The sequence below is a fragment of the Amphibalanus amphitrite genome, unplaced genomic scaffold (assembly GCF_019059575.1).
Source record: "Amphibalanus amphitrite isolate SeventyFive unplaced genomic scaffold, NRLGWU_Aamphi_draft 001125F_arrow, whole genome shotgun sequence".
NCBI classification, from domain to species: domain Eukaryota; kingdom Metazoa; phylum Arthropoda; class Thecostraca; order Balanomorpha; family Balanidae; genus Amphibalanus; species Amphibalanus amphitrite.
Genome location: NW_024882619.1, coordinates 1 through 237665, shown reverse-complemented (window position 1 = coordinate 237665; position 237665 = coordinate 1). Strand labels below are relative to the sequence as shown.

The 237665-nt window shown below is 49.1% G+C and overlaps 9 protein-coding genes across 23 annotated transcripts; 3 read left to right on the top strand and 6 right to left on the bottom strand.

Annotated features, from left to right (window-relative positions):
• Positions 1 to 38054: 38054 nt before the first annotated feature.
• Positions 38055 to 111916, bottom strand: LOC122370353 (ubiquitin carboxyl-terminal hydrolase 3-like). 8 transcript variants are annotated; one of them, XM_043345867.1, is made up of 12 exons: positions 111895 to 111916; positions 96854 to 96972; positions 96122 to 96269; positions 95578 to 95721; positions 91897 to 92070; positions 76292 to 76391; positions 59281 to 59423; positions 58036 to 58192; positions 53719 to 53854; positions 48452 to 48570; positions 46190 to 46424; positions 38055 to 38600 (listed from the first exon to the last, which is right to left on the bottom strand). In XM_043345867.1, the coding sequence occupies exons 2-12, from the start codon at positions 96933 to 96935 to the stop codon at positions 38482 to 38484; spliced, it is 1557 nt and encodes a 518-aa protein (XP_043201802.1). In that variant the 5' UTR covers positions 96936 to 96972; positions 111895 to 111916; the 3' UTR covers positions 38055 to 38481. The 8 variants fall into 8 exon arrangements, with proteins under 8 accessions (XP_043201802.1, XP_043201808.1, XP_043201805.1 ...); XM_043345873.1 differs by lacking the exon at positions 111895 to 111916 and adding an exon at positions 111671 to 111690; XM_043345870.1 differs by lacking the exon at positions 111895 to 111916 and adding an exon at positions 108772 to 108838.
• A 712-nt stretch (positions 111917 to 112628) lies between these two features.
• LOC122370351 (probable elongator complex protein 2) lies at positions 112629 to 128039 on the bottom strand. 6 transcript variants are annotated; one of them, XM_043345860.1, is made up of 3 exons: positions 127772 to 128039; positions 114380 to 115781; positions 112629 to 113834 (listed from the first exon to the last, which is right to left on the bottom strand). In XM_043345860.1, exons 2-3 carry the CDS (start codon positions 115769 to 115771, stop codon positions 112788 to 112790), a joined length of 2439 nt encoding a protein of 812 aa, XP_043201795.1. In that variant the 5' UTR covers positions 115772 to 115781; positions 127772 to 128039; the 3' UTR covers positions 112629 to 112787. The 6 variants fall into 6 exon arrangements, with proteins under 6 accessions (XP_043201795.1, XP_043201796.1, XP_043201792.1 ...); XM_043345861.1 differs by lacking the exon at positions 127772 to 128039 and adding an exon at positions 116415 to 118651; XM_043345857.1 differs by lacking the exon at positions 127772 to 128039 and adding an exon at positions 118103 to 118249.
• A 3374-nt stretch (positions 128040 to 131413) lies between these two features.
• Positions 131414 to 139700, bottom strand: LOC122370352. The gene is made up of 10 exons (XM_043345864.1): positions 139172 to 139700; positions 138454 to 138534; positions 137940 to 138086; positions 137277 to 137398; positions 136273 to 136545; positions 135251 to 135600; positions 134947 to 135125; positions 134065 to 134321; positions 133218 to 133371; positions 131414 to 132599 (listed from the first exon to the last, which is right to left on the bottom strand). The coding sequence occupies exons 1-10, from the start codon at positions 139268 to 139270 to the stop codon at positions 131787 to 131789; spliced, it is 2475 nt and encodes an 824-aa protein (XP_043201799.1). The 5' UTR covers positions 139271 to 139700; the 3' UTR covers positions 131414 to 131786.
• On the top strand, positions 139347 to 169407 carry LOC122370346. Its single transcript, XM_043345851.1, has 37 exons — positions 139347 to 139362; positions 140683 to 140840; positions 141956 to 142173; positions 142493 to 142707; positions 142957 to 143124; positions 143494 to 143615; positions 143950 to 144109; positions 146816 to 147081; positions 147381 to 147537; positions 147891 to 148069; positions 148508 to 148694; positions 149035 to 149154; positions 149557 to 149679; positions 149952 to 150142; positions 150515 to 150692; positions 151013 to 151164; positions 151486 to 151730; positions 152043 to 152125; positions 152366 to 152494; positions 152872 to 153057; positions 153495 to 153722; positions 154010 to 154107; positions 161232 to 161370; positions 162347 to 162510; positions 162789 to 162935; positions 163226 to 163340; positions 163732 to 163845; positions 164146 to 164311; positions 165088 to 165268; positions 165645 to 165776; positions 166181 to 166295; positions 166591 to 166782; positions 167284 to 167427; positions 167669 to 167772; positions 168023 to 168160; positions 168462 to 168682; positions 168965 to 169407. The coding sequence occupies exons 1-37, from the start codon at positions 139347 to 139349 to the stop codon at positions 169299 to 169301; spliced, it is 5988 nt and encodes a 1995-aa protein (XP_043201786.1). The 3' UTR covers positions 169302 to 169407.
• A 993-nt stretch (positions 169408 to 170400) lies between these two features.
• On the bottom strand, positions 170401 to 180231 carry LOC122370350 (adhesion G-protein coupled receptor D1-like). Of its 2 annotated transcripts, none has more exons than XM_043345855.1 (11): positions 179742 to 179787; positions 175793 to 175885; positions 175395 to 175598; positions 174932 to 175087; positions 174566 to 174700; positions 174025 to 174138; positions 173470 to 173600; positions 172685 to 172798; positions 171754 to 171985; positions 171146 to 171345; positions 170401 to 170912 (listed from the first exon to the last, which is right to left on the bottom strand). In XM_043345855.1, the coding sequence occupies exons 2-11, from the start codon at positions 175875 to 175877 to the stop codon at positions 170856 to 170858; spliced, it is 1428 nt and encodes a 475-aa protein (XP_043201790.1). In that variant the 5' UTR covers positions 175878 to 175885; positions 179742 to 179787; the 3' UTR covers positions 170401 to 170855. The 2 variants fall into 2 exon arrangements, with proteins under 2 accessions (XP_043201790.1, XP_043201791.1); XM_043345856.1 differs by lacking the exon at positions 179742 to 179787 and adding an exon at positions 180102 to 180231 and having other exon boundaries at positions 170402 to 170912.
• LOC122370345 lies at positions 177745 to 178074 on the top strand. Its single transcript, XM_043345850.1, has one exon. It carries the CDS (start codon positions 177745 to 177747, stop codon positions 178072 to 178074), a length of 330 nt encoding a protein of 109 aa, XP_043201785.1.
• Positions 180232 to 193433: 13202 nt separating the features above from the next.
• On the bottom strand, positions 193434 to 195777 carry LOC122370349 (adhesive plaque matrix protein-like). Its single transcript, XM_043345854.1, has 3 exons — positions 195740 to 195777; positions 194977 to 195234; positions 193434 to 194368 (listed from the first exon to the last, which is right to left on the bottom strand). Exons 1-3 carry the CDS (start codon positions 195749 to 195751, stop codon positions 194027 to 194029), a joined length of 612 nt encoding a protein of 203 aa, XP_043201789.1. The 5' UTR covers positions 195752 to 195777; the 3' UTR covers positions 193434 to 194026.
• A 10991-nt stretch (positions 195778 to 206768) lies between these two features.
• On the bottom strand, positions 206769 to 227231 carry LOC122370347 (ero1-like protein). 2 transcript variants are annotated; one of them, XM_043345852.1, is made up of 14 exons: positions 226856 to 227231; positions 223378 to 223525; positions 222767 to 222886; positions 221995 to 222078; positions 217395 to 217460; positions 216138 to 216220; positions 215503 to 215697; positions 213398 to 213462; positions 212550 to 212567; positions 211108 to 211200; positions 210404 to 210668; positions 209934 to 210087; positions 208931 to 209073; positions 206769 to 208291 (listed from the first exon to the last, which is right to left on the bottom strand). In XM_043345852.1, the coding sequence occupies exons 2-14, from the start codon at positions 223510 to 223512 to the stop codon at positions 208240 to 208242; spliced, it is 1473 nt and encodes a 490-aa protein (XP_043201787.1). In that variant the 5' UTR covers positions 223513 to 223525; positions 226856 to 227231; the 3' UTR covers positions 206769 to 208239. The 2 variants fall into 2 exon arrangements, with proteins under 2 accessions (XP_043201787.1, XP_043201788.1); XM_043345853.1 differs by lacking the exon at positions 212550 to 212567 and having other exon boundaries at positions 226856 to 227110.
• A 494-nt stretch (positions 227232 to 227725) lies between these two features.
• On the top strand, positions 227726 to 237530 carry LOC122370344 (the record flags this gene model as incomplete). Its single annotated transcript, XM_043345849.1, has 5 exons — positions 227726 to 227947; positions 235160 to 235437; positions 236224 to 236298; positions 236937 to 237073; positions 237396 to 237530. Coding segments are annotated over exons 2-5 (560 nt in total), but the record flags the coding sequence as incomplete, so codon positions are not given.
• Between the last annotated feature and the right edge of the window lie 135 nt (positions 237531 to 237665).

Below are 237665 nucleotides of genomic sequence, written 5' to 3'. Positions count from 1 at the left end.
GAGGGTCATGAAGGTTGAGAGGGTTGTTGCTGAGTGGCGTGAGTCAGAGAGGCTGATGCTCTTCGGAGCTTCGTTTTTCAACCGATTGACTAAGTGAGGAGGGTACGCGCCGGCCGAGGGGGGGGGCGGGTACGACCCCCCCCCTCGCGTTTCGCCCCTGGTGGAGCTAGCGCGTCGCGGGAAAAAAAACGAGCGTGTGCGCCGTTACGAGACGCAGAGATTGGTACCCGATTTAAGGTCTAGGTCAACCGGTGACCTCTGAGGTCAGGTCAAGTGCCCCAAGGTACGGTTCAGTTTTTGGTGAATAACTTCGCAAAAAACGGCCGCAGAGCGCCGATTTTGGCAGCATCGTGTTCGTCTCGCTCAGGCGCGTCGAATGATATACTTTTTGTCCGGGTCAGGTCAACTTGGGGTGTTGACCTCAGGTCAAGGTCAGGTCAGCACCCCCAGGTCACGAAGTTGGTCGAAAGAGATCATGTCGCATATTATTCGATTCGGCAGGTCTTCCTGAGTCCATTGGTGGCTTTCCCGACTCGCTAGCTCAATTTGATCAAGAGTTATTGACGAAAAACTAATGTGACCTTGATGACGTCATAAATGACGTCACGCAAGGTCACCATTGCAAAAGTGACGCATTTAACCTTGCAAGGAGTGCATCAAATCACGATTCTGTGTGCTTGAGATAGTTGGAGATCGTTCCCGGCGCCAGAATAGCAGTTTTCATTTTTCCCCATTGACTTATAATGGTGAGGTCACGAAAATGACCTGACCTCATGTGACCTTTAGGAAAAATCCGAGATATACAAGTTGTGGGACTCATAATGGATACTAGATCCTGCAAGTTTCATTTCCCTGTGACATCTCCTCTGGCAGTGAGGGCGTTGCGAAGTTGCGACATCTGAAGACCGTGCAGAGGTTCACTTATGACGTCATAGGTCAGTGACCTGACCTGACCCAAAAATGCGGTTGGTGTCAAAAGATCCGGCTTGGATCAAAGGTCAGGTATGCCAAGTTTCAGCTCTCTATCGCCAGCGTGTTCGGAGCTATCGCGAAAAAAACCCTATGGGGGGGCGGCACCCGCCCCCCCCCCTCGGCCGGCGAGGGTTAAATCAGAATGACTAAACGAGGTGACGTCACACTAACGGTCGCTCCATGTTGAAGATAGGGCCTTGTACAAGGCCCATTTTCAAATGAAGGGAACGAATTTCTTCAACACCAAGAGGCCGCGGGGGTTGCAACCTAGTTAGATAGTGGTTTCTGAACCTCGCCGCAAACTTGGCTATCTCAACTCAAACCCCATGTTAAAGGTGGGATAGTCCCTTTCATTTTGTCCACCACCTCTCGTTAATCTAAACTTAAGCCTGAGATCATCAGACAGCATATGAGACCTAAATTAACCAAGCAATTTGCATTCATATTTGCATTAATATTGCATTTAAAACAGCTGCGAGTGTGCTGCCATCGAATGGGAGTTGCGTAGTTTAAATCGCAGCTGTGCGTCACCCATGGACGACTAGTTACCCAGGATAGCGTAGCCCATCTGCTCACCAACACGGTTGCTTTTTTTGAGTCTCCGATAAGAGAGAAAAATGAAAAGGAGGTTTGTGCATGAATTTTAAGATGTTAAGATAAAAAAACATATGAGAGCGAGAGAGAGAGAGAGAGAGAGAGAGAGAGAGAGAGAGAGAGAGGAGAGAGAGAGAGAGAGAGAGAGAGAGAGAGAGAGAGAGAGAGAGAGAGAGAGAGAGAGAGAGAGAGAGAGAGAGAGAGAGAGAGAGAGAGAGAGAGAGAGAGAGAGAGAGAAACTAGAGGCGAAATACATGGCCTACTGGTAACATCTGGCGGCAGGACAGTCTCCCCGACCCACCAAAGGCCCACCCATCCCACCAATTACCACGGACCGGCATGGGTTTGACGGTAATTGGCATCGTTTGCTGCTGGCCACAGCGGAAAGTGGCTGCGTCCCCGCAAATGGTAATGGACACTGCAAATTGCCCAATGGGCTATACCAATGCCCATTACCAATAAGCAATGTCCAATGCCCATTTCCCAATAAGCCTGTCCATTGGTAATTGGGTAATAGGAATTCGTGCAGATAACAATGGCGCTGCATAGGGCAAGAGCAGACGTCACCATTGGCGACCACTATCTCCGCTCTGCCACCACATGCGTTCTCTCTCTCTCTCTCTCTCTCTCTCTCTCTCTCTCTCTCTCTCTCTCTCTCTCTCTCTCTCTCTCTCTCTCTCTCTCTCTCTCTCTCTCTCTCTCTCTCTCTCTCTCTCTCTCTCTCTCTCTCTCTCTCTCTCTCTCTCTCTCTCTCACTCTCTCTCTCTCTCTCTAGACAATACTATTGCACATCCACTAATTCTATCCATTAACCATCCAATATAATTTTTATTTCTGTTCCTTGCTACCACTTCGCAAACTTTACGGCACTATTACGCCCGTCCATTACCTCAAGCATCTGATTTATACTACTTCTTTCTACTACTAGGTAGTAGGTAGAGCATTTACCTCTATGGCACTAACATATCATGACAATCCTTGCATCGCCATGACATCACTGATCTCATCGATCACATTTGTGCGTGATAGAGCGCTGAACCTAATCAGAACCCCGGCAGGTCACCGACCGACTTCCAGGCATTATGCCAGAAAAACGACGTGGAATATTTGAGCTCCTAGGTCACGCTTTTCGCCTAATCGATCCCCGACTGTCTGCGACCTCACAAGGTCGGGTCACAAGGTCACTGCTTGATGGCCTTCGTGGCGGTTGTCTGAAGGGTCACAAGGTTTAAATTGCGCACCGATAGGAGTCTGGGACAGCCTCGCACCGACGGGGGACGGATATCTCTCCCCCCTAAAACATGGAAAAACAAAGCGAGCTACAATAGCCGTTTTCACGACGGCCATCTGGTACACATTTGGTGCACATCTGGTGCAGACAGGGGCAGATTTGGTCAAATCAGGTTCAGTGTGTCTCTTAGTAGCTATCAGCTAGGGTTGCATTATTTGCTTATATGCCTGCATTGTCTATCAGAGAGTATCATCGATTAAAACACTGAAATAAATTCATAAAATAAAGATATTTGCTGTAAAAGAAATTAGGTGCAGATTTGGTCAAATCAGGTGCACTCGCCGGATAGCCCGTCGTGAAAACGGCTAATATGCGATAAATTGCGTTTGACACAGGTAGACAAGGGGTACGATGGTTTTCACATAGGTCAATTTCAGGTCAGGTCAGTGGTGACGTCATTGGAGTCAAAATGCTCAAAATTGCGGCACTGGTGGATTTTTTTTTCTAAAAGACTTCGAAACACCGCCACGCATTTTCACCGCAACTTACGAAAAAAAACTTGGAGGGGGATATCCGCCTCACTCCTCCCCCGTCGATGCGCAGGCTAGTCTGGTAGGTCACATGTTCCCTACCCAGTGAGAGTCAGCAGGCTGATGTTTTCTCTGAATTAAACCATACCTTTCACAGAAAGCGGTCGTATTTTAGTACTAGGTCAGCTCATGCATAACAAGTCATATGCAAGCCTATGCATTATGCAATTATGCATTGCCCGAGAAGTTCACGATTTACAATGCTGGAGATATGGAGACTGAAATATGAACGAAGTAAAGAAGCAAAGCCCTTTGAGTTAACCCCTTGGTCATTTTAACCCTCGTCCGTATAGGGGGGGGGGGGTCGAACGGACCCCCCCCCCATGGTTTTTCGCGAATAACTCGCGTAAAAAGCGGCCGATCGCGACGAAACTTTCAGTACCCTCGCGTTAATCAATTTTACACCTACCCTGCAAATTTCATGACCCTGACCCCAATGACCTTTGACCTGTGACCTACTTTTCGAGACCATGTTTGGCCGGAATCGTGATTCGGCGTATATCGGCTCGCATTAGCCGCGCGTTTGCAGTCTTTTCGTGGTTTCAAGCGTTCAAATATGTGATATGATGCTGCCCCCATGCATAAGGGTGGGTGTCAAGGTCACCTGAAGGTCAGGTCAGGTCATTGACCTTTGGTGACCTCTGTTCACTTGTTCGAGTTTTACATGTTTCTAGGCCAGTTTTTGGAGCTGAATTCGAATTTAGCAATCATATGAACATTTACGAAGTAGTTTTGGTGCCTTCGTAACATGTTACGAAGCTGTCAGAGGCGGTTGACACCTACTAGGAATACCCGGCAGGACCCCTACTGGTTGACCTGACCTGACCTGACCCGACCTGGACTAAATGCATAAAGACATCATCTGTGATCAAAACTAACATGATATTCGTGATCAGCGCCCCGAAAAACCCCGTAGCAGCCACACTTTACGACGTTCTAACAGGTCCCGATTTTCCCGACTTTTGGGTCATTGACCTGACCTGCAAGGTCAACCAATGACCTAGGACCTTAAAATTAGGTATCATCGGCTTCCTCTCGTCACGGGCAACACGCTCGTTTTTTCCGCGAAGCTCTAGCTCGATCAGGGGCGAAACGGCAAGGGGGGGGGGTCCAAAGGACCCCCCCCCCCCTTATACGTTCGCGGCTGGAAAAACACCAATACGGGCGAGGGTTAAAATATCATGAGCACAGAAAAGAACATTCGGACTCTTAGGCACCAAGGTGCGGGCATTTCGCCGAATTCAAGATAATGAACTATGTATCCGCTGCTACCAATTAACGATGGCAGAAAATTAAAGTTTACGCCCCTTACCTCTAAGTATAGATCACAGGCACTGGATGTTATTGCGTCGCTGCCAGTCCCATCTGAGCCACGTCTAACTGAGCGTGACCTCCGGCTTTGCCTTGGGATGAGCATGACATATGCTAATTACGAACTGGTCTGCGTCAAATCACGGCGCGCCGTGTCGGCGAATTTAAATGCACCAGAGAAGGCGTGGCGGTCAGCACCATTGAATTACATCTGCCCGAATTAAATGAAACGCCCTCTAGACTTCTGAGAGAGACACTCGCCGTTCCAGCAATATATGTGCATAATTTACCCGATTTTTAAACTTCAGTCAGAGACCTAATGGGAATACGGCTGAGCACCCCAAGGCAGATCTGGCACAGATTTTTGCTGATGACGCTTTAGGCATTAGCGGCAACGCAGTAACAAGATGAAAGCTTCAAGCGATAACCGTCGTCTCTCTGGAATATTCTTAGCGGATGACTTCGTTTTTTTTTTGTAGCTGGTAAAAAGTAACACCTTGTGGCTGGAACTTTTCAAAGAAATTAGCTTGGAATTTGCTTCCATTGTGTCAAAAATAAGCTCAAACATTATTTGGCCAATTTAATACGTCAACACGAGCGGTTTTACCATAACCAGAATAAAACTTTATCGTAGCTGTCCACATTATTGAAGTCAGACGATTTTTATCGTTTCGAGAATTGATTTACTGGCACCTAAAATTGCAAGCAATGTTTTTTTTTTTGGCTTTTCTATGTTTATTGAATGTGGTAAGGGCAAACTATCTACAAGCTCGTTGTAAATGTTCAAGTTAACGGATTTGATGAAAACTATTTTACGCCTCCAGCATCGAGCTTTATTTCCTTGTAACGAATTTATTGTTGAAATCCTCTATACCGGTGATAGAAGCTGTAAAACGGGAAAAGGCAAGCAAAAGCTTCCACTATTATTCTTTAAGTTTTTTTTTTCAGCCCCACATGACACTCCGTGCAACCATTTTACGGCAAGGAAAGTGGCTGAATAAAAAGCATACTTAATTAATCAATAAATATCTCATCGTATAAATCACAAGGCTCGCAGGATCGTGCAAGGCGTCAGGCTACTTCGGTTCAGACTGTCTAGCTCCCGTAACGTCCAGTACACAATACAAATGGCGCAAAACTGGCTCATAATTTCTTTGAGGCTCATTGTTGGCTGCCGCTGGCGCGACACATTCAAAATAGGACCCGTTCTCCGGCTCCCGATCCTCCTGAATGTCTGCAGTTTGACATACTTATCCCTCCTCCTAGCACGTCCTATCTCATGTAAAAATGGGTCTCTTGGCCACGCTGTGCCACAACTTTGCTCGTAATGTGCATTTTAGCACATTGGATCTGTCGCCAGCTTCCTATCTCGAGCCGGGCAGCTACCGGCGGAGGGGTGGCGGGGCACACCCAGAGGCACTGGCGGTGGATGGTCGGTGGTGTTAGACGGAGCCAGCAGACACCTCACCGGAGTGTTAGTTTACTCTCTTGGAGTGTGTTGGTTCATGCTGGAAGTGGAGGGCCGCGCTGGGGATACGAGGGATGTTGTGTCAAACGCTGGCCAGGCTGACGCTGGCTGAGAAACGCTGGCTGTTGATTTGATGCGGATTTTATAGTGCATTAACTATACATGCACGAGCCATAAGGAATCAATTGCATCCAATATGGGATGTGCGTGAACACCGACTACGCGAAACATTAGCAGTTGATGTGAAAAACATCAAGCCATGGCTGAGGTTTTTATATCAACGGTTATTTTTCTCGCGTGGCAGCTGAAGTCATGGGCGACTTTACCCAAAGAATAGCCACAGTTAATTTTTATCTGTTGGTAACACTGGCCTCTGGCAAATAATATAACTAGGGCACCAGCATTCCAACATCATTGTGTAACACTGTAACGCTTCAGTCGTGGGGCTAGCTGACTTGGTTACAGAGCATGGAAGCCAAGGAGACTCGGGTAATAGGTTGTGTGGTGGGGTTCCTGACTGGAAATGACAGGGAAACCACTTCGCTGGCTAATGTTGCCGGTACTAGACGAAATGGTTTCGGGAAATTAACTCATTGTCCTGGCGATCTAGTTTGAATCTGTTAACCCGCGCCCTGCTGGGGGGTGTTTGAACACCCCCCCTTGTGGTTTTTCGCAAATATCTCAAAAACGGCTGCGCGGAGCGCCGCCGTTTTTGGTACACCTTATCATACATCAATTCTACACATGTTGTGAAAATTTCAGACCAAGGTCATTCAAGGTCAGGTCACCAGGTCACTTGAAGTGACCTCACCTCATAAAAACTTTCAATGTCTGTCATTGCTACACCGAGTGACCGATCGCTTTGAAACTTTCAGCGATTGCTAAGAGCATTAGCATGTACAAAATGTATATCTCAGAATTTTGATATTGATGACCTAAGGTCAGGTCAATTTTGCGACCTCCCCATTATAAGTCAATGGGAGAAAATTGAAATGCGCCTCTTTTGGATGAAAGACATTATACACACTCCCAAACACCGAATTACAAGTGGTTTAGACACACTGAACTTGAAAATGGTGTCCGTGACCCTTGTTTATGCCCTGAGGTCATCTTAGGTCACGAATGGTATCTAACAGTTTTTCGCAAATAACTTTTGATAGAGGCATGCTAGAGCGATGAAAACGCCTTAGATGTGTTCAGCTCGACGATACGGATCGACTGATATGCAACATGACCCTTTCCGGTCAGGTCATGACCTTGACCTGAGGTCAAATTTTCAAGTTGACCTTTCAAGGTCAAGTTATAGTTCATTCGATGCGTCTTGACGAGAGGAACACGATGCCGGTAAAAGTAAGCTCGTACAAGGCTTGGGTCAAAAGGTATTGCAGAAAAACTGTTTTCGAAAATATCGGCTATTTTTGCAGTTTTTGCCCCCTGCAGGCAAAACCGTTGACCTTAGGTCAAATCTGAGATAATTACTCAGAAAGGGCGTTAATAGGGCTATCGAATGCGCTTTTCCGCGGCGCTGTAGCTCTATTGGTTCCCGAGTTATGCGTTGGCTTCTTGGAAATTTTCGACATTCGACCTGGAAATCGGCGAAATTTTGCCTTCAATGACCTCTGGTGACCTGACCTTTGACCTGACCAAAAAATTGACCGAAGTGATTTCGTCATTATTTTTTACGCTCTTTCGAACGCCGCCTTCCGCGTATCGCTACGTGGCCCAGGAGCCGAGTTACAAGGGGGGGGGGGTGTTCAAACACCCCCCCCCCCCCAGCAGGGCGTGGAAATCCAGGACCCCCAGCAGGGCGCGGGTTAATGTAGAATATTTCTGAAGTATTCGCAAATCTGGAGTAGGTAACTGCGTCATTACGGAGTAAGTAAGCAACATAAGCTACGTTTCCATGGCACAAGTTTAGCCGATTTTGAAAAATGGATTTGCTCCATCACAGCATTTAGGTATAATGTAAAAATGTAAATAAAGGATTAGGTGCTAGCTAAAACCATATATACGCTCATTTTTTGCATAAGGTAAATAGTTTCCGAGAAAAACGCACGTGAAATTTCGCTAAATCGATTTAGACGTGTCATGGAAACGTAGTGTAAGTAAGCTATAACCACTTTCCTAACAGTGTGAGGGCCTTCGCTTCCAAGCGGAGCGCACAGAACGGTTGGAAGTCATGACCTTGCATAAGTCGCTGGCTGCAATTAGGGTCGATGTCTTTAGACGCATTACAATAAAGAAACAGCTAAGAAATAGGAATGAACTGATTGGGAAAGGTGAGCTTATATTATTTGACCTCGGCGTCGCCATATTTCGAATTACAACTCCGGTTCGAATACTTTGAAACAAGCACGGGCAAGCGTATGATATGAGGCTGTGTTATTAGATTGTACTTCCTGTTTCCATAACACCGCATAGGGATGTTATTCATGATCAATGCAAATTTGTTTATTAGCTTTTTGTGCCCACTAGCTTTAACATTGGCCGGCCGCGAGGGGCGGAGGGGGGAGGGGTGCAACACCTCCAGACGATTTCTTTTGTGACTCTTCGGAACGCGCTTGTGATAGAGAGCGGAAAGATGGCACACCTAATCTTTGACTCAAGCCGGATCTTGCGATACTAACTGCATTTTTAGGTCAGGCCAGGTCATTGACCTCTAATGTCATCAGTGAACTCCTCGCGGTTCTAAAATGTCGCACCCTCGAAACGCCCTCAGTGCCAGAGAATCTTTCACAGCGAGATGAAACTTACGTGACATAGGACCTTTCCGAGCCCTCACAACTCGCACATGCCGATTTTTTAGAGTCGCCTGGGGTCAGACTGGTCGCGTGCCCTCAAGTAACATTATAATAAACCAACGGGGGAAATATGGATACCGTTCTTTTGGCATCGGAAATGATCCAAAATTATTTGAAATCGATTTTTTTCACGCCCTGCAAGGCCCGATGCATCTTTTACAATTTTGACCTTAAATGCTAAATATGAAACAGCTTTGTTGTCATGCACATGACATACCTATGCATCACATCATGCATATAACATCAGCTACTACCCTAAGTTGGCCTCACCCAAACAAAAAGTGTGATATTTGACGCGCCTGACCATGGCGAACACGGTGGTGCCAAAATCACGACTCTCGGTGGCCATTTGTGCAACGTTATTACCGATAGGTCTGGGAAATTGGGAATGCTTAAGTAAACTTGCAAAGTTGCAGTCGAATGACATTCTGATTCATTCATCTTTAAATTTAGAGGAGCGAAATGGTGAAGCTTTTTCAGCAGTCCCTCTTGCTAGCTTTCGGAAACGGCCATTTTTGTTACTTCACATATCACGTGCTTAGTTTTTAGATAGCTCAGAAAGGTCACTCAGCTTCCTTATGCATTCTATGGGTTACGTACTCGATTTTACACAGTCTCCCGGGCACCCAGTGCTCAGTTTCTCGGGGCCGTTGTGTCTCGCTTGCCGGTCACGTCCCCGAACTCTCCAAATATCCGGCGGAAATGTCCAGAACTTCCACCAGTTAAACTTCTTCCCGGGATATCTATGGTCACGCGAAATGAGCCCCATAGCCATGGCTGCGCTATCTCATAGCGTTCGGCGCTTTCTGTATGCGAGCATTTATAGGGGCTGTTATTTTGTTGTTTATTATTTTTAGTGTTGAACGGGAGATCAAGGATGTTTTGAGATAAAAAAAGTCTTCATGGCTGTGCAATGTGCATGATGCTAAATAACACGATGTCTTTAGGAACGTTTTTTAAGCATGCTTGTACCCGCTCTCTTCATTGTAATACATTCCTGATATTTGCTCACAAGTACTGAAATAAACACCCAAAATACCCAATTATCTCAAATTGCCGGCCTGCTCGGAGTGGTTGAGACGGCTCTCACTCAGAGAGAGGCAGCGTGCCCTGCCTGTAGCATGGGAATGTCGGCTGAAGGATACTTGGCTGAGTGTCGCCCGCACTTTGCTGCAGCTGGAGCCGCATGGACGGAGCCGGATAACAGGGACACCCACTCAGGATAACAAGCCGGCTGCTGTTCTGCTATTGTGCTCAACAGGTGCGTTATATCCGGGGCTTGACAACATGTTCACCTCAGTAACTCGTTAGTTTGTTGCAACAGCAGACGTAGGTATAAGAAATGCTTCTGGTGCAATGGTTGCACGTCTAACTTGAAAACAACCTTAACTCGAATGGCTGTTAGCTTTTGGGAATGCACCAGGGCATTGCTAATTGTAAAAGCAAGTTAGCTTAAAACTGCACAATGGTAACGTCAGTCTTTCGGAACATTGAACAACAGCTTTTTCTAGACTGGCGTCTGAATGGGAACAGACTACTCGGTAGGGCAAGACAAAGCATGGCCGCCACGCCGGGGCAGCGCCGCCGTTAGTTTTCCACTGGAGATGGAATTCTCGCACCCTGCCTGGCTGCCTGACCGAGTCTCCGCACCGCCGTGATGGCATTTACCCCTGTGGTGTCGATTGGATTGGAACAGCTCGGCAATTTTCCCGGGAAATGTTGATGTTATGGTGTTTAAAGACTCCGGAAAGTTTGATGCCGTGATTTGCGGTGATTATTGTTTAATCGCTCGATTAAGTAAATACAGAAGGCACCGCAAACAATCCGAACTGTATCAACGTAACCTAATCCAATGCTAAATAAGCAGTTCCGATGCAGCAGGAACTGAAATTGCCTCTAGTATTTCGTTTGTTTTGTTCTTTGTCATTACAGCTGAAAGTCAACTTGATCATTCATTCATACTTTTCATATTAAGCCTGCATCAACAGCTCACTTAGAAACAGGTATTTGGTTCTTACTTTTTGGTAACTGAGTGATGAGAGACAACTTGAAGAATCCTACATCTTGCTCTAAGTCCCTGCATTACCTCACTTTCAGTTTAATATCAGATCCTAGCTTTCTGTCTGCATACAGTCATATTACTCAGAATAATTAAATCTCAAGACCCTTACACAATAAAAATCTCTGAATCCTGAAACCGAACTCTAGTGGTGATCAGGCTACCATTTATTGTAAGTACCCACAGCTGGGGCATTCCACGTCAAATCGAACAAAAATCGGCTGTTTTGCACCTTACCATCAGCGATTTCATTATAAATTTGTGAGCGAGTTCCTGTGTCGCCCCGAACATTACATTGATGTTTTTTGCACATTCTGACCACAGGTCTTCTAAATATAGGGCATCGAATTTTTACAAAATGTTGCATCTATATATTTTTGAACGACCATAACTTTGGTTGTACTTGTTTGATTTGAATGAAATAAACCTTACTGTTTAGGTAATTTCTTAAGCATTTGTTTAAAATTGCACCTACTTAAATATATGACCTTGAAATTTGCTTAACTCTGTTCTTAAGCACAAAAATTGAAATAGCAAAAAACACGTCACCTTCGATTTGGCTAATTTTCATATATTTTATTGCCTACCATACTCTTAACAACCTGTGAAAAAATTAGAGTGGGCCATTCATAAGTTTTGAAAAAAAATGGCACATATGCAAACGTATGTTAGCACGCGCAGTGGAGGGGGAAGAGTGAATTTCGCCCCACCCCTCCTGTTTTTCGCCAATATCTCATAGTATTAATGCGAAATTAATTATAGCTACCTGTCCAAAATTGAATCGCACATCTCATCGTGCAAGCAAGAAGAAAATCGGTTCACAACTGGTCTAGTAATAGCGGTGTAAAGTGAACATCCTGTCGCCGCGGCGACGCGGCGACTCGGCAGCCGGCGCCGACCGCTAGCCGCCGCCTGAATTGTAGACTGTGCCGGGACGGAACGGAACTGTTCCGTCTTTACATCGCGCTCCTTACCGCTGATTACGTTCGATTCGCGTCAAATTTTGTGAGAAGACTAAGAAATGTATAGACAATCTTATGGTGTAAGAATTTTGAAAATCGGTTGGTAAACAATTGAAATATGAACGTGTAAACACAAAATTGTGATTGCTGCGTTTCCCGCGTCGGCCGATCCCGCCTCAGCCGGCGACATGTTACTCTTAGCAGGCCTCTAACTGCCATATTTATTATTGGATTAACTAGAAATTCCCTATACATACTCAAAAATGTATATTCTTTCGTACAGTGAAGATAAAAAGACGTGAAGACATCGTTGCGTGATAATGTTTTCGTTGAATTTTTGGCTTCATGATGCATTTTCACACGGCTCAAAATTCACCGCAAAATACCGTTTGCCTGAGACACTTTTACTGTGGAACTTGAATGCTTGACTACGATGACTATGTATTTCCATTCTCGCAGAGTTTGGGATATCACTAATCAGCAATCATTCATTTCAGAAAGTGTACACCAGCAAGCATGTCTTGACTCTGTCTTTCAAGGTCACGCGCGGTTGCGTGATGTTGATGCATGAAAACGGCGTTTGCCGCGAGAGTTATGAATGGCCCACTCCAAATTTTTCACAGATGGTTAGGAACATTGTGACGGACATAATATGTAAAAATTACCCAAATCGAAGGTGACGTGTTTTTTGCTATTTAAATTTTTCTGTTTTAATTCAAGGTCAAATGCATTTCAAGGTCACTTCAATTTAATTTTATAATTAAAAATCAAAGCCTTATCAATTGCCTACAAGACCCTGTTAATATCATTTTGATACCAGAAAAGGAACCAGAGTTATAGACATTTAAAAAATTGGTGTATGGCATTTTTGGCTATATTTGATGACCTATATCTCAGCGATACTTAAACAAATTTCGAAAATATTATACGTAACTCAGTTTTGAACCATGCCCAGTCTGCCTACAAATTTTCAGAAAAATCGAAGGGGATGACGGTTTTCGGTGTTTGATTTGACGTGGAATGCCCCAGCTGGTTCAAGTCCAAATCGTTATCCGAGACACTGTAAAAAGGAGAAGAAAAACGCAGCGCTACGTCAGATCACGTGGCTGTGTCACGAACACTTCGCCGGAAATGGCTCGTCACAAATGAACCTGTTTTATTTGGGTAATTATTGGCGCGACTATGTAGTGTTATCAAATATACTCGCATATATGGTAGATATTCTGTTAATTAATATACTTGCCTTATTCAGCATTTTTAACTTCAAATTCATACCTTTTATAAAAATGTGAATGTGTTTTAGTTTTTTTTCTGGAGTTGTGCTAACTAAACAAAAGAGTAAAGGAATTTATAATCTATAAATACGTCTTCCGGATTATTAAAGATACCTATTCATTGCTTCGAAAGGCGACACATGCATGTATTTCATGGTGTAAGGCCCTGGCTTTACATGCAACTTTTTGCCTTTAAATTATCTATTTTTTTACAAATACATTTCAGCAGGAATTAGAAAGCCTTCAGAGTGACTTAAGGTCCATTTACTTAAATTTCCCCAAGCCACTACCACTCCTCGTTATTTTCCAGCATTTGTTCTTCTCCCACCATCAACCGCCGTCTGTTTCTGAAAGGTGCTACACATTTCACCTGCCAGTGGCGTGCCCCCGCGCGCCACTGGCGGCGTTTCTGGCTGACTGCAGCGCTGTTTTCGCCGTACCAACTGGCACACACTGCGCCACGGCCAGCCGGTTGAAAACCAGCCCGGCCCGGGGCGGCGGAGGCGGCTCGAAGGATCGCTGTTTTGCCTGGCCAGCTCTGGAGGTCGCTGAGTCGCGTTCATACACATTACACAAAGTTCTAGTGTAGTGACGGCTGCGGTTCGAGAAAGGGTATGTAACTATGTATGGAAAATGACGTCTACTGATGCTTGAAAGAAGGATTGCTCAGACTCACTTTTGTCCTCAGCGAACGGTGCAGAGTGTAGGGACCTGATGTGGACTTTGGGTGCCATTATTTGCCTGTTAGGTGTGTGTCCAAGTGTTTTCGGGCATGCCAGACGCGCCTTCAATTGGTGGAAAATTACTAAACATTTCTTATGCAATTAAAAGTTTTCATCCAGAGTCCAAGGTTGAACTGAAAGGTTTGATTTTATGCTCTAGTTATCCTAACATAAGAAATTAGTTATCAACTCTACTCTAGCCCAATGTCATCACATGGCGATTTAAAAAAAAAATCGATTGATCTTTATTTGAGACTTCCTAAAGCAACACAAATTGCTGTTTAGCGAATGTTTGTGAGTCGATGTGTGTGTTTTAGTTACATCTCATTTATAGCCATTTACATCAAATACATGGAAACACCGTAACGATCTACGCAACCAATATCGGATCACATTTGCCTAATGCACGCAGTTTGGCGAATTATGCTACCCGCTAGCTCGCAGAGCTAGATTGAGTGGAGCGTCAGAAACCATTCCTTCGCTTATCATCCGAATATACGACGTCAGCAGGACATTTGCAGCCGGCATGATTGAGTGACAAAATGGACGACCCTAAACTGGGCCTGAATTTCGGACGGCGAAAATCCAGGTGTGTCAGCGTGTTTTATAGCATCAATAAAGCGCTGGACTTTATTCGTTTAAAGATAGGATGGGTGTGGAGGTCGTATGAAATGAAGTCGGCTGTCTTAGGTCAGCGTATAGGAATCTAGCAAGCTAAATAAGCTCTCAGGCAGCTCACAAAAAGCTTGCTGATTTAATTATTGACGTCGGAATAATTCAATAGCTCAAAATATTTATTGTACAAATGATTATATATGCTTCCAACGCTAAAATCATATTACGCAATACGCATTAATGTCATCGTTTAGTTTTATTAAAAGCGTCATATCTACAGCGCAAAAGCAATCTATAGCTGAGATATGTCACCTTGAAATGTGGTACGGTCTTCAATATGACTCTTCGAGAAAAATGTTTCAGAAAGCCGATGTGTCACATAGCATTGATCATGTCTGCCTTAGATAAATTGCTGGTGATTTAAAATGCATGGTCCTACGATGCTCAGATGACACTGAAAGTTTTCGGCATTTAGTTAACTCATGTCATCGCATATTTTCGTCAGTGAACAATGGACAATTGACATTCATGAACGCTGAGTGTTCGGACGTGCAACAACGTTTCATCCGTTTGATGCATTTCATTTCTATAATTGAGCTCTGTGGTAATCAAATAAATATGGCGTCATTTAAGTGGGGGTACCACGCAAGTTACCACGCTCGTACCTATCGTCACCATTGTATGGTCTGAACTTGTACCCCGTTTATTCGTGTCAGCCCTTATCAAAGGAGTAATTAGTTCATCGATGGGCTTCGAATCAAGCTGTCGTTTATCGACCTTCTCTGACAGTTCTGTGAAGACTGTTTTGATGACTTTCTCGTCGTGGCCGCAAAGTTCTCAAAGTTTAATCGTCCAGATCTGCTATACGATTCTCAGGCAATCGTGTGGACGAGTCACCCGGCCGCCACGTGTGTTTCCGATGACCTGCGAATTTCGGTATCTATCAACCGGACGCCTTTATGGTATCGACCATGCTGTAAAACCAAAACAAAAACAGCATTTGAGGGTAACAACCGAGCGAGCGCAGTGCGCAACCCACACGCAAGCGCGTTGTGTGACTAACAGATTTGTGGGAGTCATCTTTTTAACCGATCCCAACACTTCGACTACAATTGGTCCAGCCGTTCCGGGGATGTAGAAGCAGCCCCAACACGACGACACATGCAATGGGAGACCTAAAAACTGACTTGGGCCACCATTCTCAACCCGTGGCGAGTAGTTTCATCTACCCTTCTAATCCTAGGTCACGTGGACCCAGAGCCTCTAATATCAGTGGACACTGTTTTTTTTTTTTTTAGAATGTAGAGGAAACATCGTCACTGATCACATATTTCCATTTTTTACTTTCCGTCAGGGTATAACTGACTGCGCACAGGAATGAGCGAAACAATATTTAAGGAATAGCTCGGCATGCGAGCACAGGTTAATGGCAAGGTGAAAATTTTTCTGAAGTATGTAAACCATCCATTTATTTTATGTTTGATATTGATAAAAATCTACGTAGATCTGCGTAGATCAAACGAGCTCACACCGATCGGTACCAAAGAGTATAACACAGTAATTTAGACGAAAACAATCAGCGTGTTCCGAGAGAGGGGTTCTTTATTCCTTGGTGTCGTTCACAGAAATTCAGGTCTTACAATTTCGACTTTAAAATGTTAGGGTGCTATACGAGGCAGCAAATTGTATGAAGTTGCATGACATTGTATTTATTAACCTTAGAATTGTAAGAAATAGAACATCGTTTCGTCCGCGGGGAAGGGCCGTGCGCCTCCAAGCGTGCTATCAAATATCCGCCTACCGGGGTCAACTTTTGGTGAAGTTTTCGCACATGGTGGCGAATTGCGGTGGGCACGTGATTTGCTGCTTAGTGTCGTAGCCGCACCAACCAACTTCTGTGTAAAACAGACAAGTGAGCTGGAGGGTACTGAAAATGTGCATCATAAAAAATATTTTTACTTAACATTTTCATGATTGCCATGTGTACACAATCGCAAACACCGGTTCCAAAACAAATATATGTTCCATATAAAAACAGCGAATGGAACGATACCAACGACTTTGCAGCTAAGGATTAAAGTGCAGCCGTTGAAACCACATTGTGTTTGTGAATTGGCTGCTACAATACAACCTTGGCTATTCAAAAACGTTCCTGACATTATAAGTGCGAGGGAAATTGCTATTAGCCGTTTTCACGACGGCCATCTGGACAGGGGCGCGGGAACTACTTTCAGACTGGGGGGGGGGGGGGGGCACACCATAGTAAAGATCAACCTAGGGTACCCCCAAATCTAGTTTTCTCACCGGTTTTAGACCACTTATTTTTTATCCCTTGGCTTTTTTAACAAAAAAGAAAACATTTGCAAAGAGTGCGGTACTCCGTCTCAAAGTTTTGGGGGCACCGCCCCACGGCCCCAGAGTTGGGAGGGGAAGGGCAAGCTGCCCCCACTGCCCCCCCCCCCCTGTTACCGCGCGTATGCATCTGGTACTTACACTAGTTGTTGTAGATTAGGTGCACATTTTGTGAGGGTTTGGTTCAAATCAGGTTCAGTATATTTCTTAGTAGCTATCAGCTATAGGGTTGCACTAATTGTTTATATACTTGCCATGTCATATCATCAGACATTGCCATCGATTAAAACCGTGAAATAGATTAATAATATGAAAATATTTGTTATCAAAGAGATTAGGTGCAGATTTCGTGAGAATTAGGTGCATTCGCCACATAGCCCGTCGTAAAAACGGCTATGATGTGTTTCACGGGACGATATTTGGTCCGACGAATAGGATTACGAGGGAAGGAGGTAACCTACCTAAACTTGATAGATCAACAGCGAATATACCTGGGTTGATTTAGCAGGACACCCTGAAATTCTGAGATAAAATGAATAATTAAAATTTAAGCGTGGCGAACAGGAAAATACGAATCTTTCAGGCCTCATTTCCGCTGTAACAATGCACCACGAATGTCACTTTTTAAATCTTCTTATATGATGCGCAAATGGTTAATTTTTGGATACCAAAACATTGTTATGTTTTGGCTATACCGAAGGGTTGATGTTTTTTGCTCTCTTTTGCAATGTCCATCCCATGCCAAGGGACTTAGTAACATGCCGATATTATTGCTAGGGCTGTGGTCCTACCAGGCCTATGTATATAAATGTACGCCTGTTCATTGTGCTGAAGTCGCACCATGGCGCCGACGGCTATCAACAGTAAGTACTAAGTAGCCTTGCGAAAATCGATGAAGTCCTACGGTGTTATTGACTGAAGCATGGTATGTTGTATCTGCTTATTATTTCTTTGTGTAACAGATAATAGAACCCGTGTTGTTTTCCAAATGTCTCTGAATTCACGGAAGTCCCGAATGAAGATTATTTTTCCTTTGGCTCATTGGGCAAGTAAAATGTCAGCGCTCGTAATTAACCCGCAAGCGAGCAATCATTTACTCGCATGAAAACAATTCCTCGGCCAATCCTTCAACCGAATGACGAGATCATGATCGATGCTCCATAAAACAGACACCCGAGTGAAGAATAAAATTGTTGGGATGCGTAGACATTCAGTGAGGAACAGAACACCACACAAATCCTGACCGTTAAAACATACGACTACTCACCTGTCACCAGAAGTGTCACCTTCGCCGTCTTGGAACACGCTAATTCTCACGCACACCACGGGACCATCGAGCAGGAACTGACGCATCGGTCTCCACACCGCGGTCGGCCGGTCCGGAGTGTGACGTCACGACCCAGCGGACCAATCAGAAGGCGCGAACAGACGATCGCTTTTTGTGCCGAGGGCAATGTGTGCAGGGTCAACATCGAATCGGCGGGCAAACGGAGGTGATTTGATGCCCACAACTCACGTGTGTGTGAGGGAACGAGAAAGAGATGTTGATTGGAGACTCGCCTAACGGAGTATAGATCAGTGTAGAGCATAGAACATGTATGTATGTATGTAGGTACATTACATACATATTACCTCGCATGTGTAGGGGGGGGGGGGGGGTCGGATGGACCCCCATGGTTTTTCGCGAATAACTCGCGTAAAAAGCGGCCGATCGCGACGAAACCTACCAAAGTAAAATGTCTTTTTTGAAGTGTTCATTGTTCGATAGAATGAGAGATCGCCAAACATGGAATGGAAGTAGGAAGGAACGGAATGCATTGATTGCTTTGCCTACAACGTTGCTTGCCTAAGAAGCCCATGACCTCGGGTGCTCGATGCTAGTTATGGCTTAGCATCTGTCTGCACACACACCACACAAAAATGGGAATTTCATGAACACGACACACATAGGCCGCCAGCTATGAGAAATTTGTATGCATTTTCATGATAATTAGAGAACCATTACACCTGGCAACTAATGCATGTCAATTGGTGATATCATTCCCATCGAAGGAATACTAAGATGTGTAATTTTTCATATTAATTAATAATTTCACTTAAAGTACCTATTGAAGTTATCCAACTTCAGCCACAGCCTTTGTATTATCTTTATTAAATATACCAAGCTCTTTCCAACAGAAATTGAACGCCGTTAAACTTTACACCTCCCGAACCGTCTAGCCGCTCTCTATAGCCGGACCGTTTCTATTATCCGCGCCTTTCCGGCCCGGGCGGCCCGTGTCGGGCAGGGCTGCCAGAATTTTAGTCCAATGGCGTCGCTATAAAGCTAAGACACGGACAAGTTGCTAATAGTAACGAAAATAAAAAGAAAACTGGCAGCAAGGGTGTCGGGCAGGGCTTACGTCATTGTGACATGTCCGGCCCCATTCTCTGTTGCTCCACCCCTCCTTTGCTGAGCGGGTGGAACGATGGAGAATTTAAGCGGTTTGGCGTCACCGCCTTCTTCGCGCTGGTGACGCCAACAGGCTTCAATGAGGACTGCCGCGGTCGCTGCACTTCTAAAAGCGCCCAGATAACTGCAAAAGACGCTCCTCCCTCTGATGCCACTGCAGAAGACGTTCCGTTTCCTGATGAAGAAGACTTTTCTATTATAATTCTGATTGCTACAGATAATAGCCAAATACTTAGCTGCAAATCTTCAGAACGAACAAGGCCGTCATAGTGGCTGTTTAAATCACGTTTTTTCTGGTATAAATCGTCGCCTCTCTGTAAGCCCTCCCAGCCGAGAAGGTTAGGTTAGGTTAGGTTGGGAATTCACCGGTTGACATGAGACCTTAAAATCGGGCACCAGTCACTGTGTCTCATAATGCTGCGTGCGTTCGTTGTTTTTCCAGGACGCTCTAGCTCAGTGTGGAGCGAATTGTCGAAGAATTTCGCCCTCCTCCTCCCCCCTGAACCAGTATTTCATCACAAGCTTTTCACCAACGTTCGTGGTGCTCAGTGCCAAACACTACAGCACTCACGTTCTCACGTCTTCGTTGTCTTTAGAAACTTCACGTTCACAAATCCACCTCACAGTGGTGGCCCGTCTAGCCTGGAGTCACGGAGTGTACCAGAAGCATCGATCAATTACTTTCAGAAAGGGATTAGCGAAAAAAACATCGAGGGTTTCCATTCCTAATATTCTAGTAATCTTGGGTTTTAAGCGTCATTCTCCTCGTTTACAAGTGGGGATTTGAGCTTTGGCCCAAAGTCATTCCGCCCGTCCGGGAAACGATTCCATATTATATAAACTAACCCGCGCCCCGTTGGGCTCTGCCGAGCAACGCGCCGTGTTGGGGGGGGGGGGGGGGGGGCAATTCGGCCCCCCTAAGATCTCGAGAACCACGCAACCTAGCGACAAGCGGCAAACGGTGTTGGATAGCCCTATCAGGGAACTACATTGTTAACCAATTTTATTGACCTAGGTCAAACCGATGACGTCACAGGTCAGGTCAAAGGTCGAATTTTCACCGCTTACAGGCATTTCAAGAAATGCGTTGTAAAATCGAGTAAAATGCATTTCATTGAAAATCATCGATGGGGAAATGTTCTTCAAACACATATTTTGCTACTTGAGGTCACTGGAGACCAGGTCAGGTCGCAGAGGTCAGGGCACTGGGAGGTCACAATATGAAAGTGTCGTGTGATACATGTTTTATGGTCCATTTTACATGACAAATGCGATTATGTGGGTCAGGCAGCTTTTAGGGCCAGCTTAGGTCACGTTTTGGTCAAGGTCAGTTCAAGGTCAGGTCAAGGTCAGGTCAAATTAGGTCAAATTTCAAAGTTGATATTTTTGCATAAAATGGGTATCGATTCGATACAGCTCGTCACGGGGAGTTCAATGGTGGCCTTTGTTTTGCTCTACGTGGTCTATAATCGCTAAAAATTGAGTACAATTCATTTTTGAACAGTTTTTTCGCTATAACTTGGCCAAAAAAACGAGATATCGATCTGAAATTTGGTATGTATATAGAAGAGCGCAGGTACTATCACACATATTCTAGTTTTCAAAATTCGTATTTTTTTTTAGTTTTTCTAAAAAAATCAATTCTTTTGAATTTTTAGGGGTCAAAAACCAAAATTTTGATAATCCGTGATAGCAGTTTTGTAGCGCCGCTGTTGGTCTACTAGACCATATAAAGAACTTTGAAATTGCTTAGTAACTGTAGATTTGGTGAGCGTTTCAAGATTGCATGTTTTTTGCTCATTTTTGCTCGAACATGTCCTCAGTTTGATCTCAATAACTCCTGACCTAAGGTGACCTAAGACTTGAAATTTGGTGTGAAGGTGTCAAATTGATGCCCGGGAAGGTACTGAAAATTTGGTGGCGCTGCGCGCCGCCGTTTTCTTGCTATTCAGGAAAAACCACGGGGGGGGGCAAATTGGCCCCCCGCAACGGGGCAAGGGCTAAAAATATTGCGTGTGCTTTGTAAGGAAAACTAATCGGTCACCACCGCATGATAAGTCTTAGTCAGGTAAGGTGGACAGACTTGTAGCACCTTTAACTCCGTACTTCGTTATACGTGTCAGCGATTCCTTGTATAATGGAAGAAAATGGGCTCTAAAAATGTTACGTAACTGATCTCCCAGAGTTCCCTAGAATAAGGTTGCACTGGGCAGCACTCGGGCTGACACTCATGACAGTTGTGCAAAGCTTTGTTGGCCTAGTCAGCTAAGCTTTATTTAATAAAATATGAACACCCCGTAAAAGTTCTGCCTGTTGCTGGCCACAGCGCCCGCCCTCAAAGCAGCACTTAGCACCCAGTGCTAATATGTCACGCTATCACGGAACTTTGAGAATATATGCTGCCAGGCAGCTTATCGACCGTTCATTCGTTCGCGGCCCTGACGTGCTACCTAATGACTACGTGGGCGTTGGCATGGATGAGGGGAGCGCAGGGGCTGGCCTCTGAACATTGGTCTTTGGTTTAAGCCTTGTAAGTTGTAAAAGAATTTAAATGGTCTCATATAGCTAAGTAAAGATACTACTGGAAATGGTGTCAATGACACTAAGATACCACGGATATGCAAGTTCATGATGTAGTCAAACGATAGAATAGGCTAGTCGACAGGTCCCATCATGAAGAATCTCAAACGTAAAATGGAACTTTTGAGTATGAGCGGCCAACAGTTGACAAATCCTCTACCAACATTTGCACGTAGCCACGGTCTGGATTTATGTATTAGTTGTGTTGGGCTTCTATCTGTAACTAGGGCAGCTAGGGCAATGTTTGCACAATCTTCCACGCGGATTCTGGTTGATAAAGCTACTCCTTAGCCTGTCTACCTCATATCCAGAACATCTTGGTGGGACCCAATTTCCCCTAAGACGAAGCCCATCATCATGGACGAGCTTACCCACCTCAATCTCATTTTTAGAGAAAATGTCGAAAGTATTCTCGTCACCTGACCACGCAAACTAAAATATGTAGGTACTAACGATCGATTGTGCGTTCCCGCTGCGGAATTCGACCCAGGGGCAGGCCATTACATGTCTGTTCCAATTTGCGACCAACGTAGGTAAAAATGGACCGAGAGACGCCTCAAACGTCGTCAAATCAAACTCAGTTAGAGTTAACTCGTCAGACAAGCCTGATTCCACCGACAAGTTCTCGGAACTCAGTTTCGTCGGAAATTTCCGGACGGTGTTAGCCGCGTGGTATATAATTTTTGGTTGTCGTAACTCGTAAATTGGGGTCATCAGCGCAGCGCACTTTTTGGATGAGTTCTGCTGGTCGTAAATTAGTTTAGAAGTACGTCGCCAACTGTTGCGAAGGTGTTCAGGTTAGCGCTATTTAATTAAATCACAATGTGGCTTGTGTTCCACCTGTGCCCCAGCCATTTCTCGGGCCCTGTGATGGCTTTCGTAGTGTTATGCCCGCCCTATACAGCATAGTTAACCCGCGCATGACTGGGATATTTTCCATAACGCGAGTGACTGAGGGGGGGGGGGCTCTCCAGAGCCCCCTCCTATCTCCGAAACTATTAGACCGATCTTCAAAATTCAAACGGCGTCTGATAGCCCTTGAAAAACTGTCGAACGAAACCTATTTTCATAGACCTCGAGGTCACCGATGACGTCACAGGTCAAAGTAAAAAATATCGAAATTTTTGCTGGTTCACAATTTAGGTTCTGACCGCCCGCGCCGGCTGACGAGTCCGATTCGGCTCATTTTTGATTTACGCACTCCTAGATATATGCTTTAGATACCGTGAGGGTACCGAACTTTTAATTGGAGTTTTCAGGTCAAGACCAGGTCATCCTAGGTCACGAAAATTGTATATCATGTATCGGTCACCTGACGCATAGTTCATGGTCCATTTTACACGTAGATTTCGAAAATAATGTCGTCTGTGTGATTTGAAGTCATTTTCAGCTGAATTTACCGGAGGTCAGGTCAATTGCAGGTCAGAAAAGGTCAAATTTTGAAAATGAAATTTTTTCAACAAAAAAGGTACCTATCAGATGCAATTTGAGCTCAGGAACACGATGGTGGCATTTATATTGCTGTACGATGTCAAAAACGTACTGAAAAATGGTTTTGAAAAATACATAATTGTAAAATTTTGACAATAATACACATAACTTGACTATTTTTAAAGATATTGGGCTAAAACTTGCTAGGGTAGTTCATCTGTGTGTGGGCTATGAATATATTCCGCTTTTTGTGAAAAATCAAAAACTTTTTGAAAAAATCAAAAAATGTATTTTTTGTAATTTAACCCGGCGGCCGCTGGGCCTCCGCGCCACCCGCCGGCCGCTGGGGGGGGGGGCACAAAGTTGCCCCCCCTTTACTTCTGCGACGATATCGTCGCAACGCGAAGAGATAGAGAAGCGAAACTTTGCACACATCTTCCTGAATACCTAGCCGAGGTTGTGTCCAAATTTGGTGTTGATCCCATTTGAAATGACGTCACAGTGACGTCATAAGTCAAATTATAGATTTGCGACTCTCAGTTTCCTAACGATACATCAGATATATGGGACCGAATATAAAGGGCCGATTATTGGTCAGGAGCTAGATGAAAGTGTACTTAGATGTTTTAGGATGACATCAGGTGCTGTCTAGTTCATTTACAGTCGAGTTTCATGATCAGCGTCATCAGAAACGGTCCATATCGGAAAACGACAAAACTTTATGACGTCACTGTGACGTCATCTTAGGTGCTACAACCACCAAACTTTCCTCAAACATTGCCTAGGTATTCATTTGAAGCTATGCCAAGTTTCACGTTCGTGGCTCATCAGGTTTCGGAGATATTTCACAAAACGTAAAGGGGGGCAACTTTATGCCCCCCCCCAGCGGCTCGTGGGTTAATAAAAACATATTTTCAAATTTTTCAAAATTTCGTAAATTCGAGATATCAGTTTGATAGCTACGTGTATTTGTAGTCCACTGATGCAACGAAATTGGATCTAGCTCTTTAAAACTGAGCTGTTGAGAGCGTTTGCCGTAATTCCATATTTTGCATCAAAATCGGCCGACATGACGTCACTGTGACGTCATTACCGGCCAAACTATGGTAGCTAGAAAGTTGAAATGCTAACAAAAGGTGTCAAATTGATGCCGCTGAGGGTACTGCAAGTTTCGTGTTGATCCATGCAACAGTTCAAAAGAGATTGCCGAAAAATGGGAGGATGACTGTCAATGTTTGATGCTTTAAACTTTGGTTTCATAATCTGGCTCAAAGCTAAAAAACTCATCGCCTTTATGAAATTCTCGTGTTCATCTTTTGTAAATATTCAAAACGTTCGCCTAGCTCGCGTAAACTTTACAGCAACCAGGCAACTAAACTACACTTTGACGTGCTGTAGACACGTCAAAGCAGCAAGTATGACGGGTGTCAAAGTAACCACCCGCCCCCGCAGACAACCGTCTGGGCTCTGGTCCAGTGTCGAGTCGAGCTGAGCGGCGCCGAAAGAGCTGGTCATTTCCGACGCTTGTCCTGAGCGCAGGATGGACGGAGGGACAACATATAATTGTCCCCCTTACCCCGCGCCCTGGCGGGGTCTGTTTATAACGCGACCTGGTGGGGGGGGGGCTATTTTTTGCCCCCCCCCTCGTATCTCCGAAACTACTGGACGGATCCGGAAAATTCAAACGGCGTTCGAAAGGCCTGTCAAATTTGTCGAGAGAAACCAAATTTCATTGACCTCGGGGTCACCGATGACGTCACAGGTCAGGTCAAAGATGAAATGTTTCACCGTTCACGGGTCTGCTAGGGAATGCGCTATAACACCGAGGAAAACGCATTTTGTCGATAATCAGCGATAGGGCGTCAGTTGCCTAGTAGATATGTTGCTATTAGAGGTCACTGACAATACCAGGTCAGGTCACAGGTCAGGTCACCAAGGGTCACAGGTCAGGTCACATGAGCCCAACTTTACTAAGGTTGTGTGATGCATGTTTTATGGCCAATTTTTCATTTCCAACTCAATGGTGTTGGTTATAAGACTATCAGGTACGGCTTAGGTCACTTTCTGGTGAAGTTCAGGTCAAGGTCAGGTCAAGGTCAGGCCAAAAAAGGTCAAATTTTAAAGTTGATAGTTTTGCATAAAATGGGTATTGATTCGATGCAGCTTGTCACGGGGAGTCTAATGGTGGTCTTTGTTTTGCGCTACGAGGTCTAGAATTGCTAAAAATTGAGTTTGAAAATTTGACGTCATCAATTTTGAACAGTTTTTTTCGCTATAACTTCGCCAAAAAAAGAGGTATCATTCTCAAATTTGGTATGTGGATAGAAGGCGGTATGGACTATCACATATATTCCGTTTTTTGCGAAATTCAAAAAACTTTTTGGATTTTTTGGCTATTATATTCAAAAAATCTATTTTTTGATTTTTGGGTTCAAAATTTAAAAATTTTAAAAATCCGAGATAGCAGTTTTGTAGCCCTGTCAATTCTACAGCTTTTATGTCTTAATCATTTTTCTGTATTTGCAAAGCTCTAGGCCTGACAGCTCTTCCCGCGAAACCCTTTTTTGGGCCGAAAACGGCAGAACATGACGTCACTCTGACGTCATTTCCGGCCAACCTATCATAGCCTTTGGAAAAAATTTTTGGTCACAATGTGTAAAATTGGTGTCCGGGAGGGTACTGAAAGTTTGGTGACGATCGGCGCAGCGGTTCTGGAGATATATCGAAAAGTCTGGAGGGGGGGGCAAAAAATAGCCCCCTCCCCACCAGGTCGCGGGTTACTTCTACGACGATACCGTCGCAACGCAAAGAGATAGAGGAGCGAAACTTTGCACACATCTTTCTGAATACCTAGCCGAGGTTGTGTTCAAATTTGGTGTCGATCCCAATTTGAAATGGCGTCACAGTGACGTCAGAAGTCAACTTATAGGTTTGCGACTGTCAGTTTCCTCACGATATATCCGATATGAGACCGAATATAAAGGACCGATTAGTGGTCAGGAACTAGTTAGAAGTGTACTTAGATGTTTTTAGATGTTTTAGTATGACAGCAGGTGCTGTCTGGTTCATTTACAGTTGAGTTGGATGCTCAGCGATATCGGAAACGGTCCATTTCGGAAAACGACACAATTTTATGACATCACTGTGACGTCATCTTACGCACCACAACCACCAAACTTTGCTCAACATTGTCCAGGTATTCATTTGAAGCTATGCCAAGTTTCACGTTCGTAGCTTATCAAGTTTCGGAGATATTCCGCAAAACGTAAGGGGGCAACTTTATACCCCCCCCCCCCCAGCGGCTCGTGGGCTAATATTGAAGCTAGAAGCTTATATGTAATACGTACACGCGATATTACAACAGGTATGAAACTGTGCTTGCTAGCTTTGTTCTTGTGTGTTCGTATTGTTTTGTCTCAAGATATTCGGGTGTTGAAAAGTCTCTGACGAAACGCGTCCACCCATGAGCTGTATGTTTTTTGTACTCAGTATATATCTAGAAGCTTATATCACTTCCAGTAAATGTAAAAACCCATGTGGTAGGTACTTTCATATCCTGGTCGGGTATAAAAACCGTCATAGTCCAACCATGCCAAATCAGAAGACGCTTCTTGCTTCTCGAGCTGAAGGTAATTTGCAAGTGATTGTGACATTCTCTTCAGAACTGCCCAAATATACCTGGTCAATGAGATATTCCCCAAGAAACCGAAACAGTGGGTGACGTCTACGGATACCGATATTCAATCAGGCACCAATTGGGCATGAAATGTTCATCACCGGGCTATGCGTTCGCCGTGCGTGACACAGAGTCATGCACGCAATCAATTCGGGCCGTTAATCTTGCCGATTGTATCTAGTACGCGTTTGCACTGCGGGAGAAACGGACTTTCCACGGCGGAAAGGCAAGTTCAATGGATCAGGAGAGCAGACTTTGCCGTTTCCAAGCTGTTTTCAACACACGGCACGGCCGTCTTTCTTCAAAGGTCACGTCACAAGACTGAGTCTGATTCTGAAAATTACTTAAACGTTTTCTTGGAAGCTGGGACTGTACTGTAGAATCGTAGATGTAGTTTTCCTATTACTGGAGCAATACTTGTGACACTTTTGGACCAAAAAATGCTCAAACATTGCATGGAGTTCTGCCAGAGTCGCGAACTAGACCACCAGCTCAGACGCCAGCGGGGGCAATGCTCCCCTGTATCGAGAGCTGGTGCACCTGATACGGCACAAAGCTTCCGCGGAATAGAGGTGATTATTCCGCAGTCTATACTGCGTGCACAGTCACAGGACCGATGGGGCTATCTTTTGCGTCAGTGTCCATATCATACAGCGGTGATGTCAATGTCAATCATTGTCAGTAAGTTTTGTCAGTTTTAGAGTCAGGAAGTGTTTCTCTGTGTCAGTATTTGTCAGTATTTGTGTCAGTATTTGTCAGTTTTCGTTGTTGAAACGAAGCGGCAAAACCTGCTGAAAATCGACAACATACGTGGTGCACTCCAGAAGTTTTGAGACTTTTTCAGTAGAGACAGTTGTCTGTTTCAGAGAAGCATGAAACTTGTATGACTCTCGAAATGGAACTTCCCGAGTCCAATGCACCTGCTTTAGCGCTCCTGTCACTGCCTGAAGGCCTGCTGATAGGCCTTCAAAGTGAAGGTGCCCAGGGCCTCTGTCACAGCCTCACTCATCTCCTCCACATCCTCCGAAAGACGGCCCCTGAGCTTCCCTGTCAGTCTGGGGAACATCCGGAAGCCAGGGGGCCAGATCAGGACTGTGGGAAGGGATACGGACGGTTTTGACGCACATCTGTGTCAGATAGTTCGTCTCCATGGTGGACTTGTGGGTGTGTGCGCTGTCCTGGTGCAGGAGCCCCTGGCCAGAGTTGAAGAGTTCCGACCTTTTGCGGCGAAATCTCTTTCTCAATTCCCTCAGAACCTTCACGAATCATTCCTTGTTGACAATCTGGCCGTGTAGGGGACCCAGGTTATGAAGTTTTTGCCTTTTTGTTCTAAGTAAGGGATTAATTTGAGCTTCCCAGGGGACCTGCGCTGTCTGTCTTTATTGGGTCTGAAGGAGTCAGTGTGTTTTCATTGGACCTTTTGTCTCTTGGTCTCATGATGGTAAAAATACATCCAGCTTTCGTCTCAAGTCACTTGAGAGCCAATTTGCTATGTTTCTCGGGCATTTTTGCCAAGCTAATCCCAAAATTTTATTGCACAGCGACCCTCCAAGTTGTCTTCACATGAACAACCTGACTGTGCTCTACACTGGTCACTGTGACAAGCCGCGTGCGACTTGCCATGTTCAGGGTGACGCCGTTGCTGTCTTTTGCAACGTAGAAAAACAAAATTACGCAAGTACGTTTATAACAACTGTGGTAAGGACCTGTGAGAACAACAAGTATCTAGCACTGTTCACATGGATTTTACGAGGCCAGTCTCAAAACTTCTGGAGTGGACGACGTATATGTCAACTTACTGACATTTTTTTATGAGGATGAGAGTGTCGGCAAACGACTAATCTTCGCAGTTTGGATGCTGATTGCCGAGCTCCCTGAACGATCAATGACGATCGCTGTATCACATGACAAGAGAGCTTTGTTGTAAGTACCGCTGCCATGACGATAAATAATCGCGCCGTCAGATCCTTGGTAACGACTTCAGTGGCGATCTGACACGGGAATACCGATGGACATCCGTCGCGGGAAACGTGATACTGCCGCTGTCTGCACCGCCCAAACCGGCGATCCGAGTCAATTACATGTAGAGATCCGCGTCAGTGACCTCCGGGATCCGGATCAGTGATCGCGGGGATCCGGATCCGTGACCGCGGGGATCCGGAGCAGAGATCGCCACGGATCCGAGTCATGGGACAGGGGTGATCTGTGTAGGCGCGATTGAGACAGGTGCGGGATCCGGGTAGGCACGAAATGGACGGGGCCCGTTAGGCTAGGCACGCTGGGAAGTCTGGGGACAGACAGATGTATGCTTACATAGGCACGCAGGGGACATAATGATTCGGATCATACGCAAGCAGAAACAAGCAGGAATCCAAATCCAGTTCAGTGCGATTGAGACATCTGAGTTGGCACGTTTCAGGCATGGTCGGATGCTTCCGTAACCGTTTTACAGTTTACAGTTGAAATAATTTTATGGTGTGTTATGATTTGTGTTCAGGTACATGGGGCCTTCCAGCTGACGATGACATTTATAAACTTCATTAAAATAACGATAACACTTATCAACCACTATTCTCACTTTTGTCACAGGTTATGGGCAATGGGTAAAAACTTTGAGCCAAAGTTCGTTGCACTCTAAATCAGAAAACACGTGTTATCCCCTCACTGCCCGATAATGTGGCTAATTCTAACAATACAGCTGAGCAAGCGCACACATACCATACCGTCAAGCGCCTCTTACCACCACACGGATCTAAATCCAAGGCTCTTACCACACTGAGTCCGATACTCTACCAACTGAGCTATAAGAAAAGCCTTTATTGATCGAACTTATGTAAGCTGTGCTCCAAGCTTTGCCCAGCCAACTGTACTTAGCTCTCCGCCGTATGAGATCCTGCTTATCACAGAACGCGATACTCACAGCTCCTTATTGCTGTCAAATGTGCGCTCATTACGCTAATGGTCAATCACATTCCATAAACAGAGCTTCTTTGGAAGTTACTAAGACCTCCAAGCACTCAGGCCTATCAACAAACAAACAAGCGCATGGGCGATGGATCGACAAAATGTGTAGGTACTCTATGGGATGATATGTACGATCATTAGCCAGTTGTGGCATACCCTGCGCTGAAGCTAGACTAACTATCCCACCTCATTAGCGTGTGAGCGTCAGCCCTCTGCTGACCTACCTGTGCGCTTCAACCAGAGGCATAAGCGTAGGAACCATGGGTGCAAGGGTGCAGCTGCACCCACAATATTTCTCCAGTGGGTGCAGACAATGTATTCTGCACCCACAACAATCTGAACCAAAAAACCCTTTTCTCATCAACACTACTTCCCACGCAGCACGACAAATTCAGGATATGTTGCCCACTGTCCATCTTTTGAAGCATTTGCTATTGTGATTGTCTTCAAAACTTACATTTGTGCTGAAGAAAAAGGGAAATGGAGCATGTGATTGAACATATACCGAACCGATGACCCACTGTCAAAATTTTTAGCCCGATATCTTCGAAAATGGCTAAGCTGGCCGCTTTTACTTTTTGCGATACTCAATATCGACAATATTAACCCTCGCATATGTGCGGCGTTTTCCAGCTTCTAATGTGTAGGGGGAAGGGGGTCGGTTGGACCCCCCTGCCGTTCGGCCCCTGATCGAGCTAGAGCTTCGCGGAAAAAGCGAGGGTGTTGCCCGTGACGAGAGGAGGCCGATGATACCCAATTTTAAGGTCCTAGGTCATTGGTTGACCTTCCAGGTTAGGTCACTGTTCCAAAAGTCTGGAAAATCGGGACCTGCTAGAACTGCGTAAAGTGAAGCTGTTATCGGTTTTTTTCGGGGTGCTGATCACGAATATCATGTTAGTTTTGATCACAGATGATTTCTTCATGCATTTAGGCCAGATCGGGTCAGGTCAAGTCAGGTCAACCATTAGGCGTCCTACCGGCTATCCATAGTAGGTGTCAACTACCACTGACGGCGTCGTAGCATCTTACGAAGGCACTAAAACTACTTCGTAAACGTTCAAACGGATGCTGCTAAATTCGAAATCAGCCCGAAAAAACTACCCTAGAAACATGTAAAAGTCGAAAAAGTGAACCGAGGTCATCAAAGGTCAATGACCTGACCTGACCTTCAGGTGACCTTCACACGGCACACCCACCATGATGCATGGGACGAACATCATTTCACATGTTTGGACGTCTACAGTCACAAAAAAAGACTGGAAACGCGCGGATAGGATGTGAGCTGACATACGCCAAATCGCGATTCCGGCCGAACATGGTCTCGAGAATCAGGTCACAGGTCAAAGGTCTTTTGGGTCAGGATCATGAAATTTTCAGAGTAGGTGTAAAACTGATCAACTCGAGGGTATTTCAAGTTTCGTCGCGATCGGCCGCTTTTAGCGCGAGTTATTTGCGAAAAAAAAAAAACATGGGGGGCCGAGGGTCCATCCGACCCCCTACACATGCGAGGGTTAATGCTTCCAAATGCACTTATCGGTCGGTACCTTTTCGACATGGCACCCTCAAAGCTCGTAACGAGCCTTCGCTCGGGTGTCGCTCCCTACCCCCCCCCCCCTCCTTCCCGCTTCACCGGCCATGGCTGGATTTCTGCACCCATGCACCCACAATGTTCCAGCCGTTCCTACGCCCATGACCAGAGGTATAACAACGACAGCACGATATCACGAAAGGACGCTGCTGGTATCCAGATATCGCCTTGCTAAATGATAGTGAATAGAATAAAGCATATTGTGGACGCTAAAGCATTTATGTAACATACCTATCCTTTATTCTCAGCCGTTTATTGATATAGAGCTGCAGTATGCTTCGCAAAACCTTTTGAGCCTCCTTTCACGTCCCATTAATCACGCATTACTAGGACAAATAAATATTTTATTGTTCGTGTCTGATCATTCTGATCCCAGCATCAGCCAACGATCACTGTTCTGCTACATCTCCCGACGCCTAGAGAGGATTAAGACTATGGAGTCTCTCTATTCGAGAATCAGCCAACGGTGGCTACGCGGGCGGGCCTGGCTGTCAGGCAGTTCCCCTGAGAACGCAGTTCCGGGAGACTCTCTCTCTCCCTCTCTCTCTCTCTCTCTCTCTCTCTCTCTCTCTCTCTCTCTCTCTCTCTCTCTCTCTCTCTCTCTCTCTCTCTCTCTCTCTCTCTCTCTCTCTCTCTCTCCTGACAAACCTTATATTAGCCATTTACTGGTGGCCTAAATAAAAAATACCTACTCGTACTGGTGACGAATCACGGTAGGCATAGGTACTATATTTTTTTTTCGCGATTGCGATATCGTTATAATTTATTTCGGGCCCATAACATTTTGAAGAAAAAAACTTAACAGCAATCAATTCAAATTCATTTGCAACAAAGAAGCAGGCATTACACGGAACATGGCAGCATATTTTTTTGGTTAAACTCACTTTACAATGTCTTGTAGCATCCGGTATTGACTGTGCGGAAAGGCGTCGTTGCGATTTTACCATCGCAACACCAGGTTGCTGGCAGGAGAAAATAAATTTCCCTCTTATCCTCTCTTCTTGGAGCACCTTGAAAAGGCACCATAATTCCCATGTAGCAGATCAAAAGGAGTGCGGAGCTGAGTACGGTATTCAAATAAACGGACGTGATTACTTAATCTGGTGCTATGCAAGATGTGGGTCTGGGGATTCCCGTTGAAGCTTATGCTGGATCGTATATCTACAAGGACTGCCAGGAAGCATTAGACACAAAACTTAATGATATACTTTTTTCCGAGAACAGTGAAAGGCACCCGTTCCACGCCGATTATTACTTTTATAATTCATCTTGTTTAGCTTATGTATTGCATTTACAGGGGCTAGGCATGTTTAATATTTATCATTTACTGCAGCGACAAACATCATATTGTGATATAACTGCTGTTACATTACGATTATTGTGTAGACAGTGGTGCAAAACAAATATTGTGTTGGCTTTGCTGTATTGTGAGCAGCGGCATCATCTCACGAGCACTTGAACAACATCACAATCTCACGATCAGTAGACAGCTCGAGCTGGACGTCCGTCCAACACAACCGTGACCATCCGAGTCCCCCGCCGGAAACAGAGCACTCCCCGCGCCGCCCCAGTTGCGCCCTCGCCCGGGGGCGCCGGCCGCCAGTACGCTCCCGGCCGCCGAGATCGAAAAGCGGGTGCCAGAATGGCCCACTGCAACTCCTACAATTCATCACTAAAAACGCATCACTTGAGTTCAACCTAGTTTATTCAGGGGAAACAAATTGAAGGATCAACGCTGACCTTGCGCGCCCATCATTAGCTGGAGCGTGACGGCAAAAGGCGTCCCACATCATTCCGGGTTGGGATACTGCAATTATTTAACAGTGAGAATAACTATAACCCGCGCCCAGATGGGGTCTGCCGAGCAACGCGGTATGATGGGGGGGGGGGGGCATTTTGGCCCCCCCCCTCAGATCTCGAGAACCACGCAACATAGCGACAAGCGGTAAACGGTGTTGGATAGCCCCAACGGGGAACTACCTTGTGACCCAATTTCATTGACCTCGGTCAAACCGATGACGTCACAGGTCAGGTCAAAGGTCGAATTTTCACCGTTTACAGGCATTTCAAGAAATGCGTTGTAAAATCGAGTAAAATGCATTTCATTGAAAATCATCGGTGGAGAAATGTTCTTCAAACACATATTTTGCTATTTGAGGTCACTGATACCAGGTCAGGTCACAGAGGTCAGGTCACTGGGGGGTCACAATATGAAAGTGTCGTGTGATACATGTTTTATGGTCCATTTTACATGACAAATGCGATTATGTGGGTCAGACAGACTTTAGGGCCAGCTTAGGTCACGTTTTGGTCAAGGTCAGGTCAAGGTCAGGTCAAATTAGGTCAAATTTCAAAGTTGATATTTTTGCATAAAATGGGTATCGATTCGATGCAACTCGTCACGGGGAGTTCAATGGTGGTCTCCGTTTTGCGCTACGAGGTCTAGAATTGCTAAAAATTGAGTTCAAAAATTTGACGTCATCAATTTTTAAGTTTTTTTGCTATAACTTGGCCAAAAAAAGAGGTATCGATCTAAAATTTGGTATGTATATCGAAGAGCGTAGGGACTATCACATATATTCCGGTTTTTTTTCGAAATTCGAAAAAAAAAATTGGAAATTTTTTGAGTTTTTCTAAAAAAATCAATGTTTTGATTTTTCGGGGTCAAAATCCCAAAATTTCGAAAATCCGAGATAGCAGTTTTGTAGCGCCGTCTTTTCTCTACACAGCCACATAAAGAACTTTAAAATTGCTTGTTAACTGTAGAATTGGCGAGCGTTTCAAGATGTCATGTTTTTTGCTCATTTTTGCTCGAACATGACCTCAGTTTGACCTCAATAACTCCTGACCTGAGGTGACCTGTGACTTGAAATTTTGTGTGAAGGTGTCAAATTGATGCCCGGTAAGGTACCCAAAATTTGGCGGCGCTGCGCCCCGCCGTTTTCTCGCTATTGAAGAAAAACCACAGGGGGGGGGGGCAAAATGGCCCCCCCATCAGGGCGCGGGATAAACAATATTCATGAGTTTAAAATTTCAATGCCCGCTTTGCGTGTCATTTACTGACGAACTACACACGCAAAGCCAGGACAACAAAATACGAACATTGAATTACGTAGAGGCATTATTAGCGAAAACTGTTATTATATAAAAGAAACTATAGACACGCGTAGTTTTTCATCAAATTGGTGCAGCGATCTCTTTCAACGAATTTTCCCACTTTTTTACATTATATAAATCAACCAATAAGGGTGGTATCGACGCACCACAATCAAACCGCAGAGCTTAATAAAGCCTCCTGCCTTATTGCTCCTAGAAGTCTCCTCACATGACAGCTGCATAAGTTTTCAACGAACGGACGGCGCTAAGCGATTTTTGCGGTTCGTGTCGTTCACGTCACGATAGAGTATATAACGTGCCAATGATCATCTGTAAATGCCTCACATACAGGATCGCAGCCGTGAATATGATCCAGTTGTCTGTCTGTCTGTCCGTGACGTCTGTCCGTTTTGACTTCAAGAGACATAGTCATGCTTATGAAAATATAGTCGGAACAATACGGAACCAATTAAGTGACAGAAATGATTAATGCCTGATACGCTGCGTACCTACAGCAATTAATAGGTATTTGTTAAATTACCTTTTATCTTTCATTCGTTATTTTGTATTTTTGGCAGCATGCGTTTTTTTTTTTGTCAAGCAAGAAACTGTTGAACTCACAAATAACAGTGATGCATTATGAGTGTGTCTCGTGTGTTGCGTAATGCGTATGTGCGCGAGCGCGCCCGTGTGTGTGTGTGTGTGTGTGTGTGTGTGTGTGTGTGTGTGTGTGTGTGTGTGTGTGTGTGTGTGTGTGTGTGTGTGTTTTCTTTTACTTTCCGTCGTTGAATACCAACAGAGGTCAACAGTTTTCTGCAAATCAGCAGGCACAAACAGAAAACTTCTTGGCATTCACCAGAGTCTGCTCCTCTGCAGCGGACTTCATTCAACGCTTGACAAAACTTCAAATCAATCACGATTGTTCAGCACAGATTTGCGATGGCAGGAAAACTTGGGTAGCATGCAGGCATATAGGGTTAGCTAAAATTCAGCACGATGAAACGCGAAAAAAGATAAATTTGGCGGACATCGTGCTGATACTCGTAGGTTAGGATCAATAACATTATCATTCTCACGACCTCAAACAACAGCCAGATTATATCTTATCAGTTAGCTGGCACACTTTGGCAAGTTCTCGAGTGGTGCTACAGCGGAACTTGCCTCTAATCTGGGACTATTACAAGAGGACATTTTCCCCGTGTTCGGCAGTGTGGCTGCAGTCTCTGAACTCAACGCCCGTGACTCGTGAGCTGACAGTGACATTCGCTGAAATGGCAGCCAATTCCGCCCAGTGAGTCAGTGTTCGCGGAAATCGCTAAAACTGGCGGGCTTCATAGCTGGAATAAAAAGTTTGCTTGTAAAGAACGACAGCTTGACAGAGATGATCTCTGCTGTATGCGTGAATAAGAAATATAAGCTCATAAACTAGCTTGGGAATGTGAATTTTGGGACGTGTGAAAACTAGTCAGAAAAACCAACACAATAGGAAAGAAGACGAAGAACCACACGAATCCAACTCTTAAGATAAGATAGTAAGCCCGCATTCTAAAAGCTGAGACCGTTGTGGAATGCCCCCGTCACCACTGCGCGGCCGAGCCCCAGCGCCCATGGGCTCCATAGCGTGTGGCTATTGTACGCCGCCTGACCAGCCGGCTGTACCGCAGCACAGCCGAGCGCTGCGGTACAGTCTACCTATGCAGTATGCAGGCCATGTCCCGCCCGGCGCACCGGCAGCGCGACACAGCGAGCGAGGGAGCTCCGTGATACGTCCACCTCGAGATCTGAGTGACGTCGGTCTCTAAGAACATAATAAAAAATGCAGATTTCAATCCGCGTCAAATTTTATCCTGAGAAGTCTTAGACATCGTTATTACACAGACACGTAGTAAATCATAATATTACTCCAACTCCATGTGAAGTCCTCGATGCATTGTTCTCAGCATAGGTAGATAATTGTGCTGGACTGTGGGTGCTCGAGCTCACCCAATTCCACGCCGGCTTGGCTTTGGAGCCGCAACAGACTGTGGAGGTCAGGGTCACCGCTAGGGAGGCGGCGGATTTGCTGCGCCGGAGCACCCACAGTTCGGCACAATTCTCCACCTATGGTTCTCAGAAGCAGAGGGCTGTTCGGCTGCGCAGCAAAAATGAAATATGCTGCAGCACGCATGCGCAGTGGGGACTTCGTCGCCCGTTAGTCCCGCCCACACCACTGCGTCACCGCCTGTGTGACGTCACCTACTGAAGCATACTTCGTTTTCCTGCAGCACGAAATTCGGTGCTGCAGGAGGCGAAAGTGGCGCGGATTAAAGTTTACCGTCCGATATTTCTTATTGTAAGCGGTTTGTATGCTGTTTTTTGGGTATCATTATCACTCTTTTCGGTGGCACATTGCTATTAACCACATTTGAACGCAATTTAAACGTTATGTGAGCGACAATCACCAGTCAACCCGCGCAACGGTTCGCCGCGTTTGAAATATGCTGCAGCGACGCTCGGCCGCGGCGTGCCGGCGGAGAGTGGGCGGAGCCAGGCGGTTGACGTCACCCAAGTATGACGCACGCAGCACAGATCTATGCTGCAGGGACCCGAACAGCCCTCAGTTTATGAGCACTTAATGTGAACTGTCAGAACGCTGTTGAGCTGCAAAAGTTTTCAGTTTAATATTGCACTGTCGTGGCGGATGTGACTTGAAACTTTACCGTGACGTCAACTAGGACACTGGGTCCACGGGTGATACCGGCTAAGGTCTGCGCTTACCTACCGACCGATCAGGGTTGCCGTGATCGTCCGATCACGTGACCGTACGGTCCCTCCCCCCCCCCCCGGAGCTCGGCAGAGCCCATCCCAGCGGAATAGCATCACATTACGAACAGGAGGGCAGGGAGAGCATCGTTAGTGTGTCTGACACTTGGAGTATCCACTTTCCTGTATGTGACGTGTGTGACCGTGACGGAGATGTTTGGAGCTGATATTCTCAGTGGCAAAATCTAACATTTCTTCTTCGCCTAGTCCGGGGAGCATACAGACATCTGTATCTGTATCTGAATGTAGATATCCTAAACCGTCAGGTCATGCAGATGAGATAATTCGAAATACGTCTTTCTTAAGCGAATACCGCGAAATGCGAATCACCTACGTAGATAGTTTGGGAATATATAAGTACAGGATCATTGAATACCTATCGACTTTAACATGGCTGGACATTAGAATGCCACTTGAGTGACTGATGAAAAATTAATGACGCCATCTTACCTGAGCACGCGTCACTTTCACATTTTCCCAGTACAACAAACACGCTCACAGACACACACTGCGATGCCTTTCATGGCCATATATTCACTACCTGAGTTTGAGTAAACCAGAAGTAGCAAATGAGCAGAATGCATCACCAATCTATCCCTCTGTCCGTCGGCGTCCCTCCACTCCTTTCACTCTTTCTCACAGGCCAGTCCGAATGACATAATCCAAACGCCTCGTCAGGGTAAATCCAATGTAAAAGATGAGACGCGCACTATCAGCTATATAGTAAGCAGAACCGAAATGGCCCGCCGATAAAAAAGGACACGGACAGAGCGACAACACGTCATCCTCACTCTTTCCCACCCCCCCCTCTCTCTCTCTCTCTCTCCCGCTGCCCACCCAGCTGCACGCGTCTGTCTGTCCAGTACGTAGGTCCCCGTTAGGAGCTAGTCACAACCCTCAGCCCGCGGCCGGCCCTCGCCCTAGAGCACCCCACCAAGTGGTCACAGCTGCGGCAGTTTCAGCTCGCGGCGGATGTAGAACAGGATGTAGGCCTTGCACTTGGCTACCTGTTCCTCCTCTGCTCGGCGCACTGTACTGTCGTTGAAGTGGTACCAGGCTCCTGTCGGCAGAAAGGGGGGGAAAGTCAGATCACGGGGTTCAGGTCAGCTGTTTCAGGGGGGGGGGATGGATAGTGGGCTCTCACGGATGAGACATCGATCAATATGATCTGAGACAACAACTGTCTAATCTTGCAGCGCATTGTATAGGGTGGTGTGGGTTTTGGAAATGTGTATATGACAGCCAGATGACCCCCACCAGTCAACTCATGATCATATAACTTAGTGAGAAGTCATCTCCAAACTTAGTAAATGTTTCAGCACACGGTCAGGCCCTGCAGAAACGAGCGTGATTCGTTCCATTGGGCGTCCGACAATTGGACGAAATACGGCGTGGTCGGGAGCTCTGGCTCGCTCACAGACTCTGAGGAAAATGCTATAAAAGAATCCGGCCACAAACCAAACTTAAAGCACAAAACAGTACGCTCATGGTACCTTTCCTAAAATCCGGCAGACAAAGACTATGGAAATAGACTGCCAGTTCATTCTCGCAAATTGCAGAGCTAATGCCAACGAACCAAGTTTTACCTAATCCCATGAAAACACTGATCAGATCGCTCAAATTAATCTCCCTGAACTGTCCAACCCTGCATAGACGTCCACATCAGCCTTACAAAGTCAGCGGGACTTCATTTCCACGACCGGTAGGCGCGGCGTGATATCCTCACACGATAGTGTAATTAACAAACTAGTGATGGACGGCACCGGCCGCCCAATCAATGGAGCGGCGTTAGAGCCGGCGCCACTAACTCACTGAGCGCTGACGGGAGCCGGGCTGACCTGGCGGGCTGACCTGGCGGGACAGAGCGGCACACTGGCGCCTGACCCACTCTGTCGGGGGCGGCTGGACGCTGGGACGGTGAGGGAGGGGCGGGTAGAACCGATGGGGCTGAGCAGACCGTGCGTGAGGGAATATGGGAGGTAGCGAAGATAATCACTTATGCAATGCAATCACCATTTATGCGCTGGATAAGTCGATTGTAGTACCTAACGCCTATCTTCTTTTCTGTGATGCTTCAGATCAGTACCACAACCCCCTTTTTTTTTGCTTATTCTTACCATACAAGTATGGAAAACAAAATGGAGCAGAATAAAAACTTTCCCATTTGAGTTTTACCAATTACTGTGGGCGCTGCATTTAAATGGAAAGCAGACCTCTCATGCAGTATGCATTGCTTTTAGCTTCAGTCCGTTAATGTGAAAGGAATTGGAGCCATTCTCCCGGCATGAATATTCATGCGAATTAGTGGCTCCAAGACTGTACTCCACCGACAGTATCTATTGGCCAGGATTGGCGCCTCCGCCTGCGGCGAGCTAACGCTGAATGGCTTAGGAAAATTCAGCACTCCAGAACAATGCATATTTCATGCCTCAGTCGAATGTGGTGGCTCTAGTGTTTAGCTACTCAGAGACTGATTTATGGTTCAAAGAATGCAGCACTGACTCGTCGTGAGGTATGTTTGCAGAGCTGGAAATTACTTTTTATGAATGAAGGAAATTGACTGTTGCGGGCTCCAGGAAGACGGATCTTTCGTGTTGCGCAAGTACGACAAACACGTAAGTAGATTGAGCCTAGATTTCGGTCAAACAAACTAATAGAAAACCAAACAAATCAACCCGAAAAATTGAAGAAGACATCAAAAGGACCACAAATGAAAACTAAGACAGCATATCGAAAGAGGAATTATTCAAGCGAGCCTACTTAAAACACTGAAGTTGAACCAGCCTAAACAACGGACAAAGCCTAAACAAAGTTAAAAACCAAAACATGGATGGGTTTCACCAACGCCTCCTTTCTCCTATTCGATGCACGGAACCAATACCAACAGCAGGGGAGCGAGTTCTACTGCGTCTTATCTATCAAGCGCATCCACCTCTGGGGATGGATCAGGGGAAGGGAGGAGGGGGAGATTGAGGGGGGGGGTGAATCCCCTCCGGCAGCCAATATCCGCGTGCCACCACCGCCACCCCAGTTAAACGCCTTCAATGCATCGCAGTCATTTCTCAGAGGCCTTCTATCGCGCGACTCCCAGCCCCATTCTGCGCCCGTAATGCGCGCCACTTCAAAGGCGCAACGCGGCCGGCGCCGTTTCATTTTGTCGTGAAATCGCCCTGCGGCGGCCGGCGCGGTCCTTTAGGCGGCATAGGGCGGTGCGGCGAGACTTTGGCGCCACTGCGCCGTCACTCAGCCCAACTTGGCCGCCGTCTGTGCTGGCAGCTTCCAGCCACCAGCCGGCTTCATACGGCGCCGAGCGCGGCGACAAATGTGGCCCGGCCGCGCCCGGCAGCGCAGTGATTAGACACTTGTAGCGCATTTACCGCCCCGCCGGCTCAGCGTGGCATGTCTATGCAGGCGGCCGCTGAAAATACCCTCAGTCCCTGATGCCGCACAGCCCGCGAAATACGACCCGTCGAGATGAGCTACGGCGAATGAGGGCCACATAGTAAATCCCGCCTCTTTAACGCCAATGGAGAAGACCTCGCGAAATCCACACAGAGGCACATTAGACCACTCGAATACGTTGTTAAATGCTCGTCTTAGCGCCCAAGTTCCGATAAGGCGCGTGCTAAATTGGTTCGATTCTATTCGCGACGCCAGCCGAGAGAATCGTGTCATCCATCTTTCTACAGACAGATCTCGCTCCTTTAACGCATGCTCGAACGACGCCAGGGCTGATCGAAGTTACGTAAAACGGGAGTCAGGGAGAGCCAGGGAGAGAGAGAGAGAGAGAGAGAGAGAGAGAGAGAGAGAGAGAGAGAGAGAGAGAGAGAGAGAGAGAGAGAGAGAGACCGCAGCCCTGTAAAGCTTACAACATTGTAAACATCAAACGATCCGAACAATGGCATCAGAGAGCGTCGCGCCATCACGCGGGATCCACCATTGCCGCCAGGCTCCCCCTCCCCTCCCTGGCGAGCCGTGCTCGGTAAACACCAGCCATCAGCGGGGCGGGGGAAGGAGAGGGGTATCTGTTGCGCCTCGCCGCACCGACGCGTCACTGCCGACGACCGAAAACAAACCAGACGTGACCCGACCCACCGGCGACCAAACACATTATCACCGCCGCCGGCGCCACAGAGCGCACAGAGGCAGTCCGTGGATAAATGGCTGAAATGAGCCACTAACCTGCTTTAGCTGTGAGTCGCGGCATCAGAACATCACTTAGTCAACATATGATGCGTTTAGTCTAGACCAAAGATTTCACGGGAAATCAGGCACGACGTGAGTGAAAGCCGGTGTGGCGTCGGGCGAAGGTTGCTGCCGGCGTCGGCCGAGGACCGACCCCAGCGTCGGAGCGGGGTCAGGTCCAAAGGTCACCACTCAGCACTCAGCAGTCAACACGGCCGCCGGGTCAGATCTCGCGTGGGGTGCTAACCATCACCAAGGCGGACGGGCCGACCTTCAGCTCAGCTCAGTTTATTTGATTCTTTTTTACATGAAATACACCCGCATAACAACATTCATAATAGTGGATAGCTGCAAAACAAAGCATGGTTTCCTTATGTGGTATGTCGAGGAACAAACATGCCGAGGACGGGAGACTAGGACAGACAACTGGTGAATAGAGCAGAGACAGGCGGCTGTCAGGTCACCACGGCAGACGGACCGAGTCTGGCGCCGCCGTCATAAGCGATGCCGAGTTCGTCTGGCCTCTGATAGCCCCGTCGGCCGCCGGACCGTATTATACGGCGCCGGGGTCGCCCGGCAGCTCAGCCGGCAGATTGTTCCGCATTAAACCGGCGGCCGACTTTTTATTTTGGGAACATAGGGCTCGGATGAGGTTTGCAGAAAAGACGAGAGCGATGACGAATACCAGATATTGACCTTAAGCGGTAGCCACAACTTCAAGTTACAAATGACGCCCAAAATGTGGTTTTCTAGAGACTAACGAACAGTGATGAAGCCCAGATAGTAAAACAGCCGTTGCAGCTCGTAACGCCGCATCAGATGTTATTCCAAACACTCGTTTCGCCGAGGTTGACCTTCAGTGCCGCAACATTTGGACGTAGAGGGTGTCCCAGAAGTCTTGAAGCCATCTCGGTCATGTGTTTCTCACATGCGCACGCATAGCAATAAATAAAACTTGGTCATTTATAAACTACATGAATCAAATGTTCTGATGCATGTGATTGGCGCCAGGTTGATATTGTCTACAGCCCCATAATACGGCGTCATGTCAAAGGAAGGAAATGGGCTGTATCCTAGCGCGCTCGAGTAGTCAAGCTATATTTTCGAATATACTCGTATGTGTGAAAGCAGCCCTAAAGGCCAGGAAACTTTTCTGCTGCTAGCGCACCCTCGGGGAATGCAATACGCCAGTTCGTGGTCTGCTTCAGGAAACACTACTCTGAAACCGAGAAGAAACGGGCATGGCGACACCGGAGTGTTGCAAATCAGAACTTGACGGCGGCGGAGAGCGTGCTCTCTCGCGCTCGTTCTTGTGGGACTCACAACGGGGTCACCTGATTGGCACATGAAAATACAAAACTACCGTTTATTCTCTTTCCTTTGAGGTATGGCTGGTCTTAATCGGTGGCATAACACGGTCAAGTGTTCTAACGAATAACGTAAGTGTTCTAACGAATTTCAGAAGATAAAGCCATATTGCTTCAACGATTTTTTTATAGGAGCGTTACATCATGTGTGCTAAATATTCGAGGAAAAAACGATCAATTGCATTTAGCAAACTCACTAAATATACATGAACTTCTTGATTTACAAACTGGTAGTCTGAATAACATTGAACTTCCACTGCAAACATCTCCAACACAGCGGAAATATCGCCAACAACTAGCCTGTCCTTTTCCTCCTGGCGGGACCTCTGAGAGCCGCGCAGATATTCATCATCAATATTCTCCGCCTCGGCGTGGGCGTTGCCGGCGCGGCGGCGGCAGACGGGGCGCACCCAGGGTCCGCGGCGGCGAACGTGGCGCACCCAGAGCCCGCGGCGCGCCGTTATTGTCACAGGGCGGCGGCGGCGTGGCCGATAACCGTACCTACCCCTGGGAGGGGGCTGCCGGCTGCCGGAGGCACTGCTGGCGCCACGCTATCGACGGGGAACAGCCGTCGCGCCGGGCAGATGGAGTGGCGGCTTTTTGTGCAGATCGGACCCGGCCGCGACGCCGTCACCCCCTGGGTCCCGTTGGATCACAAATTACCTATCGATGGGCCCACTGATGATGCAGTGGGTGATTGGAGGTCACATCAGCTGCCGAGGCGATTCCGCGCCTTTCAAGGGCTACTCACGGGGAAAATAAATGACCTTCGCCCACAACTTACTGGGGACTGGTAAACAGGTGTTCCTATTTTTACCGAGCTGCATGGTATCTTCAAAAGGGTGCCCGAGAAAAAATTGCCATGTTCGTGAGGTATTTTGGCTTTATGAGTGACTATTTCATTTTTTAAGAAAAAAGTACTTTTCAGCAATAACAAAAGGACGTCCAAAACTTGCATAGCATCACATCTCCTGAAAGATGTGTCACAAAGTCTGTGAAGCCATGCCATCATAGGCGAATCCTGCCGTAACTATTGGCCCAGGAAATTAAGTCGCACGACGCTAAATACCCCAGCAACTGAAAGGCTAAAGCGATAATAAATGATAAAAGCTGAATGCACTAACAGCGACCGGAAACCGGTCGCGATAAAAGCGGTAATGGAAAGCTTGGAACCACAGAAGCCGCCAAACGCTCGTCTCCAGCCGTGGACAATAAAAAACCTGGCAAACGAAGAGACGAGACGCATCAATAAAAAACTGTAAACTATAAACAGGAACTGCTGTAGACCTTTCAACAACGCATGCCAACAACGGAAAATGGCCAGCTGTACGTGCAAACATACCAATGTTGTGCCATTTGGTGTTGCGATTTGACGAGATAAACACGTTTTCTGGAGCATTTTAACTCGATCTAGAACAGAAACTAAAAAAAAAAAAAAAACGGATGCGCCGAAATAGTAATGTAAAGCGAAAAAAGATGATAACGAAAGTCACGTTCACCTATGAGGGGGTCTCCACTCTCAGTACGCAGGATACCGAGACTCAGCTTCAATTCAGAACCATCGAAGTCAAACCGAAGTCACCGGTGACCAAGAGAGCCAACCCTACTCTCCACGTACAAGTCTCGCGGGTTTTAGCGGTAGGTTTTGCACCTAGAAAATTTAGTGTAGGTACTTCAGGCTATATCTTCGTCGTCTTAACTTTTTAAGTGTTGAAGATGCGATCGACTTGTTGGTTCACAAGCCGGCCATGATCGTGTAAAATGGCTTCATCGTAGATCGATTAGTTTCTGAGATATATCCGGAAATGTAAAAGTGCAAAACCTACCGCTTAATCTCGCGAGAGCCGTACCATCAGATCGGCGCGGTGTGTTTGTTTCCATAAGCGCTAATGGGAGTACACTGCACATCCATTGGTTAATGTGGGCTTTTGTTAGCGATAATGGGTTTGTGAAAAACAACAGTGCACTTCTTTACCTGGTAATGGAATTCTACCTCAGGCTCAACTATTCGATAGCTTGGCTGGGGAATTGAATAAGCTTTCATATGCTAACGGACTAATAGAATACTAACAGCAAGACTCCGGATATGGCTGTGATTGAAAAAAACTTGATCGATATAATCACATTCAGTCAATCATTTTCTATTCTGAACTTAAAATAAAAAAAGAAAAAGAACAGACAACCGCGCCGCGCAGGTCATCATTGGGAAGCGGCCCCAAACAACATCATGGAAAAGCGTATCATCATTTCTTTCTCGGCGTCTTTTGGGCCGGCTAATTTACGTTACCGGCGGAGCGTATTTCTTTTGGCAGTGACACGGCCGTCGGGGGACAATGCCGGCCAATTCTGCACGAGTCACGGCGCTCTCCCGGGAAGAACCACGGGAGTTACAAGCGGCTGTCCCCAGTGAGGGTATGATAGGTATATAGTGAGGTGGAGCCGCGAGTGACGCCAGCCGGCGCTCGAGGAGGGTTGGCAGGCGGCCCTGTTCAGATAATTACGCATAAAACAAACAGTCCTACCTATGAAATAAAAACCGCCTGGGGAAGGAATTGGGTTTGAGTGCTTGACTGCAACTGCTATGGATTAAAAACTACTCGACGAGTACCTAAAATAGAAAATATCGGATTCTCAAACTAGCCTGGGTTTTACTGACAACACGCAGATTTACCGACGCTGATATGAGAGCCTCTAAAATTGACCCGCACTCTTGTTCGAGGTATTCAAAATTGACAAAGGCTTTTCCAAAGGTCTGTAAAAAAAAAAACACACACACACACACATGAAGTGCTTACAGTTTGTGCAATTTCGTTGTCTCAAACCCTGCAAAGCCCTCGTTCTTAACAGACTACGCCATCATTCTCGATCTTCAAAACCACACTACCATCCCATCCTCTCCTCCATTCCTCTCTCTCTCTCTCTCTCTCTCTCTCTCTCTCTCTCTCTCTCTCTCTCTCTCTCTCTCTCTCTCTCTCTCTCTCTCTCTCTCTCTCTCTCTCTCTCTCTCTCTCTCTCTCTCTCTCTCTCTCTCTCTCTCTCTCTCTCTCTCTCTCTCTCTCTCTCTCTCTCTCTCTCTCTCTCTCCCCTCTCCACCCACCTGCGTTGCTGGCGAAGGCCGTGTAGTGCCCACTACCCGCTCCCGAGCCGTGGTGTACGATCACGGCGGCCAGGTCATACAGCTGACCCCCGGCTGCCGAGCGGCGCGTCTCGGGAACCTTTCCCAGCAGGTAGGAGGACATGTCCAGCGCCCGCACCGGGAACGCTAGCGGCACGTCCAGCTTGGTCCGGTAGTTGTTGCACCAGCGGAACCGCTTCACGTGCACACAAAGCACCTGGGGGAGGGAGAACGGGAGTTACATAAAGCACCTGTTGAGGAACACCTGATAACGAAGAGTACTTACATTACGAAGGAGTTTATATACCTACATAAACACAACTGTAAATTATGCTGTTTTGTAAGGTGCATGTTAATCTCTGTGTTAGGCTTGGTTATTCGCAGATCACCCTTCTAGAGGTTAAGTTATTTGAAGAAGTTTAAAAGGCTTTACGATCTAAGCCAGAGATTCATCTCTTCCTTACGAATACATGAAGTAGGGAATGCGCTCAAAGCCTATTTAGGCGAGCTATGAACGTAATTACAAACGTTGATAGCTTTAGTCAAAATTTTGAGTGGACTCGGACGTGCAAGGCAGTGTCTTAGAAGACAAACCCAGTTTCGCGGGCGGGTGCAGCTTGTAGGGAGATCAATTAAGGGAAGCAGAATGCTTTAATTCATTTTTACGGATAAAATAACAACAAATGGAACGCATGCCCGAAATAACTTTGCTAAATAATCATTGGATAAAATCCCCCCCCCTCCCCACAAAAACGCAGTGACTAATATAATGCCACAAAAACAATATTCTTCGCATATTCCTAATCGATTTGGTGTTAACCGTATCAAAAAGCATAACAACTACGAAAATAAGCGCAATATGTTTGTCTTGGCTAGATGGTGTATCAAGAAGCCCTTTGCCCCGGACAGGTTGCCGCCATGTTTGACTCCCACTCGTCCACTTTGCCCACCAAGCGATCACAAAATGCATGAGCTTGGCATGGACAATCCCAAATAATCCCCCATAACAGCGCTGATACCGTCTGAGAGAGCAATGTAATCCCCTCAGAGCTTCGGCAGAGCGGACATAAAGCATCCATCGTCCAGCTTTGTCCAGAACCGAGGCGCCCTCGGCGTGGACATATATACCGCCGGATTTGTTGAGAAGCGTACCTCCCACGCACTTCTTTGCCAGGCTCTGTGTTGCCATCGACACCGCGCTGAGACTCTTGACTCAGTTGGTGAACGGCCGTTGGACTACGGTGGATGATATCAATGATTCTGTGTAATTTTAGCCTTCGGGTCCAATCTTAATGATGATATTTTTTCAACGTGTGTTTAAAAAAATAAAAATAATGCTTGAAAAAATATTTACCTATTATTTGGGATCTTGAATGATATTCAGAGAAATACCTGGACATGGAGACCAGTTGAAGTCATGCGTTCTCTTAAAATGTGTTGCCACGATAGGATTTTTTTTTGTATTTAACAATCAAATTAGACTACAGCGAGCTGAAAGCTCTGGCCATCTCAAACATTCCCTGTTTCTGAGCGTCCACCTTGAAGCGTTATGTCTAAAGACACGCAAGTTTTGACGGAAGCGGGTAGGATGATGGCCCGTTAAACACACTATACTCTGTTCCGTTTCAAGTTTGCAGCCGAAGTGCCCTGCTGAAAGCAGTGCGTGATTTCTGTATATACAGCTCTTACATTTTAAGCGCAAATCCTTGAGAGGAGGAGCGATCTGCCGAAGAAACTCCAACTGCAAGCTTGATATGGAACAGACCAAGGCCCGAACAGACTATAATCGTGCTCTCCACAGGAATGGTCTGCCATTGGATGTGAGCAATAATTTCAGTTTTCCTTATGGTTAGTTTTGGTCCAATCACAAACTGTCAGGAGAGGTTTCTCACAATGTATAAGCTTGTGAAAAATATATTTGCAATGAAAGCTTATGGGTCGTGGCTTAGTGGAAGCAACACTAAAAAACTATCTAGTTTCCTTTTGAAACTGCACCTTACTCTCTACACACTGAAAGGTCGGATCACATGCGTGGGCTAAGATAGGTAAAAATCAAAATGATGTGACAAAAACCACTGAACGTTACTTGATGGAAGCATTATGCAAAAACGGTCCCAAAAATACCGTAATCATATTAAAGTTATAAGTTTATGTTTAGACACTAAAAAGCAAAGCAAAAAGAGCTTCCTCAGATCGGTTTAAATATCAGCTCTGTTTATTCGGTGACTGCGCCCTGCCACTCACGTTTGGTAGGCGCCGTATCCAGAACTTTTTGGTGGACTTTTGCCGCTGTTTACAGTTATTGCAGTAGTAGAGTTCTGTGTCGGCCAGCTCCTCCACGTCCAGAAACAGGTCGAGACAATCTGCGAACAACACAAACAGTGCTCAGACGCGCGGCTTGGACACGACTCAGCTCAGCAGACACACGGCAAACACGGCAAATGTATGGCTCAGACGAACGACAAACATTGCACAGTGCACTGGCACGGCTCGGACGAACGCGGACACGGACAGCACAGGTGAGGCTTAGAAGGACAACACGACGACGCATACACGGCTCAGGCGTTGTCGTTGTCTTGGGTTAGGGCGCACAGCCTCTTGGGCCCAGGCGTCCAAAACGGCTAAGGCGGACGGCTCAGAGACAGCCACAGGCACGGACGCCCGTGATATGATGATGCACACAACCTTTCAATGTTCTCATTGACCATTGGCCATTGACCAATGACCATAGCTACACTGCGCAGACACTGAGTCATCATCAACCACATCAACCGTCTTTTCAAAGCGATGAAAGGCACATCAAAGCGTCGAAAGACCACACACCTGTCGAATGTAATGAGATTGATAGACCCTCATGATGCTTCTATGAGGCACAGATGATAGCTCATGAAAAGGCACTATTTCCATGCCTCATTCGATGCTGGCAGGACACCACATCAGTCGCCTTTTCACTGTTCAAAGAGGCCCCTCATAATCCGTTTTCAAAAGAACTAGACAATATCATTTGCTGATTGGTTGTTAGACCATTATTAGCACCATACAAATGCTGAAGAAGCATTGCTTTTCATAAATTATCATCATTGACAATCTATAATATTTATGGATATTCAAGATCAAAACCATACTCCGGATACAGAAGGGGAAAAAATATAGCGATGGAAAGTCCAAAACCCAGTACAAGCAGCCCATGCCTCTAGCCCTACAAAGCACCACCAATGACTTGTTTCAATCACGCAGGCTGGAAAAGGGAGCGCCACCAAGTCTCGAAACCGACCACCAGCGGACAGCTAGGACCCGGCACTTCCCATCACCACATATACCTCAGATCCACTGGTCTGAGAGCAGAACAACGCTCACCGCATTTTACAATGAAAGTAGTCGAAAATCTACAGCAAAAGCATGAATAAGTTAATATAGTCGAAATACCACATAAATACCACACAAATACGCATAAATACCACAAAATACAAACGTAATACACAAACGTAATACAAAATACAAACGTATTTTGTAATGCACATTCGCCGTACGTTTGTGCTGTACTTAAATACGTTTCTACTGTGCACATAAGTCGTAACTGTAACTAGGTGCGCAGGTGCTATCACTCTAGAATCTGTGGTAAATTAGTGAGCCTTTCCGGCAAATATGGGCTGTCCCAATTGGAGATCATTGCTAAATGAAAAGCGTACAAATACATGGTAACTCAAATGAATACATCCGTGATTCGGACTCATCTGCTTTCATGTGAACCAACAAACGAGCTCATGAGAGCTGCTGACAATACAGATCGACGCGTAATAATTCATATGACATGGGAGAACTTGCGGAGATCAAAGTCCTACCAAGTTATAGCGGTGTTCATAGAGCTGAAACCTCATATATATTCATACAGACAAAAGCACCGTGGTAGCGCTGTCAGAGCATCCGTCATATACCTACTGAACGGTAAACACATGAGGAGCTGCATTATCAGAAGCTCTCAAGCCACATCGTCGAGCACAAATGACTTCCTGGATAAGTAAAAAATATGCGATTCGCTGTTCTTCCCTAACTAAAAACCGCGCACCGCTTGCACATTGCACATAGCAAGACATATTCCTAGTGACCAGGAAACGTCGAGTTCGATGTTCAGAATCAAAGCAAGCAGAAAAAGATAAGAGTTAACCCGCGCACCGACGGGGGGGGGCGGATATCCGCCCCCCCCTGAGGTTTTTCGCGGATAGCGGGAAAACCGCGGCGCGTAGCGCCGCGAAATTTGGTATGACTATTCTCTCATCAATTTTACACATGGTGTGCAAGTTTGAACCTCCTAACTTTTAAGGTCAGGTCACCAGGTCACTTTGAATGACCCAACCTCAAGTCACTTTTTTGCAACTTTGTCACCGTGCCAGAGCTACAGTAGATGTCGGAGGCCTTTGAAAGTCGCAGGATGTTATAAGGTCATTAGTAGCTACAATTTGTATATCTCGGAATTTTGATGTCGGTGACCTAAGGTCAGGTCAATTTCGCGACCTCCCCATTATAAGTCAATGGGGGAAAAATCAACTCCCTGTTTTTACCACTAAAACGGGTCGGAATAGCCTCATATACCATACATGACTTCACATACGATCAACCTTCACTACCTTCAGGTCTGTTTTGCTGTTGGGCAGCTGTAAGGTCATGTGACGTCATCAAAGGTCACCAAAGGTTTTTTGCCAATAACTCCTTACAGGAACAAGATACAGCCGCGCGGATGGTCTCATTGTGTTCAGCTCGTCAAGACGCATCGAATGATATACATGATGACCTCGAGGTCACGTGACCTGAGGTCAACCTTTGACCTTGACCTTTCGAGGTCAACATATATATCATTCGATGTGGATTGACGAGAGGATCACGATGGTGCCCTTAGTTTGTTCCTATCTTGACTACTTCGAAAGTTATTCGAGAAAAAACCCTCTCCATATCTAGCGCCGCCATTTTGACTTTTTCGACCCCTGTGACGTCATCTTTGACCTGACCTGAAAATGACCTTAGTAAAAATTGTAGACCTTGTCCGTGCGTATCCGATGCCGTTTACCGCTTGTCGCTATCTTGCTTCGTTCTCGAGATCTCAGGGGGGGGCGGTCATCCGCCCCCCCCCGTCGGTACTAAGTTGGCGCAGACCCCCGTCGGTGCGCGGGTTAAGAACGCAAAAGTCACACATTCAGGTCGGCTGTCAGACCAGCTGGGCATCAGAAACCAGCCTCAGACGGGTCGACTATAGAATCATCTCTCGAAACCCGCTCGCCGCAAAACAAGCCCTTCGGACGAGCGCCTGTGGTTTTATCCCCGAGACTGGCGCGGATCGCATCCATTTGGACACCAAAGCATCACAGGCATCACTATGCCGGACGTGTGAGGTTCGCACTCCAAACATAAAACTCCACCAATGGAGGAGCAAAAAGCGACCAGCGCCCGCGCGAGAACTCCGTTTCCGGAAATAAGACCTCGTCACCGGAAGCTGTTGTTATTCTGAGGACGGGATAGGTCACAGACAGTCTCCCGGCACAGACACTCGCTCCTCGCGCTGTTTTAGCCACCCCGGACAGCCAGATACGGTTCACTGCCGACGGAGCAGCAATACGGCAGTGTGGGAGGAGGCGTATTTCGATGGAGATATAAAGAAACAATGCGGCTGTTGGATGACAAATTGGATGGTCTTAAGCAGGGCACTAAAGAGTCGTCTTAACACGACCGTGTGGATGGATAACGTGTGGGCGTGCGAGAAAAGAGTGAGGCAGGCAGTTTATTTTGATTTTCTATTTATTTACATCGCTAGTCTGAGACAAGCAAGCGGTTTATGTTTATGTTTATGCTTAGGTATGTTTATTCGTACCATGTATGTATAGTTGTATTTTGACAAGCGCTGCGCTGGTTTTATGTCGTGACTGCACCTATTATTGGGCACGATGCCCCGGTTGATAGCTTTTCAAGGCAAATATTCGCTAAAGGAAAAAAAAACTATCTGAACCCGGTTTTCACGTACGCATTGCTACCCTGACTAGTGACTAAATGCTCCATCTTACTCCTAGCGTGAGTCCTAACCATCGATTTCTCCATCTGAGCACTGCGCAATTCCAATCACCCGTTGGGCAAATGCTATAACAGTGCACCCGCGCGTCCACTGAATAGTGTGTTACCAGGCGGATGGAGCCATTGTACAGAATTTTGGAGCGCTAAGCGAACCGGAAAATAATGACGACGGCAAACGTCCGTCATAAAAGAAACGCCAGAGCCCAGGGCAGCACTGGGGCAGCATCACGGCCATTGGATGTTTTTCAAGCTCACAGCACATGCAATATGAGCACAGGCACACCCGGGCGTGGAGAGCGCTGATAAGGCGAAACGAATAGACGCTCCATACGTTCCAGCCCTGCCTATAGCGGATGCCCAACTCCTTGCACAGATATTTCGAGAACGGCGGCAAACACCGGGTGAGTGGGTAAATTCGAAACACCGGCCCCAGCTGCCAACCCCATCATGAACGCCAGCAGTCAACAACAGTCACAGTCGGCAAACAAACCCTTTGATCCGCCGTTCGGAGTTGGTCAAAGGGAGCCAGCCGGCGCCGCGAGTCGGCGCTCTCGGCTTCAGGGCAGGCTTCTGCTCTGATGAACTGACTTCGATAAGTTGAACGAGATCACCTCGATCACGTTGGCAATCTCGAAAAACAACGCCCTTCCACACTTTCGCGTAAAAGCACGTCAGTTAGCAAACGACAAATGACGCCCCGTACTAAGTAGCTAAGTCTCATCCCCTCCTTCTAGCAAAAATATAGCACTTTCTCCATCATTCTCTTACCATCAACCCTTCTAATCAACCGTCCATTTACTCTCTACGGCTCAGGCCCAAACCCCCGGCAGAGCTCACATCTCCGCCAGAGTTGCCGTTGGAACTGGAGAGCCGGCGGTGGGATGGCCGCCGCATGGCGCGTCATATTTCCGGCCCGACGGCGGTGGCCTTAATTGGTCCACCGATCTGGGGCGTTGCTGGGAGCGTGCCGTCCGAGGCAGTGGTCACGCGGGGTCAGACCTGGTCAGACCGGGTAGGACGGCGGGAGGTGACATTATGGGTATATAGGGCCTTGACATTATGTCAGGACAGAGAAGCAGGGCTGAAACACTGTGAAAATAATGATCAGCTTTATATTGATTGGTTTAATTTCCCCTCAAAATGTTAATATCGGTATAGTTAGATTGGCGAGTGCGTTGCTTTTCATATGGTGAGAATTGGAACGTTAACACAAAACGGGCAAGTGTTATTTGGCATTCCACAGCATGTCAATGTCGCCGTGATGCTAGAAACAATACAAAAACGATACAGGTTGGAATTAGTAAATCAACAAACACATGAATTTGAGCTCCTGTCCGTGTGTTCAAAATATCCATCAAACCATCAGCTCTACGCTCGTTTGGGACACACCGGCTGAAAACCGTCAGCTCTACCGGTGACCGGGGGTCACTGACCTGCCAGAGGGGGTCACTGACCTGCCAGAGAGCACATGGCCTGGTGCTCGCCATCCTTGTTCTTCCGCTGGCTGGCGAACCGGTCTGGAATGTCCAGCGATAGGTCCAGAAACGGGTCGTGCTTTTTCGACTCTGTCCGGCAGATCAGACACGTGACCTGAAACACACAGAGATGACGCGTCAGGTCAGAGATCAAATGCGAAGGGCGCCTAAACCAAGGATGGTTTGGGAGACGGATTGTTCAGATAACAGCGCGACAGAAGCTGTCAAGTTTTCACCTCTGGATGTAACCAATGCCAACGCCATGCCAACCATATGACAATGTGTCACATAGAGGAGGCGCCTAGCATGATAAGTCAGGATTAAGGATATATGGCAAGTCGTTACGATTTACGCAGTTCGGTGCGTCAGCTGCCAATGTGTCAGCCTCAATCAATGAAAGCATTACACGTTGCCATTAAAGGCACGCCGCATAGTTTGTCGTGAAACAGCGCACAATACCGGATACCCAATAGCATTTCTACGGCAATTATGGACTGCTCTTGACGACTAGAGCTAAAAACACCGTGACTTCTAGGCCAGGGCACCAATAAAGCTTCCCCGTCCTCCGCAATCCCATCTACAGAAGAACAATATCCAGATCAAAACTCAGTATCCAAGCACAAAAGAACATCTAATCAAGACCAGAAAAGACACTTCGGGACTTCTCAGTCGCCCACTCGACTAATCGCTGAACTCCATCGAAGAACTCTTGACGAGCGTCTCACATTACCTATGCCTGCAAAGAATCGATGGTCGAGCGGGCAGGCGACATTTGAGAGCACTTGTGTCTTTCGCCTGGCAACGCATCCGGCTATACCAAGGAGTCAGGTTCAATCGGAAGCGGGCCGTTGGTTCCCAGCCATCCGTGCTTGGGCAGCAGTATCGACCCAACTGGTCAGACCGTGGTAAATTTAGGCACCAGAGGCCAACAACAGCATGTGGGATCACTCGTGCAACACCTAATCAAAGTGTGCATACGAGTATGTGGAAGCAATTAAGGAGAAAGACGTGGGATTCAGCAAGACATAGTTTCTTTTACTCAGACCGTCACTGGCCTCCCAAAACACGTCCCACCTGTGAATCAGCGCATAGCAATGTGGAAAAGAGTTACATTCATATTGCATACAACTATGCATACTGATCAAAATTTCACAAAATATCGCGCCTACTTCAGCCTTCCACTTACAATACAAAATATACTCAAAGCTTCAGATCCATTCCCCAAAATGATAAGCCCGCCTAGCACAAGAAAGCTTTCCACTTACAATAAAAAATATACTCAAAGCTTCAGATTCATAGAGCCAACCTTCCCGTGACCCCTTTCCGGGTCTGATCGCTTCCCACACAAATAACTCAGCTAGCCGCACGCTATTCGCCGCACGATTCTTCCTGCCAGAGCGTCCATCCGGGCAGGCCTGCAGAATTCAGTACCAATCGCGGCCCTCAATGCGTCATGACCCGTTCTCATCGCGGCGTCATGGACACGCGCGAGGGCTGTCAATCCTCGAGCGGTCAGCAGCGGCAGAGGACATGGTTTGAGCGGCATGCGGCAGCATGGCGGTAGCGGCGAACAGCGGACCAGCGAGCGGCGGCGAGGAGTTGTCTTTCGTAGTATACGCAGCGCACACTTTATGAGCTGTCCGGTATCCTAGGAAACGCGTCCAGTTCCCTTCTCGTATATAACACGCCAAGGCAGTGACGCACAATCTAATGGAGCCATCGGAGGACAATCAAGGGGCGTCATTACGGTAAGCGGACAGGATCTGGGCCTCAGCGGAAGCACCCATCCACCCCAGATGCCTTATCAGGTAATTCACCGTGGCGCCCGGCCGTAAATTAACTGAGACCATTGCTGATTCCAGGCTCAGGAGCGCTGAGCGCCGGCTGAACACAATGTCGGCCTGCATATTCAATTGCAATACTGCTAAGTGTTTGGGTAAGCGGCTGGTCCCGCATGTATAGTGGATAGCTTGGGTTAACTTATAACTAGCTGTGGTTGTTAATCTACTAGCATTTGCAAACGCACCTTACGTAGTTGGGGCAAACGCCACACCTTTAAGAAGTAATCAAACAGAATAGCAGTGCCTTTTTTAGACAGTAAACAGATGACGAGTTCCTCTACTTGTAACTAGAGGGAGGGAGGGGCCAATTTCATCTCGTGCTTTAATTTTGATGTCTTTGACCTCTTGTCGATCGATCGACCGGTTGCAGTGGATTTCAGTTATAAAAAACCTCACGGGGTCGAGCCAGAGGGTTCGTATTGAAATTATCCAAGTAAATGATGAAGTACTTGTATGAAGAGCATTATGACATATGTTTCTTTTAAAGATAACCGTGAAATTATTCACCTTAAACACTACATTAACCCTCTCTCTCCCTTCCCTCCTCTCTCTCTCTCTCTCTCTCTCTCTCTCTCTCTCTCTCTCTCTCTCTCTCTCTCTCTCTCTCTCTCTCTCTCTCTCTCTCTCTCTCGCAACAGCGGAATACACATCACAGAGAAACAGGAACGGAGACGAAACAATACCATATTCGGAGAAATGATGAATGAAATGATGATGAAACGTGAAGACAAACAGAAGCAGCCAAAGGTAGGCCTGCCGGGATAAACAGAACTCTGCTGCATCATGGCCTACAAAGAGATCTTATCATCAAACGTAAACATCGCTAGATAAGACTGGCGTTCATCACAGAAAGAGAAGCCTTGGTAATTATCAGACACAATGTAGGTCACATGTTCTAAGTTATAAAGATGTTTATTTCAACGACGATATCAAATTTTAGGAGTGGTCATTAAATAATTTCCAGCCCCGTCTCAAGCGTTTCGCTAAGATGCTTAGCTTTTGGAGACATGCGGGGGTGAGCAGCTAACTCTTCAGTTGACGACGTTAAACTGAAGGCTAAGTGAAGCACAGGTTAAACGAAGTGATGATGCACTGATAATAGGTAATATGCCACTTATGAAACATACACCGTGATTGAGCCAACTCGATAAATCAAGATTGTTACTTAGTTCACGTAAGACTCTTCTAAAATGAATACAATCACTATGAAATGTAACACCCAACTGAGTGGGTAAGACTACTCGCATCATTCGCTTTTTTCTACCCAAATGCAAATGGCTCTATGCGTGTGTAGTGAGCATGCAAGTTCACTCAATATACCATTGATAATTATCTCCATAGTCGTATTCTTTGGAACTTGTGCGGCAAATACGGGGAAAGAAGCTGCAGTGTAGGTACTATAATGGCATTGCAACAAAGTTCGTGTCAAGTTTAGATTGCATACGGAGAAGCGATCGTAGGTCACCAAAGTTGCAATGCATACACAATAGGCACAACTCTGAGAAATAACGGCAAAACTCACAGTTCGGACCCGGCCGAAACAAAACCGATGTTCCAAAACAACGAATCGCTTCTGGAAATCGCACACAACGTAGTCGCAGAGATCCACGGTGAAGGACGCCGAGGAATTTCAAACCGAGTCTGCATCATAATCCAACAGTTCTTTGAGGCGAGGGCACGTCGTGCTGTGAAGCTAGAACATTGGTCCGGAAATACCACAAAAGGGAGTCGATTGGTTTAGAAGCTCCTTTTGCGCCTGGGAGGCCTCCAACTTCCTAGAAGCGGCACAAAAAGATTCAATAATATTTGAACCGCCGCCATCAACGGCTCCAGAGTCCGTGCTAGTCCGCATTACTATTGACTGGGCATAAACACCAAAAAGTGGATGATACCATAGCGCACTCACATGCATGCATGGAATTTGCATGGCATCTCTAAGTCGAATGGGACATCAAAAAAAAAAAAAAAAAAAAAAAAATCAAATCAATCCTTACTTCATCCCTCACCAACCCCTACACTTAACACAGATAGTCTGTAATATACCCATTACCCAGGTTCCCGCATTTCAATGCACCTTTAAAGAGTTCGTGTAGCCCCTCCACCTTCCACTTAACCTCGCACTGGAGTCTCTGTCGCCCTTTCGCATCGCTATGGTCCGTCCCCCAAGATCGTCCTCAAATCACCTCGTTTTGAAGCGTCCCTCCAACCCCTCAGTGTGTCCCTCCTCCATCTCCCTAACACCTCGTCCCTCAGTGTCCCTCACCTCGTCCCTCCGTATCCCTCACCTCATTCTGAAGCATGTGTCCCTCTCAGTGTCCCTCTCACTTCGTTCTAAAGTGTCCCTCATTCCTCTTCATCGCAACTCGTCCCTCCTGTGACCCTCCTGACCCTCAGTGTCTATCCAACGTCTCCGTATCCCTCGGTGTCCCTCACCTCGTCCCTCCGTATCCCTCACCTCGTTCTGCAGCGTGCCTCCGAACACGGATGTGACGATTGAGGATCGCGCCGCCTGCGACGGAGCGCTGGACGTCGGTAGCAGCGTGAGCATCTCCGTGTGCAGCCGGTCCAGCATGTAGCGCAGAAACTCGTGCGCGTCCTGCTGCTGGTACCCCCTGACAGCGGAGATACACAAGACATTGTAGACAACGAAACGATACGAACACAAGGTGACGCAGACACGACCGAGATCTTAGCACTGGCACTTAGAGATACTAGGCGAAACGGTCCATGTTAGTATAATACTAAAAAGGAGAAAAGTGTTCAAACATCACTCAACATGAAATGCACGGTTTGTAGCAAGAGAGATGATCTTGTGATCTTTTGGGATCCTTCGCCATCACCTGCTGGTTACTGGAAATGTCCAGCAAGTCAAATAATGCTAATAAAAACAAATCTATAAATACAGAAGAGCGAGAAAATGTAGAGCGAGAAGATATATTATCTACCAACATCACTTCCACGTGACTTGCAATGTTCAGGAAAAATAATAAATAAACAAAAATAATAAAAGTAAATGAAATAGAGCGAAAAGGCACGTCATAAGCTTTTGTGTCCACATCAATAAGCATCTCTTGTGATCACCGTCTATTAGCCTAACCGGAATAGACTGCCACCAGCCCCAGCGCCCGCACCCAACTCTTATAACCATTGACATGATCACTTTACAGGACTGTAGACATCCACCCCACTTATCCCTCCGGAAAGTCCGTGTTTGCCCCCGCTGGGTACGCATGATAATATAAACGTTACATGTACCGGAAATCAATTTGTTAGTGGTATGATATGACAGCACAGGTTAGGGCAGATTGCCGAGAGGTCCCGACTCTTTGTAGCTATGGCAAACTAATGATCAAAGTAGGCGTGGACGTGAAACTTAGAAGCTTGTTGCTTTGTCAGGTTTATAGGCGGCGGAACGGGGGGGGGGGGCACCAGGGCACCGTCCCCCCTTGATTTTGGCATTTCAACATCAGCTCTATGGGCGTTGCATGGAAAGAATGGGACCAAAAGTCGGCAAAGCCCCCCCTCCCCCTTAATTGAAGGTGTTCTGCCGCTACTGGTTAGGTTAGGACGTTTTAATTATTGAGCTATGAGATGTGATGATCAGCGGGGGATTCCTTCCTCTCCCGTACTTCCTCCTCCCTTCCAATCCTTCCCGACTTCCTCTCTCCCTCCATCCCTCCCGGCTCCCATCCATCCTCACCTGAACCGGGGCACCACCTTCCATATGACGGAGAACAGCGCCTCGGGCGAGATGGCGCTGGAGGAGGTGCTCAGCTCCACCAGCACCTTCCGCAGCTCCTCAGTCATCAGCTCCCCGTTCAGGTCACGTGTGCTCCGGGTCACCTGGGTCAGAGAGTCAGAGGTCACGTGTACGCCGGGTTACCTGGGTCAGAGGGTCAGGGCACAGGTCAGGGGTCACGTGTACGCCGGGTCACCTGAGGTCAAAGGTCAGAGCAGAGGTCAGATGTCACGTTCTTCGGCTCACCTGAGGTCAAAGGGTCAGGGTAGAGATCATACTATAGGTCAGAGGTCAGGTGTACGCCGGGTCACCTGAGGTCAAAGGTCAGAGCAGAGGTCAGGGCACAGGTCAGAGGTCAGGTGTACGCCGGGTCACCTGAGGTCAAAGGTCAGAGCAGAGGCTACAAGCAAGACATACACGCGCTGTGAACGGAGGTCAATCGAGGTTCGGTAGCCGTAGTAGATAAACATTTTCAGTCGCGATGAGTTCAATTGAGGCGGCTGTTGCGTATCATGTTACTAATCACGTTACACTTACTTGAACTTATCTTTGCTACTGTAATTTCTTAATTAAGCCCAACGAGTCATCCAGTGACTTCGAATTGTGAAATCATAATTACGTTGAGGAAATGTGCTGCGCAAAAGGCCGAGGAGTTCATTGACATCGCACTCGTCATCAGCTGCGCAGAATTTATCCAAATAAATCCGAGAGTCGCTCGCGCTCTCCGAGCGACCCCCTGTCGAGGGTCGCTCGGAGACCCTCGACCCTCGCCTGGCCTGAGGACAGAGAGAGAGAGAGAGAGAGAGAGAGATAGAGCAGGAAGGAAGAGGGCAGAGCGAGCCAGCCTTGTTGATGAGTGTGAGCATAACACGCTGAAAAGCCCCAGTTATGTACCAAATCAATGAACGAGTATTGCCGACAGTATTGTATCGTATCGTTTGGTATCGTATAGCCGACCAACAAGATCAGTGTCGGATCGTTTTAATGCATCCAAACCCAATTACCATCTGCCGGAAGTCATTTGTTCTGCGCGGACCACACGCCGGTACTGGACACCGTCGGTAGCACCTATCCGACATTCTGGATAGCAGCTACAAGTGGAAGCGCCCCGTGACACAGAACCGCCTCGGGGGACGCGCGGGAAGCCGCGAACGCCGGGAGGGAGGCACAGGAGCCGTCACCGCCAGACGGCCCCGACTCGACGTGACCTATGGCGGGCGCCGCGGGCGAATTTGCCGTCTGATGGCGCCAGACGCGGTCACGTGTCAGCCAGAAAGGCCGCCTGGTGAGACACTAATGCAGTCACGTGGCCGGCAGCTTGGCACCAGCATGGTCCATTGTGGTAATAGGAGCGAGAGAGAATCCCAAAATGGTCATTGATCAAGGGGAGTGGAGCTAGCTTTCTGCATAAAAACCCAAACGTATCACACCACGTACGCCATGGATGAAAACATTGTAAACTGAATATATTGTACATGATTGAACATAGAACGTTCATTGCACAGTCCTCACAGGTGGCGTGTCTTTCAGCTATATCGCCGGAGGCGGACGGCTGTGCCCTCATTCAGCCCTCTTGGTCTGGTGGACCCGGGTCGTGGGCGGACCATCGCGCTGGTCACGCGCGCTGAAAACGCACCGAGTGCTTTGCTGTGTTCGGAGCGATGGTCACGCTACCGAACACGAGCCTGGTCGGCCTGCAGGACAGACCCGGTTTTTTGCTGCCGACTAAAAGCCAATAGCAGATAATAGAGGCCTATCAGATAACGATAATTTGCTTTTTTCATGGATATATGATATTTCACAGATGTTGGACAAATTGCGAATGTCAAATAATGATGCCGATCATTTGCTATCTTCCGCTTACATATAAAAAGCTATCCGAGACGCACACATCAAACATTAGACGGATGTAGCGCACAATTCCTCTCTTACGTGTACAATTCCGAGGAAATATCTCTTCTCTAAGACAATTGGCAAAGAGTCGATTGGCAATAAGGACCATCATGTAGCTGTGCAGCAGTTGTATTGAACATTAAATATAATACTGTCCCCATTGCGACCGTTTTCAAGTGTTGCAGGACTTGCGAAATATAATAAAATTTCCAGCATGATGAACTCATGATGAACATGATGAACTGCCTAACCTCCATCTGAGATTAGACACACCATCTAGCTATTGCCTGTACATACTGTCCAAACATCCGCCGACCTAGCTATCGCTACACTCGCTCATCAAATAAATTAATTTGCCCGGACATAATCATTGGGTTGATTACATGGAATAATCTCCATGCATACAAGCAGCGAAATTCTTGTGTGGCCCAGCGAAATAATTCAACACATGACAATTCTAACGGAACGGAAAGAAACCACGTATCTAGTGGTACGACCATTCCTACAGCGCACAGTGATGCAAATGGGGTTCACGAGTGGCCATAAATACCAAAAAGTCAAGTTTACCAAACCGAGTAAATCGCTATATTATATGGCTAACCAAAGAAATGTTTGGCGCATCTGAAATCACATAGTTTTCATATTTTTGTCAAAACCGGCCTCGTGTATGATTTTCAGAAGTCGTGACATTTTCTATGTCGTAAAATGACTGTCGGATACTTGCTAGTTCAAATGCCGCTAGCGTGCGTTTATTAAATACAAACTGCAAAAAATATACATGACAATGATCCCTAAAGCCTGCTGCTTCTCATGGCGGGTCACAAAAAGCCATATCTTTTTTTGCTTTGGCGGTGATCTAATCATTTGTCATCATGTTGCAATCGCAGTTCTTTACTAAAAGAATATTTGCTTTCGTTTCACCTACAGCAGTTTACACAGTGTGTGCCCGTTAGTGCACCATACCATAACAATCCCTAACCATTTCTGAGTCACACCATGAAAGAATTAGGGCGCTAGCACAGGGCAGACCGGCGCTATTGAAGTTTTTGTCCGGAGCGGTTGGGTGTCGCGGTCGGGGCGGATTGCTTTCACCGCGGATTGCAATTTCGACAGACGTTTAACTTTGACCTGCTATAAGTAGGTCAAATATTGACCTTAACTCAAAAGTAAGATGCTCACTCGCGAGATCTGGTCAAGAGCAATCCGTTGGCTTTTGTCGCGAGGTGTTAGGACACTTCGTTTAGGAACAGCAGAGGGATGCACGGCCACGGGTGGAGAATGTTTGAAAAAGTTACCCCGGCCGGCGACCGAAAGTCAGAAAGACGATGATGCTCAAATATTTGTCAACGGTTATCAACAAACCCCTAGGATGTCTGCCGTTTGTACGTTTTTAGGGAAAACTGCTGCACGCAGGTGCGAAAGATTTCGTAATTGTAACAACAATTTTGCAACACGCCTTAAAATTTCGGACGCATGTCACCTAGTGCTAGGTCAGGTCATCAGGTCAAATTTGCTGGATGATCGTGCTAATGCCCTTTGCAAAGCTTATTCCGTGGAAGTTGCAAACTTCCCACACAAAACAAAATGTCAAATTTGACCGTTTTGGCCCTCTTATTGATTTGAGCTCGCACCTGAAATATGATTTACCTACCTACTTCTGTTTGATGAAACATGTCGGGCTCTGCGATGAAAAAACTTTAAAACATAGAAGCTCCAAAATGAAAATAATAAAGTAAATTTTCAATAACTTTTCAAGGTAGATAAGAATAATGAGAGACGCTTTTATAGATGGCAGTTTTTTTCGTATGGAGACAGCTTTTAGGATTTACAAAAGTGGGAAAAGTTACCCCGGCCGCGCCGGGGTCGGCTGAAAGTTACCCCGGCCACGGCCGGGGTGGCCGGGGCAGGTTCTCCACCCATGGATGCACCGACGGACCCCCGCTGTGGCCGCCCGCCCGCGCCGCCCACCGCGTCGCGGCACCCGACCGCAACGGACGAAAACTTTAGAAGCGCCGGTCAGCCCTGTGGCAGCGCCTTCATTCTTTCACAGTGCGGCTCAGAAATGATTAGGGAATGTTATGGTATGGTGCACTAACGGGCACACACTGTGTAAACTGCTGTAGGTGAAACGAAAACAAATATTTTAAATAAAGAACTGCGATTGCAACATGATGACAAATAGTTAGATGAGCGCCAAACCAAAAGAGATACGGCTTTTGTGACCCTGCATTAGAAGCAGCAGACTTTGGGGATCATTGCCATGCATAATTTTTGACATTTGTATGAAATGAACGCACGCTAGCGGCGTTTGAAGTTGCGAGTATCTGACAGTCATTTTACGGCATAGAAAATGTCACGACTTCTGACAATCATACACGAGGCCGGTTTTGACAAAAACATGAAAATCGTGTTTTTCAGACACCCCAAACATTTGACTGACCTGGCCATATGACGATTTATTCGATTAGGCGAACTTGAAATTTGGGCCTTTTCGGTATTTATGGCCACTCGTGAACCCCATTTGCATCACTGTGCAGCGTCGGCTTTGAGAATACAGCACAAGCTTTCACCAAGAGCAATCAGGCAAACTGCCCGTATGTATGTATATGGGCGGCAGCTGATTAAAGGCTACTTGGCCTAGCCTGCACCGAGCCTCTTATAACAAGAGCGCACTCCCAAGCTCTCAGGCAGCTGTACAAGAAAAATGAACGCACTGAGAAGGCAAACAACAAAGCGCGTTAGGCGCATTAAACAAAATAACCTACAAAGAAACATAACAGCCATGCGTTAACTTGGAATGGCGGTACATCGCGATTCTTAGCATGGATAGCGGCAGGTCCTGATTCGCGTTATCAATGCGTGTGTTGAGGAGATGTGATTTTCCAGTAACTCCTTAGGAGCGCTCGCAGCAGCAATTCGAGTTACTCCTCAGCGGCACAGACCGGGTGAACACACACAAGAACAAACACATAGCCCGTAATGCGTCTGGGGAATGCTACGGGGAGATCAGCCACCCTTATCTGGCGAGACAACAGGCGACAAGGGCGGCTTACGGTGGACCCACAGCGCACAACTGCGAGAACGGCGCTTGAAGGAAAAGAGAGGACTGAAGATTGCGACCACAGATTACCTGGTGAGTGGACGTATGGTGTAATTTGTGCATGCTTTACGCTGAGCTATTTGAGCCGTTGAGTGCAGTTAAGGTTAACCATTATTACGGAGCGAGCGAAGCGAGCGTAGTCTTTCCTTAGATTAACCCGCGCCCTGCTGGGGGTCCTGGATTTCCACGCCCTGCTGGGGGGGGGGGGTGTTTGAACACCCCCCCCCCCTTCTAACTCGGCTCCTGGGCCACGTAGCGATATGCGGAAGGCGGCGTTCGAAAGAGCGTCAAAAATAATGAGGAAATCACTTCGTTCAATTTTTTGGTCAGGTCAAAGGTCAGGTCACCAGAGGTCATTGAAGGCAAAATTTCGCCGATTTCCAGGTCGAATGTCGAAAATTTCCAAGAAGCCAACGCATAACTCGGGAACCAATAGAGCTACAGCGCCGCGGAAAAGCGCATTCGATAGCCCTATTAACGCCCTTTCTGAGTAATTCTCTCAGATTTGACCTACCGTCAACGGTTTTGCCTGCAGGGGGCAAAAACTGCAAAAATAGCCGATTTTTTCGGAAACAGTTTTTCTGCAATAACTTTTGACCCAAGCCTTGTACGAGCTTACTTTTACCGGCATCGTGTTCCTCTCGTCAAGACGCATCGAATGAACTATAACTTGACCTTGAAAGGTCAACTTGAAAATTTGACCCCAGGTCAAGGTCATGACCTGACCGGAAAGGGTCATGTTGCATATCAGTCGATCCGTATCGTCGAGCTGAACACATCTAAGACGTTTTCATCGCTCTAGCATGCCTCTATCAAAAGTTATTTGCGAAAAACTGTTAGATACCATTCGTGACCTAAGATGACCTCAGGGCATAAACAGGGGTCACGGACACCATTTTCATGTTCAGTGTGTCTAAACCACTTGTAATTCAGTGTTTGGGAGTGTTTATAATGTCTTTCGTCCAAAAGAGGCGCATTTCAATTTTCTCCCATTGACTTATTATGGGGAGGTCGCAAAATTGACCTGACCTTAGGTCATCGATATCAAAATTCTGAGATATACATTTTGTACATGCTATTGCTCTTAGCAATCGCTGAAAGTTTCAAAGCGATCGGTCACTCGGTGTAGCTATGACAGACATTGAAACTTTTTATGAGGTGAGGTCACTTCAGGTGACCTGGTGACCTGACCTTGAATGACCTTGGTCTGAAATTTTCACAACATGTGTAGAATTGATGTATGATAAGGTGTACCAAAAACGGCGGCGCTCCGCGCCGCCGTTTTTGAGATATTCGCGAAAAACCACAAGGGGGGGTGTTCAAACACCCCCCCCCCAGCAGGGCGCGGGTTAACGGAAATTTCTGAGTATGAGCGGCCGGCCGGCCGGCCGTGGTCACGCTTTTGCGAGGCTTATATCTCAGCAACCACTTGACCGATTTACACGCGGTAATTTTTGTAGGGTAGCTTCATTCCTTCTACCAAGTATTGGACTATTCCCGATGCGTGTGGGTGACCCCTTATGCACGTGCCACGTGCAAAACGAAGAGGTGTCACTTTTGCAATTGTTGCAATATCTCGGTAACTCCTTGGCCGATTGCACTGAAAGTTGGCATGTAGGTAGGCACCCACTATGCAATGCATATCCATGTGCCAGAGTTGAGGTGCTGCTGCACGTGCGCACGTGCAGGGGTCGATTCCAGATCTCGAGAACGGCTGGACCGATGGCGCTCAAATTTGGTACATGGTTAGGGACCGGTTAGTAGGGTGCCGTGCAAAAATCAGTTGGGACCCATTTTGTGCGTGCGCACGTGCAGGGTGCCGCCTCCAGATCTCGAGAACGGCTGGGCCGATTGTGCTCAAATTTGGCACATCGCTAGAGAACGGTTAGTAGGGTGCCGTGCACAACTCAGTTGGAGGTACCCCCTCGCAATTTCGCACGTGCAAGGCTCACCCTCTCGCTCGCTCCGTTAGTCGCCCCAAAAGGCGCTATACTGGTTACGTTACGATATTTGAAAGACTTTGATAGACCTGCAGGAACACCAAATCAAAAATACCACCAGCGTCGCATAAGAGTCCATCCAACAAAACAAATAGAAAACAGGTGTGCACAAATAACTTCCAAAAAGGAGCACATAGAAATAACGTAAAAAATCGTGGACAGAGGACGACGCAAAAGGTAGGGACGTTTCTGAGTTCGAACTCAGCCGTCGTCAATCAGGGCGACTGCGACATCGGCAGTCACCGTCGCCCGAGATTTACTTGCCCAGAGGGGCAGACGCTTCGATTAGTCTCTGTCGGTCAACTCTACAGACACAGCCGTGTCACCGACAAATTATTTTACAAATAACACTGACCTAGACCTGGGGCTAGCTCAACAGGTCTACGGAGGCTTATTTAGATACGCAGTGCAGCCGACTTTTATCTGGTATGAATTTTGACGGAGTATCATAGCAGAGAGTTTAATCATATTTTTGTAATTCAGTTTAGAGAGGAAGTAGAACAGAGAAAGAAAGAAAGAAAGAGAGAGAGAGAGAGAGAGAGAGAGAGAGAGAGAGAGAGAGAGAGAGAGAGAGAGAGAGAGAGAGAGAGAGAGAGAGAGAGCCATGTCTCATTTAATACTATCGTGGCGACTATTCAGTTTGTTGCGAGGATATAGTTCCTCGCCCCATTGTAAGCTTCTGTTATTCAGCGACAAAGCAAGATCGTAATATAACCCGGCAGTTCTGTACGCACCGACACTTCCATTTGTGTGCAATACGCATAGTTCCGAGAACATCATACTCCAAGACGAGCCTTAAATAATTTAATACATTACAGCAGACACAGGCAAACGCTGAGCTGAGCTTCGAATCGTGCCCAATCCGTAGATGTTCAGCTTCAGCTTGTATAGTCATGAATTATGACGCAACATAACTCACATTACAGGGACTTGTTATGCCGCATGGTCGGTTCATGACAATGACAGATCACATGTGCTGGCACATGTCGAGCTGACATAAAAAAGAAATTCAGTAACGGCACAAGTTTGAGATATTATCCGGTTTACCATCAATAAATATGCAAGTGTGTGTGATGGATCTGCAGCGAGGTCCGTCAACATACAACGTAATATCTCAAGTGCCTCGCTATTTACAGAGACAAAATCTGCAGAGCCTCACTCAGTTATGAAATGCATAGCAGAATCATGTATCCTACGCACTGAGACCGACCAGTATTTTGTAACTTACCAACGCACAATGCGGTGTTCTAAAATCTAAATGGTTCAGTAAAAGCCGTTCTAATTAGCTTTTGCCAACCGCTGGACCCCCTATTTATACCCAAGTTGACATTTATAAGCTGACCAATAAAGGCATCTGCACCGATTTCGAAGGCTCCTTTTCAGGAAAAATGCAGCACTTCAATGTAGGTAATTCGTAACATCTCGTAACATCTAGCAACCATTGTGGGCAACCGGCAAAACATCAGCGATAAGAGAACAGTAATACAGTCAAACGACAAACATCTTTTAAGTAGCATGGGTTTACTGCGAATTACGATACGATCCGATACATGATACGACAATGGATTATTGACGTCAGTGACCGAGTTTGTCCCTGGCAACACGACATCAAGATTCATATGCTTGGTCACGATCAAGAACGTGGTTGTGCATCTGACAGCTTCGAATGTATTTAGGACTCGAAATTCACACCACCAAAATGACAAAACGAATGGAGTCTGCAAAATAGTTGCGGGACTGTTTTGCTTGAGCTGTTACACAATACACATGTTCTTTTTGCTATACTTCGTTCGATAAAACAAAAGCATGCACACAATGAGAAATTCTGACTAACGGATGACGGATTTGGGGTTTCAGGGCTTCAAATAAATGAGCAAGAATGGAAAACAACTGTTAACGAAAGAACAGCTTCCAATTTCCAAAGCCATAGGCGCGGGAGCCGGGGGGGCAGTGGGGGCAGCTTGCCCCCCCCCCCCAACTCTGGGGCCGTGGGGGCGGTGCCCCCACAGCTTTGAGACGGAATACCACACTTTTTTTTGCAAATGTTTTTTTTTTTGTTGAAAAAGCCGAGGGGTGAAAAATAAGTGGCCTAAAACCGGTGAGAAAACTAGATTTGGGGGTACCCTAGGTTGACCTCTATTATGGTGTGCCCCCCCCCCCATAGGCGGCGGAACGATTTGAGACAAGGGGGGGCACCAGCTCAAGGAGCCAAACCTAGGGTACCCCCAAATCCTGTTTTCTCATCGGATTTAGGCCACTTATTTTTCGTCACAGCCCTGACACGATGATTTTTTTTCTATTTTTTTTTTTACTAAACGAAAATGGCAGAACACTCCCGTATGTGTGGTTAACTTGAAGCTGATCCTCAAGTACCTATGTGTTTGTCTCTTTCTTATTCTCGTTTGATAAATTCCATTAACCCTCGCCCGACGAGGGGGGTTGATGCAACCCCCCCAAAGTTTTTCGCAAATAACGTAAAAACGGCGGCGCGTAGCGCCGCCAAATTTGGCATACCTTCTGGGGCAACATTTTCGCACCTTTCCTGAAAATTTGAAGTCCCAGTCATTTCAGGTCAGGTCACCAGGTCACAAAAACCGGTACAAGGTCAGGGGAAAATTGGACTAGCTTAGCGGCAACTGAATTCCAAAGTTCACTAAAATTGGTAACAAAGTATACCATTCGATGCGCACTGACGTCCTGAGTTCACTGGTGCTTTTATTTTTGCTCTATCTTTGCTAGGTAAAAAGTTATAAGCGAAATTTTTTTAACATGTTTAAGCAAAATTTTTGCATTAATACCCCCAAAACCCCCTAAATATTGACTTAGAGTCACCAAACTTTCCTAGGGGCGAGATCTCCCATGGACCCACCTACCCTGTAAATTTGTCGTTTCTAAGTGCCATAGGAGCCAATCGCGAGGGGGGTCGTACCAACCCTCCCCCCTCGCCGTCCGTGTTATGGAAAAGGCCCTCGCCTGGCGAGGGTTAATCCTACATGTATCAAATTACCAAGAAGCCATTGCAGTACTAATCAGTGGCGAATCCCAGGGGGGAGGTCACATGGGTCATGACTTTGGGCCTGGGGTCACCACATGCCTGCCAGGAGCACCACAGGCCTGACAGCCGACAGGGGCACCACAGGCCCGCCAGGGGTACCACAGGCCTAGCAGGGGCACCACGGGCCTGTCAGTGGCACCACAGGCCTGTCAGGAGCACCATCGGCCTAGCAAAAGCACTACAGGTCTTCCAGGGGCACCACAGACCTGCCAGGGGCACCAGAGGCCTGCCAGGGGTACTATCGGCTTCGCAGGGGAACCACCAGCCTCGCAAGGGCACCATGGGCCTGTCAAGGGCACCACAAGCCTGTCGTTGGCACTTTAGGATTGTCAGGGGCACCACAAACCTGTTAAGGGCACCTGCGTTCTAACAGGGGCACCACAGGCTCGCCAGGGGCACCACAGACCTGCCAAGGCCCAGGGACACCACAGGCCTAGCAAGGACACCACAGGCCTAGCAAGGACACCACAGGCCTGTCAGGGGCACCACGGGCCTGTTAGGACCCATGGCACCCAGGGCCCACCGTGGGCTTGTCAGGGGGCAGGGTAGGTAGGTACCACAATCTTTCCAGGGGCACCAGCGGCCTAGCAGAGGCACCAGTCATCACACGACTAACCAAAAATAAAGAAAATAGAAAACTGAAAATAGGGCACCACCAAAATTAAGTGGCCGAAATCCGTTGAGGTTTTCATTTTGGGTATAGGTAGGGGCACCACTTCGATTCATGACCCTTCCCTTGGAGTTTTCCCGAATCTGCTCCTGGTACTAATACATCAAATTTAAGGGGGGCACCTTGCTATTGGTGCCCCCCTTGCAGAATTCAAGGGGGGGGCACGGTGCCCCGGTGCCCCCCCCGTTCCGCCGCCTATGCCCCCCCCCCCAGTCGGAAAGTAGTTCCCGCGCCCCTGTCCAAAGCCAAATCAATACGCCTAAGGTCAGTTTGTTTTTCTTTTCAGAATTAACAGCGGTGAAATTTAAACAGGTCAATACTGCCTGGTGACAGAATGTTGTGAGTTTTACTCACTTAAGGGAATGACTTCCACAAACAGAAAACTTGGGCAGCCCAATAACCCACTGTGAGTGAAGTTTCACAAGACTGACACAACTTCCCGCCTGCATACAGCCCTTGGGACAGGGGATCAGCGACTGAACCGCGTCAAACATACCATTTACCAAATCAAACCAAACGGAAAAATAGCACTGCGGTAGAACATCACAGCAAGCCACTCCAATCCAATCCGCTACATGCAATCACCACCCTGCCAAGACGGCCAACCGAGACAGCATGTTCAGCACAGTAGCGGCGGAACACCCTCAATTAAAGGGGGGCACTGCCGACTTTTGGTCCCATTCTTTCCATGCAACGCCCATAGGCTTAATGTTAAAATGCCAAAATCAAAGGGGGGCACGGTGCCCCGGTGCCTCCCCGTTCCGCCGCCTATGTCATCACAATCGTTGCCATGACAACAGGCGACACGCGTCTCTGGCGATAGAGAGCAGCGGTAATTTTGGCTTCATACGGGCGGCGTTTAACGTCTGGGAAGGAACTCGACAGTTGACTCGATGATACCCGACCAGGCTAGCTGGATGGTAGGCGTATCACACCAGCTGTTGGGGCGTGAACAGAGCTCAGAGTGGCTCTAAACTGGCCACAGCGTGGTCCCATTGCCCGGCCGAGAGGGAGTGCCACCGGCAGATGGAGAGAGGGGGTGAGGGAGTGAATAGAGGGAGAGGGAGGGGAGATAGAGCAAGAGAGAAAGAGAGAGAGTGAGAGAGAGAGAGAGAGAGAGAGAGAGAGAGAGAGAGAGAGAGAGAGAGAGAGAGAGAGAGAGAGAGAGAGAGAGAGAGAGAGAGAGAGAGAGAGAGAGTGAGAGGGCCAAGTGTTTTGACATGCTGCGTAAGTTCCAATACACCTGTGGGCCTTGGGTACACGATATGAGTAAATATCATAGTTTTGTAAAGATCGCATTAATAGCCCAAACGATGTGAAGCTGATCCAGATATGTTCGACGGAAAAAGAGCATAACAACCAAGTTTGCAGTAGTGCCTGAAGTTGCCAGGCATCACAGCATGCATTTGGTTTAAAGAGTACCAAGTCACGAAACGCAAATGACAGAATGAGTGATAACATCTGAATAAAGAGCCATAGCTACCTAGTTCCGTATATCTCATCACATGTGCAAACTCAATTTCCGGACGTAATCAGCTTTTACGATGCAGTAAAAAGGCCGGTGAATAATTAAAGATGGCTTCAGTCATAATCCTGATGACTTATGTGTCGTTTCGTTATATTATTTCGCCATTTTACGAATGTAAAAGGTCATTCTGTGGACATATGGCCTATTTATTTCTCGTGGTACTTTCGGCATTCATTGAAAATAATAATATTTCTAAAGAGAGCACCAACCCTTAGCCTCGGGTTCGCAAAAAAAAACGCTTATAGCAGAAATTCCCTCCAATGTAGGAACAGCTGGCTTTCCGGTAAACCATGTGAAAATGACGACTGACGAAGTCTGCTGAATAGAACAGCTGTGCTAACGACGAGAGCAAGTTCAGAAAAGAAAATCCTGATCATTTGGAAGAGTTGGTAAAAACTGCATCTGAAAAGATTGGATGGTAATGGGCGGGAATTTCCAAATCCTCACCTCTGGCAAAATTAACCCGCGCGGGGCTGGGGTCTCCAGCCGAACGCGCGGGGCTGGGGGGGTAAATTTTACCCCCCCCCCTGTTATCTCCCGAACTAATGGTCCGATTTGGAAAATTCAAACGCCAATCGAAAGCTCTCATCACGAACTACTAAAAACATGTACTTAATTTAAAGTTTGAGGTCAAGGTCAAGGTCAGGTCAAGGGTACAAATTGCAAGTTTCTACAGTATCGGCCTTGCACCGTAGTTGCCGAAGAATGGAGTCATGGACTGAGACTGATCGCCCAAAACGTGTTCTTAGGCTACCAAGACAATATTCGTTGCATACAATATCATTCAGAGGTCAAGGTCAAGGTCAGGTCAGGTCAGGTCACCAAAAAACAAAATATAGAAAAGGGCATGTGCGACACATGTTTTATGGGTCATTTTACTCATAGAATTCAATAGGCACACTCAATAAGTGATATGGACCACCTCTGGATGAATTTCAGGTCGAGGTCAGGTCAAGGTTGTTGTATTATGGTCCAACCCCCGCACGGCTGCTGGCCGCGCCTGCGCGCGCCCCTGCCGCCGCCACCGCTGGCCGCCCCGGCTCCGTGCCTGTGAGCGCCTCTGCCGCCGCCAGCTGACTGTGCGCGCCGAGCGGCATGACTGGCGCGGGCGACTAGGCGCGGCGCTCGCCATACTTGTTATCTTTTGGACACTTTTTCGGCCTGAACGTATCGCAGTAAATAAATCGCGTTTTTCATTGATTGTGTGCTCTTTCACTCAAACGAACCAAAACATAACATGGCGCGGTCGGTTTTGTAATTATGTGATTGAGCTTACAACGCGATGACTAAAATTATCGTTCAAGAACTGACGGCACTGCTGGAGAGGCAGGTGAAGAGAGCCGCCGAGGCCGACAAGCGCCTGGAGCGCTTGGAGAGGCTCCTAACCGGGGAGCCCTCCGCGGGGACGGACGTAACGACCGGAGTGTCAGAGTCGGGGGCTGAGCGAGGCGCTGATGGATCCGTTGGACCAGCTGCCGCCGCCCGCCGGACTGTCTGCCTGCCGGTGTCGGCGACCCCGACCCCGCGACCGAAGTCGGCATCGACGTGCTACGACCGTGCCGAGTGCAGTGTGCCCGACAGTGGTTCAGGAGCGGTGAGCCGCAGGCTGGAGGACTCTGAGCTGACGCTCAAATACGCCGTGAACGTTTGTCGGGCGAGCGATGGTGCCCGTGTCACGTGCCCAGACCTCCGCGGCAACGAGGGACATTCCGCGGCGCGCCTGCCGGCCTACAAGAGGCGCAGGCGGCCGAGTGTCGCCCATTCCGCCACCGCTACAGATCGGGATCGTCAATTTCTTGAGCGTTGCCCTACCTGCGGCCGTCGCCAGCACGCCGGCGGAGACATGTGTCGCGCCGCTGGCGCCATCTGTCGTGCGTGTGGCGAACTAGGGCATTTTGAGGTGGTGTGCCACGAGAGGGCCACCGCCGCGGCCGATCGTCCAGTGGCGCCATCTGCAGTGACAACAGTATGCGACTCTCCGGGGGTGGCGCTAGTAGCGGTAGCCGCCGGCACCGCCGTGTCACCGCCGCCGGCGGACACGGGCCAAGCCAGGCACACTGCGCTGCAGCCCACGGAGCTGAGTGACGCTGCTGACGTCCACGGAGCCTCGCCGCCGCCGGCGGGGGGCTGGCCAACGCAGACCACGGACAGTAATGAAGCCCCGGACAACGCCGTGTCACCGCCGCCGGCGGACACGGGCCGAATCGGATGTGCTGCGGCGCAGCCCACAGAGCCGGACGGAGCTACGGACGCCTACGGAGCCTCGCCGCCGCCGGCGGGAGGCATTCCAGCGTGCAGCACGGACCGAGTGTACGGAGCCTCGCCGCCGCTGGCGGGAGGCCAATCGGTTGCCACCGGCGCCGCCGTGTCGGTGCCGCCGGCAGACACGGGCCGAGGAGCCGGCCGTACCGCGGCGCAGCCCACCGAGCCGGCTGGCGCGCGCGGAGCCTGCCCGCCGCCGGCGGGAGGCTGGCCAGCACAGACCATGGAGGCAGCTCCCGGCGTGTCACCGCCGCAGGCGGACACGGACCGAGCTGGATGTACCGCGGCGCAGCCTACAGAGCCGGCTGACGCCCACGGAGCTTCGCCGTCGCCGACGGGAAGCTTTCCAACGCGGACCAGCCATGGAAACGCAGCCGCTGATGACGCCGTGTTGCCGCCGCCGGCGGACACGGGCCAACCCGGGGCCACTGCGGTGCAGCCTGCAGGCCCGGATGCAGCGGCTGCAGCTTACGGAGCCTCGCCGCCGCCGGCGGGAGGCCTACCCACGCGGACCAGGGACGGAGGTACAGCCGCCGGCTACGCCGTGTCGCCGCTGCCGGGGGACACCAGCCAAGCCGACTGTTGTGCGGCACAGCCCACCGAGCTGAGTGAGACTACTGACGTCTACGGCGCCTCGCCGCCGCCGGCGGGAGGCATGCCAACTCGAAGCACGGATGGAGGCCCAGCCGCCAGCACCGCCGAGTCGCCGCCGCCGGCGGGCACCGGCCACGCCGGCTGTAGTCATGCGGCGCAGCCTACCGAGCTGGCTGACGCCCACGGAGCCTCGCCGCCGCTGGCGGGAGGCCTGCCAGTACGGAGTGGGGACGGAGACCCGCCCGAACAAATGGTAGCGGCTCACGCCGTCGCGCTCCTCCGTACGCCGCAGGGATGCGTGTCCACCGGTGACAAGTCCGACTGGCGCGGTGACACGAACCTCGGTGACACCACCCTCCACTCGGTCGAGGTGGTGGATGACCTGCTCGGTCCGCCCGTCGATGACGAGGTGTAGGAGGACGCTGAGGACCCGCTTCACGCAGCTGCCGTCGCAGCTATGCTCGCTGAGCGGGATACGGAGTGCGACGCGCGTCTGCCGCCGCTCGTGGACCCGAGTCTAGGGGTGACCAGAGCCGCCGCTGACCGCGACCCGTGGCCGCCACCGACACCGGAGCGACGCCTGCCGCGGACCTCCCCGTGCGACGGCGGGCGCGTCCGCTGCAAGAAGCGCCCGAGACGCCTCGGAAGAGAGCGCAGGCGCCGCCGTCTGCACCGCGCTGCGGTGGCCTTGTGCGCCCGGACCCCGGAGGGTCCGCTGTGGCGCCTTGGAGCGAAGACGATGTGATCGTCTTGGGGGGGAGGTGTTGTATTATGGTCCAACCCCCGCACGGCTGCTGGCCGCGCCTGCGCGCGCCCCTGCCGCCGCCACCGCTGGCCGCCCCGGCTCCGTGCCTGTGAGCGCCTCTGCCGCCGCCAGCTGACTGTGCGCGCCGAGCGGCATGACTGGCGCGGGCGACTAGGCGCGGCGCTCGCCATACTTGTTATCTTTTGGACACTTTTTCGGCCTGAACGTATCGCAGTAAATAAATCGCGTTTTTCATTGATTGTGTGCTCTTTCACTCAAACGAACCAAAACATAACAAAGGTCAGGTCAAGTGAGGTCAAATTTTGAAGTTGGTTGTTAAGGCCTAAAAAGGTGTCTATCTGATGCAGTTTTTCACGGCGAATCGAATGGTGCTATTTTTGTTTCCGTACGAGGTCTAGAACTTCCAAAAAAGTCATTTTTCAAAAAATTTGTGTGTCGTGACGTCATAAAATTTTGAATAACTCCCACATTTTTGAACCGATTCTTCTAAAATTTGGTATGTAGGTGCACATAGACCACTTCTCTGACATTTATTCCGGTTTTTTTCGATAGACTCAAAATTTTGGATTTTATAATGATTTTCCCAAAAAAGTCAGTTTTTTGAAAAAATTTAGGCCAAAATCCAAAATTTTCAAAAAACCGAGATAGCCATTTGATAGACAAAGTAAAATTACGTATAACCTTTTTTGTTACGTCTTGATTCCTTTAAAAATGAAGATGTTAGCGGCGTTTGAACTTTTGCCGTTTTTTAGGCGAAAATGGCGAACATGACGTCACTAAAACGTCAATTTCTCAAAAAATTTCCGACGGATTTCGCTCAAATTTTCAGGGAACGTGTCAAATTGATGTAAGAAAAGGTACAGAAAGTTTGGCGGCGCTGCGCGCCGCCGTTTTTGAGATATCGCAAAAATTCGCGAGGGGGGTAAAATTTACCCCCCCAGCCCCGCGCGGGTTAAGAAGACTTTCGGAATAGCTATATAATATAGACTTATGTCTCGTCAAGGCACTACAAGCCCAATTACCTTTCCCAGAACAAATGATCATCAGAAAAGCTGAATCTAACGTCACCAAACCCCCGGGGCGATGACCTCTCGATGACCTCACCTGACCCGGTACCCGACTGCGGCCGTTCTGTACGCGCTCCTTGATAATGTCAGCCAGATCTGGCAGCTCCTTCATGTAGCTACGGAACTCCTGGATGTTACTGCAACAACATGGAGATGCCGTCAGTGCTGGTGGCAGGGTGCACGGGACAGAAGCATAAGATAGATATAGTTGGGGGAGTTGGGGGAGGGGAGGCGACGATACTGGAGGGTTGGCGTGGAGGGAAAATGCACATGTCAAATACACAAATACAAGTGCATTAGTGTAGTAGCGTAATGTAGTACAACGTGTGGGAAAGCGTGATGTTATTGGTTACACCTGATTAAATTCAATCCTAATCGATAATGCCATTTGTCATAGTGTGTAAGAACCGGAACCAAGTACCAAATAGGAAACTTCTAGACAGAGAGCAAGGAGTTAGTGTAAATTCTAACCAAAGCGTCCCACCAAGGACACTCCCAAAAGAGGGGAAAAGGCTGGGGAGCTTTCCAGTCAGATCGACTGAGAGCTTGCTGGCGCTGGGCAGACCAGAGGCGAAGAAAGCAGAAGCTCTCAGCTCTGACCATAAATATTGTAAAGCGGTCTTGCAATGACAGCCGGATCAAAATACGAATAAGCATTTATGGAGAAGCAATCATCCAAGTGACAGGACAAAGAGATGACGACAACTTACATCTATGGAGCCGACCAATCGAGAAAGGATAACGGCGCACAATACGAGTACAAAAGAAATTACAATAATCAAATCCTCCTATTGGCAAGCGAGCATCGGCTCAGGACAGCGTATAACCAATAACTTGGCTGATACATTTCCGTTACATGATAGCGATCTCCATTACAGTCAATCATGTCGGTTTTAGATTTGGCCTGGCAGTTTTTGCCTATCCCTGCGAGGGTATAGAAGCCAACATTTAGAAACCAAACGACACTAACTAACTATATAGTTAGCATGAACTGTGGACATGAGTCGGACGTGACTTAATGATCACCGCAGCTTTATTGGCCATCAGCGTCATTTTTAGGGGCACCACAGTGAAGAAAGGTTCCATCTATCTCACTTCTACCAGTGTGTGAGGGACGACATATAGCCATACGCGATCACTCTACTTCTGGTTAGAGGGTAATATGTGTGACAGTTATTCATCGCAGCGGAAATAAAAATGCATTCAACTACCGAAGCTAAGAGGGATTTTGCTGATGCTGTTTGTCGGAGTTTTTGTGCGTGCCAAATTGATATGGTTAACGCCCATATTAGCCAGAAGACCGTTTTGGGCAAACAACAGGCTATAGTCACCGTGCAACAGGCGACAGCAAGCGAACACACGAAGCAAGTAACGACAGATGTTGGTACCGTCACGGAAGTAAGAAAAAATATATCAATTCATTAGAAATGCAGCAAATGAGGTAGCAAATAAAATGTGGAATAATTAGGTCCAGTAAAATATAACGAAAAACTTATGTCATCAACATTTAAACAAATCGTTAGACTATGCTAAAATGCATATAAACAGGCCAAGTCCGAAAAACAGCAAGTACACAAACACTTTCCCAACGTTCCACGGGTAAGCTCTGGATATTGTCAGAACCCGCTGAAAATCGGCTTCGCGGCCTAATATTACCACCCGTCACCATCCCTGCGTGGGCTCTATGCGGCTCATCGACTGACCATAAAAATGGCGTCATTTCCATGTCTCAGTTTTATAGCTCCGATGGATCCGGATAGTCGCCAATCACTGCCCGTCACAGAGCCACGACACGAGCATCGCTCCGACCAGCCCCATTCAGCTCCCCGGCGAATGAAACCAGCGGGCCGGCCCCCCGCCCTGCGGGAGCTGCAGCCAATCGTATTCCGTTTGATAACCGGCCAGGCGGGCGGAACTTGACAAGGTTTCTGCACGCTGACAGCGCCGTGTGCGGTTGGGCGGGGGTATTTGAGGCACGGCTTCTTCAGAAGTCGGGAAATTCGGCGAGTTCAATCGGTAACATAGTGAAGGGAAATTCAGCGAATGGAGAGCGGTGCAGCGCAGATGGCGGATATACATGATTGAGAATCATACACAATGTGCATGTTTGAGTGTTACATCAAAAGAAACGAGCATAAGAGTGAAATGAAATAACAGAAATGATTGTTTCGAGAAAAAAAAGTGTAATGAGAGTCCTAGTAGAGTGATCCTAAGTAAAAGATAAATATATGTAAGCCTACACCAAGGGCAAGCCACATGATAAGTAGCTCTGAGAATCAGGAAACAAATGACACCTATATGTTATTAGCTACACTGATACCTACTGATAACTGTAATTAGCTCAAGCAGCACCGCCAAGAGCAAAACAGTGAGATCGAGGCGCGACCGAGTGTATCTAGGAAGCACAACTATACAGTCCACAATCCTGACGAAAATATTTTCAAAGGACTGGCTCATCTGATATCTGAGCGCACTACGGTTCGGTTTTTTTATGTATCTGTTGATAACTTCTGGTGAAAGATACTCGATGAATTTTGAAGAACATCATCATTATCAAAGGAGCCCGTAAAATACCGTTGACAAATGAATCATCACGATATGTTTTACGTGTAGTGTAAAGTACAATGGTGAACGATATGAATGCGGGCGGACGTAGAAGCACCATTCAATGCCGCCAATTTCAGCATTGAGTCAGTGTCATTCGCCTGAGACCAGCGCCTTTGACCAATGCCTCTGATAAAGTCCCGTGGTCACCACTAAATCTCTGCGATCTGTATGAATATGTGACCTAGCCGTACATCATATCCCACATTCATCATAACGCCCATTTGGGGACCGTGTTGCTTTGCATGACGAGCCGCTCAGAAAGGCTGAACTACGCTCCGACAAATTGGTCCGTCTTCCCGATGGCCCGAAGCTGACCAGTTCCGTTTGCTATCTATTTTTAAAAAGTATCGTCTCGCTGCTGACAGCTCTGCCACGATGAGCGGTGGCGAGGAATTGCAACCAGCTGATCTTAACGACGCTTAGCTGGATGGAGGTCCTGTCGTTCTCCCGCGGACTTCCGATTGGACGAAAAACTGTTGTTTAATTCCGGTAGCTTACACGTGTGTGTGTAAATGTATATATTCATACATCATTTAATTTAATGGCGGCATGTGAAAGGTTACAATAACTTCACTTATGCGACGGGCACGATTCCAATGATGCTCTTTCCACTTTGTACTTCAATCAAGTTTCTACTGAATCTATTTTAATCAATTTATACATGCTTGATGTTTTTTTTTAACTTCGTAACTGAACACTGGCAAGCTCATAACGAGAAAGGATACTAGCCGTTTCGGTTCAGCCTTTACTGTAAGCTATCCGCCGTCAGGCAAGACTCTTCAACAACACGGCTTCTTCTGATAACATCCAAAAAACACCATCGCAGAAATGCAAGCGAAACAACTCTCCAAGATGCAATTCGTTCGCCAAAACGGACGTTGACGGCTTGGTAGTGAAATCAGGGACCGTCATGTACGGCCTGTCATGTGATAGTATGTTCGTAAGATAAGGGACCTTGATGACTGGCTCGTCACATTGACCTTTGACGGCAATCCCGACATTGATGGCCGATCCGTCACATACGGATCATGACCGCTGGTTCGTTACATACGCAAAGTCGCGTCCCTTCAATGACGGCAAGTTTGTCACATATTCTGCCCCTGACTGCCAATTCGTCCCACATTATCCCCTGACGCTTGACTGGCCAGCCGCGTTCGGCTTAGTGCCATATTTCCGGCTCAAGAGTCGGCTGAGGCCTGCGCCACCGCAGTTACCGAGTGGCAATCGACCCACTTATTGTGAACCACCGAGGTCTTTATTTAACCCGGCGCCACGCGACCCATTGACCCAAGCAGCTGGTTTGTGGTCTGCTCAGTGCTCACTGGTCTCTGAAAACCTGGGGCTAAATGTTTGAAATCGAATGTGAAAACGCTGTCGGGGAATCGGGTGGTACACAACATGATAAGACATTCAAGATAGGTCCGCGGCTTTAAGACAAAAAAATACCTACATTAACAACAATCGCTGAAGTGAAGTTGTAAAACTTCCTTCACAGGAGTGCAGAGGTCCAGTAAATTTAGTTACAATTTTTTAATTGTTAGCAATGACAAAGTACCTGCCCAGCGGTGGCCTCCTTCCCATCTATTTTGTAACGAAATAGCTGATATATTGCCTTCAGATCGCGTATCAATGACCATGGGGAGATTGTTAAGTTTTATTTATAAACTAACAGCGTTTTGTAATCTTTAAAAATATTATTTTCCTGCAATCGTAAACGAACAAAGAGAAATTAAACAATGATATTGAGCACTGCGCAGCCGACAGACTTTCAATTACTATTTATTTAATCTCTTTATAAGGGTGACTGAGATATAAGAATAAAGGCCGCACAATCTCCATTCCGAAATTGCTGAAATGTTTCGTAACAAAGCTTTTCTACAAAATCATCGACTCACAATGTAACTAGAACACCTTGATGCACGGACAAGGTGCCTAAACGAGCACCAGGGGACCGAAGTTACGCACCAGCTACACACATTCACTCACCGTACCCGTCGATTTAGCGACATTTTAGTCGCTATTTTATCAAGCGAAGTAGAGGCACACACCACGCACTCAGACAACATAAAGCACAACATACTGACACATCACATCCACCCTCACCACCGGCTGACCGGGCTGGGGCCGTCCGGCGTCCAGGAGACTTTCTGGTCCAGGGGGCTGCTCGGCGGGCTGCTGGCGGGGTCGGCACTGGCCGACCCTAGTTGTGCGATTATTGTTAGATTTGTTTTCACTTTGGAGAGGCGCTTTAAATTATGTTTATCTTTTGCGCCGATCCACCGCTGAAGATGTTCATTGTTTTGTTTCTATTTCTCAAATAAAATGAACTGAACTGAAGTGTAACTCAAGCTTCATAAATATGATTGAAACATATTCAGAAATGTAAACAACATACAATGTTTACCTTCCAAGATGTTTACTGACAGATAATAAAGGAATAAAGCAGAATAAAGGAATACCTTAAACGTAAAATCTTACCCTGTATGCAGAAAACAACATATGCATTTTAATTACCTGTCAAATGAATAGCAAGGCTAATAGTTACATTTCACTGTAATATGAGCACGGCGTATTGTTATGTTAGCACTAATCCGTACAGTGCAGTCCACGAACCATCAAACTTGTGACATGCATTTACCCTAGACTTTTCAGACTGTTCTAATGTTTTGACAATAATTCCTTCACCCAGCCACAGTAAAACAGCTGCACACCAATTGTCCATAATACTAGACTGCGCTCAGCGGCCAAAAATAGCAGTGAAGAGAAAAACATCGGTGGTTCAGCAATATGCGCGCATTTAAAGGTAGTGTGCCACCTTTGAAAGATTTCCCATTTTATTTTTCCTAGGATAAGAAGCTTCTGTTTTTACCTAATATCGCAAAAAAATCAAAAATGGGCCTGGAATAGTGCCTTTTTCGCCTAAAAGTTTTTCGGTTTTTAGATATGTATAACAACTGTAGTGGGCTCACCTGCAAACAGGCGTCGGGCAACAATCGCGAATGCGGCGCACTTGTGACAATAAGCAAAGGTCATTATAGTGTTACGACCATACGACGTACGGGAATGAGTTATCAGCTGTCTAATCGTAGACAACACAATGTCGAGCCTTAAACTGTAAGCCCGTATTGGTATTGTTTCTTTTATTTGGCTGTCGAACATTATTTATGGTTTGAAATATGATTTTATGTAAAATAATTGATATGAAAAAGCCGTCTTATAAGTTATGACCCCATTTCACCACACGCAAGTGGCAGAAATGACAATGATCAGCTGACGCATTTTTCTTGGCCGAAGTCAGAGCGCGCGGCCCGACGCACCACGCGTATTTGGAAATTCCGACCTCGACGAGCATCAGAAGCCACCTAACAGGCGTGTTCGAAACCGCAGGAGATGATGATGAACGGGTTTATCGAAACTTGATTGGATGAGCCTATCGGTAATAGCGATTTCAGTGTGTGCATTTATTGTTCATAGTGGTGTGAAATGTGGTTGGGGTACGACCGACAACCCGTCGGGGCGAATTTCGCACTGGGGTACTCAAAATTTGAAGAATTTAAGACGTTTCCATGAGTTTTGAAGGTATGGATAAGTTCTAAAAATCCGGTTCTCCTTATCTGGGCCATTAACTCCATACGGTCCAAGAAAGCTGGCACACTACCTTTAAACTAGCACTAAGATCCAAGCATAAATCTGAAACACATAATCTCGTTCTTTGTAATAGGTATCTTACAATTATGCATAGGCGAAGTCACAGTCGTACGGCTTACAAAGGATACGAGCTCGGGTTTAGCATTCGGGAAACTCCAGAATTGGCCACTACTTGACTGTGTCGTTGGTGGGAACAATCCGATGTGGTACTTAATTTAAGTTTATAGTGCAGATATGCAAAAAAAAAAAATAGAGAAAACATATATATTACACCGTTGCAACGGTTTTAATACAACAAACAGTGAACTGCAAACCTCCCATGACGATGTGGTCCACAAACTGGCTTTCACTAAATGACCACTGTCGGGGCGAAATTGGCTGAGGTTGCCGTCACGGTCTGGTCAAGGTCAAGGTCACCCGGGGTGAGTCGTAAAGCCGACTTGAGACGGCGCCAAAACAAAAGTTGGCCGTGGACACGCCGTTAAAAGAAGCATATACCGTGACAACGGCTATAAAATATTTCATGACAGATAATGCTCCTGTGGTTTTATCCAGTTCGAGTAAAAGATGAGTGTTCCGAGGGCTATCTGTCATAAAACTCCAAACTCGCAAAGGTCAGCTCAGTTATTTGATGACCTATGTCCTGTTGGTTATACAGATCAACTGCTAAGACCTCTGAAAAAAACATAGTTCGTTGAAACTTTGGCATAAAAGTGTGCGAGGGACGCGAGGTTATGATTGATAGCAAAAAAAAAACTGATGGCAAAATACGTGGAGCGCCAATGTCAAATATGTTTATGTATCCCCAGGAATCCACACACAACACATATCGATTGACATACATTAACTGTTTTAACCCAGACATGATTGTGTTAAGTTCCGTGTCTTTACACCGGCACACATTTTATACATATATCCCCTTACGGACCATACCCTCCGTGTGAGCCTGTCATCGCCTTTGTGTATCACCACTGAAAGGAATCCGTCACAGCTCCTATTGATCACAACCAGACTAATTCTCCTCTCATCAGACATTCACATCCAATAGTCTGGCCAGGCCAGGCCGGCTTCAAATGGAAATGGCTGCTTTTCAAGTGATCCAGTGCTTTGAGACGTGGCCAATAATGCTACCCTGGATTCAGCGGCGTTTTGGTTTGTTTTATATTTTGCCTTCTTTTTGTTACGGAAATAGCTGCACAGAAAACGAAGCAACCGGAAACGAGCAGATAAACAAGGCTTAAATGAAAATCCCATAATGTGTGTTTCGTTCAGCGAAATTAAACAAAACAACGATCCCCTGAACTTCAAGAATAACCTAAAATTATGAAAGTAGAAGCGAAATAAAAAGCGCTGAATCAAGTACGCAATACTTGATTCAAATGCCCTACAAACGTATAATAGCATAACAAGCAAACCAGACTGCTAGGAAAAAACTGTGATGAAACAAAGGCGATCAGCATAGAGTTGTTCATAATAGGATGTCTTACGACTGAAGATAGGTCAACGTCGGCCACACTATGGAAGTAACTTACCGTGTTTACTGCATTAACATCTTTAATCCCATAGCAAAGCGAAACAGGCGACTGATTAATAGCGGGCGCATATCCAGATAACCATCATCCGCCCTTCAATGTCAGCCAGATGATAAACATCCAAGAAGTGGCATTTGCAGTATTAGCATATGCCGAAGTATGCCTTTAGCATTAGCGCGAGCGTGCGGTAAAAGCTTTTTGGATTAAACCGCATAATGTTGAAGGCAATTGGACAAAGGTTTCGGCCCATGGGCAAAACATTTTATCAGCGAACTTTTGAAGCATTTCCTGAGACGGAGGAAGGCGCTGGAAAAGAGCTTAACTGATAGAAATCTAACGTGAACTTACGTGTTGCATTTGGTCGCTTTGAGTTTGAACTATTGAACAGATTGTAAATGTTGGTTTTCAATAAGATAATATTTTAAATCTTAATGTACAGACACCTATTAATTAATCACCTACATTTATAGCGTCAATTTCATGCCTTTTACAACTGCAATGAATTGACAAAAAACGCATTTCACATTGATCAGTAAAAACTTTATTCATACTGACATGGGTAAAAAACCAAGCGCTGACTTCACAGGATGGTATAGGCAGGGGCCCGGGAACGATTTTCAAGTTGGGGGGGCGAGCCTAAAATACCTGACATGATGCATATGAAACAGTGGCGTAGCTAGGGGTTTAAGAGGACACGTACCCCCCCCCCCTTCGGGTTCGAACTTCAAAGGGACCCTCGGGTACGAGGGGCCCTGCGGCGCCATTGACCGCTGAGGCCATATTTCGCCATACTTCGCCATATTTTCGCCATATTTCGCTGAAGGGCCTCATGGGCTCGTTAAAGCACCTCATGGGCCCTAAATAGCCACACTAAGAGCTCCATAAGGGCCCCAAGTCGGCTTCTGAGGGCCTCTTGCGGCTCTTAAAGGCCCCTCGATGGTCTCCAACTGGCCCGTTACTGGCCTCTGAGAGTTCTTACCGGCCTGTGAGGGACCAGTTCTAGGGGCATTTCCCGCCTGTGATGGCCCCACACTTATTTTTCTGAGGGCCCCATAACGGCAACTGCTGGGCCCTCATCGGCGCCTGTGAGGGCCCACACCGGTGTCTCTGAGGGTTTCACACCCCGAACTCTGAGTGCCTACACCAGTGCCTATTAAAGCCCTAGATCGGTGGCTCTGAGGACCCAACCAACACCTGCGCATCTAAAGGCCACCCACTGGTGACTTTTGAGGGCCCCACACCGGTGACTCTGAGGGCCCCACCGGCGTCTGACAGTACCATACCGGTCTCTAAGGATCCCACAGGACTTCTTCTGCCGGTCTAAGGGCCCCTTGCCGGTCACTGAGACCCCTTGCCGGCTTGTAGAGGGCTCGCATTAGCAAAAGGCCCCACACCCGTCTGTAATGGCTCCACACTAGCGTCTATAAGGATTAAGGGCCCACAGCAGCGCCTGTAAGGACCCTCACCGGCGCGGCGCCTCTGAGAGAATCACATTAGCACCTCTGAGCGCCCACACCGGCACCTGCATGACGGCCCCTTACCGGCGGCTCTGAGGCCCTACGCCGGTGATTCTGAGGGTGTTACCGCGATAACCGAAGGCATCACAAGCCCTTAGTGTCGCTGAGCTTTAATCCCATACCGGCCCTCCGAGGGCGCCAAGTCAGTACACTCACTGTCCCACACCCCTCCCTCACACCCGGAGCGGAATAAACTGTGTTATACCTATAGCAACGATTTTACCACTGTTGTACGTTATGCATTTATCAAAGTTGACTCAAAATGGTCCAGTATAAAATCTGGCCTGCCAAACTTATGGCCAAGGTCAGGCCCAAACCAAAGCGGGATGACAACAGCAGATGTTGTCAAATCGATACTGCATCAGCAGAAACCATTCAGATGGCAAGGAAAATGCCATTTGTTGATGTTTAGATGTATAAAGGAAACAAGAAGGAAAGAAGTCCGGAAAAGGGAGGACAGATCCTTTCTCGCTGCCTCAATGTTGAGGGGGCGCCGCCCCCTCGGCTCCCAAGTTGGGGGGGCAAGCGCCCCCGCTGCCCCCCCTGTTCCCGGGTCTATGGGTATAGGTACCTTCCACTCTTCTCTAATATTGAAAACGAACGTTACTCTAGCTTCTCATATGACATAGATTGAAATAGATGTTCTTGGTTTGATATGAATCCAACTCAGAGCCAGACACAAGGATGGAACACAGTGATCTTGAGTCGACTTCATTATCTTGGTCAGGGAATATGTACATTTTTTAGTTCTTGATATTCGTTCTTGTTTTTTTTTTTCACTTCTTTCAAGCATGTACAATTGTTAAAGAAGCTTAAATATGGAAATTAAACGGCATATGCTAAAATAAATATCACACTTGGGCCGGAATGTTTCATTCAGAGGACCTCGGGCTTTGTTGAATTTTCCGCCCTCGACCTTCGGTCTCGTGCGGAAAACTCAACAAATCCCTCGGTCCTGAATGAAACATTTTACCGGCCCCGTGTGATATTATATATAAGTTGTAGCTGAGAAACGATATCACACCAGCATTTGACTTTGCCCGTGATCTTTTAGTCTCAACATGATAAGGTGTGAATTGAATGTGATGGAACCAAACCCTGAGCTCAGTTCCAGATGTTCCGTGAAAGCTTTTGGAGACCAATTGAACTCTAGTAAGTCAACCATCGCATGTGTAGGGGGGAGGGGGGTCGGATGGACCCCCCCATGTTTTTTCGCGAACAACTCGCGTAAAAAGCGGCCGATCGCGACGAAACTTTCAGTACCCTCACATTGATCAATTTTACACCTACCCTGAAAATTTCATGTTCCTGACCCAAATGACCTTTGGCCTCTTTTCCGAGACCATGTTTGGCCGGAATCGCGATTCTGCGTATGTCGGCTCGCATTAGCCGCGCGTTTGCAAGCTTTTCGTGATTTCAAACGTTCAAACATGTGATTTGATGTTGCTTCCATGCATTAGGGTGGGTGTCAAGGTCACCTGAAGGTCAGGTCAGGTCATTGACCTTTGATGACCTCAGTTCACTTTTTCGAGTTTTACATGTTTCTAGGCTAGTTTTTGGAGCTGAACTCGAATTCAGCAACCATTTGAACATTTACGAAGTAGTTTTGGTATCTTCGTAACATGTTACGAAGCTGTCAGAGGCGGTTGACACGTACTACGAATACCCGGCAGAACCACTACTGGTTGACCTGACCCGACCTCGATCAGGGGCCAAACGGCAAGGGGGGGGGTCCAACCGACCCCCCCCTACACATTACACCTTTTTTCAATCCGAATCGGCATCCGTTCATTCAAATACGGCAGCGGGCACCTTATCTCGACAGGCACTCCAACAACTCGACACTGGAGCACGCATTTCGACACTCTTCGCTAATTTAGAATAGCATCGGTTGATATTCGACCAGGGTCATTGAACAACGGCAGGGGCATTTAATATCGAAAAAGGGCATTCTGTTTTGTCATATTGCATTTTATGTCGGCAGGTTGCAGCCCAGCTAGACAGTGGTCAATTTCATTCTGTTTTGTCATATTGCATTTTATGTCGGCAGGTTGCAGCCCAGCTAGACAGTGGTCAATTTATTTCATCAGTGAATTAAGCAACTCTTATCTTTTCGGAAAGGCATTTTAAGAATATGCGTTAAAATGTTCCACGGAACTGTAAAGAGACACTCAATATGGGCGCTTGGTTGCTAAGAAACCACACCTTTTTCAATCCGAATCGGCAACCGTTCATTGGAATACGGCAACGGGCACCTAATTTCGTCAGTCGCTCTGGAACCTTAACACCGGTTTGTCCCTAACATCACACGCCTCCGGCACGCAAGCTGACCTCATGCTAGGTCATCATCCTTGTGCCATTCTGTGACAATGTGGAAGCACTGGCGAATCCAAAGGGCGACGGGAGTCATTCGGGGCCACGCTCCTGGCGAATCCAAAGGGCGACGGGGGTCATTCGGGGCCACGCTCCTGGCGAATCCAAAGGTTGACGGGGGTCATTCGGGGCCTCGCTCCTCTCAACGCATCTAAAGTTGGTTATGTTTTAGCGGTATTTCTTGGATGAAAAACAAAAATATTGATTTTTTCATTTGGGTCGATCTGCCGACACCTTGTGAGTGGCGCTGACCGCCAGCGCGGATGGTTCAAGTCTGCGGAGATGGGAATGGGCATTGGGCGTGTCACCCTAGAGAAGCAACAATGTTTGCAGGACGGCGGTCAACTGAATCATGGAGTCATGGTCAACTGAATCTCTGGAGTCTGGACAAAAAAAAAACTGCCCTCTGGAAAGGTGGAAACCCTGCGGGCTGACCCATCGATCGCTTTGGCTGCTTATCCGTAGCGGGACAGTTTTATACCGGCGTCTTGTCAGCCGCCGCAGCTCACAGCTCACTGGTAGACTCACCCAAATGCTTCCTCCGCATTATCCTCTCATTTCACGACTCTGACATGACTTGCTAGCCTATACTCACCCTCCATCCACAGAAAAAAAAAAGCATTTAGACCTTAAAACCACGGTCTTGGCGTATTTTGTGTTCCATTAAACAAGGAAAGTCTAAGAAAAGGAAAAATGCTAAAAATTATAGTGGTAAGCATTGGAAACGCATCAACGTACAAAATGTGGTTTGAAATTTGCTTGATTTTGCTTGTTATAACGCCAACGAAACTGAATGACCATTAGGGTGTGTCACTAGAAACAGATCAAGCGCTTCCGCTGATTTTCCTTGTCCCTGTGTCTATGGAAGTCCATTGGTGCAGTTCTTTTTTCCATGCATCGAAAATTCGATCGGCGCAGGCTGAAAGAAGTTCGGGATTTATCGTGGCGCCTGGCGTTGCAGTCTCCATGTTTGGCGTAATGCGTTTGATGACGCTAACACCAGCCGCGCGCGTCTTCGCCTGTTAGCGGCGACAGACGCTGTCAATGCGGATGTAAGCGATGCAAACGAGGCAGTATCCTCTATTGAGACAACGGTTACACAGAAAAGATGCATCTTTGCCATTCACGGAACTTCACGGGAGAAAGACGGTGCACGGAGCCGCCGGCTGCCTTGCCCAACGGCCCCGTGAATGATCCGGGTCCACTGGTCTTGCCGTCCAAGTTCTGGAACACTTCCCTGAGTACAAGCTCATTCGAGTGCAGCTGGCAAACAAACCAATGGACCGTTTTCTCTTGAATAAGCTCCAAAAGTCGGCATATTCCACCAGATCTGCCCGTATTGACAGCCGCGCCATCGCAGCCTATTAGCCAGAGTGGCAACGTTTATCAGCTCATTGGCTTGATCAATGGCTTTACCTGACATTGGCGTAAAAGTTGGAGAGATATTCGTTTCCTTGTTCTGCTACATTAGCCACATATTCCTCAGCTGCCCTGTAGCCGCCTCGGCCCGTGCTATTCTGATCAGTGATCATGCCTTCCATCAAAGTACATGGCCTTGAGCTCAGCGTCGCTGTGTTGTTGGTCCCGCGCGGCCACTGTACTTTGTCTCATCCGGCATCTTTCTCTCCATACTTTTTCGGGTCGACCAGCAATTCTGCTTTGCCGCTCGCTACGCGACCGATATCCATCTGAAAACCGTTGATGACGGCCGCTACAGCACGGTTGGATAAACCATACCTGTCAGTCAGCTGCCAGTGCAGTGTTTGTCATATCATCATCGTTTGAGTCTTTGGATACATTCCTTCATCTCAAATTCACTTGTGACTTCTTAATTGCTGGCGTTGGTGTCGGTCGTTGCCGATGAGTCTACCTGGCCTGTCTCGTCGATATTGACGCCGCTGGAATAGGTACGGAGGTGGAAAGGACCAGCTTGACCCACGTCGCCCCTCCCCTCGTTCCGCTCCCGTCTCATTCTAGGCTCGCAGTCTTACGTCGTTTCCCCGTCTCCTCGTAGTCCACACCACCCAGTCTGATCTTCCGAACTCCTCTCTGGTCTCGAAGCAATGCTATTTCCGCTGGCGGTACCCCGTTTGAAAGTGGACAGGTACAGCTTCGCCGATCTTTACAGCGGCAGCGGGCGATGTCAAAAAGCTTACGAAACAGACTCGCTTCAGAAAGACTTCGTTTCGTTTGTCCCTCCCGCATTCTTTTGGGCACCTTGTTCGATCGGCGAAATCTTTCGTAGACTTGCTTTACCTTCCGAACCACATTGTGCATTTGTATCGTTGGTATGCCCTCACTCGACCACATTGCAACCACCGCTTCCGCTGCTTCACGAAAACATGCAGTAACTGTCCGCTCACTTTTTCTATCCCCTGCCAGGGGTCTCACATAATTCACTACATCTCTGTTTGTAGGCAGCTGATTTACCGGCAGCACACTGGGAGACCCGATAACGAAATGTTTCGCTTTGCTTCGCAACGGCATCACTGCGGCACGGATAGTCCGATTCGATTGCACCACACGCACTTCTGCTCACGCCGCAGCTGAAACCACACTGACCCACGTTCTTCGCAAGCTTGTGTGCCTCGGGTAGACAGCACATGACTCGAAAGCCGACACATTGTGTTGCCGACGGAGGGGTGATACCCGAGACCCCACTCGCGTTGCCCTCTGTCCATCCGTGCTCTTATTCTCCCTGCTCCACTCGTGATAGTCTTGCCAAGCAGTGTTCGCCATGGGCTGGGCTGGGCTACGGGCTGGGCTGGGCCCTCAAATATGAAGGATCGGTGGGCTGTGGATGAGCTGGGCCAAGAACTGTAAAGTGGAGTCAGGGATTCGCAGCTGAGACAATAACTAAAACTACATAGCTTATTACTGTGCAAGACTCAAAAATGAGTTAATAAAGCACCCATGCAATGTCCATTGTGCAATTGCATGCTGCTCGCAAAAGATTGTTTCTTTGCGAGCTTTGGATACCTGTGTAGTGTCAATAATTGTTAATCCATTCATTTTTGACGGGCTGGGCCGGGCTGGGCTTTGACGCCTTTACCATGAATGGGCTCGGGCTGGGCCGGGCTGTGAACCCATGGGCCTCGGCTGGGCTGGACTGGGATTTTGCAGCCCGTGGCGAACACTGTTGCCAAGGCTGCAGCGTGATCCTATTATATGGATCATCTGTGGTCCCCTGAATGGCCTCAACACATTAAGATAACAGTATGTTTCGTCCGACGTCCATTTAAACAAGAAATAGCCATCGAATTTTAACCGTCAAACGGTGTTGGCCGCCACAGGCCGACGGCGGGTCATATGCCTGGTGTTAGCGCTACGGTGCGCATTGTGTTCAGTATGGAGACTTCAACGCCGGGCGCCACGGGAAATGTCGAAATTGATTGGGCCCGCGCCGCCTGAATTTTCGGTGCAGCGAAAAAAGAACAGTGCCAATGGGCTTCAATGAACCCAGGGACAAGGAATATCCGCGGAAGCGCTTGATCTGAGACAAAAATATTAGATATGACACACCCTAATGACCATTGCCATTGTAAAATGAAATTTGCCTTTTTCCAATGCCCGATGTCACAGTCCTATGCCGTGTGCCGAAATCCATTGGCCAGTGTCGAAACCACGCTCAGTGTCGAAATAAAATGCCCCATGTCATGCCTCTGCACTATGCCGAGTTTGGACCGTGGTTTGTCGAAAGCGCACTCCAGCTGACGTTCCTAATGCAGATCTGCCGAAAATAACTGACCGGATGCCGATTCGGATTGAAAAAAGGTGTAGAAGCTGGCAAACGCCGCACACATCCGAGGGTCAATCTATGCATGGTTAATTGGGTGGATCCACATAATGTATTTACATACAGCAGGTTTAGCTGACCACTTCTCTTCCAGCTAGCTTACCTTTCAGCTATGCAACCGGGCGACCCGTCCCACCTCCCCCTCCTCCCTTCCCCTCTCCCGACTCACTTTAGCGACTGTAGTACGGCGTTCATGAAGCAGGTGTTGCCCAGGTTTCTCAGGCCGGCAGCGCAGCTGGGCTTCTGTGACGTGTGCTGGGGGTCGGCCGATCGGCCCCGCCGCCGCACCGGCCGCTTTCCGACCCGGTTTTCGGCCTCGCCCTCCGACTCAGACGCCGCCAACCTGCCGTGGGGGGGGGGGGAGGAGACGGCGAGGGGGGGGGTGTTAGACACTTCACTGTGGACTGGGCGATGAGGACACTGATGCAAGTATCCACGAAATGACGCAGCGGAGACTGGGGGGGGGGGGGGGGGGTGAGATTCAGTCTTGAAATCAATTCAATCCCAATTGCTGTGGTCGCGAAAGATGATTAAAGAAAAAGTCGATTTATAAGAAACTAGGATTATGGGATGGCTATAAAACAATGGTTGCTCAATCGTTCCTCAGATTTCTGGTTTAGGAAAATGACATGCTGGTGAGTGTATTGCCTTTGATGTCTACTGTCTACATTAAGGACCATTACTAAAAACAACAGGAGAAATACCATTTCCTAAATATCTGAAACAAACGTACTACTAACGATCAAATTTCAGGCCAACTCCGGCAAGAAAAAAATAAATAAATAAATAGATATTACAGCAGTAAAAACGCCAATCGGCTAATTCCCCCTGGGTACTGAATGCTAAAGCCAAAGCCTATGCCTACATTGTGGGATAAGGTGAAGGAGCTGCACAGCAACGAGTCCATTAGGTATACAACAGTAATACAAATAATTCAACAATGCCGTCCGATAAATCATACACAATGGAAATATTGGTAGAGTGGCCCATTAGAACATAATGAGGGAAAATTTTGATTTGGCTAGATGATAGGTATGCAAAATGTTCTTAACCCTCGCACGACCAGGCCATTTCTCATAACACGAACGACCAGGGGGGGGGGGGGGTTGTTACGACCCCCCCTGGCGTTTCGAAACGGAAGGTCGTAGAGCTTAGCGGAAAAAACCAACGGATTGCTCTCAACGAGATCTCGCGATTGGTGGTATGTTTTTTGGTCCTAGGTCAACATTTGACCTACTTATGACCGGTCAAAGGTCAAATTTTCCGAAAAAAATCAAACTTTTTCAAATTTCCGCGGCGATTGCGGCAAAACGGTGGGAGATATCGACTTGAAACCTTCACTATCGTGTTCCTTGATCAATTCTCTATCGTTTGGTATGTATTTCGTTTCCCTAGCTCTAACAATGGCGCGTTGGGAGCGCCGGAAGTCGGCAAGGTCACAGTCGGCGGCAGAAATTCGAAAAATCAAAATTTAAATTTTTGAAATCTGATTGTATTCTTGGATTTGGGAGGTCCATTTGCTCCCTATAGAAGCTAATATTGCTGCATATTCCCATTGAGGTGACAAGAATTAGCAAAATAGTGGTTCGGGCGCTTTTCAAAAATAGTACCGGACGCTGTTCCTCTTGTGACGTCATAGCTCCGTGACCTGACCTGACCCGGTCAATTTTCTTGCACCACACGATAGCCAATGCTTGCCCCAACATGCATGGGAAGTTTCATCATGATCCATCAAACAATGTGGGTATCACCGGCAGAAAACCTAGGGATTCGGCGCACACGTTTGGTAACTGTCGGCCGGAGGCTGTACCTCTTATGACGTCATAACTCCGTGACCTGACATGACCCGATCAATTTTTTTCGGCAAAAGATGCGCAAAGGTTGCCTCAGAGGGTATTGAAAATTTCAGCCCGCTACGACAAGCCGTTTAGCGTGCACTTCGAAAAAACCTCAGGGGGGGGGGTTGATACAACCCCCCCCCCCCTAGGCGTTCTAGGGTTAAGACAAAATTAAAATAATAAATCCAATCAGAAATATAATTCAGAACAGGTGTAATTATAATTTAGATACACAATTACAACACAGACAACAGAAATGACATATGAATTTGCATACTACTTGATAGCTGGTTCAGTTCATTTGCAGGAAAATGGAAATGAAGTTTCGACTAATCTGACATAATGTTGACTAATACATTTCACAACAGCTAGATACTTTGTCCAAATCGTGCATAACAACGTTATGTCCACGACTAGAATGTTGGCCAAGCCGAAGGAAAGAAATTTGATTTCTAGCATGACAGTCGCAGGCCGCTATCTGCCTTTACACATTCAACTGAAAGCCATTACCACGTCCGACGCAAAAGAGGCTGCATTGACAAGCTCCGCGAAATGCCGCACTGATGGAAACGAAATCGCACCATTGACACGAAAGCAAATGCCATATTCGCGGAGGGGAAATGAGGCTGAAAATAGCAGGAAATTCGCGTACCGCTGAATGACTAGCACTCCCCAATCCAAATATCAGATTCATTCTGGTACTGAACATCGCGCTATAAAAGGACAGGCTCGACCGATGGAAGTGTAGCTTATATGATAATGGACTGGCGAAAAAAGATAATATAATCAGAAATAAAATCCACTGAACAATTCAGCAATAGCAGAGCAGACGCTCAACTTTTGAAATAAATCGTCCTATGGCAAATATGTCCAGAACCAGGGATGCGGAGAAGGAGTCGGAGCCGAAGTCGATCATAGATACAGGTGTGCCTGGAGTCCGGAGTCGGATTCAATATTGCATGGCTCAAACTCAGTCATGCTTTACAACTGTTTTCTTTTTAAAAAAATATTAAGCTCATTGCCCTTTCCGAGAAAACTTACACGAAAATAGGCCACATTCGTGTTTTAGGCGAGCGTTTTTAGACAAACAAACAAACAGATGGCGGCGCCTACGCCAGAACCGGCCTGAGTTCTGCACACTGCATGCTATTTCAAAATCATATTTGCAAGGTTCCTAGGTACATTAGTCGGTCCTCAGAATGCAAAGGATTGTTTCAGGCAAGATAAAAAGATATCTGACATGAGCTTTACAAGCGCGATATGAACCTAAATAGAAATGCCCAGATATGACAATGTGTTCATGCGTCATACGTTGGTCATACATATAGGCCAACGCGTCATGTTACCAAAATTTCTCAATAAACTTGACGGTTTTACCAGCTGGGGACTTCCTTCGATCGCGCTACGCATAACGCCTTTCTATTTTTTCTTTGTGTTGTTGGGTTAGGCCCTTTCGGTCTGACGAGAACATTTCAGGGCCGGAGGGGTGATAGGAATTCCGGGGAGACATGGGTCTGGGCGAGCGGCCCGGTGAGTCGCCGGGGCTGAGCCCGTCCAGATGAAAGGCCGACCAGCCCCCCAAGCACTTACCGCACCCGGCTACGGGCGTGCTCTTATCGGGCTATCCCGCATGGGATAAATGTTGCCTAATGCACATCCAGGCAGGAGTAGGGGCTTGAGGCGTGGAGGAGAAGGTTTCGAATGACTTGAGGATGGTAACGATGGAACGGTGCAGAGGTCTATGAGCGGTTATAACGCCTTTCTAGCCAATGCAATTTACTTGGTACTGAGAAGATACCAGCTGACAGGCGTTATCATCAACGCGTGCGTCGGCTGCATAGGGTGCACCGTCATGTGAACATGGTTGACGGCACAGAAAAATAAGTTCAGCGGGCAACACAAACGAAACATAAATTAAGCATGACGGTAAACAGGCAGAACCAACGTAGCATACCGCGACCAATAAAGCAGGAGGAATCAGTACTACTAGCGCCGCCTAGCGGCAGTCTCACCGGCTTCGTTTCCGCTTCCGGGTGCTAGGTGGCCGCAGCGTCGGCGGCCCGTTGTCCGTCGAATGCCGTGCGCTGAGCACCGCTCGAACTTTGTCAATGGTACCGCCGGCAGTGTCGTTAAAAATGAAGTCATCACATTGGTAACTGCCAAACAGAGGTGCCAAGGTTAATGGGGTTTTGTTGATAGATTCCTGTAGTTTAGACGAGCCACTGACGATATGTTGTGTCGATATCGAAGTCGATATCGAACTTTATCGATACCCATCGAAAGCCCAATCTACGGGGAAGCTAGCACATTATATAAACAACATAAACAAACTTTCACTAACATCATTGACTTGACCACAATTCAAGAGCAGCAATAACCCTATAGTGCAAACATATGACCTAAAAGGTCCAGAAATACCTACTTTCCCACCCATTAAACGTCCCACCGAGAGCCACCAGAAGCATATTAGCGTGAGCGCACCCATCATACTCCTCACCCCACCCCACCAGACCACAGGGACACCAAACAGACCCCTCCCCAGAGCGTGATACTCACCAGAAGACGGAGAGCTGGTGGCACTCGATGCAGACAGCGTGGCCACTTTGTTCCTCGTGGTGCCGCTTGGCGTGGCCGGATACGTAGCGACCGCACCCGACGAACCCGCAGTGGAGACATAGCCACGGCGAGTCGGTGGTTCTGCACACTGTCGGGGTCGGAACCGAGACAAGTCAGTAGCTGCACATACTGCAGACATGACATACCTGCTGGTGTATAAGGCAAGAGGTGGAATGGCTGAGTGACAATGGGAAATGATGCAATGAAGGATGGTGTTTTCAGTGTAGACATGTGAGATTGACAATGTCTAGGTGTTGAAGCATCTAAGACAGCATTCCAGGTACTTGATACTGCATAAGAGGGGTGGTTAGAGTAATATTTGACACAAGCAGATATGATCAGTGAATCACACCATACTTTGTCAGCCAATGACTGAAAATGCAGATTTGATGCAAGCTGCAAGTGATAGGTGTAAAAACATCCACATTGCAATGCCTAGCATACCAGACACCTAAAGTTTGCTCACTTCATTTGTTGTTGAATACAAAGTGGACTGGCAAAAGCATGTAATTACAACAATGCATGTGTGATTGGCATGTGGAGCACTGTGCGTGCATGCTAATACTGCACCTCACTGCATGACTTTGAAGAAAAAAAAACTTTGAGATGCTGTGACATGTCTGTCTGGAAGATGTGTCTAAAATATGTGCTGTCTGTTTGATTATGACATACCTTCACATTTCCACTGCTTGGAATGTTGGATTACAATGTCTTTCTTAATCTTCACATTTTCTTCCAGGTGAGGGCATTCCATTTCAAGCAATTGCCTAAATTACAACCTCGAAAAAGCTCTGAAAGAAGATCAAATCAGGTCCATAGGTTAATTAACTATCCATTTTTCAAAAAACAAACTCATGCTGTTGGATGGGGCACAACAGACTTGGATCAATGAAATACTTGCATCACTAAAAAAAAAAACATGAATTCATTCACACTACCTATTATTTCAAATCAAACATCAGCACAATGAAGGCATCAGTTTATGAAATTGAACTTCTTATAATCAGCAATGATAATATATTTATTTACAAATCTCCTTGTGAAAGACACGTTTGTCTGACAGCCAACAAATAGAGATAAATTCAAGTTTACAATGTACAAAATGAAAAAAATATGTAGGCATAGCTTCTTGTACGTCAGTACTTCGCAAAGGGTGCTCATATTGAGAATTTTTGTAAGCATTTATTGCATCTTCATCATACTCCTCTAAGTGAGTGGTGAATCAGGTGAAATTCACAAGAATGAAATGAAAATCACTGCATACTGGCTGCCACAATAAAAGGCACTACCCCTTAAGTATCCATAGTGACTGGCAGCCTGTTGCTAATTGATCAAGATGTGAATTGAGCAAATACTAACAATTTTAAAAATGCAAAACCATACAAAAGTGGGGGCATTCCACGATAGATCGACCAAAAAAAAACTTAAAATTTACACCCGCATATTTTATTTTTTGCTTAAAATTGGTCTAATGGGTTGTGATGGGCGGGGAACCCAGCTGTGGCAAGGATTTTTTTCTTCGAACAACGGTTTCCGAGATATAGCCTCGGGCAGTTCCTGGAGGTCACGCTGCAACCCTATGTTTGGCGGCTTATAACTCAGAAACTATTGGTTTTCTATGGTAAAAACTTGATATGGTTCAACTCGCAATCAACCAACAAACGTTTTGGCTATCTCGGATTTTCGAATTTTGAAAATTTTGATCACGTGACATCTTGACCTTTTTTTCGAAGAGTGACCTTTATATTTTCCCAACTGAAAGTCGCAATTTTGTCTGATGACGATTAAAGCCTTATCAATTGTCATTCATATGCGATAATAAAAAAGTGGCTTTCGGCCTGCGTTGACCTCAGGTCAGGACATTTTTATGACCTTCCCATTATTACGAGCGGGAGCGACAGCGAGATCTCGAGAACAAAGCAAGATAGCGACAAGCGGTAAACGGCACAGGGTACACATGTATAAGGTCTACAATTTCTACTCAGGTCATTTTCAGGTCAGGTCAAAGATGACGTCACAGGGGTAAAAAGAAAGTCTAAATGGCGGCACTACATATATATCAAGTTTTTCTCGAATAACTTTCGAAGTATCCCAGCTAGGAACAAACTAATAGCACCATCGTGATCCTCTCGCCGATCCGCATCGAAACATGTGTATATTGACCTCGAAAGGTCAAGGTCAAAAGTTGACCTTAGGTCACGTGACCTTAAGGTCATCATATATCATTCGATGGGCCTTGACGAGCTGAACACAATGAGCCTATCCGCGCGGCTGTATCTCAAACCTGTAAGGAGTTATTAGCAAAAAACATTTGGTGACCTTTAATGACGTCACATGACCCAAGAGCAACGTCACAGTTGACCAAGAGCAAAAAAGGTCTCAAGGTAGTCAAAGTTAGTCGCATATGGAGTCACTCATGGTATATTGGGCAATTCTGACGCGTTTTAGTGTAAAAATAAGGGAGCTGGTTTTTTCCCAATTGACTTATAAAGGGGTGGTCAAGAAATTGACCTGACCTCAGGTCATCGGTATCGAAATTCAAAACGAACTGGCGCTAGGCGAAAGCAAACGGATTGGTGCCTATTCTACGTCTCTTTCTTTATTAGATCAAAAGGTACAACCAAAACTATTTTGACTTCCTTTTTACCCCTGTGACGTCATCTTTGACCTGACCTGAAAATGACCTGAGTAAAAATTGTAGACCTTATCCGTGTGAATCCTGTATCGTTTACCACTTATCGCTATCTTGCTTTAGTCTCGAGATCTCGCTGTCGCTCCCGCTCGTAATAATGGACAGGTCATAAAAATGACCTGATCTCAGGTCAATGCAGGCCGAAAGCCACTCTTTTTATTGTCGCATATGAATGACAATTGATAAGGCTTTAATCGTCATCAGACAAAATTGCGACTTTCAGTTGGGAAAATATCAAGGTAACTCTCCGAGATAGCCAAAACGCTCGCTGGTTGATTGTAAGTTGAACCATATAAAGTTTTTACCATTGAAAACCAATAGTTTCTGAGTTATAAGCCGCCAAACATAGGGTTGCAGCGTGACCTCCAGGAATTGCCTGAGGCTATATCTCGGAAACCGGTGTTCGAAGAAAAAAATCTTTGGCACAACTGGCTTCCCCGCCCATTACAACCCATTAGACCAATTTTAAGCAAAAAATAAAATATGAGGGTGTACGGCTTTGGTCGATCTATCGTGGAATGCCCCAGTGTAGAAACCGGCCCCCACCGGACACGATTTGGTAGCCGAGGTCTGTGACGTCAGCCGGGCGTGAAGTTTTCCCTTCACCATAGGCTTCACACACAAACTGGCCGAAGTTCATGCCAGGATAGCCCGGCTTGAAAGTGCAAAAATGATTAAATTTTGCCCTCAATAGATTCATTGCTTCATTTTATAACTAAAAACGTCCGTTATTAGGCCTCAATGAAGGTAAAAAGTACTCAAAATCGAAGTTCAAGAAGATGCTGTCCGAGCACAATCTGGTAACATCACGTGACCTTTTTTAAGCAGAATGTATATAATTCAAGGATGTTATTACACGATTGCTGCCTAAAACATCATAAATAATACGCTTGTAACATTAATTGCTTCTGTTTAAGTCATAACATTGCAAAACGCAAAGTTTATCATGGCAGTCACGTGACCAAAGGTATAGCAGGGGTTGGGACAAGCACTCAAAGGATTTCAAGTTTTTTAATTAAATTATATAAGTTTCATGATGAAATTGAAAGAATGTATTTTTTCCTAATGAAATACAAATTTTCGTATGTAAAATATTTTCCTTATGGGCGAAATTCTCCATATAAGAAATGTCAGTGACGTCACCAGGGCTTTACTCAAAACGTGCTCAAAACATCCGACCTACCTGTTTCTTATAGGTATCTTGGTAGAAACCTTACTCCTTGCTGTTCTCATGCAATAAGCAATAGCACTAAAAATTTCTAGCAAGCTCAAGATAGAAAACCAGTACTAGGGTGAAAAGCATTCCTGAGCATCCTACTTACAATTTCATGAATTTGGATGCGCCAGAGGCATTGTTATTGACCAGAACAAAGCATGCCCCAATAATCGTGCATTCTTCTACGTCAGGGATGTTGGTGACCGAGGTGATCTGGACGGGTACCTCACAATGTCAAGTTGATTAGAGAGGAAATATATCAAAAACTGCAGCCCTATAACTGTAACAAAGCAATGAAAACCAATGCTATCAGGAATTTGAATTTGAATGTATTCTTTAGGGCAAGGGGTTTGGATGGTAATAATTTTGAACAATGAGCCTGACGGAGTTGACCGGCTGACCTCGGCCGGGGCGGACGCGGGCGAGGGCGCTCCGCGCGCGGTGCGAGTGAGAGCGGTCAGCAGTGGGGTTTTTGTGGTGTCTGTGGACGCCATGAGTAAGAAAAGAAAGGCGTGCTCCCCTGGTCAGGGGGAGCAGAAGGACTATCGTGAATTAAAGGACTTTATAGTGAAAGAGAATGAAAAATGTGTTAAAGAAATCCAAGAGTTCAGTGAGAGGCGACTGTTGGCGATGGAGAACTCCCTGACATTCACGATGGACGTGCTGTCAGAATTGTCTGAGCGTCAGAAGTCGGTGGTTGCGAATGTTAAGGAGCTTCAAAAAGTGACAGAGAATCTGAGGAGCAGAGTGCAGCAGTTGGAGCTGAATGAGGACCGCCGGCTCCAGAATAGCAGGTTGGTGTTTTTGCTATTCTCCGGGTCCGCTCTCCAGGCGCATACCAACCGTGATGAAGCGGTGGATCTGATTCGTTCAGCTGCGCGTGAGTTCCTCAAGATGGATCTAGACCGCACACAGATCCAAGATATCACCAGACTTCGAAATGGAAAGATCGTGATTGAATTTAGCTCAGCTGCGCCCGGCTCTAATAGAGATGCGCTATTCAGAGCTAAGGCCAAACTTCGAGGTTCCGGCCTCTACATCACGGAATCGCTAACCCCCCGGAGGCAGGAGATGTTCAGGGACCTTATTCGAATGAAAAAGGAACGACAGATCTACTCGGTTTTCACAAGAGCCGGGAACATAATGATCTGCAGGTCACGTGACTCACCGCCACTGCGGATCGCTGACCCGGAGGCGTTGCGTCAGCTGGCTGGGTCGAGTGCACCACAGAGCCCCGTGCAGAGGCGAGCCCAGCCGGGGGAAGAGAGAGCGAGGAGCGAGATAGAGGAAGGAGCTCTCCGACGTGATGCGCCTGCGCCCTCGGCGCGGGGCGGTCGAGAGGGAGTGACGACCCCCGGTCGCGACCCCCGGTCACGTGACCGTTCCCCTTCCGACTCTCTGAGGAGGAGCGGCGGCGGCCGTCAGGAGGCTCAAAACCAGCGGCGGCAGGACGCGCAAAATCGCTCCGGGACTGCGGCTCGTGGGCGCGTCTCGTCGTCGCCGTTACTAGACTGCGCGCGGGAGGCTGTGCGTTCGGTGCAGCTGGCGGCGCCGCTTGAGTCTCCGGAGAGCGTTTCAGCTGGACTTTCGCCTTCTCCGAGTGACTCCCTGGTCGGCCCCTCTCAGGTGGCGGGCCTGGGTGCGCCACTGCGAGTGACGTCTGGGTCAGATCTACCGTCGGCCACAGGTCTGAGGTGGGTCGGTTCGGCGGGCTCGGTGCTGCCACCTGCCGGGGACCGTGGGGAGCCGGAGAAGGGTCGCGCGGTAGGTGGCGATGAGGGTCGCAAGGTAGGTGGCGCTGAGGGAGGGGCGCGTTCTATGAGTGAAGACGCCTCTCTTGTTTTCCGACCTGGCTCTCCGTCGGCTATATCGAATGTTTTGCGGCGTGAATCCTCCCAAGGCGGGGAGGCTGAGGGACGATGGGTAGAGAGACCTGGTGGTTCTCCCTCAGATTGTCCGCGTGGGGGTAGGGTCGCAGGGTCTGCTATGCAGGGAAGGGGTAGGGGAACTCGTAGGGGGGATGGGCAGTCGAGAGATATCAGGGAATATTTCTAGTGGTGGCTCAGCATTCAAGTCGGGCTGGGACCATGGACTTGGCTCAGCAGCGTGAGCTCTCCGATGTCCGAGCGGAGACTGTGGGTGGGGGTGGTTGTGCTCGATGTGAGTTTAGAGCTACTGTTACATGTCGAAAATGAGCTTGTCTTTCTGTTGTGTTAATGTACGGGGTATGCGTCAGACCGAAAAGAGAAGGGATGTCTTCAATTACCTCAGACGCCTCGACTGTGCTGTGTATGGGTTAGTGGACACACATCTGACGACTGAAATGGAGTCAATGGTCCGATCGGAGTGGGGAGGAGAAATATATATGAGTTGCGGAACAACTAACGCTAGAGGAGTGACTGTCTTAGTTCGAACTGGGGCACCTGTATTAGTTCATAGTTGGGAGGTGGATGATCACGGTAATTATGTGATAATGGATGTAGAATGTGATGGATACTTCCGAAGCAAGTTTGTTGTGATATATGGGCCGAATAGTGATTGTCCGATGTTTTTTGAAGACTTGTTTGAGAGAGTATTCAATGCTTCACAAATATGTCCTGTTATTCTCGTTGGAGACTGGAATTTCGTATTAGATCCGGAAAAAGATACGAAGTTTTACCGGAGCATTAGTAACACAAGGGCGAGAGAGGTTGTTCTGAATGCAATTGAAAACGAAAATCTGGTGGATGTATGGCGGGAACAGCATAGTAATAGCAGACAATTTACATGGAGAAGAACGAATCCTGTAAAATTCTCCAGATTAGATTTTTTCCTTGTGTCTGCTGATTTACTCGGTTTCATTTCTTCGGCAGATATTCTCAGTGGTTATAGAACTGATCACAGTATAGTCTCGTTGAAGTTCAAAAAGGCTTTTAGGGCTAAAAGGAAGATGTTTTGGAAATTTAACAATAGTTATATTGAGGATGAAGCTTTTGTTGGGTTAATCAAGAGAGAAATACGAAAGATGAAGGATCAATATGTGATACCGGTATATTCTAGTGAAACTATAGGAAGTTGCGGGGATATTCAGTTCACTATCAGTGATCAGCTATTCTTTGAAACCATGATGTGCCACTTAAGGGGTATATGTGTACAGTATGGGAGCAGAAAGAAAAGAGCTTCGGAGAGGCAGGAAAATGAACTAATAGCTAGAATACAGCAGCTGGAAGACTTAGCCACGTCAGATGAAAACGTAGCGAAAGAGCTAGCAAAGTGTAAAGAGGAACTCCATCTCAGACGTAGGGATATAATGAAAGGCGTACTAGTAAGAGCAAGGGGTAGGTGGATTGAGGAAGGTGAGCGGCCAACTCGATACTTCTGCGGCATGGAGAAACGTCAGTATACAAAGAAGTACATAGGTTGCTTAGAAATAGGAGAAAAAACTATCAGGGACCAAGACGAAATCATGACATGTTTGTATGATCACTTTAAAGGTGTGTTTCATTTAAGTGAGAGGACAAAAACGCTAGATGATATAAAACACTTACTAGGTGATGCATTTCCTACGCTAAATAGCGAAGAAAAGTTGAGTTTAGAAGGCCCTCTGACTGTGCAGGAAGCCAGCCTAGCATTGGAAAAGCTGAATAATGATAAGTCTCCAGGGCCTGATGGTTTTTCAAAGCTTTTCTTTAAGACTTTCTGGAATGAACTGGGAATTGATATCCCATGTTTGAAAACATATAATGATTCTTTGAAAATTTCCTGGATGAAAAGATATGTGTGTTCGGAAGATGCTTGGAAGTTTTTAGCAGAAATGCAGCTATGTAAAAATGATATTCTTTTCTCGTGTGGTGATGCAAGCTTCTCGAAAGCTGTAGGTTCGGTTTCAGATGGTATCAATCCGTTCTGGCGGGAAGTTTTTAGTAAATGGGATGCCTTCAAAAAGTGTTTTGAAGTCTTACCGGAAAATGTTAAGACGCAACCTTTGTTTTTGTCCTCTTTCTTCAAGCGTAATCACAAAGTTATGTGGAATGGCCGTCTATACAGAGCTGGTTGTACCAATGTAGGTGACATTTGGACGGATGAAAGAAGGTTTATGAATATTGCTGAAATAAACAACACTTATGGCTTGCGTCTCCAACAGCTTGAATTCGCGGGCATTGTTAGAGTAATAAGGACAGCATATACGGGGGAGTTGCCACCTCATGACATTGGACCTCAAATGCAGCCAGCGTTGGCAACTCTCTTAGGATGTAAGGGAGGATGTAGGATATACTATAAGACAATGCTACAGCATAAGTACTTTAAAACACGGGATGGTTTAAAATCACAAATAAAATGGAATAACGATCTACAGTGTCAGCTAGAATGGGACCTCATTTACAACAGATTTGCGAGCTGTACTAAAAATACTACTCTTAGATGGTTCCAGGATAGATTAGTACACAGAATATTAACGAAAAACGTTTTCGTGTCAAAATTCACTGAAGAAAGTCCATTGTGTACATTCTGCAATGCAGATAGAGAGACGCTTCTGCATCTTTTTGCTGAGTGCGAACAGGTTCAATGTGTTTGGAGAGCAATGGTGAGCAGGGTCAGGGAGCGATTGCATTACAATGTTGTTCTAAGCAAACGTGCAATAATTGTTGGATTCGAGGAAAATGAGACATTTCATATGGCTGATGCTGCAGCTGCTATTCAGAGACTGTTTTTGCTAGGGAAATATTATATTTACAGAACAAAAGTGGCACAACATGGTATAGGAATAGCTGATATGTTTTCATTCTGTGATTTTACGACAAGGGCAGAGTTTGGTAACATGCGAGTGGGCATGGCCGATACAGAAAAGAAGAAGGTAGAGGTGCATCAAAAACTTTGTCTCATTAGCTACACATCTCACGAACAGGGACAACGAGCGTAATAACAGGACATATAGGGCGGGCGAGGTTCGGACGCTGAGCTGTCGCCAGATTTACACCCCGCCCGTTCCCATCCGTGACCGGCCCTGACCGGCCCTGAGACTTGCATCACTAAAAAAAAAAAAACATGAATTCATTCACACTACCTATTATTTCAAATCAAACATCAGCACAATGAAGGCATCAGTTTATGAAATTGAACTTCTTATAATCAGCAATGATAATATATTTATTTACAAATCTCCTTGTGAAAGACACGTTTGTCTGACAGCCAACAAATAGAGATAAATTCAAGTTTACAATGTACAAAATGAAAAAATATGTAGGCATAGCTTCTTGTACGTCAGTACTTCGCAAAGGGTGCTCATATTGAGAATTTTTGTAAGCATTTATTGCATCTTCATCATACTCCTCTAAGTGAGTGGTGAATCAGGTGAAATTCACAAGAATGAAATGAAAATCACTGCATACTGGCTGCCACAATAAAAGGCACTACCCCTTAAGTATCCATAGTGACTGGCAGCCTGTTGCTAATTGATCAAGATGTGAATTGAGCAAATACTAACAATTTTAAAAATGCAAAACCATACAAAAGTGGGGGCATTCCACGATAGATCGACCAAAAAAAACTTAAAATTTACACCCGCATATTTTATTTTTTGCTTAAAATTGGTCTAATGGGTTGTGATGGGCGGGGAACCCAGCTGTGGCAAGGATTTTTTTCTTCGAACAACGGTTTCCGAGATATAGCCTCGGGCAGTTCCTGGAGGTCACGCTGCAACCCTATGTTTGGCGGCTTATAACTCAGAAACTATTGGTTTTCTATGGTAAAAACTTGATATGGTTCAACTCGCAATCAACCAACAAACGTTTTGGCTATCTCGGATTTTCGAATTTTGAAAATTTTGATCACGTGACATCTTGACCTTTTTTTCGAAGAGTGACCTTTATATTTTCCCAACTGAAAGTCGCAATTTTGTCTGATGACGATTAAAGCCTTATCAATTGTCATTCATATGCGATAATAAAAAAGTGGCTTTCGGCCTGCGTTGACCTCAGGTCAGGACATTTTTATGACCTTCCCATTATTACGAGCGGGAGCGACAGCGAGATCTCGAGAACAAAGCAAGATAGCGACAAGCGGTAAACGGCACAGGGTACACATGTATAAGGTCTACAATTTCTACTCAGGTCATTTTCAGGTCAGGTCAAAGATGACGTCACAGGGGTAAAAAGAAAGTCTAAATGGCGGCACTACATATATATCAAGTTTTTCTCGAATAACTTTCGAAGTATCCCAGCTAGGAACAAACTAATAGCACCATCGTGATCCTCTCGCCGATCCGCATCGAAACATGTGTATATTGACCTCGAAAGGTCAAGGTCAAAAGTTGACCTTAGGTCACGTGACCTTAAGGTCATCATATATATCATTCGATGGGCCTTGACGAGCTGAACACAATGAGCCTATCCGCGCGGCTGTATCTCAAACCTGTAAGGAGTTATTAGCAAAAAACATTTGGTGACCTTTAATGACGTCACATGACCCAAGAGCAACGTCACAGTTGACCAAGAGCAAAAAAGGTCTCAAGGTAGTCAAAGTTAGTCGCATATGGAGTCACTCATGGTATATTGGGCAATTCTGACGCGTTTTAGTGTAAAAATAAGGGAGCTGGTTTTTTCCCAATTGACTTATAAAGGGGTGGTCAAGAAATTGACCTGACCTCAGGTCATCGGTATCGAAATTCAAAACGAACTGGCGCTAGGCGAAAGCAAACGGATTGGTGCCTATTCTACGTCTCTTTCTTTATTAGATCAAAAGGTACAACCAAAACTATTTTGACTTCCTTTTTACCCCTGTGACGTCATCTTTGACCTGACCTGAAAATGACCTGAGTAAAAATTGTAGACCTTATCCGTGTGAATCCTGTATCGTTTACCACTTATCGCTATCTTGCTTTAGTCTCGAGATCTCGCTGTCGCTCCCGCTCGTAATAATGGACAGGTCATAAAAATGACCTGATCTCAGGTCAATGCAGGCCGAAAGCCACTCTTTTTATTGTCGCATATGAATGACAATTGATAAGGCTTTAATCGTCATCAGACAAAATTGCGACTTTCAGTTGGGAAAATATCAAGGTAACTCTCCGAGATAGCCAAAACGCTCGCTGGTTGATTGTAAGTTGAACCATATAAAGTTTTTACCATTGAAAACCAATAGTTTCTGAGTTATAAGCCGCCAAACATAGGGTTGCAGCGTGACCTCCAGGAATTGCCTGAGGCTATATCTCGGAAACCGGTGTTCGAAGAAAAAAATCTTTGGCACAACTGGCTTCCCCGCCCATTACAACCCATTAGACCAATTTTAAGCAAAAAATAAAATATGAGGGTGTACGGCTTTGGTCGATCTATCGTGGAATGCCCCAGTGTAGAAACCGGCCCCCACCGGACACGATTTGGTAGCCGAGGTCTGTGACGTCAGCCGGGCGTGAAGTTTTCCCTTCACCATAGGCTTCACACACAAACTGGCCGAAGTTCATGCCAGGATAGCCCGGCTTGAAAGTGCAAAAATGATTAAATTTTGCCCTCAATAGATTCATTGCTTCATTTTATAACTAAAAACGTCCGTTATTAGGCCTCAATGAAGGTAAAAAGTACTCAAAATCGAAGTTCAAGAAGATGCTGTCCGAGCACAATCTGGTAACATCACGTGACCTTTTTTAAGCAGAATGTATATAATTCAAGGATGTTATTACACGATTGCTGCCTAAAACATCATAAATAATACGCTTGTAACATTAATTGCTTCTGTTTAAGTCATAACATTGCAAAACGCAAAGTTTATCATGGCAGTCACGTGACCAAAGGTATAGCAGGGGTTGGGACAAGCACTCAAAGGATTTCAAGTTTTTTAATTAAATTATATAAGTTTCATGATGAAATTGAAAGAATGTATTTTTTCCTAATGAAATACAAATTTTCGTATGTAAAATATTTTCCTTATGGGCGAAATTCTCCATATAAGAAATGTCAGTGACGTCACCAGGGCTTTACTCAAAACGTGCTCAAAACATCCGACCTACCTGTTTCTTATAGGTATCTTGGTAGAAACCTTACTCCTTGCTGTTCTCATGCAATAAGCAATAGCACTAAAAATTTCTAGCAAGCTCAAGATAGAAAACCAGTACTAGGGTGAAAAGCATTCCTGAGCATCCTACTTACAATTTCATGAATTTGGATGCGCCAGAGGCATTGTTATTGACCAGAACAAAGCATGCCCCAATAATCGTGCATTCTTCTACGTCAGGGATGTTGGTGACCGAGGTGATCTGGACGGGTACCTCACAATGTCAAGTTGATTAGAGAGGAAATATATCAAAAACTGCAGCCCTATAACTGTAACAAAGCAATGAAAACCAATGCTATCAGGAATTTGAATTTGAATGTATTCTTTAGGGCAAGGGGTTTGGATGGTAATAATTTTGAACAATGAGCCTGACACCTTCTAAAGCACTGTACAAAAGCGGGTGAAAATTGGGAATCACATGCATTATCATATTTGATATCATAACATCACAAAACGACACAGAGATTTTTGGCACGATGCCAACACGAGATCAAAGGTACACCGCCACCCCGACTTTATTGGCTTTGTAAACTCATTGCTCTACCATTCGCCTAAAAGAATCGTCAAATTTACTGTTACCTCTCTGGCCTCCTCCCTGCATGAAATACTGCGAATATTGATTATTTCGAATTTACTGCGAATATTTTCCGCACTCACCACACCGCGGCAATTAGCGGCGCGCGGGCCGGCTCATGACGTCACTTCCAATGCCTGAAGAACGCGTATTTACAAATTGCAACCGAGCTCCGCCGTAGGGTATTTTATTTGCGCCGTAGTGTATTTCACTTGGGGGATTTTCTACCATACATCTGCCTGAGCTTAGGGTAATTACAATTTGTCGGCGACGTTCAAAAATGATGCACCTTTTTTCGCAGTATAGGATATCGCATGTGCATATTTCTGCCTTTTTGGGTGCGCTTTATCGGTTTTTCGTGTGTAACTCGCGTAAAAAGCGTCCGATCGCGACGAAACTTTCAATACCCCCGATTTTATCAACTTTACACCTACCCTGAAAATTTCATGACCCTGACCCAAATGACCTTTGACCTGTGACCTATTTCTCGAGACCATGTTTGGCCCGAATCGCGATTCGGCGTATGTCGGCTCGCATTAGCCGCGCGGTTGCAGTTTTCACGTGGTTTCAAGCGTTGAAACATGTGATATGATGCTGGTCCCATACATTAGGGTGGGTGTCAAGGTCACCTGAAGGTCAGGTCAGCTCAATGACCTTTGATGACCTCGGTTCACTTTTTCGAGTTTTACATGTTTCTAGGCTAGTTTTTGGAGCTGATTTCGAATTTAGCAACCATTTGAACATCACAGCGGGTGTAACGAAATTATCCAGACACCTTTCTTCCCGCTGTAAAAGCAAAACAATCTGGTACTTTTTCTTTTAACTGAGCTTGTAAGTTGTAGCCACCTTTCATAAAAACACAGTTTACTCACCTCGTTGGTTTCTGCATATCTTTGGAGTGGTTTCAAAGGACAGTCAGAGAGGAAATGAGGAACCCACAAGTGGCGAATGTTCTGGAGCATTTCAGCCAATGGATTCTCCAGCACACTGGCTTTGATGCGGACCAACGCCGTCTAAACCTGTGCCTGCGGTTGAGCAGTGCTTATGGCGGGTGGCTCTTCATACACCTCCTGCTGAACAAGAGCCCACAGGTTTTCGATTGAATTGGGATCGCGACTTTTTCCAAGTCATAAGCGTTAGCCCAGAATGATTGAAGGTTCTATCGGCATCACTTCCCGTTCTTTTAGGGACTTTTAAGTAGCGCGCCGCCACGCATCAAGACAGCGTGGCTTGAATCAGGCATCAGTGCGCGTTCAGAAACCGTGCCCTCCTATGCCGTCTGGTTGAGCGCCTCCAATCATGCTCCACCACCTTCCCTGGAAAAGCTCCACCCTTGCCTATGGGGCAAAATATAAGGGACAAAAACATTACCTAATGAAATTCAGGCTGGAGCAAAAACATAGGTAATAGGTTATGTCAAATTAGAATGAAAGATTAAAATCAACCTGACCAGGCCTTACGGTCCGACCGGGTCCTAACCACCTTACTTCGCCTAACTTGACCCAGTTCAACCTAGCCTACCACAACACCTGCAGAGTGCAGAGGTACCTTCCTGGAAAAATGACGCCCAGGGAGATGAATGTCCAACTTATTGAAATACTACCATGATTGCTTGTCAAAATGTGTGTCATCATGCTCTTGTTTGAAATGACAACTGATGTATAATAAATGTGATATTGAATAATTACTCCTGACTGTTGACTGTTAAGTTATCAAAATATTCAAATAATCAGGGTACAATCCTGTGCATAGTGCACACTAATCATGTTGTTTTTGTGTAGGCCCTCTGCACATTGTTGTGTGCACTGCTATGTGCACCTAAGTAAAAAAGTGACTGGTGGTAGTTGGTACACTCGGGGACAGATTGATGTTCCACCACTCCCTACACATCGGGCTCCCATGGCTCAGCACTGGCTGCTGCCAGTGGCAGCACTGGCAGCACTGGCAATGGCAGACAGTGCTGAGCAGTGCTGAGGGCAGGCAACACTGGCAGCAGCCAGTGCTGAGCCATGGGAGCCCGATGTGTAGGGAGAGGTGGAACATCAATCTGTCCCCGAGTGTGCATGACAAAAGGTTGAGCAACTGTGAAGTTCATGCCCTTGGTCTTGCTGGTGCCAAATGCCTATAGCTAGGATCAGTGAGGGTTGTAGACATGCTACATACATTGTGCATTGAAGATATTGGCACAAAGTTCATCCGTAATTACTATGCTTAACACCTAATGCAAGAAGCGACATAAATGCCCAGATGATAAAGCTCTCTGGTCAACATCACACAAATTTATTGACATACTTTGCAGGTACATATTATTTACATTCATGGCAAATACTTTTGATTTGATTCAGAAACTAGTTGCTAGTAAGCTTGCATTTTTGTAGGCACAACAACGAACATATATTAAATCATAAAAAAACCTCCTCATGGCATTCATCAATACCTTTCTACCGAACAAGTCCCTTATACCTAGCTTCCATGCAATGATTCTAAAATTTGTCCGCAATCCATCTATATCTCAACTGACACAATGAATTTCAAATACCCTAACAAAACCTATAACTGTACATAAGAAGAATGCAATACTACAAGAATTATGAATTTCTGAAATTATTCTCACATGCTGAATGTTGAAACTCTACTTTTGTCGTCCATTTCCATGTTTGATTGAGCCATCATATAGAACTGTTTCCGTTCTACAGTCACAAGCTTTCCCACAAATCTTGAATTTTTACACATCATCTTGAACCATGCTCCAGTCTTTCCAACAAAGCAATTTTGATTTGTTGCAACAGCTTCAGATCATGATATGCTTGAGGTTTGTTACACCATTTGTCAGACAAATCTTTACAAAATGTGTATCAATTCCCAAACCAAGTAATTGATCATATCAGCATTTGCAGTTTCCACACAATGTTTCATAATACTATTCTATGTTTATATAAAGAAACTCAAATAATCCACAAATTGTTATTGAAACACTCCCACTTCAAGAATTCACAGCAACAACAGTACAAGTTCAGAAGCAAACAAACATTGCGCCACATTTCGTATGAAACGCGCCATCGCCCTGAAGTTTCTACCACAGACGGTAGTTCAACCGTAGCCGTAGTGCGAAAACCCCTGCCCACCTTACCCCACGGCGGAGCTCGGTTGCAATTTGTAAATACGCGACGGGTTCAAGGTCGACCGGCAACAGTCAGCTGACTTACCTTGAGGGGGATCCTACGAACCGGCAGTTCCCAAGAGCCCCTCCAAAGTGCCAGTCACCTAAGCGCAATATCGCGTCAAAACGTGAATGAGTGCTATGCTAATTTCAATTTTCAAGTTGCATGTTGAAAAAAGCATGAGCTTATGTTGATGCGAGGTTTTGCCGAGAAGTTCAGCTTTTACTGGGCGTTAACCACCCGCTAACGTCCAAGATTACTTTACTACTCCAACTAACGGCTAACGTCTTCCCAACGGGAGTGACCCGCCCTATGCATTCCATCCTTCCCTCCCGGCTCCACACGCCAGTCCACTGAGGCCATAGGGCAGCAAAGATCGCATACGGCACTCTGCATTCAGTGTTCATAACCGTCGAGTTTCGCTTGAAGTTGAGGCTACCAGATCCTTCCCTCTCCAACCCCCCCCCCCCCCACTCCCTGTATTCCGGCGCTTCCTACCCAAACTACTTGAGAGAATGAGGACAAGTTAAGTTTCCGAAAACACTGCGCACCGCATCCGCCAACAAGCTCGTGATCCAGCGATCAAACCATCAGCCCAAACGACACACCGGTGCTCGCAATATGGATAGATGTCGCATATGTGCCAGCGACTCTCTAGCCAAATCGTGTTCGGGTCTCGGGATACCGATTAAAGCAGTGTCATATTACACATGCCTGTGCAAGTACAACGGACAGCGATGCATAATTGCATAGCCCTCTGTCTTTATCGTGATATCAAATTGTTCATTGACATGTTATATTCCACAACAATCGAGCAACAAGGTGCCTAGAATCCATAAAATCAGCCGAACAAGACAGCGATTTCGACCATACCTCATCCCGAACACATCTGATCGATAAGTCGTCACGAAAATCACTCAGTTCACTCCATCCCCGTCCTACCTCACTTTATGCAGCTTCACTGCGTGATCAGCCCCACACGACGCCAACAGCTCAGCAGCGCCGCCTGGCGGCCGCGGCCGGAACTGCAGCCTTTTCACGGCGCCGTGGTGCGCGGCGCTAGTGTCGAGTCCGGCCGCTTCGGCCCACGCGTCTCCGCGCCAGGTAAGCAGACGGATTTCGCCAGTCTCCAGCCCGACAGCGACAAGCTCACTGTGCTCTGTGGCCGCCACCGCAGTCACAGGCGCACCGGGCTTATAAGGGTCACCGTGTTTGATCCAGGAACCGTCCTCCGCTCGCCGCCAGCGCGACAGCTGACCGTCACGTGACCCTGTTACGAATGTAACACAGTCCACCCACGCGCAACACCAGATGATACGCGCGTGCGCCTTGGCGCCTCGCGCACACAGTTGATAGGGCGCGCTCTGAGCTTCGTCGGCCGTCACACGCGCCCACAGCGACCACGTCCTGTCCCGCGACACCGCTAGGAGATGCACGTCGTCGGGCGAAAACGCCAGCTGTACCACAGTCAGCTGATGCGCGCCGGCTAGTTCTCCCACCTGCCGCCAGGTGGCAGTGTCCCACAGCAGTACCGAGGCATGTTCCGGCTTGGCGGCTCGACACGCGGTGGCCAGAAGTTTTCCGTCATGACTCGCTGCCATGGTCACCAGTTCGAACCCGTGCCCGTAGAGTTTCATCAGCTCCGGCCACAGGGTGTTCTGCAGGAGCGTCTCCTCGGCGGGAGGTGCCGTCAGCTGCTGGCGCAGGAAGTAGCTCTCGGCACCCTCCTCGGCACGGGTGATCATCTCCCGTCGCTCCTCCCCGGCAAACACCGGTTTATTGGTGAGTCCCAGTGAGGGCACGGCCGCGCCCTCTGGCAGGGCAGAGTCGCCGGCGGAGGGCGCGGCGGCGGCGCCACAGAGGGTGACCAGGGTGTCTCGCACGGCGCCGGGCATGGCGAACGCGCGGGCGACCTTCTCCTCAGCGCCTGATGCGAACGATGTGTCTGTGACGGCGGTCAGACAGGCCATGTCGTGACCGTGCACCTGGAGACAGAGATTGTGGCGGTGAGTTAGGGGTCAAAGGTGTCTGGAAGACACGGACCTCAAGTGCTCGTAACATAACAACAGATGAAAAGGTAGTATTCAAAGACTGCAACCTCACTGGACACTACATTGAGCCATCGAGCGGACAGGCGAAGAGTTCATGGAAACCGAATCAACTGTTAACTACGTGAAAACAGCAGATACTTGTGAAATGATCTTATTCATAGCGGCAGGGTGGCAATGAGGTCAAAAACATGCACCACGAGCCAGGTCGACCGTATTTGACATGATACTGTTTGATCAGATACATGGTGTTAAAATGGTGGTGTTAAAATATAACGTTACAATGGCTTTAAATGAATACAAATTAACAGTAAAAGCTAAAAATAAAATACACGAAAAACATCAATTGCGAGCATATTCAAATGTATGAGCAAGGCACAGGCACTTAACATAAATTAAAAGCATTAAAACAATGTCACCATACCTACTCGCTGCGCTTCTGACAGCTATTGGGGATGATACAATCAAACACGTGCTCTCACCTGGGGCCGTCCCATTTCGTGCCAGGAGCCGGCCGGTGTCCAGGAGCCATGCAGCCGGGTGGTCTGGTCACGACTGGTGGTCAGCAGGTACCCGCCGCCGGGCGCCCAGGCCAGGTCAGCCACCGGGCCGGTGTGGCCTCCGGGCGGTACCTGGCCCCTCCAGACACCCGGCGACGTGGCGTCCTCAGCCCAGACGTGCATCGCGCCGCGGTGAGAGTGCGCCGCCAGGCGGGAGCCGTCTGGGCTCCAGGCGCAGCCGTACAGACCCAGGACGTTACCGCCCATAGCGCCGAGCCGCGCCTCTTCTACCCACACACCGGCTGACGCGTCATGCTTCCAGATCAGCACGGCTCGATCCATAGAGGCGGAGGCTAGCTGCGGAGCCGCGGTGGACGACGGGTCGGTGTTCGGTGAGGGACGCCAGCGGAGTCCGTACACCCAGCCTTCATGTCCAGCCAGTACTGAGTCGAGAGTGACGCTATAGTGTATCCTCGCACCACCACTAACGGCTACCGACAGGGTCTGACTCCGCACCTTTAGCTGTGAAGGATCCTCTGCAGAGTCGCCTCCGGAGGATGAGACTGGACACACGGACCAGACACGAATGATGGCGTCCTGGCCGGCGGAAGCCAGTAGTAGAGTGTCTCCGAGTACGACTGTGTCCAGACAGCGCACCCAGTCCTCATGACCGGCCAGCCGCAGTAGAGGGGTGTATTCCGCGCTCCTAGAGGCCCCCTCCGCTGGGGTGTCCCCGCCTCCAGTCGGGGAGACGTTCTCCTTCTCCGTTGAAGAGTCCTCGGGTGCGTAGATGACGACTGTAGCCTCGTCTGTGCCGACAAAAAGCCAGGGTGCGGCGGCGGAGGGTGGTTGCGCCAGCCTCAGCGCCAGCGCCAGGCCTCGGCCGAGAGGTATGTTCTGTAGTAGCGCCACGTCGGCGGGTTTCTGGCCCTCCCACAGACGAATGGAGCAGTCCGTGGACGTTGTGGCCACCAGCAGTCTGTCGCCGCCGTCTGAACCCGACCAGCGCACGGCGTCCACCAGAGTCACCGGTCCGGCGTGGCCGGTCAGTCGGGCGGCCACAGCCGGCGGGTCGGCCGCCAGATCCCACACCGCTGCGGTGTGGTCGCGGGACCCGGTCACCACCGCGGGCACGGCGGCACCAGTGGTGACGTCGCGCGCCCACCGGACGCTCACCACTTCACCAGAGTGGTGGTGCAGTGTGTGTTCCGTACGGAACCCAGCGTCAGAGCCGGGTAGGGGCACGGCCACGGCCAGTGCGTGGCACGCACCAAAACACAGCCGTTCCCCGTCGCCCCAGTCGAGCGAGTGAGGAGTGCTGCTGCAACCCACTGAGATGTACTCGGAGGTGACGCGGAGGGTTTGTGAAGACATGGTGATACAGCTGTGGGAAATAATAAAGTTAACAAATGATTATGAAGACATGATATGAAATGATCTGAGATTTCAGTGTTATAACACCTGGAAGCATCGTATGACCTATCACAGACCTCTAAATACATACCAACGTCTACAGAGATATATAGAAGCATAGAGATGTCTATGGACCAATGAATCATGACGTAGAGTAATCTCTTATCTCACCTTATGACATATATAAGGTTCAACACAATGCATGTCTAGGTACAGTTCCTGGGTTTCAGACAGAGAGACATGAGACATAGAGCACAATACTGCAGTGTACCAAAATCATATTTTTGCTTGGGTGTCAGAGGGGAAAATTGCTGACCAAAAAAAAGGATGGGAGTGAAAATTGTCGGTCAGGTAAGGCCCAAAAAGAGTGGGAAAATGATCAAAAACATTAACATATCTACAATTGTGACAGATGTAAAACAACCATTCCCGCAATTGCACCTTCTCGGTGGGATTGGGAGTGGAAAATTGGGCTTGAAAACTGGAGGTGAGAGTGGAAAATGATTTGCATTTCGATGTCGTTTCCCACCCACATCTACAAATTTTGGGACACTGCAATACTGGACCTTTATATCACTGCAGATCAGAGCCAAGAGTAACTGACATGTCTATTGTCTAATGTCCAATGTCCATGCCTGCAGGGTGCAGCTTCCACTATGTCCTTCCAGTCTGAAGAAGATATTTCTCTAAAAAAAGTTAATTAATGGATGAAAGATAACCAGTCAAGAGTTCACAACCCACAGCTTAGCTCCACTTTGTTCATAAGTCACAGCATAGTACTGATTTGTATTTGAACAATAGCAGAATAAGACTCACATCAAAGTGACCATATATTGTAGGGTAGCCTGGGGCAAGACGCCCCAGATAATTTATTTTGCTACATAACTTTTGTCCCACATCACCTGGAAGGCCAAATTTGTGCTCAATGCGTTCTTTGGACATTTTACTTTAAATTCCACCCCTCAAATTCATTCGCTTATGATCGGACTCCCAGCTGGGAAGTGGTTTGTGAAGCAACTGCAAATAGGGCGTTTTGCCCCAACCCCAGGGCAAAACGCCCCACGGCCTGGGGCAAGAAGCCCCATACTCTAGATTAAAGATTAAACATGCTAGTTGACTAAATCTTATATGAGAGGTCCGTTAGACCTTGGGAGGCACGGCACTGAAGTTAGCACCTTCCATCCTATCAGGTGTTCAGCTACGACACTATTGTATGAGCAGGTTTTTCACCTGCCTCATAAGGCCAAATAATAAATTATTGCAATGCAAATGTTAACAAAATACTTCCTTTGCCATCCAGTTGCTGAGAAAAGTACATATAAATGCATAGAAACATACCGTTTCCCCAGCTACCGAACATTAGGAAGTTTGTAGTCCGAACAACACATGAGGTAAAACGCCCCATGGGGCTTTTTGCCCCGCGACCTACTGGGGCGTTTTACCCCATCACGTAGTTCGGTCAGAGAACAACGCCTTGCACTCAAGGAAGACATAATTTAACACGAACCAACCCGGCATTATAAGCGTTAGACAATAGTTGTTCAAAATACATAAAAGTCGTTAACCTGATGTGGACGATAAAGGAACGCCATGATGCATAATCTGACAACAAAACATAAAAATCACTCCAAAAACACATTTTTGGCTATATCTCTCTAAAGAGTCATCACAACTTCTTTCCAGTCTGCTCATATAATGATCGTATAGTGCACGTTTTATAGAAGAGAGGATGTTTCCCCAGAACCTTGCCAGTTCCGAGAAACATCGGTGAGGCGTTTTACCTCGGCGGGGCGACTTGCCCCGGTCTACCCTAACAGGGTAATCATAAGGTTGCTTTGAAAGGCACCTATTAATAATGTGAATAATGAAATATTTGATTTTTTCTTTAGAAAAAAATGAACACATGTGCTTGGGAACAGAAACTTAGCAATCAACATTTGAAAACCTGCAGAAAAATCGATTCCAATATGCAATAGCTGGTATTTCAGCAAAAACAGATTAAGCGCCCATAAAGACTTTGCTAATTGGTCGACTAAAATAGCCTTGAAAGAAAATGAAAGAAAATCAAGAAAAGTTATCTTTCGTAGCAGTTCACCGGGCCTATCATCACAATGTGTTATGGGTTCAGCAGCTGTGTATCCAGACATCCTCTTCTTAGAGGCTACATGAGTTCCATGTGATAAGGCCAAACAAAGGCCAAGCTATCATAGGGGTGATCTCCAGGAATATGCCCAACTCCCAAGCCCTGCATTATATCAGGTAGGTACTGTGTGAACTATGTACACAACTCACAATTCAAATAAACCCATATGAGGAGACACATTGGTTCAGCCACACTGCAAGCCATGTCACATGTGTATTGTGTGTTACCACTAAATAATCATAAATGAGCAATCCAATCCAATATCAGTAGGCGGAACTATGGTCATGAGTACCCAAATATAGGAACGTTCCCATTTTTGGGTACGGAGTTCCCAAATATGGGAACGGGCGTTCCCATTTATGAGAACGCAAGGTAATTTTTCGGCCGTTCGTCCACGAAAACTCAAAAGTGCACCACGTCTCAAAAAAGTGCACGCTAATTTAAGTATCTACTAAGTCTCTATAAAATTATCTTTAATCTGACCGTTGAACAAGGAAATTGACCGTGGAATGATATTTTTAACGATTTTTTGAAATGACGGAATGGTGAAAACATGGGTTATACTACATTTAACATGCAATGTTAAGGAAAATGAAGCGTTTTTTACATATTGAGGTCAAGTATAATAATTTTCGCCTGGTTACGAAGTTTCATACTAGCGACACCCGATGCTGACATATGCAAGCGAACACGCGGACAGTCCCGAGGTAATATTGTTGACTTTTGGTGTCGGGGCGCACGACCGCGTGGAACGTCAGTGATTTTACCGAACTACTGTTGTAAACTCAGTTTCAGTGGTTGAAAATTATTCAGCTGTATTTCATCAGCCCGGAAAACATATTTTATTTGGATGCTAGCTGTTTAGCGTTGTTTTATAAGGAGCGTCATGAGCGTGGTTTTTGTCTTCCGTGTTTCTAAGCATGATCGTTTGGGGGAAGTTCTCTTATATAGGTCGCTCTGTGTGACTTATTTATAATTTTTATGCTGATTTCGATCATTCCTCGTGCCCATCCTACCAGGCTTTTTGCCGCTTACACTCATTAAGAAAGGAAAAAACTAGATTTTCATTGGGACTATGTGCTTTGAGGGTGTAACATATTCAGCGTTCCCATTTTTGGATACTTCCTTGTGCTTGTCAACTATCGGTGATAAACAGACAGGTGCTTGACATGTCTCCACCCTCGGCGCGGACGGTGGATATAGGTATGGAAGACCTTGTTGAACATCGCTGAGCGTTGTGAATTACGTATAATCCTGCAGAGGGGGCGTGCCCGCTGCGAGATCGACGGGAATAAAAGCGCAGAAGACCGGGCGAAACATGCGACGGTCTTGCCGGAAAGGTCATCTGATGATTGTTGCGTTAACAATAATTTGCGGCGTTGGACGTGATGCTTGTTACTGAAAAGAGCCCCTGAAAGGCGTCGGTGAAATCGTTCCCAATTTTGGGTACGCCGTTCCCATAATAAGGAACGCTTGCAGCGCCAGTGTACGAGAGCGTTCCCAAATTTGGGCTCGCGGCCCGGATGATGGATTGCTTTAGAAATAGGGGAGCGATTAGAAACTACGATGGGCCTTACAATATCAAACTCTTTCCCAACAATATTGAGACAAATATCAGGCGGTTCACGATCGTTTTATATTTTTTGGACGTCATTTAACGGTTCTTTTTCTTGTTTTAAATAATGCCTACATGGCGTTCCCATATTTGGGTTTATCGTTCCCAAACATGGGAACGAAAATGCGTTCCCGAAAATGGGTACGCTTGACCATAGTTCCGCCTACTGATATGAAAGCAATAAGGTGGAACTGCAAATCAACCATCACAGGTTAGCCATAGCCCTGCCAGGCCCATGTCGTCCCCTATCTCCCTGTGTGTCCAAGTGCACAGATGACGTCACACGAAGGGGCGGAGTCGGGGGCGGAGCCTGGCGCAACGGCCGCCATATTTGAAATTGTTTTATTAGAATGTATTCTATATTTTGGGTTTCAGTCAATTGTTATCGATAGTTTTATGAACGGTTAGCTGTAATATAAGTGATTTATCAAGAAAAAACACATATTCTGCTTGCAATTTCGATTTAAGTACGACCCGCGCCTAGATTCGAACGCACGATCTTTGGATTACGGCGCAAGCATCCTAACCACTACACTACCGCGGCGGCGTGGCAGCCGGCGGAAGGGAGGCTGCGGAGGCATGGGGGCTTTTTACGCATTTTTGGAAAAACTAGTGGGTTTAGTGAAAAACGCTTCTTAGATAATTTGAAGAAAAATGTCTCGGCTTTCCGATGATGCACTTAGTTTTGTGCTAGCTTAAGCAGAGTTTTTTCTACAGCGCTTCAAAAATTGCCCATTTGCATAGGACTTAAACGGGACTTCAAGACTTGCCCCCAGATGACGTCACGAGCTGACGTCACGATCAGGAAGAATCGCCGGACGACCCTACCTGGTATAAAGGGCCTTGAGCCCTGCGGCCGGCTAGTACTCTTGCCCGCGCTCACATACGTGAACGTTACCCCGGCAACGGGCTATTGACCAATGAGAAGCGAGAAAAGTGTTACGTCACTGCGATTTTTCATATACCTGTGCCCCCCGGACGTGACGTAGTGTGCTCGCGCGCGTGCAGGGTCTCTGCGATCGAAAAAGAGCGCTAGCAGCGCGCCACTCGACGCCGCAATTGTCAAAAGCGGCGTGTTCGTATGCTTTATTATGAATGATGTGTGTAAAAGTGAGTTTTTATGTTGTTTATTTGGAGGAAATGGTTGGAGCCCTGATCAGCGGCCGGCTAGTACTCTTGCCCGCGCTCACATACGTGCACGTTACCCCGGCAACGGGCTATTGACCAATGAGAAGCGAGAAAAGTGTTACGTCACTGCGATTTTTCATATACCTGTGCCCCCCGGACGTGACGTAGTGTGCTCGCGCGCGTGCAGGGTCTCTGCGATCGAAAAAGAGCGCTAGCAGCGCGCCACTCGACGCCGCAATTGTCAAAAACGGCGTGTAAGTATGCTTTTGTGTCGTGCGTATCTTAAATGCACCGTACATGTGTTTGATGCTGCCCCTAGATGGCAGCACAAGGGAGCTAGCTGTTGGCTGGAGAGCGCCATGTTGTTGTTATTGTTTTGTTGTGTACTGAGCTGGTCGGAGTGACCGCTCCGTGTTTAGGAGATGAGCCTTGCCCTTATTCGTTCAACTTGAGTGCTCTGCTGGAACTCAATACAGATACTCAATACCATTACGTTACCTTACGTTACATGGTGTCAGAAGATGGCGACGAACTTTCGCCCCCCACCAGAAATAAACATGGCGTCGCCGACACTGGGTTCCGAATGGCGACAGTGGCGAAGAGAATGGAAGTATTATGCAGTGGCATCCGAACTGATGACAAAACCGCCACTGGTACAGGTGGCTACGTTCTTTAACTGCGCAGGACGTGGGGCTCAGGAAGTTGCGTCGCATTTTCCCGACTGGGAAGAGACAAATGGCGACCTTGAAACGCTACTGGAGCGCTTCGATGCGTTTTGCATCCCACGGCAAAATATCGTCATGGAACGATTCAAGTTTTATAATCGAACCCAAGGGCCGGGCGAGCCCATCCTGCAATTCGTGGCAGCTTTGAGGACCATGGCTGCAACATGCGAGTTCCCGGATCGCGACAATATGCTACGGGACCGCGTTGTGATGGGTGTGAGGGACTCCCGCACACAGCAGGCCCTTCTGAAGAAGTCTGGCCTCTCGCTCACACAGGCGATTGACATCGCACTTGCCGAAGAAGCGGCCAGCCGTGACTCCAAGTTGATCAGCGCCGGAGACGAGCAGCGGCCGCCGACTGAGAGTGGAGTAGCTGCATCTATGGTGGCCCGACAGTGTCGCTTCTGCTGCCAATCTCACCAGATGGCTCGAAAGTATTGCCCAGCGTGGGGCAAAACGTGTGCAGTGTGCCAAGGCACGAACCACTTCGCCGGCAGCCAGCAGTGCCCGGGGCGCGCCGCTGAGCCGCGCCCGCGCCGCCCAGCCGGCGGCAGCGCTCAGCCGACGGCGCGCCGATCAGCTGACTGGCGGCCGGCTCCAGCCGCCGCGCAGGGACGGCGGCCGGCGAGTCGGCCGGCGGCGGCGGCGGTACAGCCGGAGGTATCACCGCCAGCCAACGTCAGCCCGGAGGCTGAGTTCGACATCATGACGACCGAAGGTTTTCCAAGTAAGGCCCACAAAACACTTTTCACTGCGGGTGGAGTGCCGGTGACATTTTTAATCGACTCCGGTGCTGAATGTGACGTCATTACACGTGCTGACTATGTGCGGCTGACGGGTGACGAGCAGGGTGAGCGGCTGAGGCCGTGCTCGACGGCACTCCGCATGTATGACGGGGGACTCGTGTACACGGATGGAAAAGTGAATCTTGAACTTAGTAACCCTGTGACGGGGCACAACTGTACGCTACAATGTAAAGTAGTCAAGGCGGCTATCGCGCCGATCCTTAGTCTAAAGACATCGCTCCGTCTAGGGCTGATCGACGTCAAAGACAGTGACCCGTTGGAGTATGTGTACCACTCACCTAACAGCCGGTCACGGGCACCGACCCCCGCCCCTCCGCCCACTGGCCGGTCACGAATTATCGACCAGTATCGGGATGTGTTTGATACAAGCAGGGTGGGTCTGATTTTGAAAGACTACGAGATTGTCACCGATCCCTCTGCGGTCCCCGTGGTCGACGCTCCTCGCAGGGTCCGTATTCACGTGAGGGACAAACTGAAACGGAAGTTGGACGAGCTCGAGGCTCTTGGCGTCGTGTCACCGATCGTTGAACCCACTGACTGGGTTTCCCACCCCGTGATCGTAGATAAGCCGTCAGGTGACATCCGACTCGATGCATCGACCCCCGCCATCTAAACAAGGCGGTGCGCCGGGAGCACTATCCAACCCCGACTGTTGACGAGATAACCGCGCGTATGAGTGATGCTAAAGTGTATAGCGTGTTGGATGCCGCAAACGCCTTCTGGCAGATCGGATTGTCGGAGGCGTCAGCGCGTTTGTGTTGCTTCCACACACCCTTCGGCCGGTACGTGTGGAAGCGCCTGCCGTATGGTGTTACTTCGAGCCCTGAAATCTGGCAGCGAGTCATCAATGATCTAGTTAGTGGTCTACGCGGTGTAGAGGTTATCGCCGATGATGTAGTGGTTGTAGGCAGGGGGGCGTCCATGTCTGAGGCGGAGGATGATCACGATCGAAATCTCTGTGCGTTCCTCGATCGCGCTCGATCCAGGAACTTGGTGCTCAACCCGGACAAATTCCGCTACAAGGTCCCGGAGATCAAGTGGATGGGTCATGTCCTGACCTCCGAGGGAGGCATGCGGCCAGATCCGGCGAAAGTCGCGGCTGTTCACGAGTACCCAGTCCCCACTGACGTGCCCAGTCTGAAACGGTTTCTAGGCATGGTCAGTTTTCTCTCCCGCTATATTCCGAACGTCTCCCACCTCCTGGCGCCGCTCCGCGCGCTGACACAGTCGCGCAACGAGTGGTCGTGGTCCCACGTGTGTCAAAGCGCATTTGACCGGGTCAAAACGCTGCTGACGAGCGCGCCAGTTCTGAAATTCTACGATCCGCGGTCACCGGCTACCGTCCAGTGCGATGCCTCGAGCTATGGCCTCGGCGCCGTCCTGCTTCAGGGGGGACAGCCTGTCACATATTGTTCCCGCTCACTCACGGCATGTGAAATCGCGTACTCCCAGCTGGAAAAAGAACTACTGGCGATCAGTTTTGCGTTGACGCGGCTCGATCAGTATGTGTATGGCCGGCACGTGACTGTGGAGACAGATCACAAACCGCTGGTGCCGATCATGGCAAAACCCCTGTGTGATGCCCCGCTGCGTCTTCAGCGGATGCTGCTTCAGCTCCAACGGTACGATTTTAAAATTGTGTATCGTCCCGGCTCACAGGTCCCTGTAGCCGATGCCCTGAGCCGAGCCCCAGTCAAAACGCCGCAAGCCGCGTTCGCTGTGGAGACCTCGTCACTTCGCCTCGTTGATGGCATTTCTGTGTCTCCGCAGCGGCTGGAGGCGATTCGGGCCGCCACTGAGGCGGACCCTGTTCTGACGACGGTCATCCGACAGCTGCAGCTGGGATGGCCGGATGACCGGCGCCGCCTGCCGGCCGGTCTAAGGGCCTTCCACCACCTCCGTGGGGAGTTGGCCTCGGAAGACGGCCTGCTATATAAGGGACGGTGTCTGGTGATACCCTCGTCTCAGCAGCGGGACATCATTACCAGACTTCACAGCACCCACATCGGGGTCGCCTCAATCCTCCGGCTGGCGCGACAGAATGTGTTCTGGGTCGGGATGACAGCCATGATTAAAGAGGCGGTCCTCCGGTGTCCGGTTTGCCTGGCATACCGGCCCTCGCAGCCACCAGAACCTCTGTCCCCGCACGAGATACCGAGTCGGCCTTGGGAAAAAGTGGCCATGGATTTGTTCGACCTTCGTGGAGAGACGTACCTGCTGATTGTGGACTATTTTACGAATTTTGTGGAGGTGGAGCCCCTCAGCCGCTTCACGGCCGCACATGTGATATCTGCCCTGACCTCTCAGTTTGCTCGGTACGGCCTACCAGAGACCCTTATCAGTGATAACGGACCCCCTTTCAGCAGTGACGAGTTTCGGTTATTCACTAAGGAGCTGGACATTCAGCACAAGACCAGTAGTCCGCGCTATCCCCAGTCGAACGGCAAAGCAGAAAATTCTGTTAAAACCGTGAAAAACCTTATGCGCAAGGCTATGGAAGATGGCAAAAATCCACTTTGGGCGCTACTCATGTGGCGCAACACCCCCAGTGAGGGGATGTCTGTCTCACCGGCACAAAAACTGTTCGGTCGCGCCTGTCGCACGTTCCTACCGGCCCTCCGGTCCACCCTCCTCCCGTGCCACCCCTCCGACGTGCCGGAGGCCCTCGCGCGTCAGAAGGCCCGTCAGGCTTCGTACTACGACAGAAAGGCTCGACCTCTGCCTCCCCTGATTCCCGGCCAGTCGATTCGGATGCGTCTTCCCGGTCAGATTACGTGGTCCCCTGGCATATGCCTTCGCGACGCAGGCCCCCGCTCCTACTGGGTCCGGGTCGACGGCGTTACGTATCGCCGCAACCGCCGTCAGCTACTGAGCACCAGTGACCCGCCTCCGCCGCCCCCGCTGGTGGTTGAGGAGCCGCCCGTTTCTCCGCCGGACCGGCCCGTCTCTGAGCCGCCTTCGTATATGCCCCGTGGGACCGATTCGCCGATGTCCTCACCGCCCTCTGCGCGGCGCAGCTCTCTGGGCTCCGACTCCCCGGCCCCAGTACCCCCGGCCCCGGCACTGGACCCCGGTGACTATCGCAGTTCCCTCCGCCGATCGGGGCGCGTCTCCCGGCCCCCGGCCTACTTGGCCGATTATGTGCCGCGATAGCCTCTGTCCGGTGAGATCGTGACTCGGCGCCCCTACATCTGACTTGTAGTATATGCGTGTGGTAACTTGTGTCCCCGTTTTGTCTAATACACCAGGTATTGGTGTTATTGGGCTCAATCGGTGTTATTGGTGTTATTGGATTGTTCTGATGAGAAGAGGAGATGCGTCGTGCGTATCTTAAATGCACCGTACATTGCGCGTGCCTCCGCTGAGTGCATCGTATGTTGCGCGCGTGCCGCGATATGGTGCAGTGTGATGTTGCTTCGAGTGTTGCCGCGATTGATTGTTCTGATGAGAAGAGGAGATGTGTCGTGCGTATCTTAAATGCACCGTACATGTGTTTGATGCTGCCCCTAGATGGCAGCACAAGGGAGCTAGCTGTTGGCTGGAGAGCGCCATGTTGTTGTTATTGTTTTGTTGTGTACTGAGCTGGTCGGAGTGACCGCTCCGTGTTTAGGAGATGAGCCTTGCCCTTATTCGTTCAACTTGAGTGCTCTGCTGGAACTCAATACAGATACTCAATACCATTACGTTACCTTACGTTACAGCTTTATTATGAATGATATGTGTAAAAGTGAGTTTTTATGTTGTTTCTTTGGAGGAAATTGTTGGAATAAAATAAGTTATTTTTAATCTATTAGTTGGAGTTTTTATTCAAAAGATTTCGGTCTAACGCATTGATATTTACTGAAAATACCTTCGTTTGAAGAAATTGCAGATATTTGGCAACTGAAGTGTTAGGTAAGCCTAAATGATATGTAAAGAGATAAGAGACACCCTGATTATCATTTGAGAAACGAAAATATACGAATTTTCCTTATAAGACTCGCTCAATACCTATGCTACTCCGCGGTTTATGCCCCGAGGGTGTCCGAGGGTTCCCGTTAGTTTGTCGTTGGCGCTCGGCTCGCGCGCGAGCCGACGTCACCGCCTGTGACGTCGGCTCGCGAAATACGTCACACCCTGCACACAAAATAGCCGGCTGCCGAACAGCGCTTGGAATAAATTAAGTTATTTTTATTTCTGTTGGTTGGAGTTTTTATTCAAAAGATTTCGGTCTACACCATTGATATTTACTGAAAATACCTTCGCTTGAATAAATTGCAGATATTTGGCAACTGAAGTGTTAGGTAAGCCTAAATGATATGTAAAAAGGTGAGATACACCCTGATTATCATTTGAGAAACGAAAATGTATGAATTTTCCTTATAAGACTCGCTCAATATGCTACTCTGCGGTTTATGCCCCGAGGGTGTCCGAGGGTTCCCGTTAGTTTGTCGTTGGCGCTCGGCTCGCGCGCGAGCCGACGTCACCGCCTGTGACATCGGGGCCCTGTTTCACCGGTGATAGCAGCAAGCTACTATCAAATTGCGCGAGCTGACGTAATGTGATGACGTCATACTGCTGACGTAAGGGGCAATTCTGGCGCACGATTGCCGCAATATTGTTTTACGTCATCAACTAAATGTTCGAAGTTTACGTCCAAATTTTCCTTAAACCCAACTTCTTTTAGATACATCATATTTCAAAAAATATATAATAAAAATAAATGTACTATAATGACTGCGTAAACTCTTACTATTAGTCTCATACGTCACTTAATGCCGCAGCCAAGGTCGCGGCCATCGTGCGCCGGAACTGCCCATAACGTCAGCAGTATGGCGTCATGACATGACGTCAGCTCGCGAAACGTGAGAGCAGCGTGCTGCTATCACCGGTGAAACAGGGCCCGGCTCGCGAAATACGTCATACCCTGCACACAAAATAGCCGGCTGCCGAACAGCGCTCATATTTATGTGCCATATTAAATGCAAAAGTTGAATTGTTGTTCATAACAAAAATATTATTTTTCAAATATCACCGTCATGTGAAAACATTCCCCCCTCCCCCACCCAAAACCCCGGTTCCCCACATTTCCCCTAATGTGTTGGGCTAAAAAAAGGGTACTATATTTCTGCGTAGATGTTTCGCAACAGCTGACCGCAGGTTCTCACGACAGCTGACATGTTGAAAACAAACTGCGGCTGGAAATTGTGGTGAGATCACGGTAAGTTAGTTATAGCTGGAAATTGTTGGTCAGATTAACTGCATGACACAGTATTGTTACTAAACACGAGTTTCTCTATAGAATGATGTCTATATTATAGGAATTAACTAATGTCTGAACCGGGACGGGTGGCCTGTATGACCATAAATTTTAAATGACAATGACAAATTTTCGAAAATAGGGGAAAATACTAATAATAAAACGTTACGGACGGATCACACCAACAGGTAGGTAACATTACATCATGCAACCCTTGTCCCTTACAACATGCATATAATACCAACTTTTCTCTTTACCGGCATTATCCTTCATGAAAAGGAAGAAAAGGAAAGATTTCTATATACCTTGAGTGCGAAGGGACGTCTTCGTGAAAAATTTTAAGAATCAAAATTCACTTCCTGTTTCACTGTTGGCTCTCTAAAGCAACGCGTGTCTTGCGCGTGTCCAACGCGTGCATCAAGGCCCTATATACGCGTGCATTATGTTCCACGCCAGAAATGTATAATACACGGCGGAAATGAAGTACAACAGCACAACTAAAATGCAGCAAAATGGACAACACTACTCGACCGCCACCCATGCAGCAAGTTAGGAACCACTGGACCGATCAACAAAAGTCAAAACACCACGGCACTCTCAAATCAGAGGATACAATTTTACCAGAGCTGGGCAAGTGCGTTCCTTTAGTGCGTTCCTGCGTTCTTCCGTACGTACGCACCGCCCTTTTTAGGAACGCAAGAACGCAGGAACGCAAAGTTTTTCAAAGGAACGCAAGTAAGAGGAACGCACCACCCGAAATTTTGAAGCGTTCCTGCGTTCTTGCGGAACCACTCGAAAAATTATATTGCTGCCAATGACCTCTGTGTCAAATGTTTGAATCTCGAATACGTGTGTTTGCCGGTAGAGGCGCCACTTGTCGGTCGAATCGAGGAAGGCTTGCTTTGATTTAGTGGTGATGTTTACTATTCGATTCGGTTTTAGGCATTAAATGTGTAAATATTTTTAGTGGTGATGTTTACTATTCGATTCAGTTTCAGGCATTAAATGTGTAAAGTAAATATGATAACTTTTACTAAGATACATCTTTTAACTTAACTATTGTTTTTAAGCAGGTCGTATTTTTGTTGAAAACCCTACGGATGATATTGGTAAAACGTATTTCAGATATTCGATTCGGAAAATATATGTCGAGTTGCTTTTCTGCCCCACGTCGCCATTCTGGGTATTCTGTGATCGATTCGCCCCGTGTTTGGTTGGGCCCGCGCCGCGTGGTTCGGCGGTATTTTTGAGGGAGGAACGCAGGAACGCAGGAACGCTAACGCACCGAGCGAAAAAAAGTTGAGGAACGCTATTCCAGGAACGCACTAACCGCGGCCGGAGGAACGCAGGAACGCTAACGCACTACCGAAAATCGAGGAACGCGCCCAGCTCTGAATTTTACTAGCCGTTTCGAAGATGCATCTTCGAGGATCTTCGAGGAGGAAGATGCACCTGAGGTCGCCATGGCGACCTCAGGTGACCTTGGTCAGGTCACCTTGACCTTTTGGCCTATTGCAGCCATTCGTTAACTCAAGAACAGAAAACTACTGAGCCGATCGAACCGCCGAAAACAACACCAGTCGATTCGCTGTAAGCGATTTCATCCCGTTTTAAATTTAGTGACCTCTGACCTCCAAAGGTCAACTCGACGTTTTCGCGCCTACGGCCTATTGCAGTCATTCTATAACTCAGGAACTACTGGGCCGATCATAGGCGCGGGAACTACTTTCAGACTGGGGGGGGGGGGGGCACACCATAATGGAGATGAACCTAGGGTACCCCCAAATCTAGTTTTCTCACCGGTTTTAGGCCACTTATTTTTCATCCCTTGGCTTTTTCAAAAAAAAAGAAAAACATTTGCAAAAAAGTGCAGTATTTCGTCTCAAAGTTGTGGGGGCACCGCCCCCACGGCCCTAGAGTTGGGGGGGGGGGGGGGCAAGCTGCCCCCACTGCCCCCCCCCCGGCTCCCGCGCCTATGGGGCCGATCGAGACGAAAACACCACTGCAGTCGATTTGCCGTGTGCAATGTCATCAGCCGTTGCGAAGTTGGTGACCCTAGGTGACCTCCGTGACCTTGGAAGGTCACATTTACTTCTTCGTCTCAGGTAGCCATTCTATTGCTCAGGAACTACTGAGCCGATGGAGACGAAAACACTCCATCGTCGATTTGCAGAATGCAATGTCATCAGCCGTTTGGAATATGGTGACCCTAGGTAACCCCGGTGTTTTTGGGAGACCTTGATGACCTTGGGAGGTCACATGACCGTTCTCGCCTACGGCAGCAATATACGAAAATGTTAAGTTGACCTGCCGAGGTCACCGAGGTCACCTGTGGTCACTTTATTCGAAACGGCTGTTGAAATCGCTATACGCTGAATCGACTGGTGGTGTTTTCGTCTCGATCGGCACGGTAATTCTTCTTGAGCGCTTGTAGGAAATGCACAGTGGTGCATAGCAGCAAACTTCGATTAAGTAAAAGGGGCTACCAACCCCCCACCCCGCAAATTTCAAGATGGTGAGGGTGCTTAAGAGCCGCCCGTGGCTTCTGACTCCCTTGTTCCTGCTTTCCAGACGTCCAGACGTGTCGTGTTGCAAACTTTTTGTCAAGTCCAACGCTCGGTTTGCATTTGTGTTCCTTTTCCGTGCCCCCCCCCCCTCAATAGTGTCTTTGTCACTTTCCCATTTATATCATTTATATTTCCCATTTATATTTCCCATTTATGATATATTATCCACTGACTCGGGCCTAGGCGCGGGACTCGCGGGGCTCCTCCAGCGTCGCGTCTGCCCACTCCATGGAGAGCCCTTTGTAAACATCCTCACCCTCTGTTTATGCAATGTGCAACCGTCGAGACGGATCCCGACGCTCGATGGCCACCCCGCCCCGCGTCGAGCGTCGGCTCGCGGCTGGTCGGCCCTCACGAGCCGCGAGAGATACATCGAACTGGGAGTAGGGCTGCGAGTACGTCGACCGGCTGAAAAACTCGTCTGTGGCAGCTGACGGGAAGGGGTGCTCGAACTCCAAGCGCCTAAGCAGTGAGCAGCGATTGGCTGTCGGCTCACGCCAACGTAAGAGCCAGCCAACTGGGCTGGGTGAGATGAGCAGGCCCAGATGTTTTCCTTCTTGGATGTCGATGTTTCACAATGGCGTTTCGAGGTCGGTCGTTTTGGGTCCTGGCTGTGAGTTGGTATTCATCCCAGCTGAAGTCATCATCAGCGAAGCGAGCATTATCTTACCCGAACAAACGAATAATTCAATTGCCAATGTTTTCCTGAATCCCTGTCAGTGTCGGAGTTGGTTGTCTGCCGGCACCTCCCCTGCCAAGTGCCTGGCGCCGCCCCTGCGAGGATCATCGGCCGCGGAGGGGTGCGGCGCGCGTATTTTGAATTCACCATAGGGCTCAGCCACTCCTAGCGGAAAATTCTGGGGAATTCTCCCCCTGGCGACAAATGTGGGGAAATGAGCATAAATGTGTAAGTCCCTAGAAACTAATTCTTCCCAAGAAGTCCCCCACTACATTAGTGATGCAAGTTTGACTGGGGTATATTAGAGATGCAAATTACATGAAAAGATGTTATATTTTATGTTAAGATTGAGAAACCGTGCTTATAGTGGAAGGTATGTTAATGATGCAAACATATTAGCGAACTGGGAGTGGTCACTGGTCACCTGCTAATTTTGCGTCATTCCGCTAACGCTAGTTGAGCCAGTTATTGCTTGAAGCGTCATAACTTCGGTATAACTATACATCATTATTTGTTGGCTATTAACTGAGATCTGATTTCTTTATCTTTTAAAGAAGACTTAATATAAGAGAGATGGTAGCATCGTCTTGGTGTCATATCTGATCAAAGCGGCCATCCTCCAATGTCCCAACTTACCCCGCGGCGGGGGGTCAGTTGGGCCAAGGCCTAAGGCAAGTTGGTACACTAGGAAAAACAGTTTATCTAAACACATTTTTATTCATGTTTCACATGAACAATCATCGCTAATCCATGCGGGCATTAACGACAAAACACAAACGTTTGCAGTACTCCTGCGGCAAACAAAAAGGCACACACAACGACACTAGAAGAGAATATTTTCACAGCAAGAAAATCACTTTTGGTACCTGAAACACATTTGTAGCGATTATTAACAGCACTTACCTCAGCACGCGCCGACACCACGTTGACAAACAGACGGCGTTACTGTTCATGTACAAAATAAGTTTGAACGCCAACTGTCGAGAAGTATTGGAAATATCCCTTCCGTCCCAACTTACCCCCCCCCCCCCTGGCACCAACTTGCCCCGGTCACCCCCACTTCACCTCTATCACTCAGCGCCCCAGGGGGCGGTTCTGGTCAACACAGGTGGCCAGGCTGTGGGGCGCCGCCGACCGCCTGGCGGAGGCTGCCACGTAGCCGTGCTCCCCGGTGCGCGCGGAGCGGCACGGCCGTCCAGCGGGCCAGCGAGCGCGCCCCCGCACGTTGGTGCTGGTGCGACGGGCAGTGCTGGTCGGCTGGACCGGAATCTGGGTGGCGTTCCGCCGGCAGCCCTGCGCGCCTCCAAACTGGTGCAGAGCGGACTGGCGGCCAGCAGTGGGCAGCTGGCCCCACCTCTGCTGAAAGGCAGCGGCAGCCCTCTCCCAGGTGTCGTCCTGGACGACTGCCTCGCACATGAAGGCTGCCCACTCCTGGATGAACGCCACGGTTTGGCGTGTCCGGTCATCTGAGCGTCGCTGCTCAGCTCCACTGACAGCCGCCGCCGCAGCGGCGGGGTCCTCGAAGTCCATTGCGTCGTCGTCGTACTCCTCGGGACTCGGCGACGGCTGGGGCTGCGCGACTCCGGGGGCGCTGGCGGGCGTGGGGACAGGAGGTGACGAGGTGGACGGCTCGGCGACCAGAGGGTCGAACCAGTTGCCTGGCAGCTGCTGGCTGGTCCCCATGGCGATGTCCATCAAGGCCCTCCGCGTCTCCTTTGTCGCCGTCGCCTCCGGCACAGCGCCAGTCTGCTGCCGCACGGCTCGGAGGTGTTTGCAGCCGCCAGTCCGCCGGTTCATCCTGCAGGTGCAGGCGCCGACGTTCAGGTCCACCAGGTAGGTGATGCCGACCGACGTCAGCGACTTCACCTGATAGGTGAACTCCGTCACCTGTGGGAGGGGCAACACATAAAATCCTGTAAAATTCGTATGTACAGTCTGTCTTAAAAGTACCGCGCAAAGTGACGGTGGATCCATCAAGCCTTACTGAAGAAAGGCCTGCTTTACTTTGAAAGTCACCGAACCAATTGACCTGGGGAATGGACGAGAATATCAATTGCTTTGATGACTCAAATTGAGCAGGCCCTTCCTCGGTCAGGCTTGATGGATCCACCGTTGCTTTTTCGCGGACTTTTAAGACAGACTGTACAACATAAACTGACGGACGGTTACTTGTACGAAAATCCGAACCTGTTCATTCGCCCCAGTACTGTCAGCTTGGCCTTTTAAAACAGACCCCCAAAGGGAAAAAAGAAGAAACAAGAAAAAACGCGAAACGAGTCACGAGATGTGGCACACAGCGCCAACACCACGCGGCCCTACAGTGGCACAGCGGTACAGTGACAGACTCTTGTGTGTGAATGCACAGCAATGTGGTTTATTGGTGCTTAGGGGTGCGCCGATTGCATTGGTCACTTTGCACAGCCATGTGGCAGTACGGGTGGGACCAGCATTGGAAAACGAGCTGTCTTATGTGACCTCAATCAGTTCTCGTGTCATGCAAAATACCTGCGTCACAGTGCCCGTTTCTTGGCTGGTGCCGCCGCGGACCGGTGCCGCCCGCTGCCGGCCGTTGGCCACGTCGCACGCCCTCCTGGCGTAGTGCTTGCTGAGCTGGACCGTGACGAAATCAAACAGCTGCAGCAGGTTGAACGCCCGAGTCCTGGAAAAACAGCGCGTGTCAAGCGAATATTTCAACAATTTCTTTGCAGCTATAATTAACGGTAGACTGCCATCGTATGGACACAATAAGGCTTTCAGAAGAGCAGCCAAAAGCACAACTAACAATTTCACAACCTACCCGAAATGCGAAAGTTTGTTTTTCTTCCACATGTAGGGTTAACAGAAATGTAAAACCGTGATATTCACAAGTTAATCCGTGTTAATCCATGAAAGTCACAAGTTAGTAATTAACGTCTTTGACGAAGGGATGTATGGTCCAATTCCGTTTCGGGGGCTTCAGGCTCTGAACTTTGGCAGACACTGGGGAGAATTGCACAGTCCTAGGGATTTTGATGGTGTTTTCGAGAACATTTTACCGGCTAACTCTCAGCCCTCCGACCTATATTGAAAGGAAAACTACTCCCCTGCTTTGGCTTTTTTTCCAATTATTTGTCTTTATTAATTGGAATTTGTCTGTAACTGCAACTTTGACATTTCTTCAACATTTGCCACTTTTGGGCAACCTTACAACTTGAAATATTTTAAAATAGTAATGAATCTATCGCAATACCTCCGGTCACCGAAACAGTTTTACAATCAACTTTAGTTAAAAGACAGGTTTGTCTATGAACGCCAGGTTAACTGTTTTATTTATTGAACCGCAATTAGGTGAAACATATGAATAAAGACTGACCTGTAGAGGACAGAGTCTTTGAGGACTCTGAAGGCGGACTCTACGATGTTGTTCGTGTTGTGTCCCCGGGTGGGGACATCCGTGCGGAGACACAGCGCCCACTCTTGACGGCGGGCAGCGAAACCCTGCAGGTACTGGTCCAGCAGTGGGTAGCGCTCGCCCCACTCGGTAGCCACCAGCTCCATCGTCGTCGCTATCTCCGCCTCATTGTTGGCGTACACGAGCTGTTTGGCTAGTGCCATGATAGCCTGCCTGTGCTGGAAGAAAATGCACAATTTAACTGGTATCCGAGTGTGGGAGGCGGGAGGGGTGAAGGGTGAAGGGTGAAGGTAAATGTAAATATAGGGGGTGTTTGAGATGAAATTAATCAAACTCATTTACGTTCTTTTACAGCTTTTAGACCAGTATCACTGCATGTCTATTCCTGACTGCCAGCCTATGCCTGTCTAGTCTATGCCTGACTGCCTGCCTATGCCTGCCTCTGCCCAGCTGTCTGCCTGCCTCTCTCTCTCTCTCTCTCTCTCTCTCTCTCTCTCTCTCTCTCTCTCTCTCTCTTTCTCTCTCTTTCTCTCTCTTTCTCTCTCTCTCTCTCTCTCTCTCTCTCTCTCTCTCTCTCTCTCTCTCTCTCTCTCTCTCTCTCTCTCTCTCTCTCTCTCTCTCTCTCTCTCTCTCTCTCTCTCTCTCTCTCTCTCTCTCTCTCTCTCTCTCTCTCTCTCTCTCTCTCTCTCTCTCTCCCTCCCTCTCTCTATGTCTCTGTCTCTTTCTCTGCCTCCCTCTCTCTCCCTCTCTCTCTCTCTCTCTCTCTCTCTCTCTCTGTGTTTCTCAAAAAGGGGTAATTAGACAAAAATGAACGGAAATTCATTCCCAGTAGAAACTACTCACTTGCTTGTCGATGCCATGTTTGCCGTTGTGAAGCCATCGCCAGACGGCCTGCAGCACGTGAAACGTGCACAGCAGGAGCCGCGCCTCAGGCCACACCGCCGACAGCGCGTTCCGCTCGGCCTGACAGTCGTCCGTCATGAAGCACAGAGGGCCGCGCCTTCCACGCCCGCCAAAGGCGCCTGTCAAAGAAGCATTCTCGGTCAAACACGATATTGGATTTTATACACCAATGCACAACTGACTGGACAATTCAGAGTTTAGCCGCCAGATATGGGAATTCATGGCAAATGTAGGTATATCGTACCGTCTGGTAAAATCCCGACGAGCAGCCGGAAGGCTTTGTCCACCACGGCCTCGGTCTCCGAGGTGGAGACGATGACACCGAGAGGCAGACCACCGGCCGGGCTCCAGCACATCAGCAGGAAGACGCGCTGGCCGTGCCGGTCCATCCCTCCTGAGGCGTCGACGAAGACCACCTCTCCCGCGTCGGGGAGCGTGTGGACGCGCTCCATCAGCGGCGTCACCGCCGCGATCACCGTCTCGCCGTCCTCGACTGAGACCGCCGTGCGGACGTCCTTCATGTGGCGGATGAGGTCCATGGTCTCCTCCTGGGTCGAGGCTGGGTAACGCTCCCGACAGTGCTTGTAGTACAGGCTGAAAACACATTGCATTGTCAATTGACTTCCAGCTGCAAGTGGTGGTCAGTTTCATTTTGTGATAAAATACCGATTGCATAACAGTGTACTTATGGTTAAGCTTCAGCTGTCCCACTTGTTCCTGATTCGTCCTAATCAAAATATAGCTTACCCCTCAGCGCATTGAATTACACAAATCCAAGGTGAAAATAATGTTAACCTGCGCTGGGCCGGAAGGGGGGCGTCTAGACGCCATTCCCCTTCAGGTTTTTCACGAAAAGCAGGAAAACGGAAATGACCCTGACACATAGGCGTACGTAATATGATTATCGATAGCTTTTACTAAACCAGAGTGCATTTATCGCAGCGTAAAATGTTGCGAGTTTTTAGCACAACACAATTCATAGATAACAGTAGAACTGGATGTGACACGAAAACAGGCAGATTGCAATAGGGGACCCAAAAATTGTCAATGGCCAGATCAGTCTCGGATCGCAACCACATATCCCAGACATGCGGCCTTCTTTTCTGAGTAGCCCTATCATCTCTGCTCCGTGTAACGATCAATTGCATCTCATATATGAGAATCATGTGTAACTTTATAGGGAAAGTCTTATTATTTCAGATACTGTCCCTACAGACTTGCTAACTTGTGGCAGTGTGGCTTTGCATCAAGCTGTTAAAAACTTACTAGTAGACGGCCATCCGATCTGGGACAATGGCTCGGTCTGCGGCCACCGACGGGTAGGCGCTCCCATGCTCCTCCTGAAGCTGTAGTTTCAGGGTCTCCAGCGCCGTGGAGGGCGAGTGGTGGTGCTGGAACAGCTCCATCAGCCGGGCCTTCGTCAGCTCAGAGACGCGTCGATGTCTCAGAGCGGCAGCGTTGTCCACGGCGTGGTTGTGGGGCTTCTTGTTACATGTCACCCGTAGCTCGTAAGCCGCGCATGGGTCTGTAGACCTATTCCTGGAAAGGGAGGATTCGTCAACAAATATAAAAAAACACGAGACGATGGTGTTATTCAGAAGAAATTCCGCTCCTTCCACGCACTTTTATAGGGTACCAGCAAGAAACCTTTTGAGGCAAGGAACGAGCGAGGTGAAATGTTTCGGATTATCACCGTTTTTAGTTTTCTGAGCCAAGATTGGCACAACTAAGAAAGATAGCGACTTGAAATCTTTTCGGCAGCGAACTCCTTCATCAAATATGTAGTTTTTTTTTCAATTGCGGTTGATCGTTTGATCAACTAAGGCGTTTGTAAAAAGCAGGGCTGCGGAGTCGGAGTCGGAGTCGGTCGGAGTCAACAGTTTTGGTCGGAGTCGGAGTCGATCTTTTTTCTTGGCCAGAGTCGATAAGATTTTACCGACTCCGGCCATGTAGTCCGAAAATCGCCTTTCATCAAGTGAAATTGTTGTCTGGTGAAAGCAAAATGGCAATTATCCCGATGATCCAAAGTGGTCAGACAACAAAATCGACCTACGATTTTGATCAGCCTTTTCTTTTCTCCCGAAGTTCACGTCTCTGCACTGGTTCGGTGAACCAAAGGACCAAATAAATGCTTTCCAGAACTAATAGGTCGGAGTCGGAGTCAGAGTCGATTTTGTGAGGCCGGAGTCGGAGTCGGAGTTGGCTAAAGTTGGGTCGACTCCGCAGCCCTGGTAAAAGGTGCCAATGACAAAAGACGGTGAGAAACTTGCCGTTTTGGAATGTTGGCGACAGTCACTTTCAGGCGCAGGGGGCACCCGGTGTCCTTGGCGGATTGGTTTTTCCTCGGACGACTCGGCTTTTCTGGGACGTCGTGGTGACAACGAAGCCTGGCCTGAAAAAAAAAAATTGACAACATTAACAAAAGTGATGAAATCAATTGCCACTCATTAGTCCGTCATTTAAATGAGGATGAAAGTTTCTCGATTTAAAAACGTTACCTTTTTAACTGACCCTGATCATGGTGTTTCATTAACCCGCACCTTCCTGCGATATAAAAGAGTAAAAGTTACTGGGTGCAGTGGCGCACCCAGGGAGGAGTCAGGGGGACAAAGGGGTCAGCTGCCGAAATCTAGCGGGCCCGCTGGTAGGTGCCCGTCCAGTCCTCCGAGACACCCGGTATGACGGCTGGATGACTGGTCCTCAGTACGCGGCATCAAGCTGGGGATTCATGCAGCCAGCCCAGGCCGCCGGGCCCTCTGTCAGTAGACCCCGACAGGCTTTCATACGGCGGGTCTTTGCTGAACCCTCAGGAGGCTCTGCACCAGCAGAATTTTCCATTGGCGGGCCCAGGTCGAGTGCTCGGGCAAAAGTACCCCCCTGCCGAGCTTTACACGGCGAGCCCAAACTGGTATTTCATAAACTAAAGCTCTCACCCAGTACACCACCCTTTGGCCATTCGACATGGAGTCGTACGTCGTCAGGGTGATGTTGGCGGCCTCTTGGTACAGCTGAATCCACTGCAGGGCCGATTCCTTTGACGCCGGACATCGGTAGGCCACAGTGGTGCCCTCCATCAACTCCTGAAACGAAATAATGCAAGGTCTCACTGGGGTATTCTTGTCTGGGACCAATGCACGATCGTATTACCGTAATAGTCAGCTATAATGCAGATGACAAATACTTAGTGACAAGACGCGTTATATTCAAATACAGATCACCGCACACACCACTCATACCAATAATATTGTCATTCACAATTGATAAAACTTTGTTACCGAAGCCTGTGGGGAAAGTTGATAGTTCCATTTTAAAAATGGAAGTTTTCATTCATGAAATGATTGCAACATGGCTCAAACCAATTACATATAATATGTGTTACTGCAAATTGAAATTGCCATCATCGGCAATTGCTATTGCTTTAAGCAAATTGCTATATTTGATGCTCACCGGTTCCAGGTCAGGAATCATATCAAGCTTCTCGCACAAGATGTACTTGGCATCAGCCTTCCAGATTACTTGGAAGTGATCCTGTTGGAAGAAGGAATGTTCCATAAAGTTAGTGGCGGACTTGTACCTATTCAATATTTAATATCAATATAGTAACAATGGTTACACGACTCATAATCTTCACTTACAGCATTTCTTAAAAATTACCTATGTAAAGATTATAATTCTGCTGGTGATACCTATAGCCATGTGGGTAAATGTCAAGTTTAAGTCCTAAGCAGATTTCATGGATAATTTTTTCATATTCTTACATTATTTGGCCGGTACACATGGAGGTCCCCGCTTCAAAATTAGTTAATTTTGAATTTAGTGTTTCCGACCATTATTTGACATCCTGAATCCAAAAATGATACTTATATGTCTCGTAACTAAAAGAAAAACATAATCAAACCTGAACTAACCTTACCTTTTCACCTATAACCTACCAATCTACTACCTACAAACCTACAATGCAACCTAAAACTTACAGCCTAACGTAACCTAAAACATAATTTTTTTGCTGTTACAGATTTGTATCAACAGCGTCACAGTTATAGTTAGGACCTAAACTTGACATATACCTGTATTTCTTGCGCCCTAACCCACAACAACAGCAACAACAACTGTATTTCTTGCAAAGAACATGCACCTAAAATGGAAATACTTATTAATCACCAACCTTTTCCAGCATCTTGAAGCATATATAGGCCTCCGCAATAAACGAGCAAACATGAGACACGAAAAAGGCGCTTTGGATTAAAAGGCGCGCCAGTGGCATCGGAAGAGCTGCCAGATCGGCTGAAATCCCTAGCGCGATTTCGCTTTTTTCCAAGGTGCCTAGAATTCCTCTAGGAATGGCTGAGCCCTATGGTGAATTCAAAATACGCTCTCTGCCCACCGTAGTACGCTCAAAAGATTCTGCGCGGACGACGAAGATTCTACGTGACGTCACGTAGAATCTTTGCCGTCCGTGCGACATCGAACGCCATTTCGGGCCCGGACGGCATAGAATCTTTGCCGTCCGGGAGACATCGAACGCGGGGTAAATATCAATATTAATTGCGTTGAGCACACTTTGACTAAGGCTTACTAATACCGTCCTGAGATACGTAGATGTAATAATGTGATATGAATGGTATAAGTCAACTAGTGGAATCTAATTTCATGAAAAATAATATAATGGCTTGAAGTTTAGATTAGCTCACGTGTACACAAAACACAAAAGCTTTTTTGTGATCTTTTGTCGCTGCTGCGTCGCTTCTGCATGAAAGTCAATAGTGAGGATAAGTTGCGAAATTAATATTGACTTGTTATTACCTTTGTGGTTGTAAGCTGCGATGGACAGGTGAAATTACGAAATATCACTTTTCTTATTTAATTTCATTATGAAATTATAATACCATTTATAATGTAGACTTCCTCAATAGACAATTGAACGGGTATCGGTATTTCTGACCGATTCCTACTTTCGGTGACTTTTTTTAAATACTCCCCAGCAGATGCCTTTCGGTTGCTTCCTGGGCCCTGTTTCACCGCCCGACGCTGCGCGCGCTGCAGCGCGCTGGGAGCTGAGGCGTGCCCCTGACGTCACTTGAATGACGTTGCGTGCGATCCGTTAGCTTATAATGAATCGCGTTTGGAACAGAGGTCCTAAAGAATCAAGTACAGAGAGAACAGAGGTTTGAGTGCGAATGCTGTTAGCGTGCTGTTGGTGCTGGCGCTTGGGTGCTAGCGTTTTGCGATGACGTCATAGCGTAGCGTCAGAGGGAAGTTTGTTGATATTACCATGGAAACCCAACGACTGCAGCGCTCCGCCGTGAAACAGGGCCCTGTTTGTAGGGTCGGCGAATGAGACTAGGGCGCAGTCGTAGTCTATAATATTGGTACTATTGGTGGGTGGCGCTGGTAGGTCTCGAAACTCAATTATTTTTGTTTTGCATTTTCATTTTTTTGGGTGAGCCTGGGGCAGATATGCACGTTTCATTGGCGCTTCCGCCCCGGCACTGACTGTTGAATAGAGCCTGTACTTATTTTAGGGCTATGACAATGATGCCGATTCCTTCATTTCTTGCTTTGCTATGTCAGTTGTCAATCATGGATAAAATAGTTGTCAAATGACATGCATCACTTGGACCTGATCTGTCACTGCTCTAGAGTCTAGGCTTTCTACTAACATTTTCTCTTTTGCAGGTGTAGATGTTCTGCAGAAGGACAATGGTGCAGAAAAGGTGTGGGACTTCCCGGCCCCTGGAGCCCAGCATGTGCACATTTTCAAAGACCAGGACAAGACCTATGCCCTGGCAGCATTTGGACGAGGATCGAAAACCAGTTGGCTATATGAGCTGGTGGTGAGTTTTCTAAATAATGCAACCTTCAAGTCTATGCCTTTCTTGTTAAGCTTGTATTCAGGACAGGAGGCCAGTTTTACCAACAGAAAAATAGCTGCCTGCTGGAATTTTTTGCCTAAAGACCAGGCACTTCACACACCTTACCTGAGGGGTGTTCACAGGCACCGCACACTGCTGCGTGCGGTGTGTGCGGTGCGTCCAGCAGGCGTGGGGGTAGGGGATGGGTAGGCGGTTATGACGTCACGGCTGCGTGCGGTGGACGGTCCGCTGTGGCCAGTCCCGACCAGCCACAGCGGTCGCTGTGTGCGGTGACGGAAGGCTGACGTAGGGGCGCAGTGGGCGGAGCTTGGAGGCTGTGTGTGGTCCGACCGCACACAGGGCCCGTGAACAGCCCTCTGGGGTGAAGGTGCACAGTTGCACACAGTGTAAACTTGATGAATGATGGGCATGTAAGAGGATAGGGATAGGGCTTTACTGCTTACGCTCGGTATGTGAAGTGGTTTTTAAACAAAAAATTCTGGCAAGTGGCTATTTTTCTGCTGGTTAAACTGGCCTCTGATATATCAGAATGGTATGTTAATTTGTCCTGACAGGCTGTTGGAATTTCCAGGAACAGAGAATGAAAGCATTGTTACATTTTGAAGTGAAACTTATCTAGAAACTTACATGTCATGGGTATTTTGTTCCTCTCTTATAATTGAATATGTTCCTCTGCTTCTCCATCCCTTCATATTTGATGATTATCTGTGCAGGCTGGTTTAACAGTAATCACCATGAATTGTTGCAGCAGCAGTTGAGTTTTTCCCTTGTTTATCTGGGTGTCCTATAGCCCACACAATTACTCCTGGCCTGCTCCAGGTCAAGCCTGCTGCTCGACCTGGAGCTCCTCATTCACACCAACCACTGGGTGTCCTAGTTCCCTCTTCTCTCACTCCATTTGGCTCATCATCCCTTTTGGGTGGTCCCTCATCTTGGTGCGACAGTTCCGGGGAGCGTCACTCGTCCTATCCCACCACCACCACCCCAGCCACTTTCCTCTATTATATTTATTGCAGAATCTGCTGACCATTATACCCTCCCTGACTTCTGCCTGCCATCTCTTCTCGCTCACCTAGGGTGACTCATGGACGGCACGCTCCAACCTGTCGACGTTTGGCGCCGTCGAGTTCACGTCGTTCGTGCGCGATAACAGCCGGTACGTGCTGGCTGCCGAGTACGACTGCGGCGCCAACCGGGCCGACAAGCAGGGCTCGGTGCTCTACCGGCTGACAGGCGGACAGCTGCAGCTGCAGCACGTGCTGCCCGGCGGCCATCCCACCGACGTGGCCATCTGGTGCGTAAACGGGGTGGAGAGGGAATTAGGTACCTCTTGTGCGTTCTTCGAGTCGGTGAATGCATGTGTAGTAATGCTGTATTTATCATTATACAATATCATAATAACCATAGACTATACCTAACTGTATTACAGGGTGTAGTCTATGCAATAACCTTTTGTTTTCTTGTTGATTCTTTGTGGTTTCTTGTGCTTATTTCCTCATATTTCTTATGTTGATGCTCTCTTCTATTTCATTGTTATTTGTTTTATCAAGTACTGGATGCAGCCCGTTTGTGTTGTATTAACGCCGACCTCACACATTGTTTTTGGCGTGCAGGAAAAACTTAGATACGGTCCACATCGGCGTGGCCTCCGAGTTTGAGAGTAATGCCTACGGGAGGGCCAACTACCACGTCAACAGCAGCGTCTTCAAGTGGACGGACGGCAACTTCCTGCGCCACGCGGTGCCGACGCACGGTGCTCGGGATCTGGAGCCGTTCCGCATGCACAGCCACTCGTTCCTGGCGGTGGCCAACCACCGCAACAACGACGGTGGGTGGCCCGGGGGACCGCCGGATGGACGGGATGTTCTAACGGCGAAGCGTTTATTTGAAAGTATTTACTGGGGTATTTTCCTCATCTAGCTACCGTGTTTCGGTTTTTCGTGACCTTTTTTGGCTGGTCTTAACACAACCTCCAACTCCAAGGATTTCCCCGTGATGACAGCATAACAGTTGCAACTCGTATCAGCACTCGCCTCCCCCACATTGTTGGTGATCAGTCCCCTTTACCGCTCTGCAGGCAGTCTGAACCTGTATAGCGAGGTGCTGCGCTACAGTTTGGCGACGGGTCAGTACCGGTCGTACCAGCGTCTGCCGACGCGCGGCGCCGTCCGGTTCCGTCACTTCAGCTGGGGAGACGGCGTCAGTGCCGAGCACTTTCTGGTGGTGGCCAACCAGGCCGACCGAGGTAAGTGGACCGACGGCGTCGTAAAGGAGGGTGATGGGCGCAAAATGACCTTAGCAGTCGGCGCGCCCTAAAGCCCCAATTAACAAACAAACAAAGGAGGGTGACAGCTGAGGGGAGTTAACTGCATTTTAGGGGCAGCCGAAGTGCTGTGGGTCGAACAGTGAGTACCGTTTGCGTAACTGTTGCCGTTAGTTGTCGACAAAACAGTCAAGTCATATAGTGTCACAGTGGTCGTCAGTGAGTCTTCTCGTCTAATATCGATAGTGTCGATCTAATATCGATCTCGTCCTCTTAGTGCCCGATGAATATTTGATACCGTAATTTGCAGTGTGTCACCCGGTCCTTACCACCGTTTTACGCTTACCGCAGACTCTGCTGCCGACGAGGTGGACTACGGGGTCAGCTCTGTCATCTACAAGTTCTCCCAGAGCCAGTTTGTGCCGTTCCAGTGCATCCCGACCGTTCGAGCCAGAGATGTGCTCCCCGTCTGGGTCAGTGAAGGGGAAGGGGAGGGTGCGGGACAGGCGGCGGGCGGTTGTCATGTGTTGCGTCCGTCAACATGTGTAGCTGGACCGTTTTATCACTTAGTGCAGCCCAAGCTTGCCATCTTGTTGGCCCAAACGGAACACTCGGTCCTTTTCCAATTCCATCGATGAATATTGAGCTACTCATTTTATATTCTATTGCCACCACTTTGATAATCGCTAGCCCCGGACTATGTTGCTGTAATCGTCAACTGGTTGCTTTGGATCGTTTCAACCTCTCCTTCCGGCGAGCCCGACCTCTCAGCTGACCTTCCCTGCGCCACCCTTCTGTGTCCCTCAGGGCCCCAGCGGCGAGTTCGTCCTGGCCTTCCTGGACAACTCCGGTCTGAAGCTGTACCAGTACACCGGCTGGCGGTTTGTGCTGGTGACCCTGGTGCCACTGGTGCCGGCTGGTGACACTCGCCTCTCGTCCTTCACACACGACGGCTTCAGCCACCTGAGTGAGTTCCCCACCGCCGCCGGACCGGTGGATGTAGTCCGACCACTCGCTGTATGGCGAGCTGGCTCTGTAGCTAGACGACTGTGATTGGGACCCTCTCGGCGGCCCAGGAGCAGCAGAGGAACGATTGTCGAGAGGAAGGTGTCGGCGCTGCCCACTCACAGCCGGGTATCTGTATCGAGTGTGTGTCAGACGTCGATGCAGGTCTCGACTGTGGGAGGGCGGTGGCTGACTGCCAGCTCACAGCTAGTCCTGTCGGGCGGCGCCCGACTGTCCGCAGTGGGAGTCCTGGACGGGAGGTGACACGGTCCGGTCGCCGTGTAGAGCGCCTACGTTCGCGCTGCGGTGGACTGGTGAATAATGGGTGACAGTCTTTGGTGTTTTTAACTACACGAAGCGTCGAATGTCAAACGTAGTGTAGTTTAGGTGCCTCTATCTTGTGCACTACTGTCCCTGTATGCTTCTTGGTTCTGGGGCTTCTGGTAGCCTGCTGTAGTGCTTTGTAACCCATAGCTTTGTGATTGTAGTCAGTGAGAAATGCCTTCACCGCTCTCTTTGTTTCCACATGACAATCATTTAATCAAATTCTCGTCTTTCAAATTGTAACACCTTTGAACTTTCAGAAGCTTTCGGTCTGCTTTCCATCTGTGTTATGAGTCATTTGGAGTTTGTATGTGCAGATGCTGCGATTCTTGTTTCCATCGCAACCAACGCAACTGTACCTATTGTGTACTAACGCTTTGTAGTTACCATGCTAACAACGTGTCTGCCTTATTTCGCCGCTGTTCTTATCCTTGCTAGTGTATGCTTGTAGTTGGTGCTGAACTTACCGTAGTTATGCTTAGAAAATACACTGCAGCCCGAACGTCTGTGTTTTGTCTCGTTTCTGATGACATTGAAAAGCTGAGCGATTGTCGTTCCCCGAAACAAGTGGCGAATCATCACCAGAGTCGTGACCAGTTACCACCAATTAGAGCAGCAATCACAGTGTCATGGGCTCAAGATGTTGCTATTAACGCGCACCAACACCTCGAACAATATCACTGCGCCATGCATTGCACAAAACGACGTGACCACTCGTGCTATTGAGCGCAGCAGCTACTGTTACTCATGACAGGCATCGACGAAAGGGGTTAATAATTACCCCCATCGAAGCGACATATTGATTCTAGCATGTTGTATCTGAGCACTGTTGAGAGTTTGCGTGGTCTGCATATGATCGATTTTTTCATCTTTATCACTCCATCTGATCCATTTTCATTTAAAAACAATGTCCTAAAATTTGTCGATTTGGGTGGGAAACGACATCCAAATGAAATTCATTTTCCACTCTCACCACCAATTTTTAACAACAATATTCCACTTCCAACCAAGAAAACCTAGATTTTTTACCTATCGAAAGAGCAGTTGTGTGGATGCCCAGCTAGCATCAAACATTCTACACCCTAGAATAAAATGCATGCTTTTTGTCATTTCTCACTCTATTTGGATCTCATTGAATCAGCAGTTTTCCACTCTCTCCCCTCTTTTTGGTGGGTAATTTTCCTCTCTGACACCCAAGACAAAACTAAATTTTGGGACACTGTTTAAAAAGTTTTGGACATTGGAAATCTCGCGAAAAAAAAAAATTAAAAGCACACATACATCTGCTGTGACCAGACATGTTCCAAGATCATTATGGAGCACCCAGTAGCTCGATTGGCGACCAAACGTGGACGGCTACCTTATACCTATCACCTTTGCTGAATTACCAGTATCTTGTAGGCTAATTGGGTATCGCGACTAGGACGACTATGACACCGGAATGAATGGGATTACAATCACGTTTCATCCAGCGAAAAGGCATGGGTTTTCGAAACTACCGATTTCGAAAGCCGTGGTCGTGGCTTTGGTGGCGTATGTCGCACCATTGGCAATAGATGGCGCTAGTAGTGACTGCCTGAAGTGTTATGCTGTGCCGCACGGCGCGGTGACCGGTAGCGAGCCGCTGAGTAAATGCCGTTTCCGTTCACTTTTCGAGTTGTACACTCTTTCAGGCTAGTTTTTGGAGCTGATTTCGAATTTAGAAGCCATTTGAACATTTAAGAAGTAGTTTTGGTGCATTCGTAACATGTTACGAAACTGTCAGTGGGGATGATACGAGTACCCGGCAGGACGCCTACTGGTTGACCTGACCCGAACTGGTCTGAATGCATAAAGGCATGATATGTGATCAAAACTAACATGTCATTTATGATCAGCACCCCGAAAAATGTCAAAACAACCTCACATTACGGAGTTTTGACAGGTCCCGATTTCCCGACTTTTGGGTCATTGACCTGACCTAGAAGGTCACCAATGGCCTAGGACTTTAAAATCAGGTATCATCGGCTTTCTTTTATCACGAGTAACACGCTCGTGTTTTCCGCGATGCTGTAACATCAGTGGGAAACGGCAAGGGGGGGGGGTCCAACGGACGTTCGAGGCTGGCAAAACACCTATACGGGCGAGGGCTAAATTACGATAATCTGCTGGTGTTTCTAGCCATCTCAAATTCAAACATGATTGAGTCGGATGAAGGGAGCCTAAAATTGATTGCGGTGATGCAGTAATGCTTCGTTTCCAACTCCGGACTAGCGAACTGTTAGCTTCCCCGCCTACCTCCCACAATGTAGCGATCTGCCCGTCACGTTAGAATACGATAACCCCTTTCCTACCCGCCCGCCAGCGGTGGGCAGTGCCGCCGGGCCGGACAGTCTACCCTCCGTGTACCGGCTGCGGTTCGAGCGGCGCCACGACCTCCTCAACCTGCACACCGGCTGCACGCAGTGGTGCAGCGGGCTGCAGGCCGAGCTGGGACGGCTGCAGCCGCGTGTGGACGCCCTGCGAGCTCGGCTGCAGGAGGCGCCCCGGGTGGACCAGCCCGTGACGTTCGTGTCTCTGCACGTGAAATCGACGCAGCTGGTGCACTTCAGCGCCGTGTCTGTGGATAACGTGAGTTACGGGAGGGTGGAGGAAAATATTTCTGAAGGAGAGGCTGGAGTGCTGTAGGGGTTGAAGGACATTTGCTCCAGTTTCACTCACACTGCCTTCGCCCAACGGAAAGTCACAAGACAGACTTCTCATGCTGCTACATCCCTTGTATTTATCTTGCCCTCTGCCATTGTTCCGTGCTAGTTGCATGATTAAAACAAGGGCCTGCGTGGGGCCCAGCCTCCCTTTCGCCTTTTTTCCACCTGCTTAGGCGAGTTCCCTTTCTTCGGTTTGACCCACTCCACCGCCACTATTTCCAGGTCCGTCTGCCGCACAACGTGACCCTCAACTCCGGACTGCTGGCGCGGCTGTCTACTCTCCGTGGGCGACTGCAGCAGAGTCTGATCACTCTGGATAGGCTGCGAGAGCGACTGAACGGCGCCGTCTCTATCGCCGCCAACCACACCTTCACACAGAGTACGTGAACGTAATGGATGAGTTTTTTTTTTTAAATAATGGAGTTTTTTGACGTAGCGGACGTGAGTTATGGAGGAGTTTGTGGTAGACGTGACGACTTACTGGTACTGAGTCGGTAAACCGCCTGGTTTTCCTGTGTCTAAAAACTGAAATTTTACTAGAAATAGGATGAGGTTTGCACTGTGCGCTGCTTGTGTGTATTTGCTTGCTGTTGCTTACATATAAGAGTACCAGAAAACTACTCAGAGATTGTTTTGTGCTTGAAACGTGTACTGATTTTAGGTCTAATTATGTATTTTATCCCCGCCTGCCACCCGGGCCGAGTCACCTCTGAACGAATATTTTCTCTTCAGCGGTGATTCTGACCGGCTCGTGGCACCTGAGCACCGTCTCCGCGCGACGACTACAGCTGCGCGCACTGAACAGCGTCACTAACGTATCCGAGCTGCTGGCCGCCCTGGTGCCCACGGACCGACCGTACAGCAGCGAGGCCGCGCGACTGGCGTTCGGCAGTCTGCGGCTGAGCGCGGGGGTGAGACAGAGAGAAAATGGGGATGATATGGCACGGGTGAGACAGGATGATGGGGTGAGAATATGAGATGGTAAAAACGACGGGCCCACGTCGCTCATCACATCGCGAGAGGGTGAACATATGTGAGCCAGGAATACTAGGACGGGACTTGGGATCGACGCAAAAGGGTGGGCTGGTGAGTGATGAATTAGGACTGATTGAATGGCCTTGTAAATCAGGAACGATAGAATGAGCTAGCCTGATGGCTGATGGAGGAGATGAGATCTCCGGGATTAGCGATAAAGTAGGAACTGATGGGGCTTTGCGAGATCGCCAGAGTAAACCGGGACCGACAGCTGTTGGGCACGGTTGAGCTGTTACCAACGCGTGAGCTTGAACTGCTACTCGACTCGGACTACCTGCTCGACTTTTTACGACCCTCCTTACCACTGTCCCCAGGCCAATCTGACGGTCGGCACTCTGAGCCATGTCCGACCGTCCAGTATCGTCACACTCAGCGGCGACCACGATATCACGGCCAGTAAGGTTCTGGGCGGTCATGTAACCGCAGCCGATGTCCGTGCTCAGTTTGTGAACGGACTTCGCGTCAGCGGTGACACCGTGCTGGTGCAGGGGACATTGCCAGGTCAGTCAGAGGATCCTGTCGGGTCAGTGGTGCAGGGAACAATGCCAGGTCAGTCAGGGTGCAGGTCACTGTGCAAAACTGTCAGGATAGTGGCGCAGGGCTGCGATCACTTTAATATGCATGTATTTTATGTAACGTGGCCAGTGAACGTAGCCCACTATTTGTCTCCTTGTTTCGTTTGATGGGGATTAACATTAAACACATGAATCGATGTTGGCAAATCACTCCATTGAAATTTCCCGAGCGTGCCTCCATCCAGCTTAGTTTGCAAAGTAGGGACTCCTCGTCTTCAGTGTCGAACGGGTCAGGTGCCAGGTAATAGGGTCTTCCTCTGTTACAGGCGCTGTGACCCGATTCAGCAGCCTGACCGTGGCTGACCTGCGGGTCCAGTACATCAACGGCATCGATGTGAAGAAGGTGATGCAGCAGGCGGTGTTGTCCGGCGGCGGCCGGCTCACCGGTAAGATAGTGCGGGAACAGTGACATCGGCGGTTTTTTTATAATTCTGGTCTGCTCACCGGTAAGATAGTGCGGGGTACAGTGATGACCAGGCACGGTGACAGTGCTGCCCGTGCTGGTGTCACTGTCAGTAAACAAAACGGCCCACTGAAGGTGGGAATTGGTAGTCGGGCGCGCGGACTAGTAAGAATATATTTGACTCGGGCCATGTAACAGTGTATTTACATCTGGGAGTGTTCACTGTTCCGTATGCCGTTTTGCATGTGTTGTCCTTCAACGGAGTCCCTCCCGTGTGACCACGTTCCGCTTGTTTTCCGGCAACCGTGTGTCGTGCATGGCCTTTGTAACCTATCTCATAATTGTGTCTTACATTATCCTTTTGGCCCTTCTCTCTGTTCCCCAGGCCCAGTGTATTTCGCTGGTCCGGTGACCATCCATTCGGCCACTGTACGTAGCATTAACGGGGTATCTGTGAATCGACTGCTGCGGAAAGCCTTCACCACCACCGGCGGACAGAATATCACTGGTGAGTGATACACAATATCACAGGTGGATAACTGTGAACCAGAGGGAAACGGTGACGCAGTGATCGCGGCCTGCATCGCTAGTCACTACCTGATAACTTCGCGTTATCATGTGGGATGCGTTACCTGTCGCTATGAAATAATTCAGCATGAGTGCCGAGCATAAGTGTCGTCTGTCGCTGATGCTTCATGGTTTATTATGCTGCATCCATTTTTGTGGTCTCTCCGATCGCCCTTTTCGCGTTTAACCGGTGTTCACCCCTGATCTCTTCAGCCTCATGGACGGTGGGCCGTCTGATCGTCACCAGTGACCTGACTCTGGCGGGCACGCTGAGTGGACTGCACGTGCCGGATGACTTTGTGCCAGTGAACCGTCCCGAGCTCAGCTATCGAGTCGGCCAGCTGTCGTTCTCCGAAGTCACCGTGCACGAGCTGACCGTCACCGAGAGGATGGGACCGGTCCGGGTAGGTACAGAGAGATTGTGCCTCGCGGACGATGTAGTGAGGAGTGGTCTTCTCATGCGAAAGTACTCTTATGAAACTTTCAGGAAAGACTTTTAGTTCGTAACTTTTGGTAGTGTGCAGCATTGTTTACTGCCAGTTTTTACCCACATGTGTTTGCTTTAACAGGCCTCGCCCTCCCTAATAATGTTACCGTTTCAGCGATTTTGTAAGTAAACATGCTGTTGGAGTACGTCGCTCAGCTAGTTGTAGACCTTCAGTACAGCTGTCCGTTTGATCTGCACCCTCCTGCAGTACTGGTGCCGTATTCTCAGTACCGAAGTACAGAATGCCGAAGTTCTGCATTGTCCATCTGACTGCCATCCCCACCCCCAGGTGATTGACGGCCTGCTGCAGCTTCTGCTCACCTCTGGTGACCAGCTGATAGTCAGTAAGAAGACAGTCGGCTCCCTCCAGCTGTCCAGCAACTCGACCGTCACCGGCACCGTCAACGGCGTCAACATCACCGAGGAGCTGCTGGAGACGGCGCTGGAGCAGTCGGCCTCCAGAATCGGTCAGTGGGGTGGCGGGGAGGTGGGTGGGTCCAGGGAGGGTCGCTCATGGTCCCGGTGATGATAAAGCAATGTTCAGTTCAGAGATAGCTTATCATCTAGCATCGTCAGAAATCATTCTTGGTGAGTGATCCGTCGTTTATTAGTTGCTTATCGTATTTTACTCCCTTCAGCGTATGGTGTAAGGTGTACAATCTGTCATCGTGTGGATTTATATCGGATAGCGTCCTTTCATTCGCTGGTATATGATGACAGTGTGATGCGTTTGATGACATGTGACGTCACTATTATGACATCATTACCATTCCCTTCCCGCCGACAGACGGCGACAAGGTGATTCGCGGTGACGTCATCATTGTGTCCGACCTGCGTCTGAGCGGCGTGCTCAATGGACTGGACATACCGACCATGCTGAGGTCGGCACTCAAACTGAGGGACACCGCCCTGCCCGCCATGGAGTTCAATCAGCTTGAGGTTGGTGTTAGGGGGTGGGGGGGGGGGGGGGGTGGGCAGATGTTTTTTTACGTTCGTTCTCTTCGGAGTGGTAGGTTCTGATTATAGGACGTATTGTTGAAAACAATATTGGACGAAAACGGATTTATTTCGTATTAGTACAACAATTATATGTTCAGTGCTATTTTTGGGACTGGGGTTTTGTCACGTGAATGAGTCACTGTTGTCAACGCCATGAATGCTGGATAGCTGTTACCGGAACATCGTTGATAAGTCATGATGGATAGCCTAACAATCCACGCACCCCTTTCTCACGCTGTTCGCTCTGCTCGCTCCGCCCAGATCTCCGGTGACCTGCGCGCCACTCTGCTGAACGACATCTCCCCCACCGAGTGGGTGATGACTTCTGGAGTCGACCAGATCATCACCGGCAGCAAGGCGCTGCTGGCGCTCTCTGCTGCCGACATCACGGTGGACCTGCTGAACGGCCTGCAGGCGGACGGCTTCTTCGGCAGCGTGCTGAGGACCGAGGGCGACCAGCATGTTCGCGGGCCGCTGCTGTTCGCCGCGGAGACCGTGTTCGACACGTGAGTCCCGGTGGTGTGAGAGGGTGGGAAGGTCAGGTATGGGTGAAATGGAAGTAGGGAGAATGAATACTGAGAGAGGCTGGCTACGAGGTAGGCGTTGACATGCCAGGGTAAAGGGGATGACTCGATGAACATGCGACATATGAGCTCCTTTATAACGACTGGGTAAATATGGGGTGCTTGGATAGCGTGATGCTCGATGTTGCACTATGACAACGATTAAGAGTGTGTAGCTGAGGTCTACTCATACTGACATACGGCTGAATATGGGATGCGATATACGTTGATGGTTGTATTCGTATTGTTTGGCAGAGTCACTGCCAACTACGTCAACTGGCAGGGCTACAACCTGACGGAGGAGGTGGTCACCGTCAGCGGGTCTCACGTCATCACCGGTACGTAGCCTGTGCTCTTAACTGCCCCGAGCGATAGTCTGCATCACTTACAACCTACTGATCTACTGAAATCTGAAAAAGCATCAGAGCACAAAAAGGGTTTCAGGAAGCGGTAGATGACAAACCAATTAATTAGCTTCATTCTATAGTCGTCTTCTTGTCAGCTTCTTACTGAACAGAGTCGCTTCGGACGGGGATACGGAAGCTTTCCCTATTTAACTCTCACGCTCCCTCCGCCAGGCACGAAGCTGTTCTCCGCACTCCTCCAGGTGGCTGACCTGCAGGTGACGGACCTCTGGGTGGACGGTCTGGTGGACGGTGTCAACGTCTCCGCGCTGCTGACCCACGCGGCCGACGCCGTCAACACCAGTCAGTATCCGATATAGATTAACTCTTTCGGGAATTAATGGATGGGTCCTTGAAGGGTCCGCAGTTTTCTCGGTGCCAAGGACCAGTATCGTTAGTTCAGTGTGCTGAGCCTACAATGAGTTGATCGTTTTTCTGAATTTGGAGCCTGTCAGTTGTTTGCACACTAGTCAGTGTTTTGTTTTCTTTAAAATGCTAATTTCATCGATGGTCTTTGAAGGCATAAGGAATGATAACCTATAGATACAGACACAGTGTGGGTCATTTATTTGCATTCATCCGCACATAAGAATGTGTCAACAAGTTTGAACACAGTGGCAATAACTGTCAAGCGACGAATCTAAAGCCTCCCTTCTCCTCTTCCCGTCTGCTCGTTTCAGCGTACATGACTGTGACGGGCTCCCAGAAGTTCACCAGCCGGGTCACAGCCTCCTCTCTGGTGGTAACTGGTAAGGTGAACGGGGACGACCTCGTCGCCACGCTGCACGACGCCGTCCGAGACGCCATGGTGGTCGGCGATCTGACGTTCGACGCGGCAGTGACGGTGGAGCGGCTAACATTCACAGGTGGGTGCGGTGGGGCGGCTATTTCCTGCTGGAAGAACGGGTGCGTTTGGGGGGGGGGGGGGGGTCGTGCTGATGACTGATGAGGTTTGGTGTGTGGGAGGAGCAGGAGCTGGTGTAGTTTATATTTGAAATTTGCTGACATTTGTGAATGTGAGAAAGCTTTATTGGCTTTGCGTGGTGGACGGTTCGACATCGCAGACAAGATACTGCTAAGGATGTTTTGTCTTGAATGGAACTACCGCTCATTTTGACACTACTTGAGTGCTGGCTATCTTAAATGACATGATGCATCTGCTCAGTACTACACCCGCTCACCTCACCAGTTAATTGTATTCTTTCGTCGTCGCCTTAACTACGCGTTTATACACGACTCGCACCACTACTGTGCCGTCCTCTCACTCCGGCCAGCCCATGAACACTCCCCTGCCTTTTTACAGGCTCGATGGACGGCGTACCTTCTACCGAGTTCGGCTCTGACTGGCTGGTGTCGGGCGGCGGACAGACTCTGGCCGGGCCGCTCCAGTTCACCCATGACGCCATGGTCACCACGCCGACACTCGCTGTGACGCTGGGGGGACGGCTGAACGGTGTCGGCGGCGGGAAACTGCTGGATGGACGGATACCGATCACTGAGGAGGTGGTCATCACACAGAATGTCACCATACGTGAGTGGGAAGGGATGTGGGACTTATCTATAAGTCTTTCTCCCCACTCAATCACTTTTTATGTTTGTGCTATTTCTTTCTTTAGTTGTGCTATTTCAACTCAGTATTAGTTACTAATACTGAGTTGTTTCTCAACTACCCACTTTGCTCGCACTTCCACTTTGTTTGTTTTAACTTTGTGGTATGGTTGCAAGGTAACCTGATCTTTGCCTTTTGACATGGCCGTAGCGCACTGAGCTGACAATGACTTCATAAGTCTGATCTTACCCGTGCCTTGTATGTTGCAGATTCGCTGGCGACGCCGGAGGTCACTATCCAGATGGAGGGTATGAATTTCACGGATGTAATGCGCCAGAACCAGAGCCAGGTCGTGCTCGGCGTCAAGGTTAGTTGCTGAGGCAACGTGATGGGATCACATTCAGGGGATCAAGACATCATAAATGGAATATAGTGAATCGCTCAAGAGAGCAGTCGGACGTTGCATTACAATATTGGGGTTTTGACGCTTTGCCAGGCAACCATCGAGCTCATCCAGTAATTTCCGCTGCAGTTATCAGCTCTTGCTGACCCTCTGATGAACTTCTCCCTCCCCGTCCAGGTGTTTTTGGGCGGGATGCGCGCGCTGAACACGTTCTCCGTGGACCTATGATGGGTCAGACCCTCCCCCCGTCCAGGTGTTTTTGGGCGGGATGCGCGCGCTGAACACGTTCTCCGTGGACCTATGATGGGTCAGACCCTCCCCCCGTCCAGGTGTTTTTGGGCGGGATGCGCGCGCTGAACACGTTCTCCGTGGACCTATGATGGGTCAGACCCTCCCCCCGTCCAGGTGTTTTTGGGCGGGATGCGCGCACTGAACACGTTCTCCGTGGACCTATGATGGGTCAGACCCTCCCCCCGTCCAGGTGTTTTTGGGCGGGATGCGCGCACTGAACACGTTCTCCGTGGACCTATGATGGGTCAGACCCACCCCCGTCCAGGTGTTTTTGGGCGGGATGCGCGCACTGAACACGTTCTCCGTGGACCTATGATGGGTCAGACCCACCCCCGTCCAGGTGTTTTTGGGCGGGATGCGCGCACTGAACACGTTCTCCGTGGACCTATGATGGGTCAGACCCTCCCCCCGTCCAGGTGTTTTTGGGCGGGATGCGCGCGCTGAACACGTTCTCCGTGGACCTATGATGGGTCAGACCCTCCCCCCGTCCAGGTGTTTTTGGGCGGGATGCGCGCGCTGAACACGTTCTCCGTGGACCTATGATGGGTCAGACCCTCCCCCCGTCCAGGTGTTTTTGGGCGGGATGCGCGCGCTGAACACGTTCTCCGTGGACCTATGATGGGTCAGACCCTCCCCCCGTCCAGGTGTTTTTGGGCGGGATGCGCGCGCTGAACACGTTCTCCGTGGACCTATGATGGGTCAGACCCTCCCCCCGTCCAGGTGTTTTTGGGCGGGATGCGCGCGCTGAACACGTTCTCCGTGGACCTATGATGGGTCAGACCCACCCCCGTCCAGGTGTTTTTGGGCGGGATGCGCGCACTGAACACGTTCTCCGTGGACCTATGATGGGTCAGACCCACCCCCGTCCAGGTGTTTTTGGGCGGGATGCGCGCGCTGAACACGTTCTCCGTGGACCTATGATGGGTCAGACCCTCCCCCCGTCCAGGTGTTTTTGGGCGGGATGCGCGCACTGAACACGTTCTCCGTGGACCTATGATGGGTCAGACCCTCCCCCCGTCCAGGTGTTTTTGGGCGGGATGCGCGCGCTGAACACGTTCTCCGTGGACCTATGATGGGTCAGACCCTCCCCCCGTCCAGGTGTTTTTGGGCGGGATGCGCGCACTGAACACGTTCTCCGTGGACCTATGATGGGTCAGACCCTCCCCCCGTCCAGGTGTTTTTGGGCGGGATGCGCGCGCTGAACACGTTCTCCGTGGACCTATGATGGGTCAGACCCTCCCCCCGTCCAGGTGTTTTTGGGCGGGATGCGCGCGCTGAACACGTTCTCCGTGGACCTATGATGGGTCAGACCCTCCCCCCGTCCAGGTGTTTTTGGGCGGGATGCGCGCGCTGAACACGTTCTCCGTGGACCTATGATGGGTCAGACCCTCCCCCCGTCCAGGTGTTTTTGGGCGGGATGCGCGCGCTGAACACGTTCTCCGTGGACCTATGATGGGTCAGACCCTCCCCCCGTCCAGGTGTTTTTGGGCGGGATGCGCGCGCTGAACACGTTCTCCGTGGACCTATGATGGGTCAGACCCTCCCCCCGTCCAGGTGTTTTTGGGCGGGATGCGCGCACTGAACACGTTCTCCGTGGACCTATGATGGGTCAGACCCTCCCCCCGTCCAGGTGTTTTTGGGCGGGATGCGCGCGCTGAACACGTTCTCCGTGGACCTATGATGGGTCAGACCCTCCCCCCGTCCAGGTGTTTTTGGGCGGGATGCGCGCGCTGAACACGTTCTCCGTGGACCTATGATGGGTCAGACCCTCCCCCCGTCCAGGTGTTTTTGGGCGGGATGCGCGCGCTGAACACGTTCTCCGTGGACCTATGATGGGTCAGACCCTCCCCCCGTCCAGGTGTTTTTGGGCGGGATGCGCGCGCTGAACACGTTCTCCGTGGACCTATGATGGGTCAGACCCTCCCCCCGTCCAGGTGTTTTTGGGCGGGATGCGCGCGCTGAACACGTTCTCCGTGGACCTATGATGGGTCAGACCCTCCCCCCGTCCAGGTGTTTTTGGGCGGGATGCGCGCACTGAACACGTTCTCCGTGGACCTATGATGGGTCAGACCCACCCCCGTCCAGGTGTTTTTGGGCGGGATGCGCGCACTGAACACGTTCTCCGTGGACCTATGATGGGTCAGACCCACCCCCGTCCAGGTGTTTTTGGGCGGGATGCGCGCGCTGAACACGTTCTCCGTGGACCTATGATGGGTCAGACCCTCCCCCCGTCCAGGTGTTTTTGGGCGGGATGCGCGCACTGAACACGTTCTCCGTGGACCTATGATGGGTCAGACCCTCCCCCCGTCCAGGTGTTTTTGGGCGGGATGCGCGCACTGAACACGTTCTCCGTGGACCTATGATGGGTCAGACCCTCCCCCCGTCCAGGTGTTTTTGGGCGGGATGCGCGCGCTGAACACGTTCTCCGTGGACCTATGATGGGTCAGACCCTCCCCCCGTCCAGGTGTTTTTGGGCGGGATGCGCGCACTGAACACGTTCTCCGTGGACCTATGATGGGTCAGACCCTCCCCCCGTCCAGGTGTTTTTGGGCGGGATGCGCGCACTGAACACGTTCTCCGTGGACCTATGATGGGTCAGACCCTCCCCCCGTCCAGGTGTTTTTGGGCGGGATGCGCGCACTGAACACGTTCTCCGTGGACCTATGATGGGTCAGACCCTCCCCCCGTCCAGGTGTTTTTGGGCGGGATGCGCGCACTGAACACGTTCTCCGTGGACCTATGATGGGTCAGACCCTCCCCCCGTCCAGGTGTTTTTGGGCGGGATGCGCGCGCTGAACACGTTCTCCGTGGACCTATGATGGGTCAGACCCTCCCCCCGTCCAGGTGTTTTTGGGCGGGATGCGCGCGCTGAACACGTTCTCCGTGGACCTATGATGGGTCAGACCCACCCCCCGTCCAGGTGTTTTTGGGCGGGATGCGCGCACTGAACACGTTCTCCGTGGACCTATGATGGGTCAGACCCTCCCCCCGTCCAGGTGTTTTTGGGCGGGATGCGCGCGCTGAACACGTTCTCCGTGGACCTATGATGGGTCAGACCCTCCCCCCGTCCAGGTGTTTTTGGGCGGGATGCGCGCACTGAACACGTTCTCCGTGGACCTATGATGGGTCAGACCCTCCCCCCGTCCAGGTGTTTTTGGGCGGGATGCGCGCGCTGAACACGTTCTCCGTGGACCTATGATGGGTCAGACCCTCCCCCCGTCCAGGTGTTTTTGGGCGGGATGCGCGCACTGAACACGTTCTCCGTGGACCTATGATGGGTCAGACCCACCCCCGTCCAGGTGTTTTTGGGCGGGATGCGCGCGCTGAACACGTTCTCCGTGGACCTATGATGGGTCAGACCCTCCCCCCGTCCAGGTGTTTTTGGGCGGGATGCGCGCACTGAACACGTTCTCCGTGGACCTATGATGGGTCAGACCCACCCCCGTCCAGGTGTTTTTGGGCGGGATGCGCGCACTGAACACGTTCTCCGTGGACCTATGATGGGTCAGACCCTCCCCCCGTCCAGGTGTTTTTGGGCGGGATGCGCGCGCTGAACACGTTCTCCGTGGACCTATGATGGGTCAGACCCTCCCCCCGTCCAGGTGTTTTTGGGCGGGATGCGCGCACTGAACACGTTCTCCGTGGACCTATGATGGGTCAGACCCTCCCCCCGTCCAGGTGTTTTTGGGCGGGATGCGCGCGCTGAACACGTTCTCCGTGGACCTATGATGGGTCAGACCCTCCCCCCGTCCAGGTGTTTTTGGGCGGGATGCGCGCACTGAACACGTTCTCCGTGGACCTATGATGGGTCAGACCCTCCCCCCGTCCAGGTGTTTTTGGGCGGGATGCGCGCACTGAACACGTTCTCCGTGGATCTATGATGGGTCAGACCCTCCCCCCGTCCAGGTGTTTTTGGGCGGGATGCGCGCACTGAACACGTTCTCCGTGGACCTATGATGGGTCAGACCCTCCCCCCGTCCAGGTGTTTTTGGGCGGGATGCGCGCACTGAACACGTTCTCCGTGGACCTATGATGGGTCAGACCCCTCCCCGTCCAGGTGTTTTTGGGCGGGATGCGCGCGCTGAACACGTTCTCCGTGGACCTATGATGGGTCAGACCCTCCCCCCGTCCAGGTGTTTTTGGGCGGGATGCGCGCACTGAACACGTTCTCCGTGGACCTATGATGGGTCAGACCCTCCCCCCGTCCAGGTGTTTTTGGGCGGGATGCGCGCACTGAACACGTTCTCCGTGGACCTATGATGGGTCAGGCCCTCCCCCCGTCCAGGTGTTTTTGGGCGGGATGCGCGCACTGAACACGTTCTCCGTGGACCTATGATGGGTCAGACCCACCCCCGTCCAGGTGTTTTTGGGCGGGATGCGCGCACTGAACACGTTCTCCGTGGACCTATGATGGGTCAGACCCACCCCCGTCCAGGTGTTTTTGGGCGGGATGCGCGCACTGAACACGTTCTCCGTGGACCTATGATGGGTCAGACCCACCCCCGTCCAGGTGTTTTTGGGCGGGATGCGCGCACTGAACACGTTCTCCGTGGACCTATGATGGGTCAGACCCTCCCCCCGTCCAGGTGTTTTTGGGCGGGATGCGCGCACTGAACACGTTCTCCGTGGACCTATGATGGGTCAGACCCTCCCCCCGTCCAGGTGTTTTTGGGCGGGATGCGCGCACTGAACACGTTCTCCGTGGACCTATGATGGGTCAGACCCACCCCCGTCCAGGTGTTTTTGGGCGGGATGCGCGCACTGAACACGTTCTCCGTGGACCTATGATGGGTCAGACCCACCCCCGTCCAGGTGTTTTTGGGCGGGATGCGCGCACTGAACACGTTCTCCGTGGACCTATGATGGGTCAGACCCTCCCCCCGTCCAGGTGTTTTTGGGCGGGATGCGCGCACTGAACACGTTCTCCGTGGACCTATGATGGGTCAGACCCTCCCCCCGTTCAGGTGTTTTTTGGGCGGGATGCGCGCACTGAACACGTTCTCCGTGGACCTATGATGGGTCAGACCCTCCCCCCGTCCAGGTGTTTTTGGGCGGGATGCGCGCACTGAACACGTTCTCCGTGGACCTATGATGGGTCAGACCCTCCCCCCGTCCAGGTGTTTTTGGGCGGGATGCGCGCACTGAACACGTTCTCCGTGGACCTATGATGGGTCAGACCCACCCCCGTCCAGGTGTTTTTGGGCGGGATGCGCGCACTGAACACGTTCTCCGTGGACCTATGATGGGTCAGACCCTCCCCCCGTCCAGGTGTTTTTGGGCGGGATGCGCGCACTGAACACGTTCTCCGTGGACCTATGATGGGTCAGACCCTCCCCCCGTCCAGGTGTTTTTGGGCGGGATGCGCGCACTGAACACGTTCTCCGTGGACCTATGATGGGTCAGACCCTCCCCCCGTCCAGGTGTTTTTGGGCGGGATGCGCGCACTGAACACGTTCTCCGTGGACCTATGATGGGTCAGACCCTCCCCCCGTCCAGGTGTTTTTGGGCGGGATGCGCGCACTGAACACGTTCTCCGTGGACCTATGATGGGTCAGACTCACCCCCGTCCAGGTGTTTTTGGGCGGGATGCGCGCACTGAACACGTTCTCCGTGGACCTATGATGGGTCAGACCCTCCCCCCGTCCAGGTGTTTTTGGGCGGGATGCGCGCACTGAACACGTTCTCCGTGGACCTATGATGGGTCAGACCCTCCCCCCGTCCAGGTGTTTTTGGGCGGGATGCGCGCACTGAACACGTTCTTCGTGGACCTATGATGGGTCAGACCCTCCCCCCGTCCAGGTGTTTTTGGGCGGGATGCGCGCACTGAACACGTTCTCCGTGGACCTATGATGGGTCAGACCCTCCCCCCGTCCAGGTGTTTTTGGGCGGGATGCGCGCACTGAACACGTTCTCCGTGGACCTATGATGGGTCAGACCCTCCCCCCGTCCAGGTGTTTTTGGGCGGGATGCGCGCACTGAACACGTTCTCCGTGGACCTATGATGGGTCAGACCCTCCCCCCGTCCAGGTGTTTTTGGGCGGGATGCGCGCACTGAACACGTTCTCCGTGGACCTATGATGGGTCAGACCCACCCCCGTCCAGGTGTTTTTGGGCGGGATGCGCGCACTGAACACGTTCTCCGTGGACCTATGATGGGTCAGACCCTCCCCCCGTCCAGGTGTTTTTGGGCGGGATGCGCGCACTGAACACGTTCTCCGTGGACCTATGATGGGTCAGACCCTCCCCCCGTCCAGGTGTTTTTGGGCGGGATGCGCGCACTGAACACGTTCTCCGTGGACCTATGATGGGTCAGACCCACCCCCGTCCAGGTGTTTTTGGGCGGGATGCGCGCACTGAACACGTTCTCCGTGGACCTATGATGGGTCAGACCCACCCCCGTCCAGGTGTTTTTGGGCGGGATGCGCGCACTGAACACGTTCTCCGTGGATCTATGATGGGTCAGACCCTCCCCCCGTCCAGGTGTTTTTGGGCGGGATGCGCGCACTGAACACGTTCTCCGTGGACCTATGATGGGTCAGACCCTCCCCCCGTCCAGGTGTTTTTGGGCGGGATGCGCGCACTGAACACGTTCTCCGTGGACCTATGATGGGTCAGACCCACCCCCGTCCAGGTGTTTTTGGGCGGGATGCGCGCACTGAACACGTTCTCCGTGGACCTATGATGGGTCAGACCCTCTCCCCCGTATCCAGGTGTTTTTGGGCCGGATGCGCGCACTGAACACACTGGCCATGGACGAACGTTACCTATGATGTGTAACTCTCTCCCGTCCTGTCCAGGTATTTTTGGGTGGTATGCGCGCGCTGAACACGTTCTCCGTGGAAGGACCCATCAACGGGGTCCACCTGGACGAGGTGTGTCGACGGACCGTGCTCCCTGGTGACGGCGGCGTCACCTTCGATACAGTCACCGTCCACGGTGAGGATGACTTGTTAAAAATAACCGGTCTGCCCCTGTGAGGATGCGAAAACGACCGTGTTTTCTGTGAGATTTGGTGTGAGGTGAGTTGTTTTAGGATCGGCTTAAAATTTAGGGTTTCTTATCCTTGCACTGACACCTAAACGATTTGGAATACTAACTCATAACAAAAGTATGATACCCTACCAGTAAAACGTCTTTTGGGCGAAGAACGAGCGAGCGAGATAGTGAGCCCTGCACGTGCGCACGTGCAAACGGGGTCCAAACTGACTTTTGCACGGCATCCTACTAACCCTTCCCCAACCGTGTACCAAATTTGAGCGCAATCGGCCCAGCCGTTCTCGAGCTCTGGAAGCGCCCCCTGCACGTGCGCACGTGCAGTAGCACCCTAACCGCAACACATGGGATCGCATTGCCTGTTGGGTGCCTACCTGTATGCCAAGTTTCAGCGAAATCGCCCCAGTAATTACCGAGTTATTGAAATGGGAACAAATTTGGCACCTCTTTTTGTATTTTGCACGTGCAGTGGGGGTCACTCACATAAATCAATAGTACCCGACCTTTGGTAGAAGGGATGCAGCTACCCTACAAAAACTACCGCGAGACAATCGCCCAAGCGGCTGCTGAGATATGAGCCTCTCAAAATCACTACTTTTGCAAAACAGCTTCAACACCCTTGACTTTTCACGTGGCACGTGCCACGACGGTCACTGAGTTGGATCAAAAGTAGTCAATTACGGGTTAAAAGGGATGGGGCTACCCAGCAAAAAAGACCGCAGGCCAATCGGTCCAGCGGTTGCTTAGATATAAGCCTCTCAAAAGCGTTACAGGCCGGGCCGGGCCGCTCATACTGAGATTTTTCCGTTATATTGAAAAGACTTCGCTGCGCACGCTCGCTCGTTACCAGTAAGGTATTGCTTTGGGACGGTGGAGAAAAGCGAATTAACCCGTTCCTCTGATTGGCGATTTTCCCCAGGTGACGTCACGCTCCACCAAGTGACGGACATTCTGTCCTGGACCGTGAACGGGGTGGCCCTGGGTGAGCTGGAGCAGCGCTACTGGCTCCGAGACGCCAAACAGACCCTCACCGGACGCGTCGCACTGTCCAAACCTTACTTCACCGCAGTGGAAGACGTGCAGGTGCGTGCGGCCTGGTGACAGAAGTTCACTGATGGGGATTCCGTGCATGACTGCGCTTGGATCAAAACTCTATTCGATAATGCCTATCAACTTTAAAGCAATTTTCACATTTTGTGGAAAGTGAATGTTTCGATTTTTTGTGCGGGGTATTTTCCTAGCTTCACGAGACATTTTTATGCTCAAGTTGCGGTTGATGATGCTTGCATTGGCGCCACAGCTCTTGTTTCTATTTTTTCGCTGTTTAATAACGTCGGTCTTGTTGTCTTTCGCTACGGCAGACTCTGCTGTCTGGAGAGTCGGCTGTGGCGGTGGACCTGAGGCCCTACATGGCGAACTACTGGAGCCTCTCGCGGCCTCAGACGGTCACCGCGCCCGTTACCTTCCTCTCTGACGTCACACTGGCGTCGCTGTCCTCCGATAAACTGGTGAGTCGCATTGACTCGTCGAGTCCTTTTACCTTGGTGGGTCTGATTTCACAATTTAAGAGTTTTCTTCCATACTGGCGAGTCGGGCTTAGTTTTGAATTGGTTCCTGAGGTCAGAAGCATGGCCTGAGCTATTCTTGGATTGAACAGCAATGATGTTGATCATAATTGATGTGATGAAACGTGGATCATTTTCTTCAACCCGGTAGTATTTTCCGCTTGCTGGTAGCACATAACCCACCTGACTTTCTCGCAAACGAATCCTGACCTCCCCCCCCCCCCCCTTCTCAGACGGTGCTGGGCCTGCTGAACGGCCGTCGCCTGTCCACCCTGCGGGACTCTGTTCTGACACTGGACGGAGGCACCGCTACCGGCGAGTGGGTGCTGCCAGAACTGGTGGTCACAGGTGCGCTGCCGACGTGGACGGCTGGGTATACCTAATCGGCGGGGGATACGAACGGAATCTGTGGCGATCTGTGTGTGAGATGTTGGTGTGACCATGTCGGGAAGTGGCATGATCAGCTCGACCTGTAACTAGGGTCAACTCCAACGACCTGAAGGACCTTCGTGACGAATTATTCGCCTTGCTTATGCCATTCGATTCACTTGATTGAGATGGGTGCTGAAATCGGGCTCGTTCGCCTTTAGATGTGGTATCGCTTTCGAAGGGTAACAGGCAATGGTTTTCCGTCACGATTCACTGCCATAGTGTCATAGACAACTCTCGGTGTCTAATAAATTACCACGGTGCGCAGAGTGCCTACATCCTCTCACGGAACCCTTCTCGTCTGTCCCAGGTCCCGTCTCGTTTGTCACCCTGAACAGCATTCCCGGCTCGGCTCTGGTGCCGACCTCCGCGACTGAGGTTCACTTCACTGCGCAACAGACCGTCCGCTACATGGTGGTCCTTGGTATGTAGCTAGACCGAACACGTGACCGTGCACAGTTCGGGATTGCTGTGATTACCTGCCTGCATGTTTCAAGAGTTTTCATGTCGGCATTTTTATTTTGCTGTGCCAGTCAAGTGCTTTTTTAGTCCATTTCGGCATGTATTGTATCGTTGTGTCGCAGTGACCGGTATTTACCACTCGCTCGCTGCCTGCGTGTCTAGTGTGAGCTGGTAAATTTTGGTATGACGCTATTCTCTGTCCTGATGTATTGTATCGGCACCATCAGGGGAGGGGAGGTAACGTTTCAACGTCATCCACCAGGTGACGTCATACTGCCGGACGGCGGGCTGGTGTACCGGCTCGACCTCTCCCGTGAGCTCAACAGCACAAACTTCCTCTCTGGTCGACCGGGGGCACTGACGCCTCTGGTGGTCACCTCGGATGTGGTGTTTGGATGCGAGGCGCTCACGTTCACCCAGCCGCTGACGTAAGGACGGTCACATTCACACAGCCGCCGACGTAAGAACGGTCACATTCACACAGCCGCCGACGTAAAAATCATATTCACCCAGCCCATTTTGTAAGAACGGGCAAATCTGCCGCGACTCGTACGTAAGAATGGTTACGCTCATTCAGCTTATAACGTAAGAACGGTCACATTCACCCATCCTCTGACGTATAAACTGCCGGCTCGTGCATCTTATCAAGCACTATGTCAGTTTCAACCCTGACACGGCCATACATGAGAACAGCCGCACTCATATTCTGGCCTTGGCCATATGAGCAGTTAAATTCCTCCAAACTCTGGTGGTATATTGGCACTCACAACGAACCGACCCGGCCTCTTACGTAAAGATGCTAGACTCCAGACAGACGGTTACATAACAGTGACGTTTTTAAAGCTGGCTGCTGAAGATGGATTTCTCGAACGGGTGGGCCGTCGGCGGAACATAAAACTAATTAATTTCCGGAGTAGGTTTGCTTATTTTTTACAATGACTTCACCGATGGGGGTTAATGGAATCGTCTGACTCGAACAAGTAGCACGTAAGAACCTAAGAACGAATGGCCAATGATCAGCCCCAGTATTGTTAATTTACAATAATAATCCGTTTATTTTACACCAGCCTGGTGCATAAATGTGTAGGTAACCACAGTTCAGGCTTCAGCTCCCCTCCTTCCCTCCCCGAAGTCTGTTTCGACTGTTTCAGAGCTGCACCTCCGCCCCCCGTCCTGTCTGACCCTCCATCCTCTGCCTTCTCAGGGTTCTAGGCACTGTGAACGGCGTCCGTCTGACGCGCTCTACCGTTCTGACGCTCTCCGGTGAACAGCGAGTCCCCGGTGTGACCCGTCTCATCCACGTGGGAGGCCCGTGTCTGAAGCTCCCTCAGCTGACCACGCGGCTGCTGAACGGGGTCGATATTGAGAGGCTTATCAAATATGCGGTAAGGAGAACGGCGACGGTGTCTGTCTGTCTCTGTGTGTGGCTGTAGGTTTGGTCCCGTGAGTTTGGGCTTCATCCATTTGCATGTTTTAATCGTAGTTTTCTGTTGTGGCATGAAATACGACAGAAACGTTGAGGCTGTTCCTTAACTTGCTAGGCTTTGATGATTTCTGGGTAACATTTTGTTTACTTCGCCTTGAAAAAGAACATTCATAACCCGTTAATGACATCGGCGTTGTTGTCCATACAACCACTAAAGCAGGTGTTCGTTCCAGTCTAATGTCGCGAGTGGCAAACTTCCCCATATTCCCTGTGTGACTGTGTCTGTCTTTATTCCACCGTCCCTGTACCAGGCTGATAACTTCCCCACTCCCCAGGTGCGAGTGGCCGGCCTGGCCTCGCAGAGTGATACCGCCCTGGTCGTCAACGGTCGCTGGACATTCACTCACGTGCCAGCCATGCTCGGATACTACGCCGACGATACGGATGCTGAACAACGGATGGCAGAGGTATGGCGGCTGGACTGTTGGACGCGGTTGTGAAAATGTGGCTTATGGACATCGGAAAGGGTTCGGAGTCTACTCGGCTGTGTCTGTTTTCCCGAATGACATTACAATTATCGGTTTACGGCGCTTAGGCAATAGGCATTCTCAGTTTATGGCACCATTATTGTTTTGTTGTGTTTTGTTGGGTTAGGCCCTTTCGGTCCGATGAGACCATTTGAGGGCTGGGAGGATGGTAGGAATTAGGGGAGACATTGTCTCGGGAAGCTGGTACCTTAGGGAGTCGCCGGGCTGAGCCCGTCCGTTAGGACAGCCCACCCAGTCCCTAAGCACTCCCTGCACCCGGCATACTTCTTTTAAAGCGCTCAAGTGCACGTTTTGACCGCGTGTTTCGCCCCTGCCGTTTTCAGCTGCTGCGGCAGGTGCTGTGGGCGCTCCAGCAGCTCGGCAGTCTGAACCAGACGACAGCTGACGAGCACCTGACCGTCCTCAGAGACATTTACCGGGCTCTGCAGGAAGCTAGAGGTATGATGCCGGCGGCCGCCGCGTGCCAGAGCGCTGTTGGGAAATGCTGCCATCGAGCGCCTCATGACTAAGAAACATTGATTTTCCTTGCATGATTAGTAGTGATTTCATGGCGCTTGTATGCATGCAAATGTTCAAGAGTTATTTCACAGGTGCATGGTCTTTTCAAATTGTCCATGTTTTATATTATTTCATTTCAACCTTCCATTTTCAATTATTCAGTAGGTGGTCCGTTTTATGAGTATGCATGTGTTTAATTTGTTTGCTGTAATTCTTTCACCCTCTGTGTGCTCAGGTCAACTGCAGCGCGCCAGCTACCTGCAGTATTTCGTCTCGGTGCAGCGCTGGTCGTCCGACATCGTCCGCCTGCTGCCTGTGTTTGTGGACGGAGCTGCGGCACCCCCGGCCTTCCTACTGGCCGTCTGGCCGGACAGAGTGCAGCTGCTCCGCTGGCGGACGGGAGACAACTTCGGACGGTGGATTGATGGTACGGACGGCTGAGAGAGCTGAGATTGGTTGGACGACACCGTATGTTACTCTGGGGGGGGGGGGGGGCGTGGTGTCTTAGTGAGGGCGATGAATGAATGGTTTGGGCGGGTCAGGGTGGACCGATTGAAGAATGCCGTGAGTCGTTTAAGGCTGGACGGTAGGCATCTTGTGTTCATGGGGGGTTGTTTGTGTTACCTGTGTCTGTGTTCTATAGTTTACCTATGTCCGTGTCCATTTTACCCGTGTCCGTGTTCTGTATTACCTGTGTCTGTGTTGCCCACCCGGTCACCGGTACCCAGAGCGCCTTGTGGTCAGTGTTACCTGTCTGTTTTCACTGCAGGACCCCGGACACCCGGAGCGCCGTGTAGCCGTTATGTTACCTGTGTTACCTTACCTATATTACCTGTCTGGTCTCAGGACCGCGTTACCCGGAGCGCCTTGTCGCCGCTATGTTACCTGTGTTACCTATATTACCTACATTACCTGTGTGGTGTTTCAGGCCCCCGGTACCCGGAGCGCCGTGTAGCCGCTATGGCCGGTCTGCGGCTGGCTGACGGCACCGCCTACATAGCAGAGGCGCGGCTGGCCGAGCCGGCCAGAGGACAGCAGGTGGAAGACCGGGTCTACCGCTGGGACGACCCCGGTACGTCTGTAGAGAGGTGGGGGGGGGGGGGGGGGGGTAATCGCAAGTGTCAATAGCTGCAGTTTCAATGTCAACTAATTGCTTGTTGATGGTGGCATTGAATTAATTATTGGGCTTGAGCTAGGTGGTAGAATGTCTGAAATGTGTTCTTTAAACGTTTGTGTTTACGGTCGTCGGTAGCAGGTCGGTGACGCTCACAAATTCCATTATATTTGTTGATGCATGTTCTTGTCTCTTTCAGCTCTGAGCCAGCTCGGTGATGCTGTGAACTACATTTTCCTGTACCACCGTGATGTCCTGACGCAGTCGCTGGCCATGCCGAGCCACAAAACGGTCGATGTCAAGGTACGCGCTAGGCCAGTCCTGCACACAGCTTCCTTTTGGCGTCATAGAAGAGCCTCGATGCTTGTATGCTTTTTAGCTGGACGTAAAGATGTTTACATTGCTGACTTTTCGTATAAAAATATTACAGCAAACTATTAGCAACCGCCTAATTATAAACTTTACATTGAAAACAGTTTTTAAAACGTCTGAGACCTTTATTATAAACCGATTTGTTCTGTGTGTCTTTCAACCCAAATGTTCTCTCTTCTAGAGTCTGAAGCCATCTCCGGATCACGACTGTTTCCTGTTCGTCCACTTCTCCGGCAACGGCTCCCACCTGGTCTGCCACAGCGCCGGCCAGCGCGGCTTCGTCGTCCATCAGACCCTACCGACTTACCGCGCACGACAGGTGAGTGGGGTGGCGGACATTTGATGGGTGGGGCGTTGGAAGCGTGTGTTTAATCGTTCGTGAGGTATACTAGGCCGCACAAATGTTTGCGAGGGCAATCTTGCTACTGGGGTGGATTTGTACTCATGCTTGGAAAAGGTCGTGTAGAGGTTGAATGCGATTTTTATGAAAGTTTGTGGTGCAATTATGTATGAAGTATGTCCGTGTACTCTGCCTCCCCTCCCCTCTCCTCAGGCGTCCTTGTACTGTCTTAGGCTCCGTGTGTGTGGTGGTTGCTGACCATCTCTCTCTTCCTCCCCAGGCGTCTGTATACTCCGCGTCTGGCTCCGTGTGTGTGGCGGTAGCCGGCGGCGGTCGGGTGGACCTGTGGTGCTGGGACCCTGAGCTGCTGCGTCTCACCCGGAGACAAACCATAGCTGCCGCTGCGGTGGGCGTCACCACGGCCCAGCTGGGCGGGCGGACTCTGCTGGCGGTAACCAGAGCCGACTCGGGAAAACTGACCGGCCTCGTGGACATCTACGGGTAAGTATGAGGGGCTCCGGTGGACAGAAGATGGCCGGTGTGGACTGATAGTTATTGGCAGGCTACAGGAAAATAGGCTAGCAACTGATGCTTTAGTGAATTTTTTGGGTGCAGGTACTATCGCTGCCATATGTGCTATCTTTTTTGCAGTTCTGTTGTGAGTGGCTCTGACGTTGCCGTCGTCCATTACGGCTCGTCCCCGTCCCAGCTCTTGCACCTCTCCCCTCTCGCTCCCCAGCACGGTTCTAACACCTCCCCCCCCCCCCTTCTGTTCTTCGACAGGCTGGAGCCGGCCTGGAGTCAGTTCCGACACCTGCAGACGGTGCCGGTGTGGGGTGTTCGCGCCGCCCGCCTGCTGACCCTGCCCTCCGAGCAGCTACTGCTGGCCTGTCTGACCGCCGACGGACGCGCCGTGTACCTCGAGTACCGCGGTCCGAGCGGCTTCGAGCCGCGCGGGGAACTCAGCGTGGGACCGGCCGCATCGCTGGAGGTGTTCAATATGGAAGGACTGGCCACCCAACTGGCGGTGGCCGGTAGACCCACCCTGGATATGTTCGCGCTCGAGGAACACTACCCGGCGGCCGTGTTTGCTGGGAAGTTCATGGGACACGCCTGGTAGGAGGAGATCGACAAGTGGTTCTGCGGATCAGAGAACGGTGGGTTCGGACGGCTGTGAAGTTTGGATGTCGGGGCGTTGTTAGCTGTTGGGCCCCTGGCTGTTACTTTGGAATTGTTTTGTCCTGGTTGCTACTTTTGTTAATCGCTTATTTATTCGTGGCTGTATATCCACTTCTAGTGAGCTGGTAATTTTTTTGAACGGATCTCTTCATGAATATATCAGTGCATTGAGTAAGATCATCGCGTATTTTGGGCCTTGATTCTCTGAACTCCCTTCTAACCGCACACCAGTATCAGGGTTTTCTTTATTAGTGAACGAGTTTACACGGCATCTTCCAACCAAATATTTATTCACAAATGAGGGAGAAAACGTCGCAATTATCTATCATGGGACGCACATGAGTTTAGTGAACGCTGCCGCAGACCGCCGGAAACTGAGGTGTGGAGGGTGAGGGTTGACCCCGCCCGCCGCCGTCCCCCTCTCGGGATGGTACGGCTTGGCAACCCAGTCTCATATATGCAGCCGGGACGGCGGCTCGGGCCGGGTCGGGTCCGCGCGGGACAGGCGCGGCCGGCGGTCCCCGATATTTGATCAGGTCTGGGGATGTACACGTGCCTCGCAGACCGCCGGCGGTGCCGAGAGGACAGTCGAGGATAGACGAAAGGAGAGTCGAAATCGAGCGGAGAGAGACAGGACAGACGACAGCTGCAGAGGCGGCCCGCGGCGTGGAACGGAAGGAACTCTGACGCCGGACGGGGGCGAGAATTCACATCGTTTTGAGCTGGGCCCGGCGGGAGGGCCGGCGGGTCGGCCCGCGGTGCGGTCGCCGGTGTCTGGCCGGCTGGTGGCCCCGCGCGCGGCCGGGGGACGGGCCAACTCCGCCGGTGTGTGGAAACGCCTCTGTGGCGGGATGGCCCCCGCTGCTGCCACCGGCGGAGCTGGCCGGTCCGGCGGCGCCGTGCCGCCAGAAAACACACGCACTCGGCACGGCACACGGGGCGGCGGGGGGCGCCGCGGGGCGTCCCGGCCGGCGGACCGCGCACCGGACGGGCTGAGCTGGGCAGGGGGCGCGCGGACCGCCGGGCGGGACGCGGCGGCCGGCGCGGGGCGCAGCGGCCTCACCGGCGACTCGGTCCGCGAGCCGACCCACCGCCGACTGCCGACCAACACAAACACGACATCGGTCTGAGAGACGGTGAGGGGCGCGTCCTGAAGCGGTGCGACTGCGACGGAGGGTCTGCGGCGCGGCGGCGGACGCGGCCGGCGCCCGCCGCGCGCCGGCGTCACCAGGCTTCTCTACACCTGGAACATAGGCTTCACACGGACGGCAGGACCCCTGCTGTTGGTGCCGCGGCGCGGCACCCGCAGCAGGGGTCCGTACCGGCGGCCGGGCGCGCCGCCTCTGGGCGCGCTGTGGGCAGCCGGGCCCGCTCGCGCCGCTCCGCTCCCGTCCCTGTCGGGAGGAGGCGGCCGACGGGCCGCGCCCACTGGCACCTCAGGCTCTGCGGCCTGGCTGAGGTCTCTGGGCACAGCCTGCTCGTGCGGCGGGCGCGCTCAGCGGCGGCGACGGCGCTTCAGCATCTGGCAGCAGCGCACCATCTTGGCCCGCACCTGGCGACGGAGGGGCGCGTCATGTCACGCTATTACTGGATCACAACGCCGACTTGCAACTGCAGTCAGCACAGGATGTCATATAACATCACTTTTCCTCGCAACATTTACGATACTGGCACTGCGTTCCAGTGACAATGCAGGCCCACCCTATCACCCCGCCGTGTCACGGCGCAGCCCTCGACCTCCCTCCGACCAATCCTCTCTCTCGCTTCCTTGTTCTCATCGCTCACCTGCTGGTTGCCGGTGCAGTGAAAGAAGAAGATGACGCCGCCGACGATGCCGTTCAGGACAGAGAAGGTGCCGTAGAGCGCCAGGTCCTGCTCGTACTCGCTCAGCATGCCGATGACGAAGGAGGCGAACACTAGCGGCATGATGATCAGATTGGACCGCTGGGAGATGCGCGCCGACAGCCGCTGAGACTTGTCCACCTCTGCGGCAGGCGGGCAAACGGAGGGGTGAACTTGAAGCTCAAAGGCTTATCCCGGGCTCAACGGGTAAAGAGACATACGTTTGAGGTGAATGTTTACTTACACGTGTCTCAAATACCTGAATGAAGCTGTCCATATCATGCAAATGTGTACGTAGAAAACTGCTGTCACTTTTAGATACGTATGTATGTGTCGTGCATTTTTGCATCGATATTTACCACACGCTTCGGCCTTATTTTCCATTGGCCGACTCCATCATTGTCAGTTCCTTGAAAGCCGGACCGCACAAAGTGCGGTACTTCCCGCTGTAAAACCAGTAGGACGAAGGAAGAGTCCAACATCTGAGATCAACCACTGGTCCTCCTGTCTCATCCATTCTCCCCTATCCCGCCTTCCCCCTGCCGCCGTACCTTTGAGCGGCGCGTAGTCGGCTGCGCCGGCCGCCTCGATCAGCGTGAATGTGATGATCATAATGGCGATGATGGGGATGTACTGTCCGGTGCAGAGCGGCTTGTCCATCTGCAGCCAGCAGTGGTAGACGCCGCCGTAGTTATCGTACTCGAAACTCATCGTCACGAGAACGATGAACGCCGAGAGGCCCCAGCCGATCAGGGTGTTCTGCACGCGCGTGAACAGGCCGTCCTGTGAACAGGGAGGATGGTGAACACCTTGACCTGTGAACAGGGGATGTGGTGAACATATTGCCCTGTGAACAGGGGAGGCGGTGAACAGGTCGTCCTGTGAACAGGGGAGACGGTGAACAGCTTAACCTGTGAACAGTGGAGACTGTGAACAGGGAGAAGGTGTTCTCTGAACATGGGGAGGCGATGAACAGCTTGACCCGTGAACAGTGGAGGCGGTGTGCAGGCCTTTCCGTGGCAGGGAAGACGAGCACAATGCGTCTTTTATGTATCACATGCCAATTGGTCGATAGACTTCGGCTGGAGGCTGTTCAATGACAGTAGACTATGTTATGCCCCTTGTTGTTTTCGGTAGCAGGGGGTTACTTGAGTAATGCTCGCATTTTCACATGCCTTATTGTATTGCATTTCGGGCATTTCCTGACTGAAGTTATTAATAAATGCATAAAGCCACTCATTATCCGATGTCAAGGGGGCATTATCCGCTGATCTTCATCGCTAATCTGTATTTAGACTGCATGCTTGTACATTGTATATCTAGCAAGGTTGCTCGATTCCTTAGCGTCGCATAAAACTCTGGTTGCCCCAGGGTGATGTTCGTTGATTGTTGATAGCTGGCCTCGCCTCGCGTCTGACTCTGGAATCATGCTAGCTAATACGGCCCACAGGACATAGCGTGTATGACGGCCAGTTGTCTCACCTTTTTGACCACGTAGGCAACGAGGGAGTACATATGGAGAGACTCTAGCAGCATGAACATGAAGCAAGCCGTGAAGAAGAAGTGGATCAGGATGGAGATGATCCTGCATAATATCTGAAAAACATACAGCCGTCGGGTGGTCAATTGAGCGCTTTTCGATTTCTGCATCAATTGAGAAAGAAAACTAAACGATTTCTCTTTGTATATGGACTTTGAATTCGAATGGCCTCTAGGCTGGCTCATTTGAGTCCTTCGCATTGATGAAAGTTCTTACTATTTAGGTTGTCATAGAATTTGACTGATTTGCAAACGCTTATGCAGAAATCGTACGAGTCTGGATATCCGAGCAAACATCCGAATCAAATTCTTCGAGGAATCGCAGATAACCGGCACCCATTTATCTCATTCTCTGCTGTCCGGTGTCTGTGAAGCACCGGTTATCTCCCGGGCAGCCCCACATCCATTTCTTCCCGTCAAACCGTCTGCCCGCCCATCCCCCTTTTGGTAGGTACAGGTCTCGCGAGATTAAGCGGTAGGTTTTGCACTTTTACATTTCCGGTTATATCTCAGAAACTAATCGATCTACGATGAAGCCATTTTACACGATCATGGCCGGCTTGTTACCCAACAAGTCGATCGCATCTTCAACACTTAAAAGCTTAAGACGACGAAGATATAGCCTGAAGTACACTAAATTTTCTAGGTGCAAAACCTACCGCTAAAAATCGCGAGACCTGTACCTCTAATGAGACAGTCTTTCGGCCAGCCCCTCCCTCCACTCGTACCTCCACTTGGACCGTTTCGGGCGGGAACATGAGGCAGATGTGTGCCGAGATGATGGCAATCTCCATGTTCATCTGGATCACTCGGTCCGGGGACATGATCCGCAGCAGCAGGAACAAGGTCAGCGTGATCCCTGCAGACGACGGATCAACGGTCAGCGCTCAGTCGATTAAAGTATGGTGCATGCAGCTACTGATTGGCCAGGCTGGGGATGGAGGCAGGGCTGCTAGGACTTGGAGGTGCTTATTTGGGTCTTGCTGTTGATAAGGATATACTGGATACACTTTTCGATGGATCATATCTTCGCGTGCTAATATGTGAGCAAAATAACACGATTCCATTTAAGTTATGACGCCCATTTCTGTCCACCCGTTTGGAACAAAGCAGGTGAAGTTCAGCTAACGTGCAGCTATAGGGTCGATAAAGTAGGTCGACCGCCCAAACTAAAAACCATGTTGCAGCATTATTACTCCAGTGCGGGTGCATTATTAAACAGCGACTGCATGCCACTGCCGTCACCGTCCAGTGACGTCAGACTCTTGTGACGTCACACTCACCGACGAAGACGATGAGTACCGTGGAGGCGGTCTTTGAGACCACTACGGCCACCGTCTTCTCCTCGGGCGCCAATGTGGGGATGGGCCGCGGGGTGGGGGTGGTGGGCGGCGGCCCTGTCCGCGCACAGCAGCAGCGTCAAACGGGCACCTCGCAGTACACTCGTGGTTAAGACAGCACACAAACACAAACTGACTCGGCAGTTGCCGCATAGAATGGTAGGGTTCGACAGTGACACATTGTATGCAAGATAATGCTTAAACGCTTTGGAAATTCAAAAAGATGGTTAAGATATAAATTGCTCGCTACCTACTCACTGTCTAACTAACTCATTTACTGTCAGTCATTTGTTCACTCACTTCCACACTCAGACACTTACTCTCACCACCCATTCATTCTCTCACTCCTTTCTCACTCATTTTCTAACTCATTTGCCGACTCATTTCCTCTCCCATTGCCTCAATATCTAGTTCGCTCATTGACTGACTGTTTCACTCCCAGACGTGCTCAATGAAGTCTGATACGGCGATCGGAACCACTTACTCAGGCAGTGGGTTTTGGCCTTGTTCATTTCATAACCCATGGTGCATTTGCAGACGGGGTTGGGCCGCGTGTCGTCCGACTTGTCCTCGCAAATGGCATACTCGGGACAATTCTTGGCGTACTCTAAGCAGGGCTCTGTACAAACCAGGCAATGAAATGGGTTCGGTAAGGACACATATTGCTTCAGCCTATAAACCGAGAAAGCGGTTTCCGTAAAATATATGTAAGCTGGTTTTGTTTAGTAAACTTTGCAAAGACACTTTGTTACGGGTAAAAAACGTACTCGAGATCGGGAATGGAGGCACCGATTACATATAATTTTGTCATAGCGCACGGGCTCACACAGTCCTGGGCTCGGTTACTCACTCGGGCAAGAGCTTCGGTTCCAGGTGTTGCACTCGCGCTCCTCCACGACGTACTGGTTGGTGCCCTCTGCGCAGATTTCGCCGCCACACATGGCATACCGGAACTGCTTTCCGATGTTGCATTCCACCGTGCAGTTACCCCACTCGGAGAAGCCGCCTGCAATAGAGAATATCGTCAGACGCAGCGCGTCAACACCCAGTCAACTGACTGAATCACCGACAGTCCATAGAATTAATAGCATAAAAACTCTGAAGATTTGTTCCGCGAGCAGGCTTGTGACATTGTCTGGCAATGCCGTTACCTTGTATGTATAAGAACAATCAGCCATCAAGAAGAATGCAAATTAAACTACAGCCATCTCCGCTGCTGCTCGGCGCTGCCTGGCTCCGAACGATCACAAGATGACCGCATAAGGAATCGGCTCGTCCTACATGCCGTACAAACACAGCTGGCTGAGACTCACCGCTAGCGCACGGGTGAGTGTTGCACTCGGCTATGGATATCTCCTGTAGGGCCCGGGTGACGCCGTCCTGCTTGAGGCACTGCTGGCCGGCGCCCTGCGGACTCGGGTTGGAGCACGTGCGCAGCTTTCGGTAGTATCCGGTGCCGCACGTGGCGTTACACGAGTTACCGCCCAGCGACCAGACCGTCCAGCCGCCGTCCACATCTGCACGGGGGTGCGGAGAGATGTCACGAACTCAACTGGGTTTGTCACTCATCCGGTGACTCAGAGATTTTAAATGGTGCGCACTGAGTCTATCTCATCCTTGCACGTGCAATGAAGCATGACACAAGTACACACCTATGGAGAATATGCACCGACTACCCCTGATTCCACTGACTCGTATCGTGCGTGCTCACCTTCGGCGGCTTCGGTTATTGCCGGCTGGATAATGAGAGCTGCGGAGATGACCAACAGAGTGCCAGCCAGCCCGAGAGCGCGCATCCTTCTGCCTGCAACAGCGGAGAATCGTCAGCAACGTTCGAAACACAGCAAGGGACGTTCATTCTTTTCATGTTGAAGTAGGCTGCTTACATCATATAACAGATTTCTAAATAGCACGTTTTAGTGCTTGTTGTAGCAACCAAAGAAATGGCATCGGAAGAGCCTATCCTTTTCTACAAATGATGGGTGATAGGATGGAATTCACCGCAATCTCGCTCAATGACATTGCCAAGGTCTGCCGCCATTTCGACTCGATCGATACCATATTTCTTTTGCATTATGACTGTGCCGTGATTCCATAGGTGGGCGAGGGACAGGTGTTGTCTATTCTCGAGTGTCGTTCGCCGCTAAAACGCCCGTCCTTGTGGCATCGAATAGTCCGAGTTTCTGAGTAACACGCAACATGCGAGGTCAACGTTCCTGGTTCCAATTCAACTGGGCGGTTACAGCAACAGCATCGTCTATCAGGTGCAAATTGGAGCTGCTGCTCCAGCTTCCACATACTTTGAAGACCAATTCGCACCAAATGTTTTACTGTTTTTTTAGGAATAATGAAAATTATTTAAAGTAGCTCCTGCAAGCCTTTAAAGTGTTATATAATTCACCATTTCTAATCACTGAATTGTCCTATACTGCTGTGTCTTACGAGCAAAATGAAGACAATTAAGAACCTGTGCCTCGATCCCATGTATTTGGCACTGATTTATTATGGCATTTGGTGACCTGACCTTGTGCTTAATGTTCCAACTAAAGTACTTGTTCTTTCTAGGTTTAAAGTTAAGTCGTATAGTTCTGCAGGCTAAACTAAACGTTTCGCCGTCCGGGCTCGAAAGCGAGCAACGTCGAAACTTTTGATTATGGCATCTGCTGAACTTGACTTAACCTGTCACCTCAACATAAGCAGCATTACAAAGGTCCCAAAAATGTTCTATGTGGAGGGTTTTCGATTCCAGCCTTCTCCGACTCTATACGACCAACGGTTCCGCGGAATCGCAAGGCGTCAATGCCTAATACCCTCCCCCTCACCCATGGTTCGTCGCGTTCGCCCATGGAAACCCAGCGCAACGAATAACCAAGCAATCAAGACATGATAAATAGCCGCCTTATTGCCGTCATATAAAGGTATTATCCTTAAAGAAACCACACCGACTTTGTCACTCGCCATTATTATTCATTGCACTGAGACCGGAGAGACCGGTGAGCCAGTCACCCTGCGAGCGCTGGTGTTATCTTCTCTTGATCAGCTGCAGTCTCCGGTCGTCATGGTTGCTGGCGGGCACAGTTCAGCCGTGCTACCGCCGGCTGGACATTTACGGATTAACTAAAATGTGATGAGCTTTCCACAGTAACAAAGCTCTCTCCTCTCCCTCTCTCTCTCTCTCCCTCTGCCTCTCCCTCTCCTCCTCCCTCTCCATCTCCCTCTCCCTCTTTCTCTTTCTCTTTCTCTTTCTCTTTTTCTTCCTCTCCCTCTCTCCCCTCCCTCTCCCTGTCCTCTCCCTCTCCCTCTCCCTCTCCCTATCTTTTTCTCTCTTTCTCTCTTTCTCCCCGCGCTCTCCTCTTTCCTCTCTCTTCCCTATAGCCTATAGGTGTGTCTATTCCATTCTCTTTCCTTATATCTATCCATTACCTATGTTTCTCCATATCCATTATATAGGAACGCTATTTATACGGCTCTACATATATCAATCATAAGAATGTGTATTCGACGAAGAATAATTGGTATATTTTGCCTTTTGCTGCAACCCAATTAATTTACCGTCTGCGGAAATTATCAATTACTATTTTACAGGGCGTTGCAGGTAAATCCGACACTTGGAAAAAACGTGTTTATTCGAGTGCTATGCTCACGATGAAAAGTTTGGGCAGTATGTTACATCTCTATGATCAATTGCCTCCCCCAAAACACAAACACAGGATCGCCAACGGACGCCCCTACGTCTTCCAGCAAGACTCCGCCCCGGCGCACAAGGCCAGGACGACGCTGGCGTGGCTGCTCAACAACGTCCCTCACCACTGGTCGCCGGACTTGTGGCCGCCCTCCTCACCTGACTGCAACCCCCTCGATTATTTCTTCTGGGGCGTGATCGAGGCCAAGACCAACAAGCACGCAAACAATACCGTCCACTCTCTCAAGGCCGCCATCGTGGCAGAGTTCACCGCCGTAGACAAGGACCCGGTCGCCAAGGCGTGCGAATAATTTCGCCCGCGGCTTGAGATGGTCGTCGCCGCCGACGGTGGTTACATCGAGTAGAAGTGCAGCATATGACTCGAACTGGTGCTGAATAAAATGCCAGGCCTGTGTGTGCAATATTCATGCTTTCATTGCCGATTTCGTATTTTGCCTCTCAAGTGTCGGATTTATCTGCAACACCCTGTATGTTAGAACTTGGACAATTTTTAATTCCCGGTCAAATAAATGAGGCTTATCCTGCTTAGAGGGCACGATGCTTGGGTCTGCTATGGAAGCTCGGCGATCATCCGATGAGTGTTGTCTTCCAAAGATCATACCCGCCCTCCCTGTTGCAGAGGGGTGCCCTCCCCCTCCCCCCCCCCCCTCCGCTGCTATCGCCGCAGGCGAAGGCCGCGGAGGTAGGTGTCAGCTCTGACGTCACACACTGAGTAACGCTGACGACACCGACTGTTTTGCCATGTCCCGTCCCGTCACACATATGTACCTATTGTATCTTATATGCATATTTGTTCCGCACAAGTTTTCACGTTAGCGTAGGTATCATCCCACTTTTTATTCTTAGGTTTAGTTTATATGGTGCTTTGAGAGTTGTCCACAATTTGAGATCTTAGTAATTTGTTGCATAAAAAGAGCTTCTTGTGTTGATTGAGAGCTAGCATCGAGGATTACGACACGATGCGATACGATACCATTAAGTTGAGCTTGTTAGTTATGGCGCTACGCCTGTCTCATTTGGAAATATCACATTGAAAGTGGTTATTCACAAGAAGTGGTTGTTCATCACCAGAGAAATAAATAAGTTATAGAGTGCAGCAATATATAAGTAGGGAAGTAGATTTCATGCTTCATGTCAGCCAGTAGGTAACATATCTCTCTGGTAAAACGTTTCAGCCATCATTATCAGGGTTCATCTGGTATGATCAACTAATCCGCCAGCAAGATCAACGTTGTGCACGAATGGTGGCTCAAGCGATTTAACACTTGAAATTGCATACATTTCTAATGGAAGACAAACTAAATCGATTAATGCGAAAAAAGATTCTGAAAACTTTTTATAGGTATGCTCAAGCGTAACAGAAACTAATTTTCTGGACATCGCCCGAACGAAGCGGCACTACCTATAGCGCTAAAATATAGTAATCCATAATAAATCACCGACGCCTCAGAAAGTGAGCCTCGCCGATGACCACTGTAGTCCGGGCGCCCGCCCCCCCCCCCTTCAGAAAGTGAGCCTGTCGCTCCAAAATGTTTTGTGGGATAATACGTTGTCGCCACTGATAGCTCCTGCAATATGTTATTGTTACTGCATTGATCACCTTCATAGCATCTATAAAGTCCCGTCAGTGACCTGTCTCATCCAACCTCGCGACTACACAGGACATTGTGGCCACCGATCGGCTTCATTCTGACCAATTGCCGCCTCACAGTCATACTTGGAAATTGCTCTGACTGCTTGGTTTGGAGTTGATTTTGCCACTCTCGCACTGACTTGTCTGCTCGACGTGGTTTTGCAAGGTTGTCACTCTCGCACTTACTTGCTCTACCTGTTGTGGTTTAGCTGGTTTTGCTGCTCTCGCACTTTCTTGCCCTGCGTGTTGCGGTGTTGGCCGGGAGTATCGCCCACTTACTTGCTCTGCGTGTTGCAGTGTTGGTCGGGAGTATCGCCCACTTACTTGCTCTGCGTGTTGCGGTGTTGGCCGGGAGTATCGCCCACTTACTTGCTCTGCGTGTTGCGGTGTTGGCCGGGAGTATCGCCCACTTACTTGCTCTGCGTGTTGCGGTGTTGGCCGGGAGTATCGCCCACTTACTTGCTCTGCGTGTTGCGGTGTTGGCCGGGAGTATCGCCCACTTACTTGCTCTGCGTGTTGCGGTGTTGGCCGGGAGTATCGCCCACTTACTTGCTCTGCGTGTTGCGGTGTTGGCCGGGAGTATCGCTCACTTACTTGCTCTGCGTGTTGCGGTGTTGGCCGGGAGTATCGCCCACTTACTTGCCCTGCGTGTTGCGGTGTTGGCCGGGAGTATCGCCCACTTACTTGCTCTGCGTGTTGCGGTGTTGGCCGGGCCGCCACTTCACATAGCGGCCGGCGCAGAGTCGGCCGGCTCTGGTCCCGTCGGCTGGAGGTGGCGGGCGCGCTCTATGGCCCCGTGCCCGGCCGGCCGGCGCGGCCCCTGTGTCGGCCCGCGGCCACCCGTTGTCCGGACACTATCGAGCCGTTGGTCGGGTCACCGCAGTAACTGGCGGCGTCAACAGCCGGTCACCAGCAGCCGACCCGGACCCGCGCCGGCGGACCGCCAGGGACCATCCACCGAGACCGGACCAGACCAGACCAGACCAGACCAGGGATCAGGGGATCGGGACAGACCCGGAGCCGCGCCGGCGGACCGCCACGGATCGGATCACCCAGATCAGACCAGACCGGACCAGTCCAAGGAGATAGGGCGCGGGACAGACCAGGACCTGCACCGGTGGGCTGACTCTTCACGGTCTGGACCACCGATACCAGACCAGGCCAGGGGGACCAGGGGACACGGGACGGACCAGGACGGAGCCGGACCAGCGCCGGCGGACCGTCACGGACCTGACACAAGACCACTGAGACCAGACCAGGGGACCAGGGGAGAACAGACCACCACGGACCGGAAACAGGGTGTCCACTGTTCAGACCACAGAGACCAGACCAGGGGTCCCAGGAGATGCATGGAGGACCACGGGATGCAGGTCAGAGTTGCAAGAATAATGGGGATAACCAGGACTCTGTGAGGAGGATTTTGGGAACCTGACCCGTGAAGGAGCAGAAACAGAGGAATCTTTCGGAGAATGAAAGGGAAGGAATGAAATAAGAATTTTCCCAAATTGAAATGCTAAATTCTAGCGAGGATAACTTCATCCGGCGAACTTTGTTCTTTCAGATAAATGGAAGGAACGACGATAACAATGACTGAATAGTGAATACGGTGTTTCTGTCTAATTAAAGGGCTCTGGTGTTGACGCCTGCAAATTGCAGAGACGGGTTAGACATATCACGTTTATTACCAATGACCATATTTTCTTGTACGGAGGATGATAGCGTTATTTTAAGCAATAGGTATTTTCTGATAATCCTTATTGTTCCAATCATCCTAAATCAACTCGATAGTTGACTGCGGCCTCTTGTGTTCGTCGGTATCGCGCTGGCCGAGTCGACTCTCCCTGCGTGTCTCAAGGTCTCTCATGGCCGATGGTATGTATGCATGGCCGACGCTGGGCAATCGATGCGGCCGGGGTGCACGACGTTTTTCACTCGCCCAGGAGGGGGAGGGAGGGGGCAACCAACCTCAGCCGGCAGTTCGCATCGACAGATTGACGTCGGTAGGAGGGGGAGGGAGGGGTGGCGGAACGACGCCGTCGCACGCGACACGTAAGCCATCAACGTGGCACAGCTGAGCTGTCCCCACTGTGCTATGGTTTGAGCGCTAACTGGCGAGGGAAGGGACTCTATACTTTGCGCCGGGGTCCATGAATGAGGATGATTCACGTCTGTCGTGATCTTATCACGAAACCTGTGAGTGCTGCACGAGTGTGAGCTCCAATTATTGATATAATGACAGTTTAGACTTGTTTGGTGCAAACTGCAATTTATGCACGTCGTCATTACCGTCACGCAGCAACCGGCAACGTCGTGCGAGAACGCCGTATTTGTTTGCAAAATATCCCTGGTTGTGACTTCGCAATGATAAAAGAGCCTGTACCAGATGATCCTAAGTTGTAAGCTTTTTATTTTTTTTTTCGTTGTTTTTATTTGTTCAATGTCTAATCATCTAACTAATCGTTTTGCCTAAATTATTCACCACATTAATGAATGAATCCAACCATAAATGCTAATTATCTGGTCGCGACTTGCGCGGCATCCAGCACCTATTACGCGAAGGTGTCCAAATAGGTACGTAGGCGTGTGGTTTGAGATTTCCTCCGAGCCTCAGTCGGAGCTCCTGTTCCGCCCCCAGCAGCCGTACCCTGGCGGTCCCTTTGGCGGCGCGACTGTGATTTGGGCGGTCGCGCCGCGTCGCGACCGGCCGCCGGGAGTGAGCAGGATCGATCGACGCACCGGTGAGGGCGCGACGGTTACCCAGCGGGTCGCCGCGCCCGGCCAGCACGCCGGCCCGCTACGTCAGCACTGCTCTCGTGTTGTGGCAACGCCCGGGCGCGCCGGTGGCGGCCGCCCCGGCGCGCCCGGGTCAGGGTTAACTGCGCGCCCGGCGACTCCGTCAGCAGTCATGGAGACCTGCCACTAGGGACACGACGCCGATTGTGGGCGGTATGGTTTGATGTTACGTCGTCAGTAGCTTACATAAGGAAGCCATATTGCTCACAAATCCGTCGAAGCCCTTAGGAATGCAATATCGGTGCGTTCGATCAGTTTAAATATTACCATATGAGTTTTAGAGGTTTTGCATTGCACTTTAGTCAATTAAAGACATTTTTTACAGAAAATGGCATAGGTATTTCCACCTGATCAGTGCGTTAATATTTTGTCCGTGACAGTCCCAATAACTTAACCCTCGCCGGCCGAGGGGGGTGCCGCCCCCCCATAGGTTTTTTTTTCGCGATAGCTCCGAATACGCTGGGGATAGAACGCTGAAACTTGGCATAACTGACCTTTGATTCAAGCCGGATCTTTTGACACCAACCACATTTTCGGGTCAGATCAGGTCACTGACCTATGACGTCATAAGTGAACCTCTGCACGGTCTTCAGATGTCGCAACTTCGCAACGCCCTCACTGCCAGAGGAGCTTTCACAGGGAAATGAAACTTGCAGGATCTAGTATCCATTACGAGTATCACAACATGTATATCTCGGATTTTTTTCCTGAGGGTCATATGAGGTCAAGTTAGTTTCGTGACCTCACCATTACCTTTAAGTCAATGGGGAAAAATGAAAACTGCTATTCTGGTGCCGGGAACGATCTCCAACTATCTCAAGCACACAGAATCGTGATTTGATGCACTCCTTGCAAGGCTAGATGCGTCACTTTTGCAATGTTGACCTTGCGTGACGTCATTTATGACGTCATCAAGTTCATACTAGTCTTTCGTCAATAACTCCCGATCAAATCGAGCTAGCGAGTCGGGAAAGCCACCAATGGACTCAGGAAGACCTGCCGAATCGAATGATATGCGACATGACCTCTTTCGACCAGCTTCGTGACCCGAGGGCGCTGACCTAGCCGTGACCTGAGGTCAACACTCTAAGTTGACCTGACCCAAACAAAAAGTATATCATTCGACGCGCCTGAGCAAGGCGAACACGATGCTGCCAAAATCGCGGCTCTGCGGCCGTTTTTGGCGACGTTATTCACCAAAAACTGAACCGTACCTTGGGACACTTGACCTGACCTCAGAGGTCACCGGTTGACCTAGGGCCTTAAAATCGGGTACCAACCTCTGCGTCTTGTAACGGCGCACACGCTCATTTTTTTCCGTGACGCGCTAGCTGCACCAGGGGCGAAACGGCGAGGGGGGTCTTACCCGTCGTACCCCCCCCCCCCCTCGACCGGCGCGTATGTAGAAAACCAATAGGTCCGGCGAGGGTTAAATCGTTAGGTAGGGGAGAATGTCCATGCTGCGCCAGGTCTCCTTATTGCCGCGCGTCCTTTCTGCAAAACTTATAGATAGGTATATGAATGCAAGTAATGGAATCTATCAATCGCCATCGCTAATTCGAACTTTTCTGGTGTACCGGCTGTACCAGCGTAAAGACGGTAACGTCAATTCCTACTATGCATCCCTACATTTAGAGCTAAAATGCATTCCATTCAATTTGATCTTTTAACAGATGGATGAAAGTGTTCGAAAGATAGGTATTCATTTTGTATAATTTTGATTTTAATTATAATTGAATGTTAACTTATCCTAATGTAAACGTCATATAGACTGGTATTCTTTGTTTATACACCTAACTACTTCAGTATGAAAGTTTTACAGTAGGGATACTCTTTCATCCACAACTTACTCTTGCGTGATGCCTTTCATTTTCCGTAAGGGCCTGTAAGATAAACAAAGCCGGCTACGTTGAGCCCTCCTTGCCTGGCACACTCTGTGATGAAGAACACAAAGACGATCCTATTTGAGAAACGTACAACAGCTATATCGTGGCACGCCCGGTCCGCCCCGCCCCGCCCTTTGATCGATATCGATACGAGTATCGCACGAACTCAACCCTCAGCCGTAAATTTACGATACCAGTATTGTCGTTTCCAGAGGATCGGAGCGCGACCTTGACCTATGTTGACCCGGGACTTCGGACCGCCGCCGGGTCGGTCATTGTTTATCGTAGTCATGTGTGGACCGGGAGAAACGGGGTCATCCAATCGCACCCCTGCGGCGCGGCCGTCGGCCCGGGTCGGAGGGTCGGCCGACTGTGGTATCAACTGACTGGGAGGATAAACAATGCCCCATCGGCGGCCCCGAGCTCCCTCCGGGAGGGCCTCTGGCAGCCAAAGAGCCATCCGAGACCGCGCGGTTGGCACTACAAATCAACTCATAGCGGCGACGCGGCTATGGAAGGTTAGGACCCTGCCCGGGCGCCACTGAACGTGACCGGAGCAAAGGGAGACGGGGGTCGGAGATAGATAAATCACCCCGCCGACAGACGCGGGGCAGACCCTGACTAGGGGTGGTGCGAAGGGGAGTGTAGGAACGGGCGCGCCGCTGGCAGGAGAGCCGAGAGGCGCGAACGGCAGTCGTCGACTGCGACGGACGGCGAGTGGAGCGGAGAGTGGGCGAGAAGTGAGCTAAGGAATCCGTGCGGAGTGCCAACGGCTACGAGGATTATCTGATCACGCACTCCTTAACGCCGACATGGCCGCCGGCGAGTGGAGCGGAGAGCGAGCGAGAAGGCAGGGAAGCTGTGGGGAGTACCAACGGCTACAAGGATTCTATGGTCAGGCACACTAACGCCGGCACGGCAGGTGAGGCGTATCGAGCACGGCTCGGGGGTACGTACAGCGGAGTGCGGTTCCTTGGCGGCGACACCACGAGGATGGTCGCCCGGCGACTGACGCGGCGCCACCATGAGGATGGTTTCCCCGGCGACTGACGCGCATCTATTCAGAGGCATATTAAGCGCACACGCAATCGTAAAGGAAACCGGGGAGCCTGGTAGGCACGCTTTGAAGGGTCGTGCAACGCGGCACCCCAACCTGCGACGCGATACACACAAAACACCTGGTTCTGGCCACCCTACAACTCATGCACACACATCAGGTCCGCCGCCGACCCCTCGGCTACTCTGCAACTGCAATGCGTCCGACGCCCCGGCAACTCCGCACTGCAAATACATCAGGCCCGCTGCCGACGCCTCGGCTACTCTGCAACTCACGCACATACATACTCATGCACATGCATCAGGTCCGCCGCCGACGCCTCGGCACGCACATACATCAGGTCCGCCGCCGACGCCTCGGCACGCACATGCATCAGGTCCGCCGCCGACGCCTCGGCTACTCTGCAGTAGAGATGTCCTCGGATATAACTTTTCGGTATACCGATACCATACTGATACCAACTCGGTACTTGCTAATTGATTCCTAATGTGTTCGGTATTTTGTTGGTATAATGCACCCTAGGTTGGTACTTGGTTTGGTATCAGTATTCCGACTTTCCGTAGTCGACGTCCTACTCTGCGCCGCACATACATCAGGTCCGCCGCCGACGCCTCGGCACCCACACGCATCAGGTCCGCCGCCGACGCCTCGGCACCCACACGCATCAGGTCCGCCGCCGACGCCTCGGCTACGCTGCTGTAGAGATGTCCTCGGATACAACTTTCGGTATACCGATACCATACTGATACCAACTCGGTACTTGGTATTTGATTCCTAATGTGTTCGGTATTTTGTTGGTATAATGCACCCTAGGTTGGTACTTGGTTTGGTATCGGTATTCCGATTTTCCGTAGTCGACGTCCTACTCGGCACTGCACATACATCAGGTCCGCCGCCGACGCCTCGGCACGCACAGGCATCAGGTCCGCCGCCGACGCCTCGGCTACTCTGCAGTAGAGATGTCCTCGGATATAACTTTTCGGTATACCGATACCATACTGATACCAACTCGGTACTTGCTAATTGATTCCTAATGTGTTCGGTATTTTGTTGGTATAATGCACCCTAGGTTGGTACTTGGTTTGGTATCGGTATTCCGATTTTCCGTAGTCGACGTCCTACTCTGCACCGCACATGCATCAGGTCCGCCGCCGACGCCTCGGCACCCACACGCATCAGGTCCGCCGCCGACGCCTCGGCTACTCTGCTGTAGAGATGTCCTCGGATACAACTTTCGGTATACCGATACCATACTGATACCAACTCGGTACTTGGTATTTGATTCCTAATGTGTTCGGTATTTTGTTGGTATAATGCACCCTAGGTTGGTACTTGGTTTGGTATCGGTATTCCGATTTTCCGTAGTCGACGTCCTACTCTGCACCGCACATACATCAGGTCCGCCGCCGACGCCTCGGCACGCACACGCATCAGGTCCGCCGCCGACGCCTCGGCTACTCTGCAGTAGAGATGTCCTCGGATACAACTTTTCGGTATACCGATACCATACTGATACCAACTCGGTACTTGGTATTTGATTCCTAATGTGTTCGGTATTTTGATGGTATAATGAACCATAGGCTGGTACTTGGTTTGGTATCGGTATTCCGTTTTTCCGTAGTTGACATCAATACACTGCACTGCACATACAACAGGTCCGCCACCGACGCCTCGGCTACTCTGCAACCCACGCACACACATCAGGTTCGCCGACAACGCCCCGGCCACTCCGCAAATCACGCACATACATCAGGTCCGCCGCCGACGCCTCGGCTACTCTGCAACTCATGCACATGCATCAGGTCCGCCGCCGACGCCTCGGCCCCTCTGCTACTCATGCACACACATCAGGCCCGCCGTCGTATAGCCTCAGCCACCCCGTAAAATCTGCACCGGCATGGGTCGAGAATATGGTATGGCAGGCATGGCACGCGCCACACCAACTTAAAAGATGGTATGGCAATGCCATACCAACTTTTCAGGGTAACAGCTACGAAATTTAAGGATTTCAGTTTGATAAGAATAAAACACGATAGTATTGTTTCGAGCAACTGGCGCCATACCAACTTTGAAAACAATTCTCCACCCACGTTCGCACGTACATGAGGTCCGCCGCCGACGCCTCGGCTACTCTGCAACTCACACACATGCATCAGGTCCGCCGCCGACGCCTCGGTTACTCTGCAACGGCACATACATCAGGTCCGCCGCCGACGCTTCGGCTACTCTGCAACTCACGCACACGCATCAGGTCCGCCACTGACGCCTCGGCTACGCTACACCCCTTGCACGTAAGTACCTACATCAGGACCGCCGCCGACGCCTCAGCTACTCTGCAACTCATGCACATACATCGGGCCCGCCGCCGACGCCTGGGCTGCACTGTAACCCCTGCACACATCGGGTCCGCCACCGGCGCCTCGGCTAATCTGCAACCCATGCACACGCATCAGGCCTGCCGCCGACGCCTCGGCTACTCTGCAACTTACAGGCGCCAGGTGCGCCGCCGTCACCTCGGCCCTCTGCAACACGGTAGGCACTTAGCTTACTAAAGCGCATTTTAGTGACATCAGAGCCTGAGTCGATCGCCGGCGACCTGGTCACTCGTGGAGGTGTTCACCGCCGTACCGTACAACACGGAACGCAGACCATTTAGTCACGCCGGCGATTCGATCGGAGTCTGGCAGGCGTAGTTCAGACACGCTATTGTCATCGCATATAACATCTTGCCACGAAACCTGACACGAACCTGCCTGGGAGCCGCTTCAATAGCGAGATAAAGCAGCACTTGTTGACGAGGCAACGTGGCGGGGTTGGTTAGATGGGATAAGGCCCCTTGTCAAAACAGACCACGCATTTCGAGAAGCGCTTCCGAACGCAACCTGATGGACATACGCTGCCGCAGAAACACATCTCAGCCAGTCACCTTGGAGGCTCGGTTTAGCACTCAAGGAGTCTCTTTGTGAAAAGGTCTCAAAGTATTTTCTAAGTGGCCGCCTCCGTATTTCTGCAAATCGGCATACGCATACATCCGGTCCGGCGCCGACGCCTCGACCACTCTGTCTACACTACACACCTGGTCCGCTGCCGACGCCTCGGCTACTCTGTCTACACTACACACCTGGTCCGCTGCCGACGCCTCGGCCACTCTGTCTACACTACACACCTGGTCCGCTGCCGACGCCTCGGCCACTTTGCGCTTAACACATACGCACACACACACACACACACACACACACGCACCCCCCCCCCCCCACACACACACATACACACCCGGTCTGCGTCATGCATCGGCTGCTCTGCAACTCGACAGGCATCTAGCTATCGACAGACTATGAACTTCTTTCGTCCAATGTCTGAAATACTGGGCTCAACGGTGGCAGACGAGACCGAACGAACAATCCGCACACACTGAGAAAACAGTTTCTCCTTTTTCGGTCTCAGAGATCAGTTTCGGGCTAATGTCCCCGATTCAAAACAGATCACACATTTTGAGAATATTTTCTGAGCAACGCCATTGATCGCAGAAACAGAGCTCAGTCGGTACCTATTTTCGGTGTCAAGCTTTTAAAAATTAGTCTTACTATGAAACCAGTTTCCAGTCCGAACCCCAGTTTCGGTATCGCTTGAATACAGTATTCGGGTACATGAGCCCTTAGGAAGCCTTACCGAAACCGTTTTAAAATCAGACACATTTGAGGCTGGTTTTCAGCGCTCAATTGAGTCTTTATATTCAAACTGCTCTCAAAGTGTATTCTGAGTGCAGGAATCGAGCAAGCACAGACAAAATGCATGCAAGATCATGCCCGGACACAACTACACCGACTACGCCGCTGCCTGCCGGCTCCCCACTCTCGAGACTCCGAGTAAGCGTCGCGACACTGCAATCTGCGGCAAGCTGGCAGCCGACACTTTCGCGAACCCTGCCCACCCACGGTAACCCGTGCGAGCAGCTGCCAAATGTGAGTCCCCATATGCGCTGGCAATGCAAAGTTGTCATCCCGCAGGCCAGAACGGAGCGGCAGAAAAGTCATCGGCGCCCGTGCTCACAGGCCTCATGAACAGCACGTGATTCTTAGGTAGGGGTAGGTGCGTTTAAAGTACCCTAACAATGCACCGTTCCTACTTTCCGTGAGGCACTGTGCTTTGCGTGCGGTGCCATCACAGCACCGGAATCTATGCACAACCTTTTCTACCAGTCATTCACGGCCACATGGCCATACAAACCCCATTTATGTATGTGCGGTCGTATGAGCACGTAAACCGGGTCCGCCGCCGACGCCGCGGCTAAGTTGCGCGCAACATAGGTCTACGGGACCGCTGCAGACGACTAGATAATCTGCAGCACGATATCAAAGACGAAACCAGGCCACTGATCCCAGATTCGCGGCATTCCATTTTAGCCAGCACCGATGACGTCGGTTTAGGCGCCGGGAAGCGTGCCGGGCTAAACATCACAACCCCGAGGCCGTGAACACGGGGGTCCAAGACCGACACGAGGACAAAACCATCGGATCGGACCCCCCCCCTCTCACCGCAGTGTGTCCAGGCATGGCTTCACACACACCGGAATATCAGCGAACGACACGGCAGGGCCGCCGGGAACCACAGTCGCCCCTCCCCCCCCCCCCCACCCCCTCCCCCAAGGCCGACCGCGCCGACCGCCAGTCAGAAAAGACAGCCATCGGCGGAGCCAGAGCCGGCCGCCGGCCGCTGTCACAGCCCCGGCACCGCCATGACACCGGACCGGCTGATGAGACAGTCAACGCCGGGGCAGCCGCGGGCCCGCCTGCCGGTACTGTCCGCGGGGCCACAGAGGCTCACAGTGGGGCCGCCACGGTCCTCAAACCGGGCGACAGCGGCGGGACGGGCCGCCCGCCGCAACCTGATACCAGCCGACGCCGCACGACCCGGCTCCCCCGCTGGTCCCCCGGCGGCCACGAGAGGCAGACGACTAACGAACACCCCGAACACGGTCACGTTCCATTAGTGGGTCGCGGCGCCCCCACGCCGGTCGACAGTGAGTCACTGGCGTCACTGTGCGGGGAGTATGGGGTCCAGTCACAGCTGACTCAGGACGGGAGCCGACCTTGGGGTGGAGGGAGTCCCTCGCCGCCCCGGTTCACACTAACTGGTTCGACCCAAACTCACCACCAAGAGCCATGCCGCAATAACAGACCGGGCATCGCCAGCGGAACACACTGGGAACCTTCCGCATGCGGCATGTGCCCGGATTCGTGGTCAAACCATTAACTGCTCAGCAGAGATCGAGAAAGGTGTGGGCAGCGGACGCTTAGCCTAAGACTTTTTCATTCCATTGGGTGTATTTGGCGTTTTTTAGGGGCCGTCCTACCCTACAAACGAGCCGACGCGAGTGGTTTCGGCCGCTGACAGCCAACTGAGGCGAACGCTTGGTGATAGTGGCGCGGGCAACGGGGGCCTAATCAACTCATAGCGGCGACGCGGCTATGGAAGGTTAGGACCCTGCCCGGGCGCCACTGAACGTGACCGGAGCAAAGGGAGACGGGGGTCGGAGATAGATAAATCACCCCGCCGACAGACGCGGGGCAGACCCTGACTAGGGGTGGTGCGAAGGGGAGTGTAGGAACGGGCGCGCCGCTGGCAGGAGAGCCGAGAGGCGCGAACGGCAGTCGTCGACTGCGACGGACGGCGAGTGGAGCAGAGAGTGGGCGAGAAGTTTCCCACCCACCCTCACCTATTTAATAGATGCGACTTCGAGATTCGTCAAACCTGCATATCCTTAATCCCGACCATATACCTCGTCGTTATCACTCCGTCGGTGCGTTTTTTAGGGGCCGTCCTACCCTACAAACCGACGCGAGTGGTTTCGGCCGCTGACAGCCAACTGAGGCGAACGCTTGGTGATAGTGGCGCGGGCAACGGGGGCCTAACTGCATGTAGCCATTGTCTGGAGATGAGACGAGGAGACGTCTCAGCTGTGTGAACGGGTGTTTTTGTCACCGAGTCGGCTCGGCCTCACACGGCTGCCGTATGCTTTTACCTTTGTTTGTCAGGTGATCATGCTCGGTCGTCTTCTGTAGGGCGGGGTGGCGTTAGTAAGCGCTTACACGCTAATTATATCGGTGCAAACAACGGCGATGAAATGTGTGCTGGCAAATACTTTAAAATAGAGCAAGTATATGAATGCATGTTTACCTACATCTTCTCAATGATGTTTCAAGAGCATCCCTCACCCATGCCCCTGACCATTGACCATGGCCGGGGTCATAAGTCAACCCTTTGAGGTGAAATCATATTTCATTCAACTTGCGTCTCGATGGAAGAAACACGATGGTCGCTAGCTGAAACGCTGATGTCATGCAAGCTTTGTGATGAAAGTTATAGTATAAAACTGTTTTCTATAAGTACGTACTACGTAGGTATCTAAACGTTTTTTTTACAGCCATTTCCAGACAAGGGTGCCGCTTCCAGATTAAGAACACCTGGGCCGATTGCGCTCAGATTTGGCACGCAACTAGGCACCGGTTAGTAGGGTGCCGTGCACATTGCACAAGTCAGTTGGGAGATATATGCCCCCTCGCACTTCTGTGCGTGAAGCTCCCTCGTTCGCTCGTTTGGTACCCTTAAAGTCGTCGTACTGGTGTTTATCTAGAAGGCGCGTCATCATAAGTATTCCAAAATTAGTTCGAATTACGGCAACGGATCCAAGGAATGAAAAGAGGAAACATCGTTAAATATGGTGATGAAATTGACCAGTAACATGGCAGTAAGATGTATTTTTAAATAACAAAATGAGGCCGAAAACCCGAACCCGATGATGTCGTAAGACGAAAGCTCGTTCTATATTTTCGGCCTCGTTTTGTTATTTAAAAATACATCTTACTGCCATGTTACTGATCAATTTCATCACCATATTTAATTATTTGATCATGGCAAAACCGACCATTCAATACATCAAGAGGAAATATCGTCTTTGCTTTGCAATGATTCTTTCCCGCGCTCTGAGAACTTTGAGTAATTAGTCGTACATACTCGTATATATGGGTGCCCGCTTGGAAATAAAACAAGCGTTTGTTTTTTATGAAGCTCCAGAAAAACGCTGAAGAACAGTGGTTTGCTAATTCATAACTGATGACGTTTTCATGACAAACTTGCTATGCTCCGGTTTCGGTAGTTATGCTACGGAATATTGTATGCAGACTGCAGAGTGCATAAATGTCTACGATTTAAAAATTATAACAGTTATAAATGACGCCATTAATAAACTGCTGTATTTTTGTGGATATTCGTCTACTTTCAATGTAGGTAATGCTCCCGGTCATGCAGTGTTCCTCGAAAAGCTGCTTTCGCGACTCAGCTGTGACTGCGACAAGGGTTTTTGGAAGCCATGCACGTCGTGGCTTACAGGAACAATTTAGGTACCAGAAAAGCCACAACCAAACCGTCTCAAGTGTCTGCCAAGAAGCTGTGAGTGTAGTATAAGCATCCGTTGAGGGTCGGCACTGCCACGTATTAAGTTGGGGTCAACGCACTCTGGGGCGGATAAGACACAGGAAACATGAGCTGCGCTTGTTCGGCGGCGAAAATGAGTTACCGGTGAACAGCCCACCACGGTGTCACTGGCCCGTGCCGTCGGCGGCGTAAGCCGAGGCTGGGTGCAGAAAAAAAAGAATAGTTTTCGGCGGCGCGGCTTATCGGCTCTCTTATCTCTATGTGCGCCATATGGACATATGATTATTAATTGAAGAGCGTTTCATGTATGTTTGCACATTGTAACAAAGTCCGTCTGGATTCGGAACACTGAGAAGTAAAATAAAGTTACAAATTCACGTGACCTGCGCCATGAAACTTGCGTGACCTCTTGTGATAAGTCTGTGACAATAGCCAGCTTCGCACTTGTGTCTGGTTTGTTTATTATTGTTCATCTATCAATTGAATATTTTCATAAGGTTGAAGTAGCTCACTTAAAATGATTTATCCCCTATGGGTCGTTTTAATGCATAGCTTGTTGTTTAAAATATCCCTGTCTGGTTATTTGTGTCGTTTGGTTACGCTCCATTTCCCTTTCAGTCTACTGAAACCGTTTCAGGGCCACGTAATAAAACCATAGTGTAATAAATAACACTATTTATTACACTATGATATTGTTATTTATTACACTATGATAAAACTTAAAAGGATAAGGAGGAACACTGGATCGAGATTCGAGTTGACCAACGAATAATGCACCGCAGCGCTTGTCCCGTTGGAATGCCAGGCTGAAAACATCTCTTCCATTAGGTCTACAAACGCTGCAAAATTATGTTGTACTTTATTTCAAAATACACATGCATCGTTCGAACATCGACAGACATGACGATCACACCACATTCATTGACACTCATTCCGCTTTCAATGGCAGCTTCTGCATGCTAAGTTTGTACCTCGGATATTCTGCTGAAAGACGATGGCCAGTCACCAATACAGGGCAAAGTTAAATTGAAATAGATAGTTTTAAATGCACAAGTTAAAGACACATTTGAGTTGAAATCGGTCCATACATTCGGTTGGCAGATACTATAAAAGAGAAAAAGTGGATTCAATGTTTCCGCATTTTGATTGTAACCAGCATTTTTAAAGCGAGCAAATAACACATAGCCAATTCTTATCACACAATTTAAGCAAAACAAATAAGCATTTTCACACAAAACTTCAGCGTTTCTTCTTAGCATTACCTTTTAAGCATACTGATCAACATCAATCGTGACAGTACAAGCCCCCGAAGTCAACCACACATTTGTAAAGCACCATACCCTCGTATTTTATCAGACAAACGCCCTATGATCGCACAGCACACTCACACGGCTCACACAGACAATCTCATCCCTAAATCTCGGACACTGTCCTCACGCCTAGGGGTAGGCGGGGACGGGTTTGTACGATCCGTACACGGGCTTGTACGGGGGTGTGTACGGGGGCTTGTACGGAGCTGGTTTGGGGCTGTACGGCTGGGGATGGTAGGCCGGCTTGGGGCCGTACGAGGGCTCGTGGTAGGCCTCGCCCTCGTAGGTGACCTCGGCGTTGAAGCCGTTGTAGTCGTCGGCGACGTAGTTGACGATCTGGACGCGTCCGTCGGGCAGGTTGACCTTGTAGGAGCCCTTGGTGGCGTAACCGTCACGCTCCTCCTGGTGGCCGAAGTTGGTGCCCGTGTAGTGGTCGTTGACGGCGTACCCGAAGGCGTAGGCGGTCGGCTTCTGTGGAGACGGGAGGGCACAGGTGCGTCACCGATCTGTCTCTGTGCTAATCCACTGCAAGAGGAGGCTTATTGGAGCTTTTCGGTTGAGACGGACCACCGCTTCCCCTTAACCCCACCCTGGCAACCGAGGAGAGTGACCGCTTGAGTGGCCCGCACGCCCGAACACCGGAACACTGCCGTTATAACATGATGAGCTCAGTCTCGGTGGTGCGCTAGATGGTGGTCAAAACGGTACAATGTCTGCATCCTTTCCTCACATCCCGTGAACCTGAACAGGTTTAAACAGACCGATAGGGCCTGACCCAACAAAAAGGGATTCTGTTCTCCATGATAAGGCTGGTTAATTTAATCAAAGGTAGTTGTAAAACTCTCTTCATGCCCATTCCCATGGACTCTTCTTACAAGTGGCTGAATGACAGAATTCAGAAGGTTCCCGTTCTTTACCTCAGGTTTACTTACTTTGCTATAAACAAACCTACATTTCCTTATCACAAATAAGAAACGCATGCGCTCGACCCCTTTCCATATAAACTTAAGTGAACTAAACGTTTATCTACATCATAAAACATTAGCACGACTCTCGCAAAATCCACAGGTTCTACTTACGTCACTGTAGTCATCGTAGTGCTCGGGCTTGTAGGCAGGCTTGTAGGCAGGCTTGTAGGCGGGCTTGTACGGAGCAGGCTTGTACGGAGCGGGTTTGTACGGAGCGGGTTTGTACGGAGCGGGTTTGTACGGGGCGGGTTTGTACGGGGCGGGCGAATACGGGGCGGGTTTGTACGGTCCGTACGGCGGCTGGTACGGAGTGCCCCTGTATAGGGTGTCGGCCGACACCACGCCCAAAAGGGCGATACAGCAAAGAATCTGAAAGGCAGATATGAAATGTCACAGCTTAAAGGGATGAGTGGTCAAGTGAAGTTGCTAAGTACTTATGTGTATGAAAGAAAGTGAATCTTTGATATCGATTTCACTACACGAGGGAAAAATCCCGAAACTGTTATAGCATTACACGTTAAAGTCATCGAACAGGCCTGTCAGACCCGTTAGAAAAATGACGTTTAAAGAAGCAGTGTTGAAAAAATATAAGCATTTATTGCGTCGCTATGAAGACGCAAATCAAAAATGAAAAAAGAAAGATTATCAGACGTGTTAAAAATGTAAGGTAAGTTTTTACTAATCGCACTATAGAGTTTTTTTTCTAATTGTTGCGCTTTCCAGTGCAAGTATAATATACAGAAATGCATGGGAACCTTACGAATATCATTCCAAGTTCTTGCAGTGAAAAGCAATGTCGATTATTACGCTGAGAGGGATCGTTGCTGCAGAAACCCTGCTCCGTCTCTGCTAAAGATTGTCGGCGTGCCCCTACCTTTGCGCTCATGGTGCTGTTGCCGGTGTGCTCGGTTTGAGAGTGACTCTGTACCGGCCACCGAGCTCTATATACCCTCTCTGCCGCGGTGCCGGCGTGGGTCTCAAGGCTAAGGTCACGCGGCGGGCCCGCTGACCCGCCCCGACCCCGCCCGACCCCGCCCCGACCCGACCGGCGGCGTGAGTCGCGGCCGATATCGGGTCATCGATAGGTGGCATTGGGACGACCCCGGGTCACCGCCGGCCACGTAGGTGCAACTCGAACCGCCGAGCCGAGGGCGGACCGGCAGACCGCCGCGGGGGTGACGGTGTCAGCTCCTCTGTGGCGGGGCAAGGAAGGATAGTGACTCCCTTTGGTTCGCCGACGATAGAACGATGGTTCGCACTTTCGCCTTGTTTGTTAGACGTTCATCTGCAGTTTGGAGCCCTTTGGGTGCATAATGAGCCCACCATTGATGACCCCTAAAACCCAAACAAACAAACCAACAAGCCGGCTTAGAGCCTTTTAAATGAAGAGCGCTCAATGCTCATATACGGAGTAAACAGAAAGACAACTTTCGACAGGTCACCTGGACTTGGTAAATATTAAAACATTTTGTGTGTGCTTACAAATGCTTTCTTGTCGGCCTTTTTTTGAAATTTTGCAAACGTTATGTTATTTTTTATGAACATGCCCAGGGCGGACCGTAGTGCAAATATAAGGCGGAATTAGGAGACGTTTTTCGTCCCCTCCAGCTCGACTCTTGTGTCACGCTCACGTGGCTTCAAGCGTAAAACGGAGTTAGAAAGACAATATCACACAATCAAAACAGTTTGGTGACACTTTCTGACTCGTAACTCGTGAACTTAAAACAGCTGTAAATCGCATTAGATATCAAAATCTCGATAGGTCATTGTATATAAGATCACGCCTCATTTCATTACGAAGTCAGATCCATGTGGTCACGTTAGTGAGCTCACGGTAAAAACTAAATTATCATTGTTACCGATAACCTTTAGTTACAGCTAATATGTAAAGCGTTTATTTGAAACTCTGTCTGAATAACAATAACTCGTAAGTTTTGACACATGTCAACGTTCAGTTTCGCGTGGACAAAGAAGAAGTTTATAGATAAATTATTTTCAAAGCGATTTTTGATTGTAGTAACTTTTAGTACTTAGTAGAACCAATTTTAATGTCATTGGCTTCGCCAAATAAAAAAGAAACTTTTTACCTACTACTTTTGTGGATGCCTAAGTCAAAAGATTCTCTGCGAAGAGTCAAAGTGGCTCTAAAAAAAACGCTCTTCCGCTCAGTCACGGCGGGATTAACCCTCGCCCGCACATGCTATTTTCCCATCCTAGAACGCACATGGGGGGGGGGGGTTGCCACCCCCGCGCCATTTCGTTCCTGTTGGAGATAGAGCTTAGCGTTAAAGACCAAAAAGATTCTTTTGGAAGAGACGAATCCAATGATGCCCAGTTTTACCTTCTCAGGTCAGTCATTGACCTTCCAGGTCAGGTCAAACTAAAAAATGTTGCTGTTTTGGGTCAACGTTGGATATCAAGTGCGCTGCTTATCATATACCGATGACGATGCTGTTTTCTGGTGCCAAGCCAGCTAGAACCTCTTTGTCACACTACCTGACCAGATTTTTGCCGCTGAGGTCATTTCAGGTCAAGTTAGGTCAAGGTCAATTATATGTGTTTGTATGTCTGTGTGTGTCTGTGTGTATACTGATGTGTGCACCGATTGTTTTTGTGTCCATATTACATGAAATCATGATCTGAGAAGCTTTTACCAAAAATGCAGTAAAAAAACTTCACAAAAAGTAAATTCAGCTTGCCTAAAACGCAATTATCGTAGATGACCTAGGTTGACGTTGACCCTGACCTTGACACCTGTACATCGTCGAACAAAATGTTCCATGACAGGTGGGAGGTAAGACTGGCAAAAAAGGCCGAAATCAAGTTGCTCAAAGGCTCACAAGGCCCATGGGAAACGCAAGATGTTGAGAATTGGCCATTTGGGTCATGACATGAGCCGAAAAACAAGGTCATATCTCCAAAACCAAAAATCACAGAAGCTTGAAATTTTCAGTGGACATCAAGAAAGGATAGAGGAGCAGCTATACGAAAAATCAGCCTTCTAGCTCTAAAAATGTTGAGTGCAGAGCAGAAAGACTACCTGGGGGGTGGCAACCCCCCCCCATGTGCGGGCGAGGGTATCACCAGCCGTAGGACAGACCCTAAATACACTACATCTGGCCCTGTGTGACCTGACCATCACGATCGTCACCCCCCCTTCCCCCACCCACCCCAGACGGACGGACGCACACGGGTCTGAGAAACGACGGCAGCAGCGGTGCCAATTACCGTCTGCTGGGCCCGGGGCCGCGCCCACGGTCACGGCGCCGCGGCCGCCGGGTCCGCCGACCCGGCCCGGGCCGCCGCGGGGCCGGCTAGGCTGTGATGGACGGCCGACCGACCCCCGCTGCTCCCCGGCCGGCCCCAGAGCCCGCGTCAATGAAGAGTGTCGATAATGTGGCGTAAGGCGCGCCGGTCTGGCAGGGCAGGGGTCGGGTTGTGTGGCATATCTCAGCTTAGACACGGCTGATGCTATCGCGCAAAGCTATTGAGTATCGACTAAACACGCAGCATGCGCATGGTTTTCAGCCGGTTTTTAAATCACGCTTGCTTGATGCCTGGTCAATACCGCAGTTGGGCGGCTTGTGCGCGTGGGACTTTTTACTGTCTAGATCATTTTACCGAGCTTCAGACAAGATTTCCTTTTTCAACTTCCCTACAACTCGGCCGATCCCTATCATTTGTGAACGGGAAAGCAATAAATGGCTTTTTAAAAACCATTTCCACAATGAGGGCCAGTGGCGGTGGAGCACCTTCAATTAAGGGGGAGGGGGGCAATGCCGACTTTTGGTCCAATTATTTCCATGCAATGCACATAGGGCTAATGTTAACCCGCGCCCTGATGGGGTCTGCCGAACAACGCGGTCTGATGGGGGGGGGGCATTATGGTCCCCCCCCTAAGATCTCGAGAACCACGCAACATAGCGACAAGCGGCAAACGGCGTTGGATAGCCCCAGCACCGATGACGTTACAGGTCAGGTCAAATGTCGAATGCTCACCGTTTACAGGCATTTCAAGAAATGCGTTGTAAAATCTAAAATGCATGTCATTGAAAATCATCGATGGGGAATTGTCCATAAAACAAATATTTTGCTATTTGAGGCCACTGATACCAGGTCAGGTCGCAGAGGTCAGGTCACTGAGGGTCAAAATATGAAAATATCATGTGATGCATGTTTTATGGTCCATTTTACATGACAAATGCGATTATGTGGGTCAGGCAGCCTTTGGAGCCAGTTAAAGTCATGTTCTGGTGAAGGTCGTGTCAGGATCAGGACAAATAAGGTCAAATTTCAAACTTAATATTTTTGCATAAAATGGGTAATGGGTATCGATTCGATGTAGCTCGTCACGGGGAGTCAAATGGTGGTCTTTGTTTTGCGCTACGTTGTCTAGAATTGCTAAAAATTGAGTTTAAAAAATTGACGTAATCAATTTTGAAGTTTTTTAGCTATAACCATGGGCGCCGCCACCGGGGGGGACGGGGGGGACGCGTCCCCCCACTCTCAGAATGGAAGGGGGACGTCCCCCCCAAACTCATTACGGAGCGAGCGAAGCGAGCGTAGTCTTTCGGGAAATTTCTGAGTATGAGCGGCCGGCCGGCCGTGGTCACGCTTTTGCGAGACATGTCTCAGGAACCACTTGACTGATTACATGCGGTAATTTTTGTAGGGTACCTTAAAGGAAATAGTTCACTTTTTAACATGGGTTTTGAACTGGAATAGCAGTTCCGTAGCTTGGGCTGAGACGAGCATAAATCAGGAGCTTTTACAGCCCAACGATCACCCTAGGCAAAGATATTCTATTTCTCGTCCCGAAAAAGGTGTCTTGCGTTGAGGATGTGTGCCTTGCATTATTGCATATATTTCCATCCAGTATGAAAAGAGCATGGGTCCCGAAAATTCTTCAGAAACTAGAGAAATTATCTACGAGAACTCTAGAGAAATTCTCGTACTGATCAATTAGGACATTCAGGGGAACATTATCAGATCGAGCAGATCGCCCAAATGCCGGTGGCTGCGATAATTTCTCTGTTTCTGAAGAATGTTCGGGACCCATGCTCTTTTCATACTGGATCGCGTGTGCCTTACAGAAACTGAAAAGTTCTTCCTATATCAAAATATAGAAAATAATATTTTGTTATAAAAAGGTTTTATTTTCTTTGCTGATTATTTTGAACATAAAAAATCATAAATCCGTTGCAAAAAAATAATTTCGTGAAAGTGAACTATTTCCTTTAATTCCTTCTAACAAGTATTGAACTATTCTCGATGCATGTGGGTGACCCATTACGCAGTGATGCACCCGCCACGTGAAAAACGAAGAGGTGTCAGTTTTGTAACAATTGCAATAGGTATCTCGGTAACATACTGGGCCGATTGCGCTGAAAGGTGGCATGTAGGTAGGTAGGCACCCACCAGGCAATGCATATCCATGACCATGTGCCAAAGTTGGGGTGCTGCTGCACGTGCGCACGTGCAGGGGTCGATTCCAGATCTCGAGAACGGCTGAACCGATAGTGCTGAAAGTTGACACATGGTTAGGGACCGGTTATTAGAGTGCCGTGCAAAAGTCAGTTGGGACCCATTTTGCACGTGCACACGTGCAGGGTGCCGCTTACAGATCTCGAGAACGGCTAGGCCGATTGCGCTCAAATGTGGCACATCGTTAGAAACCGGTTAGTAGTGTGCAGTGCACAAGTTGGTTGGAGGTACCCCCTCGCAATTTCGTACGTGCAAGGCCCACCCCCTCGCTCGCTCCGTTGGTCGCCCCAAAAGGCGTTTTACTGGTTGTTTTCCTACTCGAAATTTGATTAGGCCCTTCGGTCCAATGAGACCATTTCAGAGCCGGAAGGATGAAAGAATTAGTGGGAGAAATTGGTCTGGGCAGCCACCCCAGTGAGCCACTTGGGCTGAACTCGACCAATTGAACAGGCAGCCCAGCCCACTGGCACTAACTGTACCCGGCAACGGACAATAGCTCCAGTGGAGTCATTCCCGCATGGGATAGAGTTGCCCGTCCAGCCCGGAGCAGGGGATCGCGGCGTGGAGGAGAAGGATTTGACTGTCCTGAGGATGGAAGCGATGGAACGGTGCCGAATCTGAGAGGGTCCAGGAGGTTTAGATACTCAGTATGTGGGGCATGGGCCTACATGCATTGGTCTGACCCCTGCCACCTCGGCCAACAAAACTCCAGCTCTTATCCGACCTGTCATCGCGGAACTGCCGATTTTTGATATCGTGATCAACGTGTATCGTATAACACGACTGGCCGAAAACGGGCATAATATATTCCGTCTAACCAGCCAAGAGCATGACTTTAAACCAATCCGACCTCGGAGTCAAAATCTGAACAATTTCGAAGACTTCAACTCCGACTCTGGCCAAAACTGTCAACTCCGACTGATTCCGGCTCCGACCCCACAGTTCTGCAGTCACACTACAATAAATTCTCAGCTTCTAAGAAATAAGCTATACCGTTGACAGGACCACAAAACTTTGAGGCGACTTGACTACTTGACTTGGTGACCTGACCTAAGGTTTTCTGGTATCAAGCTTGTTAAACGGGCTGCAAAGTTTGTATTTTAGAGCAGTTTTGCCTGATGTTTTTTGCCAATTTTCGCGGCGCTTCGCGCCGATTCATGCACAAACCAAACAGAGAGATTGTAACTATACAACGCCTCCTCCCCCACGCGGGTATGCAATATGCATTACCTATGCAATATGCATTACCGATCAGATTAGTGGCATACATCAGCAATGATGTATGCCAGCAATGATGTCTAGTGCCCTGATGATGAGGCACTAGAGGCTTTGCCATGTCAAAATTGAATCGGACATCAGGTGTGTATATAGGTAGGTACTCGGTGGGAATTCGGTCTACAGCCATTACTTAAAGGAAATACCTAAACTACTTTCCTCAAACCAGTTGTTTTGCCACAGGTTTATGAGTTTTTATGCTTAAAATGGTCAGGAAATAACATAATGAGTATTTGCAAAATGATTTTTTTATTTTTACATAAGAACCAATTTTCGTCTTTCGTAGAGGCCTTACCTATATTGCAGCGGAAGCTGATTACGCGTTGACCAAATAGATTATAGGTACGTAGTTCAAACCAGCTGAATGCTGATTGGCTGGCATTTTCCGTAAGGGAATGGATTCCTCGGTAAGGGAATGACAAAGTGTAATTATGGGAATGACTTCAGTCTTCAAACCTAAAATCGATACCGATATAGGGTGATCGTTGAGCCATAAAAGCTCCTGATTTGTTCTCGTCTCAGCTCAGGCTACAAAACTGTTACTTAAGTTCAAAACCCAATGTTAAAAGTGGCATATTTGCTTTAAACTTTGAATGCATCGGACCGAAAAAGCCACGGTAAGAATGCCTACTTTTGGGTTTTCAGACGGTCAGTCCGTCCCCCCCAGTCAAAAATCCGTGGCGGCGCCCCTGGCTATAACTTGGCCAAAAAAGGAGGTATCGATCTAAAATTTGGTATGTAGCTAGAAGAGGGCAGGGAATATCACATATTTTCCGTTTTTTTTTTCAAAATTCGAAAAATTTGATTTTTTGAGTTTTTCTTTTGGAAAAATGGGGAGTTAAAATTCCAAAATTTTGAAAATCCCAGATAGCGGTTTTATATCGCCGTCTCTATATATGGCCTTGGCGCCGTCTTTTCTCTACACGACCACATAAAAAAAAACTTTGAAATTGCTTGTTAATGTAGATTTTGTGAGCGTTTCAAGATGTCATGTTTTTTGCTCATTTTTGCTCGAACATTACCTCAGTTTGACCTCAATAACTCCTGACCTAAGGTGACCTGTGACTTGAAATTTTGTGTGAAGGTGTCAAATTGATGCCCGGGAAGGTACTGAAAATTTGGCGGAACGCTATTCAAGAAAAACCACAGGGGGGGCATGGGTGGAGAACCTGCCCCGGCCACCCCGGCCGTGGCCGGGATAACTTTCAGCCTACCCCGGCGCGGCCGGGGTAACTTTTCCACTCTTGTAAATCCTAAAAGCTGTCGCCATACGAGAAAAGAAAACTGTCGTTTTTCGGACGTTGACTGCCATGGGCGTAATACTGCAACTCAGGAAGGTATTTACACTATTTAGGTACTCAACTTACCATGCGGTGGCGTTGAGCCCTAGGACCCGCGTGTGGTTGGCAATGCCAAGATTGCTCTCAAATCGTGTTCAGTTTCGAAAATTTGGCGCGCCTTCGGCGCACTTTTTTAGAACCACTGCTTGACTTCACTGCCTTTGACTGGCCTGCCACAAACCGCAACCATACCGTCAGGGCGTAGCCGTCAGGATGCTCATACACCGAGCGTCCGTCACGCTTCGAGCTCGGACTGTTGTAACCGGAACGCGTGCTCTCGCCACGCGGAGTCCAACGCTCAATCGATTGAGCCACGAGACCGGGACCGGTCGATATCCCTGGATAGACTCCCTGTTTGTCTTATAAGAGGTTGAGCCACCCAACATTGAAAAAGACTGTGTCACTGGATGTCAGTGACTCATTTTAGTGCTTTGGTTCGAACGTTCAATTTTCTCTGTAAAGCTCCTACGAGGTGAGCTGTCATCTTTTTGTAGTTATTTTGAGACACAATAAAAAGCTGAAAACGCAACATTTACTCATAATGACTCATGATGGGTATGGTTTGGATATGTTGTGAAATTGCATAAGTTTAAATAAAAAAATCACTTAAAAGAAAATCGCCTTTTCAATCATCGCCAACAATGTTATGAATGATACAATGTCGGATACAACGCTCACCATTGAACAAACACAACGTCCATTATTCCATTTCCATGGGTCAGAATAGGGGTTTGTTTATGATGATCGTTGGCAACAACGTGAGCTTAGTCGTCTTTCCGACTATCGGTCGCCGGCCGGGGTAACTTTTTCAAACATTCTCCACCCATGGGGGGGGGGGGAAATCAGGCCCCCTGACAGGTTCCCCCCACCAGGGCGCGGGTTAAAATGCGTAAATCAAAGGGGGGCACGGTGCCCCGGTGCCCTCCCCGTTCCGCCGCATGATGAGGGCTCAGTTATTTGACCTATATAAAGGTGAACAGTTCGGTCTTCAAAGGGCACATCCGCTGCTATTTCTAACACTGGAAACCGCTTAACCCGGCAGTTGCTGGGGTATTTCGCCACCCACCGTTTACTGGGGGGGGGGGGGCGTTAAACGCCCCCAGCCGATAACTCGAGAACCAATAGGCGCAGCGAAACGCACGAGGCGGCAAACGAGAGAACGCGACGAGACGCTTCAGATGAGCACTTTTAAGTTAAATTTTGAGGTCACAGGTCGGGTCAAGGTCAGGTCAAACACCTGAAATCGGGCTTTTAGTAGCATGGACTTCAGGACTTCGAAATTTGCGCCTCTCGTCATAAACTCTGTCAAAACGGTGCACAATCCATCATATAAGGCCTACAAGAGTGTCAGCTCCATGTAGGGGTCAGTCAAGCATAGGTCAGGGTCAAGGTCAGGTCAACCGGGCAGGCACATATCCCCGAAAATCAAAACTGATATTCGCAGCCTGTGACACATGTTTTATGGGTAATTTGGGGCGTAGAACACGATGGTGGCATTCATTTTATCATATGTGTACGTGTTTGGCTAAAAAAGTTCAATTTAAGAAATACATGTATCATGGTCGTGAAGTAGTCACGAGAAATTGCCAAGATTCAGCTCAAGATTTTGGAAAATGCGGAACGATAATCAATAATCGAAGATAGCCATTTGATTGTTCATGGTATTGGCAGTCTAATGGCGTTTACGGCATGTCTGTATGTCTATTCTGTGATTTTATATGATTTTTTGAACATATGCCGTTTTTGGTCGAAAACTCAGCAATCATGACGTCACTAAAACCTCGATATCTCAAAAATTTTCGAACCGATTTTTTTTCAAACTTTGTCACAATAAACTTTAATCAATTTCCTACAGTTACCCTAAATTTGGCGCGCCTGCGGCGCGCCGTTTTTATGCTATGGCCCGGCGAAAAAAGTGGGGGCGTTTAACGCCCCCCCCCCCCCAGCAACTCGCGGGTTAACGACGTAAACCAAACACCACAGATGCAGCGGACCCAACAGCATAGCGGACGGGTGGTAGCAGGACTGTGACCATGAACATTGAACAGCCAGCTGAATCAAGCGTTAACAGGCTTTAAACCAAAGAGGTCAGGGCGCTGTCGAGCTAGTTAATGTGACACCCCTGGCCGAGAGCCGGCTGGATTTGGGAGTCGATCACGCTTCATGTGCATTCATTGGCCCTCCAGTGCCCGCTATACTTCGTTCACACAGGAGTGTTTACCAGAGTCGGAGCGCCGACCTCGCCCGTGCAGCGGCTTTCAATTAGACGCGTAATTGCCACGAGCGCTACCGTACGCCGCCCCGCGCCGCGTGGCCCCACTAACGAGACGGGGAGGGGAAGGGTGCGAGGCAGGTCACACGCTCAGCGAGACTGTTCATAACTCAGAAGATACCTTAGTAAATATTTGTGAAGTAGGGGCTGACTGCACGCGAGGTTTTTCTACTTAACGTTTATGACTCTTAAGATACCAGACTCTAGAGGCCCATGTAGGAACTCATACGAGGCGTCCTTCGATTGCGATGAATGAGCTGAAGTCTACCTATATGTGACCCTTGTCCTGTTTAGCGGTTATAAGAAGCATTTACAAGGAGCTACAACTGCAAACGACAAACGTTATTGCCGTTTGTGTATCGTCGGCAGTCCTGAAAGTCGTCACTCCTGCTACCTTCTTTGCAAATATCGTCGCAATCGTGTCACTATTCAGCAGCACATTATCCGCGCACGCTGCAACTCCGACGATCCGCTGCTCGTGCGGCCGGCCACCGGGCGGTGACCCAGCAAATCTTCATTACGGGCCGGGCGTGCCGCGCAGGGGCCGGCCGCTCCCCGGCCGGGTCACCCGTGTCACCACAGGTCAGAGGTCAGCCGCGGGTGCTCCGTCGCGGCTCGGTGCCAGCACGCCCCACACGCAGCGCGCCGGGTCGCGACTCACACGTTTGTGCAGAGTCATGGTGGAATTGATGGGGCAATGGGTGCCATGAGACCCAGTGATCCAGTGCTCACTGCAGTGAATGAGTGGTGTCTACCTTGATTATGTGGTGGATGTAAACAATGTCTAGCACAAAAATACACGATCTATGTGATGTGTAGACTAAAGACGTTGGTATGTTATCCATCGCAGGGTTGACAGGCTAAGTAAAGTTGCCCTAAGGAGGACTGAAAAGAATGAAATGCATTATTTTCGCGAAGAAGAATCTTATGCATGTCTTCTCTCTCTACGTCAACTTTTTCTACGTCAGTCGTCAATTTACTTTGCTGTAGGCTTTTTGCAGTTTGTACTAAGCAGATAATGTCTCCAGACATCCGACAATGGTCAAATGACGCATACAGCCAAAATGCATGTGAAACGGTTCACAGTTCATAATTACATGATCGAGTCAGCCTGGGGCCCTGGACAGCTTTTACCAGTGCCTTATATTTTGCGCACATGCTTCCAAATCCCGATACCTACATTTTTCGGGTTTGCGAAATTATTAAACAGTAGCACGTATTTGGTCTGAATTGGAATTGATCCCATTGACAGGACCAGCTTGAATCAGTGCCATCAACTCGCTTCTTCAGTATAAGGAGCTCTCTTAGGTGCAAGTTGCATTTCATTTTTACCGCTCCAACTAATGCGTAGGACACAGCTGGTGCGTCTTGCCTGTCAAGGATCATTATCTGCCACTATCCGCTCCTGTGACCACGTGCTATTAATTCACGTCTATTCAGTCACAAAAAGTTACATATCGAGTGCACATTGCTATCATTGACAAGATAACTGCATTCCCGTACCACCGGCCTACAGCAGTCACAAACACCCATATGCACAGTTGCGAAGCATTGCATGTATTTACTGCCTTACAGACAAGACATTTTAAATAAATAGAATTCGGTCACAACGCTCAACTAACCTTTCCTCATCACTTGGTCAACACATCGAGATCGACCCACAAACCAAAGGCAGACAGGCGACAGGCACTGTCCAGCTGCATCCACTCGAAGAAACCGATCAGACAGTAGTACTAGTGACCTCTGTCGACCGACCAAATAACCTCAACTTCCCCATCCAGCCGCGCGCACCTCGGAAAGTGGGCGATCCTCGCTCACATATCGACATATACCGCCACAATGCCCAGAGTTGACATCTCGGCATCCACTGACCCTTAAATGGACCCGACAGCGGACGGTAGCCAAGTCTGCTCACGTCCACCCGCCGAAAGGACGCGTTTAGACAGTGCCAGTAGGCGCCTCGTGCCAATGCATGGACTCGCACACAGTGAGAGAGTGCAGTAAGTAATCACACGCTGGTTACTTTGACGGCAGACCGGCGATAGAAGGGCACGTGATATGTCTGAAAGACCGGTCAGTGCTGGCATAACGTCACATTATAGGAACCATCACCTGATAAAGGAAACGGCCGAATACTTGCCTGATTAACCACAATTATGCAGTACACGATTCGGTATGAGCGTGAAGTTTGAATAACATTAACAACTCGATAGAAGAAAACAACACATCTATAACGTTTAACGCTCACGGACAATTAGCCAAAAACCAGGCAGGGGACACCATATTATAGACGTGAATGCATCTCGCGTAATGCTCAAATGTTCTGCATGCGCACCTACCACTTACCAGCATCGAATTAATGGTCACTAACAATTAACCAATGTGGTGAGTTAAAGTCGCAACAAATCCCAACTAAACATACGAAAAACAAACAACACGGCAGCTAAGCAAATCGGTGACCGATTTTCTTACTACGTCATAAAGTATCAGACAGCCGGAAAAGCAACGGTGGCTAAATCTTTCATATAACCCGTAGCTGACTGCTAACAACCATGTCCCTGCGGCCCGCACCATGTCCCCTGCATCCCTGAAACACGGGTTTCGCTATTCACCAGCTGGAACGTTCCCCGTCTGCCTGGTCCCATCCTGTGCGTACTCTGTTCAAACTGGCGCTCACACTTCTCAACCTGCCGCTTCCTCTCTCTGTTCCAGTTCGAGCGCGATATATCAAACCAGGGGCGGGGAGGCGCGCAAGTGACTCGACTCGCACTTACAACTTCCAGTCTCTCAGGGGAGCAATCTCCTTCCTAACAGAAGTAACATACCGCTTAAATAACGTTAGTGATCACTACTCCGTGGCTGGCAGCCCTCCGGTTCAAGGCTGATAATTTTGGTGATCCAAGAACCTCAGACGCCGAACCGTGAGCCCCAGGACGCGTCTCGTAACCGTCACGACCGGTGAAGTCGTCACGCTCACCGTCACGGCACCATCCTATGCGCCGGTCAGGTTTCGCCCGTTCTGAACTGCTCCAGATTCCGTACACTTGTCGACAGTCTGTGGACAGAGCCGGGGAGACAGTCGGGGTCAACGACCGAGCGTCAGAGCGGTCAGTGGCCGAGACAAGAGCGGTGCACAGTGGCGAGGTCGTACCGGGAAGAGGGATATTGAACACGGCCGCCGAGGTGGAGTGGTTATAGCCGCGTGCAACTCGAGCCATCCAGCCGGACTTTGAGCCGCCAGCGCTCTGAAAATGACCGCGCCGCGCGGCGGGGCGGTGGCCGGCGGGGGCGGAACAGACAGCGGTAACCTTCACCGGACGGGGAGCGGCGGACGAGTGCCCTGGGAGGGCGGCGCCGCCAATGGAGAGCACTCGGCGCATTTGTGCGGCCACTCGCCGCTGCCGCTAACCGCGGTACCTACGCATAAACACGCACAGAGGCGGCACGCGGGCGGGGGTCATCCCCACTACGCAGATGCTCCGAGAAAGTTATTTTCTGAACGATACCAAGAGCATCAGCGTTGGGAGTAAATCTAATTGAACGCCTAATGCTGGTGCTGAATGAGTCTTGACACAAATCTCCAAAAAGCAGAAAGAAAACTCACACAGTCTACAGGCCCACGTAAGGCCCACGTAAGAATAACGACACTTCACGTGTTTAGCAGAACCCACCGCTAAGCAGGAGTGACACCTACCTGCCGAATGCGTTGAAGAGCGCTACGATCTCGTTTCTGGAGAGCTGGAACTTGGGTCGGCGCGTGGAGCCCTCTTGGAACACCGCCGGGTCATCGAAGTTGCCAGAGAACAGGATCTTGAGCGCCGTGCCGAGACCACGCGTCTGAAATTGGCGATAGGTTATCAGTCAATGCGAGGCAGTTCTGAGGTGGGGTAGAATCTACCTACAATATACACAACTAGTCGTAACGAGAGAGCCACTGAAACAAGACGCAGGGATGACGCCAGGTTAACCAGTACCTAGTTTAAATATGCAAGGACATTCTTCATTAAAAATACATATATGAAACTGATTTATACGGCCTCACACGCTTCAGACCGCTTGCGAGACCATATGTTATCACATCATCCTGACCGCACCTCAATGCAATAAACATCACACGGATCGCACGAAATATCGTGCCGTGATGTCATCTATGTCATAAACATCTATGACAGCACGGTAGGCGGCAATGGCTGGTAGCACCAGCGCCCGGAATACCCGCCACATAATCATTACAGCAGACGGCCAGGTCAGAATATCCCATTGACATCCGGCGTGGGTCATTCGCAGGCCAGTCTCGCCATAGACCAGCGGTCTGCATGTCAATGTGCTAAAATCATGTGTAACCTACCGACTCTTGACAAGGGAAGGCAGATATCGCTATGGCCTATCATCTTATTTGGCATATGGGCCAGACCAGCTATAATATCGTCTGACTTGCGATATCCGCCCAAAAGCCGCCGCCAGTCGCCCCAGCAATACATCATTCATAGGACCTTCCGGATCGGCTCCACTATAGCCCATTCACAGGCGCTCTCAATGAATGAGTTAGTGAGGCTCTAAAGTAAGTGAGACACGTCTAGCCACCGAACCGCCCGTCGGCACAGGGTATGTAAACGCAAAGGTCTGGTTGCTCAGCATGCCCCAAACCAAAATCCACAGCTGCAGCAACCCTTGCCGGTGCTATAGGTCGGACTCGCCTGCAGGGTGCCCCAGAGTTTGCATTTCTCGCAGCCGACGCAATCCATGATGCGGGAGATGTTGCGGAAGTGATCGCGGAACTCGATCTTCAGTTTGCGCGCCTGCTTCCCGCCGCGGAACAGCTCCGACTCGTTGAAGTGGCTCGGGAACGAGCTGGGGGCATAAAGAGCATACAATGAGCTGAGACAGGGACCATACCGGGTTAGTCGACGGCTGGAAAGGAAGGAGGGACGACGAGATCATTGACTACGAATCACATTCATTACGAAAGGAGCTTTCATGAGCACCTTTCGTAAACAGCACCACTGGTAAAACAGAAACCACGCTAGATGGTCAGAAACTTTGCCAGCAACTTTTCAACAAGCCCAGTCAATCCAGCCAGCCGGCAGCAGATTTCGACTACAAGCCACACCTCCCACACATAAGCGGTCCTTCCCACTATTTCCATCGCCGCACCCCGACCCCTCACCTGATGACGGCCAGGATATCCCTGATGGCCATGCGGACCTCCTGATCCTCCTCCTCATTCCCCGTAAAGTACTCCAGCTGCGAGAGGTACGGCGCCGCCTTGGCCAGCGCGCGCAGCTCCAGCAGGTACAAGAAGTAGAGGTTCTTCAGCCGGCTCGGACCCTGGCCGTAGGTGGTCTCCGGGTCGAAGCGGCGGTGAAACTCGGCGGGGTTTGGGCCCCACTTGGCAGTGCCGGGAGCCAGACGGTCCAGGCCGCGGCAGCCCTCTATGGGAACACCCAGTTAAAGGTCACACGGGGGCAGCTGCATGTGTGCACTGTGCAGACTATGGAGCCAAGTCGGCATTTACAGGCTTGGCTTCGTGTCCTTCAATCAAGCATGATGGTCTGATTGATACCACTGCTGTTACAGCGGTCGATGATCCAGCACGAGCAAATATCACTAATTCCACATGCATTCGGACTCTGAACGGCTAAAGAAATACTCAATAAAAGAGGGCAAACTCCCAGAATACCCCTCAGTGGCCATTAATTCATTGTGCCAATGTAATGACCCAAGATCACCGTTCTCACGTGTTCTCAGCTGTATTAAGTCTACTGTCCAGCCACCCCACCCTACTCCACATCGGCACCCGAGTGGGCCGCTGAGAGCCTGGACACGCGGCACCGGAGACTGGCCGGGACGCTAATTCTCCTCTGCACTCACCCGACAGGAGGTAGTCGGCGCACAGGTGGACCGTGATACTGGTGTGTAGACCGGAGATGGCACGATAGAACACCCGCTCCTCGAGACAGAGACCTGGTCGGCACGGGACGACTGCGTCAGACACCGCGCTTACAGACGAGATAACAGATAAACACGGTGTTCCAGGGAGTGAGGGAGCATAACACAACCGGATCGGCAGTAGGAAACGGCGACGGGTAGCGATCGAGTTAGTTTTTAGCTACATTTTTACGGTTATACTTGTACTTACATGGCCACACCATGTGCATGATATTGAAGTCATACCATTGTACCATTTCTAGTGATGGATAACTAGTACCGATCGGATGTTAATGGGTTCTACTAACTTATGTTCCGCAAAAGTAGACCTAAAACAAATATTATTTATTGACACCTGAACCAATCCTTATAAAAGGCTACATCATGCACAGCAAATAAAACCCTTTCCATGGCATGCCAACCGTCCCATTGGTTCTAGCTAACACTACAGTACGGAGCGTGAAAAGTAGGTGAGCGAGCTACGGTCTACGTAGTTATAGCCAGGTGGGCGTGGGGTGGGAGTTCTATAAGACAAGGAGGTGCATAAAGATGGAAGAGAAACGGAAAAACGCTAATCCGCAGAACATAGTAAAACTACGTGCAGAGTGGAAATTTCCATGTTTTACACGTTATTCCACTTTCAACAGTACTATGAATTCGGCAATGAGTAGTTATGCATTGTACTTTTTAAGCAAATAAAGACAGCTGACGCGTAACACAGTTTGTTTATAGGGGCTTTGGGGGGCGCCGGCTGCTAGAGGATCTATTGCGCCAAATAAGATATGGCGAAAATTCGTTCGTCTGGTTAACATTAGTTGGTTCGTTAGAATGTTAAATCCCGGCTCTTCTCCGAAACGAGACAATCCCGTAGCCTTGGTGTCTTCTTCTTCTAGCACGCATGCCATAGCGAATGGGGCTAATCACCCTCTCTGTTGACCATGATACACGCAAACTGACAGTAGCGGGAAGTTCCGAGATCAAATTATTTCTAGATGAAGCCAACGTCATGAAAGTGGAATGAAATTGAAAAAGCTAAACGAAAAAGGCTGAAAAAATTCGAGCTTCAGAGAGCGGAAGTAAATATTGACAGTTCGAAGCATAAAACTAGCGAAAGAAACTGGATGCTAGACACTTAGACAGAGCTAGCGGCTAAAAGCACAGTTAACATCATGTAACCATTTTACAGAGGTGTGATTGTGAGCGAGTCAGTGTGAAGGAAAGAGTGCATGAGAGAGAGAGAGAGAGAGAGAGAGAGAGAGAGAGAGAGAGAGAGAGAGAGAGAGAGAGAGAGAGAGAGAGAGAGAGAGAGAGAGAGAGAGAGAGAGAGAGAGAGAGAGAGAGAGAGAGAGAGAGAGAGAGAGGCGCGGAAGGGTCGCTTGACTCACCACTCAGCAACGGATCGGCTATGTTAGACGAGACAGAGGAGAGCGTCACTCAAATAAAGAGGCCACACACAAACACACAGGCAAGCGAGGGGACTTGTTAAACAGGACAAGTGAGAGAGCATTCGCAGGTAAGTGAATCAGTTAACGGCTACTGAAGCGGACGGCACACAAAGTGGGTTAGTATCGTTAGATAGGGTATGAAGACGTCGCTTGATAACAATATGTGGAGAACAGCGGAGCATTGATACTGTCGCACAAACGTAGGTCAAGAGCAGGCATTGATACTGAACAAAATAGTACGCACAAACGTAGGCATATTTGCTCAACACTCGATAGGGCCAGGGCCCAGGGGTGTCTGTCAATGAATGCTATTTACTGGCCACCTGAATATGTGATTCGGCAAATCAAAAGTCCCCTAATTGGACACAAAAACCTACCCGTACAAAAAAGCATGCATTGCAAACCTGCAAGTCGTGCAGTGAACGTGAAATATCATAATTAATTATTGACAGGGGATGAGGAGTTTGATACAGATATCCAATAATTCAAAATAACTGGAAAAGATGGACAAAAATTCAATATACCATGGTAAGGTTAACTTTAGTAGCTTTGTCTACCCATTACGAAATTATCACCCTCACGCCGCTGCAAGCTCGCTGATGACACAGCAGGGAGACAAAGTTGAGCTGCAGACTGTGACAGAAATTGTCAGTGGTCCACTCCATCCATCCCGCTGTGCGCCCTCGTCACATAGAGGACCGATCTGTGGACTGCAGGACCACACACTACGAACCCCACCTGCACCCCTCAGCAAACCAACCCATCAACCACCGGCGAGACCCACTCACCTCCTAGGTTCGTGGTGTCCACCATGGGCGCGTATTTATTCTGGGTGCTGCTAGCGCTCTTCGGTCTGAAAAAATAAAAACAACTTGTAAAAAATGCGTAAACACAGCTTCCAGTTAACTAAAACTAAAGGTCATTGCCCCCTTATGGTAGGTTCTTCCTAGACGCATCGTCAGAAATCCACGCACACGGTTTTGGTTTAGCATTCACCGGTTTACGCTAGACCACATCCTATTGCGGCCAAGTCAAATAAGTGGATAGAAAGGCTTGAAGACAAGGTGCAGACATGAACTGCATGGCTACATTACAGGCTGGCTAGACATCCCGGATGCCATTAATACGAGATGACTGAACGTGGGACGTGGGCGCTGCTCGGTCTCCGTTTTTCATCAGCAAGCTGCCAGTTTTTCCCTACAAGGAAATTCGTTGTTGGCGTTTCTTGGCTTCTCGTTGGTCAAACGTACAGGCTACATGAATTAGTCCGATGAGAAACCAAGAAATAGCCGCAGCAGACTGGCAGCCTGCTGATAAAAACGCGACCGAACGTCAGCGCCGTGGTGTCCTGGCGGAATGAGGTAACTGAAGTCGGGACCGGTTCAGCCACGTCCATATTTAGCTTGCGGAAATTGCCGCGGAAGTCCGAGAAGCGCCGGCCCTAGCAGTACTTTTTCAATGTATATTTAACTAAAACTAATATTCCTAATGAACAATAGGTCTTTCGCATTTGATGAATATGTCATAGGCCTTACTACATCTCTAAAGCCTATCGGCCCGTCTAATAATATTGATGATATGCATATCAATTAACCCGCGCCCTGGTGGGGTCTGTTTATAACGCGACCTGGTGGGGGGGGGGGGGCTATTTTTTGCCCCCCTCGTATCTCCAAAACTACTGGACGGATCCGCAAAATTCAAACGGCGTTCGAAAGGCCTGTTAAATTTGTCGAAGGAAACCAATTTTCATTGACCTCGGGGTCACCGATGACGTCACAGGTCAGGTCAAAGATGAAATGTTTCACCGTTCACGGGTCTTCTAGGAAATGCGTTATAACACCGAGGAAAACGCATTTTGTCGAGAATCAGCGGTAGGGCGTCAGTTGCCTAGTAGATATGTTGCTATTAGAGGTCACTGGCAATACCAGGTCAGGTCACAGGTCAGGTCACCAAGGGTCACAGGTCAGGTCACATGAGCCCAACTTTACTAAGGTTGTGTGATACATGTTTTATGGTCAATTTTTCATTTCCAACTCAATGGTGTTGGTTATAAGACTATCAGGTACGGCTTAGGTCACTTTCTGGTGAAGTTCAGGTCAAGGTCAGGTCAAGGTCAGGCCAAAAAAGGTCAAATTTTAAAGTTGATAGTTTTGCATAAAATGGGTATTGATTCGATGCAGCTCGTCACGGGGAGTCTAATGGTGGTCTTTGTTTTGCGCTACGGGGTCTAGAATTGCTAAAAATTGAGTTTGAAAATTTGACGTCATCAATTTTGAACAGTTTTTTCGCTATAACTTCGCCAAAAAAGAGGTATCAATCTCAAATTTGGTATGTGGATGGAAGGCGGTAAGGACTATCACATATATTCCGGTTTTTGCGAAATTCAAAAAACTTTTTGGATTTTTCTATTATTATATAAAAAAATATATATTTTTTGATTTTTGGGGGTCAAAATCCAAAAATTTCAAAAATCCGAGATAGCAGTTTTGTATCCCTGTCCAATCTACAGCTTTTATGTCCTTATCATTTTTCTGTATTTGCAAAGCTATAGGCCTGACAGCTCTTCCCGCGAAACCCTTTTTTGGGTCGAAAACGGCAGAACATGACGTCACTCTGACGTCATTTCCGGCCAACCTATCATAGCATTTGGAAAAAAAAATTGGTCACAATGTGTGAAATTGATGTCCGGGAGGGTACTGAAAGTTTGGTGACGATCGGCGCAGCGGTTCTGGAGATATATCGAAAAGTCCGGAGGGGGGGGGGGCAAAAAATAGCCCCCCCCACCAGGTCGCGGGTTAAGCAGCGCGTTTCTGCATATCACGCAACTCCGTCAGCTACAGAACTGCGCGGCCAAATGCGCGGCGTCGCGGGTGTGTCGCTCATCTGGACTCACTTGAAGCAGTTCTCGTTGTAGATTGCCGACCAGACGCGCGTGGACGAGTCGCCGCGGTAGCCGGTGAAGCGCTCCGGGTTGAGCAGCAGGTCCACGAACTGCATGTCCGCCGACGATTCGTCGTCCACGTCACAGAAGTTGTCCTGCGCGTCGTCATGGGCGGTCCAGCGATCGAGCCGCTTCTGACGAGAGGCGCTGCGGACGATCGTGCCACAACGTCAAAACAATTCTCGAAAGTTCGTATCCTTCCAGGTGTGCATGCATCTCTGTGCAGTTTATCATAAATTTCACACATAAGTATGAGCGAGCGTAAAGCGTAAAGCGAAGTCTTTCAGTCAGCCGTGGTCACGCCTTTACTAGACTTATACAAATGTCAGCAGTCCGGCTGGACTGACTGATTTGCAGCCTTGCAATGAAGTTAAATTTCTTTTCTCAAGAATCGGACTACTTCCCATGCATGTAGGTAACGTGACCTACACGGCACAACGGGGCACATGTCACGCGCAAAATGAAGATATGTCAAGTTTATTTCCCTTATCACTCTTCCTGACCAGCTAGTTCAGCTAGCCGGGATAAAAAAAACTCGCGGTGCGGTCTTCCTCTGACCTCAGGCTATCTGAAGACGAGGTACGCACCTGATGGTGGTGTTGAGGTCCCCCAGGCTGTCCCCATCGCAGTCCGCCTCGTCGTCCTTCTCCGTCTGCGCCTCCTCAGTGTACTGCCGAGGGAGAGAGGAGCGGTCCTCGGTCAGCTGAGGTATCCACAACGGGATAGGAATGTAAGCTGGGAGCATTACGTCCGTGAGTGCTACCTGTGCTACAGGTCAAGGGTAGATATTAAAGAGAGTAGGTGCGTTTGAATGAAGGGAGCATAATGTGTCAACGATTCGTCGATGTCGTCGATTATAGTTCGTATGAAGAAACGTCCTTAATCGTAACGCATCGCCGCTCTACTTTGGCGAGATGGCATTGCAAACTACCCCGTAGTTAGTGTAAAATGTTCGTCGTAACATGTCGTAACATGATGGTTACAGGCGAGGGGTAGCGGTGGGGCGGCGAGAACAACAAGGGAAGAGAAACAAGAAAGGAGGTAAATAGAAAATATGAAGGAGAGACCGATTTAGGTCACTCACTCCAGAGAAATTCGAATTTAAGCCGCACAGGGAAGAGGTCTGATTCATGAAATGAACTGCACTAAGGACTCTGCGAGCGAGCCTGGTCGTGTTAGGATAAACAATAAACCCGGTCGAAGTAACGATGCAGTTTCTTATATGTCATAGGCCCACTATGTGACGCTGTAACTGAAATGCGTGCACCAGTGTAAATTTTGGACGTGAAAGGTCAGTGCTAGCTACAGTTAGCTGACTAAACAAGTCTAAAACAAGCTGCAGCAAAACATTCGGTCAGTCAACGCTCCACTCGCCGAGCAAATTGACAGACATGATTCAGAGAAAAGTCGCGACTTAATTAACCTTGCAGAGGGATTTGTGCAACACAAAACCAACTTTCCGAGAGAGCCCAGACGGAGGGATTTGTGCAACACAAAACCAACTTTCCGGCGGCACCCAGACAGCGTGGTTTGTGGTATGTCGGTCAGTTTTTACGGATGTGTTCAGCCTACAAACATATACACGTCAATCTACCGCAGCCCACTCGTCTAGCGCAGAAATGGTAGGCGCTTGAGTGCCTCACATTGAGACTCTGTGTAAGCAGCACGTATACTTTTTACGAACAACTAGTGGAAGTCACGAGATAAGCCGTCTTCATCGAAAATCTTACGTCCGAGCGTCGGCATTAAACGAGGAGGTTTGGATCGGATAAGAACCATGCAAACAAAGTTCACCGGGCGGGAGCGATGAGCGCATTGTCAGGGATCGTGTTTGACGTGCGTACCTTATAGGCTGGATCTTCCTTAGGCTCCACAGGCGCTCCAGCTTTGAGGCCGATCGGTAGCTCGTCCTGTCGAAAAAGAGATATGCAATGCATGTTAACTCAATTCAACACTGACGCATGATTAAGTTTAAACCTAATTTGTATAACACAGATAAGCGTATTGACAATCACAAGCATGACAATAAAGAAAATGTCTAAAAGCATACCAAATGTTAACCCGCGCACCGACGGGGGTCTGCGCCAACTTAGTACCGACGGGGGGGGGGGGGGCGGATGACCGCCCCCCCCCCCTGAGATCTCGAGAACGAAGCAAGATAGCGACAAGCGGTAAACGGCATCGGATACGCACGGTCAAGATCTACAATTTTTACTAAGGTCATTTTCAGGTCAGGTCAAAGATGACGTCACAGGGGTCGAAAAAGTCAAAATGGCGGCGCTAAATTTGGAGAGAGTTTTTCTCGAATAACTTTCGAATTAGTCAAGATAGGAACAAACTAAGGGCATCATCGTGATCCTCTCGTCAATCCGCATCGAATGATATATATGTTGACCTCGAAAGGTCAAGGTCAAAGGTTGACCTCAGGTCACGTGACCTCGAGGTCATCATGTGTATCATTCGATGCGTCTTGACGAGCTGAACACAATGAGACCATCCACGCGTCTGTAGCTTGTTCCTGTACGGAGTTATTGGCCAAAAACCTTTGGTGACCTTTGATGACGTCACATGACCTCACAGCTGCCCAACAGCAAAACAGACCTCAAGGTTGTGAAGGTTGATCGTATATGAAGTCATGTATGGTATATGGGGCCATTCCGACCCGTTTTAGTGGTAAAAACAGGGAGTTGATTTTTCCCCCATTGACTTATAATGGGGAGGTCGCGAAATTGACCTGACCTTAGGTCACCGATATCAAAATTCCGAGATATACAAATTGTAGCTACTAATGACCTAATAACATCCTGCGACTTTCAAAGGCCTCCGACATCTACTGTAGCTCTGGCACGGTGACAAAGTTGCAAAAAAGTGACTTGAGGTTGGGTCATTCAAAGTGACCTGGTGACCTGACCTTGAAAGGTAGGAGGTTCAAACTTGCACACCATGTGTAAAATTGATAAGGGAATAGTCATACCAAATTTCGCGGCGCGTTTTCCCGCTATTCACGAAAAATCTTAGGGGGTGGATATCCGCCCCCCTCCCCCGTCGGTGCGCGGGTTAAGGAAAAGTCCAGGCCCCAACGAAGACCCATGATTGAAGAATACCCACAAAACTGTCAAGCCATGATTCCCACAAGTCAAATATCGCCAAAGCAGTCGACAGAACAGCCGTTTAACATATCATTAGACATCAGTGACCTGCAGAAAGGAGTCAGGCGTGCCGCTATCCAAACACACAGTCGTGACTGGCACAAGCTGCACATACATACAGCACCAATCACGAACCACGACACGAATAAGGAAAGTCGCTGAGTAATACAGACAACAGACAGACCGAAAAATAGGCAAACAAACTGGGAAAATATGCCTCTAACTGTGAAGAAGGGCGGACAGTGAAAGATAAAACGACAGACAGGCAGACAGACCGACCGACCGAGGCAGACAGACAGACAGACAGACAGACAGACAGACAGACAGACAGACAGACACACTGACACACAGACAGGCATACAGACGGACCGACCGACAGACACACATCTCACAGCTGCGGCCGCTCCCGCGGTGGCCGGAGCCCTCTCCCTGACACGAACTGATGTCTGATACGGTTCAGCTGGCAGCGTGAGTGTGTTCACGCCGGTCATGATTGCTGACATGCCGGGCCGTCCGCCGCGGCAGAACTAACTAGGCACAGGTGTTGGGCCGCCGAGCGCGCTCTGCACGTGTCGTGGAGACGACAGAACAATTACCTTCTGGTGAAATGTGGTGTGGATGAGTCGGAAATAACTCCGACTAGCTTTTCTTCAACATATTAGACCTGCCCGCTGTTCAGTTCCCAAGAAGTTGATGTATTCGGGAAAACGTTTACGAGCTGAACAACTACTAGAGAGGATTACATATCGCTTCTAAATTTGGTTCATAGGGTATTACTTTACTATCCCTGGCTCCGACGGATGGGACAAAACAGTCATGAGTCGTGTGGCTGGGATAATCCCTCGTTCCCTTGATTCCTGCTGCCTATAAGATCAGAACGGATAACCCAAAGGTCAGACATATCCGATGACAAATGGAACGTTTGGTGAAGTTCGTTATAGATAGCATCTTGGAGTTGGAATATATTGCCACTTGTTTGAGCGAGGATGATATGATTCAGATGAGTGTTAGTTCGATCCTCCCCAGTAAAACAATCATGATCATAGCTCATATAGCAAGGTGTTTAAGCTGAACCACCAGCCATAAATGCCAAATCTATTTTACCGAATAGCAAACATTTCATCAAACGTGCACTTCGTTGCATCATCCGGCAGGATACCGTCTGATTCAGAGCTTCCGCTAAACAGCTGGGGAACAATCCGAACGTGCAGACGTGTAAATACGTACACGACACCTGTATGAGTGTTTTATATGACGCAGCTATCGGGGGTTGATGCAACTCAGGAAGGCCCGCTGAACTACGTAGTTGGCCCATTCCAATGCCGCTGAATGGGGGCCGTGCGATCTGAATAGGAGAGCGGATACAAAGGTCTGGCCGTCCACTAACGCGACATGTTCAACTGTAATGCCATTACACTATTTAATAATCCCCGAGAAGTAATTTTCCAACAACGCTTCATTACCAAGTCCGACTTACGAAATATAAAACGGTGCACAATTAATGCCTGGACACCTGGGTTATTTGAATACCGCAAATCGCACAGGATGTAATCATTTGGGAGAGGCACAACTTCGATGAGAGATCGAAGAAAGCCTTTCTCGATCCATCAAACTTTGCGTAGGCTCATTCAAAAGAGTTCATAACATTGCATTAATTTAATAAATGAATCCAACACGGGCCTTGCCACTCGAAATAATGAAACGTATTTGAGCATTAGTAATTTTGAAGTGATACAAAGCCATGAAAAGGTCCAAGTCTAAAGTCAAATATAGGAGAAACGTGACATCGCAGAAAACACTCGGCGAGTCTGGCCATTGCACAGTGGCCCTTTTTCAGAATTAGCACGCATAAATTCAAAATATTTTTTTTCTTCTTTTGAGTAACAAGCAGTCTAATCGTGTGCAAAACATTCCAAACTATCCGATGGTGCCATTTTTACCTCCTAAAAAATAATTATCTTTGGTAAAACTGACCGCAAAATCGAAGTTTGTCGAGAGGCGCGCGGACACCACCGGCGGACCCTAAAAAGTAGGGTGAGATGAACATCAATTTGTAAGGCTTTCAGTGAGAAAATATTAAAAATTAGTGGCATGGCTGTGAAGCTGAGTTTACGTAGAAGCCCTAGAAACCACAATTTTCATTGTATAAACTTAAATAGACCACTTTTGCCGAATATTGTGGACACAATAACAGGACAATTATTAACTGGAGATGGCGGCATACATATGAAGCTTTATGTTAAGTAACACACTCTGGGACATATCGTATTATACATCGTTCGAATCGCCGATCTCTTCTGACTATGTCCACCAAAGGGCATCGCGCCATTTTGCGCCATTTTGCTTCTACGGTGAATAACGTGAGCCAGTTCAGTCCGCGAGCGGCTGTGGCTCCTATTCGATACGACTAAGCTCATTGACCTGGCTCGAAGCTGGTGTCACCTGGTGGGCGCCTAAATGTGGCTTGACTTTTGCCATAAGATGTGCTTATTGCAATGTCATATAGGCATAACGCTGTGCTCAAGAAAAACTGTCCGATTTCTTGTCGCGTTTGATGTCCAAGCCGCACAAGTCCCGTGGTCGGCTTAAGATCTAACGTCAAAAGCGCCTATGTGTTTGTATTGTTCGCGTCGCGCTGACCTTAGTTGCTGCCCGGCCGGGGACGATTAACGGTGGCTGGCAACAGCTGCAGATGCGGTCACGTGACGCCCTGAGGCGTCCTGGCGGTCAGTGCAGCGCGGTCGGCTGGCGGGCTCGCCACACTTGCGTTCGGAGCGGCCTGGGCCGGCGGGCGAGCCGTGCGAACGTGCGCCAAATCTTGGGCCGAGCGGCCTGTCGCTGTTGGGCCGAATCTCCTTGGGCAGTTCGTTTCTTTTCTTGTCTTTGCATTGGCAGGGAATACGTCCTTGATCACGTGGTGATGTCTTGCACCACTTTCAGGTAATGTGGGAATTAATGCGTGCTAATTCTGAAAAAGGGCCACTGTGCATTGTGGAATTCAGGATTCATTTATGTGCGCTTTTGGTGGCACCCTTTGTTCAACGCACGTTCAAGACTGGATGTGCCGTAAATGTTCGGAGAGAACGGAACCTGCAGGCCAGGTGGCCTTTTCTATCCCGATGACCTTCAAAGCAAGAGGAGGGAGGGTCAGTAACTCGAGAATGGAAGAGCCACATTTACTGACTCGACAAGTGTTTTTACAGCCCATTATTCGACGCTGTATGCGGGATAATGTAATAGGCGGTTTAGTTTCACGCGCCGTGACCAACCGCTGCTATGGTCTCAGTAGCCTCACCTCATTGCAGCATTTGACGCGGCAGGTGGTCTGAGAGCAGCGTCCGTCGTCCTCCCAGAACGGACAGGGCCGCTTCAGGTTCACCTGGGGACACATGAGGGTGAACGGTCAGAAACAGTCACAAATAGGTGTGTCACGTCGGGTGTTCGCTACGTCCAGTAGTCTAGCTAATTTCAGTCTTGGTCTCGGAGAAAAAAAAAAACGTTCGAGGAATATCAGCCGATCATATTTTATGGGCAGCTGGCCATATCACACAATATAGCTGGAAATACATTCAGTTATCGCATTAAGTAATGGGAGCCAACCACTATATAGCAAATACAGCGCTGTTACGTAACCATTTCCGTATTGCTACCGCCAATCGACAGTGTTCGATATAACTCCGACATAAAAAGCTTAGACACGTCATTGCTCGACATAACACATTGTTCGACAGAACTTCAACAGCTGAATTGCAGAATACATATTTTAGTAGTACTAAGGTTTCGACATATCTACGACATCCCACGTTGTAGCGCACCACCCGCTGGTATTACTCAGTGACAAACAGGACTCTGACGCTATGACACGTCGTCCATCGGAGGTACCCTGTGCCTGACCTGATTCTGGATGCAGCACAAGCCCGTGGAACCCCAGTTTGCATCATTTCGCGCAACTCAGAGACAGGCAACACGGAATATTATCCAGCGAACCTTCGTGCATACGCGAAGCAACACGAAACTACTCATGTCCGAAAGCATAAAAGCTCGCATAATAAAAAAAGTTCACCTACCTTGTAAAAGCGGAAAAAGTCCTTGACGAGTAGAGACTGCAGTCTCGGAAAGATCTTGACGTTATTGAAGAAGTCGACTGTGTCCACGTTACATTCGCAGTCATCCACTTGACCCTCAAGCTGCCACAGATGACGATTGACGGGGTTACAACAACGAAATAGTTACGACAGCAGGTCAAAGTAGAAGCAGTGGCACGCTTTATGTCCCCGACGTATAAAACCAATGTCTGGCTGTGGTAAAATTCTGGGGTTGAGCCCTAATCGACTTCGGCAGCATTTACGCCGTTACATAACAGTAGGCACTAGGACCAAGAGGAAGGCAACAGGAGCTAGGTATTGTATCTTTCATTAGCCAAGGACCTGGGAACATGCCGGATACACCAACCGGTACAGTCACCAGCACTCAAAATACACACATCTCCTTATTATCGTGACCCGGTAGAAAACGTCATCCCTTAGTTATCCAGTACCCGGCCTTACTCTGGATTCCGCAGGAGCCCGTGAAACCCCCGTGTCGTCAACCCCTCCTTACGCACCACACATACACGCCCATTTAATCGGCGCAGGCTATTTCTCGGAGACCCACAGGTACGGATCGGTCGCCGACTCACCTGACAAAAACAGCGGTCTCTGGCCTGTTTCTGTTCGGCCGAAGCCCCCTGAGGGAAGCTCAGCTGTCCGGCCACCAGCGCAGCCCCGACCAGTACCAGCCCCAGCACCAGAGCCGGCGAGCCCGGCAGAGGCATTCTGCCGGTCCACCTGCGATCACCAGCACCACTGGTCACCATCTCACGACTCACAGCACTGGCCGCCGGTCGGGGTGTGAGGGAGCGACCTTTGGCGAACTGTCAGCTCATAAGATCCACTGTCACAGGTGTCCGCCAACTGTCACAGGCGAGGCCGGTGTCTGTCAGTCGCCCAAAGGGTTCCTTCACACACTGCCACGTGTCACGTCCCGGGCGTCACAAAGCGTCTCTCCGCCTGTCACAGAGTGACACGTATATCGACAGACACACAGTCCGTCTCAGAGGAAGGAGCGTCACCGCCGCTCAACCCGCTGCCGGTACCCGCGACTGCAGCGGCCGGTCGGCGGGCGGCTATCAGCCCGCCCTACCGCGACCGGAACGGCTCGTCTAAGTTGCGTCAGCCGGCCGGCCGGGTTCCCGGCGAGGCGTTACGTCATCGCGGCCCGTGCGATGCGGGCGGTGACGCCTAAATACCGGCCGAGAAACCCACCGGCCGCGGTAGCACAGCCGTGATATATATGACGGCCGACGAACAATCGACATGACCACAGTCCAGTCAATGTTTTCAAAGTTACTTTGTTTTAGACATGTCTGCCTGCTTAGTACCTGGCAATATACATGCAACTTAACGATAGTTTCATCTCACACCGCAACCCGACACCACAGAGCTAGTTTGCTATGGAATTTTGTTATGTTGTGTTATTATGTTGTGGTTATATTTTTATTGTCTAGGCAGATTTCTATCTAGACACTATAAGATTGGATGCATAGCAAAACTGTTTCATTCTAGGGCACTGATCAGGTTATCTAAGCAGCTTTGAGGTCACTGGAGAGCATAGCCGGCCGAATGCGCCTTCAAGCCCCATGTGTATTCGTTATTTATGTCGCTATTGGTTCTCAAATATCAAACAGTGCCGGGCCGCTTCGGCTGGCCGGCACTTGCAGAATTTCTCCAATCGTTAAAAAATCGTCTTCACAAGCCTCTAGTCACGGTGGAGTGTTGGTCAGCCCGGACCCTCGCCGGACCTGTCAGTTTTCTACATGTGCCCTGCGCGAGAGGCGATGGCCGATGGGTACGATCTCCCTCGCCGTTTAATATCTAATTGGGCTAGAGGTTCAGGGAAAAATGCTGGCTGACGCGAAACGTCCTGGATGAAACAGGATGAAACGCACCCTAATAAATAAGGTCACCCACTGACCTTTCGAGTCTCTTGAGGTTAGGTCAATATCCTAAATATCGAGGTCGGGTTTTTGACCAAAAAAAACTTGAGAAAATTGCCCCAAGCAACTAACTAGTTATTTTGGCACCAAAACATTTGTTCAGACATCAGCCATATCAAATGATATAGGTACATACAGCATACTGGGAAAACTTAGTTTGGATATTATTCTCACCTCAAATCAAGTTCAGGTCAACCACAGTCAGATTAAAAAGTTGGTCAGCTGTCAAGTGTCAAGGGAAGTTAGCTTCACATGATTTGAATCAACAGTTCATTCTGAGCTCATTGGTGCCTGTCCAATTCCCTAGCTCACATTGATTAAGACTTATTGACACCAAAACAAAGACTATGATGACTAAAATGACCCTAGTGATACCATGTACACCAAACAAGGTCCAAGATGTAAGATCTAGCTTCAGATGTTATCTACATCTATATTCCCAAGTGCTTGAGCCTTGAGATAAGATATACCTATATTATATTCAGCTCTAAATAAATAGTTTCCTCATGTCTCCCATTGATGTTTATAGGAAGACCACATGGAGATGGTCTGACTTCAGGTGATCCTTGTGGAAAACTAAGACATACATGCTATAAGGCTCAGTAGCTTGGCATATAGCCCTAGCCCTATGACTTTAGTTTAGATATAGAGCTCAGCCACAAAGCCAGCATGGGACAAGCAGTAACACATCAAGTTACATATCAATATGTTAGCATATCAAGCTTTTCATACAATTATTTGTACAAATTTCACCTTCTTTCATGCATACAGAAGTAAATGAAGCAATAAGGAAGGCAGTTTGCCCACTTAGAAAGCAAATGCAGGAAAATTGCCAACACACCACCATTCAAAACAAAAGAGATGAGATGTTTTGGACCCTAATTGCCACCCATACACTCTTCAAGGTTTATTTTTCAGAAATGTTAGCAAAATGATGAATATCCAACTGAAAATATGGATGACAAGGATCAGCTTTTCTAATGGTTGGTCAATTTTACATCATATATGTGGCATGGTTCATTACAAATGCAATGATAGGTACCGTCTGGAAGAGCCTCGCTTTGTTTACATCAAGCCTGAAAAACAGCTGTCCAGTACAAACCTGTTCAACAGCCAATTTTCCTGTTCAACTAAATGAAATGTGGTCTTTTGATTGGTTGCCTTCATTTCATGCACAATTGAGCGGCTTAGTGCACCTATTGTCAAACAGGTTGCTGTGCATTTTGGTTTTCAAAATGGAAATATATCATTTCCATTTTTAGAATATATCATTTCCATTTTCTGAGCAACATTTCATAAAATACAAATGATAGGTACCTAACATTTGGATAAATGGAGTGCAGATAACACAACATGTCTGACTGACATGCGATAGATAATGGTAAGGACAAACATTGTTGTAAACTGAGATTGGGTAGGTATGCCAGCCTTGGGTATGCCTAATCAATAGCTGATTTTAATTTGGCTTTTCATTGGGTGATAGGTTGAAAACTGAAATGAGAAAAGAATGACACCCAGTGACCCATGACCCAAAGCAATGGGCGACAAATCACAATTCATACTACTTAGGTACCTTACCTTACCTCAACCTTGTTGGTAGTTGGGAAAAAAGGCTACTTTGCCTGGAGATCCCGTTCTCATCAAGGATTCAAGCTCAGCTCAAGGTTTGGGAGTATCTAGGCTCTGTTTGTTTTGTTGGGTTAGGCCCTTTCGGTCTGACAAGACCATTGCAGAGCCGGAAGGATGATAGGAATTAGGGGGAGACATTGGTCTGGGCAGGCACCCTAATGAGTCGCCGGGGCTGAGCCCGTCCAGAGGACAGGCCACCCAGCCCCAAGGCACTCACTGTCACTGCACCCGGCTACGGGGTGCGCTCCCTCAGGAGCAGCGGTGCCGCTCCAAGGGAGCAGCCCGCATGAGATAAAGTTGCCTGTCCAGGCCGGAGGGGGGTTGCGGCGTGGAGGAGAAGGATTTCAGTATCCTGAGGATAGAAGCACGGAACGGTCGATCTAGGCTCTTCAGGGTAGGGAGTGTCGAACATGATGCCTCTCCAGTGCTTATCAAGTAGTGTCTTGAACTCGTTGACTGTTGTGGCAGACACAACTTGTGGCGGGATACTAACCTGAACCTCGATTCGTAGATAAACACCGAAATTGAAATGATCGTAACCGTACGAACTCAGGTCGCAACTTGCTCGCAACGATGACAAGTCCGACAAGTCCAAGGCCGACAAGTCAAAATCCAAACCAAAATATTTCAACAGATTGCTCTCTGCAGGCTGCAGCTGTGCGACTTGTGTGCGACTAAAACAAAATGAAACTGATCAACCAAGGCTGATCAACAATAAATGTCACCTTTTGGTCTTGCCTAGAAAAACTAATGTAGTCTGCTTTATGATAAATGCCGGTTGATATGTTTGACGAGCCTATCGGTTGATATGTTTTAATATTTTAGTTTTACCTAACAGTTTACTTTCATGTTAAATTTTCATTCACATTGTCAGAAAAAAATTAATAAATCAATTTACATACCTACTATCAACGAAAAAAATCACACTATATATCTATTTGAGTTCAAATGCAATTGTTCACAAATGTTCCTGGTTCTGAGCGATGACTATCATTTGGTATTGACTAGCAAATTAAAAAAAAGCAGATGCTATGCATTAAAGGGACCCTCCCTCTGCTTTTTTTTAATTTGCTAGTCAATACCAAATGATAGTCATCGCTCAGAACCAGGAACATTTGTGAACAATTGCATTTGAACTCAAATAGATATATAGTGTGATTTTTTTCGTTGATAGTAGGTATGTAAATTGATTTATTAATTTTTTCTGACAATGTGAATGAAAATTTAACATGAAAGTAAACTGTTAGGTAAAACTAAAATATTAAAACATATCAACCGATAGGCTCGTCAAACATATCAACCGGCATTTATCATAAAGCAGACTACATTAGTTTTTCTAGGCAAGACCAAAAGGTGACATTTATTGTTGATCAGCCTTGGTTGATCAGTTTCATTTTGTTTTAGTCGCACACAAGTCGCACAGCTGCAGCCTGCAGAGAGCAATCTGTTGAAATATTTTGGTTTGGATTTTGACTTGTCGGCCTTGGACTTGTCGGACTTGTCATCGTTGCGAGCAAGTTGCGACCTGAGTTCGTACGGTTACGATCATTTCAATTTCGGTGTTTATCTACGAATCGAGGTTCAGGTTAGTATCCCGCCACAAGTTGTGTCTGCCACAACAGTCAACGAGTTCAAGACACTACCCCAAGCAGATAAGGTCAAGCGTTGGTCGTTTGTATACGCATTCTCCTGCACCGTGCTAGTATTGTCTTAGTATTGCCTATACCTTTTTAGTGCTGGCTGTCCCGCGCCTCGTATTCAACAAAATGCTGTCACCAGGACTCACAGTCTTGTCTCTGATATGGTTTCCTTCATTGAGTGAAGGAAATTGCGGTCAATAACGCTGTAGAAACTAAAAGGAATCCTCATTAAAGGGCAAGCTGAATAGTTGTCAAGTTACCGGGTGGTAGGTTAGGTACAGACAGACACTTAAGTCAGCAAAAAGTGGGGGGGGGGGGGGCAGTTAACATTGCTGGCCCCCCCACCTCCGAAAGTGGGGGGGGCATGCCCCCCCCCGGCCCCCCCCCTGTTCCTACGCCTATGGATTAGACGTTTTGAAGCCTGAAACTGGCCGAAAAGAGGCTAGTCTTGCTGACGAAAAATCGCCAGTTGAGGTAATCTTAGCCTCCTAGAAATCAACTCAAGCCCCGAGGGGTTGATCCGCCCCTCCCCCCCCCCCCCGACGTTTTTCGTGAATAGCGGAAACACTGCCCCCGGCGCGAAAAAGGACATAACTGTTTCCTCATCAATTTTATGCGTTGTGTGTAAGTTATGGGCTATGGCCTGCTATCTTCCAAGGTCGGGCCACCAGTGACCAGGTCACTTTAAATGGCCCGACCTCAAATTACTTCTTTGCAAGTTTGCAACCGTGTCAGAGCCACAACTTAGTAGATGACAGAGCCCATTGAAAGTTACAGGATGTAATGATGCCATAAGTAAATACTTGCAACCTGTATACCTACCTATATCACGATTTTTTCTATCAGGCCACCTTATAAGTTTATGCCAATTTCTTAACCTCTCCAGCCTGGAGGTGACACGCGACTCTGGTCAAGGTGCATCTGCTACTGTCAATCAGATTTTAGGGTCCTAGGTCATCGGGTGACCTTCCAGGTCAGGTCAATGACCCGAAAATCGGGAAAATCGGGACCTGTTAGAAAGTTGTAAAGTGTGGCTGCTGTGGGGTTTTCCGAGGTGCCGATCACGAATATCGTGTAGGTTTTGATCAGAGATGATGTCTTTAGGTAAGCATTTAGACCAGATCGGGTCAGGTCAGGTCAGGTCAACCGGTAGGGGTCGTGACGGGTATTCGTAATACGTGTCAACCGCCTCTGACAGCTTCGTAACATGTTACGAAGGCACCAAAACTACTTCGTAATTGTTCAAAAGGTTGCTAAATTCTAAATCAGCTCCAAAAACTAGCCTAGAAACATGTAAAACTCGAAGAAGTGAACCGAGGTCACCAAAGGTCAATGACCTGACCTGACCCTCAGGTGACCTTGACATCCACCCTAATGTATGGGAGCAACATCAACTCACATGTTTGAACGTTTGAAACCACGAAAAGCTTGCAAACGCGCGGTTAATGCGAGCCGACATACGCCGAATCGCGATTCCAGCCAAACATGGTCTCGGAAAGTAGGTCACAGGTCAAAGGTCATTTGGGTCAGGGTCATGAAATTTTCAGGGTAGGTGTAAAATTGATTAATGCGAGGTACTAAAGTTCCGTCGCGATCGGCTGCTTTTTACGCGAGTTATTCGCGAAAAACCTAAGGGGGGTTGCATCAACCCCCCCCCTTGTGCCGGCGAGGGTTAATAGAATCATCCAGTGTCTGGGACAATTTTCCATCAGTGTTGGAGGGACACTCGTATTCAAGGCCCATAAAACTCGTGTAGGAGCAAAATTAACGGAAAATCAGGCCAGCCAGCCTTTTCATGCAGGACGGTGCTCCTGCTCATCGGTCTGCCAGAACTTAAAGGTGGCGCCAAGAGCACCTATCCGATATCTTGGCGAACGACACATGGCTATGGAACATCTCTAACCTAAATCTAATCACATTACCTCAAAGAGTAGTGCATCAGGAGCTTGACGAGACTGGACCACCCAGCGACCCGGGACAGCTCGAAAAGGCGCTTAGGTGGACCTGGGCAAATATCAGCCCTTAGCATCTCCATAACTTTGTGCCTAGCATACCTGCTGGTGTCTCACGCTGTACCCAGCTTCATGGATTGACCGTTGCAATGAATCTATTGCATTATCTTTACTGAAAGGAGGACGATTTGTAAGGTATCAAAACTATTGACTGACGCACCCTATAGTATCTGAATTGAATGGCATACTGCATGACAGATACCGATCGGTTTCCTGACCTGACCAGTGCCTAACATGTTGCAGGCACTCTCGCTAGTTTTCACGGATAGATCGGACATTGTGGGAGACCAATACGGGCCGCGGCTTCGCGATACTGAGTCAATGTCCACAGATTTATCCCCATTTAGCCTAAAAGTCCTCTTTGGTACAGAAAAGGGGCTCCAACTGGGCAGTCGCGTTGCTTGTAAGCATTGTCAGCGGGGCATAGCTGCTCTCTCAGGTGATATATCCCAATCAGAGAAGCAGAGAGGTACTGCAGAGAGGTATATTCCAATCAGAGAAGTGCAGCCTTCGATGAATGGGGCTGATCCGTCTGCGTGTGCCTCAGCACCGACCATCCCCCCCCCCCCCCCCCATCGACTCTTTCGGTCACTCCATCTCGTTTATGGTAATGCCTTTTCGAATTACGTAAAAGATAAAGGAGCAAGTAAAGACCTTAGATGGCAAAATGAATAATAGAAATGCATGCATACCAGATAATATCTGTCTGTATTTTGCATGTGATCTCCTTCCCACGAAAGGAGGATATGAAAATGGCGGACGGAGATCTCGGAGGCGAGCTCATAAGGTCACCACGATCGTCCAAAGTTCACAGTCCATTCCCACTTCCGTCTTCTGGTCTGGGGGGCTCATCCGTAGTCAGACGAGTCACCACACCCATAGTGGCAGTCGGCCACCGATCTGACCTTTCCGGGAACCCATCGTTCGCGTTCATTCACTGCATTTGGAGTTGTCATTCGGTGTGACAGAGCTGGGCGCTCGGCGGCGGTGGGCGGCCGCCGCGCCGGGTCGGCAGACGGTGGACGGTGTCGCGGTCGGGCACCTTCTGGCCGCTGCGGTGTCGAGGAGCAGCGGCTGCGCAGGCGGACTGCCGTCGGTATGACCAGGTGAGCCGGTGACCGGACCGTGCGCCGCCGGTGGGTGGTCGCCGACGCTGACAGACTATAAAGACGGCCGACTCCGGCCGTCGGACACCCTGTCTCGGCGGCGCGACAGTTGCACACACGTACTCCCGGCTCTGTGATGGCTGCCCGAAGCTGCTCGAGCACCACTGCCGTCGCCGCGCTGGCACTCTGCCTCCCAGGTATGGTCCGCCGCCGACGCTCTGCTGCCGGCGCTCTCCTTTCGACCCATGAGCCAGCATATGAGCCCTTCTCTGAGGAGATTTAGGTAGGCCGTGGTTAGTGAACTGTTGCCAGTGCCGTGAAGGGACGATAATGACAGTAGGTGGTCATTTTGCCCTGTTGGTTCTGGGTTCAGTAATTTGCATGAATGGTAAGTGTGAAAAAGAAGCACTGAGTTGAAACATTTAAATGAAAATATGAATTTGTGACGCAGATCACTCCAGATACATAAAGAATAGAACAACTGACTACATCTGTCGTGGCTACAGAAGCTAAATATGCTTTGCGACATAGGCGACGGAACGGGGGAACATCGTGCCCCACCTTGATTTTGGCATTTTAACATTGGCCCTATTGGCGTTGCATGGAAAGAATGGGACCAAAAGTCGGCAGTGCCCCCCCCTTAATTGAAGGTGTTCCGCCGCTACTGCTTTGCTATAGGAGTAACGGTAAGCTTTTTCCATTTGCATCTTGTACTTTTATATCTCAGGCCAAATCCCGGGCATCTAAAGCTGACTCCTCGCCAGAAACATGCCAATATCTCCTAAAGCTGTCGTAGGCTTCTCAAATCATATTACCGGCAGCTTTCCACAAAGCAGGAGTTATTGGTTTCTATACATAGCATTATTTCCTGAGCCCAACTATATCAGTTCAGTGTCCCAACGTAGCAAAATCTTCACATGGCTCAAAGGTTATAAAGTTCGTTAGTCGTCACATTACAGGTTATCATGAAAACGGTGTTAGAGGACACGACAAATAGGGGAATTGAGGAAAGGAATTGAATTGAGTAAAAGGAATTGACTATATATTGACTATATGTTTGATTGACTATATGACTATATGTATAGGAATTGACTATACGTTGAATATTGACTAAAAGGAATTGAGATGCTATGCGATATCATATTTCTTATCATAGTTACTCCACCTGTGATGTAAAGTAACTATAAGAGTATCGAATATCAAAGCTAGATATGCAAATTTTTAAAGAAAGCATTTTGATTGGCTCCTTTGAAAGTCTTTGCAAGTGTTTCAAAAACCCTTTTCAGGCTTGATCAATGCCTCCGAAAAAAATCCAGCCAAAAGAAGTTGAGCCCTGGACACGATAGGATGCGCCAAGGCTGTTTGTCGCGTCCCGGCCGTCGCCAAACTGTACCGACTGCCGGTAGACTGTGCTGCCCGGCAATAGTGTAATGCGGCACAGTCTACCCTACACCACAGCGACAAACTTATGCCGGGCTTGCACTGTCGTTGATATTAGCGTTGTTTTGAAGTCTTCGTTCACAGTGCACACGTTTAGTTTCACAATTTCTGCAAGCTATGGATTACATTGTGCAGAAGTGATCACTAACAATATTTTTTTATGAATGCCCTCTAGGAACAAGGGTTCCGAATCTTTGTACCATGTTCTGTTTTCGGTGTCAGAAAGAATATTCGGTTTATCTACCTGCAGCCTCTTCTATTCTATCTGTAAGAATCTTGCCTGCAGCAGAGCCGAGTTTTGGGGGCACAAAAGATAGTATGTCCCCCAACATTTTGGTTGGGGGGGGGGACATGCCCCCTACCCCGGTGGGTGGCGGAACCCTTGCCTAGGAACGAGTGAAGCCCAAAACTTATAGCTGAAAGCTCACAAAACGTTCATAGCAATATATCTAAGAACTGCGTACAATAACGTGACTTTGGAAGGCGATGTTTGGGCAATAATGACACTTTATTCGCCCCTCGTCAATGACCATGTGTACATTTTTACTACCTGTACATGTTACTTGAAATTCTCCAAATAGCCTAAAAATGTGGACATTTTTACATATACAATATACATGTTACTTCAAATTCCCCGAATGACCATAGGCAGCCGACTGCTTTGGCTTTACATTCAAAATCGTATGTGATGTGACAAAATAAAATAACGTTTGCATGACTTAACACTTGTATGGGATTGCAAAGAAATGTTGCTGAATGCTGATGACATAGGCGGCGGAACGGGGAGGGCACCGAGGCACCGTGCCCCCCTTTGATTTTGGCATTTTAGCATTAGCCCTATGGGCGTTGCATGGAAAGAATGGGACCAAAAGTCGGCATTGATTGATTGAAGGTGTTCCGCCGCTAATCTGGCTGACGAATAGTATTCCACTCCCATCTATGCAGGTCGTTGCAAGTGTCCTTAGCCTCTTTAACATGGGCTGCCGGCATAAGTTTGTCGCTGCGGTGTAGGGTAGACTGTGCCGCATTGCACTACTGCCGGGCGGCACAGTCTGCCGGCAGTCGGTACAGTTTGGCGACGGCCCCTTCCTCCGGGATGCGAAAAACAGCCTTGGCGCATCCGATTGGGTCCAGTGACCAGTGTTACAATTTAAAGGTAGTGTGCCACCTTTGAAAGATTTCCCATTTTATTTTTCCTAGGATAAGAAGCTTCTGTTTTTACCTAATATCGCAAAGAAAATCAAAAATGGGCCTGGAATAGTGCCTTTTTCGCCTAAAAGTTTATCGGTTTTTCGATATGTATAACAACTGTAGTGGGCTGAGCTGCAAACAGGCGTCGGCAACAATCGCGAATGCGGCGCACATGTGACAATAAGCAAAGGTCATTATAGAGTTACGACGTAGGTACGGGAATGAGTTATCAGCTGTCTAATCGTAGACAACACAATGTCGAGCCTTAAACTGTAAGCCTGTATTGGTATTGTTTCTTTTATTTGGCTGTCGAACATTATTTATGGTTTGAAATATGATTTTATGTAAAATAATTGATATGAAAAAGCCGTCTCTTAGTTATGACCCCATTTCACCACACGCAAGTGGCAGAAATGACAATGATCAGCTGACGCATTTTTCTTGGCCGAAGTCAGAGCGCGCGGCCCGACGCACCACCACCGCACCACAAAGTATGAGCAGAAGCCGCGCCCAAAGCCAGGGCCCCGGTAACGTGAGGTAGCTGAGTCGGGGCAGCGTGCGCTGACCCAAGCCGGGGCCGCAGCTTTGGGCGCGGTCTACCGCATCCCCGCGGGCAGCCCCGGGCTATCACATGACACCGGGAGGACGCGCGGCCCCGGCTTGGGTCAGCGCACGCTGCCCCGACTCGGCTACCTCACGTTACCGGGGCCCTGGCTTTGGGCGCGGTCTACCGCACCACCTAACAGGCGTGTTCGAAACCGCAGGAGATGATGATGAACGGGTTTATCGAAACTTGATTGGATGAGCATATCGGTAATAGCGATTTCAGTGTGTGCATTTATTGTTCATAGTGGTGTGAAATGTGGTTGGGGTACGACCGACAACCCGTCGGGGCGAATTTCGCACTGGGGTACTCAAAATTTGAAGAATTTAAGACGTTTCCATGAGTTTTGAAGGTATGGATAAGTTCTAAAAATCCGGTTCTCCTTATGTGGGCCATTAACTCCATACGGTCCAGGAAAGCTGGCACACTACCTTTAATAGCTGTAACTGAATTAAGTAATTGAATTAATTAACAGTATAGCTATGACAGCAGTCGAAAATATGAGGGTGGCACTCTTAAGTTCTTAAACGGAAAATATTTTCTATTGGTAACAGCGACGACACGTTGGTCACATTCACAACATTAAAAAGATGTCTAGAGCGCTGTAGCGGATTCAGTTCTATATCGTGCAATCGTCCACTGACACATGACTTATGAACCACGATAAGAAGCTCCCTCCTAGCAGCGGATCTGACACATCCCTCGTGACAGCGGTGTTGTACGCGGCGCTACATTCTTACACCTCCCTCAATTCTGACAGCGGCGCTCTGCGCTGTGTCACTGACACCTCCCCCCTTCTTGCAGCAGTGTTATGCGCGGCACTGCCGGCCAGCCGCCGCGAGCTGCTGCTGCCCCCTCCACCAGTCGATATGGCCGGCGAGGAGCTGGTGCTGGTCAGCGAGCTGGCCTTCCTGTCGCGGCTGCTGAACCCGTGCCAGGTGTCGCTGACGGGCGCGCTGCTGCCGCGCGTCCGCTCTCCTCCGTCCCGTCAGCACCTGCCCGCTGAGCAGCAGCGAGCCGAGGAGCTGGCCATCGAGCTGCACCGCGCCAGCACCCTGGCCAGCCAGCTGCGAGAGTTTGCGGTACGCCAACCACACTTTACGACGTTCTAACAGGTCCCGATTTTCCCGATGTTTGGGTCATTGACCTGACCTGAAAGGTCAACCAATGACCTAGGACCTTAAAATTGGGTATCATTGGCTTCCTCTCGTCACGGGCAACACGCTCGTTTTTTCCGCAAAGCTCTAGCTTGATCAGGGGCCAAACTCAAGGGGGGGTCGTACCCCCCCCTTGTGCCGTCGAAGGACGCAAAATGGTGTATTGCCGGCGAGGGTTAACGCATTTGATTTGCTCTGATAAGAGCTACTCACGTCAGATTATGGTGACCGCTCGGCCCAAAGCGATTGGGTTTTGAGAAGTCGAAGTCTGTCCTGATAATTGGTAAGAGGGATCGGAAAAGCCGAATTATAAACAATGGAACGCTCATAGGGAGCAAAACATTGCATTCTTTTCTGGGGCCTGGATCTGCTTAGTCGAAGAGCGGCCGTTTATCGCCATTGAGCACCCGCGAAAGTCTTTCGTCTAAGGCATTCCGGTACTCAGCTGTCTGGACAAAAAGAAACTTGTACGGAAGGTGTTATGTAATAATCATGTTATTTTTTAATTTAAGCTTGTTAAATGTAACATATACTGTTTGTTAACTTGAATGTTTTCTTACATACCCGCGGTGTATTGCCGTTTCTTTTAATGCATATATATGAACATTTACTTTTCATAAGTTACAGCCGGTTGTTTTATGTTCCATTGATGACCGTGCACCACCATCAGCATTTAGCCATTCACAGTTGCCCTGTATGTGTGTTTTGCAGGCCGTACCCGACTGCAGCGGTCTACCGCAGCTGGGCAGCCAGCGCGTGCCACCGCTCTCCCTGTCGGGCCTCCCGGTGAGTGCAACGACACATGAGAGGCTAGCACCACGCGGTCGGCGTCCAGGCCAATTGTGCTATTAGATATAGATGCATAGCTCCTTTACAAGATTACTTTACTTTGCACTCGGGCGGTCGCCGGTCCCACACACCCACACTGCATGATGGGATACAGACAGGGCACAGGTCGGCATTCATATCCCCCACCCCACCCCTTTGGACATGGGGAGAAGGCGGGGGCGGCGCCTCATGAGCCATGCCGCTGTCGGGAGTCCGAGTTACGCAAGCGTGAGCTCTCAGTATCGATGACCACCCGGTCAGTCGAGGGCAGACTGAGGCCGTGACTAGACTTGAGCCGGCCACACCCACGGTCATACATTGGACTCGGATATTAGATGGACCCGCCGTACTCAATGTAGCGCGTCACGACACATTTGCAAGCGCCGCCTTATACAGCAGAGAACAGCGACAGGCGCTTATGACGCTGGGTGGAGCTCGAAATGTAGCTTTTACATTTAATTTATAGACGAATTACTCAATACTCATTGCTGGAGAAGCGCTGTACCTGCATAGGTATGCTGAGTAACACTACTCTATCGCCCTCCAAATTTCTTTCTCTGCTGATCTGACCGGGCTCGCCCCCCCATTCTGTACAGCGTCAGCACGCGCTGCTGGAGCTGTACCGGAGCTCTCTGTACGAGGCCATCCATCTGCACCTGATGGTGGACGAGATCAACAAGTCACACCAGACCTGCGGCAATCAGACACTGCGGCTCGTCGACCAGATGTTCATGTGAGTGAGCCAGACGGGGCGGGTCGGTGGACGGGAACCAGGCACATTTACTGCTGCGTTATGTGTTCCGTTTTAAGTGCCTCGATAAATTATTGTATCGTTTATTTTAGTTATTTTATTGTATCTTTCATTGACCGGAATGCACATTCCTTCGACTAAGCTTGTATAGAGGGTTGAAGTGGAACAAAATATCATTTCACTTCCTCAACGTCCGGGTATTTATCTAGCCCACGGCTGTGCCGTCTGCGGATGAAGCGCCGTTGTGCAGTGAGCCACGCTGTCCGATGAAGGCTTTCTAACAGCGGCCGTTTCTGCGCTTCAGGCTGAGCGCCAGCCTGCAGAACATCATGTGTGTCATCACGGAGACGCTGCCGGAGCAGCTGCTGGAGCCGGTGGTGGCCGAGGTGGCCGACGTCACGCTGCGCCGCTACCACATCTGCTCCAGGAGGTTGATGAGGTGGGTGGCTACTCCGAAATCCACTTATGTATATCTTAATAGTTTATTGAGCTTTTATTGGTCTAGAAACATGCACACTATGATAAAATTCAAATTGTTTTAGGTCGCTGCAATAAATTACAAAAATTTGCTTTT

Bases quoted from the DNA above. Each gene is read 5' to 3' on its own strand.
- LOC122370347 (XM_043345852.1), bottom strand. From the start codon at position 223,512: ATGCCTCTGCCGGGCTCGCCGGCTCTGGTGCTGGGGCTGGTACTGGTC. The intron at 210,669-211,107 runs GTGAGTGCAGAG...GTGTTCCCATAG, and splicing joins CGCCGACTACCTCCTGTCGG to AGGGCTGCCGCGGCCTGGAC. The intron at 209,074-209,933 runs GCGAGTCCGACC...CGCCAATTTCAG, and splicing joins AACTCTGGGGCACCCTGCAG to ACGCGTGGTCTCGGCACGGC.
- LOC122370345 (XM_043345850.1), top strand. From the start codon at position 177,745: ATGTTACATCTCTATGATCAATTGCCTCCCCCAAAACACAAACACAGG.
- LOC122370352 (XM_043345864.1), bottom strand. From the start codon at position 139,270: ATGCCACTGGCGCGCCTTTTAATCCAAAGCGCCTTTTTCGTGTCTCAT. The intron at 138,087-138,453 runs GTGAGCATCAAA...ATTTCGTTTCAG, and splicing joins TGATTCCTGACCTGGAACCG to GAGTTGATGGAGGGCACCAC. The intron at 133,372-134,064 runs GTCAGTCTTTAT...CTGTTTTTCCAG, and splicing joins AAAGACTCTGTCCTCTACAG to GACTCGGGCGTTCAACCTGC.
- LOC122370346 (XM_043345851.1), top strand. The intron at 153,723-154,009 runs GTGAGTGGGAAG...TGTATGTTGCAG, and splicing joins CACACAGAATGTCACCATAC to ATTCGCTGGCGACGCCGGAG. The intron at 166,296-166,590 runs GTATGATGCCGG...CTGTGTGCTCAG, and splicing joins GGCTCTGCAGGAAGCTAGAG to GTCAACTGCAGCGCGCCAGC.
- LOC122370350 (XM_043345856.1), bottom strand. From the start codon at position 175,877: ATGCGCGCTCTCGGGCTGGCTGGCACTCTGTTGGTCATCTCCGCAGCT. The intron at 171,986-172,684 runs GTGAGACAACTG...CCCTGTTCACAG, and splicing joins TTGCCTACGTGGTCAAAAAG to GACGGCCTGTTCACGCGCGT. The intron at 171,346-171,753 runs GTACGGCGGCAG...CGCCTGCCGCAG, and splicing joins CGACTACGCGCCGCTCAAAG to AGGTGGACAAGTCTCAGCGG.
- LOC122370349 (XM_043345854.1), bottom strand. The intron at 194,369-194,976 runs GTAAGTAGAACC...CCGTCTCCACAG, and splicing joins ACTACGATGACTACAGTGAC to AAGCCGACCGCCTACGCCTT.
- LOC122370351 (XM_043345857.1), bottom strand. The intron at 113,835-114,379 runs GTGAGAGCACGT...CTCTGTCTCCAG, and splicing joins ACGAAATGGGACGGCCCCAG to GTGCACGGTCACGACATGGC.
- LOC122370353 (XM_043345867.1), bottom strand. From the start codon at position 96,935: ATGGAATGCCCTCACCTGGAAGAAAATGTGAAGATTAAGAAAGACATT. The intron at 95,722-96,121 runs GTGAGTATCACG...TCTGTTTGGCAG, and splicing joins CACCAGCTCTCCGTCTTCTG to TTACCAATGTGATGACTTCA. The intron at 59,424-76,291 runs GTGAGGTCATCG...TCTCTGACCCAG, and splicing joins GCAGTCGGGTACCGGGTCAG to GTGACCCGGAGCACACGTGA.